General features: G+C 41.4%; 16 protein-coding genes and 2 long non-coding RNA genes across 25 annotated transcripts; 9 read left to right on the top strand and 9 right to left on the bottom strand.

Annotated features, from left to right (window-relative positions):
• The first annotated feature begins 3,433 nt into the window (after positions 1–3,433).
• On the top strand, positions 3,434–7,940 carry LOC310947820 (uncharacterized protein). 2 transcript variants are annotated; one of them, XM_083914778.1, is made up of 6 exons: positions 3,434–3,540; positions 4,345–4,665; positions 4,849–5,106; positions 5,218–5,445; positions 5,577–5,684; positions 7,463–7,940. In XM_083914778.1, exons 1-6 carry the CDS (start codon positions 3,492–3,494, stop codon positions 7,642–7,644), a joined length of 1,146 nt encoding a protein of 381 aa, XP_083770904.1. In that variant the 5' UTR covers positions 3,434–3,491; the 3' UTR covers positions 7,645–7,940. The 2 variants fall into 2 exon arrangements, with proteins under 2 accessions (XP_083770904.1, XP_083770905.1); XM_083914779.1 differs by having other exon boundaries at positions 5,218–5,343.
• A 4,694-nt stretch (positions 7,941–12,634) lies between these two features.
• LOC310948076 (homeobox protein CHOX-CAD-like) lies at positions 12,635–15,999 on the bottom strand (the record flags this gene model as incomplete). Its single annotated transcript, XM_083915083.1, has 3 exons — positions 12,635–12,820; positions 14,198–14,346; positions 15,654–15,999. 3 exons carry the CDS (start codon positions 15,997–15,999, stop codon positions 12,635–12,637), a joined length of 681 nt encoding a protein of 226 aa, XP_083771209.1.
• Positions 16,000–23,244: 7,245 nt separating this feature from the next.
• pdgfrb (platelet-derived growth factor receptor, beta polypeptide) lies at positions 23,245–53,885 on the top strand. 2 transcript variants are annotated; one of them, XM_083915834.1, is made up of 23 exons: positions 23,245–23,640; positions 32,995–33,072; positions 33,432–33,749; positions 34,962–35,219; positions 36,027–36,157; positions 36,947–37,112; positions 37,881–38,061; positions 38,736–38,851; positions 39,013–39,136; positions 39,264–39,475; positions 39,902–39,996; positions 40,141–40,273; positions 41,688–41,792; positions 42,141–42,251; positions 45,362–45,518; positions 46,050–46,216; positions 46,660–46,772; positions 47,204–47,326; positions 47,631–47,742; positions 48,474–48,573; positions 48,722–48,827; positions 49,104–49,390; positions 51,754–53,885. In XM_083915834.1, exons 2-23 carry the CDS (start codon positions 33,024–33,026, stop codon positions 51,899–51,901), a joined length of 3,312 nt encoding a protein of 1,103 aa, XP_083771960.1. In that variant the 5' UTR covers positions 23,245–23,640; positions 32,995–33,023; the 3' UTR covers positions 51,902–53,885. The 2 variants fall into 2 exon arrangements, with proteins under 2 accessions (XP_083771960.1, XP_083771961.1); XM_083915835.1 differs by having other exon boundaries at positions 32,998–33,072.
• A 1,052-nt stretch (positions 53,886–54,937) lies between these two features.
• On the top strand, positions 54,938–67,553 carry csf1ra (colony stimulating factor 1 receptor, a). Its single transcript, XM_083915836.1, has 22 exons — positions 54,938–55,065; positions 55,799–55,868; positions 57,459–57,740; positions 58,144–58,431; positions 58,541–58,677; positions 58,761–58,926; positions 59,021–59,216; positions 60,177–60,292; positions 60,407–60,518; positions 60,645–60,844; positions 61,102–61,193; positions 61,332–61,458; positions 61,640–61,744; positions 61,836–61,946; positions 62,109–62,271; positions 62,361–62,443; positions 62,545–62,648; positions 62,989–63,111; positions 63,216–63,327; positions 63,421–63,520; positions 65,338–65,449; positions 65,752–67,553. Exons 2-22 carry the CDS (start codon positions 55,817–55,819, stop codon positions 65,896–65,898), a joined length of 2,928 nt encoding a protein of 975 aa, XP_083771962.1. The 5' UTR covers positions 54,938–55,065; positions 55,799–55,816; the 3' UTR covers positions 65,899–67,553.
• A 2,818-nt stretch (positions 67,554–70,371) lies between these two features.
• Positions 70,372–81,169, bottom strand: hmgxb3 (HMG box domain containing 3; the record flags this gene model as incomplete). Its single annotated transcript, XM_083915412.1, has 21 exons — positions 81,073–81,169; positions 80,385–80,547; positions 80,066–80,240; positions 78,845–79,354; positions 78,611–78,715; positions 78,320–78,454; positions 77,942–78,186; positions 77,449–77,558; positions 77,264–77,344; positions 76,978–77,060; positions 76,768–76,875; positions 76,486–76,626; positions 75,627–75,934; positions 75,386–75,513; positions 74,688–74,819; positions 74,382–74,566; positions 74,070–74,292; positions 72,656–72,789; positions 72,043–72,162; positions 71,716–71,925; positions 70,372–70,965 (listed from the first exon to the last, which is right to left on the bottom strand). The coding sequence occupies exons 2-21, from the start codon at positions 80,522–80,524 to the stop codon at positions 70,372–70,374; spliced, it is 3,867 nt and encodes a 1,288-aa protein (XP_083771538.1). The 5' UTR covers positions 80,525–80,547; positions 81,073–81,169.
• Positions 81,170–81,421: 252 nt separating this feature from the next.
• Positions 81,422–83,483, top strand: LOC310948182 (SLC35A4 upstream microprotein; the record flags this gene model as incomplete). The annotated part of the gene is made up of 3 exons (XM_083915226.1): positions 81,422–81,451; positions 82,200–82,298; positions 83,286–83,483. Exons 1-3 carry the CDS (start codon positions 81,437–81,439, stop codon positions 83,481–83,483), a joined length of 312 nt encoding a protein of 103 aa, XP_083771352.1. The 5' UTR covers positions 81,422–81,436.
• Positions 83,484–83,922: 439 nt separating this feature from the next.
• Positions 83,923–85,133, top strand: LOC310948181 (putative UDP-sugar transporter protein SLC35A4). Its single transcript, XM_083915225.1, has one exon. It carries the CDS (start codon positions 83,940–83,942, stop codon positions 84,915–84,917), a length of 978 nt encoding a protein of 325 aa, XP_083771351.1. The 5' UTR covers positions 83,923–83,939; the 3' UTR covers positions 84,918–85,133.
• A 9,744-nt stretch (positions 85,134–94,877) lies between these two features.
• On the bottom strand, positions 94,878–100,944 carry LOC310948302 (H-2 class II histocompatibility antigen gamma chain-like). 2 transcript variants are annotated; one of them, XM_083915378.1, is made up of 9 exons: positions 100,714–100,944; positions 99,284–99,453; positions 98,260–98,357; positions 98,100–98,153; positions 97,936–98,019; positions 97,763–97,826; positions 95,916–96,116; positions 95,744–95,809; positions 94,878–95,636 (listed from the first exon to the last, which is right to left on the bottom strand). In XM_083915378.1, exons 1-9 carry the CDS (start codon positions 100,800–100,802, stop codon positions 95,629–95,631), a joined length of 834 nt encoding a protein of 277 aa, XP_083771504.1. In that variant the 5' UTR covers positions 100,803–100,944; the 3' UTR covers positions 94,878–95,628. The 2 variants fall into 2 exon arrangements, with proteins under 2 accessions (XP_083771504.1, XP_083771503.1); XM_083915377.1 differs by having other exon boundaries at positions 97,936–98,022; positions 100,714–100,943.
• A 3,482-nt stretch (positions 100,945–104,426) lies between these two features.
• LOC310948378 (bifunctional heparan sulfate N-deacetylase/N-sulfotransferase 1-like) lies at positions 104,427–148,578 on the bottom strand. The gene is given in 17 exon segments (XM_083915470.1): positions 104,427–105,323; positions 105,454–105,556; positions 107,617–107,726; positions 108,254–108,424; positions 109,249–109,423; positions 110,962–111,085; positions 111,340–111,436; positions 111,843–112,025; positions 113,248–113,376; positions 114,447–114,632; positions 115,386–115,540; positions 115,930–116,017; positions 116,745–117,227; positions 118,967–119,001; positions 119,004–119,177; positions 119,180–120,000; positions 148,455–148,578. Coding segments are annotated over 16 exon segments (2,661 nt in total). The 5' UTR covers positions 119,508–120,000; positions 148,455–148,578; the 3' UTR covers positions 104,427–105,203.
• Positions 148,579–150,679: 2,101 nt separating this feature from the next.
• On the top strand, positions 150,680–156,495 carry rbm22 (RNA binding motif protein 22). 2 transcript variants are annotated; one of them, XM_083915095.1, is made up of 12 exons: positions 150,680–150,754; positions 152,424–152,477; positions 152,584–152,613; positions 152,735–152,867; positions 152,990–153,090; positions 153,350–153,522; positions 153,736–153,936; positions 154,103–154,267; positions 155,020–155,108; positions 155,314–155,442; positions 155,826–155,999; positions 156,131–156,495. In XM_083915095.1, exons 1-11 carry the CDS (start codon positions 150,701–150,703, stop codon positions 155,978–155,980), a joined length of 1,284 nt encoding a protein of 427 aa, XP_083771221.1. In that variant the 5' UTR covers positions 150,680–150,700; the 3' UTR covers positions 155,981–155,999; positions 156,131–156,495. The 2 variants fall into 2 exon arrangements, with proteins under 2 accessions (XP_083771221.1, XP_083771220.1); XM_083915094.1 differs by having other exon boundaries at positions 155,826–156,495.
• A 149-nt stretch (positions 156,496–156,644) lies between these two features.
• On the bottom strand, positions 156,645–161,118 carry LOC310948087 (myozenin-2). Of its 2 annotated transcripts, none has more exons than XM_083915097.1 (6): positions 161,003–161,118; positions 160,376–160,463; positions 159,251–159,408; positions 158,666–158,747; positions 157,854–158,037; positions 156,645–157,058 (listed from the first exon to the last, which is right to left on the bottom strand). In XM_083915097.1, exons 2-6 carry the CDS (start codon positions 160,455–160,457, stop codon positions 156,875–156,877), a joined length of 690 nt encoding a protein of 229 aa, XP_083771223.1. In that variant the 5' UTR covers positions 160,458–160,463; positions 161,003–161,118; the 3' UTR covers positions 156,645–156,874. The 2 variants fall into 2 exon arrangements, with proteins under 2 accessions (XP_083771223.1, XP_083771222.1); XM_083915096.1 differs by having other exon boundaries at positions 158,594–158,747.
• A 16,067-nt stretch (positions 161,119–177,185) lies between these two features.
• Positions 177,186–180,065, bottom strand: arl3l1 (ADP ribosylation factor like GTPase 3, like 1; the record flags this gene model as incomplete). The annotated part of the gene is made up of 6 exons (XM_083915842.1): positions 177,186–177,233; positions 177,425–177,610; positions 177,874–177,924; positions 178,107–178,223; positions 179,289–179,432; positions 180,048–180,065. The coding sequence occupies 6 exons, from the start codon at positions 180,063–180,065 to the stop codon at positions 177,186–177,188; spliced, it is 564 nt and encodes a 187-aa protein (XP_083771968.1).
• Positions 180,066–181,291: 1,226 nt separating this feature from the next.
• Positions 181,292–183,057, bottom strand: LOC310948012 (uncharacterized protein; the record flags this gene model as incomplete). Its single annotated transcript, XM_083915011.1, has 4 exons — positions 183,040–183,057; positions 182,670–182,927; positions 182,100–182,198; positions 181,292–181,374 (listed from the first exon to the last, which is right to left on the bottom strand). Exons 2-4 carry the CDS (start codon positions 182,800–182,802, stop codon positions 181,292–181,294), a joined length of 315 nt encoding a protein of 104 aa, XP_083771137.1. The 5' UTR covers positions 182,803–182,927; positions 183,040–183,057.
• Positions 183,058–183,583: 526 nt separating this feature from the next.
• On the bottom strand, positions 183,584–183,927 carry LOC310948079. The gene is made up of 3 exons (XR_014593234.1): positions 183,907–183,927; positions 183,774–183,828; positions 183,584–183,658 (listed from the first exon to the last, which is right to left on the bottom strand). It is a non-coding gene; the product is annotated as an uncharacterized lncRNA (long non-coding RNA).
• A 3,631-nt stretch (positions 183,928–187,558) lies between these two features.
• rgs14b (regulator of G protein signaling 14b) lies at positions 187,559–196,940 on the top strand. 3 transcript variants are annotated; one of them, XM_083915107.1, is made up of 15 exons: positions 187,559–187,671; positions 189,573–189,594; positions 189,757–189,908; positions 190,022–190,114; positions 191,252–191,395; positions 191,497–191,661; positions 191,761–191,839; positions 191,947–192,047; positions 192,210–192,428; positions 192,700–192,776; positions 193,078–193,204; positions 193,721–193,802; positions 194,561–194,613; positions 195,314–195,437; positions 195,921–196,940. In XM_083915107.1, exons 1-15 carry the CDS (start codon positions 187,627–187,629, stop codon positions 196,178–196,180), a joined length of 1,743 nt encoding a protein of 580 aa, XP_083771233.1. In that variant the 5' UTR covers positions 187,559–187,626; the 3' UTR covers positions 196,181–196,940. The 3 variants fall into 3 exon arrangements, with proteins under 3 accessions (XP_083771233.1, XP_083771234.1, XP_083771235.1); XM_083915108.1 differs by having other exon boundaries at positions 195,314–195,413; XM_083915109.1 differs by having other exon boundaries at positions 195,314–195,392.
• Positions 196,941–197,503: 563 nt separating this feature from the next.
• LOC310948541 lies at positions 197,504–203,582 on the top strand. Its single transcript, XR_014593249.1, has 5 exons — positions 197,504–197,834; positions 202,519–202,612; positions 202,861–202,938; positions 203,061–203,114; positions 203,228–203,582. It is a non-coding gene; the product is annotated as an uncharacterized lncRNA (long non-coding RNA).
• A 4,901-nt stretch (positions 203,583–208,483) lies between these two features.
• slc34a1b (solute carrier family 34 member 1b) lies at positions 208,484–218,874 on the top strand (the record flags this gene model as incomplete). Its single annotated transcript, XM_083914722.1, has 12 exons — positions 208,484–208,544; positions 208,632–208,814; positions 209,582–209,728; positions 210,000–210,143; positions 211,174–211,285; positions 211,775–211,970; positions 212,854–212,949; positions 213,136–213,199; positions 213,314–213,481; positions 213,633–213,749; positions 217,658–217,782; positions 218,281–218,874. The coding sequence occupies 12 exons, from the start codon at positions 208,484–208,486 to the stop codon at positions 218,872–218,874; spliced, it is 2,007 nt and encodes a 668-aa protein (XP_083770848.1).
• Positions 218,875–250,908: 32,034 nt separating this feature from the next.
• Positions 250,909–252,180, bottom strand: adra2db (adrenergic, alpha-2D-, receptor b; the record flags this gene model as incomplete). Its single annotated transcript, XM_083915033.1, has 1 exon — positions 250,909–252,180. One exon carries the CDS (start codon positions 252,178–252,180, stop codon positions 250,909–250,911), a length of 1,272 nt encoding a protein of 423 aa, XP_083771159.1.
• Positions 252,181–266,739: the final 14,559 nt, after the last annotated feature.

Genomic DNA, 266,739 nt, shown 5'->3' on the forward strand with positions numbered 1-266,739 from the left:
ACAGAATAAAATGACAAAGACTCTGTTGATGAAATGTCATCTGAGTGTGTTTCCTTCAGCTCCTGTGTCCTCTGTCCTGCTGGTGTCTGAGTGTCTGTCTCAGGGAGAGATGAGGGTGTCCTGCTCCTCTGAGGGAGGGGACGGTCCTCAGTACAGCTGGACTCTGGATGGACGCACTCTGACAGACGCTGAGCTCCTCTCTGCAAATAATGAGACCAACAGCATCACTCTGAAACAACACGTCTCAGGACAACTGGTCTGCTCAGTCAGCAATCACGTCAGCAGTGTCTCAGAAGAAGAGAAGATATCTGGCTGTGGTGAGTGAGAACGTGACAGAAGATGACATTTTGATGACACATGCCAATCAAACTGTTGCTTCCTTCAGCTGAGATGACCCCTGATGTCTGGTACTGGCACTCCTGTGAAAAGTCTCCCGTCACACGTGACTTCTGTGTCTCTTCATCCAAACAGTTTATCACTCCTGGCTCATATTTGGTGTGCGAGCAGCTGTAGTTATTCTTGCAATAATTGGGATCACCGTCTATTTTGCTTGGAAGAAGAGGCAATACAAGATGGCTGAAGGCTCTGCTGCCCGTCGAGGGATCGAATGTCAGGAGAACTCTGTTGTGATGGTTGAAATGAGAAACTCTGCATCTGAACTTTACAACAACTCTGCCGAACCAACAGCTTAGTGTCGTCTGTTGATGTGGTGAAAAGTGTGATCTTTTAATTAAACACCATCTTGAAGTGAAACGATCAGTGCACACTTCCTTAGGGGAGTGTATTGTGAATGAAGCGTATTGCAATTTCAGAAGCGTAACTCATTTTGATGCCATTTGGAATTTATTCTGTTGTAGATTTGCATCGTCCAGAAAAAACTATTTGCCTCCAAATGTAGTCAATTTGAATGTTTCAAATGGGTTTTCTATATTTATTTATTTGTCTTAGAAGATGAAATTGTATAATTGTTTTACTTGTATAGTTCTTTTACTCATTATGGTGATTTTGAACATGTTTTTCACGTTATGTATTCAAGTCAAAACTATATTTTAGGGTTTCTTCTATGTAAAACCTTTCAAAGCATTTAATAGCAAGAGTTTTTTTTTGTTGCTTTCTAGTGTTGTTATTCAAAACCTATCAATCCATCAGCCAATTTAAATATGCTACCATTCTGTGGACATTGTACCTTTAATGACAGCTGAGAACTCAATGCTCAATTCATTTCAGGTGCTTATTGATAATATTGTATTTAGTAAAACTCTCTGTTGACAACATGTAAACATTTCAGGAAAAATAATGATCAATAAACAAAAGCCATACTGTTATAACCTTGAGAGACTCCAAGTGCAAAAGAGAAGTCTTTTCATATTTCAGGGCATTTTCCTTTAATGAACAGCTGCCAATAGAGGGCGACAGACACTAAAGAGACGACAAACACAGAGAGAGAGAGAGAGAGAGAGAGAGAGAGAGAGAGAGAGAGAGAGAGAGAGAGAGAGAGAGAGAGAGAGAGAGAGAGAGCGAGAGAGAGAGAGAGAGAGAGAGAGAGAGAGAGAGAGAGAGAGAGAAGAAATTGAAATTGAAACTGAAATACTTAGTTTAGTTGACTCATCTGTCCTTTGTCATGTAGTTAATGACACAACAACCATCAGGCAAACCAACTTAAATTAATTTATTTCATTAAATTTTAGTTTTACATTTTCAAGAGATCAAAACAGAACCGAATACATTTCAAATTTAGGCAGCTGTCAATGTTGAATGTGATGATTTGCAAAACACTAAAACTCCATATTTAACTGAAAAACCACAAAGACAAGATACCAGATGCTGTAAATTATACACCTGTGTTCAATTTGGAGCCAGCTACACGTTAAACAAAATAGCCAGGAACACCTTGTCTAGAGTTTCAGCTGTCATTTATGGATGCATTGATGAACTGCTCACAGACAATAGTTTAAGGGAAATGTTCCTGAGCTCATGCATTGATGTCCACGGCAGAATCATGTCTGTGACGTCTGAGGGCCCAAAGATCACCAACATCCAATATTGGTTTCAAGTCTCGTACAGAGATTTCTTCAGATTGAATCTTTTAATGAGATTATGGTAAATGGTCAGCGGATTTGTACTTATATAGCACCTCTCTAGTATTCAGACAACTCAAGGTGCTTTACAGTATTAGTCACACAGACATTTAGTGGTGGCAGTGGACATCTGCAAGCCAGATTGCCCAAGGACACTTAAACATGCATACTGGAAGAGCCGGGGCTGGAACCGCCGATCTCTCAGATGGAGGAGGATCTGCTCTACCTCTGAACCACAGCCATCTATAAGATGTAGATGCAATTTTAGGTTGAGAAACATTATTCATAAATTGTTTCACTGTTTTCCAGCGAAGTATTTCACCATCTTTTTGTTTTTTAAATAAAATGTCTCAGTTTTGACTTTTGACATGTTGTCTTTGTGCTATTTTCAATTAAACGAGGTTTCATTGTTTTGCATATCATCACAGGTTTCGACTTAAATTTTACGCAGCGTCCAAACTGATTTAGAAATGGGGTTTTACACCTCTGAGTGTAGATTTGTTTTGTCACGGGAATAAAGTAGAGCAACATGTTTATTTCATAGGTGGTCTTGTAGGTGAAGAATCCCAGAGACCCTGAGTATATAAAGGCAACTAATAAAGACAACAAAGGCATTTATTGACCGATAACAAAGTCTGAAGTTGTATAATAATACTTTTCTAAAACGGTAATATAAAACTTGATAACTATCATCACATTATTACTGCATTACTCAAGTACAGTATTTAGAGTCACAGGATAAAATATCTAAAAATATAATAATAAAATATAATAATATCTAAAATATCTAAATATTGTTCACTACAATGATTCAATTTGATAACTGTTTTCTTTTAGTTTAGTTTAATTTTCAGACACTGTATTATCAACTGTTTAATCTTCAGTGTTGTTTCTGTTAATCTGAAATGTTTTTTTAGCTCTAAAGTTGAACTGAACACTATTCTCAATTATGTGAAGCCAATACACACAGAGAGAATAAATTATTTCAATAAATGTAGCTTATCATTCATTTAGGGATGATTAATATAATGTATCATGTGTCTATTCTGTCAGAAATGATGAGCCTGAGTGAGAGAAGACAAATATCAGATGTCAGTCTCAAATCCTCTTTCAGTATAAAGGAGGAGTGTTTATCTCTCTTCCACTCAGTCCATCACACACAGAGGTCGTCTTGTTGAAGGCTAAAAGGGGAAGTTACATTGATATCACTTCCTTTTTTTCTTCCCTCTGTATATAAAAAGATGAATGCAAAACGCTCTGGTCGGCTTCAAAGTTTTCACACATTCTCCTCTGAGGTCGATCGCTGTTAGGACACAACAGTTTCAGATGTGCTTTCTTGCTCTCAGGTGAAAGTAGAAAACGTTTGTCTGGAAGCTGCTGACTGGAAAGACAGCCGCTGAACACTGAGGAGACATGGAAGCTGTGGTTGGACTGTTGGTGATGTTACTCGGAGTCTCTCATGGTGAGCCGTTTGACTTATAACACCAACAGTATATTCATTAGAGCTTTTTTGTGCAGCTTCAGGAAGTCATGAGAATAGTTTAGATATTATCCTGAGGGTAATACAGCTCAGATACTACAGGTTGCCTGGAGACAACGGTTGGTCCTGAAGAAATGACCACTTTTATTGAGAAACTAAAATATAGAAATTAACTGACTCAGATACAATTTAACCCACACTGCATTTGAGCTTCTCTGAGATTCAGGAGCTTTTTTCAAAGAGCAATGACGAATCCATAGATCAGTTCCACATCATGGTGCATGAACAGTAGAATTACAGTTATCGAATGATACTTTTAGGCTTAAACCACATCATACCAGACCCAAGAACTTCATTTTCAATCCATGAAAGTTTAAAAAAAAAAAAACACTGCGCAATGACACTTAACCATGTAATGGCAGTTGTATCATGCTTATAACCATGACTGAACAACTACACCAATCAGTTTTATGATGCATTACACATCATTCCATCTTTGGGAAAGTTTGGTTCTTTTGCTACAATTGAAAATTAACTTCTGTAATTGTAAAAAAACCAACACAAAACACAACGTGAGTTTGTAATGACATGCTCAAAGGCCCATGTAACACTACACAACAATAAACTCCTGTTTGCATAATGTGGTCTGAGAGATACACAGCTGTACCAAACCCACTTTGCCCTGGATCAATATTTGCACATGCCAAAAATACTATTATGGTCCTTTATACTGCAGAAATAAAATAATCAAAATTGTTATATTTAAAATTTGTTCTAACTTTCCAGGTGTGAACACTCACTGTGATGGCAGACAGGATGGAGCTCAGTGTTTTGGACCTTTGGGAGGAGCTGTGGCCGTCCGGCTGGTGGACAGCACCTTAGAAAAAAATAGATATAGATGGTCAAATAAAACAGGAACAATACTGTTTGTGGTAAAGAATCAGATTGCGTCGAACGAGATAAAAAACAGATCCTTCTTTACTCCAAGTGATGGAACATTTTGGATCAGTGACCTGAGCAGGAATGATGGTGGTGAATATAAACTTGAAATCTTTGATTCAGTAAAAGAGACATCAGAGAAGCGGACTCTACAGTTGACTATTGAAGGTAAATAACTATTTTTACCTACTGAGGATTTTTAGTAACATTGATACATGTCATATTTTATTGCCAAACTTAATATATCTAATATTCTACATATATCTGTAATCTGTCCTGTTCTGTATTAGAAACTGAATAAAATGACAAAGACTCTGTTGATGAAAAGTCATCTGAGTGTGTTTCCTTCAGCTCCTGTGTCCTCTGTCCTGCTGGTCTCTGAGTGTCTGTCTCAGGGAGAGATGAGGGTGTCCTGCTCCTCTGAGGGAGGGGACAGTCCTCAGTACAGCTGGACTCTGGATGGACGCACACTGACAGACGCTGAGCTCCTCTCTGCAAATAATGAGACCAACAGCATCACTCTGAAACAACACGTCTCAGGACAACTGGTCTGCTCAGTCAGCAATCACGTCAGCAGTGTCTCAGAAGAAGAGAAGATATCTGGCTGTGGTGAGTGAGAACGTGACAGAAGATGACATTTGGATGATTAATAAAACAACACAATAAAAAAACAAATAAACTGTACATCAGTCATTGATCTGTGTCTTATGTGTCCAACAGGCTTCATATTCATTAACTGCACCACCAATTCAACGCACATATCACAGTGGGTGTTTGCAGCCAATAACACTCTGTGTGTTGAGCCAACAAGTGTTCCCACCACGATTACAGAAGCCTCCACTGTGGGTAAGGAGACTGACATCACAGTGTCAATTAACCCCCACACTAATATCACATCCTCCAATCAAAATGTGTCTCCTCCCAGCAGTGATGACCCATGGTACCTTAGTAAGTGAAAACTAACTCTGCTGCAGTGGATTAATTAATATCCTATATTTTTCTTTTCCATTCTCCATGAATTCACCTGTCGTAATTGCAAACTTAAAGATCTTTGTCTCTTGTCTCTATTTTTGAAACAGAGTACTCTGTGATAATGGCCGGTGTACTCGCTGCCCTGGTAATTCTGTTTGTGGTTGGGGTGGCTGTCGTCTGTGCTCAGAAGAAAAAGCCAAACAACACACCTAAAGGTACAAAATAAAACTTCCCTTTTCCTTAAAGAGTCGTCGAGAGATGGATGAGAAGATTGATACCACTCTCGACTCTACATGGACATCAATCTTTTAGTCTAACTCTGAGTAAAAATGTATATTTCCAAAAAATTGACAAACTATTCTTTTAACAATCTATTGTACAAACACTCAGTGGTGGAGGAAGTATTCAGATCCATAACTTAAGCTAAATAAAAGTACTAGTAGTGATCACTCTGTAAACACATTGCCGTACGAGTAAAAGTCAAGCACTGAAAGTGGTATTCAAGTCAAACTCTGTAAGTATAACAGGGAAAATAGACTTAAATTAGACTATTAAAAGTAAAAGTACCCAATGCAGAAAAGCGTACCCTGTGACTATTGCACTATTAGCCCATATATTATTATAATATTATTAATCATGCATTCATGTAAAAGCAGGATTTTATTGTTGTAGCTTTGTGAAGGACTGCAACTAATGATTGTTTTTGCATTATGGATAACGGATCATGGATCTGCTGATTATTTTTTACATTAATGGATTAATGGTTTGGTTGGTACAGATTGTGAAAATAGTGGGATTGCCACAGTATTTCATTTAATGCTCATCACAATTACCCAGAGCCCAAAGTGACACCTTCACAATGTTTTTTGTGCAATTAAAAGTCTAGATATTGTACAATTATTAAAACTTAAAATCTTCAAATTTGTGAAAGTGGAACCATGAAATATGTTTTCATAAAAAATGACTGAAACAATTATGAAATAATGACGAATTGATTATGTAAAGAAATAATAGTTTCAGCTCTGCTTTTAGAAACTGTTGAGTATTTAACATAACATTATGTTAATCTGCAAAGTAACTAGAAGCTAAAGCTCAAGTACAATATTCTCTCTGAAATGTAGAGACATAGAAGTAGAAAGTGGCCAGAAGAGAAAATATTTAAGTAAAGAACAAATACCTCAGATTCGTACTTCAATGCGATACTTTAAGTTGTACCCCATAAGATTTCCAGCTATTTAATTGTCTTTTAAGATACTATCTATCAAAGAGTAAGGTAAAACAATGGTTATCCATCATATGACCCACTAATGGAAGCACTTGTACTTTAATTTTTTGCCGAGAATTACACTATCCGCGACATTCCCGGGCGCCATGGTGCATATCTTAGGTGGAATCTGGGATTCCAAGTGTTAAGCGTTAAGATTGGACAGGCAGTCTATCAGTCATAACCCTAACCCTATCTTTGGCACTGTGTTTCATGCAAAACCTAAACCTAACCCTTTTTTGATTGGATAACCAACGTGATCCAACGTTGATGGATACTCTCTGGCTATCTCCTCATTAATATTCATGTTTTCCCAGGATTCCACCTACGATATGCACATTGGCTTCTCGGGATGTAGAGAAGTAAATAAGCCGCCATGTTAGTGATGCTGCTGACAGCGGTTGGTCTGCCGGCCCAAGGGCAGAAGTGTAATAGAGACGTGTGTGTGTATGGATTTAAGAGTATAACATATAGGGAAAGGACTGAAAGTAGAGAGGTGAATGTGAATGTGACTGTGAACCTGACAAGACGGAGGGCTCTGAAAGAATCAATATGGAAAGAACAGACTCTCTTACAATTACATCTTTCTGCCAAAGAGGCTGCTAGAAACAATATATCTCAATTCTTATGGAGTACCACTTTAATTAAATGTATTTAGATACGTTCCATCACAGCAAACGCATCTAGTTAAATATGATGTGTGTGTGCCGTCCCTTCCATCCTCTGCAGAAGAAGACCAGGAATTAACCTACGCTGATGTCAGGATCATGCAGCGGCCGGAGAGACAGGTGCAGCAAAGGGCAGAGGTGGAGGTGGAGTACGGCCAAGTCAAGTTTTCAGAGCGACCTCGACAGACTGTTGAACCAGCAGAAGATGAATGCGTGTACGCCAAGGTCCGTAAGGGCAGGTGATCCATGGTGTCCAGAGTTTTTACAAAGACTGCACCACTGGAGCGCGACTGTTTGTCAGGACGCCCGTCGTTCACCTTTATCTGATGTGACGTGCAATAGGAAAAAATACAGGTATATATGATTATTCACAACTTCTACTGTACTGTCAAAGTATCATCTCTGTCATGTGAATTTGAATCACTGGTTTTTATATACTTTTGTAAACTATTTAAGATTTTCCAGAGAAAATATATATTTTAAAACAGCAAAACATTAGTAGTGCATTAGTATTACATTACATTAGTATCCTGTTTCCTGTGTCCTATATCTAAATTATGTTGTACTTCCTTGTTTTTAATTTATGAGCTTAAACACTTTTATTTCATTGTTAAAATGCTTTAAACTTACTCTACAGTGATTGACAGTGCTCCAACAAAAGTGTCATCAGTAAGTTTAAGTTGGTCTGGGTTTAAAAGTAAAGCAAAATGGCTAATTTTAACTTTACCTCAAAGTGATCAAGTTTGCATTCCCTTTAGATTATAATATGTTATTAAACAGATGTGGACGGATTAGTTGAGGGCCAGTGTAAATAAATTAATTAGAAAAAATGTTACACATTTATTAAAGGTTGGGTGCGGTGTGTGGGTGTTAACCTCAAGTCTGCCGTGCTCTCTTCCTAATGCTCGCATGCCAAGTTTGTTTCCAGGATGTGAATACTTCTGCTTTTTTTCTCAGGCATTTGCTTTATTTTCTTACAAGATTAGTTTGCAGGCGGTGATTTTTTCAGACAGCCGCATTACATTTGTATTAGTTAACGTGTAAATGTCTCTGTAATGTAATTACTAATAGGAGTGGGCTCTGTAGTTTCAATTGTGCTGCTTACTCTAACGCATATCAAAATTGCCTAATACAGTGAGTCAGCAGCAAAAGAGGAACACCTTTTAAAAGTGGTTCATTTTTTTCTCTGAAACATTGGGAGAATCGAGAGAGAACAATATGAGGAACTTAACAACTGGTCAGACTCTGAGCATTTTCTATATTTAGTTTTACATGTTTCCTTTATCTTTCTTTAAGTTTTCTGAAGCACCACTTAAAACTGTGATGATCTAATCATTTTAATAATATAGAGGTAGAGTCATTTTAGAGGCCTGACGTTCATGAGACGAACCCATTTTGCGTTCTGGATATTTATGGTAATTGTTTAGGGGTAAAATGAAAGTCAGCTGGGCTGCTGACTTGTGATGTTTCGTGATCTAATATTATCCAGTTTGTCAACTATCAAAAGGTTCATGGTTAGAAACCAAATACGACCATTTTTGTTTAGAATTAGATTGAGCTACACGTGTGGTCTTAAACAGACAATAATGCAGAAGGAAATATATATTATTAAACATTGGTTATACCATATTCCTGCTTGGAAATGCTCACTGTATTCTGCACCAGTTTCTCAGCAGTGCCTATTATTAGAATGAGAGGCCGCTTTATTAAAGGATCAATGTGTAAGAGTCACAAAATAACTACAAAAATGGATAACACAACCATACAGAGACACACAACAATGTCAGAGAGACACAGAACCAGAACAACAAGATACAAGAAGAAGAAGAAGAAGAAGAAGAAGAAGAAGAAGAAGAAGAAGAAGAAGAAGACGAAGAAGAAGAAGAAGAAGAAGAAGAAGAAGAAGAAGAAGAAGAATTACTTTATTAAAAGCATCACAAAGCCTGTCTTGTTGGATGGATGGTGGGGCCTTTCACATGTCTGTGCTCGAGGAGTCTCATAGCTAATCCGCCCACGCTCCAACCCATAGGAAAGGTTGTTCGACTGCCCAAGACGCACTGTAACAATAAACATCAAGGGCGGATACAAAACGTTCAAGACTGAAAAGCATCAGCTACTGGAATGAAGTTACTGCTTGTTTAACCCTTTGTTTTTCTAGGGTGACTTCATGACTCTTAGATACAGAAGAATGTCAAAACAACTCCTAGTGAATGTTTTGGATACCGTCAAAGCTGTAATCAGAAGTTGTTGCATCTGCCAATGGCCTTTGGGAATTTGCGTGGACTCAGGAAGTGTACAGTATATGGTCAAACCTTTGATCCTCAGGCAGGCTGCGCTTCTGGTCTCAGCTCAGTATCGCCCTCTGAAACATTCAGTGACTGAGTTATGCTAAAAGAGCCGGGTTCAGTTTAGTTTACTGTATCTTTATTGTTTTTTAATGTTTTGTAATTCTTGTTTAAGTGAACTATATATAAAAGCATCCATTGCCAATGTGTTAGTTTTGTGGATATGTTTTTTTTATTTAAATAAAGTGACACCACATGTTTTTAGTGGTTTATTTGCTGTGGACTGAATCTAAGACAGAGTTTAACCTGATTGGTTTGGTTTGATAGCTTGAGGTTAAAGGTTCACAGAGCCATAAACCTGTTGTTTATGGCTCATGATAGTCATAGTGTCCTTAAACCACCACCTGAAATAAAAAAAAAGGTAAAACACAGTTGAACTTCTGACTGACATAATCTACTGAGCAAATAATTAACAACACAGGAGAAGTGTAGTAAAGCTGCTCCAAGAATTCAGTATGTTTGTTGCATCTGATCACTAAGCCAGTAGTACTTGAGGACCTGATTAGTAATTATATGATTACTAGGTTCAGAATTGTTGCAGCTGTTAGCCTTTTAATATGTGTATAACAGGGAATCCAAAGACATTAGACTGCTGCACCTTTGTGTGGTTGATTTAAATATTTATTGTTTTCCACATAAAAACCAGGTGATTTTGTCGATGTCGTGACACATTCAGGTGATGTTACGGTGCCGTGCCAAATGGATCCAACAATAAAAACCAAGACTGGTGGCTGGTGCCAATTCTCCAGTTTCTGACAGAAAATATCTTTCTAATGTCAACTACAGGGTGTCCCAAAAAATGTATACACACTTTAGCAGCTGATAACTAATTCATCACTTAATAATTTTAAATATTTATATATATATATATATATATATATATATATATATATATATATATGTATATATAATTATATATTTTTTTATGGGGATACCTAAAAGACAAAGTCTACGTTATGAGACCTGCAACAGTAGCTGAATTGAAAGCAGCCATTGAACTTGAAAGCACACAAATACCAAGGGAATTGTTTTGTGATGTGTTCGATTCCATTGCTTTGCATTGTCAGCAGTGTCTGGACCAGAACGCACGTCAGTTTGAGAACAGGCAGCAGACAAAACAATAAAACGATGTGTGTAAATTCTATTACATTTTAAAATTATACACCTACTTAACAATTATTTAAAGTGTGTATACATTTTTAGGACACCCTGTATATATAAAGAAAGTAAAGAGTTAATTAAAATAGCTGAAGTGTGATTAGAAATGTGTTCAGTGTTCGTACAGTACGGCTGTTTACTGCGGTACAGGGTGAATGTAAATAAATGCAGTGTCGTGAGGTATAAAGGTTTCTGTGAAAAGATCTTCCTGTGATGTGACATTTATCATCGTATGATTCAATATTAAATAAAAAATGGAATTTGTCAAAGGTCGTTAGCTGATTAGATTAAAGTGTTAAATGAACATAAACACAAACCCATACAAAGAGGCTTTTTTTCTGTGGAAATGTTTCGGACCGTTGTGGGGCAGTGAGAGCAGACAGACCCACAACAGGTGACTGATCCTCAGTGCTCATCAACAGAAAATACAAAACAGATCTATAAAGCTCTGCACTAAACTTCTGCTTAAACATACAAAACACAAACACACTACTGAGATAGTGTCGAAAGAGAAATGAGGGGAATTCCATCACTGCAGTGCACACGTTCACTGATAAATGAGTTGCATAAAGTTAAGGGTTAAGTGGTTTATTATGGAAAGGGTTTGCAAGCCTCTGTTGACTCTGGTCGTTATGAATTTACATTGTTGCATTTGCTGCTTTTCCTTCCTCTTCTTAAAAGTGACATGAAAACAGGAACAATCTGAAAGTGTGTTAACATTTCTACAGTAGGTAGGCCTAAACTTTTACATTTCAAACATACTGTAAACGCCCAAAGACGCTAAGCGGTGACTTTTTTCACTTAAAGTACTGACAATGTCTGTCTGTATTTAGCGGTGCAATATTGTAGAGCATGAGTCATGTGGCAGCTGGTTTTTAGGATGTGGCTCAAAACTGCTGATGAACATGTTATTCCACGGTCATTTTTAAACACACTTGCTCTCAGTTCCCTGCTGTTGTAACTAAAGAAAAAAAAGAAAGAACACTTTTTAAGCAATTATTTTTTTTTTGCATACAGTATATCTGTAAAACAGAAAATGACAAATGACAAAATTTGTGTTTTCATATCAAAATCACAGTGCTTTTATTCCCTTATTTATTTATTTTACATGTCTGTGGATTCACCATTTCCATTACAAATCTGCTCTTCTCCCTAACACAACAGAGTTTTTAAACTTTGGCATCATCTTGTTTAAAGGGAAACCACCTGAATTAAGAATTCCAGTATTATTCACATGTCCTACAATAGTCAATATTTTTGAACATGAGCTGCTCTCTAAAAGCCAGAAACCACAAGTCTCAAACTTTGTGATGTCATCAAGTATAATCTCTGAAGCTGTGACTGAAATTTTTTTTTCTTTTTTTTCAGAAGAACTACTGAAATGCTTTTTCGTTGTTAGTTAACCAACTGTTTTTAAAGAAGGCACACAGGTTTGACAAGTGACAAGAAGTTATCCAGTGATCCTTTGTAATTAACATCAGTCTCTTGGTGCTGAAAATGATCTACATTAACACATGAATGTCCTGTGATGGGCAAATGGCCACTGTAGATGATCAGTTCCACAGACATGTAGTGTGCTTGTCATTGTGAAAGGCAGGAGGTGCAGCATGATAACATCATGTTTGTGTGAATCATCTTTATTTGTTCTGTGGGAAACTTATAAAAAAACAAAATAACACTATGTACATACATTATAGTCACGCTGTATCAGTCTTCCATATGAAATCCACTTAGTATTCCTCTGATATTGTATCAGACAAAATGTTGCTGCTGGGGCTGGTGGTGATGTGCGTGTCGGAGGGTCCACCCAGGGCAGGCGGGGTGGGTGTAGTTGTTGAGGCCTGCTGCGAGATCTGCAGCTTCTTCCGGTTTATCTTCCTCTCTTTGGCACGTCTGTTCTGAAACCAGATCTTCACCTGATATATCAAACATATTCATGTTTTTGTTAAAGGCACTGAACTGGATATTCAGAGCATTAATATAGTAGCAAACAGCTGTTTTCTGTGTAAAGATATAGTGGAGTAATGGCGTTCTGAGCAGAGATTTCTGATTTCAGATTTCAGTATCAGTATGCTCCTGCAACAAACTATGCTATGATGATGCATTTTCTGTTCTCCCTTTCCTTTAACTTATCTCTTGGGTCTTTGTCTGTTTTCATGTGTGTTTTGTTCAGTTGATGATGACTTGTGACAGTGATTTAGCTTTCTCTAGACCTGCCTCACCTACTTCTGTGTAAACTTAGTAATTTCCTGCACTTGTTGCACTTAACTGTGGGTTCCATAAACAGAATAAGTAGTCAGAAAAAAACAACAATAACAATGATAGCATCATGAGAGCGAGACTGACGGTTGCTCCATTAACACTACTTAGGCGAGATGTTTTGTTTGGCCACATAACATTGTGGTTTATAGAGTTTTGTGCTGTTTATTTTAAAGCTGGTTTCTCCAAATAGTTGTGTTGAAGAACTTTCTGCTAATGTGTGCTGTCTTAGTATTAACCATAGCCTATTCATGACAGCAAGAGTCCTGCAGATCGAACTCGATTCCATTCCTTAAAAAGGCACTTTTTCCTTTGCATTCATACTAAAAACAAGGGTCGCTGCACACACGTCCATTTCTTGACACACATGCACACTCCATTGCAGTTAGTGGCGATTTCTCGTCTTTGTATTTCTTTGAAGACGAATTACATTAATGTGGGTAACGGCATATTTCCTCACACAACCCAAGGCTATAGAAGAAGGCTGGAAAAATATGAGCTTGGGGTTATGACACGTACACGGTAAAATCTGGTCTGCGACTGCCGAGATGCTCAATAGCTGCCGCACCGATCATAGAGCATGGGGTGATTGATTCATTTCATTGGAGCGTCCGCATTGGCCTTGGGTCGTAATATATTGTATTCAATTTATACATTTTTAAACAATACTAGTCAAAAGTTTGGACACACTTTCTCATTCTCTTCCATGGGAAAGTGTATTCAAACTTCTGACTGGTGCTGTATATATCCGCCATCCATTTGAAATTTCTGTCAGACTGAGTGAAACCAAACAGCACCAGAGCCGAAACATCAATCTATTTCTTGCAATGTCTGCTGTTACCCTCCAACAGCGCAGCTCCATTGCATCACACCCCAAAGCTCAGACTATTTTGGTTTCCCAGCCTTCTTCTACAGCCATGACACAACCTCACTTCAAAACCAGCTTATGTTTTGTTGTCTGCTTCCTTGAAAACTAACTAAAAGTGCATACCCCACCGACTCGTCTGAGATGTGCAATTCTCTCACAGTCTCACCTGTCTCTCTGAGAGGCTCAGTGCCATCGCCAGCTCGGTCTTCCTCCTCATGGTGATGTAGCGATTGAACTGAAACTCGTTCTCCAGTTCCAGGCGTTGCTGGTCGGTGTACACCACCCTGTACTTGTCCTTAGTGCGAGTCTTCGTTCCTGAATCACACAAAATAACCCTTATTTAGTAAAACAACAAATAAAGTTGGGTTGATTGATTGACTCAGTGAATGTAAAACAATGGGTGTGTTAAACATGATTATAATGTCAGTGAGTCACATGCACTTGTGAGCCAGGGTCATGACTAATTTAAAGACGTCTGGCTCCGCGTTCAAGTTCAGGCGCCACTTAAAGTCTCATTAACTCTATTAATCATGCTAACTATAACTAACGCAAAGACTCGCCACTGCGTTGCATCAGTGGTCCTCCTTATCACTGTGATTCGTGTTTACATAGGTGTTTACACAGGCAGCTATTCATTGACATGTATGTTCACACACTCACACACAGTCTTAGGAAAGGGTGAGTCAGAGAGTTATTGATCTGAAATCTTGACCATGTGACAGCATCGATCGAGGCAGACCAACACACACACAGACACACACACACACGCACACATACACACGCACACTCACACACACGCACACACGCACACACACACACACACACACACACGCACACACGCGCACACACACACGCACACACACACACACGCACACACAGGCCTAAGGGTTCGCCTTAAGAAGAGATTCGGTTTGACTTCTGCAGACTTCCTGTAGTTGCCGTGTTATCTTGCCAGGCTGTCACCCGTTTGCACCCACCCAGTGGACAGAGAGGGTGGGGAATGACATTTCTGCAGACTTCACGGCCGCCACTGTTAGCTTTGCATTGACATCTCAAACCATGCTGGCGGAAGGGAGAGGCGAAAAGCTTGATGGATGTGTGTGTGTGCAGACAGTCTGACTTTTTTCTGTGTATATGTTGAAATTTTTCCTGTAAACGAATATGCGATTTATCATATCTGTCATCTGCACACAAACTTTATCTTCTTGTGACTGCACTGAACGCTCTATCTCATGAGAGTTGCTAGTTTGAGCTTCCTTAATTATATAGGGCATTTGTTATCTAGGTGACACATTTCCTGTTATACAATTGACCAGATTATTTGTAATTTATTTGAATTGTGATCAGCTCCAATAGACCAGCAAATGTGTCCAAACAATAATCAGTGATATATACAGTATTTAACTAAGCATTTATATATTGTATTTAAGAAAGATGTATGTTAATGATGCAGCTACAGGTTGATCTAGTTTTAATGAATTTATATACGGATAGGTAGTTTAAAATGACACAGCCTATAATAATTTCCCTAATTATATCTTACCATGGATTGTTTATCATAGACCACACACACCACACAGCCTATAATAAACCTACAAGGTGCCAGTGTATATGAGTCCCACCTGAGACGGCCGGTCTGATGGATTCATGTGGTCTCTTCCTGGAGCTGAAGGGATCCTGTCCGGAGATGAAGTTGTACGGGGTGAACGACCCCCCTCCAGCGGCGGTGGGCGTGCCGCTCAGCTCCGGGGACGAGAAGCTGACCTGCCCGGCGCTGGGGCTTGAACCCTGGAAGCTGTACGGGAACTCCTCCCGGGGAGCGTAGACGGAGTTCCAGGCGCTTGTCGACGGGTCACCGGCCCCCGGGACGTGATGGTAACTGGTGAAGTCATACGGTGGCGGAAAGTACTGACTGTTCAGTGACAGTGTCTGAGCCGGGTGTCTGGCCGACTGTGAGTTGGGGTACATACCGGTGTCCTGGTCCGACAGGTAGGGTTGACTCTCAGGTAGACCAAGGTGAATCAAACTACCTCGCGCATGTTAGGCCTTTCTTGTTTATTCCCAGAGGGCTGTCGCGCTCTGTTTTCACTCCAGTCTAAGGTCCAGCTACCTGTGCAGTAAGACTACACACACCTTTATAGATTTACTGCCGAGGAGTTCAAAAGTATCATCATGACGTCAAGGTTTTTTTTTTACCTGAGACCCACCTGCTTGCCTGCTCGTCTTGGCGACGTGAGGGCATTGACCCTGATTTACCCCGTCTGCCCCGGTGGATCATTTTTGATAAGGCCATCATGTAAGTAAGGTGTGCGTGCAGTTTAGCCTACAGGTGCTCGCGCCTGTGCACGCGTGCAAGTAGATGCGAAGGGCTCATGTGATATCCAGGTTGTAAATCAAGATACGAGTTGGCTCAGTGATGGAAGACGTTTATTAAAAGTAAAAAACACACTTGTATTCACAATAAGTAGCTAAAATTGCATAGGTATTATTAGCAAAACAAAAAGTTAAAGGATTCCTCAGGCAGGTCAGGGCAGTAGCAGGATTTTTATAAATAACGGGGTCGTTAGTTTATTGCCACACCTATGCAAAAAGTCAATGTGCACCTTTATTATTTAATTTACCTTTTGAAATTATGTTTTCTGTAAATTTCAACTCCCCAAATTGAGGTTTAAATGTTGTTTTTTTCACTGCCAGGTGAATTAATGAATATATTTATTGTATTAACACTGCAAAAATATCAAAACCTGCATTAAGCAACCCAACCCAACGTGAAATATTTGTGTAATAGTAGAGCATACATTTATTTTGATGTAATGTTACCCTCCAAATTCACAGAAATATTGCTGTCAGTGGTAGCCCTGCCTATCAGTGATATATACTGTATTTAACTAAGTATTTATATATTGTATTAATAAACATGTATGTTAATGATGCAGCTACAGTTTTAATGAATGTATATACAGATGGGTAGTTTAAAGTGACACTTTTGGAAAATAATGCTATATTTCAATGTAAAAAGTCAACCTGTAAAGTAGTAACTGTAGCTGTCAGATAAATGTGGGCCTATGGTTTAAAAAGCACAACATTTGCCTGTGAAATGTAGAAGTATCAAGGAAAGAGGCATACTATGGAAATACTCAAGTAAAGTTAGTTCCTCGTAACTCTTAGTCACACTTCTTGATTAAAGATCTAAGTATTCTTTAGGTGTGACAGTGAAATTAAGTAAAGAAGAAGTGAACAGACACCAATGAGCTTACGATTGTGTTACTTACTACGATTTCCTGTTAAAAAAAACCCAACCTCATACCTTCTGTACTGTCACAAATATCTGATATCGGAAATTGTCCATTCAAATCAAGTTCAAAGTAAATGTAAAGTTGTGTGGGTTATTGTCCACCAGGTCTTCGTTGGAAACAGCCACATGAGGGCAGCACAGAACTAACTGGACGCTGACAGGTCATCTTCCAGGTCTGGAGACCTGCAGATATACAGACTTGCCGCTTCCAAACATGTGATCAATATGGGCATATTTTCCACATTTAGAAGATGTACTCAAGATGTCACGCTGTGAGCTATAGCCTTTATTCTACAGAGCTTGTTGTCTGTGGGTCCTTCTGCATCTGAGTCCACCCAGCATTCATAAAAGATTCATGTTAGTATCTCGGTCAGAACAGTCATTATCAGCTATAACAGCTACCCGCTGTTAGCATGACGCAGGCTCATGTTAATGGAGAGAAAAGTGCTACAAGCCTCAACATTAAGGAGAGTGCAACATCAAACACATATCACAGAAAGCTTGAAATGCATCATCCTATAGCCAACAACTTGGATAAAAATATAGAAATGTGGTTTTGTGGCTCTTATAGTGGACATTAGAGCGGGGATACACAACTTTCTCTCCCCAGGGGCCACTGCTGCAAAATAACAGAAAGTCAGGGGCAAGTTTACTTAACCCAGTCCGCTGTCGGGTGCTCTGGGCATCTCTCCTGGACAAGCTCCCTTTTCATGCTTTCTTTTTAATGCACTATAGCACTATATTTACCCATTGTGAGTCGATTCATTGTTATTGTGTATTAGACCAGTGGTTCTCAAACTTTGTACATGACGTACCACCACAGAAAATATCAGGCTCTCTCAAGTACCACCACCACCAAGTACAGTGGCGCAGACCGACACCATTCAGCTACGGCTGACAGTGAAACAAATATATTACAGGGAATGCTAAACTTATTTTAAATTACATTTCACCGATCTTAAAAGTTTAAGTATTTTCTTAATTTAGTAATGAATGTTTCCCTTTTTATTTTGGAGATTCCTTTGCCTACCACCAGAGAGAGCTTGAGAACCACCAGTGGTACAAGAACCACAGTTTGAGAAACAGTGAATTAGACAACAGTGGCGGACCACTCTGCCCCCTATCACGGGCCAGATATGGGCCACGTACCGCTACATTTGAGCATGCATTGATGCCTAAAATTAGCACTAAAAATGTATTCAAACATTCAGACCTTCATTAAGACATGCATATAAGTTTAAGTTTAAAGCACTTGTCTGCTGCTGTGTGTCAAAAATGAAAACATGAATGGGAGGGTTACTGTAGAGAGGGATACATGTATATAGTTTCAGTTTAACCAGTGCAGCGTAAACTGTGTTCCTATCGGTCGCCGTCAGTGTTGAGCATGTTACTTTAAAAAAAGTAACTAGTTACAGTTACCAGTTACTTCTTCCAAAAAGTAACCGAATAACTTACTGAGTTACAAATTATAAAAGTGTCTAGTTACCATGGAAAGGAACTATTGCGTTAATTTCAAGTACAGTTTTAAATTCTCAAATGTGTCAAAGAATTTGGACCCACCTCCACCCCTCTTTAATGGAACTTAAGATACATGTGCATGTGCATATTATCATGAAATGGGCACTTGATACAATAAATTGTAAACAGTGTAAACAAATATAAACTATTTTAATGTTGCTGTGGGACAAAGTGATACTAGTCTCCAATCAAATTACATGTATCATTGTAGATATTATAATTACTGTGTTTATATAGGGCATCATATATTGAGCGAAGTCACACTGGAATTGCATTTCACATATTCATTCGTTCCTTTAATTTTATGTAAGGAAAAGTAATGGCTTTATTTCTAGTTCAAGAAGGCTACTCTGGGATAACCTGGGCGCGTTATTCCTGTTGTTGCTCATTAACTCACTTTTGTTGTTGTGTATGCAACCCACTGTATTATATAGTTTAACACCCACCCAACTCTTCCTCTGACTGGCTAACCATGAAATGTTTCTCTACCTCAGTCAATCATCACCATTTATGCGGTTGTGTCATCACCCCTCACCAAGGAAGAACAGTCTTTGCCACTCGGCTTAAAAATCTAGTTGGTCTGATGAAAACAGGTTCAGTGATATAATAATTATATTAACGTTCCACTTTTTTTGGCAGTAACGGAAATGGCATTATAACGATGTGAAGAGTAATCAATTAGTTTACTCGTTACTGAGAAAAGGAATGCCATTAGTAACACCGTTACTTTTTAACAATGTTATTCCCATCACTGGTGTCCATGTCGCCGTCCTGACGTTCAAGTTCATCGAGGTGGAACTAATAAGAGACTTGTTGCCTCTTTTGGCAAAATTCTAAAAGCTCACATGTGTTATAAAGATCCGCTAGGTCTTCCTCAAGATCTACAAAAAGCCTTCAAACAGTACAAATCAACTACTACACACTCACAGCATGTCTGTAAGATTGTACTTCACCATGACAGCCAAACACTGAAAAGTGGAGAATGATATGTTATTTAAATGATGTACAGCGGCATAAAGTGACTTAACAAGAAGTGGTCATTACAAGTTAAGTAGTTTACACAGCATGACAAGTCACCGCCGCAGTTTCAGTTGTTTTATTTGATCATAGAGCGGGAGGTGCTCTGTAAACCCACTGTGCGTCTGTGTTTAGAAGTGCCTCATTAATAAACAGCATACGGACTTTGTTTTAAGTAATGACTATGGTGACATCATGCACAGCTGCATTAAGTTACTGTTCTTGTAACTTTTTTATTGAATCTTCAATAGAGAAGTAATTACAGTTGAAACACATTCTGTTTAGTCTGAACGCAGCCCTATAACACTCTCCAAACTACAACGCAAAACAGATAATAGAGTGAGTAGAAGTAGCACCAAGCTTTAACTTGTGCTTCTGTCCACTGCCCCTGCTTTGTTTTCTTCTCTGTTTTGAAATATTGTACTTTTTCTGCATTTTATTAGACAGTGTGCAGTAGAGAGCAGACAGGAAATGAAAGTCAGAGAGTGGGATGACATGGTCTCAGGACGTCAGTGTCTCACACACAGAGGTCATCAGGACACCTTTAGTTTAGCTAATTTTTCCTGTTGGGATTTTAATCTCTTTTATGATCTTCTGTATGGAATTCTGTAAAGTGAGTCAGTAACTGGCAATTGTTGTTAAATCTGCCGATTATTTTCTGAATTATTTGATAATTCTACTATAATTTGGATAACTTTGTCTAAAAAGACAGCGAGAAAAGGCCCATCATAAAAGTCTAAAATCATGTCCTAAAATTTCTTGCTGTGTCCCAAAAACAGTCACAACCCCCGAAGTTAGTCACTTCACTATCGCAGAAGCAAAGCATCACACTGGCGAATAATATGGGAATTATATTTTTGCTTGTAAAATTATGATTAATCAATTATCAAAATAGTTGCCAATTAATTTTCTTTCGATTGTCTAGTCATCAGCCAATTAAAGTAATTGTTTCAGCTCTAAATTGAGTTTCCCCTATCTTGTCTTGCTGCTTGAACTGTGTTGTTTGACATTTGTTTGGTATCTTAAAATATGATGGTGATGATTGTTGATGTTGTGTATTAGAAATGAAAAGCATTTGTGTTTTCTGAGTTTTAGGTTTGGGCCTGAACAACATATGAATCAAGCCTTTAGGAACCTCTGACTATTATATCCTTTATCGGTACAATCTATTATGGATTTGACTCCAGATCAGTCATTCTATGGCTTCATTCATCTTCATCTATCAGATGTGTGTTGGGTTCAGCTCCAGGTCTGAGCCTCAGCCCCAGTGTTTCCTGCTTCTAGCTCTCTTCCCCACTCCCGGCGGACTCCAGGAGCCGCTGTCTGTCAGACACAGAGAGGTAACTTTTAAGTTTATCCAGCAAAACACAAATATAGATCCACCACACAGGATGGTTGTTTTACATTCTGCATCCAGCCGTATTCCCTCTTCCTCGCATCGATTCACTGCCTTTTCATGTCCACCAGGAACCTGTCTTCTGTCCCGTTTGCCCTGCAGATATTTAAGCATCGCTCTTTAACTCTTCCCTAGCCAGATCATCATCTTTGCTTTCAAGCCTCTGTTACCTTTTACCCTGAACCCTGAAACCATAACTTGAATCTGTACCTGCCTGCCTACATTTCCCCTCCTGGCCCCTTCCTTCTACCCTATGGACTCCATACAGTCTTTTTGTTTGTTCAGCTTTTTAATAAATACCCAAACTGTTCCTGTCCGCTTGCATTGTCCCCATTTGGGTCCTTCTCCTGTTCCTGCGCTGAAATCTGCTTGACAGGTTGCACTAGTTGCACTCCAGCTATGGAAACAACCCAGAGCAGCAGTGAGAGGGAAACCACTCTTTAGTTGTACTGAATAGGCTGGGTATTGTTGCAGCAGAATGATTCGGAGTCCAGTTTATCAAGTGGTTTGCCATTTTATCAAGTGGTATGAATAAACAAGGACAGTTGCTAAAAATATAAAGCCATAGACACCCTCTTGTGTTCTCTTTCTCCACTACTCCATTGTAACAACATGCTAAAATTATATGATAACATTTAAATATGCGTTGGCAATATGAATAGTATTACATCATGCCAGTAAAGCCTTTTGAATTTGAATTTGATAACAATATGTCGTAATTATTTAGACATCTGCACCCGGTGTGTCTTGCAGGATAACAGGGTCATATCTCCTGCTCATAAAAAAGGTTGTGTGCGTTGCATAATGTTAATGTTGTGCATTATTGCTTCATTGGGATCTATTATCTCTTGTAAACATTGTAATTTACATTGCAAGTGAAAAAGTAGATTCCTAGGTCGGGCAGATTTATTGCAAGAAGGTGTTAATTACACAGTTAGAAATAGATTGATGTTAAGGTGGGACAGTCCTGTGGTGTTGCTCCCCTCCTATCTAATAACTAGGGCTCGGTCGGCTCTCTAATTACTGCTAGCAGGGCTTTTAGATTTACCGTCACAATTAGAGGAGAACATGGTCACTGTTCAATTTACCCCCCCCCCCCCCCCTTCCACCCGTCCGTCCACCCCCCTTCCCCTTGTTGGAAAGAAAAGGAATTGGTCAGCTGCAGGGTTGCGTTATGAATTTCAAGCCATCCACTCATATCCTGGGAAAGGAAGAAATTAGGGAGAGAGCCAGTGTAGAAAACCGAGGTATTTGTATGGTGTCTGCATGTGTTTGAAAGAGAGAGGCTGAAAGAGCAGAGAGAAAGAGAAGGGGGGTGAGGACAGAGGGAGGTGTTGAGCTGTTTTATGTGGGATTTATGGAAACACAGAGCGGAAATGAAAAAAAGACAGATAATAACATGTAACATGAAAGTAAAAAGGGTTCACTCAAAACTAAAACGATGTGTTTAACGTCTTTTACATCTGATTCTTGCAGTGAAGTTATTTTCCAGAGAGGCTTCTATATTTGTTTCCAAAGCAGGCCACCATCAGCTCTGCCAAAACCTTTTTTTTTTCCTGCTTGGACCTCTCACTCACTCACTCTCTCACTCTCTCACTCTCTCTCTTTCTTTTTATTGTGTTTGTTGTTTTATGGAAGGGTTAGATGCGGTCCAGATTGTTGTTGCCAATAGAGACTCTCAGGTCACCTCCAGTTGCTCGCCACTCCATTCATAAACAAATCACTTCAGCCTGGGACCTCTGAGCTGCTACCAAAGAACAACAAGCAGAACTCAACCTGTAGTTTGAAGTTTTATCCCCCTGCCTTTTCTCTTTCTCCCTTCACTCCTTCTTTTTTTTAAACTTCCCTCTTTTGCTTTTGCTCGACTCCCACTCACAATTCTCTCCCTCACTCCTCCCTCTCTTCCAACTCACTCTTACTCTAGCTTCACCAGGGCCAGTCCGCTGGCCTCACTTCTCTGTGTGACTCTGTCAGGGAAGCGGTGTGTGTATGTGTGTGTGTGTGTGTGTGTGTGTGTGTGTGCATGACTCCATTGAGAACACTTCTTTTTAAATGTACAGCACTCTTTGGGGAGCGGCAGGGCAGCTTGTCCAGAGTGTGAGAGAGGAGAGAGGAGACCCCCACGGGGCTGTGATTTGACTAAACAAACAGCCGGGCTCGGAGCGGTACCTCCTCCTCCGGCGGACTCCTGGGACAGCAGAGATTAACCTCAGACTCTGAACATCTGAGGGATCTATACATCTGAGGAAGCATCCCCTGTAGAGACAACCAGCTGGAAATCTCTGCTCTGATTTCAGAAGGAGGAGACCGATTGCTTGACCGGCAACCTCCCTCCTCAGAGAGAGAGGAAAGCCTCTTCTATGCTTCTAGGATCACTCTGAAGGTAAGAGGTCTTACGTCTCTGTCATTGTCAAGGGTTTTTATTTTTCGTCATGGCTGCTTGGCAGCTGTTCACAGAAGTGAAGATGAACTGTACAGAGTGATGAAAATTCACTTAGCCAGCCAACTGTGACACATTCAATTTCATAGCTGTCTGTCAGAGAATGGATGCACTTCAGCCTCACATCACTGGACCATTGGTTCATATAACTTTGATTTAAGCTGATGAATAATCTGATTTAAGACTGTTTTTGTTGTGTGATGCTGTTGCTAGTTAGTAGTAATGTGTCCCTGTCGGTGGTATTTGTCAGCCACATTCTTGAATGTGTATGCACCAGGAATGACAATGTGAAAGAGTGTGAGCAACCTGTTCAAACATCAACCTGGGGATGGCTTGCATCTCTGCACATAGACACCTTTTCATTCTTTACATGGTGCAACTTTAACTATGTTTATCTTCTCGCTAAGAGAATACGTTTGACAAGGTATCCCAGGGTGTCACACAAACACACACACACACACAACACACACACACACACACACACACACACACACACACACACACACACACACACACACACACACACACACACACACACACACACACACACACACACACACACACACACACACACACACACACACACATACACACACTGGGCTCTTTAGCCCAAGATGTTTGTATGTGCTTCACTTTGTGCTTCACTGCTAAATGGTTTGTTTATACAGCTCTCTTCAGTCAACCTGAGTGAACCGGCGGTCCCCACCGCTAGACCATCAGTCTCTTTCCTCCCCTTGTGAATGACCCTAACAGAATCAATCTTCTCTGCATTGATACATGGAGAAGCTCATTGCAAAGCCATGGCTGTGCAGTGATATCAGCGCTGGCATCAGTCAACGTCACCAGCATCCTCTGTAACTGCAAGGATGGATCTCCTTTTAGAGATAACACATACCAGATGGAATTTACAGCTCAAAGCTGCAGCCGTTCCTTTTTATTTTTTTTAAAGGTGAATCGCTCATAAAGTCATGATTTTGTCTCGTCTGAGGAACGCGGAGCCCGGCAGACATAAACAATCGGTCGACTCATTTCTCATTCATCACAGGAGAAGGTTTTAGTGCCTGGAATGAGTTACATTATAGCAATGTGAACTATTTCACAGCAAACACATGTTGCATGCATTTCTTTTCACCCTAATCCGCCATATGTTTTGCACCTGAAAGCCTCCTCGCTTCTCTGCTTTGTACAGCTGCTGTGGTGTTAAGTGGTTGGGTTGGTTAACTGCACATCCATCTTCTTTATACAGATGACCTTTCTGATATGGGGGCATCTGAATGAGCATAAGCTGTAATCAAAACAACATTGGCATGTGTTCTGTGTCTGCTGCTCTCCTCCTCTAGAGTTAGGAGTAGAGGAGTGTTTGATCTTCCCTGGCTCTGCATATATTTCCGTCTGGGCCAGATTCTAATATGAGCTGTAGGAAAAATTGCATGCATGTCATACTTTTACCATCAGTGGTATTAAGACTGTATTGCATTCATATCATAGTTGTACCAACAGCTGGAGGTCTCCTGCTGAATCTTTCACAGCACCACGGTAAAAACAGTGGATACACCCTGACAAATCTTTATAGCGTGGATTTGTAAAACATTGTCGCATTTGTCTTCTCCTGACCGGTGGGGGATTTTTCTCCCCGTGCGTCAGGCTGCTGGTATGTACTGGAGCAGAGCTCTTCTCCCCCGGCCCTGATGCAGCGCGGGCCCAGTCGGCTCCACTCCCCTGGCCCAGACCTAATCCTTCGTCATCAGCTGTTTCCTGGCTCTCCAGGGCTCTCCGCATGCCAGCCTCTCTCTCTCTCTAAAGAAAATGTGCTTCACATTATGACCATGCAGAAAACATGCCAGGAGTCTGATTTGGCTCACATGCGCTGATATGTAACAGCCTGAGCTCGGCAGCAAGTTTTTCGAAACACATTGATCCCATTCTGTCTGTTCTCTTGTGATTTATCCTCCGTGGGCTGAACACACAGCTGTTGAGCCGCCGTGCTCTCAAAACTAGTGTGATGTTGTTTAGATTTGGATGAAGTATAGAGCGTACAAAGTCATTGAGAGCACTCACACATGTTATTATCACATCATTACACATATTGGTGAATGCATCTTGTGTTTTATATTTAGATATATCCATCTCTGACTCACTCTCCAGTGGTCACTTATTGGATGATTCATAATTCATCATATGTTTGAATTGAGCTTTTGTTTCCCTGGAAGTCTATCAGTCTCAAGCTCGGGCCAATAGCTCACTGCTTCTTTAATGCTGTAATTAGACACTTATTTGAGTCCTCTAGCCTTAAAGATCAGAACTAAGTGGTGCAGCAATACAGAATCCTGTATGGCTGCCTGTCCATCTGGCCTCCCCCCCTCGTTTCCTACTTCTTCCCCTCCCACCCACTCACACAGAGCTGACAGGCAGCTGCATCTCATCTTCAGCCAGAGCGCAGCCACTCCTGTAGGACGACTCCTGGAGGAAATGTTCCTTTTGAGTCATAATGGCAAACGTTTAAGAGGGAAATCAGCCTTAAAATGCAAAGATGTAATGTTCAAACATGAAACAGAGAAGTTCATCACTTGAGTATCTCGGTTTTATGCTACTTTATCCTCCTACTGCACTACATATAAGGGAATTTGTTTTTACTCCACTACATTGACTTCAGGGAACGACTATAGTAACTTTTGAGATTAATATTCATAAACAGAACCGGTTTCCTGTCAATCCAGTCTGATCAAACCATACGTCGTACACAGTCTCCATCAAGCATATATTTTTCCTGATCTTTTACTTGAGAGCTGCTTATTTTGTCATACATATTTCATGCTATAGAGAGATGCATGCCTACCAGCATTTCTTCAGCTCACTACTTAACATTATGTCTAGTTTGTGTTAAAATTAATCTTGAGCCATTTTTTTCTTTGCTAAGCTACCTTACTGCTGGCTTCATATTCACTATGCAGACATGACTCTCTCTCAAATAAGTGTATTCCTGTACGGTTTAAAATTTTCAAGGGATTAACAGACTACTTTTGCATTCTGGCATTACTACCTTTACTCAAGTGAAGGATGTGACTTCTTCTTCCCTGTAAATTCAGAAAGATACAATCTCCTCTCTGAATTTACAGCATAAGGAAAAATCCAGATTTTCAGCAGGAAGTTTTGGTCTCCATCAGATTCTTTTAAAGCACCACTCTTTCTCTCTGGAGTGTGTGCTGTCCTCAGTCCAACAAAAACATGCTGGTATTGGCGATACAGGGCAGCAAGACAGGAGGACGAAGGAAAACAGCCTTTGCTTTTACAAGATACGAATATATTCCACACAGTGGAAAATAGAGACTAATCCGGATTTCTCTGTTTGTCTTTTGAGCAACTTTCAGAGAAAGTTGAGCTCTAGTAATATTTGTCAGTGGCATTTCTTCTGATTTGTCAATAGAAAACCATACCCCAAAAGAGCTATTCCAAGATTGCTGCAAATGAAAAAGATAACTTTTCCAAAACTGCACATATTGTTTAAATTATCACGCAGATCGATGCTTCTCTGTCACCCTTTTCCCTCCTTTCCCCTTCCTTTTAACATTATCATGTTTAAGGAAACGAGTGGAATTTAAAGCCAGTTGGGCCTAATTGTATTCAGCTGTTTCTGTTTCTTTCTGTCAGGGGGTTGTGGGTGTGTCAGAGTGTGTGTAGGCGTCCCTTATTTCTCATGGGGCAGGTCGGGGATCTTATACCCTTAAGTGTTGGTGTGACGGCCGATTTGCCAGAAAAAGAGGGCGCAGAGGTCTCGAGGAAAAACACTGGAGGATGGGGCTCTGCTTATGCTAGCAAATATATCGGATATCGCTGTATTCCCTATGAGAAGTCTAATTGACTGAGGCTGGGACAAAGCCCACACCAAATTACAGCCTATCTAGTAACTCAAAGATTTACTGCTCAAGAAAATGAGGAAAATTGAGTTCAATGACAACAGCTGCTTTAGTTTTTGCCAAACTTAATAATTTTCCCTCATTTAGGTTCCCAAATGAGTAGAAAATTAGATCAATAAACTGATATCAAACACTAGCCACAACTGAGGCTGTCATTCTACAACCGTTTTACCCAGAAGCCCTTTGCACCCCCCCCCCCCCACCACCACCACTACAAACAGCATTTACAGCTCTGTTTGAAAGGAAGAAAACCAGAATCCACAGTTTCCCAAACATGTGTTGTTGTCGCAGCGTGAGTACAGAGTCACTTTGGTTGCTGAGGTAAGACCACTCACAGTCACTGTGTCCGAATGCTGAACCGAACAAAACCAGAGGGAGATTTATGAACAGGATTAACAGTATAGGGCATTTTTTTTTGTAAATGTACCAGGATCCGATCATACAAATTTGAGATGTCTTAAGTACAAGCTTAGAGCTCTCAACTTGCAGAAAACAAGCTGTTTTTTTTTTGATGATACAGAAGTTTTCCCGGTCCTGCGTCCAACTGTATAACTTCTTGTTGGAGGTCAGTGTAAGTGAGCCGGATCTGTAACTATTTCTGTCAACCCTGCAGCTATCGCAGTGAAGATTTAAAACCTCTTTTCTGCAAACGGTTACTCAACATTTCCCAAAACGTAATGACACAGACAGGTTTCTGGAGGGTAGAAATATGTAGCTTGTTTCTGTTATAGTGTTTTGTATTTTTTATCTGCTCGTAGGCAGTGGTGGCCCCAGAAATGTTTCATAGGGGCGTCCAGATGGGGCCGCTGCACATCTTGGGGTGAAACACCAGAACTAAAAGCCATAACGGGAATTCTGGAATTACATTATGCTGGTGTATAGGCTATAGTTTAAAAACTATGTCAGTATAAGAGTTCACACACTTATACCCTTTGTTTTCTTACATGTTGTGTTAAGGGTGTCGCACATGGCGAAGGGAATCTTTTAACAAACCAGATCGAATCAAAGAGATTTGTGTGTCACTGATATTTCTACATGGAAAAAGCTGAAGAACTAACTATCTTCCTCTCTTCTTTGATAATATGCAAAGATGGATTATTATGATACAAACACAGGCTCCATAAACAGACTGCACACATTTCCTGTTTACAGTATCTCATATATTTTGACAGCATGTTGATGACATGTGTGCTCTCCCAGCTGAAACCGCCTTTTTAATCATGAGCCTGCACTTTATCCGTCATTATTACAGCTCTGGTAATGTACAGTATGTGTATAAGCCATATGACCGCATGTCTGGCACATCACCGCGAGCCCGCCTGGGGTGGGAGCAGTGCATCTTGGGTCTGCTACCGAGGGACCAGAAGGTTTTCCTCAGGGGAGAGGGGGCTGGTCTGTCCAAGACAAGTGATAAAAATGGAGGTTTGTTTGAACAAAGACACACACTGGGTCATTTTTTTTCCCACAGAGCTTGCCAAAATCTGACTGTTCCTTCTGAAAACTAAAAAAAAGACGAGTATGGCACGTACATTTATCTTTTGCTGCAGCTATTCCGGTGACATGATTTAGTACATGTCCCAATAAAGCGTCCAGCATCAGTGATAGTATCTGATCTATAATTGTTTGCATTGGAAAGAACGGACGGCTAATTTGGAGATGTTTGTTCTGCAGATCACAGATTTCTGCACACATGAGTATTTGGTTAGAGTTTGTGGTGGTCTGCTGTGTCACTGATGCATCACAGCCGTACACCCACACAAGGCCAGAAAATTTCCCTGTACAGGAAGCCAGAGCTCTCCAGCTGCAGGCTTTTTGGACATCTTTCTCTCTCTTTGTTATAGATTTTAATGCAACCTTTCCCCCCCTTGGGACACACTCAAGCAAACAGTTGGCTGCAAATGTGGTTCACAAAGCAGTTCCCACCTCATCGAGGACTGCTTCATCACTGCCAGATGTTTAGATAAAACATGCAGCTACAGTATATATAGATAATCCCAGAAGTGGGATTACAGGCTGCTGTGGGGTGGTGCGTGGGCTGCCTGCGTCCCGCTGAGGTTGATTTTAAGCATTCTTCCTCGTTAACTGGTGACACTTTGAGTGTAGCAGCATTGTTTTTTTTAAACTCAGAAGGGGTCAATCAGCCACCAAATTCCCAGCATCTGTGGGAAAACTTATACAGTGGGATAAAAGTTTATCTGTCATGGCAATTACTGCGCCATCACTTACATAAACACTGTTTGGTTTCGACCTCCATGATCATTGCGGGAATGGAGTATTCAATTTCAAAAAGATTAAGAAGACAACAATAAACATCTGAGGTAGAAAAATGTTTTTCAGATCCTTTCAATCATCTTTAAGATCCTCAGATTGAGAGCCACTTGACTTGATTTGACTTATTGATATCAAAGATGTTTTTTACTGTAAACTGTCTCAAACACCACAGAGCTTCTATTTGTTTTAGTGGTGAAACTACTGTGTAAGTGTTTTATTAAGTGGAAAACAAAGTCGCTGACATACTGCCAAACCTTCTTGGCAGATTCACTAGTGTCATGACTAGTGTCTTGCACAAATACCTGCCCATGACAGAGAATAACACAAAAACTGTTTTCAACTGTGTTTTGGACTACCCTTAAAGGTCTCGTTGTATGCTCATTTCCAGCTTCATACTTGTGTTCGGGTTTCTACCAGAACCAATTTACATGCTTTAATATAAAAAAACCCAACATATTCTTTGTTTTAGAGCCTCTCTTTCAGCCTCCTACCCAAAAAAGCCTAACCTGACTCGTCAGATGGTTTGTTACACAGAGAGAGTATAGTTGTGACATCACAACCGTACAGAAGTCCTGACAGCTCGTTTAAAGAAACAGTTTCTGACTACAGGCTGTGTGCATTTCTCTGTGGATTGAATGTTTTGATACTTTCACAGTATTTATATAGCACCTTGACCTGCTTTATAATGAAAAAAGACATGGAAATCTCACTTTCTACAATATGGGACCTTTACGTGTCCTCTTGCACCAATACTACAACTTTGATGTTAGTGTTGCATGTTCGTAAATGTTAGATAAATCGCGTAATAGTCTTCACTCTCAAACTCTTTTGAAGAGCTCCTTTTGGCCCACTGATCCTAGTCAGCACATCCTATCTTGAGGGTCAGATTTCTTCTTCGTTCAAAGAGACCCCCCCCCCCCCACCCCACCCCACCGTCCCACCGTGCCCAATGGTCAACACAAAACCTCATAGTGTTGCAGTAGCCAAACATTATTTTTCCGTCCTTTTCAAAGACCCCCAAAGCAAGATTTGAACACAGAGATTCTTGTTCGATTTTCTGCTGATCTCAGATGTACGTTCATATCCTGCAGCTCTTTGGCTTGTTTCAGCAGAAATAGCATCAGCAGCCAGTCACAATAACTTGTGTTAGTCTTCACGTTGCCAAGTGACACATGCCTTTGGCGTCGCTGCGTTTGGCTGTTGTCGCTCAAAGTCATCATCCCTGACACTGAGGTTACTGGTTCTCGTAAGCGCAGATGTATGACTTCCTCAGTGGACGGTCCCTCGTTGCTGTTTGCTCGGCCCCCCCGGGGAATAAGGTGACCCACCCTACTCCTGCCGTCATCACTAGCAGGGCCCCAAGTGTATCAGCGGTCCTGGGAAAGTTCCAGAGAAATACTGTGGGAACGTGAACTGTGCACAGAGACTAGTGACAAAAATGGGAAGATAACCGGGGGGGCTCTGTTTGTGTGTGTGTGTGTGTGTGTGCAGATAGTGGGTATAGAAGTGTGTGTGTGTGTGTGTGAGTGTGTGTGTTTGTGCTTTTGTAAATGCAGCATGCATTTTCTTCCTTTAAGGATGTGTGAATGTGCACATGTGTGTGAAGTACAAGAGAAAGAAAAAAAAGTCTCTCCCTCTCCTTCACCCTTTTTTTATTAGGACCAGGAGGCCGGGGAGGAAATGGACCAGTCATGTTTTTGGAGCAACTCATGAGCTTTTCATTTTGGGAGCGGAAGTGCCAAAGACAGTTAATTTAAAAAGACAAAGTGTATCTTTGGTTTGAGTAACTGACTTTGGCTTAGTCATAGAACTTGTTGTACATCACCACCTCTGCCAAAGTGATCTTTCATCTCCTTTATGTCTTTAAATATAGCCAATTAAAAAAAAACTACTTTTGTACATACAGTCTTAAATATTTTCAGTTGATTAATGAAAACTGAGAAAACTCAGAGTAGTCAGAGATAAAATTAAGATCTCTTACATAATGCGTAAAGATAGTCCAATTTCTTAAAATAGAGATTGTAAAATTGGATTGCATTATTGAGTAAAAACATGGGGTAAGATTTCTCAAGATACATTTCACAATTTTTCCACTGCCTCCCTCCTTTACTTCCTCCTCCACCCTCGCTCTTCCCAAGCCTTGCTCTTCCGCCCTCTCTCTCTTTCCCACCCTCTTGCGTACAGGCCTGTGATCCATCCTTAACTGTTTCCAGACGTCTGTGTACTGCAATGCTTAACCCCCATCCCAAACATAATAACAAACCATTCCTCCCCTCCTCAATCTTTCCTTCTGACTTTGCAGTGGCTAACAGTGTTTCATGTTGGGAGGGTGGTAGAGTAAGTGTAAGCCACCCTTGACCCCAATAGCTCTAAAATAATGTTGATATTGCATTGGTGTACAACAATATACCCTGTTAGTATTACAAAACCAAAGCAACCTTTCACAATAAGCATGCTCCTGTGTCAGCAGTTTATGTCAATGCCCTCATTTTCACTCTTGTTTACACCAAAACCAATTAAAATCTCAGCACTGCTCCAGAATAGCTTGGACGCGGCATTGTTGCCAGTGAGCGTGTTGCAAAGCTGCACACAGTGACCCGCTTGTTAGTGGGCAGAATGCTGGTGAACCGGGAACAAAAAGAGCCAGACATTGTCGCTCTGTCCCGGTGCAGCGAGGCATCAAATACCTCCAGATTGAGCAGGATCTGCACCTCTGACTCTGTGTGCCGGCCAGAAAGCGACTTGAAAAACACTCAAAATACAAACTTTAGTATGAGCAGAGCATTTTCTGTGATTGGAAGCAGATTGTTCTGACGTGCAGTGGGATTTATTTTTTAAACTCTTGCTTAACCTGACCCTTCTGGAGCTCACGAGGGCATCCATCACGATATGAAGCCTTATGGAGAGATGTCAACTGTGGTAGTTGTTTTGTGTCAATTGGGGTGAACGCACGCAAGCTTTTCCTGTAGTTTTTGTGTAATGTATTGACATTTTTGAGGACAGAATTATTTGTGTTTCTTGAAAAAAATGATGGAAGCAATATGCGAGGTATAATATATCTCCAAAAAGGGTACATGATATTTAATCTGCATTATCCCTTCTGTCTGTCTAGCAGAACAAAGTGAATCGAAGGCTTCCACAATGAGGAGGGTGATGCCGTCCACGCTCCGTCTGACAGTCACGGTTACAGGTGACAACTCAATTTCAATGAACCATCAAAAAGTGAAATATGTAACAGGACCACATGTTCTTTTGCAGGGAAGCGAACAGTGTGATGCCAAGCTTAGGTGGACTGTTTGACCCTTTTTCCTTTTTACAACATATTAAAAATGCAACTGATGCATTCTAACTGACCTCTGCCATTTCAAACACATCTGTCACTGACGAGGCATCATTATCCTCCCACATTTCCACTCCAGACAACTCGTATCCCTCATCATTTAGAGATAGGACAGGATCTGGCATGTATTGTTGATTTAACCTTTGACCTCATGCTGCTGCCTCTCTGACCTCTAACCTGACCCTTTTTTCTTGTTATGCCAATTGCAGCTCTCCTGTATTACTGCACCGAGCTTTTCTGTTTGGAGATCACGCCCGACGACAAAGAGCTTACCCTGGCTGAGGGCTCCTCTCTCACCCTCACCTGCTCTGGCTCAGGGGACACAACGTGGGAGTTTAAGAGGGATGATGTTCCGTACTTCCAAGTGGAACGATCTCAAAATGGTGGTCAAAGCTACCAAATTGTGCAAAGCAGCGCCACGGCCACTGTTTTGACCTTGTGGAACGTGAGCTGGAGGCACACGGGGGTGTATCAGTGCGTTGATCGACACACTGGAGAAACTAAGGAGGTGGCTGTCTTTGTTCCAGGTGAGGCCTGGTTTGTCATTTAACTTTTGCTGCCTTACAGAAAAAACAAATTAAGATTGACTCAGTATGAAGTGGACATGAGAGTATCTAAAACAAAAGCTCCTTTAATTTCACACTACATACTACTTGTGAGTAGTGTATAATGTGTTTACAGTAGTAAATGACAAAATAAAGTACATTCAAGCTGCGTTTCAACACAAATTTCCTGGGACAACTAAAAGGTTCCTTCAGCCCATTGTTATCTGTGTTTGCGACGTAGTCTAAAGACTTGTGAAGATTAAGCAAATTAGTCCACTGACATATGAAAAAGCAACATGCTGGTGGGTTAACACGGGTTAACACACTCTGCAGCCTCCAGTACAGTGTGTGTGCCCACCCCTTCCATTTCAAAATCATGTAGAAAAAAAAAATTCACTGCGACTGTCTCACTGCGACTACATTTACTGCTGCACGTTGGATGTAATGATTGAAATAAAAAGTAGAAAGAGCGTCTGTCTCCACAGTAAATCATCTGTTGAGTGTTTGATGGTTATTTATTTGTCCATTGTGTAATTGCCATGCTAGAAGGGGGCTACCTGGTTGATCCTGCCAGCAGCATACGCTTGTGCATGCAAGCCTAAGAACACATGTCCGGTACAGTGAAACTGCGAAGTTGATGGGAAAATAACCTTTTATTTCTCTTATTCGCAGCACCGTGCTGTCTCTTTCTCTTACTTGCTCTCTTTCTCTTCTCTACCTGTTGGCACAATCTCTTTTGAGTTGGGAAGCTGACAGCAAAGCCTAACTTTTAATGTCATCAAACTGACTTTTTTTTATGGGGGGTAAATGTTCCCAGAACATAATTTAGACCCTGGACCCTGCAGTCAAAACACAATATGTTCCTCAAAGGTTCTTGCTGGTTAAAAAAAGGGCTTTAGATGCATGCAATCATGCTAAAAACTGGAAACATGCTGATTTGTGTGCTGTTGATGTACATTGTTGTCCCACAAAAAAAGAAAAATAAATATGGTAGCAAGAGAGCCCCAGGAACATCTTGGGAAACCTTGGACAATTGGTACTAAATCATTTGAAAAACATGCTAACATGCTGATGTTATGTACATATATTAATACTAAAAAGTGGATCCCCTGAAGGTGATTTACAGAACTGTACACACAGGAATAATTTAATCCGTAATTTAGATAACAAAACGGATCACGTTTCTGTCCACAGACCCTGATGTGTGGTTCATAGAGAGCTCCCACGGCATGGTAACAAAGACCAGCGAGGAGACCACCATCCCCTGTGTGGTCACCAATCCGAACATCAATGTCACCCTGTATGAGAGGGACACGGATCTGCCCATCAGGGGGCTTTATGTTCCCAGTGAGGGGTACAAGGCCTCACTGGAGGACAGGACCTATGTGTGCCGTGGAGAGCTGAACGGGGAGGTGAAAGAGTCTCAGGCCTTCTACGTCTTCAGCATCGTCGGTAGGTGTTGAGGTCAAAGAGTTTGATTAGAGAAACAACTTTTCCCAAAAATAAAAATCACCCCTGTGAGAGCGGAAACTCCAGACACACACACACACACACACACACACACACACACACACACACACACACACACACACACACACACACACACACACACACACACACAAACACACACACACACACACACACACACACACACACACACACACACACACACACACACACACACACACACACACACACACACACACACACACACACACACACACACACACACACACATAGTGGGCCCCTTTAATTCAATCTCTGCCTACACCCAAACTATTAAAGTTAATGAGTCTATCTTTTTAAAGCGCCATAAAAATACCCATAAAATGTCCATCACATTTCTTCAAACAGCCTTTGCAGCATAATCTACAAGTACTGCACTGTCAGTTCAAAAGTAAAATTCATTACCATATTAACACAAATGCTTTGGTCACCTTTGGTGGAAGATTTGGTACTTTAGTGAGGAGATAATGAGACAAATACTGGACATTTGGTACTAGAGTGCAATAAATTGGCTAGAAAACACAATTAGTGCTTTTAAGAACTTTTTTTTTAGTAGTGGAGCTGTGAAGTTTTTGTGAAGCCAGCTACAAAGTTTTGTTTTGAGTAATGAAATAAGAATTTGGGGGGTTGATTGTTTAACTATTCTGTGATTAATTAGTAGTGCAGGACACTTTTCAACATATTGTTTTGATAAATCTCATCATCACCACCTCTTCCTCCTTCTCTCCCCCACACTCTCTCTTCCCGTCCCAGTCCCAGAGGCCCTCGACGCCTACATCAATGCGTCAAAGACCGTCCTGAAGAAGGGCGACCCGCTGACAGTAAACTGCACAGTGCACGGAGTGGAGCTAGTGTTTTTTTCTTGGGAGATCCCCAACAGAGAGGTGAGTAGGAGTTGAGCATAATAAATGCTTTTGTTCAGTTTTCTCTTCGTGATCACTCTCAGGCCTCATGACCGAGCCCAAATCGCATCAAGATGTAGAGACACACCTCAATTTTTAGCCCACTGTGAAATTCTACTGGTATCATGTGGTGTTTGTTGTAATAATCACTTCTTTTGGTTTCATTTTTGGATCATGATGAAGCGTCTATCTCCACGGAATGTTTTATTGTACCGTAAATAATGTTACTCAAAGGTCCCAAACAAGGCAAATTTTCAGGTTCAGTTTGAGGTTTCTAATAGAACATGTTTAAATGCTTTAATGTTAAAAAACACATTCTTTCTCTCATACTGTCTGTCTGAATATACATGTCTACATATACAGTCTGCTCTGATTGGCCAGCGATTCCGGGTCTTCTGCATCTGCACTCTCTGCGTCTCTGCACCTTTATTGCAACCGGTGCATGTAACTGCACTTCAGCAGCAATTTCTATGTATTTATACTATAGTTGTGACATCACAACCGTACAGAAGTCCTGACAGCTCGTTTAAAGAGACAGTTTCTGAATACAGACTGCTTTCACAGTATTACTAATATATCAACTTAACCTGCGTTATAATAATTAAACAACACATTTTTACAATATGGGACCTTTAAGGAAGCAGCAAAACTCACCTATGTGTGGTATCTTAAGAAATACAATAAATCCAGAAATGTCTGACTGCTCATATTTGACCGTATTCAAAATGCTAATAAAATGTCACATCCTAGTCATTTCCATCTCTCTTCAAGGTTGTTGAGGTCGAGCCGCTGACAGATGTCTTGTCTGCCATGAACATGCGCTCCTGCCTGATCTTCCCTCGTGCCACTGTGTCCCACAGCGGAAACTACGTCTGCCACGTCCATGAGAGTGTCCAAGACCAGACTGCATCTGCCAGCGTCAACATCACTGTGCTCGGTTAGACTAACCCACACAAACGCACAAAAGTAAAACAAACTGATGCCGGGTAGATTATTATTGTGTTTCGCTGACAGAGAGAAGACTGCTCATTATGTAAACCCTCACAAGTCAAGGTGAAAGAGGTGCTTCTTTTAAAGGAAATGAATAATACTTCTATTTATTTCTGTTCAAAGTGTGAAATAAACCGTTCACACGGTGCGGACGCCCTGAGTGATACCTCGAAAAACGAGGTCTACAGCAGCTCTATATTTAGACTTTTGGGAATAAACTCCAAGTACACAAGAAAATGTTTGATGTCAACCATTAACATACAGCAAGTCCATCATCTAAGCAGATATGTGATCTTGTGAGCAGCAACTTTAGAGCCAATAAAAGCAAAGATCCATCATACTGAGCTTCTCCTTCTCATTCTCTCTTGACACTGAATGTGTTTGGGTCTGTGAATGCTTATTCTATCTGCAGCGAGGTGTGTTATGTTTATAAAATCCTTGAATAACTTGAACCGCCATGCTCCATGGAGACTAGGACAGTTTAGTGGCTCTCTCTAGACATCTCAGTGGAAAAGACAGATAGTGTCTGGCCACAGAAGGTCAGCGGCAGCAGCAAAAGTACTGTCTTCAGCCTGCCATCCAGTGAAGTAACACCATCTATATTCTTATATAAACACACCACATGACTTGTGTATTGTACTTGTTGCTTGTATACCAACGAGGTCGCTCATATTGATGACATTATGTTGCTCATAATGTTATTTTCTTTGCTCAGAGCGAGGCTTCGTGGACGTGAAGGCCGCTCAGCAACAAAACGTTTCAGCCAAGCTGCAGGAGAACGTGGAGCTGAGAGTGGAGATCGAAGCCTACCCTCCCCCTCAGGTCCGCTGGAGCAAAGACGGCATCGCCATCAAGAGAGATAAAACCATCACAACCAGACAAGAGCATGAGATCCGGTGAGACATACGACCAAACCTGTTAAACATGGTCTACCCACCATAAAGTAATTAAAGACCTCATACGAGTTCATACTTTAAAACAATTAGCAGCGGACCTCTGTCAGGGCCTCCGGAGGCATCCAGCTCTCGTCAGTCACCACCTGATAAAGGCTCCACAGAGAGAAACACAATACTCTCTAGAGGGCAGGACTATCTTTCATCACACAGGAACCATAAACACAAGATCCCTGTCACAACTCACAAATCTCTTTCAGTTAAATGCTGTTAAACTATGTTGTAATTGCCGTTGTTTTCACATTTTTGCCAACACATATTTGAAATATATAATCAACGTGCTGGATTCTCAGATGGAGAAACAAGCCCCTCACCACAAATAAAAATTGCGGAAAGATTTGACCATATCTTTTATAGTAAACGTTACTGGATTGAAACAAAAAATTACAACACGTAAAGGAAGGAAGAGTAAATTGCAAGTACTTCTTGTACTGAGTCTCCTTGTGTCTGTCGCATTTAAAAGAAGACTCCCATCAATCCCAGCGATGTATTCATTCCTCAAATCTTGCTCCTCTTTGTGACAGATATTTAGCAGCTCATACGTATTGGAGGATAAGAGCAATATATATTTATATTTGAAATGTACTCTCCTTTTGTCAATGTTTCTCCTACCTCAGGTATGTAACTATTCTCACTTTGGTGAGGGTGAGGACGGAGCAGAAGGGCCTCTACTCTGTCCTTGTCACGAACGGAGACGACACAAAGAAAGTGATCTTTGACCTGGAGGTCCAAGGTGAGAGGCTGTTTTAAAAATAATCACAGCATACAGTATATGTGTATAGTTTTAGGTCTTTAAGGACAGACGATTTGAAAGTGCACATGAAAAATCAAGGACACACTTTGTTTCCACTCACGTCAGTAATGATTAATGGCCACTGCACCCCCTGTGTGTAGTTCCGTCTCAGATTAAAGACCTGACTGACCACCACCTCCCTGGGAAGAGACACTTGGTGACCTGTGTAGCTGAGGGGGTCCCAGCCCCGACCATCCAGTGGTACAGCTGTGACAGCATGCACAAGTAACTCACCCATTCTTCGCACAACTGTCACATAACAAACACCATGGGGGGACTGACGACTCACAGACATTTGCGTCCGCTTTGGTTTTCTTTTGACCCTGTCTGGGGATCTCACGCCCTGCCGCAGGTGTAGCAACCAGACAGCGGCGTGGCAACCACTGAAACCGGAGCCAGAGGTGCTGAGCATCCGGACCAACGTCAGTTACAGCGAGACCCGCAAAACCAGCCAGGTGCGGAGCCAGGTGACCTTCCACAAGCCCCAGCAGGTCACAGTGCGCTGTGAGACCAGCAACCAAGCAGGACTCCTCGACAGAAGAGACGTCAAACTGGTGTCCAGCAGTAGGTGTCTTGAGAAGAATATCCCATTTTAGTGTTTTCATATTTCAGTGCTCTTTGAAGGAAACATGTAGATTAAATTGTAGGTATGTTTACCATTTTCACTGTGAAAATGTGCAGTACCACGTATTGGAGAGTAAAAACATGATAATAATAAAACATACAATTCTTTCGCATTGCGTTAAACTAAACAAACTCATAGTGGTTGGGTAAAAAAAAACTAGAGTTTATATTTTAGGGGCGGAAAGTAATGTGTATATCTCCTTAAGCTATATCAGTTTGACTTTAATTTTATCTACAAAATAATTCCCAACATGTTTATAATGAGAAGTTTTATGTCTGTTGAGAATTTGGTTAATTTTCCTCTGTTTGAATTCAAGCCCTTTTCTTTGCCTTTTTCTTTTTTTTTCTTTCTTTTGCCTGTTGCAGCACTTTACTCCCAGGTGGCAGTATTGGCTGCTGTTTTAGCCTTAGTGGTCATCATTATCATATCCATCATCATCCTCATTGCTGTGTGGAGGAAGGTGAGAAACAAATTCAACAAACTCAATCATCAACTTTTCTTTAGTTCCTCTTCACGCGTCATAATTAAATCCAAAGTGAAATAAAATATACAAATGAAGCCTTTTGTATCGGTGTTTCAGTTTTGCTCTTGCGTGTGTTCTCAGAAACCTCGTTACGAGATCAGATGGAAGGTGATCGAGTCTGTGAGCCAGGACGGTCATGAGTACATCTACGTGGATCCCATCCACCTGCCCTACGACCTGGCCTGGGAAATGTCCCGAGACAACCTGGTGCTTGGTGAGTCGCCTTGGACGGATGGAGAGGAGGGGCTGCTCAGAACACTGATAATATAATATAATAATAATGGCTTTATTTGTAGAGCAACTTTAAAAACAGCAGTCTACAAAGTGATTTCACATATACAAAATAAAAATACATACATATATACAGTAAAAAGGAATAGAAAAAAATAATATGAAGTTCCATATTTACTTATTAATTATTTAATTTAAGTTGCTTGTAACGGAAGAAGAGCCATAAGAAAGAGATACAAACATGAAAAGACAGCATCACGTATACATTTCAAATATTGAAATGACAATACAAATAATTAATTTGACAAAAAGAGCTGATAGAAGTAATAGGCAAAGTATGTGAGTATATATGTAATTACAACAATTTGTAATATCATACATAAACACAGATGAATAATGCTTAATTAATGCTTTTAATTAATTAAGTTAAAAATAAATGAAAAGCTCATTGCCCAGATATTGTAATATTCATTCATTCATCTTCAACCGCTTGTTCCTGTCGGGGTCGCGGGGGGCCGGAGCTGATCCCAGCTGACATTGGGCGTGAGGCGGGGTACACCCTGGACAGGACGCCAGTCTATTACAGGGCACATAGAGACGAACAGAGACAGACAACCATTCACACCTACGGGCAATTTTAGACTCATCAATTTGCAAAAAGCAAATAACAATTGCATTTTAAGCCTGTAGTGGCATGCATGAAATAGATGAATGAATCAATTTAGATTACTGATAATTAATGTGATTATTATTTATTTGTTGTTTGTTTATTTTGTATTTTTTTACTGCTTTTGTTAAGTTGTGATTTATTTAAAACATCTATAATTAATTCATTTATTTATATCTTTGTGTTGGTATAGCTCCCTCTTTTTTATTTATATTTTATCAATATACTGTATGAATTGCTTTATAAGCCTTTGCTAAGGTCCTGTGATTGTTAGTTGAAACTCTAACTTTGTCCATAGCACTTGTTCATTTCTGACCAAACAGACTTTTTGCGGAGAAGAGCAAAGAAGCGAGTATATATGAGGTGACTTTAGTGCTGTGCATCGTCTGAGCGTTATTGAGGCTAGACTACTAATGTGTAATGTTTTGTTGAAATCATCTTCTTGGCTCTAATCCCTCCTCACTTTGAAAGCTCTTTGTTTTTGATGTTGTGTAGTTGGTAGTCAGCTGCTCCTTTAACAACAGGAAGCTTCCCGGGCCCACAGGCTGCATGGTCAGACCTCTGCAGAAGAGCGTCACCTCAACCGTCTGTTATGACCTGCTCAATCCGGTTACAAGAGAAAAGTGTTTACATTCATATTCTAATGAACAGAGAGGATCTCCCTTCCTTTTCAGGTCTACCATGTGCTCCGTTCACAGTCTGTCCCACTGAGCCTTTCTTTGTGTTTCAGGTCGCACTCTTGGATCAGGAGCCTTTGGCAGGGTGGTCGAGGCTAATGCGTATGGTCTCACTCATTCCCAGTCCAGCACAAAAGTGGCCGTGAAAATGCTGAAATGTAAGACATCCAATGTACAAACACAGTCCAAAGCCATGTGCCTACAATGTAGAGACCATAGGAGAGCCCCTCTGCAGACAGTAGCTGTCAAATATCGTGACATCAGTGCCATATTACTGCGAGCACAGAGAGAGCAGCAGCCTGCTGAGCTTTAGATAGGTTGTCAGCCTGGTTTGAGTTTCAGCCAACGGGTCATTGAGCAGTTTGGCAAGGACGCAGTGTGTCCTGCTCTGTGTGTTTATTTCTCCTGGTCTCATACCTGCCTCATACTGCTCTAGTTTTATGCATCTCTCTCTCTCTCTCTCTCTCTCTCTCTCTCTCTCTCTCTCTCTCTCTCCCCCAATCCAGCTACAGCCAGGAGGAGTGAGACTCAGGCTCTGATGTCAGAGTTGAAGATCATGAGTCACCTGGGTCCTCACCTCAACATCGTGAACTTGCTGGGAGCTTGCACCAAAAATGGTGAGCATATAAAACAAAGCAAAACAAAACGAGCATGTTAATTTGGATGCTTCATGGTTTGTTGCAGTTTGATGCAGTATATCAGATGTGAGCAAGGGAAACTGTCCTGGTTGGGCCGTTGACCGGGGTGCTTTTCTTCTTTCTCTCCTTTCTTTGTTTTTGCACTCATAAAACACTTTTTTTCATTAAAATGTTATCGGAAAAGGTAATATAAATATCATTTTACGGAAGAAAATGCAACTTTTTGTGGTTACTGACCTCCCACTGAGGTTATCACTATCAAATAAATAAAAAACAAGATCTAAAGTTAAGTTTCAGTGTTAACCATCTTTGTTTTGGGCTCTCTGGCGCCACCCATGACGATAATCTGTAATTACAGGTGTGTTACCCACTTCTATATCTGCAGATACAAGGGCTTTCATCAGTGGACCGTAGGCTCAATAATGTGAATGAATGTTGTTACATTAATTCAACACCAGATAGTGAAATATAGTTTGTGATTATTAAAGAAATGAATAATATTGAGACAAACAATATAACAGGATGATATGATTTCTATATGAGATAAAAGTATTTAACTATTTTTTTGATTATACCCTTCTGTTTACACAAAGTAGTGGGTGTTGATGTTAATTTAAATTGCATTTTAGTGCAGAGACACATACTTTAGTCTCTCCATTAAGTCATGTATATAGGTCCTACTACTACTACGACTGATACTACCCTGTATGGTGCCATTTAACCTCCTGGGCAGTGCTGCGGGGCTTTTGAGAATTCAGCTTTTTTATACTTTTGAACATATTCAGCTTTTTAAGTATTCTTTTCAAATGTTACACATTGTTATACTATAGCTTATATGTGATCATATCATCAGGGCTGTCTTATAACACATAATATATCACATAATTTGGCTGGGAACTGTAGGATTGCTGGTTCGAGTCCCTGTATGGACAAACAATGGCGTGAAGACAGGAGGCTGGACAAATGCCAGTTCACCCCAAAGCGCTATTCAGCTTTTGTAATATTCTTATCAAATATTCAGCTTTTTCATACTTTTGAAGCTGGCGTCTGGTTGGCTCTCACCGAGCTAGCCTCTGATTGGTTCTCACAGAGCTGGCCTCTGATTGGCTCTCACAGAGCTGGCCTTAGCTGCTTGATAACGAGCAGAGCATTATACTCAGGTGTGTTGGAGCAGGGAGAAACCTAAAACATGCAGGACAGTACCTCTCCAGGAGCAGGATTGGAAACCTCTGGTCTATCATGTTCTACTACAGTATTTTTTACTACTACTACTAATACCACTAGCCAACTTCTGCTTTAACTACTTTTGATCTTAGCATTGGGATGTGCACCAAGTATCAGAATGGGTAAAAGTCAAGCCCACAGTTCAAATTTCTTGCAGAATTTTCTAGCTTGTTTGTAGGATTTCTCGTTTTTCCTGTTTTTTCAAGTGAAGAGGCAACAGGAGGCCACGTTGATAGTTGAAAATGTAACTGTAAAAAATCATGTATGCTTAGTTTAGGATATAAATAGATTTGCATTTGCGGAAAATGGGTTTGTCCCTTTTCATGGAGCGTCAGACATTTGTTCTTTGAGTGCCTCAGAAAATGAAGTGAGACCGCTTTGATTTCACGCAGAGTTCAAACGTTCATGTATCTTCAGAGGTTGTTGAAGAGAAAAGGAACAATGTAAACACACATACACATGGTTTAAAATGCTGCTGTCTGAGTTCTGTTTGGACTAAAAACACTCGTTATATAAAAGTTAGTTACAGATTTAATGGCAAGACAAAATGTTTGCTTCAATTGTACATTCTACTACTACTTCTTAACTTACTTAATTCACAAATAGTAACTTTTATTAGAATACATTAAAAAATTTAACAGACACAAAAACCTAAATAATCCATATCATGGCATGAGCATCAGAGGTTTGTAAGTGACATTTGGCCACATTTATAGGAGAGCCAAAACAAAAAGTGACCATGCTTTATCCTGACTTTGTTTGTTAAATTCAATCTTTAAAGGTTGAATATGTAAAATGAGCAGAACATCGCCATCTAGTGTCTCAAGATTGTAGTCGCAACAACAAAACATAATTCCAGCACTCAGGTTGCCAGGTTCGTCAGTGGCCTGGTAGCCTACAGGGACCGGAGTCTGTTTGAGCCTGTTTGAACCCATCCCCTCCGGCAAATCACACCATACAAAGTATTGTAGAGGAGTTTGATTGACAGTTACTGTTACAGCAAGTAAACATGAAAGTTAGTTTACCGATCAAGGAGAAACGTAGCTATTTCTGCGTGCGTTTTGATGCCGTTGAACTTCTTTATCTCAGTCCATTGTGTGAATGCTTGGCCTATATTGACTCTTGTTTTTGCCTGTCTCCGGTCACTCAGCTGCTGGGACAAATAAGCAGCTGCAGGATCGTTAAATTCCATTTCACCCAGTGCAAGCCCTCAGTAGCTGCACTCAACAACAGACAACCCTGGCAACCTGCAACGCCAGCCGCTTAATGGCTGGTAAAATGTAAACAGAACATGACATTAAGTCATTGTCAAACCAGTAAAAAGAATTAAAAAACTTTAAGACTACATTTTTTTTATGGAAAAGAAATACTTTCATTCTGTACCCCTCAAAACGCCCTGTGGTTGTATTAAAAAAAAAAAAAAAATTATATATATATATAAAGCTTTTAATAAAGATTCTACATATTCAAGCTTTAATATTAAAACTTCATGACGTCATGTGGGTGACAAAAAACTTAATGAAAAATATTTTGACATTTATTTTAAAAAGTACACTCTGGTTCTCAACCCTCGATATATGATCATTGACCTTACCTTATACAATATTATTTAATTGACCAATGTAGAACATGAATTACTGACTAATCTTGGCCATTTAATACAATGTATAGCCACTTCATTTACCCTTTTTAGTTACTATTATTGTTAAGGTTTTCCTAAATATTTAACTGACATCATCCATCTTAATATTTGCTTTTTAATGTATATTTGTGTTGAATGAAAAGTAAGTGTGCCTCTAGTGAAACTTTTAATTGTAAATGTTTGATAAATCCCACATTTTGATTTCTCTTCTTCCCCTAATCAGGCCCACTGTACCTTGTGACTGAATACTGTCGCTACGGCGACCTGGTGGACTACTTGCACAGGAACAAGCACACCCTCCTGCAGTACTACGCCGAGAAGAACCAAGACGACGGCTGCCTCATCTCTGGAGGAAGCACTCCGCTCAGCCAGAGGAAAGGGTGAGAAGAACAGAGCCTGTCCTCATATAAAGTGTGATATGATGGAGAACCTTAAATAAATTCAGTTCAATTCAATTTTCAATTCAATTGTATTTGTAGTGCTAAATCATAACAAAAGTTTTCTCAAGACACTTTATATATATAATATAGATTAGGTCAAGACCACACTCTACGACTTATTCATTATTTACAGAGACCCAACAATTCCCCCATGAGCAGCAACAAGCCATACTACCTTTTATAAAAATAGTAATAATTATTATAGTTATTATATACAGTACTAATCCAGCAATCTTGTGCACACAGTGGCAATGAAAAGCTTCCCTTTCACATTAGGCAAGTCGAACAGATCCAGCTCTACGGAGGATGGACATCTGTCTCGACCAGTTGGGGAGGAAGAAAAGAGACAGACAGTCAGGCAGACAGATGGACAGGCAGAGACAAAGACAGACACAAGGGCAGACTGACAAACAAACAAATGTGGATTTTAAGACCACGTTGCATTTTTTCACTCTTCATATATCCCTCCAGCTACGTGTCCTTCGGAAGTGAGAGTGATGGAGGATACATGGACATGAGTAAAGATGAGCCCACCCTCTACGTGCCCATGCAGGAGCAGATGGACACCATCAAGTACGCGGACATCCAGCCGTCTCCATACGAGTCTCCCTACCAGCAGGACATCTATCAGGAACAAGGTTTGATTTGTGGTTCTGTTTACTATCGAAGTCCTAAGATTCTGTAGCATTGACAATAATTAATTTTCCAGTGTTGTAATTGATCATAAGTATGAAGAACTGACAGTATGGTGTGAGGCCAACAATGACTGTCTATCTGCTGCACACAATGGAGGAACTCTGGGGAAATTATTTTTATGTTCTTGACATTTCATGAACACATAGACTGTTTTTAGCCTCATAAATCAATAACTACAGTTTGCATTCCCTCTAGTCTTTGATCACAAAGCACCAACAAATGTAACGGCACATGAATGGCGTGAGCTTCATTTCAGTCCGTGCAGTCACAGGATGGTCAGAGTTCTCCCAACAACAACAACAAAAACAACAATGTCTTCATCATGAGATGCTCCTCACCTTCTCTTCTCCTCATGTTTGTCATCTCACCTTGTCATCATGTTCAGGTAGCGGCAGATTGGACTTGGCTATCAGCGATTCTTCAGTTCTCACCTATGACGATCTTTTGGGCTTCAGCTACCAAGTGGCAAAGGGGATGGAGTTCCTCGCCTCCAAGAATGTAGGACGTTAAAGATAATGTTGCAAAATATGTTGCTGGTGATATCTGACCATGGAAATAGAATCAAAGTAGAAAGGACATTCCCTTTCACATCAACATAGCAGGACGGTCAGATGGTGGCGGCCATTTTTGTGTGTACTGACATGCACGCAGTGTGGATTGCTAGAATGAATTGCTTCATATTTCTATTGGCAAATCATCTAATTGTATTCATTAAATGATAGGCCAAAACAGAAGCAGCCAGTGAGCTTAGCTTATTTTTTTTTAGCTTAGCATAAAGACTGGAAACAGGGGGGAAGTACTAGCCTGGCTCGGTCTGAAGATAACCTATGATCACCAATACAAGTCACCCATTCACACTTTATATCTTGTTTAATCTGAACAAAAACCAATGCACTTATTTCATTTTATTCAATTTTATTCCACCACAGTGTGTCCATCGTGACCTCGCTGCCAGGAATGTGCTGATCTGTGAGGGCAAACTGGTGAAGATTTGCGACTTTGGCCTGGCCAGAGACATTATGCATGATTCCAACTACATCTCTAAAGGCAGCGTAAGTGGCAAAATCATAAAAGATTTACATCTCATCAAAAAAAAATGTAAAAACTGCATGATGACACCTTGGTTCTTGTTCCTATCAAGTTTGAATGCACTTCTAGAGAATCACTTTGGACAAATCAGCTGCTAAATGGAGTAATGTAATGTAATGTATATAATTGAACCAAAATCAAATAATACCGTAGCTTAACACATACTACCGAATTAGATCAGTAGTGGGTCTGCAATGGCAGCAGATAAGTGCAAGCTGGACTCTTATAACCTGATCAACTACCTAATGTCTAATTGATTTCTTCCAGACCTTCCTGCCCTTGAAGTGGATGGCACCTGAAAGTATTTTCCATAACTTGTACACTACACTGAGCGACGTGTGGTCATACGGCATTCTTCTTTGGGAGATTTTCACACTGGGTCAGTCCAAAAACACACATGTTTTTTATGCGCATTTACACAGAAAAACTGCCATTTAACAAAATTCAAATGGAAACCGATTTACACATAAGAGGGATTCATCTTCTCTAATTGCTTATAAAGGTCACCCTGTAAGGTTTTCGTCTGCTTGACTCCCTGTTAATTCTTTGAAGTCACACAAATATTCACAGACTTCTCCTCCATTCTTCTGGCAAACTGTACATTTGCGTCAGTGTTTCTAAAATGACAGTGTAATAATCTGTATAGCAAATTTCAAATTCCATGACTGAATGAAAGCACATAAGAGTTTGTTTGAAGACTCATATGAGGTCTAAACCTTATCAGGCACAGTCAAGCTTTGAAATCCGCATTTCCTCATTCAGGGTATTGTGAGCTTTTCATTAGTTTATTTGTTTATTTATTTTAAGTCTTCCCATGATGAAAACAAAGGAGACAGTTATTTCATATGCAGCTTAAGCAAGAGTGGTGGAAAAACAAACTCACAATCCAGCCTCTGTGAGTGCACTCCCCTGTCTGTATTTGACTGATTGGGTCTGAAAAATAAATCATAACAATAATAAAAATAATAATTTGGTGCTGGTCTCCTCAGAAAAAAAAGTCCATCAATTTAGATGGTTTGTTTTTTGATGGTTTAAATGTACAGTTCATATTTAGATGTATTATAGATTACTAGCCTGTGCATGACTTATGATTTAAAATGCTTCCTGCAGGAGGAACCCCCTACCCCGATTTACCAATGAATGAGTTGTTCTACAGTGCTTTGAAAAGAGGCTACCGAATGGCCAAACCTGCCCATGCCTCTGATGAAGTGTAAGTCACATTGTAACCTGCCCCCCCTCCCTCCGCCCCCCAGACACACACTATCGAAGAGACATACAGACAATAAAGAGATGCAAAATGAGCGTGCATGGAAATGTAGATTAAGAAATGAATTAGTTGTATATTGTTCATGTTGCAGTTACGACATCATGAAGAAGTGCTGGGATGAGAAGTTTGAGAAGAGGCCTGACTTCTCCTTTCTGGTCCACAGTGTTGGGAATATGCTGGCAGACAGCTACAAAAAGGTACTTTATTTATATTCAGACTGTTACTGCAGCATCCAGAGCTTCAGAACTGTGAGCTTGGACTAAGGCTAACTATAGTTCACTTAGTAGAGTCCGCCAGTTTGATTCCTCACTGATTCCTAAAGAAGAAAGAAAGTAAATATGCTGTGGTGTAAAATCTTTGGTGCTCAGTGTCTCATATCCGCACTCTGCACCCTGAAGCTCACAAGTTGTTTATTAATGAAATCCTTTATTGTTTATTTGCTGAAATAATCACACTGTTGTCCCTGGCAACAGAAATACAGCCAAGTCAATGACACCTTCCTGAAGAGCGACCACCCGGCAGTGGCCCGCACCAAACCCAGACTCTCCTCGCCCTTTCCAATTGCCAACCCAGCATTCGGCTCCCCACCCCCCCTCTACGTTCCCCCGGACCCCTACAACCAGAGCCCCAGCCCCAGAGAGTTCAGGCAAGAGACAGACACACAGGAAGTCATAACTTCATACAACGAATACATCATTCCCATCCCAGACCCGAAGCCGGAGGACATTTTCACCGATGTGCCGTCAGAAAGCCCTGAAAGGTACAGAGCTGTTGAAAAAGAGGGATGTATTTGCTTAACAAGAGCAGATTTTTTTCCCACCACACACCCACTCATCCAGATGTTGAGCTGAGACAATAGCTGTATTATGGAGGCAGATATAAACATACAGTCAAGCAAAGATGGCCTTATATATATTTATATATATAATGTTTTTTTTTCATGACACATAACTAAACTTGGGTTCAGTTGTTTAGTTTAGTGTTCTAAGAAGTCGATCAGTTTGGGACGGACAGAGTAGAGGAGTCCAACCCTGTGTTTTGAACTTTGGCAGCATTTAGATCATAGATTGTACCTACTTGTGGTTTGGGTCGAGGTCTTTGACCCTGTTGAGTGATAGAGAAGACTGTTGGCCCAGGACCACAGACTGATGTGTTTGTTACCAGGCATTTTGAAGTATCTCAACAGGAAAGCTGAATTTAACTGGCAAAATTTGATAAAACTTGCAAAATGCAGTAAAAGCTTTTATATTTCCCCGAGGTGGATTTTGCCATTTACGAAAATAGGGTTGATGCATAAACACCTTTTGCAAATTACTTTTGTTGTAGTGAACATTTAACTCACATGGCTGATCAGCTGTTTCTGCTGTCGCTGTCTTCTCGGATATTCCAGTTACGTGTCTTTGTCCCCAGACAGAATAAAACATGTACAATATTATCTGACATGAATGAACTATCACTTGAAATTACTTGAAAACAAACTCCTGAAGACCTCTTTGCATTTTTCTCTCGTAGAAGCGTTTAGATCAGCGGTGTCAAACTCAAATTCTCAGTGGGCCAAATTTAAAAACTGGGACAAAGTTGTGGGCCAAACTCAGTATCTACAAGAAAAAAAACCCCTGCAAATGTGTATGTTTCCGTTCTCTCCAGATGTGTAATGTTGAACCTTTTCAGTGCAGCTCCTTCTACTTGTCGTGGTGTTTCTTATGTTTTATTCTTTGGTTACAGCCACAGTGGCTCTGCAGACGAGACAAACAGCTCTTTACCTTCATAAACAGATAATCTGCCTCCCACCGCTGCTGAAAGCTCCTGTTTTCCATATTTCTTTTGGCCGTTTTTGGGGAGGGGTGGATTAAGTTTGTCTGCAGAGACTGGTAGCATAGATGCTCATGTTTGTTAGCAGAAAAGTAGCGGTGTGTGCGCTTTAAACTCGCGGGCCAGCTCTCACAGAACCTTGATATGATCCTGAGGGCCAAATATAATTACACCACGGGCCAGATTTGGCCCACGGGCCTGAGTTTGACACCCCTGGTTTAGATGAACGAGGTTGTGTGGTTTCCAGTTAGCAACCTAGACTTTATATGCTCTGTTTACTGGCGGCTTACAGCCATGTGTAGCGTATAGCGGCGCCTTCTGACGAAGCTACGCAGTATAGTTTATTCGCTCTGAAACAGTTGATGGAAACACATCTAATTTGAATTTCTTTTTCTGCTGAATAAGTTCTGATGTAGTGGAAATTGAACTCACGTGACTGATCAGCTGTTTCCACTGTTGGTGACTTCTCGGATATAACATGTCTTTGTCTTCGGACAGAATGAAACACGACCAATACAAGCTGACATGAAAGAGCAATTAAACTGCCCAACTGAACCAAATTTCTGAAGATCTCTCTCGATTCTTCTTTTGTAGACGAATTAGATGGCCAAGGCGATTTGTTTTCTGGAAGCAACCAATAATTCGCTCCAAACCAGTTGATAGAAATGCCCTAATTCGCATTTCTTCTTTGTCACATTTAAAAAACATTACTTAAAATTAGCTTGACAGTTAAGTGGAATCACAGCTCATGGATCTCATGGCCAGGCAGTGTCTTAAAATCAAAATAAGACAATAACAAAATTCTTAAACAGTCACCCTTTGAATTTTCTTAAGAATTGTGAGGTTATGGCTCATACAGTGACAGTTGTATCACTTCTAGTAGACTGACTGATAATCTATTTTCAGACTTTATAGGCTGTTTTGATATTATCTGCTTAACATCCTAAAGAAGTACAGAGTAACTGCCTCTTTTATCAGTGATTTCTAAGAAAAAAACATTTGAACAATCTTGCAGCAAATCAGTTCTCATCGGGAGTTTAATGTCTATGACTACAAGACATACTTAACATTTCATGAACTGCACTGGAAATACTTTATAAAGCATTTAAATGTTTTCAAAATGGGTGAGTAGTTTAAGTTTTGGGTTAAAATGTGACTTGTGGTTGCTGGAAGGAAAATGAATGAAGAGGAACGATGTCCAAATCAGCACAACAAACAGATATTAATAAATACAGACTCTGGTGTGTCTTTCTATGACTCATACGTGACTGAGTGCACGATGTGAATTTGTGTTTGTCTTCCCGCCCTCAGCTCTCTGGCTCAGGAGGAGGAGATGGACTCCCTGTCGCAGGACACTGCTGACACTCTGCCAGAAGAGGACAGGCTGGAGGAGACCAGTGAGAGAGACGCTCTGCTGGGCTCCTCCGGGACGCCAGAGGTAGAGGACAGCTTCTTGTAGGAACCCAGAAAAAAACATCAGCTTTTTTTGGGAATTTTCTTTTTAAACCTGCCTGAAAAAGGGAACGTAACTAAACTAAAATGTAGCAGAATTGAGAAGGCAATCTTTGTATTTCCACTAAGCGCTCAAAAAGTGTTGCCCTTCTTTGTTCCTCTGAAACTAAAATGGTTACAAATAATGAGAGTGATGTTATCATCCAGTCATTTATTGGAAAAAATTAATATGGTACTCTCCTCACACTCCTGGAATCAGTTTACAGTAAGAGAAGATGAGTGTCTATTGTAGACAGTCACTTATGAGGCCTTATGAGCTATGTGCTTTTTTAGTTAGACATATTCAGACACATGTACGTAAGCTGAGAACAGCCATGCTTGCAATTATTATCTTAATACTGTTTTCTTGTGATCACGAGTTCCTTATTGTGTTATCACAAGAAAACAAATGATCCATCCATCAATCAACTGCTTGTCCATGACGGGGTCATGGGGGACTGGAGCCATCTCAAGCTGACATTGGCCGTGAGGCGGGGTACACCCTGGACAGGACGCCAGGCTATCGCAGGGCACATAGAGACAGACAGAGACAGACAACCATAAACACTCACATTTACACTTACGGGCAATTTAGAGTCACCAATAAACCCAACACTTGCATGCCTTTGGAGGAAGCCGGAGAGAACCCAGGCAGAGGAGAACATACAAACTCCAAAGCCCCAGGTTCAAACCTCTTGCTGTGAGGCGACAGTGCTAACCACTACACCACCGTGCCGCCCAACAAAAGATCTTTTCCTCTTATTACTTATAATGTTTATCAGAGATTAGGAGTGTCATGGTGTCACGCACTAAAGTCAAACCAGTAGTTCAACTACAGTGCACCCATATAAACTCCTGCTACTCAGACAAACATGACGAAGCTTGTTTTTTCAAGATAACGATATAATTAGTTTTTTATATCGAAGTAATGGAATTAAAAAAATAATAATTGCAATGACAGTCGCTCTCGACTTCTGTGCATGACAGGCCCCCTTTACTTTTCACAACAAGTGTAGGTTTTTAGAAAATCAGGTATTTTTGTTAACACACCAATATAAACAAAAACAACATGTAATTTCCTTGTTTCCAGTGGGAATCTGATTAATTAATATTATGTCCCAAAAAACACAATCAGCCAGGGTAAGTGATAAATTGAATTTAAACTTTATGTTGCATTTCCCCCTTAAGTACGACCGACAGCTATATTCACTGTATTTTAATATTTTTGTTATTTCCCGGACATAAAACACAGACAGATTCTACATGCACTGTTTTACTATGAAAATACTTTTTAGTTACATATGCCATAGTGCCAGATGTTTCCAGTTTTCTTTTTTTGTGGGAATTATATGAAATGTATATGTCATTTGTGAATTTTTAATACTTATTTTGTATAGGTTTAATACATAGTTTTGTGCCAGATTTGCACTTTATTTAGAAACACGTGGATATAAATAATGAAGATATAAATATACTCCAGAATAAAGACTGAATAGTTCAACTGAGAATCAACTTTTGACTTAAACATGTGGCTGTTACAGTAAATCAGTTTCTGTGATGACAGGTGACTGTTTCAAGTGAAAACACTAAATACAGCGTATCACTGCCTTAGCACAAGACGGCACACGAGTGCCTTTGTGTAGACTGACGGATGCTTGTCTTGCAGCCGATGTTGCTTGCTAATATGAAGGACTATTGTACTCCACAGACTAGGCATATGTGTACATGAAAAACAAATGCTTTTTGTCTTCTGCTGCATTGTATAGCCTCCACTCACATAATGTTTAAACTGTCAACACTATAACGCCGACAATAGTCCACCATTTAAGATAACACATTTTCTGTAGCAATTTGAAATGCACAAGATCACTGTATCACAAGCTATGGTACCAAAGCTCTTCTTAACGTTTACAAATGTATTTTTTTATATGTGCCATTTTATATGTTGTAAATGTGACAATAAATGTGTATTATCATAGTAGCACCTGAAGTGCGAGTCCTTTGTCTTGTATGTATGTCATTTTTTTATATTATTACATTAGTCTGTAATTAAAGGTGCTGTACTCGACATACTGAAAAAGACAGTGTGCTGAGAGAGCCTCCACACTGCATTCAGCATCTGATACTTAAAAGGCATGCACATGCACTAACATGCACACACATGCACGAACTGTTGGACCGACAATTAAAACAAGCAGAGAAACTTGATTACAACACATACACACAGAGGGAGAGAGAGTTAATTCTCTGCTCAGTACACCATTACTCCACTATATCTTTACATAGAAAATATTGATTTACTGCTATATCAATGCTCTGAATGTCAAGTATTGTCAGAAATGAATATTTTGGGTGAAATGATGACTTAACCTGATGACTGAATTTGATAGAACTTTTTTTTTTGAAGTGACAGGCATAACCAACATGATTTTGGGTCATAAACACTAACAGCTGTTTTTGTGTCTGGGTGTTGAGTGTCTGTGTATTTAACATGAGGCATTTATGGAGGGACATTCAGGGGATGCGTAAGACGTGTCTCTCCATGCCGTCATGTAAAACATAAGGAAAAAGTTCTGATTCATCACAGCAGTTGACTGCTGTGCAGTTAATATTCACTTTTCTCACTCTACACTCTCGTATCTCTCAGTGCCTTTATCTGATCAGATTTATAAGAGACCTTTGACTTTCCTTTCCTCTTCTTCTTTGAGAGTCCACTCTCAAAAAGCTAAGCCGTGGTCCACTGAGGTGAGACTAATCACCTCAGTGGATGTCTCCTTTCTGTGGCAAAGTGGAACTGACTTATTAATTTGTAGAGCATGATTTTCTGATCCGCCCACACACACACACAAACACACACACACACACACACACACACACACACACACACACACACACACACACACACACACACACACACACACACACACACACACACACACACACACACACACACCAACACCAATTCCCTCCACCCTCCACCACTTGCTGTCGGAAAGTTTGCTGTGGTGAAGAGACTGTAAACAAGCAGAGGGGAGAAGAAAAGCAGAGGCAAACAGAAAGAGAAGAAGGGACCCTTGGGTCAGCTCTGGATGCTGGAAACACCAAACCCTGGGATACTGAAAACATCTGCAGGTGAGTACTTCTGAAATAAATGACTAATGCTTTCATAATGCATTTAATATCAGCTGTATTCCCCAGTTCTAATCATGAAATACTTCCTCAACGTATTTTCTTCTCTTGATTTTACTGCACACTTTAAAAGACAGACTTTGCAGTGGAATCGATTGTTTATAGTAGGGATCAATGATATGGCTATGGATATTTTAGGGCCGATGCCGATTTTCTTATTTATTTATTTATTTTTTTCATCAGCTTTAGTCGATGACTGAGACTGACTGCCAATTTTCTTGAGCCCTTATCTAGAGCCGATACAACTTTTCCTCCATCAATATACATCATAAAAATTACACAATGATGATAACAGATGTTACGAGAGTCAATTTTTAAAAAAAGGAACATTTATTGAACTGAAAAGGCGTCTCCAGCAACATGTGGCTGCATGTGGACACCTGTCTGTAAATAATGCCGGGAAAAAACTATCAACAAACGCAGCAGCCCGCATCGGCCGATACCAATACACCTAAAAAACGCAAATATCCTCCGGTCGATGTATCGGTCTGTCACTTGTTTATAGATTCACGTTTTCCATGCAAAGCTGCACTGACCGGTCAGAAAAGAGAAGTTAATGAGAGGGCACAAGTGTTACCACAACTTCTTCAGAAGTGTCTTTCTCATTCCTCTTTCCAGCAGTTCAAAAGAAGTGTATTTTTGTCGTAGCACACTGTCATTAACATTCAAACTGCAGGTTTGGAGTTGATCCAGGATGCAGTCCTACCTCGCTCTGCTGCTGGGGATTGTGGCCTCTGCTGCTTCAGGTAAGAAAGCTAAAGCTCTAAAGTTGCAGTGCATCAGCACCTTTTCTTCTGACTCTGACTTTTTTTGCTTTGTTTTTTTTTACATTTATTGTGGATCTAAACAATCTGAAATATAACAATGCAAGAGGAAGAGGCCCACTGTAAAACAGACAACCCATACAGAAGTTTCTTTATCATTTTCATATTGATTCGAAAAAAGTCTGACAACATTTAGGATTAGGTATGTAAAAAAACTCTAAAAGGTTTGGTTGAAATAGATTTAAATTGAATTCAACTGCATTAAGCTATATTCTTTATAGGGCGTTTTTCTCTGCACCACAATGTTATACATTAACAATGCAAACTCAAACACAACTTTTCGTGTATTACGCTCAAATTAATTCATCATTCATTTCATGGCATAAACTCGTGGTCAGTGCAGAGGAGTTGAGAAACAGAGATCTCACACAGGCTTTCTTTCTCTTTTTTCCCCCCATTTTGGTTCTCTGAACACTACATATATTACTATCACCCGCCAAGCATCAAATTGCGATTTCATGTATTTGCATTTGAGCACATAAAAGCATCTGTTGTTTGGTTTAATTATGGCTGAACAAATTAGTTTTGCTTTCTGGCGCATTACAGTATGAGGGAGGTGTGATTGGGTTCATTTTGGGGCTGGATGAATAGTTCATTCAACTATCAGGAGGTTCAGTACTAAAATGGGGATTAGTTTCATTATGTGTGTTGTGAACAGCAAAAAAATGCTGAAGATGGAATCTCAGTTCTGCTTCAATCTTCAAAACATACTGTCCAAACCTCTAAATGGACACTTTTATAATCTTCATCGAAAGTGCAGACTGAACACTAAATGAGAGGAAGCTTCAGGTTAAAAGCAAAGGCATGTCAGTCTCTCCAGGGTTTTCTTAAAAGTGGTCCAGCCCCCCCAAAAAACATCCTCACTCTCTCAGGAGACTCTTAGTTAGGGTCTTTCTGAGTTGCCTCAAAGATACCTGAAAAATATGACTTCCTTTTCCTACACTTTAGATTCCTGATGTCTTCTCTTATTTTTCTTGTTGAACATGAGGGCCTGTTAAGTGCCATTATTGTTTTCACATCTCCAGCGCTGTAAAATGCAGAAGTGAGAAGGATCAAGGGATGTTATCAGGCTCCAAGTCTTCAATCTGTTTCCTGAATTCAGAATCAGATTGCTTTCAAAAATAGATGTGAATCATGGAGCAGGCGAGACAGCGCTTGGTTCTCAGTTGTTTTTCTTTAAATGACTTGAACGGAAACAAAGTCTTGAATTATCAACAAAGAAACAAATAATAGAGCAAAAACATGCAGGAAGTCTTGCTTGATTATTTATTGGTGCAGACCACCACGGAAACACCAAGGCACTCCATCTTCGGGGGAAATTATTTAAAAAATGTATTCTTCGAGCATACTGGCACTCTTACTGACCAACACGTATCGACTCTAGGTCTTCATTAGGGTCAACTATACTCTCTAGGAATTTCAACAACAAAGTCTTTTTTGTTATATTTGTTCTGCTGCCTAAACAGTCAATAAATGAAATCATTAATACATACAGTATTTCTGTTCCTTCAGCTGAATGGAGGCATCCGGTGATCAAGTTCAACTCTAAAGTGGTGGAGAGTTCTGAGGTGGTGGTCACACCCGGGACCCCTCTAGACCTGAGGTGTGAGGGTGACAAGCCTGTGAACTGGCAAACAAGGCTAGCCAAACACAGACGCTTCGTGTCCAAGGGCAACGGGAACGTCCGCTCCTTCAAGGTGGAACGTCCCTCTGCAGAATTCACTGGGACATACACGTGCGCTTACACTGCTGGGTCGCAGCGACTGACCTCTTCAGTGCATGTGTACGTTAAAGGTGAGCTCAGATAAATGAACACAACAGTAGTTCCTAATGTTGAGATGTAAGTGCTTGGATGAAGTATTGATTGTCCACACCGGTATTTACTTTTCTGCAAGTATTTATTGAAGTTATAATATCACGTTACTCCATTACTTTATGATCAACACTGTAAAAAAAATTAATCTGTAAAACAAAGTTTCCAGACAGATGCTGTGAAATTACAGTGAATTAAACTGTAAAAACAAAACAAAACAGAGCACATTTTAAAGTCAAAATCAGGAAGATTACATTGTATTTACTGTAATTGAATATGTTTTTTACAGTATTTTTTACAGTATCGGTCTGGAAACTTTGCTGTCAGTTTTTTTTCCCAGTTTTTTCCCGCTTCATGAATTGTCTCCATCCCTTTCTTTACTAGATCCAAACCGCGTGTTCTGGACCAGCAGCACATCCCTGCGGGTGGTGAAGAAAGAGGGTGAAGACTATCTGCTGCCCTGCCTGCTGACCGACCCGGAAGCCACAGACCTGGGCCTTCGCATGGACAATGGCACATCCGTGCCATCGGGGATGAACTTCACAGTCAACCAGCACCGTGGTATTCTCATCCACAGGCTCCACCCCAGCTTCAATGCTGACTATGTGTGCACGGCCAAGGTCGATGGAGTAGAGAGGATCTCCAAGGCCTTTTCCATCAACGTCATTCAGAGTAAGGCCACTCGGTTGTTAGGACTGATCACCCAAAACTGTCAGAGAGTAATCTGAAATGATGCTTGCATCGAGTTTGTTACTCATTTGTGATTTTTCTCTCGCTCCAGAGCTTCGTTTCCCTCCATACGTCCTCCTTGAGACGGACGAGTATGTGCGCATTGTTGGAGAGGATCTCAAGATTCGCTGCACGACGCACAACCCCAACTTCAACTACAACGTCACCTGGACGTACACGACCAAGTCGGTCAGTATGAGGCATCTCAGGAGTTTTTCTTGATTGCCCGTTGAACTCGTAATTTCAATTTGGTTTCCTCTTTTTGCCTTCAGAAACCAACGATAGAGGAGAAGGTTCGCTCCAGTGGAGAAAATCGCCTGGACATACAGAGCATACTGACCATCCCCGCTGTGGACCTGGCAGACACAGGGAACATTTCCTGCACAGGCACTAATGAAGCAGGGGTGAACAGTTCAACGACGTACTTACTGGTTGTAGGTAAGCCACAGAAAATAATCGCTCCTGCTGTCATATTGAAAACACAGGAATGTGTATCAACCACTAAAAAAAAATAAAACATTCTTCTAAACAGACAAGGCCTACATCAGGTTGTTGCCCCAGCTGTCCCCTAAACTGACCCACCAGGGTCTGTCAGTGGAGGTGAACGAGGGAGAAGATCTGGAGCTTGCCGTGCTCATCGAAGCGTACCCGCAGATTACAGAGCACAGATGGCACACCCCGACATCCCCCAACACACAGGAGCACAAGCTCATCAGATACAACAACAGGTACAATACAGAGAGAGAGAGAGAGAGAGAGAGAGAGAGAGAGAGAGAGAGAGAGAGAGAGAGAGAGAGAGAGAGAGAGAGAGAGAGAGAGAGAGAGAGAGAGAGAGAGAGAGAGAGATGGTAACATAGGAGAGGACTAGCTTCGTGAGACCATCCTGTTCTTGTGAGCTCCATTGTATTTTACTCACAGATCAGTCCAATCAGCGTTGGTTTTGAGGCGGGTCGAAGTGTGACTGTTCAGTGTAAACAACATGCCGGCTTCCATGGATGACATTAGCGCAGCTATCGAGCAAGTTTGATCAGAATTAGAGAGTGTTCCTTCTCTGAAAGAATAGCAAAAAAAAGGCTTTTCTCTGAGGAAAAGGTGCCAATATCCTTTACCGACATGTTGTTTACTTTCTGAGCTTTGCCGTTCAGTTAGTATGTCATATGCTTTGTTGAGCTGATTAGTTGATTTGGCCTGTCTATCACAAACATAGGTGGTGATAGACAGATGGTTTATCCAATCAGCAATCAGTATTTTTACCCCTTCCCAAAAGATCTCCAAAAAAGAGTTTCCAGATGGATATGCTGAGCAAATGCGAATCATGTGAATAATCCATCTGGTGGAGTCAGCTTAGGAGAAGATACCCATAAGTTAAAAAGTCCAGATCTACAATTTCTGCAACTTATTGCTCCAAGATGCCAGCACAGTTTAAATAAACAATCGTATTGTACTATAGGAAGAGGAAGCTACTCTGGATTTGAAATATGCTGCATTTTGGGTGAACTTGACATCAAGGTCATTATATTTGCTCAGGTCATGCTAGAGGAAGGAGCTGTGTTCTCTTTTTAATCTGTCGATGTACTCTGCGATGACACATTAGCACTGTCTGAATTCAAGCTGCAGAATGAGTCACTTCAAATTCCTCTTTTTTTCGCAGTTCAAAGATCGTTTTGGTGTTGTTGTTTTTTTTTTAGATACCATGCTAGTCTGCAGCTTAAGAGAATGAATGCACAGGAGCAGGGGCAATACACCTTCTATGCCAAGAGCGACTTGGCCAATGCATCCATCACATTTCAAGTCCAAATGTATCGTAAGTAAACAAAAAGCCCATCAGTGAACACAGTCATGATGACATGGCATGGTTAAGTTCTCTCAGGTAAAAAAGGAAAATAAATCTGACAATCATTTTTCTCCTCACTAACAGAGAGACCTGTTGCTGTGGTTAGATGGGAAAACATAACCACGCTGACTTGCACCTCGTTTGGCTATCCAGCTCCAAGAATCATCTGGTACCAGTGCTTTGGGATACGGCCTACGTAAGTTTCACTGCACAGGGAAAAACTAATCAGGAAAAAATGTCATGTGGTTTGGCGTATGTCATTTAGCTGGCACTTTCACCAATCATAGCTTTGTCTGACTGTATGTGTTTTGTAATGAGGCAGGTGCAATGAAAACACCACAGGGCTGCAGCTGGCGATCCCTCTCCAGGCTCCCACAGTGGAGGTCCAGAGGGAGGAGTACGGGGCCGTGGAAGTGGAAAGCGTCCTCACCGTGGGGCCGTCCAGCCGGAGGATGACGGTCGAGTGTGTGGCCTTCAACCTCGCCGGCGTCAGCAGTGACACTTTCGCAATGGACGTTTCTGGTGAGTATCGGATAATTTGATTATCACTCGTTCTCTTTCAGGAGGTGATCACAAGTGCTATTGTATAGTCATATGGTGCTCAAACTAAATCTAATGCTGTGAAATTGTATTGTCATGGTCAGCAGATCCTTTTGAAGTTTTCTCTTTTGTTCTTATTTAATGTAGCTGCACATTTTAAAAAAACAAAAAACTATACAGTGCAAACAGCTTACATGAGTTAAAAAATGAGTTCATATTGATCTTCCTCTGATTGCCAGACAAACTCTTCACCTCCACCTTAACTGGAGCAGCGGGCGTTCTGGCCATCCTCCTTGTGCTGCTGATTTTTCTGTTGTACAAATACAAACAGGTAAGGTGTTGACCACCGAAACAAACAGCAGTCTAAATGTTGTTTACACACAGATATTTCCACAGGACACTGGTTATTTATTTGCTGTGTTTTTGTTTCTGCAGTTTACTTCCATTTGCTCCTATTTTTTGTCTTCAGAAACCTAGGTATGAGATCCGTTGGCAGATCATTGAGGCAAGAGACGGAAACAACTACACCTTCATTGACCCCACTCAGCTGCCTTACAACGAGAAGTGGGAGTTCCCGAGAGACAAGCTGAAGCTAGGTCTGCACCGTGTTATCCTAAATTGACTCAAATGCACTCTTCAAACAATTATTTAGTGCTCTAGGGAAACAGTAAATATATACATAATAGAATTTTAAAAAACCTGTAAAAATCTGCTTTTAAATGTGAAAAAGACCTGGTTTGACTATATGGTTTCTCGTTATATTTTCTGTCCAATCAGGGAAGATCCTGGGTGCAGGAGCTTTTGGAAAGGTTGTTCAGGCCACAGCCTACGGTCTGGGAAAGGAAGACAACGTGTTGCGTGTAGCTGTGAAAATGTTAAAAAGTGAGGAGATGTTAGCACAGAGATGGTTTTTTGTTCCAGAGAAAATGTTACCGATGATAATATGGTGGCAATCTACACTGTGTCTCTGCAGCCAGTGCCCATTCAGATGAGAGGGAAGCTCTGATGTCGGAACTGAAGATCCTGAGCCACCTAGGACACCACAAGAACATTGTCAATCTACTGGGAGCCTGCACCTACGGAGGTCAGACAGCGCCCTCCCTATATGTTCTGTATTGTGATGTAGAATATTGTAAAAACATGTTTATGAAAGTCATCAAGTTCACAGAAAATTAGCAAAAGTAATTTGCTTGCGACCGTGTGTTCTTTGTTGAAAGGGTTATAACATATTGTGCCTCCTCATCAGGACCGGTGCTTGTGATCACAGAGTACTGCAGCCTCGGCGACCTCCTGAACTTTCTTCGCCAGAAAGCAGAGACCTTTGAGAACTTTGTCATGAGCGTTCCCGGCAATACAGAGGACTCGAATGACTACAAGAACGTCTGCAGTCAAAAGCAGTTCATTAGAAGGTACGTCACGGGATCAGATGCGCCGTCTAAAGACAAACAAAAACACCAAATCTCTGACATCCCACTCTCTCGTTTTCTCAATCCAACAGTGACAGTGGGATCTCCAGCACATCTTCAAGCAGTTACTTAGAGATGAGACCCAGCCAGATACCCAATGTGGAATCATCTCCAGGTGAAAAAGCTTTCTCCCCCCAATCCCAGTTTAGATTAACAAAAGTGCATCCATAATAAAAACATAATTACTAACATTATTCCTGTCTGTTTCTTGTCAAGATTCTGTGTGTGAGGAGACTGTTGACTGGCCGCTGGACATTGACGACTTGTTGAGGTTTTCCTATCAAGTGGCTCAGGGGCTTGACTTTTTGGCTGCTAAAAATGTGAGCAATATAAGAGGTCTAAGTGAACAAACATCTAAAACAGAAAAAATTACCAACAATGCACCACTGGATTTATGCAAAAAGCAACCAAATTTGCATGAAAAAGTATTGCTTTTTTATGATATATGATGAATGAAGGGTGTGAAATCATATAATGTGAGGAAGCTGTTAGGGGTATTTCCCAATACATTCTTCATCTCTACTCATCATCGTAGTTTGACAATATATGTGATCATAATTTTTCATGCTACAGTGAGATATACTGTTCTGTGATTTTATTCTTCTCTTTTGATGTGTGAGACTAAAACCCGAGACAAACTGTGTGCGTGATTGTGTGCAGTGTATTCACAGAGATGTGGCGGCTAGGAATGTCCTCTTGACCGACCACAGAGAGGCTAAGATTTGTGACTTTGGCCTGGCGCGGGACATCATGAATGACTCCAACTACGTGGTGAAAGGCAATGTAAGCCCTCGAATAGAACAGATCATGAGTTTTCTTCGCATTTACCAAGTTATAAACTACATTAAGAAACACTTTTTGTGTACTTTTTTACATTGTGCGTGAAGGCCCGTCTGCCAGTGAAGTGGATGGCTCCAGAGAGCATCTTCGACTGTGTCTACACCGTCCAGAGTGACGTGTGGTCCTACGGCATCCTCCTTTGGGAGATCTTCTCTTTAGGTCCGGACACATGTGTACTTTATGTACCCTACATTTACACACATTAATGTCATGATTTGCTTGCTAAACTTGCTGTCAATGATCCTCTGTTAGGCAAAAGTCCTTACCCCAGCATGGCTGTGGACTCCAGGTTCTACAAGATGGTGAAGCGAGGCTACCAGATGTGCCAACCGAACTTTGCCCCGACTGAGATGTAAGCTCGACCCTTCAGCCACATAAAGTCTGGTTCACAGAGAAGATCGATCCCTGCAGCTTTTTCAACGCGGCTTCTCAGTAAATGGCGTGCAAGCAACAAGCGTGCACAGCAACCTTAATGCTCAACGTTTTTTGGTTGCTGTACTCTCCAAAATGCTTATTCTTGCAAATAAGAATAAGCAAAAAGTAATGGTAGGAGTAGGCTAGTGTGGTTATTAACATACCTCCAAATTTAAATTACTGCCCACTTTATTTAGCATCATGTTTTTCCATGGTGACAACCAGCAAAATACCTCTTCTTTTTCCCAGTGTGATGGCTCTCTTACCACATATTTAAGTTAATTTGGCTGTCCCTGTGGTCTCTACATAAAAAATCATTCAGATGTTTTTATAGGCAAAAGTGCTCGCCCAGTCTTCCCAGCAGTAGTTACAGAAATTCCAAAGTGCACAACCAAGTGCCCTGATACATTTTCTAGCCTTAATGCTGGATGCGAAATATGCGGCGACGTAATTTCTCCCACGGGAGCCCTCATGCCGGGGACACTACTACAACCATAAACCTGGCTTCAAGTGAAATTCTGGTGTAAAATCATCCCAGGCTCTTTTTCAGGCAAATTTTTGTGTACGAACTACTATCAGAGAAATCCGGGACGGCCGCTAACAGTCGCTAATAGGCTAACAGGCTAATACTGCTCCAAATAACACCAAACCTCTGCAGTAGCATGATAAGAGTCCTTATACATTAACCGAAGCACCAACAATGTAGTTAGTGAGCCCGGAGTTTATTAAAAATGGTCTCAAAGGCTTATTTGATGAGTATATTTACCTAAAAAGAGCCTGATGATGATTTTTGGGATGATTTTACACCGGAATTTAACTTTAAGTCTCAAACTTGTCTGGACTCTGGAGCTACTCCATAGACACTGAATGGGAACCTTGGTTTGTTTGTTTTCTTTTTTATACCCAAATGATTTATTCTACAGTTGTGTTTTCAGTTCTGAAACAGAAAATCCACACTTTATACTTGATGACATCACAAATTGGAGTTTTAGCACTCTAGTTTTAGGATTTGGGAGAGAGTTGTGGACTGTCTTAGACCATAGGAATAACATGTATGAATTTTTGAAATTGGCTGTAGTTCCCCTTTAACTGAGACATATTTGCACAAATAATTGATCCCACATTGACTTCAACATTAAACAGTTCAAATAGTGCGCTTCCAAAAACCTTCATCACATGAGAACAAAGATCCATTATGTCTCATTTGATTTTCTTTCTGATTATAGTTTGGGATATCTCTTAAACATCCTGAAACATAACAAGCCAAAAACTCTTTACTTAACAAGCCTGAATGAGAGGATAAAAAGTGTGTTTTTTCCCCCAGTATCTCAGACGGCCCTATCATCTGTGTGTGCTGATTTGACATGGCTGCCCCCCCCATTTAACTATAGAAACAGAGGGCACTGAATCTGAGTCAGAGTATCATCATCTTGTGTTCTGCTGTGTGTCGGGCCTCGGTTCTGCCTGTTAGCCACATGATCTCAAAGCTAGGAAGCCATGTAAATGCTATTTCACGGCAGCAAAATGGGACTGGAGGGGCAGGGGTTCTTATGAACGAGTCTCTCTTATTAAACTATGTCACCACCTCTAAGCTTCCCCTTATTCGTCTAATTTGGCTTCATACAGTTCACTGCTTTTACACCACAAAGTTTGAGAAGTGACAATTAAGTACAAAGGGAGAGTCCAGGGATCTAATAGAAAAATAAATAGAAATAAATCTGTCTGCTATGTAAGTATGGTTCACTTTTGTTTCAGCTACATGATCATGAAGATGTGCTGGAATCTGGAGCCTACTGAGCGCCCAACGTTTAGCAAAATCAGTCAGATGATCGAAAGACTACTCGGGGACCAACCTGAGCATGAACAGGTAAGTTAGTGAAACAAAGTTCAGTCTGGCTTTGCCCAAACTATCAATGGAACGAAACATGTGATGCTCCAGCCAAAATGTCTTCAGGAAACTCTCCTTTTTATATTGAATTGTCCCTAAATCACAACACATTTAGCAGAACTGTGAAACCAATTAAATTAATTAGACTTTTTTGTGATAAAGTCTTATTAGGGTGCTGTTTCCAAGGAAGACAGTCCTATGCACTTTAAAAAATTGAATATTATGATGAGGTTTGGCTATCTTGGATCAAGTCTCACCATCCTAATGCTGCCTCTCCACAGCTAATCTACCAGAATGTGGAGCAGCAGGTCACGGAGGGTGAAGTGTGTGACGAGCCCAAGTGCTGTGAGGGCCCCTGTGACCGGTCTTATGACCACGAGGAAGAGGAGCAGCCTCTGATGAAGACCAACAACTACCAGTTTTGTTGAAAGCTCCCAACCGCCGATCAATCAGCGAATCATCACTCATTACCAAGCATCAGGAAAGTGGGATCAGCTGTAGTTCATGGCCAGAGTACCGCAGCATGTTCTTAACCGCCGGACAGTTGCAGAGAGTCGCCCTCACAGCTATTTTTTGCCCGTTGTTCCTGCTATCCAGGCAGAGAAGCAGCTGCAGCGAGCATGTGACTTGCCTCTTTGCAGACCATGACTAGAAACCGCCACATCCAAAGACCGACTGCAGACAAGAAAGGAGGAAACATGTCAACAAAACTGCACAAGCACCCAAAGCTGTACAGTATGCTAAACATAACTCCCCCTTCACAGACTGTTTATTACTCTTGTGTGTGTGTGTGTACTCGAGGTATAATCTGTTCCCCACAGGATCATCTGTTTGTCCTTTCTTCTGAGAGTGTTCTTGATTATATATTGTAGCCTACACTGTGTTTATTACCATTTTTTTTATTACTGCCCCAAGACAGGGGACGTCTTGTTTTTGTTGAGATGTTAGTCAGGTTTGTCAGCAGGTTCACTTCCTTTTCATTATTTTTATTGCATGTAAAGTTTGTTCTTAGAGGAAGCAACCCATCAGTCACAAACACTGGACCAGCAGCAGCTACGTCTTATCTCTATGTGCTCTAGACAAGTTAGGTTTTATTCTGATCATTATAATCGAACATCCAAACAGTGCGAAGGCTTCTCCCTGTTTTTAACATGCTAAATTGACCGTGTAGGAAGCAAACAAACAACCATGTTGTTTTTTTTCTCCCTGTGCTTTGGTCACAGCTGCGTTTCTTGTGACACACTTACAGCAGCTGTGAGTCGGCAGGAACATGTGATTGTTCCACTTCGTAATTAATTAAGCCGCGTTCACTGTGATTTAGGAGCAGGGACTACAACTGAACCTAGCAGGGAAATCTGTGGATCTGTTACGGATCAGATGGACAATGTTTCATGTTTGACAATGTGAACGTTTTTTTTGTGTGTGTGGCACATTTTTAACTTCTCATTTCCTGTAGAATTAGATGGATGTTAGGATGCAAGCTTTACCTATGATGTCTATAAGTAGCGATCAGCATACACTGCCAACTCTTTGAAGATTTTAGAAACACATATAAGCTATATGAGCGATAAAGACTGTAAATGTGTGAGACTTCAGGTATTCCAAATGTGCTTGTATCTTAATGCAACACGAGTGAGATGTCTAATAATGTTTATATATCATGGTGTAAATCAAGAATTATCTTTATTTTCGCTGGAATGTTGTAGAGTAGTAGTACATTCATGTTTCATATGTGTGTGTTTTTTGTGTGCAAATTAGATATTCGAAACTACAAATTAAATCACTGAAACACTGCAGAGGCTTTGAACCAAAGTCTTATATAGGCTACTACGAGGTTGCTATGTGGTTTCACATGTTTCTAAACTACTGTGTGTTTGTCTTTGTTGCACCTCACTGAGCTGATAGAAAGTTCAAAACTTAATGTTCTTCTCTCCTCACTTCCTATATTTTTCACTGGATAGTGTCCAATCCGCATTTCCTCTGGAACATTTCCCACAGTATCTGTCAACATCGTTGCACAACTCTCAAATCGTCGTAGGGAAGTATTCATCCCAACGCTGAGACTAGAGAGAGAGTCTGCGTCGCCTCCTCCTTTGTGTTTAACTGAAAGCTGTTTTGAAGCAGCTCACCACTTTAAGACACCTCATAGGGTGTCACACTCTCTGAGGTGCATTTGTTCGGTTGTCCATCGAGAAACTGAGATAATACTGAGTTTGAGTAAAGTGCAACAATCTCTGCAGTGCTTTTGTTGACCTCCTCTCTTCTTTTCCATCTTATTTTATCAATGACCTTATTGGCAAAGGCACAAAAAAACATTCCTGGGCTTTATGTTATTCTTTCTCCTCAATAAGCTTCTCATCATTTCCTTTAAAAAAAAAGAAAAAAGCCTAAATAATAAGCTCACTTGCACTGTTTTACAGTAAGTGAAGATTTAAACTGTAAAATTTCTGTTGTGTTGGTTGTTAACCTTCAGTAGAATGGTATAAATTAAAGTTAGCCGACCTGTTGAATTTTTTCTTACTTTAAGGAAATGCAAATATATACAGTATAGGCAGCGGCATGTACTTAAGTATTTTATAAAAATTAAAGCCAGAGTATTCATTAACAAAATGGTTAGTTTTGTAACGTTGTAGCTGGTCTCGGTGGTGGTAGGCATACTATAGCGCACTTTAAATCCTTTAAATATATCACATTTAAAGGACCAGTGTTTAGGATTTAGGCAGCTCTATTGGCAGAAATGGAAAAAAAATTCATAATTATAGTACAGCCTGCCATATTGCTACGCCATATTCTACAGTAGCCCATGATGGACAAACCAAACACCAGCTCTAGAGAGGGCCTGTTGTGTTTTAGGTCACCTGAAGGCCACCGTATCGGTTCTACTTCACATGGAAGGGAGGGTTGAGGAGAGCCGTATTTAGTTGGTTGCCGTCTGCAACCTCACCACTTGATGCAACTAAATCCTACACAATGGTACTTTAAAGCTTATTTTGCAAACATAATGTTACTCTGGGAAGACTATTGACTACAGCCATGTTACTGAATAAAAAAAGACAGTATTTCTCTTTGAAAGTGGAGGTAAAGTCCCCTTATAAAGAATTCCAGTGTATTCACAATCCTGAAAACGTTGCTTGAGGGGAAAACCAGAAAAATATTTGAAGTGGTTTGATGTTAAAATTAGGGTATTTTAGGATGTCCAAGCTTTAAAAGAAAAAAATAAACATCAAATCTGTGCAACTCTTGTAGGATGTAGGGCTTTTTCCCCTGTGGATAACCATGACATTGGTGATATCTGAAGCCTCTTTTCAAACCACGACTGGCATGAGAACGATAGTAATTCTGGTAGTTTTGATGAATGGATGCAAACCCTCACTGCTGTTATGTTTGTAGCAGCTTACATGAGGATGTGTGTCTGCTCACTGCCCACCACTTCTAAGATCTATAAAAGTTATAATAGTATTTGTAGTGAAAGGCCAGTTTAAAGAAGCTTCATCACTGTTAAATCACAGAACTATTGCTCCTACATATTTTTAAATGTTACAGATCAGACAAACATCTTAGTATCTATTGAGTTAATGCATTTTTTTTTTTAAATAGATTTATTTGTTCCATCAGCAGTTTCATTTACAGGACTTAAAGATGGAGTCAGCGATTCTGAAGAACATTTGTTGATATTTGAACACCCAAACAAATACACTCCCTCCCATCAGTGATCCTTCCTAACGTTAGCATGGGCCAGATTTACCGTTCCTCCCGCTCCCACTGCCTCTGTGTACGTATTCTGCCTTTTCCCCCGTCCTGTGCAGGTGCGCAAACGGAATAGTGATGTGTAACTGGGTTCGAACCACTTTGTTTGTTTCCTGTTTACAGTGTATATGAACATCAGAATTAGAATTTTCAGTGCACATACAGAAAGGACAGCTAGCAGAGCACAAGGAGATATTGAGAGAAAGCATGCGTTGGAGTAGAATCACAGACTACACCTTTATTTGTCTCAACGATTGAAAATCTTGTAAACCCATCATTCATTTTAATCAAAGTGTTAGGCAGAGCATCGGTGACACAAGTAATCTTTCTGAAGCACCTCTTGTAGGCAGATCTGCTAAATATCTTCAGTTCATTCTCAAAGACAGTCGATTGTTGTCTTAAATAAGTTATGTGACCTTGAATAGATCTCCATTGAGAAGGAAATGTAATCCAGAATAAAAATACAAGGTCCATCACCACATCATGGTTAAGTATGACCGACAAATGCACATTTATCATCACTTTTCAAAAGCAAATCAGTCCAAAAGGCAACAAGTGGCGGGGGATGCGAGGTGAGAGAGAGAAAGAGAGGTAAGCAGAAATGTCTCATGGACATAAAATTGAAATAAATACAACATACAAATTCATGGTTAAATATATACATTTAGGCGGAGTTTTTAAAATCCTGTTTATATTATTTCAGTCACAGGAAAGGCCACATTCATGCACATTTTCACTTCTTTGTCTTGGTGTCCTGTTTGGTTAAAAAAACAATTATTATTATTGTTGACCATCTATTGTTACATTCCTTTAGTCAGTTAAAAATAATAATTTAAGATTCAGTCTCCATCGTCTTGACTTTTATTATCTCTTACTCACTGTTACTGTAGGGTTAGTTAGTTAGTTGGTTAAAAATATGACAGTGTCACCTGTTATCTGAAATGTATTTATTATATTTAGTATAAACACTACTGATTATTCCTCTCATTACCTACAAAAAGGTCCATTTTGCCAACCTACTTTATCCACATTCTGTCTATCCTTCTGGTAGCACTTATGTCTATCTTATCAACAGCATTGCTGTCTTTGCAGGCAACCATCTTTACATTCAGTTCCCCCTCTGACTGCATGTCGATTGTCCACCCTGAACGTTTCTATTCGGGAAGCACAACCTCATATGTCTCTGTCCCTCCCTCTTGTGTCTGTCCCTCCACTCCACTTCCTTCATCTTCCTCTGTGTTGATCTGTGCCACTCCCAGTCGGTACAGAGCGTCCCTGATCACTACCTCCCCAGGTTGGCAGGCCTTCACCACTTGGTTGATCTGCTGGCTCACAATGTCCCTGCTGGTGAGGAAATCTACCAGACGGTTGTAAAGGTAGTAATTAGCGGCGTTGTTGAAAACCACCGGTTGCCGCCGTGCACGGCTCACTGAGTAACAGTCCGCTGGGTTCTCTGCGGAGTCGTTCTCAGTTTTGTCTGTCTGCTCTTTCTGTTCCGCCCCCTCATCAGCCTCCTCTTCCTTCTCTTTCTTCAGCTCAGATATCAGGCTAATGTAGGGCTCCAGATCTCTGCAGAGCACCATTGAGTGGTGCTCTGGAGGAAGAACGGGAGGCTCCTGGGACACGTCAGGAGGATGAACCAGCCAGCAACAGGTTGATTTAGTGATGGGGTGGACCTGCTGGTTCTCTGCCACCAATGACAGGTCAGCGCTGTACAGCTGGTCCTGTAGCTCAGCACATGACACAAACTAGAGTACAAAGGAAAGAGGTCATCTGAGACAGGGACACACTTTGAGTCTTTTTCACAGAAACAAATATACATATGTATATAAATATCAGATATACAGTTTTCTTGATATAAATATATGCACTGAATTGCAGGCGTAAACTGTAAATTTAGTATACTGTATACAAAAGACTAAGCCCAAGCTTTTTAGTTTTTTCATAATTAATGTTGGTAAATACAGAGAAATCTGGGCAATTTTTTCTATTATAATCAGTGTTCAACTGTGTCAAAACGGTATAAAAATGTCTATCGTGTCTATTTTTCTATATTTTTTCTATGGCAATGTCAAAAAAAAAGCCAGCAGCCGCGCTGCATTACAGCAATATTTATGTTATTTGGATGGCGCTTTAAGTTCTGATCCTTTCATGATACATTCATTTTGCACTAAAGTTCTTAATAAAATGAGAAAATAATCTTTTAATTTGTCAGCTGTATTTAAGTAACACAGGAGTATACAAAAAAGGGCTTTACCATGTGGTTATATCATACAGAATATTTATTTATTGAATTACCAGAAAACAGTTATATTGTGTTATATATCGTTATTGAGGCCCTATTTAGGGATAGAAGATTTCAGTCATATCGCTCAGCCCTAATATGAACATACCTCCTTAGAAATACTGATTGGGCCTTGTATCTTTTAGTTTTGAAATTCAACCAGCGCACACGTGAGTTCCTTATTAGAGAATTGGATTTGATTCAAATCACTCACCTCTGGCTTTTCAAAAGGATCAGAGAAGCAGCCCTGGTTCCTTCCCCACATCTGGGTTGCCTGTTCTGGGTACTGCATGTCAGCACAGAGCGCCACCTGACGGGCACAGTCACTAACGTAGACAGGAGGCCAGTAGCGGGAGGACAGCAGCAAGTCTACGTGGTCTCGAGCCGTCTCTCCTCTCACCAAGTACTTAGAGCCGCACACCACCTGGACACAGGTGTTAAGAAACGGATGAGTAACACTGAAAACTTCTTATCTAACACATATTTGTTTTTCATATATGACAGATTTTTAAAAGGATGACAGGGCTGCCGTGGTTTTTACCTTGTGAGGGCAGAGCTTTGAGAGCTTGCCAGCAGTGAGGTGTGGAGGGGGCTGTGGGGCCGTGGAGAGACCACCGTGAACAAGTGTGTACAAGGAGATCATGGAGGCCAGCAGCTCATTCTAACACAGAGCGAGACAGAAAGACTTTTTTGAGCGAACTCCCACACAGATATGAGCACACCAGAGTAAGCAGAGCTAAGACGAACACAAACAAGGACCTTCAACCTTCAAAACAAGTGATATACCTTGAGCAAGACGCTCAAGTCTTACCAGCCCCAGTGTGTTAGGGCAGAGAAGGAGATTTCTCGTTCTTTAGAACAAGAACTTATCACATAATTTGTGTTACAAACAGTAACACTTGTCCTCTAGCAAGTACTTAATGTTCGCTTCCAGTAATTACCATAAAACTGCAAAAACATGGGAGCAGACACACACACACACACACACACACACACACACACACACACACACACACACACACACACACACACACACACACACACACACACACACACACACACACACACACACACACACACACACACACACACACACACACACACACACACACACACACACACACACACACAAACACACACAAACACACACACACCTTAGTGGAGCCTGGGGTGATGTTCGCCCCGCAGCGGTCCAGCATCGTTCTCAACTCGTCTTCACTGTGATCTTCAATCTTGTTGAGATCCAGCTCACCATCATGAATCAGACGCATTAAAACTGATGGATCTCCTAAACACAGAGGATTAAAACCATTCTTTTAAAAATGTGTTCGGGGGGGGGGGGGGGGGGGCAGACCTGCGACCCTTTGCACCGTGTCGCCCCCGTCTCCCCTCCCAATTCCTATTATCTTCAACTGCACTAAAATTAAAAGGCAAAAGAGCGATAAAAAGAATCTAAAAAAAAACAACTGTGTTCTTAAAGTTCATAAAAGCTACTGGTGTAACCAAAATTATTTAATAGTTTAATAGGGTCCCTTGAGCTCTGACCTCAAGCTATCAGAATGAAAATTAGGTCAATGGGTACCCACAAGTCTCCCGTTTACAGACATGCTCACTTTGATAATCCAGATAGTTTGGGGCAAAAAAACATACAGTTTTTCTCCTGCATTACAAAAGCGTTCTTGTCGCCTATTATCAAAACTGTTTATTTTATTATTTCTGCATACTGCGGTCCATAAACAGTATTAAATTGCATAAATTTGGTATGACTGAAACTCTTGGATTCAATGAGCCCAACGGGAGTGTGTGCTGATTTTAGTCCTCATAGTAACATTTCATTGTAGTGAGAACATTTTTTGAACTTGACCTCACTGTATAAAATGAGCTGTTGTGACCTCTAGGATAATCACAGCTTCATGAAACTTTACAACCACAAACTAGAGACCTGGAGCATTCAGAGGATGTGTGAGGAGGCTTTCTGAGGTATATTGAAACCAAGGGGGTTTCCAGGACTAAAGTACTCGCCATCCAATCACCGAAAAATGCAATTTTTGAAGAAATCTCCAAATGTCAAGTTTTTGACACCAAATCAATTTTTGAGGAGAAAAAAAAAAGAGTTAAATTTATCACCAAATCTGTGTAACAAATGGTATTAGCCTGAAAATTGCTACAACAACTTATGAGACATAATGAAGATGAGCATCATACACTTTCATCATAATGTTCTAAAACCTGACACCCTCTAAAATTTCAACATTTTGTTTTCTATGATGACTGTGTTTGTTTGCTGCAACCAAATTCCCCCAGGTGGGATAATAAAGTCTGATTTGACTTGACAATGAATAGGCGCCATAACCCAATGTTTATTAAGCTTACGACTAGAAGAACTTTATAAAATGTGTTGAGCTGCGTCTCAAATTTCCCTTCAGCTTCCCAGCTTTCAGATGATGTAAACCACTTCTATGTGCCATCTATTGTGGACCTGCTGCCTCCCCCTGAACCTCCCCAGCCCCCACCCTCACTCCTCTTCCAACAGGGGGCGACTGCTAAGAGATTAAAAGAATCAGGTACCTGAGGGCTGCTGTGGGTGTGACACGACCTTGTCCTTCTCTGTGTTGATGACAGTGGGACTCCTCATCAGAGGGGGGATGAAGGGAGCGATGATGGAAGCATCCACCCGTGTGATAGGGATGTCAGCGGGGAATGTCGCTTGCTCGATAGCCTCACTTTCCATGGTCAGCCAGAAGTCGTCCGTGTGTACCTCATCTAAGATTGAAATGTCAGGCCAGGTAAACTGTGGAGAGAATAAAACTGTGTGTAAGCACATGGAGAGGTCTACTAATGTAATTTAATTTCCCTCATTTCTTTTCATTCATCTCTCACCTCTACATTCTTTAGCTCCAGCACGTTGCTCGTGTATCGCTGCGCAATCTCCACTTTGGGAGCAACGCCACAAACGCCGCAGATCATGTCGTTGTAATCGCGCACTGTCAGACACTCGAAGGCCCAGTAGCCACTCAGGAGAAGCTCTTGAATTTGAGATAACTCCTCTGGACTCAGAGAGTGGACTGATGTAAAAGGAGGATGACAGAATTCAAGTTGCAGGAAACATACTGTAAAAGACTGCAGATACAAGATTGCAAATGTTCAAAATACCAGACAGAAATCAAACAGTCCCATAATTCATACCAGGGTGATTGGGGTTGTGGTCTAGGATGGTCCTGGCTGCGTGAGAGGGGGGTTGGCCCAGTTTGATACTGGCCCTGACCTTCAGAAACAGGTCTATACTGACCAGCAGTCTGTTCCCAATGTTGAACAACCCTGTCACAAAAAGAATCAACATTTGAATTAGCAGAGAACGCTGACAACAGCTGACAACAGCTCATGCCACCGCTTAAAAAATAATTCTTCCTCAGCTATTTACATGCACTTGATGCACTGTGACTGAGCATTGCAGTTACCATGACTACTTGAGCGAAATATTGCTTTCTAGCTTTCTGTCTCTTATACTAAACAACAGAACATTTATGTTATAACCCTGGAGATATTTGATGATGATAATAATAATAATAATAATAATAATAATAATAATAAAAATAATAACCTGGCTGGTTAAATTGTCTCACATACAATCACCCTAAACAAATGCAGAAGCTTCCACCTTGTACCAGTATTTTTGAAAATTATGAAACAGAAGTGATACCCATAATTCCCAGAAGTACAATTATAGTTTTATCTGATGTGTTGGAAATATTCTAAACAAATACAGAGTGTCTTCTGACATGATAGAGGGGAATGAGAGAGTAATGAAAATCTCTGAGGCTTCAGTACTTGATGAAAAAAAGTAGTTGAACAATGTACAAGTTGTTGTAAGTGGTGCCATTTACCTGGGTGCAGGTCTGTGAAGCTGTGCAGAGCCAGACACTGCACGTTGAGACACACCTTCAGCTGAAGAGTGGCTGTCTGGATCAGAGTCTCAGTAAGCAGCCAGCAGTCCTCTTGCCCTGCAACGGTACTAGGAGGCGCGCGCACACACAATCACACATACATACATACATTAGGGAACAGGACTTCAACACAACATGCCATTAAGCAGGATAGTTAGAATACAAAAACACATCTTCTCACCTCTGACCTCCTTTGAAGAGAGGGTAGTGACACAGACCACAGTGAGTAGCAGCTGACTCATAGAACTGAGGCCACCCGGACTCCACCAGCGCCTCCGCCTCTACGCTGCCCTCGTGCTCCTGGCTGCTGGGTTGAACCAAGACAATCTGGAGACTGTTGAGCTCCTGGATGAGGGTCAACGTTTCCTGAAGCTCGGTCTCACTCTCAGGAATCTGCACAGAGCGGTGCAGTAACTGCAGGGTATTTTGGCGCTGGATGTCCTTCTGAGCAGGACTCAGGGCCTGGTACGGATCGAGCAGAGTCCCAGACTGAGGAAGGAAAAAAATTGACATTTCACTTCACAATCTTGCAATGGGATCATACCAGCTGGGACCCGGAGCATAAAGTGGGGAGTTGGCCCTTGCCCTACTACAACTTTCTGCCCCCATGTTCCGATCACACACATTTTCAAACTTTGTCTTCATTTTGATCTCAACTACACACCTGTAACGTGTTGTGACTGTATCTTGCAAGGCCATGAAAGTATCACAGGGAAAAAAATCTGGCCGCAGACAGACAGACATATAAACACCTAACAAAATACTCAAAACCACCTCTCCGTTAGGCGTAAGTGTCTCCAGGACCACATTTTGCCATGATGACACACACAAACACAGACACACAAGGTAAAAACAATACCAAAATTGCTATCGCGACTTGTGATCATATAATAGAGAGCTTTGAGGTGAGAGGTTAGCTGTAATAATCACTTACGTAAAAGTGAAAAATCCTACTAGAACTTTACAAAAACACCTACAAACAGACAAAGACAAATGCAAAGCCGTCACTTGAGAATAATCCAGCGGCAGTAAGTTTTCACCTTTGCTCCCTTGGTGTTCTTCTGGTTCAGCTCACAGCCACATTTAGGGCACACTGCAGGTTTGTGCCTGTTCTTATACATGTAGTCACAGGAGGGGTTCTTACACCGACCCCTTCCTCGCGCTGTAGACAGTCCCAAATCCTAAAAGAAAAAAGAAGAACAAGAATTACCCACAGATAAAGAAAAAAGGGGGATGTCCAGAAACACATTGACATTAGAAAGGAACATCTGGTTTAATTTAATAATAAAGCAAAATTGCATAGAGAATATTAGTATACTGACAAAGCTGGAAACGGTGTGTTGTTTGAAAGGCACAACTGACAGGACATTCACTCTTCTATCAACCAATGAAGACACAGGCCTGTTTCCATCTGCTTGTACAAAATAATCCTGTGAAAAGACATGCAAAGGAGTGAGGACACTGGACCAGATCGGAATCGCCTTTGCTATTTGTATTTATGTGTGTGTGTGTGTGCGTGTGCGTGTGTTAACCTGCTTGGCTGCGGTTGTCGGTTTCGTCTGGCCGAGTTGCTTTAAAGTGCTGGGTTTGAGACCTGGGAAACTCTCTTGAGGCACTGTGGTTGAACAATAACCACATCAGTTAACAGCAGAGACCTCAGAAAGTGCAGTCACTTATACACAAATATCACTTCCTCTCTGTATAATAAAAGGTATATGCCAATAATAAGCACTGACTGACCAGACAACAAAACTATCTCCAAGCTAAGATTACATATCACAAAGTATAATAGCAATAAAATTAAATGATACACAGTACCGTTGGATGTTTTATTGTTGTTTGCGCTCTGAAGCTTTTCTTTGTCAGGTGGCACAGTTATGATCTGGAACAAAGCGCGACCTAGAGACACAAACACAAGCCAATGTGTAAATCCATATGGTAAAATCTTAATTGAACACAACAGACAACAGAATACTGTCGGTGTGTCGTGTGTTTTATCTCACCTGTGCTGTAGTAGGCAGGAAGGATGGGTCTCACGGGCCTCTTCTGAACAGTGGCATTGCTTCTGTCTTGACCTTGGACTGTGTTGCCCTGAAGACTTTCTTTCACCTGTCTACTCAATGACAGAAAGAGAGGGAACATAAATGAAGTGAGATGTACACGGGGGAGAAAAAAACTTGCAAGGAAAAAGCTGCAACAACACACACAGGCATCATTATAATCCTGTTATTCATATTTTTAGGTTAACAAAATGTTTCAATCCCACACTTTTATACAGCTTTTAAGCAACAACTAATAACTATTCATCCCACATCTAGAAAGCCCAAGTTATGTATATATTTATATATATGCCTACTGCACTTGGGCGTTAAAGCACCAATCTGCAGATGGTGTACAGCACCGACAGTTTTCACAGTCACAGCCCACATGGATAGCATGCTCCGTGTAGAAAACAGAAAATACATTGAAATGCATTGAAACTTTGTGGGTGCTCACTTTGTCTGTTCCTGCTCCTTGGTGCTGCTGCCCTCTGCTGGCTTTCCAGCTGGAGCTGCACGTTGCTTTCTGGGGCACCGTTTAACTTGCCCTTCCTTTTGGCTCCCAGCGGCGTTTGTTTTACTGCTGTCAGCATTCCCCTCCTGAGCAGGGGGAGGCGTGGGTTGGTAGCTTTCCTTAGTCTTGGTTTCAGCTTTCTGTGGCAATTGCTTGGACGCAGCTTCTTTCTCATGAGTCTTCTTGGCCTAATATATAAATGCAGACAAAGTTAACAGACTCGAGCCGCAGATCAAAACTGGAAAAATCTTTGTACAGCTCCTGGAAAATCATATGAGACATATCCCAGACTTGTCTGTGCAGATATTGCTTCACACTTACAGCAGGTATCCATTTTCCACCCAAGTGGCTCCCACATTCAGGGCACGTTGGTGGCTTATGGCGGGTGACATACACAAATGAACATCCAGGATTTAGACACCTCCCTCGACCTCTCCGGGTGTATGTCTTCACAGACTGTTCATTAAAAAAAAAGGAAACGAGGAAGTCCACACCTCTATTATCAGTCATCATCTTAAACCTAAATAATGATATTCCTGATTTACATTTTCCATGTGCTTGCCAACTTCAGAATTGACATTTGTGAGGTGGATGAATGATTAGGGTTCTTACCATTTTATAGGAGGGTTTGGCACTTTGGTCTACGTTGGCTCCCACAGAGACCATCATCATTGGGCCCACAGAGCTGACAACTGGCAAAGACTTGGGCTCTAGGTTCTGAAGTGATGGACAAATCGCTTTACTGCATTAGTTTAAACACTTTTAATCGATTAAAATGGTTAAGCCCTAATAATTCTTAACTATTAACAAATTCTGCTAACTGTTAGAAGAATATTTAAGTCTCACCTGGGTGGGTATGATGGCGACCACCTGTGTAGTTTCCCCCTGTATCTGCTGTACCATCGCCCCACCATAACCACTGCCACCAACTCCTGTGTCACCCCCTTTCAGCGTGACCCCATTTGCTGTAAGGCCAACAGAGCCCTGTGAGACATGGGCGTCTGTGGAGACCGGAGCTTTGCATGAGACAGAGGAGGAAGAGGAGGGAAGTATTCCTCCGGAAGACGTGGAATAAGACGCCACTTCCATTTCCTCTGCTATGTTGTCAAAAACGATGGGGTGTTCAGAAAACTCCACCTCACCGGCCAACCCAAGGGGTGTGAACTGGGGCTCTTGGGTGAGAGAGGTGGCAGGCAGGCCTCCCTGCACTGGTGAGTCCAGACAGTCCACACTCGCCTCTGGCTGAGAGCCGCCCAGCTGCTGATTTGAGGAGCAGCCTTTGGACAAGAGAAAGTAACTGGCTCTTGGGAGGATTTTGCGGAAGCCTGGTGGGTCTTTGGAGGGACTGAGTGACGGCTGTGGGAAAAGCACAATCAATAATATTGTTCATGGCGATAAATAAAATCAATATTAGACATATTATATTAGACACTAGAGAATCAGGCCATTATCAAGACAAAGCACTTCATACTGCCTTATCTGTAGTTACATGAGACAAATGTAGTCATTACAAATGAAATCAATTCAAAAGACTACACGAGAGCTCTGCGGTGTATAATCATAAAGAAGGACTCAACAGCGTATATCAGTCCAGCACTCCATCGTGGGTAACATTTTTAAAAAGATTTGCTTGGTTGTCTGCTTGGTACTATCATTAATTTATTGGTGCAGGCTGTACTGGTGCAACATAATAAACATAATTATCCCTGTAGGTAATAAAACTTATTAAACAGGAAAAAGGCTGGCTTATGTATCATAGTATATTCAGTTTATTAGAAATCAGTGATTCATCAGAGATATTTCGTTTTGCACTTTTTGATCATGACTGTGAAATTGTTTAAAGTTACGTCAGCTGTGTTTAACTTGGCATTAACCGTGATTCTGGTCCTCCTGAAAACTAGTAAACATCATTTAACTGCAAATAAGCAGCTATTCTGAACATAAAAAGATGTCTAAATAAGCATTTTAAACACCTTCACATTTCCTTCTGAACAGTGCCGTTTATTCTAAAGGCATTTACATGAGCAGGTTGTTATTGGGGAAGTTTAAAAAATTGAGGATGCTTACTGTGTCTGTACCCTCTTTCTCTGATTTGGCCTTCTCCAGATAGTAGCCTTTCTCAGCTACACTGAGCCTTCTCCAGCTCTCGCTGATTCTCTTGTTGATCTCTGACTGTGGTAGATTAGGGATTTCCTGTTGCATAATCTGATAAACATCAAAGTAGTATAGCAGGTAGGCAGACCTAAAACATACAGACAGATTCCACATATATAATCCATACATGACAATGATTGAGCTTGATCCCTGTTTAAGATGGGGGTATAATTAGCACCATGACAGCATTGTAACAGATGTGTGTGAAAGTCCTTTGGGATATGTACATTACCTAGGCTTCTTAGGTTTCTCAACACTGTCTTCTTGAGCTTTTCCCTTCCTCTTTTTTGGGGCAGTCACTTCCATTTGGCTGTAGTAGCTCTCCACCTCCTCAGTCACTTTCACAACCTCAAACACCTCCACTTTCTCCATGATCTCCAAAAATCTGGGGCCAACTTGAAACACAGTATGAGATTTGTTAGTGTTTTTTTTCATGTTTGAACCTTCATGAAAGTAGAGGTTATCTCAGATGTGTTGAATCAGGCTGCATTCGTTTTAGCTAAAGCATATGTTTATCAAACACATTGCTTTGCATTACACTACCCTTTTAACGCCCTACTCTGTAGACCATACAAGGTTTGAATAGACATGCAAGTGTGTACTATAATGTCAAAACTGGATTTCTGGAGGGGGTTGCTTTATCTCATCTGATGAGAGGTAAATAGAGATAATAAAAGCCACAGAAAGTAAGATGGAGTGACTACAGGTTCATGCAGAAAGAACATAAGCTAACACTACTGTGTCTTGGTCAAAACAAAACATCATGGTCATGCACGGGCCTTTAGGGAGACTAATAAAGCGCTAACATGTTGAAAGCGCTGGTCCTTCCCTGCTGTAAAAGTAGGTTTAATGGCGTGTGCTTATACTGCCTGCACCGTCAGTGGGTTATCCAATGAAATGCCTTCTTATTGAAGCCTTACCTACGAGGGACTGAGGTTCTACAAACTGTTCTGAATAACCTTTAAAAGTCGCCGACAAAGACAGACATTCTGCCAACGGTCAGTAACGCTGGCTCCATGTTAACGCAACGATTTGCGCCGCATAAATGTCACTAAAGTAGCTTCGTTTCTCGTCGAGTTGTAAAAAAAACATGGAGGTTTGTTGCTATGGTGCCGAACCAATCAGATGCAGGAATAAACAAGTACGGGCCAATCACGGAAGACGTTTTTGACGCGTGAAAGTACTTCGTGCGTCCCAAACACCGAGACCAAACTAATCGAGCTGAAGCAACAAAGTAACGTCCCAGGCGAAAGAGCCGAACACCGATCATCCCACTGAGCCAAGATGGCGGATGACAAGGTGAGAGAGTTACCCACTGTGCTCTGGCTTCAAATGTTTTCATTTCACCACAGATGACAGCAACTGCCAGAGGACGACTAATAAACGGTTCCTCTCAGCGGTAAAATGAAGTTACTAGGGCGGTGGTCGCTTCTTAATTAACTTAAGTTAATAGACAGTTAAGTTATGTTGCTATTAACTTAGCTAACTAGGAAACTCCGAGAAAAACAGCTATTTTGTGAAATAGAAATTCTGTTAGTAAAATGTAAATATCCAGGCTATGTTGTTTTTATTTTTATTTATTCAACCAGGAAAGAGACTCATTGAGATTAAAAAGCTCTTATACAAGAGTGTCCTCCTGGCCAAGACAGGCAGCAGCATAAACAAACCCAAGGTGGATACAAACAATAAAACACATAGCTTCCAAAACAGCAAACATTTCAAGTTCAGTTACAACAATAAAAGCCTCAAATACCTACATTCAGATGTTTCTGCCTCCAGGTTTTTCAATTTCCCCTTAAAAGTGTTCAATGACATCAACTCGTTTTGTTTTAAAGTTTTGCATAGCAACGTTAGCCATCTCATTTTGTTTTTTCTATTGATGCAAAGTTTGTATCACAGATTGCAGAAATACATTTCCAAACGCAATCAGATACAATTCACATTGCAAGAAGCTCAAATTGAATTCAGTTCTTCTAGAATATTGGTGCTTTTTTTATCGCCTTTTTGTTTTTTAAGTGTTTGTTAATGTTACACTGTGTATTTTTAGGATCCTCTGAAACATCTGAAAGATCTGATGCAGCTCAAAAACCAGTTGGATGAAATCCAGAGGCGAGTAGATAACGAAGTTTCTGTAGGAATTCCTCAGGTAAGTTCAAGTTGTTTTTGCTTTTATTTGCTTGAATAATTTTTTGGTACGATCATTTTTGCTCTGCTTTGCTCATTATTGCTATTAATAATATTACCATTATTGTTTTTGGTTTAATTTTGTATACATATTCATAATAACCATTAAATATGCCACTGCCAACTGTTGATAGTTTCAAATATATCTTCGATGGTGTAATTCTCATGGCAAATTCATAGAGATGTATAAAAAAGCATTTACCCTTCTTTCTCTTTTTTGTATGATCGAAATTTAAATACGCTTCTCGCTGTAGTTGATTGAGTCTAATTTTGTCTCAGAACTTCCTTATTATTTTTTGTCGTTATTTAATTGACAATATGCTGTTTTTATTGTGTTAAATATTCGGGCAGGCTATAGTCTGGTGATACGATAGGTATCGTGATTCAGGGGATACTATTCAATATATCAATATATAGACCTTTCAGTGGAATTCCATTGCTAGGCAACAGCCTTGGTCCTTGTTAACTTCCTGTCAGCTGATGTCATTCACATTCACTGCAACAAAATAAACTAGGACACATTTAGAAAGTTTATGTTTACATCTTTGAAAAGGTCTTTCTACTGTAAGCAAGATGATTTATTGCATTTTTTATATTACATTTTAGAAAAACTATCACAGTATAAATAACCATATTCATACGTTTCTGCGGTGAAGTGAAGAGTCAAATAGTTTAAGATAGATTACAACATTGATATCTAGCATTTGGGGGTTTAAACAACACAAAATAACCACCGTCTGACAATAATCTTTGCATCTAAACTATTAATTAGAATCTTTTTTGAGAATCAATCATTTCACATAACAGACATATATTTCTTACACCCCTGATAAATATGTTCCCCTACTTTTACTGTTAACATGTTTAATTTAAGTCACCCATCTGTTTATCCCTTTTCTGTGTTAAGACCATGCTGAAAATGTCTGCTGTTATCTCCTTGCTCTTGCAGGGAGGATCAGTGTTGGGATCTCCATTTCTGAAGGGCTTTCTGGCCGGCTATATGGTGGCTAAGCTGCGCTCCTCTGCTTTCCTGGGAGTGCTGCTGGGAACAATCACTGGCATATATGCGGCACAGAACTATCAAGTGCCCAACATTGAAAGGACCGTCAAAGACTATATGAACAGCTTGAAAAAAGGGCCAAAATAATGTTGGCTGGCTGGTAGTCTGTGACATAACGGGCACAAGAGAAAAAAATACTGTTGTGGCCGCTGTCTTCTGGGCCGCTTGTAACGGATCATCGCCTCTCAAGATTTCTGTGTAGACTGGACTTTGGATATAATGATATGACTGGAATTTCATTGTGGACTTTTGATGTTAACACACGAGATGGAAGACTTTGTGCCTACAAGGTTGTAATGTTTGGTCCATCAGATTTCATAACTTTTCATCTGCCTGGAGCAGTTCTCCAAGCATTGTTCAAAATACACACACAAAGTTATACAGAATTATGGTTCATCTAAGTATTTTATAATAGACATTTAAATGGTTGAGATTTGAAGCTAATTCTTTTTTTATTAAATAGCCAAAAAGTGGTGGGGGTTTTGCACTATAACTAGTATTCAGATTTGTTAGAAACTAAGTGTTTATTTTGGGTCATTGAGGATGATCGTGATCCAGAATGTGGGGCAAAGTTCCCCAGCGAGGATTAGGAGACAATGGGTGAAAAGGACTCTGTGGGGCGTCCTCTTTGGGTTGATGGTCCTGATCTATGGCTCTCATGCACCGCTCATCAGTCTCACCAAGGTAAACAATCAAGTCCCTTTCAACCCTTCATCGTGCGTTGTCATGATTGAGTTATCCAAACTCCTGATTTCCCTGGCGACTCTTGTTCTGACCGGGGGTACGTCCACCTTACGCGATCCTCTGCCTCTAGTCCGGATGGCCCCCTATGCTGTCCCCGCCGTACTCTACGCCCTCAACAACAACCTGGTAGTTCTCATGCAGGCCTACATGGACCCAAGCTCCTACCAAGTCCTCTCTAACCTGAAAATCGCCTCCACTGCCCTGCTGTACTCCCTCTGCCTGGGCAAGAGGCTCCGGCCTACTCAGTGGTTAGCTCTAGGGCTCCTCATGGGCGCAGGGGTGTGCCACAGCTACAGCAGCCTGGATTTAGGGGACCCTGACAGGGCTGAAGAAGAGGGAGGTCCCAGACTTCATATCACAGCGTGGGGGCTTTTCCTTCTGCTGGTGTACTGCTGCATATCGGGACTGGCAGCAGTTTACACAGAGAGGGTGCTAAAGAGCCAGAAGCTGCCCCTCAGCTTGCAGAATCTTTACCTCTATATGTTTGGTGTGGCCATCAACGGACTCTCCTTCTTCTCCTTTGTAGCAGGTGAAAAGAGCTTTCTGGAGGGATATTCAGGGGTGGTTTGGGCCATTATTGCAGGGCAGGCAGCTAATGGACTCCTGATGTCCGTGGTGCTCAAACACGGCAGCGGGATCACCAGACTGTTTGTAATTTCCTGCTCCATGCTGGTTAATGCTCTGTTGTCATGGGTCATCTTAGGGCTGCAGCTTACACCTGTTTTCCTCCTGCCCGTTTCTATGATTGGATTGGCAGCTTACCTTTACTACAGGTAGTAGATAACTGTACCTCAAGAGCCCATTGGAGTTATTTTTGTTTTCTGCCTTATGTCTACCTGCCTTCTGAAATCCAGAGCACATACAGTATAATTTGATTTCGTAACTATACACCATATTCTATGTGAACATTTATATCAGCTGAAGAAACTTCAAAAAATAAGTCAGGATTATTTTTTCTTCCGTTCAACATTACTGAAGAGTGCTGCTATTGTCATTTTGCTTGGTGTTTTAATTTTCTGCCAAGGACAATGTCAAAGATTATATCAAAGTGTTATTATTGAGTTAAAGTGTGGTAATGATAACCAATAAATTGTCAAATAATAGCTTTATTGCTCATGTTTTCCATTAAGCACACGGATTCATCAACATGTTTTAGTCATATTTTCATTGGTGTTGGGATAACGGTTCAGCTGTGGGATCACCGCGCACAGCTAGAGTGTCCTTTAATTCTCCCAATGCTGTAAAAGAAAAGAAAAAATGTTGAATGCTGGTCAGAGGACAAATGGTGTTTATGGATTTTTGCTGCAATTTACTTTGTAGGGTTTAGGGATCTATCTGTAATATAACAGCCAGGCTGGTAGAGGTAAAGGAACATAACACTGACCTTTACGGAGTTGTTTGTTTTCAGCCCGTAGCTCCTGGTTCTGTGCAGACAGGTAGACGGCATCCTGCACAGCCTCCAGCAGCACGCTTCTGTATCTGCCCTCTGACATTCTCCTCTGCTCCTCGCTTACCTGACGAAACACTCTGAAGACCTGGAGAGCAGGATAACACATGAAAACGAAAGTAGTAGTTCTACTGACCCGTCTTATAGTTATATAATAAAATGTTTTTATTCCCCCTTTCTCTATCAGACATACATATTTTACCTGATCTTCCTGACTGTTTTAAAGGGTTAGTTTGGAGTCACACAAACTACCCGGTGGAGGCAGCTTTCTGTTGTCTCGCTGATACAAAAGCTCTCACCTGCAGGCTCTCTTGTCTGAGACAGTGCAGCTCTGTTTGCTGTCTATGATGTTGATCCTGCAGGTCGCTCTCAGCCTGCTGGGCCTCAGCGCGCAGAGCCTCTATCTGCAGCGCAAGGACCCGCCTCTCTCTGGTCAGCACCAGCAACTCTCTCTGGGGGCCCTCTGTCTAACAGAGAAATGGATGCAACTATAAAATATGCGAGGGAATAACAGAATTAAGTCGCAAATGCAGTCGTTTCTACTACCCACCATAAATCCAGCCTTGCATTAATTTAGACTGACTCAGCATCCTCGGCTAAGATAGATCACAAACTGAATAATGTTAAGCAACAGTGTATCTCATTATCTCACCGGTAGCTGCTCCTGTGCCAAGTCTCTCTCCATCTTCTCCACCTCCTCCTGAATTAATCTCCCATGGTCCTCCGTAAGTTGCCTCCTCCGTTCCTGAGCTTTGCTGTATTCCAACTGAGACTTGAATTGTCAAAAATAAATGTATGAGTTGCCCACTCTTGCACACATAAATCTCATTTATATGTTAAATGGGGTATTCACCAAGCCTTGTAAATACATTATCCAGCCAGGTGTACACACACAGGCACATTAGCATCTTTAATAGATAGAGTGCATTACTTGTTGACAGAGGTCAGATTTCTCCGCAGCAGCCCCTTTCTTCAGTGTCTCCTCTCTGAGAGCCTCCCTCAGCTGCTGGACTCTGGCTACTCTCTCCTGCACTTTCTCTACGTTCCCTTTACCCTCTGTGGATATGAGAAACACACCGAGTATCGTGGATATCCCTATATGAACACTTTAAATACATATCTTATCACACCCAATTACCTCTGATATGTTCTTCCATTTGTTGTTTCAATTGAGCCTGCAAATATTTCAGTGTGTCTGTGCCCTCTCTGCTATGCAAATTGCTATTTCGGGTCCAACAACTCTGCCAAATCAATGCAAAACACTAATTTTCTTATGTTTGGATCACACACAATCTGTGATCATTTGATAAACTTGTGTGGAAATGTATACAGTTTAGGTCGGAACCTGTGTTTTGCTTTTTATCTTCGTTGACTCTTCCCTCCTCTTCTCCCAAGACTGATCTTTCACAATCTGTTGGAGAGATAAATGTATGAACTTAATTAGCCCCTACATAATGTGGAAACCAGACAAAACTAACAAACTTGTGTTTCATTTGTTTGAAGTTTGAAGTTTATTTATTTTCAAGAACTAAAACATAGTTCTGGCATTTGCGATGAGTCTGCAAAATCACTCTCGGGGCTTATTTATTGAATTACCTGCAGGTTTTTGGTCAGCTCTGCCAACCTGAAGGTGTTGTGAACTTCACTTTCCCCCTGTGACATCATCACGGCCCTTAGATCCACAATGTCACCTCTGATCTTTTGCTCAGTTGCCCTCGGACACCAGCGGTAGACAGTGGCCTTAGTTACCAAACTTCTCGCTTTCTGGGCCAAAGCTAATGCAGAGGGGGTCTCGTCATCTAGAAGACCTGATGGAGAGAGTAATTTCTATGCTCAAAGGATAACGATAAGTTGGAGTTGCTTTGCCCAGAGGAGCGCTTACCTAGAGGGTCGATACAGTAGATGAGGACTGTCCTGCTGTTTCCTCTAAGTGCATCATTTAGGAGAAAGGGGAGGATCTTGTCACTTGTTGAAACCTCACATTGGGTTTGGTCTACAACCTTCACCAGTGGGTTGACTCTGGGAAGCACGTATGGTAGAAATTTATGAGACGTGAAGAAAATGTATTTAGTGAGGTCTCCACACCTGGCATGCTTTATGTGAAGAGACTGGGTGTCTGAAGGTAAAAGATAAGATGAAGACCTTGTGTTCCTGACTGCCAAAACAAATGATCTTGACACATGGTTTTTCCTCCTCTCTGGTGGCGTGATTACACGTGGATCTGTGTGATGTGGGACATGCTGCATAAAGATGAGCAAACTGAAAGTAACTTTTAAAGGGGAACTACACCCATTTGCAAAGTTCATGTTACTCCTATGATCTTATAGCCTGGAAACCCTGAATCTGCAAACTCATGTTTCACTTGTTCTGGCAGATTAATCTGGCTCCTCTCCTATGCAGACAGATTTCCAGCCAACCTGCTTGAGCGGACCAATCACAACCATTTGTCTCATGTGGGGCGGGTTTAAGAAGATGACTGACAGCGTCACCATCCAGGCTCACACAACACAGATCCAACTGTCAAGCTAGGAAGCCCTGATGAAATATGACTCAATATTCTTTAACTGTATTGCCTAATTCTCTCATAAAATGTTTTTAGAAACACATATACCGTTAAGCTGTAATTAATACAATTGAATTGCTCTTTGATTCACTAGGAAAAAACCCAATGACCAGTTCAACTACAGTTAGGAGAGTGCTTTAACACGGAAAAGTTTTGTCATGCACTGGTCAATTTTGAGATTTTGGGCCATTTTCCCTCCTTTACATGTCTTCTACCAGACCGGTGGAGACTAAAATACACATTTGATTGTTTATTTTACTACTCTTTGTCTATTTTGGTTTGTAAATTTATCCTAATACAAATCTCTAAAGGCTGTTTTATCTAAAGGAGTTTTTATTTTGTCATACTAGCCATACATCTCAGTAGCTTATTATTATATATCATTCATAGCTTGGTTGCTATTTCATTTTATGCCTACATCCTTATATTTATCAAGGTTCTCCAGTGATTAAAGAGACATCCAAAATTCCCCCCTGTCTACTGGCTTCATGGTGATGTCTACCTGTTCACCTGTAGTGTCTTGTGGTTAGTTCCTCTGGCCTGTGTAATAGATAGCTTGCTGTGTGTGCGTATATGACTGACCCTCTGAGGTCGGCCCTGCTGGCTCCCCCTGCCAGTCTGAACAGCTGCAGTCTGCTGCGGCAGACCTCCGACTCCACCTCCTCTGGATGAAGTTTCCACTCAACAGCCACCGAGAGCAGCGAACTACATCTGAGAGAAGCACGCACGGTGAATATGTGACAATAACAAGTTCATTCATTCATAAAATCCATGACAAGGAATCACACTGTGTACAACAACCAGATGAGAAAACACAGCGATAAATCTGCCCTGTGACATTCCAATCATTCATGTGACAGTAAGACAATAAAAATTGTAATGAATCCATCCAAAGTGATTTGGTTAACGGATTACTCGGCTAGTGTTTATTTCACCTCTGCGTTACCTGCTGGAAATGGAGCCTGCATTGGTCTTCAGTGTCTCCCTGCATGTTTCATACAGAGAATAGGCTTCTTCTGCTGAACACACACACACCTCACATAAACCGTCTACAAGACTGAAAAAAAAGAGACATATGTGTGTGATGTATGAGCATGTACTTGTTGTTTATTGTATCTCGATATATCAGCTGGACTCACCTCCCAAGGACGGGGTGTGTCACAAGTTTTAGAGCCTGTCTATTGGGACTGAGGAGATCCACAGCACTGCCATCTGGATACAGCTGACATTGACAAACATCGAAAGTTATCCTTATCCATAGTCAGTGTAGGTAATACAATGACTATGGATAAGTACCTCATACACCCCACATAAAAAAACCCATCCCTTTAATATGATTTATGGTGATGCTATTAAATAGAAGGACAAACCTGAAGGAACGACACAGAGGTGAACAACTCCTCTTTAACTTGTGACAACATACGACAAAACAGATCTGCCAAGACCTAGGACGGGAGCAAGATGAATCGTGAGAAACCAGAAAAATCTTCCAATATTAGGTGTAGTTTTGCTTGGGGTTCCACCTGTTTGATGATACTGTGGTCAATCACGGGGCTTATCTTGTCTGCGGAGGCTCCACATATCAGCAGCGCTCCGTTGTAACCACTGGATATGGACTCAGTGAGAGACTGCAGGAGCTCAGGGTGGAAACTCTACAAGTTGATATTCAGACATTTAGTTTACAAACATCCTAGAAGTGTGGTGATGAAAAGCTGCAGTGAGACTAAGTGGTGGATAACTCGGAAAAAAAACATCACCTGCATGGTGTCAACAGTCCCGACATGGTCAAAGGAGAAGGACTTTGCTCCCTGATTGGGAAACACGTGACAACAAGGGTTCAGGTTTTTCAAGGTTTTAGCAAGCAAATTTCAAATTGTGATTGAAGTAAATGAAAATGTTTTACCTCATCCTTTCCTGATTTGTAGTCTACACCATGTCCTTCTTCACCAATAACCACACAGTCTTTGGTAACCACAAAAAAAACATTTAAACACACATCCCCAGCGACAGAAGAGCAGATTTTATTGTCCTCACTTTACCTGGGACTGCAGTAAATACAACTCCCACTCTCACTGTTTCAGCTCCTTCACATGACTGGTGAAACATGGAAATCGGAAAAAAATGATCAAATCAAACGAGTCAGTCTTAATTCCTTTATTTTTTTTCTGTCTAAGTGTAAAAAGAAGATACTTACAGGTGCGTTCATGTTCACAGCGACCGTTCCATGCGTATGTGCATCACAATCCACTCAGGCCACTGGATTTCATTACACTACACTGAAATATTAATGAGCCAGAATCTACTTTCACTGGTCTGGGTGATCAGGGTGCAGTTACCAAGATGGACAGAAAGGTCGCAGAGGCTATTGATGAGCAGTTATGATTACCTTCAAACATCTTTATTATAGCATTTTGGAATATGTAACAGCAAGAGATCAGACTGATATAACATTAGTGACAAAATGTTTTGTTTAGGCCTCTATTCAATGTTGAAAGTTGCAGTGTGTATAATGCAACTTTATAACTTTATAATGTTGATGGCCCAAGCCAAAAGCATATCTCCTACAAAGGAGATAGTATCTCCTAGATATAAACTCAGGTTTTGGCCAACAATGCCCGAAATAAAAAATTCACGCTGCCTTTAAGGGCTTCCGTATCAAATGATTAAATTTAGCTCCAAATCTTTGTAACAAATGGTATCAACCCAAAACTGCTGCAGTTTATGAACTCATGAGCATGGGAGCATGAGATCTCCTAGAAACTATCTCCTGTTTTGGCCAATAAATGAAAGATTCACCTTGCCTTTCAGGACATCCATAATTTTAACCACTTGACAATTGATACAAAAAAATTAAGACACCAATACCTTGAGGAACACCATAGAAAACGTCAAGTTGTGATTTGGTGACAAAAACTTCTGACATTTGGAGATTTCTGCAAGAATTGCACTTTCTGGCAATTGGATGGTGAGCACTTGTGTTCTGGAAACCCACTTATTGTTAATATACCTTGGGAAGCCATACATCACCTGAATTAATCTTTAGTTTGTGGTTGTAAAGTTTCATGAGGCTGTGCTTTTCCTAGAGGTCACATCAGCTCGTTTTATACAGTGAGATCAAAACAAAGTCTCTTAGGGACCCAGTAAGCAGAAATAGATTAATAGATAATAGACCAATTTAGAAGAGGGAAAAATATCACACCAAACTGCATGTGATTAGCATAAAGTGGGTATGTCTGTAAAACAGACATGTGGGTCAGAGGTCAAGGATCACCTTTAAAAATGATAATTTGGGTTATGCCAGTTTTTCCCTCGCCAAGACATGGTTGGTACCAATGGTTTGCTTCGATTGTCTTGTTTTATATGATAGCCTTTAGTATCTTTTACACTACAGCTTATTACTGGGTCCAAAAGACAGTAAAGCCAGCAGTGGATCGCAAAAGGTTAAACCCTTTATAATTTCGTTATGATGCCATATAGAAAGTTGTACCCAAATAAGGATGCTGTCTGGTGCAAACATCAACAAAAAAAATTAATTAAGCACAAAATTAATCCCACAAAGAGTCCCAGACGGAGAGGAGAGCTGTAGCATTCTGTCCCTCCGGTCGGCTTCATGCACGTTTCAGGCGAAAAGTCCATTATCCGAGTCCCCTGCTGGTCCAATGGTGAGGCACACAGAAACTCTTCGGGGAAGTCCTCCACAAACACAGAGTCTGCATCTTCCAGGAAGGTGAGAGTCTCTGTTAGGGCACAGTCACACTGATAAGGGTTCCTCCCTGCAAAAAGAATATCAAGCTGCTTCAACGTGCTCAAACTGCCCCCTGTTTCATTTATCAAGATGCTAAGTTGGTTACCATCCACCTTTAGCTCCTGGAGCAAAGGCAGGTTATCCAGAGAAGGCAGACGCATGAGGTGGTTGTCAGACAGTTGTAGCTTTTTCAAGGTCTGCGGTGGGTTGTTGAATACCACCAGAGAATTATGACTTAGATCCAGTTCTTCTAGAGAAGTAGAGAGCAACAAGTCAATCTCTGTGATCCCAGAGTGGGAAAGATTCAGCATCCTGAGTCGTTTCAGCTGCCGGCACTGCGGGTAGGGGACGATGGAGAAATTGTTACTGCTGACATCGAGTTCAGTGAGGGCGGGGGTTAGACTCAGGAGCGCGCAGAGAGACTGGAGGGAGGTGAGGTTGCTGCGTCTCAAGCGAATAGATTTCAGATGCTTGAATGTAAGAGAGGGGCAATGTGAGATATTATGCAGGCGAGAGAAAGAGACAGGGTTCTCTGATAGATCCAGCTGAACCAGGTTTTCTACTCTTCGAGCCCAGTTGCAGTCAATGTCAACCAGGCCAGAACGAACAATAGCAAGAGATTTCAGGGGGCCAAACAACCAGTGGTGGAGAAACTGGAAGGAGGGATGGAGGAGAAAGGGGTCCACTGTTACATCTGTTAGTACAAGGGATTTAATTGTAGATGCTACCGGTATATTTAGATGTAAAACTTCAGGGGTCAAATTCAACTGGGACTTACTGATTAATGAAGAGGAGATTGTGATGTTATTGAATATTAGTTTATCCATCTGGATAAACTGAAATAAAGTTTTATGCAAAAATGTATTTATGTCAGATACATATAGTTTGCCATCTCTCAGCTCCAGTTCCGAAGCAAGGAAACAATTCAGATGTTCTGGGTTGCGGGTAACCATGACGTCGCACACACAACGAGTCTCGCTTAAAACGCAAAGAGAAGTTGCTCCTGTGACAGAGAGTCCGAAAAGTAAGAGGACAATCAGACTTTGACTTAGTGTCATGGTAGGCAGGAGGACTATCAGCAACACCTGAAATGTCAATGTCACAGAAAGGAGAGAATATTATAATTTAGGCAGGTCCTAAAAAAAGGACATTTTAAAAGTTTATTTGGACCGAATACAATGATTGGTCAGACTTTTACAGACAGACAGACGATTACGAAAGAAAGGTGTAAAAAATGTCAGAAAGGTAAGAATTGCTTTGGATTAAAGGCTTTAAAGAGAACCAGACTGTTTAATAAAAGAAAGAAAGGCATCCTGGTAACATTCACAAGATCTTACATTTAAATCTGAACCTCTGGAACCTAAAGACAGATTCAAAACTAGCTCTATGAGCTACAAAAATCCACAATTAGTCCTAAAAATGCTTCAAAAGAACATGAACTCAGCGATGTATTTCTTCAAGTCAAGCACTTACCCTCTGATCAGTTTAGCTGCGGATGTCGACCACCAACTGTTCACTGCGTTCAGTGTCTTTATTCTCAGCGGACTTCTCATTTTCTGCTACAGGTGTTCCCACCTCCCTTCCTCTTTCAGACACCTCGTAATTAAAGAGGAAGACGTGTGTTCTGGGACATGCTGCACTTCCTCAAAGCAGAATTTAATTCCCCCCAAATGGTGAAAGTGATTTTTGTATCATGTCAATGTCATCAGCACAATGGTTTTCTTCTTTGTGTCACTGATTTTATGATAAACATGGCCTCATTTTAACTTTGAATGTTTTGTTTGTCTAAACTTAAAGGCAGAACATAACCTAAATTAAGAATTTCAATATGTCGTTTCCATGGTTTCACATGATCTACTCAACATGAACATGAAAAGTAGGCCTTTTGCACATCAAGTCTGTATTTTACGTCTGAAATCATCGTACTTTCAAAAATAAATAACACCTTTTGTTGTATCAATCATGTTGACACACTGACCCCGAACCTTCCTCCATTTATGGTTTGATTGCTTTGGGTGAATTTGTTAATAACAAATAGCATCTGATAACATGATTCACTTTGTCTCTCAGCACAATGCACTTTACGACAAACAAATTAAAGAATACAGACTTGCAGTTTCGTTGTGGCAGGTGATCGCAGAACAGCTAAGGATTTAGGGATGGTAGTGATCGTAAAACAAACGATGTACAAAGGATTATTCAGCACCTAAACAATAGCTTCTTGCTAATGTCATTTATTCATTAGCCCTGTTTTGGACTAATTCTATTCAAGTGAACAAGTGAGAGGAGCACAAAAGCATCCTCGCTACTTGACCAGAGGTGGATCTAGACTCTATTGGGGCCCTAGGCATAAATTCACAGGGGGGCCCTCGAACCAGCATTCATCTACATTATATGTTTAAACTGAATCATTCTGTCACTTGTAACGGGAGTAGGTGGAGTCAGGTGGAGCTCCCTTAGGGAGGTCAGGTCTCCTACTGTCATTGCAAACTTTGTGCACTGTCACTGCTGTTTAAAGTTTGTCAGCCTTCAGGGAGCCCCCGACTGGCCTGGGGCCCCAAGCAGTTCCCGGTGCCTCTGTGCTTGACGACTCGTATTGAGAATTTTTGCATTTAATAGAATAATATGACACAATGTTTGTTTGTTTTTACCCATGTGAGCTTTTTTGTAATTTAGTGTTCCCAGTTCTGCAATAGTAAATGGGCCTGTATATCCATAACACTTCTCTTTGTGGTCTCAGTGTCATCTATAACAATTTTCATAATTCATTGTCTGTGGAGCAGCTTATTATGTTTATTAATATTTTTGGACTGTCTTGGGGGGGGGGTAAAATCATGTACAAGGGAGACTGAGAATTAATAAAGGATTCTTAAATTAATGGTGACTGCTGCATGTTTAAGTTTGTGAGCAGCACAGTCCAGTGTGCTTCAGTGAAACGTTAAACCACAAACTGATGTCAGAAAATCCAGGACTGACCAAGTGTCAATGCATCAAGTTAAAGTTTATTTAGTCCTTTTGTCTGTAGCTCTAACAGTTATGTGATATAACATGATAACAACATGTCGGTGGATTGAACACATGTACAACAATGCAAAACAGTGTTGTTAGGAAAACTTTATTTTGCTTTTCTAACGCAAACACCACCAAAGAAAAATCCCATCCTCATAAGTCCAAAACCTTTCAAGGGTCGGTTCACCAAAATCACAAAAACAAAAAACACATCTGTATTTTCTCTCTAAACTTCCATATTTCTAGCCCTGCAGAGAGTTTTGGTTTTATTAAGTTGGGGTTCATTTGTGGTGCTCACAACATTAAAAATAGAAAAAATTATAATATCTAAAAACCTGAACTACCTCCATGTCTAGACACTAGCAGAGGTAAGGGAGAAAATTATGATTTTGGTGAACCGACCCTTAACGCATTCTTTTAAGACAAACCTGTCTAACACATATTTTAATATACTGTAGATGATATGAATATATAGGTTAAATTGTCATTGAGAACACCCCAAAATTGTCTTTTATAACATGAAAATTAAAAGCAAGACACTGTAACAGGCCTCTATTGATTTGATTTCAAGCTGAAAGCAAAATGGTTGGTTACATGAAAGTGCACTTACTGATCAGACATTAAAACAAGTATTGTACGCTGGTCTGCATCCAGATTAAAACGACCGATTTCTTGTCTGTGCTGAGCATGATGAAGAGAAACATCTCACACTTTTTCATTTGTTTCACTCATCTGAAAAATAGAAAAAAACATGAACTTGATAATGTGTAGCAAATCAACAAATGTTTGTGAATAAACATATAAACTCTACATCTAAAAAACAAAGACTAATTATTCACCATCAGCCACCATGCTGATGGTCTTCTGCATTGGCCTGGGTGCAACCATCATGCGGCGAGGATGAACTGAGGGTAAAATGCACAGGAAAGCAAACAGCAAATTAAGTTTATCATTCATGACAAGCTCTAAGCTGCAGCATTAAATCGTAGTCCTTTAACCTGTGTTTTTTACCTCTCTGACAGTCTGGGCGGCCGCGCATGGTGGTGCCCTCGATGACTGCACCATCCTTGTCCACGCACCAGCAGTAGCCGGTGGCGTGCCAGCACTGCATGGCCTTGTAGTTGCCCTGCTCGTCACACTGGGGCTTGTAGGAGCCGATCTTGGAAAATCCGGGTGCCGCCTCCGTCTCGCATTTGGTCATGATCACAGAGGCTGAGGGACGGGTAGAGTAGAGACAACAATGGGACATTAAAGGCTTGTTTGGTTTTAATTACTGGTGAGTGCAGCAAAGTTAAATCAATATAGCCACATTTTGGCAAAACACATGTATGGGCTACGCCAAGAGTTTGATGAGAAGATTGATACTACTCTCTTATCCAGCAGCTGGTTAGCTTAGCTCAGCACAAAGACTGGAAAGAAGAATTCCTTTATTCCTTTATTAGTCCAGTCGATTTTTTCACTCTATTATTGTTTTCATGTTACACACACACAGGGGAAACAGCAGGTCTGGCTATGCCTAAAGTTAACAAAATGCACCGACCAGCAATTTGTTTGAGCGTACTAACAATAAAACACAGTTAGGGGAGGTTATGCAGAGGATTGTCTTTGGGCTAGGAACAATAACATTAATGTTTACCACATGCTAATGAGAGTGAATGCAAACATAACCAAGGCAATGTTAAATCCTGACTTCGAGTTTCACCATGAGCAGTGGAGGAAACAACACTTTACCCTTTTACCCTTTACACGACATTCAATTCAATTCAATTCAATTTTATTCATAGGGCCAAATCATAACAAAAGTTATCTCAGGACACTTTACAGACTAGGTATAGACGGCACACACCTAATAATTGCCTCTAAAAGTGAAAGAAGCAAACATTTCTGGTATGCGATTATTAACCTTTTTGCACCAAAATAATGAAAATGATAGTAAAAGTTATCTTAAACAAGCTCCTGGATGTGAATCTTGTAAACTCCCGTGCTCCACACTTTGTCCCTGCTCAGCACATCTCTCTTATATCAGTATTGCCACAGTAATATATTACAGCCACGGTCCTGGAGTCCAGTTTAGACCAAAGATTTGGGACGAGACTTAACAGTTTTAGAACGTTGCAGGTAAAAGTTGCAGCGGTGTGAACTGACCGGTCTCGTCTGGACTCAAACCGACTGATGTTGTCCCCTGAGACTCAGCTTGTCAAGTCTCCAGCAGCTGGTTTGAGAATGTAAGGCACGTCATCTGTTTCAACAGCCAATTAAGTCTTGGCAAAGTCAGCGGGACAAGTCTCGTACAAACTCTCAGCTGGTTGAAATGGCCGTTTTGGACGGAGGCTCAACAAGCGTGCGAGAGAGAGAGAGAGAGAAACAGCAGCGGAGAGAAAGAGGGGGTCGAGCAAGCAATACAATGAATAAGGAGAGGGAGCACAGTAATTGAGAAAAAAGAAGTGAATCAAGGAAATAAAACAGTATTTTCACCGTTTCACTACAACTAGAAATGCAGCTGCAGCAAGTATCTCACTGCCTCCGTCCTCATTTTTTATTTTATAATGTTACAAATTATATCCAACTACGAAAAAAAGCCTGAAAAGTCGGAGGTTAGAACAGAAGTACAGAGAGGCGTCGCTATGGTTATGATACAGCGTCTTACTGGTGTGAACGGGCAGGTTTCAGAACATTGCAGACCTGCACGTTGCAAGTAATTGCAAGTTTCAACTCGTCTCGTCGCAAATCTTTGGTCTGAACTGGGCTTTAAACCTCTTCTAGAACTGCAGGAAGACCAGCATCTACTGTCAAAGAGCCAATCTGGATCAGAGCAACACTTAAACACTTAAATGTAAAGGAAATAAAGTTTCAGTAACCTGACTCAGGTTTTGGGATAGCCATCTGGAAGATAAGCCAGTAACGCATCCAGGACTCAAAGCTCTGCAGAGTGCAAAATGTATAAATAAAAAATTAAAATAAAAAAGACATGACTCACTCAATTCACTTAATAATTTCTGTCATCTCCATGTAAATGTGTGTGAGGCTTTACCTTCCACTCGCTTTCATTCACATGCTGCTTCATGCTCTGCAGGTTAGCCATGAAGGTCTCGTTGAACTGCGGCAGCTGGAAGTCCTGCTGCGAACATGAAGAGAGCTTAGTGACAACGCAACATAGGCAACGTGAGGATGCACAGGACATAGAGCGCCACATACCTGCAAGAGATCCTTCAGCTGTGACTCCACACTGACAACAGTTTCCTGCAGTTTCTGAAAAGAGGGAATACATACATACATTCAAACATATTTTAAGTATGAAACAAGTTTGTTGCCACCTAGATACAGTTTAATGAATTTCAGGAGGCAGAAAACCTACGGTCATGGGTGTCTTGGTTGTCTTGGCGTCCACATCTGAAGTGTCCAACAGCAGAGGAAGGCTGTTCATTGGCATCTGCATCCTCATTGGAGCCCCAGCTGTAAGCAAACAAACAAACAAATTAATTAATTGTAATAAATAAAAATTATATAAGAATGTGACACTGCAAAAAAATGTATTAAAAAACACACAAAATAATGAACTTTGGGGGGGAGAACCTTTGTTCGTTTAACTGAAAGCTATGGAACAACTGTTTTCTTTGTGGTATAAAATAGACACACAAAAACCTGATCTAAAAATGTACCATCAAGATCCACAGAATATATAACTAACTAAAACATATAAATACAAAATTATAAATACCAGGGTTCATACACCTTTTCCAGGCTCAAATTCAAGCGCTTTTCAAGGTCAATTTTCAAGCTTTTCAAGCACCTTACAGCCGTGGTAAATAACACATTTCAACGAATACATTGGAAATTATTTCACTTTTTTTTGTTTTTATTAAAATCAAGTTAAAAGAGATGGCATTATGTTAAAAAAAATTCTTTCAAAATAACAGAAGGATAAGAAATTAAATTATATTTCTATTCTATAACTATTTGTTGTGAAAGAAATGCGGACACAATTTCAAGCATTTTCAAGGATTTCAAGCATCTCTACCAACCCTGAATTACAGGCAACACATAATCAAAGCTAGCTCAAAAGGATGTGTTGAATGCTAATTTAATATCACGGTAACTCCATGTGATGCTGCTTGAAATGAGAAGATTAACATAAAAATAGCTGCTATTGTAGCTGATGTCTTCCCCCATGAAACACCAGCAAAACTCTCATTTCTCTGTCCAGCTTTCAGAAGAGAAGTCCCTTAAAGAAAACTATCACTTCCCTTTCCACCTCCTTATTCCTACAGCCCTCCTCCTCCTTCTCCTCCTCCTCCTGTCTGACAAAGACTGTTCGTCACAGGCAAATTCCTGCTTGGACCACCCCGTCTGATCGTTAGGACTTCAATGCGTCCTCTTACCCCTGGATGAACGGGTCATCTGTTTGCCCAATCTTTCCGAGCTCCTCTGCAGCGTGTGGATCTGCTGCTTCTGGTCGAACACCATGTACGCAGTGAAGACCTGGCTGGCCAGCAGCAGACAGGCCAGGGCTGTCAGGCCTGCCACCTTCAAGGCACGGCTGTTAGAGCCCCTGAGAGAGAGAAACAAATACATAAATATGTGAAGATAAAGCAGCAGTAGAGAGGGGATAACACACACACACACACACACACACACACACAACCAAATTAAGATACTAAAAGTGAGGTGACATTTTTACAGATAGATTCCAGTTACTCAGAGAGATTTCCAAAAGTGTTTTGTGACACTGTTTGGAAGACATTATGTTAACTTTCCTTTCTTAAAATCTAGATAATGCCAGTGTTGTTTTATATACTGTATGAGGCCTGCTTGTAGACCAGACAGTCCAAAAAAATGCCACAAACTTTTGGAAATATGTTATCCTGGGACAAAAATACAGTCAGCCAGCCTTTTTTAATTCTCTGCTGCTCATAATCAGCCAATACAATGTGAGGACCACTTGTTACCAGGCAGAAGGTATTCCCTGAGGTTATAAGGAAGTAGGCTACAACACATACAACAATTATTTAGAACCTATTTGAGATGTTTAAACATGTGCAAAAACATGTTTAAATTTTATATTTTTTTCCTCATAAAAGGTCACAACAACTGTACATTCACTTATTTCATAAATAGTTCGGCCACAAAAAAAGTGAAACTACAACCCATCAATTCCATGTAAACAATGTCGTGTCTATTAAGTAGAATGTTATTCTGTTATTTAAATAAGTAAATAAATAAATACAACCCTATAGTAAGTGATTACATCAGAAAACTTTAAGTAATAGCACTCATTGCATTTCTAAGTTGAAATGTAAAACATTGGCCAATTGTTTTCGCTGGGGTAAATTATGAACCAATAGCATGATAGCATCACCAGTTACTAGGCAGACGCCTTCTGTGAAGTGCCCGATGTCCGACTGAATGTTACTGAAGATGCTTTGAAATCTATTCATTAATGTAAAATAAACAAAAAACAACAACAACAACAACAGAAGAAGAGAACATCTGAAATGTGGTGAGAAAGCTAAATCCACAAATGATTTCATGAACTAATCTGAAAAGAAAAGAATGAGACTTCCATACCAACCCATTTAGGAATAACAGCATGAGCACGATTTGAACAAATATGCCTAATGAGTGTTATTCCACCCTGTAGGATATATACAAGCAACTAACTTGAAGTGTACTTTTTAACATTTTTAGTTGTGATTTAATTTTTCCAGTTATACACATAAGAACAATTACAAGCAAAGGAGATCATTTAGGGCTCCTCCTGAGCAAACAGCTGTTGTCATGAGTATCGGTGTGTATGCCAGGCTCCTCTCACCCCGTGGGTCGATCAGGGAGAACCAGGTCTTCTTCACTGCCCGACACACTCCCTCTGGCCAGGGGAGCATCCTCAGGAGACGCGGCCATCTGTCTGGGAAGTTTCTCTCAACGTCTTCAAAGCAACAAAGTGGACGAAGTCCGGCGGGTCAAGTAGATATAAATGGTGTTAGAGATGAGGAAGCAATGGCAGGTCAGGTTCTTCAGAAAGGTGAAGGGATGTGGAAAGCCCCTGGTGTTAAAGGCGCAGTGGGAAGTGTTCTGTGAGGCTGTGAGAGCGCGGGCGGGCTGTGATTGGTCAGATTATAGCACCATCACTTGTTGATAGAGGCAGGTTATAGTGAAGTTGGCTCATTTATGGCCTGGGTGTCACCTAACTTGTTCTACTGTATGATATGATCTATTGTTTGTGCTGAAGCTATAAACTAACATGCTCTATTCAGGTAATGTAGGTTTCATAATTACAGCCTATTCATTTTAATAAAAAAGACTACTATATTATTACTTAGAGATACCATACTACTTGGGTATTAGAGACGTTACTTCTAAACTCTTGTCATTTTTGTCTTTTAGCACATTTACAAAGTGCTTTACAGTCACTGGTATATGTTCATCTATAAGGCCATTCTGAGTAAAACGAGTCCTTAATTATCTTAACTTTTAGAATAGAATAGAATAGAATAGAATAGAATAGAATAGAATAGAATAGCCTTTATTGTCATTGCCTTCGCATACAACGAAATTGGAGTGCTACTCCCCCTTGGTACATTTTTAGAAAATAATATATAATAAAACAATAAGCAAAGTTTAATATAGCAATAAACACACAATATAGTATAAACAATATAATAATAATGTGAACGGTATAAACAGATGGGTGGAGAACAGAAACTATACTAAAATATGTATATTTAGAGTGGAGCATGTTATTATTGCACATACATTTTAAAGTGGCTTTTTTCAGTTTAAAGTGGCTTTGTTTCAAGTTATTTAAAATTCTAAATTTTAAATCTGATCAATGTGATCAATATTTGTAACATTTAATTTGGAGTCGTGGAGGTTAAAATCTCGGCTCATAGACATTCTGGTTGTTCCAAGAGTAAGAACAGAGTTGGGAAAGAAAGCATTTAGGTTTTCAGCACCTGTTGCTGGAAACAACCTTCAAACTGAACTACATCTTGAAAACCTTTTGCCCCTGACAGATTTTAAAGATCTGGTGAAAACTCTGGAGTCCAGGCTCTCCGTATGCAAGTTTTTTTTTAAATAAGACTATTTGTTGTCTGATTTTTATACTGTAACTGTATTGCTGCTGTCTTGGCCAGGTCTCCCTTGTAAAAGAGATCTGTGATCTCAATGGGACTGAACTTAGGGCTAAATAAAAAAACAAACAAAAAAACAGGCATCAATCAAATAACAAAAGTATAACTATAACCTTTACAACTTAGTCTCATGAACAAGTTCATTATAGAGCAACAATACATTTAATAACATAAAAATATGTACTAAATTGAATTTATTCTAAAGTAGTAACCATTCAAACATGAATTGTTTTAAATAGTTTAGCTTCGACCCATTTTTATTCTGAAAGCAATCACCTTTATTTATGTTTGCCACTGCTCCCTACTGGAACAACTGAAGCAGACTGGTTCTTTGGTATGTCTTTGGCTTTTTCCCAAAATAGGAAATAAAAATAAAATATATAACAAGAGCCACATGTTAATTTACTCTGGGTTATGTTAAACATCAGAATGACAAAAACACAACTTTATTTTGTTGAACAGACTTGTGCTTCATGCGATTTAGAGAGAGATTCAGGTTGTTCTCTTGTCAAAAGCACCTCAACATTGAGTGAAACCAAAAGATAAACTCATCGGATTTTCAGCCATATTCAAGCCAGAGAGTGATGCAAGTTTCTGGAAATCTCTGCCCATCGTCATTCTGTGCTTTGAATCAAGAGAGGCGACTCAACACGGCTATTGAGATGTCCTGGACCTGTTTGTTTTTTCATTGAAATGTAATTTACTCTGCTTTGTTTTCAGGGTTCAAGATCAAAGTCAAGCACTTTCAAAGTGGTAAATTACACATTTCTAGGAATGCATACATATTGAAATTTATTTCACTTTTTTTAAAATCACATTAAAAATATGTTATGCTATAATGTTATCTCCTGTTATGTAATAACAGAAGGATAAGAAATTCAATTAAATTCCTATTCTATAGCTATTTGTTGTGAAAGAAATGCAGATACAATTCCAAGCATTTTCAAGTACTTTATCCAGAATTCAAGCACTTTTCCAACCTTGAAAACATTAAAATTCAAGCATTTTCTAGACTTTCAAGCACCTGTATGAACCCTGTACTTTTATTGCTGCCCATGTCTGTGTTCTGCTTATGTCCGTCTGTGTTTTACATCATGATTGATGCATATTGATTATTATTTGAAATGTGTCTTGTTGTTAGGCAGACCTGGCCAGGGACTACCGAGGAAAACTAGCCTCTTTAATAATTCAGACATTTCTAACAGTAAATTCCACGTCCCTGAGAAATAAACTGAATAATAGAAAAGGCATTTTCATATTAAAAACAGGTAGAAATTCAACTGAAAAAATGAGGGGGGGAAAGCGATTGAAAAATACAGTGGTGTTTTATTTGCAAATTAAAAAGCACCGACAATATTAGTTACACTGTAAAAATTATTGACAACAATTACAAATCTTTATCATACAGTCCAGGAGATTAGTACCATCATTGCTGTTATGTGTTATCACTTAATACTTTATATGGAGAGACTCAGTACCTGTGTACAATAGTTGGCAGTGAGAGGACATGAGAGGAAACAATCTCAGCGACACATCTCCTCCGCACGATGAAGTAATTCAGACTCCCCTCAGTACAGCACTGACATTTCACACTATGGGAATGGGCTGATGGAGAGTGTAAACCCAAACACATTCAATAATTTAGGTCTACCCAGGGTTGCGTATTATGTACATTACAAAGTCAGGAAATAAAGGACCCACATGTGCATTGTTATTACATCAGAACATTGTACAAAACTATTGCAATAAGAGCAGCTTTTTGTTATCTATGCTTGACATCTAGTTGCAGTGGTAACACCTCGACCGACAACCAAGCGTCTGTATGGTCTCACTGGGCATACTGTTGGTTTGCCTGGCAACTTTAAGCGTTTTTTTTCCCCCACAGACAGCCCCCCCCCCCCCCCCCCAAGTTAAAGTCGTCTAATAAATGAAATGAAATATAAAAAAGTCACAATGTACAGTTTTGACCAAAAAAATAAAAATAATAATAATCCAATGTTGAAAACGGATTTGAAATGCTCACTCTTGTTCTGTACACCGTCTGAATGAACATACAGTAGCTAGCTTATGATCTTCTTCACAGACTGTAGTAGGATCCATTTTGTCACATGTGCTTCCCGGTAACCTGTATGTTCAGAATCGATGTTCACTTGAGTGCCTTAAATATTGTGCTTTCGTCATCTATCCTACTGTTCCTGCTTTAGCCAATTTAACGGTAATGAAACTGACTACAGAGAGAGAGGGGGCGAACAGTTTCTGTACAGCCTATATGTGAAAACTGAACTAACATGTTTAGTTTTGGTACATTCTACATAATGCATTGCCTTCAGCATTATAGAAGACGTTAAAACAAAATCTGAGAAAACAAAACAAAACAAAAAACAAACCCTCAAAGTCCATGTGGTAATATTTTAATGAAGATTCTGTCCTGGCACTTGTAAATGCGATAACTAGATTCTACCAAGGCCAATCGAGTAAAGGCTACAACATGCAGCCCGAGTCAGGACTCCAGATGTCCCATTCTCTTCTCATACAAACACTTTCTTAGGTCAAAAGGCATTTGTCTCTCTGTCAATCAGGCTGTCGTCCGTCTAAATCAATGTTTTTAATATGCTTCAAACATCCCAACTCACAGCTGGAGACACGGGTGATGTTGTGTTCATCTCCTCCAGCCGTTTTCCAGTCTGTGAAGACTGCTCAAAATTAGCTTTTTTTCCCTTCCTTTTGACTTTCAAGATGAAGTTCATGCGAAGAAGAGCAGGTTGGATTAAGGAGAGCAGGGATGCGATTATCAAACATTGATCCCTCCTGTGCGTCACTGAGCCTTTCCCTCTTCTGCAGGATGCAGCGGAGGCCGTTGTTAGGGCGACCGCGGTCCTGGTATAGTCCCGGAGGTGAGAAACTACTCCTCGAACCGCATGGAAAGCCGCTGAACGCGACCGCGCTCTCTCCCTGCTCATCAGCCACTGTCGTCCCACTCATTTGGGCAGATCAGTTACGTTTTGAGTTCTGGTTGTGCATCCCATCCTCAAATTTTGATATATTTCAGTCTCTTTCAAAACTATTTGGGATCTTCAACATTTCAGGCCACCTGGCCAGAGTCCCCCAGCAAAGTAGAGCAGTGGTTCAGTGTCTGGGGCGGTGGGCTCCTCCTCCCCCTCCTGTGGTGCCGCTACCTGGTGTGTACCAGCTCTTCTCTGAGCCAGCTGGGCAGCGGCTGACCCATCCTGTAGAGCAGCTTGGACAGCTCAATGTTGTGATCCCTATAGTACTCCCTGAGGAAGCCCTGGGACTGAAGGAGACAAAAGAAGGTAAGATGCAAAATCAAATCTAGAAAATGAAAGGTATATTTTCCCTTTAATTTTCACTTGTCACAAAGTAACATGCATTTCTTAAAGCAGAAATCTGGCAAATGATCGTACCTCAGGGTCCATGTCAGGGTACCTGCGCCCTTTACTCTTCCCCAAACACTTGGTCTTCCCTCCCTCCAGCAGCTGACACCAGAAGCCTTTCTTAGGGTCGAACCTGTACATAGCAGACACATAAAAGAATATAGATAGACCATATAAAACATGGACTCGGTGTGAAGATCAGCGTGGGTAGCTCTGCCGTCGCCAACTTGGCAGCCACCAATTCCCGGCTAATTTAGCCAGAAGCCATCTTGCGACAGGATCACAACAGCTGCGACTCCAGATGGGGCCAGGGGCGTAAAGTGGTTTCCAGCCCCTGCTTCTGGTGACCTTGCTTGGATCACAGCCATTTTTATACTTGGCCTTCTTTTTTATCGCAACTACACATCTGTAACGTTTCATGGCTGCATCTTACACTGTTGCAACGCTCTCAGGATGACAAAATCTAAACACCAGACATATAAACACGTGGCAAAATACGCAAAACTGCCTTGGTGGTAGTTCCAACTACAGTAGTAGTAGTAGTGGATGTCTTCAGGATCACATTCTGACACACAAAAAATACTCATAGACTCACAAACAATATCAACGTAAATGTCAAGGCTGGTAAAAATGGGCAAAGAGGTGGAAAGGGGGGAGCTGAGACGGTCTATGAGCCACCTGTATCAGCACCCATCTGTTACTGGAAGCGACACACTTAACTATGCAGAAATGTACGCCTTAATATAACTCAATTGCCCCAACGTACAGTTGTTATGAATGGAGAAATTAGCTCACAGACCAAAACCATTATTTTGTACTTGGCTGTAAACATTCTTATTTCTGCTGTAAACTTGGGCATTTTAACACGGGGGTCAATGTACCAGCCTCAAAGCCACGAAATGCAATTTAGACACGCCTGCGTTTATTTCATTTTTCCGCCCCGGAGTCTTGCAGCTGGATTGTGAATTACAGAATACTACATTTAGTATTCAAATCTACTGTTACCAATCACAACTTTCCAACAGTTACATCTAAAAAAACAAAACACAATAATCAAATCAATTCTTGGCATTTTAAGCTTTAAATAATGTCTATATGCCTAGATAGGGGCAGTAATCCATAGAGTCTATCACTCCTATAAAGATGCATAAACATTTATGAAACTTTTTGGGAACGTGATTTGCTGAAAAGTTTCTGGAATTCGAGTGAATTTCTTCACTAAATCAGTTCAAGAAATTTGATTTAAATCCTTTTCCTATTTCTATTTATTATATGATATTCCAGATGTTCTGTTGTATATAAAAAAGTAGAGTATTCATTAATTATGATATATTTTACTAATAAATGTATACGTGTGTTTTGGGAAAATTATTATCCGCTGTTTAAGTTAAAGCTGTTGTTGGACCAAATATCAGAATTTTTACCTTTTGAGAGATTAACTCCAGAACACATCCTACATTTTTCGAGACCTTTGGTTACGCTTAGAAAATCTTTCTAGAGGTGACCAACAATGCGTTACTTCTGGTCGTGAACCTTTATGGATATACAGTATGTACAGAATCAAATAAGGACATAGGTTAATGTTACACAACCAACATACTCTAAACGTACTACTTTGGGAGGCAAATGGAAAATACCAATAGTATAAGTTCTCTACATTAAAGCACACCTTGAATACAACACATTAAGACTACAACTTGATTTCAATTTAACAGCTTTAGTTCATTTTCTGGATAGACAAGAGGGACGACACATGTATATAAAGTGTGGTTTCAGAAAATACACTTAAGTTTACTTTTTTGTCGATTGGTGTTTCTTTTTTGTTGACCTTGGATGGGGTTGGGGTAATTGGATCAGTGTACTGTTATATTTGTATGTTTACCCATTGATGATTACTGTTATTGTACACTCCGAAATAAAAAGATGATTTAAAAAAAAAAAGATAGCATCACTAGAGGGATGACAGGAAATGAGGGAGAGAAAAATTGAGCGAAGGTCCCTAGGCGGACTTAAACCGGGATGGTGTTGTTGTCCTAAAGAAAAAAACTCTCAGACTGTTGATTTCTACAACAAAACAAGATCAGAAACTGTTTCCTGACAGATGAATGAAATTAAGTCTTGCTGCTTTCTTTTATTTGCCTAAAACTTTAACGTGGTGACACCTGACAAACGACTAAACGGGACCATACTCACGCTAGGATCTTGTGGTAATTGATGACGTTGGCGAGGGCCAGATACTTCTGGATTTTATCCATGACTGAAGCGGGCTCAGTCTTCAGCATCTGTCCGTCCAACACTAGCAACTGAGTGAGGTACACACACAGAACCGAATGTCAAAACAGCAGCACAACAGTCTTCTGTTCTACGGAACAGCTGGGAAAAATCCTCAAATCATTGTCACAATCGTTAATAATAAATAAATAAAACGTTTAAATACAAATTACAACAACTATCCCTGAAACCCTAAAATTGAATTAAATGATCTGCTGATAGACTATCATAACTTTTAGTAACAGTAATGACCATGTGTCGTCGTATTACAGATTTGGCCATTTTGGGGCTGCAGGAGCTTGTTTTTCACGTGTGTCCCTAATAGGCAGCTCCCTTAACCTCATGGTCAAGTGGATTTAAAACACTGCCCAAAAGGACTGTGCAAAAGAGTGAACAAGCCTCCTTTACCCAAAACTTTCTGGAAACAAAAAGAACCCCTGCTAGCCACCCATAAAGCTTGATTTACACAGAGGGGAAAGTCTTCATGTCCCCACTTGAGCTAACTTGGCTGGTTGCTGTATATTGCCCACCACTGTGAGCATGAATACACCTACAGTACCTGGCTGGAGTGGTAGTAGTTGAGCCAGCGTTCAAGGTGGATGGCGTACCAGCCTGGCACCAGGCAGCGGTTCTGGAGGACCCGTAGTTTGACTGGAGCGTCGTGGCCTGCGGTGATGACCTTGTTGAAAGAGTATTTCAATGCCACTGGGTCATCGTGGGCTCTTTGGTGCTGTGGGAACACAGAAGTGAGGAGGATAAGTCTAAAATAAATTCCTCATTCTATCACAGTGGCTTTTATTTAAAGGTGCTCATGTGGAGATGAACAGAGGAGTGGGTGGTATGAAATCCCACACTTTAAAGATTTAAATATTATTATATTAGTCCCATATTATGCTTATTTTCAGGTTCATACAGAACATGTTTACATGCTTTTTTTCCTCACCTACTTACCGTCTAAAAACATCTTAAATAATAATTAAAAAAGGAAAATGTGGGGAGACTTAAGTATTTAACATTGTACTAGCTTCTCATAAGGTTTAATTACTTTGTGAATATGGAGAACTTTCATGTCTGGTAGGAAAAGTTAAAGGGCGATACAATTCTGTCAAATGGAATATAATGTGTGCTAAATCATATATCCCCTCTGTTTAATAGAAAAAAAAACGCTCTGCCACCAAATGTTCTGAGCATAATGGGGTGTTCTAGTGTCTCAACTGGTAGGGCATTGACCCCATAACCAAATCCCAGTCTGGTCCTCTCTGTGTTTCTGCACCGTCACTGCAGTCAGGGAATGACTAACAGCACTGTAGCCGCACTTTCTACCGATATATATATATATATATATTATAGTTGCGAAGTCCTGGCTGCTTCTGAATACAGGCTGTGTGCATTTCTCTGTGGGTTGAGTTTTGATACTTTTACAGTATTTATACAGCCCCTCAACCTGCTTTTTAACCAAAATGTACATGGGACTCTTACTATTTACAATATTGGACTTTTAACAAACTTCACATTATGAGGTATTAATGTGGTTAAGGGTTGCCTGTGACAGACCTGGTACCAAGAGTAAGCTCTGTCCGCTGGGTTGATGAGGATGGTGATGATTTTGGCTTTAGGCAGGAGAGCTGCAGCCCTCTGAGCAGCAACCTCAGAGTCAAAGTAGTTGGCACTCTTCTCAAAGTAGTAGTCTGAACTGGTGTTGGAGGGCAGAGGGAAGTACTCCATATACCTAACAAACAGCAAACACAAAACACACAAAATGTCACAAACAGCCGTAGTTCATCTGGTCCAATTTGCTCTACTGAGATAAAGAGAACGTCTCTGCACGCTGTGTGGGTGATCGGTCATGTGCAACAGCTTGTCACCTTGCATACAAAAAAACCCATCTAGTGGTATGTACAGTGTTAGTATAATAGACATCAACCCTGCCAAGTAAACTTTGTGTCGGACTCTTTGTGCAGCGATGCATGAAGCTTCTCATTGATGCAGGTTTCAAATCATTTAAAACCTACAGGAAACTCAGAAAGAGTGAATTTCAAACTAAATAGGTGTTAATTGTGTAATGAAAGTATTTGTTGATGTGTGGAGTCTTGGCATCATTTGCATTTTGATTCTTGATTTAATTTGCATTAAACAGAAACACCCCCGACCCTCCGACATTTAATTAGAAAGTCAGAATACACTACATCTTTTTAAGTCATTTCAGATTTTTAGAACTTGAACAGTGTTGCAAAATATTTCAAGCACTCTTAATTATAGATATAGAAAAACAATTCTGTATGAAATTTTTACTGCATTAAATTGAAACTGAAAGTTTGTTTATTTGAAACTCAACAACTATCATTTTCTTTCCCCTATAAGCATTACAAATATTCAATAAATGGTTTACAACAGGATATTTAGGCATTTATTAATGTACAGTATTTTTTCAGCATTTATAACTTCTCCCATGAAGATGTGTCAGATTATTACACACGTGGTTTATGGTAGTATTATTCATTATTTGTTTAGATCCCTACAGTAATCAGGTGTTTTTACAAATACAATATAGTGTGTTATAAACCATTTATGAAATGTTTATATACTGGTGGTGAATGCTAAAAAAGTGTCAAGCCACAATAAGTCTGAGCTTGTAAACTTAGGGCGCACTCACACTGTCCTTCTGGCCGGGGCCAAAACCGGTTTTTCAGCTAAAGCCTAGTACCTTTAAGCAGTGTGAGTGCACCCGTTCCGCGCATAACAGCCGACTTGAAAGAGGTGGGCTTTAGCGGAGCCGTTTGCACATGTACGAGCACGAGCGTGCGCACGTGTACGAGCACGAGCCCTACGGCAGTAGCGTTATGTCCGCCTGTTCGGACATGTAAATAGAAGGACGGACCATGCACGGACATTTAACAACAACAACAATGGCGGTGAAAGGTTCACGTTGGTGTGATGCGGAGGTGGAGTGTTTACTGCAGATTTGGTCGGATGAAAATATTCAAAAACAGTCGACAAGACGCACAAAAACTCCGAGGTCTGTGGAAAGATTTGTAAACAAAGCCACACACGCGATCAATGTGTGTGACGTGTTACGGCGTGATGGCTTATGGACAGCAAGAAGCGTTGGCCGGCCCTGGCAGTGTGAGTACAAACGGGGCTGGGGCGCGGGGGGAGAGGAAGGGGGGACAAGTACCCTAAAGCCCGGGTCGCGGTGCGGAAGGACAGTGTGAGTACGCCCTTAGTTCAAAACTAAACCCAACTGAGTCAGTCTGTGAGGTTTCTTACCAGTCAATGCCTCTGTGGTAGTTGTGACCATTGAAAAACTGGATCTCCTCAAAGGTTTCCTTGCTGGGGTAGTTACTGGTCAGGTCAGGGTGCATGCCGAGAAACAGGTAGAGTGCTGTCGTCCCTGGGAGGAGAAGGAAATAAGTGGTTTAGACAAGACGAAAAGGGGAAGAAAAGAGCAGGAGGTATTAGGAAGAGCATATCCTGTTACGGTAGCACCTTAAAAATACTCTATTACCTCTGATGTTTGAAGAAAAAAAACAAACCTCAATCAAACTACTTAAAAATATGACACGACTTCTGCTTTGAACTGATGGACTTCTAATTTAATCATTTCCATATTCCTCCTGTAGGGGGTGTTGAAGCACTGCGTCTCACCTGTCTTTTGAGGCCCGATGACGAGCAGTTTGGGGAAGCGGTCACATGTTTTCTCTTTGGACCAGATGTCCTTGTGCCTTTTGTCCTCACAAGGATCCTGTAGCCAGAAAAAAAAAAGATAAACAAACCTTTGTTTCAAGAGCGGCTTCGACAGAATTCTAACAAACATGTCGATTGAAAAAATACAGGAGGTTAGCCTCTGTTTGTCAGGCACTAGGGTTAACAAAGGAGATGCAATAAATAGAATATGTTATGGTGGGTAATGACATTGCATCTCCATCCGTCAATAAAACAATGTATGACTCATTACCAAAGTAAAACATGCTGTGTCTGCATACGTTACATTTCTGTTAAGCATCATCATTTAAGTGATTAATGCGTTTTGTACAGTAGCGTTGTCTGCTATATTGTGCTGTTATTACGGCATTCCATTATGAAAAGCTGCCAAACATCCCTATTACATGCAAATTTAATATGTGATAAATAACTTGTATCCTCATCACCTGCCAGAGTGGATCTCTCTCGGAGGGGAACAGACTGAAGTACTTCTGAGCCAGCTGAATAGGTGGCAGGGTCTGCATCTTCAGGTTGGTCCACGTCTGGAGGAACATCACCAGGCTTTTAAAGGTGTATAGACCGAGGCGGTCATTCCCGTAGTTGGACAGATGTGTCATGAAGATACTAATCTGTGAAGTAGGAACAAGTAGAGTAAGAATTATAAAAGGGGATGGAGGGAAATGAAGGCAAAAATATGGTATAAATTGGGGGTGGGTGGTATGAATTGTGTAAATGCCTCTCTATTATTAAGTTGATCCATTGATTTGTCCACCGACAGAAAATGCCAAACATTTAATTGTTCCTCTAACGTATCATACGTTATTTGTCATACCTATGTATTTGTTTTTTTACTGTTGGACTGATTGCCAATGTAATTGGAAGAAGTCATATTGAGCTCTAGTCAATCATTTTTATTATTTGTTTGCTATTGTCTGACAGACTAAACATTGACTTGATGTATCAAGAAAGGCAGGCTAATCGATTATTTGACTTGACCATTTGCATCACGAATCGGGCCGGGTTCGCATAAATATTAACATTTTAAATGTAAATCTTACAATCTTTATAATGTCATGAATAATGTATGGGCAGTGTACCACTGTGTGTGACCACCACTTTCTGGAAAAGAAAGCAGTGGAAATTCAGGTTTTTTATTTGACTCTGCGCCCGACCTGCTGCCGCGGTTTGGGCTCTGGTCGGGCTTTGGACAACACTGTGTGGGTTCAAGTAGGGCTGGGCCCAATAATAGCTCTACTTCCTGACTTTGACTGTCACTTACTTTGAAACTGACTGTTCGGGGGCAGTATAAACCAGAGAAATGACTACAGCAAGAAAAACCTGTTGCAGTGTTCATATGAACACGTCATTACTGCTTTGAGAAAACTGTGAACCTATCCTTTAACTGAGGAAGCGTCACTGCTAAGCCTCTAAAACACATCGGTGAATGCTTCCCTTTTAGTCTTATACAAATGTGCTTGTTGTGGAGAAATTGATTTAAGGGAAACAATGGTAAAATTGCTTGAACAAAGGGAGATAATTCCATAGCGTGGACATGGTTTGGTTTAAAAAAGTCAGACATTGAGGGGAATAAAATCTTCTGCAGGGTGACATTTGTTGCAGATATGGTAATAAAAGTAACCTTTTTTTAAAAAATCATCTCGAAACAAAACATGCTGACGAATGCAGCTCCAATAAAAGAAGCTTTCACAAAGGATGCGGACATCACTGCGTGAGTCACTGACTAGACATTGTCCCGTCCCTTGATCACGCTTCAAATTACTCCACAAGTTAAATGGGTTTCCAAGTGTGCATGACAAAAGCTGAGCTGTTTAGGATGTGTATTTGACTCACAGGGTTCAGCAAAACAGTGAGAAAGAGCTCTCCTCCATTGATGAGTTTGTCCAGTTCATTGGGACTGCCTGGGTAGTCTTTATAGAAGATGGTGTGTGTGAAAAGACCACACGTCTGCCTGGGCAGCACCTGTGATATAAACAAAACACAAAGTTACCAAAAAAGAACACAAAGAAAAAAAAATAAAAAATTGAAAGAGAAATGCATTCACACAAATAAACACACAACATCAGACCTCCACTGAGAACAGAGCTGTCAGTACTCCAGGCGGTTCTCCCCACACATTGTTTGCTCTCAATAACATTCATATTATGCAGCTCATCTAGCCAAAGCAAACCTCTTATTCACTCTGAGTCTATATGGAAATTCATGGAAATGCGTTTACAGTTTGGAGTGTCAGGGGAACTGAATATCAATCATCAGTAAGCAGTGGAGACTGTCCATTCAGGCTGCGCTATCTCAAGGACGGGAGTGGAGCTCTGAGACCACACAGGCTGACTGAATGCCAACACTACAAAAGAAACTGGACTGAGGCCGCACTGTTTCCTATCAGCACTGAAGGTCAACCTGGGAAAGAAATAGATACATTTTTCTTCTTCTTTTGAACCTCTTGAATGCAATCTATTCAACTTTATTTCTGGTCTCATAACTTTATCATTATTCGTTGCAGGCTAGCGCTGTCAAGTTGAATAGAGTGCAGCTTTTTTTTTTATGGGTGTTGACATTTCAGTTATTGGTCGTGTGCAGATACTTGTTGCCAATGATGTCAATCTTTGTTATGGTGTTGAGGCCTGCAGGGCAGCACAACTCAGACAGGTGTTTCATGCCAGAATAGTTCACTTGACTCCAACATCATCTCAAACTCAGAAGAAGAATACAGCTGCCCAGAAAGACTAATGAGATGATTTTCTTTCTCACAACTTGTCTCTATAACATAACATAAAGAGGAAAGGAGGATGATGGACAATTGCAGGATAGAGAGAAGCCGCTAGCCATGAGTACAAAGAACTGGAGGAGGTGGAGAGATAATGATTGAATAAAGGAGAGCATATGTAGATGGAGAAAGAGAACCCTGAAAGGGATTATTAGCTGAAACATAATGGATGTTGAGAAGACAAATGAAGGAAAAGCAATGGGCTAGAAGTAACAGGATAATGAGGCGTTATGGATGCCCGGTGTGTATGAAAAGTGGGTCTTACGCTAATGCCGCTGTGGATGAAACCTCGCCGAAAGCGAGCAGGCTTCAGGTGTGGGTATTCCTCTGTACTGGTCACCTTAATGCCCCACACCTTCTTCCAGGCATCGTACAGCTGCATGTGGACAGGATAGACGCCAGAGTGGTGGGGAGCCACCGCGTAGCCCATGTTAGTGGGGATCCCATGCTCCTAAAGGTTGGAAATACAAGAGTGAGTGTTAGGAGACAAGAAGAAAAAGAAAGAGGGAGAGAGAGAGAGCTGCACAACAACACCTGACATGATTCCCTCCACATGAACCAGCTGCTGGTTCTTACCTGCACACTGATATGCTGTTTATTATGGTTATCATTATCATCATTATTGAGAGAGAGAGAGAGAGAGAGAGAGAGAGAGAGAGAGAGAGAGAGAGAGAGAGAGAGAGAGAGAGAGAGAGAGAGAGAGAGAGAGAGAGAGAGAGAGAGAGAGAGAGAGAGAGAGAGAGAGAGAGAGAGAGAGAGAGAGAGAGAGGTCAGGTCAACCCGTGTTCGCAAGATATCAAAGCTTTATAACAATTCTTAAACTTAGAATAATATAATGAAATCGTATTTGACACTGGCCACGTACTATAAACATACATTTCAATACTTGAAATCTGACGCATTACACAAAGATACAGTATAGCTGTGGAATCTGATTGCTGCTGCAATTACTTTTGGCTGGGAATGAAATAGTTTGGCTGCACTGTGAACAGTTGCTCCTCCTATATTCCTGAAAACGCAGCTGTTTAATCAACATTTGCGGTAGTATTAAACCACCACCTTACCTCAGTAGCCACAGATATTGCCTTAAAAAAAAACACAAACACCTTGCCTGCGATCGCCTGTTTGAAAAAGCAAGATAGGATAGGCAGGATCACATTGCTCGTTCGAAGCTGTGATCTGACCTTCACCCCCCATGACTCACCATGGCAAATTTCTTGTTGAGTAACATCTGCTCGGCCAGCACGGACTGGTTGTGGAATAGATGGGGCTGCATGTGGCTCCACATGTGTGGGAACCACCAGAACTCCTTCACGTAGGAAAGCAGCAGGTCGTCTCCCAGATCCTCCTCGTCAGATCCTGGACATAATGGGGGGGGGGGGGGGGGGGGGGTGTTGAGAGGAGGGGGGAGAAAGAGAGAGGTTAACAGAAGAACAAGAGGTGATGGGTGAAAAGGAAATGGAGGAGATAAAAAATGGACGATGACAAAAGAGGAGGCAGAGGTGGAATGAGGTCAGGGAGGAAATGAAAGTCAGAGAGGCGAAGGGAGAAGTTCAAATATTAGAGTGAAGCGCGTGGGAGATTATCAGCAGAAGAAATAGCGTCAGGGCATGACGGAGAATAAGAAAAGGAGTAAAGAATATAAAATAATGTGAATCAAAAGAAGACCTCTTTGGTTTAGTGTTGTTCTTATTTCTGCTTGAAAAGACAGTAGCAAAAGTTCCCTTCGCCGCATCGCTGCATCTTACCAGCGTGAAAGAATTTCCCTGAGAAGCCCAGATTGAAGGTGAAGTTGGGCACATGGGTGCGCAGCTCCCTTTGTGTCTCCAGCAGGGCCTGAAACGGTGGGAGGAAAGGAGAGTGAGTCAACACAAGTTGTGCTCATACTAGTGCACGAGGGAATTAATGAGGAAGCGTGAACGTCCGCGCGCATGCGTGCCCATATACATATTTCATTCTGCAAGTTTCTTTCGGTAAACAGCCAGCATCCACTCCCAGTTGCCTCGCTCCTCTCCTTCATTCTGTTTGATATTTTTCTCTCCTCTGATTCGGGGTGTTTGTTTCATTTGATCTCAGTGCCGGATGAGACTCCCAGCAGCACACACCATCTCTTACGCTCACAAGATTTCTCCGTCTTGTCAGGGTGTGATTCGTACCTAAAAGCTTGCTGATGCTTCTTCCATATTTTTTTTTCTTACACCCAATGCCTCCATACGTTTGGGGGGGTCTGTTCTGCTCCAAGGGACACAAGCAAGGAGCTTTTCAACATTCTTTGTATGTCTCTGGGCCCCTGAAATATTCATCGCTGTGGAGCTTCTGTGACAGTTTGAGCAGTGGGGCCTGTCAGCTTTGAGCGGCCTACTGGGATGAACGCATTCAAAAAAGGAGAAGAGGAGCGAGAAGACGCCGTTTCTTTACGACTTGCAGAGGGTAACGCATGCTACGTGTGAGGTGGTTTTCATAGTTTGGCAAAGGGTTGTTGAACCCACTGGTTGCTGAATACATAAGAGAGTTTGGTTTCTGTTCTGATAAAGTTTTTTTCCCCACTCGTGCACAAACTCACCTTTACGTCAGGCACTTTCATCCTAGTGCCCTCTTTGCCCACAAAGATGTCATCTATATCCACCAGGATGTAGCGCTCCAGGGACAGCGAAAGCCTCTTGCCTGTCAGAAAGGCCACGGCGTCCACGAACACCAGCTTGTGCAACCAGAAGACCAAGTTGTTGCCGAACAGGACCCTCTGGATGCCGTCGTGGAGCCCAAGGTCCTGCACCACCGACGGGAGCAGAGCAGCGTTCTGCCCCATCGATGCGACGCTCTCAGCCGATTGGGTCTTGGCCAGCAACACGGGCTCATACGTTGAGTGGTTGGACTGGAAAACGGTCCAGTCGTCCCCGGGGAGAGGGCCTGGCAGGGGTTGCCCGGATCGAGTGATAAAGAGCAAGGGGGACTTGGGGTTGACGGTGCAGTCCTTTAGACCCAAGTTAGAGTGAAGGAAGAGGGGGAAGCCTTTCAGCTGCGCACTGAGCAGACTGTTTTCATTGGCCTGATCAACAGAGAAAAGAAAGAGAAATCACACAGATTCATCATACACCAGTGATGAAGACAGAAATATATTGGATATATAATTCCCCAATTTCTCCAATCATGTGTGAAATAAGGAACGTCAGGCCTACTCAAAACGCGAAGCCATGAGGCAGCTTCTACCTGCTATGCTCAATCTGCTGTGCTCCGAGATAGCAGTCGAAATGAATAAGCTCCCGCTGTGTCCTCTAAGATTCAAAAGACTGAGGGTTCAGTGATTATTCATTGTATTTCCCCTCCATAATGTGTCATTTTCAGATTCTCTCACATCACTACTGCCGCAGATACACAAGTCCTACTTCCTCCTGCACTTACATCTAACTTAGAAGTTCACCACTGAGCATGTGTGGGTGTTTAGATGCAGGATCATAAGTTCCACTGTATGGTGTCCACGGCTACAGACTACAGCCTGATAGATACTGGATTTCTGACAGAGATAACACTTGAACAAAAAAAATCCAGTGATAATGTAGCAGATATTCTTTAATCCTTGTGTTTTGTTGACACTGGCTTTCCCCATTACTGTGTGAATAATATTATAACTGCAAAATCAACCAATTACTTTATTTTTCTTTTCTTCTGACCTAATTAAAGCCCCAGTACGTAGAACCATATTGAAGTGGCAGCCCTTTCCTTTGCTACAAAATAAACTTGATTTGGCACAGTTAGAGAACATGTGAAAATCTGCTATAATGAACCATGTTCATGACCATCTATGAGAAACAGAAGGAATGCGTAATTTTTCTATAGTGGACATCTGGAACAGTTCAAAATATGTTCATAAGCAATTATAATAAAGTTAGGAAAGGTCACAAAGTAGCTGATAAATCTATGTTATCAGGATCCCAAACAGAACATAAGAATGAGCATAACTACTGTATGTGAGATATAACATATGATTTCCATGTTTGATATTAAAGATTTGTGACCACCATTTGTAAAAATCGCGCCATACAGATGTTGGCTGGGTGAGATGGAGAGCAGTATCGATGTCTGTCAGGTCATTGGGATGCATACTCTCACACTACTTCCTCCTCTCCCAGTAGCTGGTAAATCCCGCCAGGCTTTTCATTTTCTAACCCTCACCTACACCACCTGACATTACTGCACCACCATCCATGCCTCATATCTCTTTCTATATTCTTTCCGTGGCTCAGAGATGGTGATTAAAACCATAAGACCTGAAAACAGGCCCCAGGCAACAGGCTCAGCTAGGGATTACTGAGAGAGAGAGAGAGGAGAGAGAGAGAGAGAGAGAGAGAGAGAGAGAGAGATGAGAGAGAGAGAGAGAGAGAGAGAGAGAGAGAGAGAGAAGAGAGAGAGAGAGAGAGAGAGAGAGAGAGATGAGAGAGAGAGAGAGAGAGAGAGAAGAGAGAGAGAGAGAGAGAGAGAGAGAGAGAGAGAGAGAGAGAGATGAGAGAGAGAGAGAGAGAGAGAGAGACTATAAAACTAAAACAAGTAGAGAAAAGAGAAAACAGAGACTAAGCAATAAGATTGACGGAGACCACATTGCACAATAAAGAAAAACAAGAAATAGATAGACCATGAGGAACAGTGCAGTCGGACTGAGTGAAATTGAACAGGCAGGTCTTTCCAGCCCTGAATCCCATCTCCTTAGAGATGGTGGAGCCAGATGGACAGGGCAGAAGGTGCGAGTGAGAGGAGGGAGGGGAGGGAGAGTGTGTTGTGTGTTGTCCTAACCTTGAAGAAGCCAATGATGCCCACGCCATATTCACACAATATTTGTCCAAGAGCTCTCGGTTCCAGGCGTCCAAGTTAACATACTTGAGAATGTTCTCATAAATCACGAGGGTGAAACGCCCTCTCTCTTTGTCTGTCAATGTGGGCATGTCCCCTTTACCGGGAGAGATCTCAGTCCGGTACCTGAACCGGCCAGACTCCAAGATGGCACAATCTCCTGACCCAGTTGAGAATACTGGCTTTCCACAAACACCAGAACCACAGGATCCGTTCTGGTCCCTCCGGGATCGGCCCCGGGGCCCCCCGAGACGCCCCGCAGAGGTAGCAGCCGGGACGGAGTGACCCTTGGGTCGTCGGAGTCGGCGGACGCTCCCTCGGCCCCGGGCGCGGGCCCCTCCGAAGGCTCCAGCTCCCGCTTGACACCATAGAGGAAGTAGGCCGAGATGAAGACGCTGACAGTGCAGAAGAGGAAGAGGAGGAGGAGGAAGTCTGCAGGGGGAGAGACGGACAGCCGACGGAGGCGTGTCACGCATCCCAGCATCGTCTCGCGCCACACCACTCCGCCCCACCAGCCCAGCAACACAGGGACAGTCTCTCTCTCGGTGTGGGTAAAAAAAAATTAAAATAAAATAAAATGACGAGCGGGGACTTTTCAAAACAAAGTCAATCTTGTTATGCAGCTAAACACAAACGTCGTTAAGGTAGCAGCTGCATCAGCTACTGGAGAAAGAAATGAGACGGTCTCACGCTGGCTCTCTCCTCATATTGCAGCGCTGCTTATGTCACCATGGCAGAGAAATAGGGGGCCTTGGACCGCTGGTACACACTTATACCTCAGAGGAGGGCTGGCAGGGCCGAGTCACTGGTGGAGAAAGATGATGGAGGACTCCATCACCTGTCCATCATGTGAACCTGCCAACCATGTCCTGGTTAGATTTTCCTCGCTTGTTGATTGGAGGATGATCTCTTGAGAAAAGCAATGTCACACGGGTCATCTCAGCAGCACCATTCCCTTAGGAGTCGAATCTCCTCTCCTAGAAAAAAAACAAAACAGAGGAAAATAATGTCAAAATCTGAAAGCACAACAGCTCCTATGGAACAAACATATTGCTTTCTTTTGTTGTGTGGGTTTATCTGTGTGTGTGGGAGATGTGTGTGTGTGTGTGTGTGTACTGTCAGTGCCAACAAAAAGTACACTCCAAAAGTAGTCCTTGTGTTCACCTACACAGAGTAAAAGCTGCCAATTTCCCCCCTACACATACACACGCTCCTAACCCCTGTGTGCGCAAACACACACAAATTTCCTCCCTCACGCAGCCTCCACACAATCAATAGCAGAATGTGAGTGACAACAAAGCCTTGAGGCGAGCCAATTCCCAATTCAGACCAGTAGGAGTGTAACCCCATACAAGTGAAGCCATCACCCGCAGGGGACACTTGCCTTCTATTTCCCTCAAATCCTCAACAGTATCCAAACCAGAATGGGAGTGCAGGAGACGGGAGGAAAAGCCGACCTGATGGGAAGTGATCCAAGAGCAGAGGAGTGCACGACAGTGACAGACAGTGCTGGCAACATTAGGATCCTTTACCCTCTCATGCTCAATATACATCCCAGACCCTCTGCAGACCATCATAATATACCGGGCCCTTAAATCAATCTCCATCGAGCCAAGTGAGAAAAGTACAAGATGTCAGCATGAGAACGGTGTGAGCTAGTCACTTACAAATACATCATTTCTCCATTTAGAGGCCTGGTGGAGAGAACAAGACAGAGCACCATTACGTTTGCATGGAAATGCTCTGTCCATTAGGCTGGAGAGAGCACACGTGCACGCACCGCACGCACGCACAAGCACCTTTATAAAACCCAGAGATATCACATTCACAATCCAAAGGCATTAAACAGTGACCACCAAACCATCAAGACTCTTCAGGCACAAATCAGACATAAAAGGATTTGATAATGCCATCGCAGGGTTTATTATTATTAGTAACACTATAAACCAGGGTTTAATTAAATGTGAGTAACATTAAAAATACAAGAGCGGCCATACTATTCTCAATGCAGTAAATCCCATGGGCTGCATTTATCAATAAATTCTTGATTTTTCACAAAAGGAGATAATCAGTCCATACATTATTTCTAACACAAATTACCTCCAGATAATCCTTTGATTATTGAAGTTATTGCTCACGTAAACAAAGTATCACTTGGGGACAAAAATCAAGCCCATACAGCGTCCCTTTAATGTAATCAAGGTCAGCATTCTGGCGAGCAGCTCTGCCCCCTCTATCCTTCTGGCTAGGCTTAACGTGAAGTCTTAAATCTCCCTCTGAGCGCGGTGGAGAAAATCACACTTTTTCTACTGACTCGTGTCCAAGTTTTCTCTTCACGGGGAGGCAGAGTCGAATGTAAAGAGAGGCCGTGAAAAAAAACAGTGGGCGTTCAGAGAATGTATCGCAACAGAGCAGACAAAAACCAACAGCCCTGGTCGCTTGAAGATCCCTGCGGTACTTTTGTTTGTTCGTTTCTGAGGGAGTCAGGGCTCGTGTCGTGGCATATCAGAGTATGATTTGCAACAGGAAATGACCGCTGCTGGAAACAGTGAAGCAGAAGAGAAGACATCGGAGACTACTTTCTTTTCTTTTTTTCAAGTGTTGGCACTTTAAGATAAATAAATAATAGAAATAAATCAAAACTTCGAATGATGGTATTTCTCATCACCAAATCCTAGTTATAAGAGTGGATTTAATGAATTAGTTTATTCTAAAAATCATATTTCAAGTTTCAAAACTACTTGTTTTTATAAGCTATTGCTGAAATGTGATTATTCCATTTTCTGTGTATTGAAAGGTGCCCTGCAGATGTCTCTTAGAAACTAAGCTTGTGTTTACATTCAGTCACCAAAACACATTGTGTGCATCTTTGACAACAAATGGGTTGAATGCATTTCCTTCCTCATAAAACATCTGCAAGATTTTTAAAACTTTGCACAACCTACATCTTTTTTCACTGACGATCTACTTCGCTGCCTTAGCTGGGCCATTGTATGGACTGTACAAAATATAGACTTCTGTCTCTCCATGACGTCACCCACAGGCTTTTGAAGAGCAAATAATGTTAAAGAGTGCAACTCCAGGTGGCTCCGGACACCACCTAACTCCCAGCTAATCCAAAATCTGGCAAAGAGATGGAGCGTAGATGGTGGCTGAGGAGGGTCGAATGAAGCCTGCAGTCTCCTGCGATGGCACCCACTTGTAACTCAAAGTAGCATACCCATAATTATGAAGAACTTTAAGCCTTAATATAATTCAAACATGTGAATAATACAAAAATATAACCATCGCAACATGAATGTGTAACTTGCCACCACATGCATGAGAGTTGTTTTGATATAGGGCATTAACTTTAACACTTCAATAATGTTTTCAAACACATATCACCCAGCTCCACTCTAAGAAAAAAGGCAATATTAAAGTCATTTTCTGTTAACGACTAATCACAATGAAGACGTGTTAGCTCCGTCTGCAGGGAGACGATGAGCTCTTCCCTGGCTCAAATGACATTGGTGACAAGGCGCAGATTAAATGGTGACACGACACAGAGTAGAGACACAGAAAAACCTCATTCCTTGCACAAATCGCAGCAGCGATGACCGCCACCCGATGTTGACCTTCAGACCGATGCAGAGAGCTACAAGCAAAAGGAGGAAGGGAGAGAGCCGGGGGGGGGGGGGGGGGGGGGGGATATAGCACTGGCCGAACAGAATAATGACTAATGCATCTTAAATGTCTGCCCGACAATCTCACCTAATGTGTCTTTTACCGCCTTTGCCATGTATACCTTAGAAGAAGCCTAGATACACCCACAAAACATCTCTGCCTTCCTTCCCTTTAAATAACTGTTGCAAAAATGTAGAGGAGGAAGAAAAGAGGACATGAATATTTCATGTCGAGCTGATGAGAGGTATAGCCAACAGACATATCCGTAAGTCAAAGAGCAGCCAAAAGGTGCGTAGAGACATGAGTGTTTCAGTCTGCCACAGAGAGTCAGCGTCTTAACTCATGCATAAAGTGAGAGGCAGATGGAGACTAATGCATATCTGAACCTTTTCATTCTCAAAAATGGAAAGAGCGCAGACTGAAAATGAGCTCTGTAATTGCACAGGTGGACTAAAGTCTCCCTAAATGGGCGGGGGGCAGATAGAGCAACAAGAGGAAAAGAAAAACAAGCAACAAAGGGAACGGACAATATTAGCGGAGAGGGAGACAAAAATCAGAGAAGACAAGATGACTCTACCTAAAAATGAGAAAAAAATTCCCCTCCAAGGCGACCATGTATCTCAAGGCCTAGAAAATGTCAATTAAAATAGTCCCGCTCGTTATTTTACAGCAGCTGAAAAGATGGTGACAGAAGGAAGTGGAGGCATAAACAATAGCAGGTGATGGCCGAGAGGACAGACTAATGCTTTTCCTCTGGGTGGGTGGTCACTAAAACCTGCTCCCTCTACATCATGGGAAGCAAGCCAGGACCATACTGCTAGATTAATGAGAGACGACGAGGAACAGGGGGACTGAGCCTGGTCCTCAGCTGTAACAACTCTCTGGGTAAACAATGTTAAGGCTGGCCATATGTAGCCTCGCACGTCCTGTTCACTCTCCCTCCTCCCCTCTCCTGACACTGCTGTTGCGCTTCTTTTTAAAGTGTGAATAAGACAGAGTGTCCCAGGGCTTGCGGGGAGAGTCAGTACATTAACACTGTCAACCGGAGTCTGGTTATCCGTGGGTGATCCCATCGACAAATAAACTTTTAAAAGAGAGCTGGACCCTCTGAGACCCTCAGGACTTAACAGTATCCCTTTATCCCCCTCCCGCCGCTGCCCCTTCTCTCTCTTCCCGATCTGTCCCCTCGCCACTGACTGACAGAAATAAACGACGACCCTCTGTGTTCAATCACCACAGGCCTTGGCAACCACACGTTCTCCATGGAAACGCCAGAGTTGCGTTGTGTTCGGAGGCATGGAAACTGCGCAGAAGGAAATGGGGAGGGAGCGCTGTAATCCATAGGACGCTCATCAAAAGGCTACTGTTGTTGTCACTTTTTCTGTCTTAGTCTGTGTATTGATGTACCCCAGTGGCTCGATCACAGCGGAGACAGGACCAGATACTCATTACAGCGACCCAAATTATCTTGCTACAAAGCATGTTTGTTTTGTTTGCATTTATTCCTAAACAAATATCACTGAGCTTTTGTGCAAACACTCAGGCTTTACAAAAGACAAGAAAACACCGGGGCACGGGTCAAGGTTAAGAATGGGTAAGAATGACGCCAGTGTAATCCCCCAATCTGTAATCCTGTTAATCTCGACACTGCAAACACTAACAAATGTGCTTATGCCAGTTCTGTTACTGTTGCGAGATGCCTTGAAGGTTTAAAGAAACAAGACAATAGAGCGAGGAGGCGAGGATTGGATGTCGTACTGAGATAGAGAGGTCAAAATGAGATGCATCTGCACTCTTCTTCTACTTCTTGTTATAAAGTGGTGCATGTGTTACTTACCCAGCTTCAAGACCACTGTGCTGGCGTTCTCTGCCACAAGCTCCAAGAAGCAGAGCTAAAGCACATTTCTGTATTTGCATTCAGCCTCCTACCCTTTCCAGCGAGAGATTAAACTTCAAAAAGCAGACATTCACATTTCTTTTGAAGCACATCTAAAGCAACAAAACAGACACATGAGGAGCAAGGACTCGCCGCCTTAAAGAGGTTACATTTAAAAAGCCATGATCGCTGTTTTTTTCCCTTCCTTAAGCCAGACTTGGCATTCATCAATATAGAATCAATCAATCAGAAATTTGAATTCCATTTTATGCATCCATTGTGGCTGCTGCGATTAAAGGCTTAGGGCATGAAACAGCGTGGAACGTGACGCCGTATTTTCACTCCAGCTCGAGCCTCCAACCCTTCAGCCAATCTGAATGCTCAAGCAGGCAGCTTCATTTTAGCTGCAAACATTTACACCGACACTTCCCTCTCCCTCTGTCTCATCAATTCATTTCATGCCACCGCGTGAAGGACAGAGGACTCGGGAGGGAAATGTAGTTTTGCCTTCTAATTCTCCGAAAGTGACTTTCAGACAATTTCCCCCGTACCAAAACCATGCGGCTGAATTATCACATCATTTTTCAGCACCTCAATTTACTGTCCCCAAGACTGAAGCAATTTCACAGAAGAAAAATACCTTTTCCTCAATTCACCCGTGCCCCTCCAATTACATCTCAAGGCCCTACTAGAAGGCCTCTGTCCTGGCGCTGTCGTAATTGAAATGATTGCAATGTTATTCGTTGACACAGTAATGGGACAAAGATGCAGGGACTCTTCTTCAAATCCAGACAAGGGAGTGCAATCTTTTCCTAAGAGAAAGTACGGACAATGGGAAGACAGAAGAAAAAGTGTGTTCAATAACCGTTAGAGAGAAATGTATATATAGAGGACTGTATATTCATCACCAAACAGAACGAGATCCCACCCTATGTCTCCGACTCAAATTCCATCAACACCGATAATCATCCGTGAAGATAACCTGAGCAGACGCAGGCGTAATGGCATGATTACACATTCATAATATGTGGGGACGATTAGGACCAAGATGAATAAAAACACAGGGCAGAGAATAAATAATACATGGCGCTCTCAGAGTCTTTTTCATCTTTGAAAAGGCTCCCAAAACCTCCCATCCTCTTCAGATCGGGGGATCTCGAGCAGGAGGGATCTGAGAGCAGCAGGAAGTGTAACATGGATTACCTCTTCACAGTGTGAAAAGCAGCGCGGCTGAGCTGCGCAGGAGCCATGGGAAAACTGGCGGTGTGGAGACGGAGCGAGGAAAGGGGTCATTAGAGAACGGTGGAGCAGAGATGTGAAATGGTGTTTCCTCAATGGTATTACTCCTCTGGGTGGTGGGGCAGAGTGGCGAGAGGCGAACAAACACCTTCATCGATGGCCTAGATCACCTCGATGCAGCACATAAAAAGCACTGCACGCATATATACACACAGACACACACAAACCACCGCCCCTCCTGCTGATGATAACCACAGTATATCTATTTATAGACACTTGGTGCCCCATTTACAGGCACAGGGACACTAGATCTGTACAATAAAATATATATATAAAAAAAACAGTTGGAGACCATGGAAGACAAATTGTATAATGCAAACATTTATTAGCAGCCAAGGAGGAGTCAGAATAAAAAGAAAGCTGAAACTCTATTAGGGGACACAGTCACAAATGACAACAGACCCTAACAAAACGAAGGCGTCATGTCTAAATTAAGTGCAATCTAATTCATGTGACTACACAGTGGACAGATTAATCAGAGAAAGAGAAATAATTGACCCCACTTTGGAGGCTCTGCATGTGATTTCATGTTTGAGTGGCATCGCAGACTATTAGCAGCAGCCGCGGGAGAGGAGATCCTACGGTCTTTTTTTTTTTTTGATGGTTTGACATCATGCATATGGATGTCCTGCAGGCTCAAAATTACAGCGGTGGCATGTTTATGTGTGGAAATGATAGCAAAGGACCTGAGGCAAAGAGTTTCCCCCGCCGTCCTCCTACATGTCTGAGGAAGGGGGGGGGGATTGGCTCAGTCTATTGAATTTCTGAGAGGAGAAATAGGCTTGTAGTGCGTCGGACAGCCAGCGCGAGGCACAGGGAGGTGGTGGCAGAGGGAGGAAGGGGTCGGTCATTTATCATTTTTGTCAGTTCTGGTAGAAAAAGGGAGGTGGGGTATGGGGGCTTTCATATAAATTGAGTGTAGGTGGAATCAATGTGGCGTTGTTGTTGAGAGGAGGGGAGTGTGGGGGGGGCAGATCAATGCTGGTGGGAGTGACTGTTTGTTCCCATTGTTTATCTACTGTCATCTCAGGACGCCGCTGAAGGACAAGGGAGCACGGCCGGCAGCACAATGTCTCCATCGGGACTGAGGATTCGTAATGGGTCTCTCCTTATACAGACAATGGACAATCACTCAGAGGTGAAAGTCATACTGCTCGTGGATAAGGCCTGAGTGTGTGTGAGTGAGCGTGGGAGTTGGGGGTGGCTGTCCGAGTGGAATCGGCAAGCAGAGATAACAGTGTGGTTTCACACCGCAGGGTCTGCCGATCAAATCAACTGCCTGTTCAGCTGAGAAAACCCATCCTGAACCTCTGACTAAAGCACAACAGTTTTATTAAGACTTTTATACCTGCAGCAGAACAGCAATAACAGATTTGCCGACCTGACTTGAACTAAGAGATGCTTTCAAGCAACAACAACAACGTCTCTCATGATCACACACACACACACACACACACACACACACACACACACACACACACACACACACACACACACACACACACACACACACACACACACACACACACACACACACACACACACACACACACACACACACACACACACACACACACACACACACACACACACACACACACACACACACACACACACACACACACACACACACACACACACACACACACACACACACACACACACACACACACACACACACACACACACACACACACACACACAGAAATGATGAGCTAGATTCCAGGTATTATCATTCCCGGGGGAGCCCTGCCTCTCCGCTACATCCCCTGTTTTTCACACCTCCCTCTTCCATCCTCCCTTCTTTCATGTCCAGATAAGAAACGGCCCGCACTGATCCGACTGTGATTCGCACAGCAGAAATGCGTTCCCATGGGAATATCACAGTGTGGAAGAATAGCTGACACAAGAGATGAGATTCTGTTGTGCTGCCCATATTTTTGCCTGCGAGATCAAAACAGATAGGATTTTTCCCCCTGCATGAAAAACGTGCTCATAATCAGCTCGCTTTCAAAGCACAATCGCCAAACAGATAAATGGATGGTGGTGGAAATTTGTCGGGAGGGCTGTTTACTGTATGTTTTACATACACAAACAGTGCACACTTGACACGTGCCCCCCAATCGCTGTAATTGCAGGCACTAAATGTGTGAAAACTAACTGCAGAGACAATACCCAGCCTCATGATTGGTTTATTGCAATAACAATAATTACACTCCCAATTGTAGCCCCGGCCATGAATTATATTACAAATCCTGTGTGTTTCTTGAAATTGAGGCTCGGCTCCTGCTTTTTTCCTTTTCTCTCTCTCATACTTTCTGCCTCAGTTGCGGTTTTTAAAACAACCTCAGTCAAGCTCCACTACTCTTGCCAGTAATCCAACGTGGCAGTGCTCACCCCCCTTAGACTGTTTCTGTATGACATTAATTCAACGGAAAAGGAGATTTTTAGAAAAATCTATTAGTGGATCAACAAATATAAGACGGCTCACAACAATTCCATGATAAGCTTAAAAGGTGCTGTTGTTCCAGCCCTTAGTGTCTAAGAAGGGCACAAAAAAGTACATAAATAATGTATTGCCAGACCGACTATCCAAACAAATTACTTAAGACAAATTGTAATAAAAAAAAAATCAGAATGACTGACTTTATAACACAACCAGTGCATTTAGTTTCCGAAGTTTCATGATAAGTCAAACTGACAGAGGCTGTGTATAATAAGGGTTTGATAATGTTAAATACAGCTGTATCTGGATGATACAACAGCTGCTATTTTTTCTACACCTTTACCTACATTGTGAGGTCAAAAGAATATACTAAACAAATAGGAGGTGAATTATTCCTTTTAGTACAGAAAGGTCACCCAGTAAAGAAGGACTAAATCTGACACAGCAATGCAGCTGCCAAGAGAAGGCTGTCCTCAAAAACGGAGCATCTCTGCCATGAAGGACACTAGTGACAGCCACCGAGAGCCCTGTAGCTAGAGATGGGAGATACTGTTCATTCAAAATCTGTTGCCGGGGGAGACTCGCCATTTTATAGAACAGTGGTAAAAGAGAAAGCCACCGCTAAAATAAAAATAAAAACCTCACATGACACCTCAGCTAGAGTTTGCCAGAAGGCATGTGGGAGAATTTGAAACAATGTTGAAGTTGGTTTTTATAGTTTATAGATAAGAGAAAAAAAATGGATCTTTTTGGCTGTCATAAAGCTATGTTTGATGTAGGCCGATTGCGTCGCTTCACTAGAAACTCATGATCCCCACCAGGAAGTTTGCTGGTTGCAGTAGCATGCTCTGCAAATAGGGGATAATAGGGTAAATTCATTTAGCACTTTGAAAATAACATTTATACATTAAGGGGCGTGTTGGGGGGTGTAGGGGGTACTTCCTCAAACATTAAACCTGGCAGGTCTCCTATCCCCTCTCCCGCAAGTCTCCTCGTGTTCCCCGAAATAAACACAGCTCCGCCACGGCTCACTGTTATCCATATCCCAGCTTTAGTCTCAACTCTGCAACTGGCCGAGGCTCGCTCGCTCTCTCTCTGTCTATTTCAGCGCCTCGCCGAAGCGTTCTACTTGTCTCCGGCCAAGATGCTTTTCCCTTCCTCTGTTCTTGTGCTGGACCAGAGGGTGAGGTATGTGTGGGTGTCACTGAGCTGACAGGTCTATCTGGGCTCTGTCTACTGTGCTGGCTCTTCCCATTTCCCCTCTTCACTGCTGCCTCTACAGCTGCTGTGTATCCTACCATGACAACACACACACACACACACACGCACACACGCACGCACACGCACATCTGTTTACAGATGGGGGTAGCTGGGGCCAGTGCACAGGGTCAAGCCTCCACACTCGTGCGTTAACATGCACAGCAGAAACCCCAAAATGGTCTTTCCCCAGTTAAGGGAATAATCAGATTATTGAAGTACCCTACATATACATGAGCGGGGGAGAATGATGGTAGTAACTCAACGTAGGTGGCGCTCCACCAACATATAACTGGTTGGAATACGGCTTTTCTTCTGGTTGACCCGTGTCAAAATCACGACAACTTGGAAAGTTGGGGGGGTGGACGACTTTTGGACTGAATTACGACAGAAACGGGTCTTTTTGGTAGTGGTGTTTCTGGTCATGGCAAAGTCCTCCCTCAGTTTAAAGGTTAAGCTTGTGCTGTTTTTTCCATGTTTCGGGCCAGTTGCTTCCTTGTTTATTCTGTTTCCGGGTCAAAAGCCACTGCCACGGAGTGGGGAGGGGGAGTTATAACCCACTGAGCATGCACAGACGCAAACCCCTATCATAAGCCGAGAACGCTGTCATGGAGTATTGCCTTAACTCAAATATAATCAGGTTTTTAAACTGCTTGTAAATGCAATGACTGCTGCATGCACGGTGTATGTCTAGAACACAACACTTTAAGATTAAATCAATATTTTTTTTTTTTTAAGAGAGCAGGAGAAAGAGAGGGGTAGGTGTGTATTCATATGGTAAGAGAGCTATGCTTTTCCCTGTCATTTCAAGGAAAGCTTGTCAGAGTTATGGATTAAATGTCACTGTGCAGCATTGTATGCACGCACACATTGCCTGAAATAAAAGTGTTTATGTATACGTGTGCACATTTACGTGTTGCTAGGCTCACGTAGGTTATGCGTCCAAACACCCAATCTGAAAAGCAGACTGTCATTTAGTGTGTTAGCCATGTAAAATCTAAAACCTGTCTCCCTCCCCCCATCCATAACTGGCCAGCAGCTGCCAAAGTCAATGCAGTTCAGGCACACGCCGTCACCATAAACCCTATGTAACACATTTCTCATTTGCTACGCCTCTCAGCCATTTGCTCTGCAGAGCACACAAACAGCAGTTTCACACACACACACACACACACACGCACACACGCACACACGCACACACGCACACACGCACACAGAGTGGTGGGGTGTTTTTTCTCCCGCTGGCTGTAACAGGTGTGTGGGGGTAGGAAGTAGTAAGATGATCCAGCCATGAAGACCCACTCCTTCTCCTCTTTTGCCAATACATCCCCTGCTATCCTTCACCTCCTGAAGGGAAACTTACTATCAGTCCAGCAGATCAATACTCCCTAGCCTCAGGATATGAGACTCTAAAGTTAACTAGAAGCACTTAAGGAGAGGGGAATCTGTATTGATTACAAAGGGGTTAATGAGACCCTCTGTGCTGCTGGCTACGCTTTTTTTGAGATTGGAAATGCGTGACTCGGTCAGTTAATTGATATAAATTGGTCACACACACGCAAACACGCAAACTTGATTGCTATTGTAAGAATAAATAAGACCATTTTACAGCCCACTGCTTTGCGTTTTGACACGAGTATACACACAGGTGAATTAAGGCTGAATGAAAAACTTAAAATAGCTCGTCGGTCAGAGGAGAGCTCAGTGTCATACTGAATCACTGCAGACTGAACTAGATGACCAGAAAGAAAGCAAACTGCTAAATCTTTTATCTGCACTGCAGGTAAAAACACTGAGTAGGATAAGGTTCAGGATGCCACGACATCTTTGCTCCAATATCAATTATTCAGCATTGCCTTTTCTAACCCTTTAATTATACATCACTGTTAGAATAACAAAGGCTAGGGACGCTTGCTGTGTTCCTGCTTACAAAGGCTGCGACAATGAAACCGGATGGGGGAACTTTAGCCTTAAGGTAGAGGTTGGAGGAAGACGGAAGCGAAAAGGCCTTCGGGCTGCTTCGCCCTGCTGTCGAGCTGTCATTTATGATGTGTCCGCCTCACCCACTGTGTGATCAGAGATCAAAGGGTTAACTGAAACTCTGGCCTATAGCCCTGCGCTTACATTATTCAACAGCTTGTTACAACAGCCTGCTCCCTGATCTCACACACAGGGAGACAGAGCTGGAAACTCCAGGGAGGGGAACACTAGGGACGAATAGCCGGATTAAGAAAAAGGGATGATAGAGACCGGGAGGCTGGGGAGACGAAAGATGGGATAGAATGAGGGCTGGAACTGAGGGGTATGAAAAAATAAAAAGGTGAGGGGTGGAAAAAAGGGGGGATTCAATAGGATGAAAAGAGGTATTGAGAAAAGGGAAGGATGAGAATGTGGTGAAAGATAGTGAGAGAGCACAGGTGGACAGAAGAGGACGGTTCTCCGTCCAAAGCTGCCTGTTGCCACTGGAGACCGATCAGAATCACTGAATATGGGCGTTTAACCTTTGACCACATACCTAATGTATTAGCTCAGCTCAACGTTTTGTCTGGAGAAGGCAGAGGCTTCATTTTCCAGCCGTTTCACAACACAGTGGCAGAAATATGCCACGTTCCATTTACTTCCATCTCAATTATGATGAAACGCAACGGTGATTGAAGGCCTTTCCTCACAAAAATGTTCACATCCATCTTTTTCTTGCACTACTAATTCTTAATAAGAGACACCTGAATATTGGCTGGGAATATGTCTGAACAGGTAACACTGCAGGATCCACCGGCCTTAGGCTCTTCTGAAATACACCCAGACACGCACAAAAAAACAACATCCATCAGATGAGCACTGAACTGACAGCGACCATGTTTTGGGAGCGCCCTGTTTATAGTCCCAGACTCGCGCTGCTGCTCAGTGAGCGGGCTCCTTTGTTCATTAATTGATTGGCCTCCCCTGCTGGGCCTCAGTAACTAGGTTACACAGATCCATGAAGAGAAGAGGATCGGCCCCCCCGGTGAAAGGCGCAGGATAGATAGACGACTGCGGGGCAGGAATCCGAGTGTTAATATAACTAATGGAGTGAGGACGACAGTAACTTTATTGAAATCACCCTCATCTAATTAGAGTAAGCAGCTGATGAGAGCAAAGAGAGGGACTCCATTATGCAAGGATGAAGTCACCGTCAGATCAACTGGATGGGCGAGGCTGCAGAAAGGTGAAGTGATGGCTGGGAGAGAGCGAGAAAGAGAGCGAGACAGAGAGAGAGAGAGAGAGAGAGAGAGAGAGAGAGAGAGAGAGAGAGAGAAAGAGAGAGAAAGGGTGTGATGTTCATAATCCAGCTGTCACAGGCAGATCACATGCTGACGGGAACTTGTAATATCCCATCACTTTGCTCACTGTAACCGGCTAATATAATGGAAGCAGGTTAGGGAAAGAGATGATGTTGTTGTGGACATCACGCTGAGGTCACTTGGAGCGAATGTCTATCTGAAGCACCCGACTTCAAGTACCACACCACTTTAAGAGACTAAGAGACCTCTGAGACGACAGCTAGAAACACAATGTACTCGCTTTGCTATAATCTGAGGGAAGTAAAGGCAACAGTTTTTACTCACTACTAGAGGTTCCTTCGTTCCTCTCTATATAATAATCACAGGAAAATTGCCCTTGAGTACCTGTGAATTTAAAAATTAGGGCTGCACAGTAAATTTTTATTGTCATTATCTTATTAATGAACTGTTATAATAATTATTAATCTCCATCTCTCTAATATCCAGGCAAATGGACAAGATTGGGGTTGTGGACGCAGTCTGGTTTGCATTTGTAGCTTTGGTCGTATGCAGGTAAACAGTCGGAGTGGAGAGCAGAAAAAGGGGCAAAACACAATCTTAGAACCCATCTGCTATTGTCTGACGACACTTTCGCTTTTTGCTATTTGTCTACATTCATATGCAGATATCTGTTCAAAAATATGTCATCTCTCAACTCCCACTCCCGCTTGCGTCTCAAGTTGCTAATCAGTTTTTTTAATCCAGCAAGCAATACGCTTTATTTCAACAGTATACTGAAAGCAGCAGTCTATACTTTATAGACCTTTTCATCTGAATTCCATTGCTAGGCAACAGCCTTGGTCCTTGGTAACTTCCTGTCAGCTGATGTAATTCACATACACTGCAACAGGAAATAAACTAGGACTGTTTTGGAATGTTAATGTTTACATCTTTAAAAAGGTCAATATATGTTTATATTGGGGATGGGCAGAAGTAGTTGATTCCAAGATTCGAGGGATCGCATCAATTCCTCGAGGGCCAATCGAGTACTCGTTTTTTCAAATCTGTTTTGAGAACGCAACGGGGTCTTCCTGCAGGAATAAGAATGCACCGCAATACAGCCTGCCCAGCACCTAATGCTTATTCTCAATCAACAGTCACAGATGCCATTTAAGGATTTATTTTTGCCAACCACAACTTCAAAACATTGTTTTGCACATACGCTCGGCTGGCACAAAGGTAGCAGGTATAAGCAGGTTCTGATTTGCAAGAAGGCTCAAATGTTTGTACCGGTGTCTGTTGCGTGCACGCACAAAAACCTTGAGTGCCGCCGTTTACCCATCGAGTTAATTTGAAACAAGGAGTACTCGAGGAATCATTCACTCACGGCCATCCACAGTTTAAATATCAAAAGTAATATCGTTATTGTGCTACACAACAATGTTATCCCATACTTTCCTCACATTCTGCAGCACTATAATAAATTAAAAAATGCTAATACTGTTTGTTGTTGCACAGTTTATGTATAGTATTTTCATTACTGTGACTCCCTTCAGCTCCTCGTTGGCTGATTTTGGCAAAAAACTATTTTGCTAATTAGTTTTTGGTCAGAAAACGAGTGTCAGTCGTTCCGAGAGAATGCTGACGGCGGTACAAGTGGGCTGACCTCAAACCACCATGTCCAACAAAACCATAACCACTAACCAATGTCTTTGAAAAAATGTCAAATAAGAGGTTAAAGACAGACTGTTCGGGGAGGAGGTTTTTTGTTTGCTGTGGAACAGACGAGACAGCAAAGAAGTTTTCTTACCAGTAAGCAACAAAGATGAATGAATACATAGCTACATAAAGCCTGCAAAAGGACCTGTGACTCAATATTCTGATTTAAAGAGGAATGAAAACCTCACAGCAAACTGTAAAGATCCTGCCCAGCCCCGTAACTCCTTCAGTAACAGAGACAGAGACATGCTGCGGCCTCCCTGTCTGCACACGGCACAACAGCTGAACTAACTTACGGTCTTCATCTGCCCCGCATTCCTCAGATGATACAAGTTTCCACCGTACACTTTATCCCTCAGGTGACAGAACTGAGCTCCCTCCACTAACCGAGACGGACCGGGTGATGGGCGACGTTGCAAACAGTTTCACTATCAGCCTGACGAATATGGGCGACGTGTGCGCTAATGGTCAATACCGGGGTTGCGAGGTGTGGTTGTCATTTGCAATCACTCGGAATCCAAAACAAAATCAAAGATGGCCTCGGGAGGAGTATGACTCTGCAAATTTTTTTAGCTGGCATAGTACTTCTCAGTCCAAGTGGGGTGTGAAGGCCCGCAACATAATCTTCATATATTATTCGATCCTCCCACCCCCGAGCGATGGAGTCATAATGCATTACAAGCTCCACTGAGGCTCGAGACCCTGAGCAGCAGTTGACCGCTCCTCACGAGAGACGACTTCTAGGTCACATGAGGACAGCGCAGCAGTGATGAGGTTAATATTACTGTCACCGGTAGCTGGAGGGAGAGAAAGAAAAAGAAGCAGAGTAAAGGAGAGAAAATGAAAGAGAAATCTAAAGCATTTAACTTATATTAATTTAGACTGCAATACCCACTCTGCAAATTGCAAAAGGAAAAAGCAGTCCACCTCCTCCCCGACAGCCACGCTAATGGTGTTGTCTTTAAAACCTTTATCACTAATTCATTACTTCTGATTTTCCAGCAGCAAGGGTTGAAGCTTTGTCTTCTGTCTAATTGAGAGCCAGTGGCTTCAGGCCCTAATCAGTCAAACCTACTAACAGCTTTCCTCTGGTAAAGATGAAGTCAAAAACAGCAGTATTGTACTAGTAGGCCATTTGCACCGTGCGCAACTTGAAATGACTTTCATTTCAGACTCTCCATGACGGTGTTTTGTGGGTAAAATGTCAGGCTTTAATGAATCTTGAGGTTTCCCGCAGTTGTCCTTTGTCAGAAAGCGGATGCCGTCATTAAGCGGCACGACATTCAAAGGACATGCCATAATCCTTAAGTAACTTTCAGCGCTCAATGAATCAATCATAAAACTTTCAACAACAAAAAAAGGTGAAAAAAGCCATTTTCTTTTCTCACTCCGTCTCACTTCAACCCCAAACTCTCCCCTCGCAACGCCGAAGCGTACACAAGTCTAATTAGCTGTGTCGTATCCCCTTGATGACTCTGCCGTTTCCCCTCACTGGGAAGATTAACCACCACCGTGCTAATATCGGCCTCTGCATCAACACAATTAGGTGAGGAGTGAAATGTGAGGCGTGCCGACACATCTCCCGGGCTTCATTAGGGCACACAAAAGACAACTTGATGACGGACAGGTCGCTGTGTCTGCAGGTTGGGGAGGCACTTAGCAGGTCCACTCGGCAACTCAAGACTGTTGCCAAGGGATGTGGTTAGAAACTTGTCCTGGATAATACAGTACGGAAAGGCTTATTGTTGGAGGTAGAGGTTATAAAACAAGTTCAAAGGCTCATTCCAGTATTCTTCACTGCAGTGACCAACTATTAAAAAAAAAAAATCTCCTTTTGGACTTAAAAAGGATAACTTAGGGTCTCATTGGTGCTGATAACTCATCTACATTGTATTTAATTTGATTAATACAGGTTTTTCATCTAATTTTGATAAGGGATGATAATGCATGAATCATCAGGGTTAGAGCTTTATACTGTATGTAAGTGATTAGATTATATCATTCACTAAAAATCAAATAACAGTAGGTCTATGCTATCCACCGCTGACATGACTGGAATGAGCATATGATTTTATCCTGTCAAAATAACAGTAGGTCTATGCTATCCACCGCTGACATGACTGGAATGAGCATATGATTTTATCCTGTCAAGTTTTGAGGTAGGAATCTACAAAATCCTCAAAAAAGAAAAACTGCCTCATTCTGCCAAAAGTTCTTATGCATGAGCTTCAGTGCTGAGTTGTAAGGTGAATATCAAATCAAAGAAGGCCAAGTCCATCTTTCTCTCTCTCTTTGTCATCCGACTCCTTCCCAAGTTCGTCTCAGGAGGCTGAAACTCAAGAAAGTCAGGAAGGAGAAGCATCCTTACAGTTTGACGTGGAGCCTGTTGAACACAATCCATTGTTTTAAATGGTTTCCAGATGCTTTCGTTTTGCATTTTCTGGGCACGATCTGTCATTCTTTTATTCAATCTTAAGCCTTTTCTATTAGTTCTAATCAGCCGAGCCACTGCCCAATACATCCTTAGCGAGCAAGTGGACTTCTGGGACCTTTGGGTGCGTTTGTCATCTGTTTTGTTACAAGAAATCCTTCAACAACTACTGGAAATCATGTGCTCGATACACAACCAAAGAAAAACCCACAATTTCCCAGTCCACATGCAGCTTAATCAACAGCTTGTTTATGCCAAGAATATATTTCGAGGAGAACACTGAGTATTTGTCATTTCAAGGATTTGTTTTTGGCAGGTTAATCATCAAAATTACATGCAAGGCTTAGAAAGACAAATCTTTAAAAAAATAAAATAAAAGCAAATTTAGCTGCACAATATCCCACCATAATCAACATGGCATATTACAAAATATGACCAGTTGCATTAATGATGTCATTAATTAAAGGCATAAATAGTCATCCAAATGTAAACCAAAGACTAGCAGCCCTGTCATTTAACATCAGATGACAGAGCTGGAGCCTTTAATTAACTAACAAGGCATACAGAAACAACACAGGACAGCAACTCAATCTCACATACTAATATTGTGATTTCAGTTACATCATGAAGTATGTATTAAGTATAGTGCATTATATTACCCCTGAACCATTAGTTTCTAACAGTTATTAATGCCAGCAATTTTGATAATTGTCATATTTCAGGCAAAATTGCCAAACATTTGCTAGTTCCAGCTACTTAAATTGGAAAAATGTGTCACGTGATCGGAAATAAAACGGTTTTGTTTACATATTTCTAATTCATTTTTTCTATGTATGTGTTGTTATACAGTATATTGTAGTTGTTGTTTTTTTAACATACTCCTTTCTATTTTTCTTATAATTTCTGTCTATATTTACATTCTAACTGTAATGCAACCCCAAATTCCCCTTTTGGATTAGGTACATTTGATTAGCATTTTTTGACTTTTTTTCCAACATTTTAAGAACCAAATTAATTAACTGATTGAGCAAACTGTGATCAAATTAAAACAAAATAGAAACAATTGTTAGTTGCAGCCATAGTATAATATCAGGGTTCCTACCTGATATATATATATATAATTATTTTTAAAGCAATCACTAAGGACATGTAAAATAAATTAAAAAAACTCAAATTGTATACATTTTCCAAAATAAATACTTACTGGGTCTTTAAGGAAAAAGGCAGACTCAATATAAAGTTTGTTTCTCAAAGTGCCAAAAAGTTCAATCTAAGTATGCAGCAAGACGCTCCTAAATGAAACCAGACCATCCATCTATCTATATAGGGAGGATCTATGCCATCTCTCATGTAGTTTCTCAGCAAAGTGACAGAAACAGATGCCATCTTGACAACATAAAGCCCTGCCATGTACTATGATGTTAACACAAATATCTGGACCAGCCTTCAAAAGTTGATGTTGCCAGATTCTTGCGTGATGTTTTCATTCAGGCCTTCAGACCATGTAAAGGTTTCCTCCTAGCAAGGAAAACTCTTTCACTGCAAGAAGAAGAATAGATGTGGGCAGGAAGACAGAGATATCCCTGTGATCGGATATGCTGTCATCTGACATTAGAGCACATAGACGATATTTACAGCTTGCTGGAAACATCTGTAGGTTCATGGAGAACTGTCAAGCAGGCAGGGTAAACAACATGCTTACTACAATTCCAAGCCCCCATGCTAACCAGGCCTGTCAATCATAGGAATCAAGCTGCGTTTCAGATATAGATGAGAGAGGAAGGCTACGCAACGAATGGTACAGCAGCCCGGCAAACGGGTACACCACATGAGAAAGAAATATGGCACTTAATTGCAAAAGACAAAAGAGAGAGAGTTTAAGACTCAAAGACAAACAAAAACACAACAAAAGCTCAACTAATTGAGATGTTTTGCTCAAAGAACTGCAGCCGATCATTTTGTGATAACTTGAGCAGCGAGTTCAAAAAATATGTAACAGAAGAAAAATAAAGAGATGCCACTGAACACACTAGAGTACAGAACAGAGCAGAGAGGGAAACATGCAAAGGGGAAAACAAGAGACCTAGAACAGAGGAAATGTAACAAAAGACAACAGAACATAGTCGGAACACAGTGGAGCCGAGCATAACACAGCAGAACAGGCTGTAATTGTGTTGTGCGGGACTGACCCCGGTGCATCCCAGCAGGCATTGCATGATGAATGGGCCTGGCGATGACTACATCCCTACGTCCCTCCTCCTCCTCCTCCTCACATGCTCTTTTCTCTCCCTCTCCTCTCTGTCGCCACTATTAGCCCTCCTTCTGCCCCCCCCCCCCCAACCACACTCTATTCAGCTGCTGCCATCCCACAAGATTAATTTGCATTCAGTTCACTAAGGGCACGCTCACACTATCCTCCCGGACCGAGACCCGGACTTTAGGGTACTTGTCCCCCCTCCCTCTCCCCCCCGCGCCCCAGCCCCGTTTGTACTCACACTACCAGGGCCTCGGCCAATGCTTCTTGCTGTCCATACGCCTTCAAGCCGTAACACGTCACACGCATTGATCGCGTGTGTGGCTTTGTTTACAAATCTTTCCACAGACTTCGGAGTTTTTGTGCGTCTTGTCGACTGTTTTTGAATATTTTCATCCGACCAAATCTGCAGTAAACACAACGTGAACCTTTCCCCACCATTGTTGATGTTGTTAAATGTCCGCGCATGGTCCGTCCTTCTATTTACATGTCCGAACAGGCGGACATAACGCTACTGCCGTAGGGCTCGTGCGCGTGCGCGTGCACGTGCGCACGCTCGTGCTCGTACATGTGCAAACGGCTCCGCTAAAGCCCACCTATTTCAAGCGGGCCGTGGCGGCCCAGCTGGCCCCAGTTGAGCGCGGAGCGGGTGCGCTCACACTACTTAAAGGTACTAGACTTTAGCTGAAAAACCGGTTTTGGCCGCGGCCAAAAGGATAGTGTGATCACGCTCTTAGTCCTCGTATTGTGCTCTGACACAATGACATATTACAGTGCATGGCACACCTATTAAACATATAGTCTAGCTTGAGGGTCAATGCTTTTATTTTTGGTGAGATGGTTATGATAGAGTACAAATACGTAGAGCAAGAAGCATGAGGCTTGATTGGTTACAAACACAGAGAGAGGCTCTGACATGCAAGTCGCGACGGAATCATTACAGGAACAGTTAGATAACCTCGATTAATGATTCACTAGACCCAAACTAATAAACTGGGTCAGATTGTGTTAGCAGTGGTAGCAAGTGCGGAGAGGCCTTCAGGTTAGGCTGTGCAAGGAGGAACGGCAGCAGCGGGAGCGCAACAGGGAGAGAGCAAGAAAAAGAAAATTAAAGAGGAAAAAAACGTGATAGAGGTGTTGGTGTTAGACCCTGAGGATAGAGACAGTAATGCATGGGAAATGGGCTTTTTCCTCCAGAGTTCTTCGCTCCTGTTCTCTTTCTACTGTTCCATCGTGCCCACGTCCAGGAGGAGCACAAAGAGGGAGAGCAAATTTAATTTACTACACCATCTATAGCTATCATCCTTTGTGCCGGGGGGGACAAGATAAATGGATTCTGTATTTTAAAATGATGAGTGAAATAAAATAAATAAAACAGGGCACTCAGGAAAAGATATAAGAGACAATAGCACGGAGGGTGGCAGCGAGGAATGAGAGCAGTGTTTGGGGGGGGGGGGGGGGGGGGGGGGGGGGGCTGGGAAGCTGGGAGAGCGTTATCTGGGCCAGATATTAACTGTATGGTTATCATAAACCAGCTCAGAGGCATGGCCATCTGGAGAGGTCACAGGTTTACTCACACAATCAGATCAGGGCGGAGATGGAGGCCACTGCCGACAGTACGGCGTCCAAACATGGAGGTGGCTGAGGGGTTAACCACCCATTACTTCACCCCGCTGCGCTGCACAATATGGGGTTGTGGTGGCAGCGTGTGTGTGTGTGTGTGTGTGTGTGTGTGTGTGTGTGTGTGTGTGTGTGTGTGTGTGTGTGTGTGTGTGTGTGTGTGTGTCTCCTTCAGAACCCATAACGCACCTTTAGGCTGTTACTAAACAAAAGGGAGCTCAGCTTAGTGACATCATCACACAGACTACGCCTGTGTGCGGGATGCAAGCTGGAGAGACAAGGGCGTGGAGGATGGAGGCCGTGGACTATGTGGGAGTCACATTACTCCCCTCCAGCTCCTCTCTACCTGTCACATAAGCACTTTGAGGACTCAACGGTAAAGCCGGAGTCTTGACGACTTCAAATGCCTGTTTTTCCGGGGTAGATCAGAGGGATGAAGGGAAGAAGAAAGAAAAAAAAGACAAATCTAAAAAGCACCAGGCTTGCTCAATGTGTAGCCCCAACATTGTGTTGTGGGATGTCTGGAATTTCATTATTCGGATTCTTGACTCAAGTTCATCCACTGCTCAGTCCCACAGTAGAAGAAGAAGAAAAAAAAAAAGGAGGCCTCCACCCCGGTCCATTGAGAGCCAATGAGCTCTGGTCAAGCTGCAGCAGAGAGTTGGGGGCCATTGCAGAGAGAAAACAAACATAGACCTCTGGCCAGGCGCACACACACAACCCGGCCCAGACACCTGTGTCCCATTCACCAAACATATCCGGCCACTTAACACTTCACAGAGGGGGTAGGGTAGTGTTTGTGTTTGCAGGCTTGCACAGCCCAAGGTGGCTCCTTTAGTTTAGCTTCTTTAGCCAAACAGCTTCCGACCCTCTCTGTAAGGACCAAATGCTTGCAGCTGTAGCAGGTCCCGCTGAGAGCAGCCAGCCATTACGCGACCATCACAACTGACCCTGTTCGAAGTTGCATCGTCCGAATAAAACTGGCCAAAAACTGGCAAAATTAATTAATTATTTATTTATTTATTTATCCTGCTGTCATTTGCAGTCACCGTACTCCGCCATCCTCCTGTCTAGATGCCTCAGCTGCATCTGGACTGACCTCGGGGTTGCCAAAACCTGTCCCATACAGACTGGGACAGGAACATACACACATATAAAAAAGACACACACTCCCCTACCACCCAGGATGGATGAGAAACAGCAGGTCGGGCAGACACAGCACCGCCTCGGATCAGTGGAGGGGTATGCTTGGAGCTGCCAGCAGCTAAACCTCGGGTCGGCACCATTAGAATTCTTTCCACCTCAGCAGTTCAAAATGGAGAAGAGGTATGCCATCAGCTGTGGTCAGTTTGTTACGGTAGATTCTCAATGCCTCGATGCAATTTAATGAATTGAAATGAAGATGACCCATAACCCTGGAAATGCACTCATAGTTTCCAAGCTTGATAGCAGGGCTGAGTTGTTTAGAGGTAGTGGAGGCTGCTCGCATGCCACAATGCTTTGTTTGCAGTGAAGCCAAATGCACTCACAGATGGGAGCCGACTGGACACCAGATGACTTGCTGTGGTGTGGTGGCGTGGTCTGCTTCGAGGCTAAGAGGCAGGGGAGAGAGGGAAAAGAGAAGAGAACAGGGGCGCTGTGGGCACCAGATGCCCGGCTAAAGTTTCCTCAGTCCTGCCGTCCAGGTGGGAAACCACAATGCCCCGGCCTGGTCTGATCTCAAGGCCGTATCACAGATGCGCATGTTTTTATTGTGTACTCTTGTGCTGGCCTCAATTAACACAAAGTAAAACTAAATCCTCTATGTGACCTTGTGTAGGTGTTCACTCCTCACTTTTCGACAATATAATTTCTTATCATCATGACAGCACTGTAAACACAAACTCTAGTTGGTAACCACCAACACGGTCTTCCTGAAAGCATAGGCCACGGCTGTGGTCTTATTTAAGCTTCAGGAGGAACCGTCAAACAGTGAGAACAAAGACAGCTACACTTGTTAAGAAGATAACGACACTGACTAAACATTTAGTTGTCAGTTAAAAGGGGACAAATTATGCTCATTTTCAGGTTCATATATACGGATTTTGAGTTTATACTTGAACATTACATGTACATGCTTTAATGTTCTCTGTCAATTGCTGACAATTTAAATAATAGCTAGGAGACACCGACGCAGCATATGTTTTTTTAAAAGGTTTTCATATCGAAAAACATATAAACCAATACTGATAGATTCTGAGATGCCTGTGATGGACTGATATCACCCAACTAATATATCAGTATGGCTCTACATAAATGCTTCTGATAATATAAACAGATTTAGTTGCATTTTACATTAAATATGTGCATGTTACTAAAGTTTGAAGCAAGGTACTATAGAGAATGCACAAGAAAATTATTGAAAGTTTGGTATCGTGTTGTATGTCTCCAAATAGTACACTAACAAACATAATTAAATACAAGGAGTTTCTCAATTTAAAACCGTGTACTATATGCATTGTAAACAACTTACAACTTGAGCGTGGGCTCAACACACATCAGCGCTAAAGTAGGTGAGAGTATCTGTTTGGTATTTGTGGTGCAGCCAGACCCGGCCGAGGCCACCAGACAACTGGGTAAACATAAAGACCCCCCCTCTCGTCCACCTGTCTGCCCTCTGCACTCACATCAGTGAGCTTTTAGGACCAAGCCGTATAAATGATGTAAGGCTCATGTCCAACATTTAAAACACACTGACAGTAACATTTACACAGAACAGTCTTTGTCATTCCTGTTCTCCTAGTCATAGTACAAATCCTTGACCCAAATACAATATGCTCACAGCTCCTCAATACAAAACCATACGTATGTCTTAATGCAAAACTAGGGCAACACGATTACATATCTCTAAAGAAAAAAAGAGCCTTTCGAATGGCTAAATGGACAAAGGAGGAAAAAAACAAATCTAATTGTATCCTTTGACTGATAGCACTTATGATGAGGACGGGGTTAGAATATCCCGCAGTGAAGTGGTGGGTTCTCATTACAGCATCTCTCCATCTCTGAAATGGCTTCATTAACAGGCCAAAGCCGAGAGCTCCCTCGCCGAGTGTATGAACGCGGTGTACCCCGAGGGTCCGCCGGAATGGCTGAGGTGAAGTCCATTAGCACCCAGCAGCTTGTTTTTGACCACTAAATAAAAACAGGGTATTTCTCTGTGTCTGCAGTACAAATAGCCTTAAGCCTAGTAGCTGGCGTGCATGCATTTCTTCTGGGGTTAAAAACTCCACTTTGGAAGAAAATTGGATTAGGTTTCTGATGCTGTGTCATCATAGGTGTTGATCCAGGTGAATTTGTAAAGTCATACAGTTCTCAGAAAGTCATGTGCTTAGAAAAACAACTTCATGCCATGACTTGTCTAGAGAGCGGCTAAGCAGGATCTAAGGATTTTTTGGTTATTCGTCACAAGTCATTTAAGTACCAGTTTAACTACTACTATGTGCTTAATCAGAACAGAACAGAGTATAATGTACCAAAGAGTTTTCCCACAACGGCATTCACTGTAACTTGTTCAGCATCAGTGTGTCACCTAAAATTATGTAATTGTCTATATCCAAACAGTGGCAAAGCGACAGGGGTGTGATAACTAGAGGAGTTATAAAAACAGTGCCGTATTCTGCTGGGGATAAATCCATATCTCACATAACCTGTCCCATTCTTCTGGCATACGTCCCGATCCCTCAGGCAACCGGAGCTGGCTACTTTTAAGCCTATGACATAGCTCTTACTTTCCCAGCACTTATGCTCCAATCATGTGTCATCTGATGAAATGCTACACCCTAGTCACCATTATTCGTCTGGATACAGGAGCCTCTGGAATGTATCGGATTCCTGCCTCAGGGGCTAGGCACCTTGGAAACATGGTCCTACCTCCACCGGCTAGCCTCTCCCACCTCCTCTCTCTCTCTTTCCATTCAGCAAAATTCCACTAGAGGCCTGCTTGATTTACACCGCCTCATTGCCTATCTGACATGTGCTCACATATTTGACGTACGTCTCACAATAGAAGGACATGTGAGGGACTGTTTAGAGCTTTTGAATTGAGTTCCAGCTGTCGACTTCAAGTCAAAGTCCCAACCAAAGGGTAAAGGGTAAACATTGCAATGAACGTTTACCCCTTTGCTACATTTGATGCTGGGTCACATTACCTTCCTTGCTTGACCACAAGCACCAGAACTCAATGAGAAATTAAAAAACGCTTTTGTTCTCTAGTGCAACGAACAGGTACAACCACTCTCGAGCTACCTCCCCTCTCCAGAGAGCAACAGTTATGCAGAGTAGGCCTGTAGTATTGAGTATCTCTGAGTCACTGGCCTGCGTAATTCAGTCTAGGGAATTATGACAGTGGAAAATCATTTCCCTGGGCCGGGGATTGGAGGCCATGGCTAATCGTTCAGTAATCTGATCTGCCTGCGTACTGTAGCATTTAGCCGCGCCGCTAACCTAGCCAGGCAGTCACACATGTGGACACCCCCCGTGCCTGCCAACAATCTGATGGAGGCTAGCACTATTCAAAAACAACTCTCCAGGTTTTCCTGAGGATTACAGATGCTATCGGATCATTTGCTAATACTTGGTTGTGCTGTGCTGTTTGAAATGTATTTACTCTGCTCCTACTCTCTAATACCCCTTGCTATAGCAGAGCCTAAGCCAACAATTGCTGCAGCCACATTCCAGGCAGAAAAAAGACACCTCCATACAAACTACCTGACAGGCAACAATGGCGCAATCTGCCTCTTGAATTCTGGTGTATTAATCCATATGCTTGACTTAATGAGGAAACATCTGAGTGTGTCAAACAGCAGGCTATTTTGGGTACACTTCCAATTGTAGATTCCTGTATCTAGTGAAGCCAGTGGTGTTGTAGTAGTATATGAATAAGAACCATAGGGAGCAGGGCTGTGGCACAAAGCAGTGCTTATACCCAGCAGAGGCTTTTTTTTTTGGGGGGGGGGGGCTTTAGTTTCAGAAAGATGCCTGGCTTCAGCCAAGAGAGATCAGCCCCCCCTCGCTGAGTGTGGATACAAGGGCCACTGACATTGAAAAATACAAGAGATGGCATGTTGTTGGGCACTAGGGCTAAATGATTCATTATAAATAAATCTGTCCATTACATTAATTGTTTGGTCTATATACATGGCAGGAAGTGAAAAACAAAAAAGTCCAAGATGATGTCTTTCAATGTCTCGTGTTCAGTCCATAACACAGATATATTCAGTTTAATATGATATAAATCAGAGAAAAGCAGGACATCTCCATGTCTGAGAGGCTGAAAACAGAATGTTCTGCCATTTTTGCATGAAAGATTACTTTAACAAGAAATCACTTATCAACAAAGTTGGCGATTACATTTCTGTGGTTTCGACTAAATGTTAAACAGCTCTATAGACCTTTTTAATAGAATTCCATTGCTAGGCCTTGGTCCTTGTTAACTTCCTGTCGGCTGATGTCATTCACATTCACTGCAACAGGAATCAAACTTGGACACATTTAGAATGTTTATGTTTATTACATCTTTGAGAAGGTCTTAAGGGCACTGACAGACAGTCAGTTACCTTTGTGTACCATCAAATGTGATGGCATAGTTACTGCACTACGATTAAACTCACATCCTCCTTTATAAGCAGCAGTAAAGCACTCTGAGCTATGACTGACAACAACAGCCTTCTTACTCTTCCCCATTCAAGTCTAAAATCTTAAACGATAAATTGTCTGTGATCATGTTTCATTCATATAGATGGCCAAACACCGTTTGGTGATGCGATCTGTCACATTCTGTCGTGCCTACAGTATTTTATCAACCTCCATGTGTAGACATTGTAACCCAGTTGCAGCATTTCACAGGCCTATCTAAGTGAAGAGATGCTTATATACGATCAAATGGCTGCGGCAACAGTGGCAGCCTTCATCAACTGAAAGCGCTAGATCACAGCATGTTTGGCAGCCAGTGGGAGCAGTCAGATGGAGGGTTAGAACAACCAGACAAACAGTTGGCACAAATAAACAGAACACAACTTGAGATTCAGTTCTCCGCAAATCTGACAAACAAATGACGACAACCACACTCGTTTTTTTTAATCTAATCTGAAAATGAAATAAGCCCTATGTTTTTCCTTTTTTTTCCCTTTCAAACGATGGGTGGGACGTGCGATAAACAACACATGGCTTGGGAATTGCAAAAAAATGTGAAGCTTTGGTCAAATAAATCTCATGATAGCTATATAAAACCAGAAGGACAGCACTTTTCACTTACAAGAACATAACATCTTCTGCAGCTGAGGCAAAATGCAGGGAAAGTCCTTATGACTTTGCCAAAATACATTCTGAGCATGAGTCATTCTCCTTTAGTAATCTCTTACTCGCATAGGTGCACGCACACACACCCCAAGGCAACAGATTTCAGGCAGGTCTGGGCTGCCCCTTTTTGCTACAGAGCAGAGTCAAGTGTTTATAGTATTTAATGGATGCAGCTATCTCAGCGGAGGTACAAAACAAAGAGTAGCAGAGCAGGCTCATAAAAGTAATAGGCAGGTCTTATTTAAGAAAGGGCGCTGCATCATCGGTGCATTCTGCAACAGCCACTATTGCACATAAACAACATATTAAAACACTTTAAAACTGGTGGATATCTTTGATGACAGTGCATCCCAAACTGCCCAACTTTTTTTGAAAACTAAAGCTGGATATGTCATAGACAGCATTATCTTTTACCCCCCAATGGTAAGGACTAAATAGTAATGAAATCCTACAGAGGAGCAATATGTTGTAATGATCGGCCAGCAGATAATTCCTACAGGTAGCTCCAGAATAAGCTGATGCATATTGTGTCATATAACACAGAGCCCGTGTCATCACTGCTGATAATTAACCCAAGTTCCCAGAAATCATTTGGACAAATTGAATAATGTTAAAGCGGTCGTTGCATTTCCCATGGTGATCTTTGTCCCTCCTCTGTCATGTGCAGTTGCTATTAGATTAGGTTGTAGACAGTCGTATCGACCTTTAATTATAATTTGAACACAAAAAAAAAATCGTTTGGCCTTTTCCATTGAGAGAGACACGTTAGACTGTGGCGGTTGAATTGATGCGTTGTTGTTTAATTGTCAAAGCTAACTTGAGGAGAGCATTTGATGGATGCTCTTTATGCATTGTAGCTGCTACAAAGTTACAAAAACTAGTTCCTCGCATGTCGCTGTCTCTGCATTACGGTGTCGGGCTGGATAAAGGAATTCCGATATTAAATCACAGAGCACAGCAGCCGGACACGAATCCAACCTGAGCACAAACTTCGACCTGACCCGCTTCTGAAAATAACGTTAGCCTCCTTTTCTCTGCTGCTATACGGACGAGCCGAAAGCTGCTCCGAGCCTCCATTATATCACCACGGGGCTTTATGTTTCCAGTCAGGCCGAGAAACTGGCCTCATTCTCCCGTCTGCGCCAGACAATGTTCACTAGCCTGGCCTGGGAGACCCGAGCGGCGGGGCTCTCTCGCGGTTCGTGTTGCGAAAACATGTGCGGGAAAAACACCGCGACGAGCCTCGCGTTTGTGTCGTTGCACTCACCTTGTTTGAGTCTGTAGGTGGATTTGGGACAACACAGTCCGGTTGGGGCGGTTGCGGGGTTGAAGCACGCTGGGAGCATGTCGTCGTCGTCGTCTCGGTTTGCTGTCGGCCGTGATGTGGAAGCGGCACAGCGGACTGGGCTGTGGGAGAAATCGGGAAATCTGAGAATGCCCCTCTCTTTCTGCAGCTCAGTGCACCGGCAGTGGCCCATAACTGTCAACAGGAGGCGCCAGCACAGCACATTTTTGTCTCTTAATATGCGCATACATGCATGGGCATATACACACACAACTCCTCAAAGAAACCACTGTGCGATCATATTCGTGCACGGGTTTATCTGCATGCATCCGCTGCTCTTCAATATGAGATTATGGTGACCTTAATGGACTGTGTGTGTGTGTGTGTGTGTGTGTGTGTGTCACTACTACTCGGGATTTAATTATGCAATGATACCGGGATTATCCTGAAAGTTTTGTTATGATCCTTATTTCTGAGGAGGGATAGTCGTGATGATTGTGATTGGTCACCACGCCATGCATGTTACACAACATGTGCCTCTACAAAAATGTGTTTTAAATGTGTTTCAGTGTTCAATCGAAGGGGAATGGATTTAGGCTGTTGTAGCAAAAAAACACTCCAGTGGTCTACAATGTCTTTGGTAGTTACTGAGACATAGCTCAGTGACCTCATAATAGGCCTATGCAATATGCTGCTATAGCCTAATATTCTAAGGAACTAAATTTAATTAATATTGAATTAATATTTGCATTATCTTTTGAGGGAACATATCCAATTATGGCACAGATTATCCTGAATTAGCCTACACAGAAAATTGCCTTAGAAATATGAAAATGGTTATAAATTAACACAGAAATTATGCATAAATACGAATTCATGTCACAGTGAACCTTATGTGAGCATAAAGCCTAGAGCTATGACATCAACAGAAACATCAATGCAACTCTAAGAATATCTTTAATGGCGTTACAAACATGGAGCAGCTGTGATGTAGTAGGCTGGTAGAACACCTACATGTGACTTTGGTTACGGAGAGGCTAAATCCAAGACAAAGCCATCTTTAAAAACAGCTTTGGCTGTCTCATCCACATCACATGATAGAGGAGATAGGGCCGCACAACTCATTAAGCCAAAGAAGGCGATGCCTGGAAGTCTTACCTCGGTGTCCCGTGAAAAAAAGGGCAAGACGCAACAAGGGACACAGGCACAGAAGGCTATGGAGTTTAGTTTCAATCTTTTTTGTGGAAATATGATCGCAGGAGCAGTTTTTTTATGAGTAGGCCTAATCAGTGTTAGGCTACATCTGATGAGCACAATGCAACTGAAGTCACTGAATCTAACCCAGATAGGCTCAGACCAGAATAAAAGATACATGGAAGTGCAGCAGACTTCCTTTCTGCTGCAATATGACAGAGTTCCTTGCTCTTCAGGCTTGTGTCTAATCCCTCTGACTCTTTCAGAACCTCTCCCTGACCTTAAATAAACATTAGGGGCTTAATGCCCATCCGTAATCTCGCACATCTTATGTCCTGCTAATTGGAGTTTCACACAGCAAAGACACCCTGACCTGAATTGGAGCAGGTGGATAGATAAACTGTAAATGGACCACACAATTGGCTTATACAAGCTCACACACACCAGCCAGTCAGCCTCTCTACCTCTCTCTCTCTCTCTCTCTCTTTCTCTCTCTCTCTCACACACACACACACACACACACACACACACACACGCGCACACACGCACAGAAAAAGTGTACACAAAGTAATTTACCTGGCTAATTAAAAACTACCAGACTGTAGGCTAAAAAGATACACTCAAAGTAATTTTTAGGCTAAGTAAAAGTAGGCTACAGAACCATTAGCAATATGTACGTAAAGTGTCAAAAGTAGAAGAAGTAAAAGTAGTTAAAATCTTAGTCTGCAAAGTAACTATTGCCTGCTTGTCAAAAGTACAAGTATTACCTCTGAAATGTAGGTGAGTGGAAATGAAAACAGTCATATAAAGACAATTAACCTTTAAACCGAAACTGCCAGAGTTACTTGTAGTACACAGACAATAAGTCTACTCTCTCAATGTGCTCCTTATTACTTCTTTTTCCTTATTAATGAATGCTGGTAGTTTATTGAAATAGGGCGACACCCTAAGGTGAAACGTGGCTCCCTGGCGCGGTGCATTGTGGTCTGACGCCTCTTGTGTCGTCGTTGGTTGTTTGGCTCCCTCTCTGCAAAATGGCGACGTCCCTGGGATCCAACACTTACAACAGACAGAACTGGGAAGATGCGGTACGTTATATGAGTATTATAGTTCACAGTGGAGACGGTGTCATTAAAAAACAGTGATGTGCAGTTAAATTTCAAGAAATTAAGATGTCCGTAAAAGCTGCCAGTTCTCCATAAATCTGGCGGTTAGCTTGTTAGCCTACCGTTAGCTACGGCTAGTAGCAGCGTGGTTGCTACCTTCATCCCTGTTAGCTAGCTTAACCCATAAAACATCACTACTTCATTTGGACCCAACGATGGCGAACCACACAATGTGGTTGATAACTTGAGAGATTTGCCTCAAAACAAGCACTGTGTTAATTTAACCGTAACATGTATTGTGATAAAGTTATAAATCTTAGGGAATGGAGGCTAGCACTGAGCTAGCATGCTAACGATAAGAAAACGACTTTTAAGTTGACGAAAGAGTTCCGTTTCCACTCCCAACCGGGTTCTGCAGAACACAGACAACCTGGCACATCACAATGTTATCGCCACGTATTATTTAATCATGGCTATGGCAAGCAGTTTGAACATTTTAATAGCTAGATTGGATTATTACCTTTTGTCAAATGTAACGTTTCAGATATCCACAACGTCATTCTCACTTGTAAAAATAACGCCACTTTTACCATTCACGTGTATTGGGCTTTCAATTCTAGACATCCACAATTACATTTTAGATATCTAGAATGAACATTATGGAAATCTGTAGGTTAATCTATTCACAGTAGGAAAAAAACTAAGGTGTTACCTGGGGTTTTCCTTTTAATGAGCATTACTATCCTATGTTAGGATGACGTAACATAAGTCAATTTAAGAAGAGTACTTAAATACACAATAAAAAAGGTCAGAAATAAAACATCAATTTAAAGTAAGTCAAAATAGATGCAAGAACATTTAATTCAAAGGTAGACTATTATTACATTTCCTTGAAAAAAATCTTGCAGTATATCAGTTGTGTAAATGCTTTTTTCATTGGTAATAATTTGAATACACTCAATAATTAGGAAATTCAGTTTTGAAGGGATTAAAGGTGGACTGAGATCTAGAAATTGTTAAGCTTCATGGATGTGAACTTGGCATTGTAGTATTAATAAGTTGACAGTCTGATTAATTGTTTTTCACATGTATTATTTAACCATGCTTGTTGCTTGTCATTGTAGTTAAAAACTAATTTTGCATTCGAGCTAAATTACATTTGTTTATATCTACGCAATCTGTACCTTTCATTGTACTTAATTTGTGAATCAAGTAACTGTATTTTTGATCCTCTTTAAAGGTCCCTAACCCTACTATATAAGGCTACAAATCCGTTTCCTCTCTTGAGCCATGACACAACAGGGCCTTTGGCCAATGTTGGTTTTATTATGACACCAGAATATAAACTTTGCAACCTTAGACTGTGTAGTTGACGCTTGAGCCACAAGAGCTGCTTATATTTAGGTGTTTGGCTGATGCTGTCAGTGGGATGGATTAATGCAAGGTCATTTCAGCAGCAAGCACTTAGATTGAAACAGCATCCTTCAACAGATGGCAAAGTGGGAGTAAGCAAGTCCTATTGCACTCTATGCACACATGTAACATTACCAAGGTGCCCAGAGCAGAAAGTTCACAGCTTCAGGTTGGATGAACATCGGATATGGTGCTTAATTTTTAATAAATGAACACCTGATTTACTTTTGTCTTTCAGGATTTTCCAATTCTGTGTCAGACATGTTTAGGAGAAAACCCTTACATCCGTATGGTAAGTTTGCATAACTGTGCATCATAATGATTTGGAGGTAATGTTTTCTTGTAGTGCTGATACCATAAATGTGCAGCTTCAAATTTGTTTATGCTTTGTTTCACAGACCAAGGAGAAGTATGGGAAAGAATGCAAGGTATGTCTTGGATTAATACTGTATATCTTGGTTATGCAGCACATGTCATAGTTAAGCTAAATGTCTTAACACTATGTTCCATGTAAAAATAATTAGATATTGTTTTCTTTTTGCCCACCAGATCTGCGCTCGGCCATTTACCGTGTTCCGCTGGTGTCCAGGGACACGGATGCGTTTCAAGAAGACTGAGGTCTGTCAGACCTGCAGTAAAATGAAAAATGTTTGTCAGACCTGTCTGCTGGACCTGGAGTATGGTGAGTCTCTGCAATTGTCTCCTTGTAATTGTATTTTTTGCCTGTGAACAATACTTATGGCTTGCTGAAGCAGTTACAGTAGTTTTGTTAGTTTAATCATCTTATCACACCTTGTTTTACAGGTTTGCCTATCCAGGTCAGAGACACTGGGCTGTCAGTTAAAGATGAGGTTCCCAAGTCAGATGTGAACAAAGAGTACTACACACAAAACATGGAGAGAGAGGTATAATAACTTTCTGTTTGCTTAGTTTCATACAGCTACAATAGCTAAAACTAGCTTGCAGGGTTGTCCTGAGCACTTTTCTTTACCCCAATTTCGTCCTTAAATGGGTTTTTGCTGAAATTCGAGAAGACGACATCAAAATTACAAAAAACAGTTAATTGATAATCAATATAGTTGACGGGGCATTCGCCAGTAGTTACTGTTACTTTCTAAAGTGTGTTTTGATCCCTCACGCCTTTTTGAACCTGTGTTTTCTCAGATAGCCAATTCTGATGGCACACGGCCGGTGGGCCAGCTAGGTAAAGCGCCCAGCTCAAGTGATATGTTGCTGAAACTTGCCCGGACCACTCCATACTACAAGAGGAACCGGCCGCACATCTGCTCCTTCTGGGTGAAAGGAGAGTGTAAGAGAGGGGAGGAGTGTCCCTATAGGTGAGTGACACGTCATCAAACAGTCCAGAGGTGCATTTTCTTAGTCAAATGTTGTGCTGGTGGGGTCAGCAATATTGTTCCGACTACAAATTTTAAATTGTAATAAAAATACATTTTTAAAGTACTAATAATAATGATAGTAATAATAAATAAAAATTGGTGTATTCTTGTTGCAGTGGCAGCATTTTCTCATTCTGGTTCTTTTTCACGCAGGCACGAGAAGCCAACAGATCCTGACGACCCTCTTGCCGACCAGAACATTAAAGACCGTTACTACGGCATCAACGACCCAGTAGCTGACAAGCTGCTTAAGCGGGCATCAACTATGCCCCGACTGGACCCACCAGATGACAAGTCCATCACCACCCTCTACATAGGGGGTTTGGGAGACACTGTCACTGATGGAGATCTCAAGTAAGGACTTCTTTTCCTGAACATCTGTACAACTTCATGTGACCCTTTAGGGGTTTACTATTTGGGCAAATATATTAGAATGTTTCATTGTCATAAAAGGGCTGTTGTTGCAATTTTAAACCATCCAACTTCCAGTGTTTTTGAACATTTTTCTTTTTTATTGCAGGAGTCACTTTTACCAGTTTGGTGAGATTCGCACCATCACCATAGTCCAGAGGCAGCAGTGTGCCTTCATCCAGTTTGCCACTCGGCAGTCGTCTGAAATGGCTGCGGAGAAGTCCTTCAACAAACTCATCATTAATGGACGGAGGCTCACTGTCAAGTGGGGAAGGTAAGAATCGTGAAGTTAAAAGTTAAGTATAGGGTGTCCATCTCCAATCTGACACAGAGACCACTAAGTGGGGGAGCATAAGGAGACACTAAAATATGTTCAAATAACAGGTTAATATTATCATACTTTCTGTCTAAATAAAGCTGTATTCACTCTCTCTCTGATATGTGCTGTTTTGGAACCTGTCTTTAAGTCAAGCCAAGTCTGTTCAGTGTCAAAATACGGGATGTGTGTATTTCTCTGTGGATAGTGTTTTGATACTTCTCACGGTATTTATATAGCATCGTAACCTGCTTTATATATGTTTTAAAAAAGACATGGAAATCTCACTTTTAACAATATAGGACCTTTTAATCTGTGCTCATTAAGTCATGTGTTTGGTGGATGCAAGACCAGAAACACTCTCCCTGCCTTCTGATTTCTTAGCTTTATACAGCTAACTAAGTGGAGCCTCATGGGAGTGTGAATATTTATAGTGATAATTTGCGTTTTAAACACCAGGTGGTGTTCTGAGAGCATGTGTGTTTGAAACACTGGAGAGTAATTTGAATAATGTTACCATCACAGTCATAATTGAAAGTAAACCTCTGACTCTAGTGCTTTTAAGATATTAGAGACACGGTAAGAATCTTACCACGACAAATATTTTTTGAACTTGAACTTTTCTATTCTGTACACAAGTCTGCACATCATGCAGTGTTGTTGAACAAGTAAAATGATGTGGCTGATGTGTAACTTGTATTATTTTTTAGGTCTCAGGCAGCAAGAGGGAAGGATGGTATCAAAGATGGCATCAGTGAGATGGGCACCAGACTTGATCCTGTACCTGGACTGCCTGGAGGTGAGTCTGCAAACAGGGAGTGTTGGAATTTCTGTGTACACATAGTGACATAATCATGTGAGTATAATTTTAAAGTAGTCTCCAGTACCCTTCTCTTCTTGGACAAATATACTAGATAATTATTGGGATTGATAGTGGAAATTGAAATAGCTGAAATGTATTTGTTTGTCATGTTTCTTTAATTCTATTTCTCTTTGTGCTATAGCTCTTCCTCCACCACCAGCTTTAGATGAAGAAGCTCCTGCAAACTACTTTAACCTGGACCCTAGCGCACCTCCTGCAGTCATGAACATCGCTCTGCCCCCACCCCCGGGCATCAACCCGCCTCCTCCAGGTAAAATCAAAACCATGATCACATAGATGCACCATATACCACATATTGTACATAGTAAAATATGTCAAATATAAACTGGTTATTTAAAATAATCCCATAAACACTAACTTTGGTAATCCTGATTTATGATTAAAGCTTTACTCAATATGTTTTTGTAAAGCTGCTGAGAAGAATGTATTCATTAATGTTTTTACAAATATGTTATCTGTATAATTTTGTTGTTAAATCGGTTGTTTGTATAGCTGGAGTTTGAAACAAAAACAATTTACCCCTGGGATTATTTAAAGCATTTCTGATTCATCACATCATGGTGTTTAAGGATTTAAACCCAAAGGTAGATGCCTAATGCTGTATTATTTTTTTTATCTCATCTGCTTAATCAGGTTTTGGCCCTCCAATGTTTCACCCCATGAGTCACATGGCTCCACCGATGCCCCCTCCAATGAGCATGAGACCTCCTGGTCAAATCCACTACCCCTCCCAGGATCCTCAGCGCATGGGTGCCCATGCCGCACATGGCTCACGTCACGGTGATTAGCTGGTGAAGTCATGCTGAGGTGTGTCTGCCCCCCCTTATGTCAGGTGCTTTCACTTCTGTTGCTGTCATGAGGCCTGAAACCTGCAGAGTATTTCTGGGAGAAAACACAGTTCTGCTTACAGGATAACATCTGATTTGTGCCCGCTGCAGTGCAGTGAATGAACTGAACGAGCACCATTGTTGTCTGGGAAGACGTCAACCAGCACAATACAAGGGGACTTTGGCACTACTCGCAGTTTAAAAGTACCAGACTTCAAACATGAGAGTACTGGCAAATGTGATTAGAGCTGTGGATGGAGCCTTTGTACATATAAAAATGTATACTGTCAGGTAAACTGTTTGTCACATCGTGCAACATGGAGTAGGATTCTGAGGAGCATTTTTAAATTTTCAGTAACTCTTTTTTTTTTATTTGACACAATCTTAATATTCCACATCATAATGACTTTGTTTATTGTAAGGCTTTCTGCAAATGTTGTTTTCACTTGTCATTAAAATGACACAATTTTGTCATCGATCATCTCAGTGCATATTATTCATTAATACTGCTGTTTTAGCTTCTACTACTCTACTACTCTATCTACTACTGTTGCTTTTACACAATGGTCAGAAAAAAGGGTGAGGGAAGAAGGGAGTCAGGTAATGACATCGATATAAACCATGTAGGTAGTAGGGTTCGTCCAGGATTCTTCTTTGTTAATGAAGTGGTTCCAGCAGCCTCAGATTTACTCATCCAGTCAAAGCACTCAGCAGTAGCAAACCACTTTATAGATCATGCACAAGTGTTTCTCTCTCTTTCCTGAAGTGCCCACTGATAAACAGAGAGATCATCTTTGTAGGAAAGGTGCAGCAAGCATAACTCCGTGCTTCAGTCTTTAGCTGACCATCCCCTTTTCATAGTTCATTAGATTCAGGGTTAAAATCATTTCCCCATCCCTTAGGCGCTCTGTTGAAGTTGGGCCGTCGACACATTTGTTCCAGAGCGACGCCGGGCTGGTTCTGGGGTTCCACCGCCTCAAAGCCAATCAATGGGATCACCCTCTTGCTGGCCATACCTCCCCCGAATGGCATGGCAGATCTGAGAGACAAAGACGAGTTATTACTAAGCAGACAGAGTGCATTGTGTTTATAGACCTGGCAGAACATGACCTGAAGTATCGTATGGCTCAGGCTCCTTCCCATAAAGGGGAGGAAACTTTTTAAATGATACATGATACCCAGCCTGGTCATCTCTCTGATTTTAACCGGTCTGTTAACAGGAAAACCCATTGGGAATTCAGGGTGATTCAAATGTTATCTACTTGGGTAGCTGCTCTGACTGTTAGAGTTCAGATTTAATTAATGCTTCACAATTTTATAATAATCTTACAGGCGTAAACCGATCCCTCCGGAGGAAGACAGTTCCAGACTGGCTGGCAGTAAATAAAGTGATTGACAGACGTAATTGAGTAAAGTCAGTTTGTCTTTTATATATTCTCCGTTTCTCCATCTGCCCAAGCTTAACCTCTGTACTGCCTCGCTGGCGTGTGTCAATTCCTTGTGTGCCGCGAGAAAGGTGATTCCCTTTCGTGCGTAAATCCGTCTTGTGAGGGGCACTTAAAGCTGGCAGTGCCCCGGTGGATCATCTTTCAAGAGCCAGCTGGGTTCAAAATAGCCATCGTGCAGCCACACTCCCAAGGAGGCGCGAGCCAGAGATTAATTTCAAAACTGGAAACATGGAGTGGAGCCGAGGGAAGATATGATTGTCATCTGTGGGTCTATTTGAAGATGGGTGTGTTTCAACGCCTGTGCTTCCAACTGAACAGGATTCAACAAATTGCAATTCATTTGGTTGAACTGAGAGGCGGCGGCAGCTGTAGAAAGGCGGATTTACCTGTTGAAGGACCTGTAGTTGGAAGGCTGTAATCTTTGTGGGAGCTCGGGCAGCTGGATATTTAGGGTGTTCAGGAGCTCTGTCTTGTCTCCCAAAGCTTGGCTCCATGGGGAATGGTAGGATTTAGGGATTACTGTTGTGTTGAACTTCTCATGAGGAATTTCCTTCATTGGGCCAGAATATCCTGGCAGAAACAAGTCTGATGTCAGTGGGTAACCGTGACATACAACTAAAGTGAAAGCTTTGCTGCTATCATTTTTTTTTTTTTTTTACCTTTTAAATTCAGTGTAAGCTAAATAAGGACCCCCTTTGTTCAGAAAAAATGGATAATCCTGGGGTTTTTGAAACTAATTACAAAACCCATTGAATAACATAAAAAAAGCAAGCCCAAGCAAAGCACAAACAGAGCCAATATTCATATGAATCTCTTTGATGTCGCTCCTGTCAACAATAGGACCTACAGTAATTAGATCTCAGCGTGAATCCCAGATAATAAACAGAGCTCGGCTCACTGTCAGTCAGATTGTTAATCATTGCCTTCTGTCAGGAAAAATACACAATGCTGGTCTCATGACTGCTTTGTGCAAACTGCCAACTCTCCTGGCACTAACAAGTGTTCAATACACTTCCATATGAAAAATGAGCACCACGCAAAGTGAGGTACAGTGCACGTGCATTTGGCTTTGCGGTGAGCTAGTCCTATGGCTTGTGGCACCTTGTGCGCCTTCACCAAGATTTACCTGGAGCGAGGAAGTCGGGACTGCCCTTCTTTGCTACAGTCTTCTGAAGGTTCATGACCAGGCTGTGCTTACCGGGGATGGAGAAAGCCTGGTTCTCTTTTCCTCCCTGTTGCTCTGGGATGATCTGTGGGGGAGGAGCGGGCTCTGGATAGACCTTGAAAATGAACAGTTAGATTTCAAGATTCAACATTCTGGGCAATTATTGTGTGAAGATGTCAAATTTCTGTTGCTTTACTCCGACAGAAGACACTGAGGAAAACGTCAGACTTAATTCGCCATTAATTGTAGCTCTTTGATCAATTTGGTAAGCCTATTAACTTATTATCTTATGGACTGTATAGCCCTCTTAAGCTATTTATTTATTTATTCTGACCAGGTTTTTTTTTTTAAATATCTGCCATGATAGCTTTTATTCTGTTTTTATCTTTTGTCTTCTAATAATCATTTTTGTATAGTTTTTAATCCATGTTTCCATGTCTGGAGCACAGTTATCACTGTTATTTCACTATAGATGTCGTAAATGTTGTTATCTTACCTTAGCTGTTAAGCATTAACTACATGTCAGAAACAAAGGTACATCATTTTGTGTAGGTAACATTAAGGTCAGTGGATCAGAGTCCCTGTGTTTTTTTACTGTGCCATCACTCAGTTCCTTACATTGTTGTAAGCACCGTTGGCGGCGTTCTCCAGTGTGTACCTCTCGACCCTCTTCTGTCTCTCCTGAAACATGCGAGACCCTCGGTTAGATGGAAGGTTGAGCTCCTCCATCATCACGTCCTTTGGAACGCTGATCTTCTTCCCGAGGTACAGGCCCCCTGGCACAACACCACAGACAAGTGGAGGCGCTTTAATAATCCATTGTATTTAAATATCCTTATACATTTTCAGAGTTGGAGCATCAGAGTAGAGAAATCTATTTTGTTCTTGTATGCTGTGTGGCACGGCATCAGGGGACGAGGTGGCTCTAACCATAAATAAAATACATCACATTCACATCCTGAAATGTAGTCGTTTGTGCAAAGGCAATGATAACTGCGACAACTTCCAGACATTTTGAAAGAGAAGGAAAGTAAGAAGGACCTTTGGCAAAGCATAATGCCTCCTCTGATGTTCTTGTTTCTGTGGACTTTAAACAGCTGGGGGGCACTGATACAGAAAAGCCAAACCAAGTCTAGCATCACTAAGTTGGTATCCGCGCAGCTTTTGCTCTGGGTCTCTTCTCATGTTCTATCACGGCACAGTGGAGAGTCTGAAATAGCCTCGAGATGATGTCAAGGACTGTGTAATGTTTGTTGTGGTCCAGGGTTGCATGGGGTAACCGGGCATATAAATAGTGGTCTCTGGACGAAAGACTCGTGTAGGAGCTGATGGCACATGAAAAGTCTTTGGATAAGTCTGGGCATGTGCCACCCTTGAGGAGACGCCTTTGATCGTCCTGCATAAAATTCAGTGGTGGGAGTCAAATTTTGCTGAGTTTAGGGGACTCGGTTTCAAAGCAGACTCCTTCTTGTAGACCTTTCTATTTTTATAATACATTGTTCTACCATATCGGCTAACACACTTTGATGTTTGGCTCAGTAACATGCGACAGCCCCGGCTTGTGATCACACACTGTTGCAGCTTGAATATGGGTGTAAATACACACAAGAGCATACTAATTTGTTATCAACCATGTATGTAAAACTAAAACGCCGATTAGCTCACTTTCAAAGATTCATGTCCACGTTGGTTCTGTCTGAAAAAGTACTAAATTAGTGCATCTCACCCCATCCACACACTTACCTCCTCTGGCCTCTTTACACAGAGCCTTGGCCTGCAACATCCTCTGCTTAGTCACATCGTCCAGGCCTGACTGCATCATCATCTTCCTCTGATGGATACATGTTGCCATGAAATATCATTATTATTAAAGATTTTTCTAAAAAAAGTTTTTTGATACTTCTCCTACTTTATATATATCATTGACCATTGCAAATCTTTTTTAGTGTGACTTCTCTGTAAGTGACAAAACACCTGTCTCCTATAAACCTGGATGAACCCCTAAATTATTAGAAAATTAAGGCTACGTACATTTTGTTGCGACTAAATTACTCCAGTCATTTGCTTCGACTGTATGGGTTCATGCAATGCCTTCACTGATATTTTGATGAACTTTCTAAAAGTAAAACACATAGGTGAGTTGCCTTTTTTGCATTCAATTTAACTAGAAAATCAAAAGGGTCACATTGCAGCAAAACCCCATTGCATCTTAAAGCTGTCTCTCCAGCATTATATAATCATTTTATAAGTTCCCTGTTTACAGTTCATTTACAGTTCATTTAAGGACCTGGTAGCTTCCACACTTCACACTATTTTTAGTCAGACTTTTGACTATAGTAAAGGCGTGCATCCCTTCACCTCAGTCCTTACCTGCGTGTCCTGGTTGCTTGTATGTCGGGTGTCGGAGCTGGTTTTGGACGGTCGTGTAGTTTATACCGCACTGGAGCTGACTTCCCTCGGCAGAGAAGGGACAGTCTGTATAAAACTCATCCCAGGATGCCTCGGGTGCTTACCTCACTGGGTTATTTTAGAAGAGGATGGACGGAGGGAGTGTTCAGGGCGGGGGGATATAAAGATATAAAGGGGCGAGTAAGGGGAAGTGGTAAGTATAAAGATTTACATCCTGACCAGAAGCCTCTTTGATAATACAAATCTGATCCTGTGTTTGTGTTTTAATAAAGATCTGTGTCTATGAGTGTGTGTGTGTGTGTGTGTGTGTGTGTGTGTGTGTGTGTGTGTGTGTGTCTGTGTGTGTGTGTGTGTGTGTGTGTGTGTGTGTGTGTGTGTGTGTGTGTGTGTGTGTGTGTGTGTGTGTGATAACAGCCACTGTCTAGACAGTGACACATCCAGCCTCTTCACTACAAACATACAGTAGATTCACACAAACACAATTTCTATATGTCCCTTCTGTAAAGCACTTTGTAGCTAATCTGCCACACAAGATCAAAATTAGAGAACAACTAATACATTCTTGATTTATTCTGAATTACTGTTATTTTGTATTGTTTCGAATTTGATAGAATATAAATCTGTTCTCTAATTTTGATCTCCATTGTAGTTGCTTACCAACACATAGCCATGTGTTCCCCCACATAGTTTTACGGGAGCTGCTATAAAATTGAAGTGGCCACTGCAATCAGAGGATTTTATTTGGTTTAGCAGTTTGGGGTCAAAGGTTAAACTGCAGCGGTTTGCTCTCCCATGTCTGATGCTGTGAGGCCTTTGACGTCCCTTTTCTTTCACACTGCGGTGTGTTTTGGTATATATACATACTTCTCAGTTATTCTGCAGAGTCGGAGAGAGGTTTCATTTATTCCTCAGCTTGCCAACTGCAGAGAAACTCAAGTTGTGAGTTCTGCATAAAAACTCGAAATGACGCCTGTTAAACTTTATATTTGGCTGGCCTTTCTGAACTCAACTTAGTCTTCATCATGTAGACCCCCCACCCCACCTCCCCCCCACACACACACACACATACACACACACAAATTGATTCAGTGGGCCCGGTAGGAGCCTGGAGGGAAAAAAACATTTTCCTTATCCCTGTTGAGATTGGATATCGATTCTGCACCTGCCCTGCTCCACAACTCCACTATCCCCCCCAGCAGGAAGCCTCGCGACTGCTCTGAAAGAAACTGTGGAGTCATCCTGAGACACAGAAAATCCTCTGCAGACACACAGTGGAAGGTAAATAGTCCCTGCCCATTACGGGTTTATATTAGTTTGTTTAGTCGAAAGAGTGAAAAAAACCAAACACGGTAGGTTAGTTGCCTCCTTTTAACAAATAACATTTCAGCTTTTGTGTGGGGCTGTATCACACTGAGCCTAAGTGATCAGAATCAATATTTTCCCTTACATTCATTACAAATGTTTTTTTGTTTTTTTATGACAACCGTCTATTGCTAATTCAGTGATTTAAAAAGTAGTTTCAATAACAAGACAATGAGAACAAACTCTCCTGACTGGTGTCATCTGTGTTTGAGATGTGGCTTCCGTGGTGTGTTCATGTCACTTAGAGAGAAGTGCACAGCCATCAGGTGCTGACAGCTGACAAAAGAACAATACAGTCCCATTCAGACTCAAGGGCTTTTGTAATTGGGGTACATTTAAAACCCTCAGATGAGACCTTAGCTGGCTAGCTGGTCCGAGGAAGTTCGAATACTCCACAGGTAGTGCGTTGAGAACAAGAGAAGCAGTGTAGGGCTTTTTAAAAAGCTTCACACTAAAGGCTAAATGCATTCAAATTCAGCTTGCAGCATGGAGTTAGTGTGAACTTTTCTTATTTGCTTGCAGGTACCTTTGGGAGGACTGTTGGACGTCAGTCAGTCGGGGAGCTGTCTTGACAGTGCTCACTTTGTGCTCCAATCCAGAGAGACATAATGTACGGGCTGCTGTGTGAGAGTCTTCACGACTTCATCAAGGAGTCGTACGGAGATGACGTGTGGAAGCTGGTCAGAGAAAGAGCAGATGTCCGGTTGCATTCTTTTGTCACCCACCAGGTACAGTGCCTCATCATTCTTTTGAACAGTAATGTATGTGAGGGCTGTTCTGTCTGTGTGTTCAAGTCAACCTGTCTACAGTTTTTATATTTTTATATGATGTCTGCGCGTCCACAGGTGTATAGTGAGAGTGTGATCCCCCGTATTGCAAAGGCAGCGAGCGGAGTGACAGGAACACCTTACAATGAGCTGATGAACTCCTGGGGAGTCTACTTCCTGGGCTTTGTTGGGAAGTACGGCTATGACAGGATCCTCAAGGTGAAAAAAAGATCTCAGACTCAAAAACTGTCAGAACTGTGTTGTCTTTTGGTAGACGTGTAAGACAATGACTAAATATGCGGTGAGCCTTGTATCCTTAAAACTCCCATTGTGCCAGTGAAAGGTTGTGTGTGTTGTTGTTTCTTTTTTAATATTTGCTTTTCTTAGTGTCTCATGTAGCTTACAGTGTCTTATTATTGAAGGAAGAATATGTAACTCATGCAAATCAGTCAAGAATGGTCAAAGTAGTAGCAAGAAAGTATATCTAAATATATCCTGATTTGTATCCACTCGTATGGGTCAAGCTCCAAAAATGCTCCTCCTAAATTGTTTTTAATAATTAAATGTCCTCAAATCCAAGCCAAATTAGCTCTGATGGCACCTTTGTGGGTAACTGAACTGAGGAAGCCTCTTGGATGAGAGGTGAAACGTCTTCCTAGACAATAACCAAGTCCAGTTGCTTTTGACTTAGATTTCTTTGGGGATAACGATGACCTGGACAAATGAGAACATTCACAGCCCCATCTTCCTGGGGTCATTTACCCAGATTTTCCTCTAGAGAAGGCATTATACAGCTGCCTTTAGTAGTTCTCCCCAGTAAACTGACCTTTTAGTCTAAAATTAGTGTCCTTTTAAAAATACTATAATAAAAAAAGAAGAGTCTACTCTGCACTTTCTTAAGACATGACCTGTCACCCTCTGCCTCTTACTTCAGGTGCTGGGCCGTCACGTACGCGACTTTGTCAATGGCCTTGATAATCTCCATGAGTACCTGCGCTTCAGCTACCCCAAGGTGCAGCCTCCAACCTTCTTCTGTCAGGAGGAGTCAGCCACCGGAGTCACCCTCCACTACAGGTCTGAGATGAGGTGGAGGGCAGAGGGGGTGTGGATGGGCCGGAGGATGAGGGGGGAGATTGGTAGATTATCAGACATAAATCATTCAAGCAGAACATGTCAAAGAGGTATTTCTTAAAGACTTTTTTTTTTAATAAAAATGATAATATTTATATTGAATTGCGTTCCTCTGCGACCGGCAGGAGTAAGCGCAAAGGCTATCTGCACTACGCCATGGGTCAGCTGAGGCAGATGGGGAAACAGTTCTATGACTGCGACATCCATGTGGAGGTGCTGTCTGAGCAGATGATCGGAGACTACTCCCATGTCACTATGAGGTACACACACACACACACAGACACAGACACGCATGCACACACACACGCACACACACACACACACACACACACAGACACACACACACACACACACACACAGACACACACACACACACACACACACACACACACACACACACACACACACACACACACACACACACACACACACACACACACACACACACACACACACACACACAAGCTAATTTTATACTCAGAGTGGACATTTTTTTGAGTACACAATACGTGCGATTTTGAGGTACTTTACTTGGGTCATAAGGGACATCTCGTCATCCCTCTAAACTTCGCTGATGGTTTACTGTTGTGTGCTAAAGTGCTAAAGAGGCAAAGTTATCGAATATTTAACAAAACTTTGAAAAGATTAGAAAAACCTTCAAAAAAAAAAATGTAACAGAACTTTGATTTTCTTCTTCCCTACTCATGATGTCTTCTTTTACTTTGGAATGCAGTCATTTTACTTGTAAGATAGTTTGTTTCACTGTGTGGGGGGTCTTATAATTCTTACTAACTTACGAGTGTGAAAACAGGACTACATTATACTTTTATTGCGAGAGATGTCATTTTTGATGCCATATCAAATACGTCATTCTCATTGTCAGTATTCACTGAAGGCTACTACTCTATGTGCCGCTGCTAAATAACCCCTGGAACCAAATACATTGTTTTAATAAAAGTGAATTGAAGTAAAGGATTGGAATCATTCCTCTACCACAAGCTATACTATATACAGATTTTTAAAATTAATTTTTTTAATGAATTTTACTATATAAAAATTGCTGTATTTTGTATTTATTGTGCTTTTGTATTGTACTATGGGCCTTCCATTGTGTCCTGAATAAAAGTCATCTATATTTATCTATCTATACTCAACTTTAAACTTTAGAAAACATATTGATCTGAATGTCTGTGCAGGCTGAACTTTGACAACTCAGCCTACCGCTACATCATGAAGGAGGATGAGGAAGAGCAGGAGATTTTGCCCATTACCTCAGATTTCTTCTTCGAGGTCTTCCCCTTTAACATAGTCTTCAGACAGGTAACCCCTTTTGAGTTACAGTGCCAAGCTCACCTGAATGAATGAAATGAAGCGGTAAATGAATGAGGAATCGCAGCAATGATTCAATTCTGCAGGACATGGTGGTGCATAACGTGGGCTCAGGCCTGGCTACAGTCTTCCCTGATCTGGATGGGAAGAAGATCAATGATGCCTTTCTGCTGGCTCGCCCCCTAGTGGAGTTCACCTGGAACATGGTAAGAAAGATCAATTTACAAACAGGGGCAATTTAATGTTTACAGCCAGTTTAGGACAAACCTTATCTACATGATTTTGCATGTAAACACCAGCTTTAATTGTTGCGCTGAAAATGCTGATTTAGTCATCTATACACAGATCATCTCACACCCCAACAACCTGTTTGAGATCATGTCCAAGGAACCTGTGAAGAGAGAGAGGAACCTTCACAACCGAGTCCAGAGTAAGAGTCATGCAAACATTTGCAGGGGTGTGTGTCTGCTGGGCAGGGGACTTCCTGGCTTGTAGGCAGATCAATTAAATTTGCAGTAGTTGCAAAAGAGATGCTAAATGTCAGTAAATAATAATAAAAAAGAAAAGCAGGTGTCCACTAAAACACAGCTGAATGGAAGTTAAGAGTATCTGAGGTCATGCAGTTGAAGAAATGGCGTAGTTTGATGTCTTAATTTAACTTAAATTGATCCAGTTTAGTGAAACTGACGCCAGCCCCGGATTTCACTGGTGGATGGTATGAATATGAATGTTTATGGGCTCTGATGGTTTATCCGGTTTTTCCACAGATTCTGACTACGAAAACGCCAATCGCTCTGCTGATGTAGATGTGGAGCTCATGGCGTTCCAGTCCATCATTGGAGATGATTACAAAGGTTCTCTTATCTATAGTGACAAGGCCTGATAATACTGACAGCGTCAAAATCAATCAATTCATACATTTCATTTGTCACATATCATATAGGGTACTCTTCCACTGAAACATATCAGGTCCTAATCCCAACCTCAACCGGACGAAAAGGACAGTGTCTGGGTGCTTGCGGCCTTGCGGCCTTTAATGATTCTTAATCTTGCAGAGCCTGGTGTAAATGTCTTTTAGACAGGGTTGAACACCACCTGTTGTACGTTCGGCCAAACTAACCTCACTTTGCAGGGCCTTGCAGTCCTTTTCAGAGCTGTTTCCATGACAGACAGTTGATGTCCCCCCCGAGTACACACTCCAGGTGTAGGAGTCGAAATTCCTCAGTATTTGAGGGGATAGCTGAAATTTCTTTAAGGCATCTAAGGTGATACAGTCAGCCTTTCTCAAGACTTAGTCAGTATGCAGCGCCCAGTTCACGCCCTCTGATGTGCATAGCATTATTTTGAATCACACAGCCAGCAGCTGAGTGGTTAGGCAGATGCTTGAGGTTAGGCATTGACCTTGAGGGTTAGGATAAACGTATGACAGTGGACGGATGGGCAATACTATTGTTTGTATGCTACGCTGGGTGTGTCTTGCAAAGGAAAGTAGTAGGATTCATAATAAAGCTGTGTACACCACGGTACAGCGTACACCTTGATATTAAGGGGGTGGGGGTGGGTCCTACCCTGATTCTTTCCAAAGACCATTATCAGCTCCTTAGTTCAGGGTAGGTTAACCTTATTAAAGACACACAAATATATTTAGAATAATCTTACTATAAAGCGGTAGTTTGACATTTTGGTAAAATATGCTTATTTACTTTCTTGTTGAGAGTTGTTGAGTTGATAGGAAGTTTGAAAGCACAGCCACGTCTGTACGTTCATATATGAAACCGGAGCCAGCAGGGGGTTAGCTTAGCGTAGCATATGGTTGGGAGAAAGCAAGCTTGGCTTCAACAAAAGGTAACAAAACCCTGCCTACCAGTACCTTTAAAGCTTCACAATTAATGTGATATATTTTGTTTGTTTACTAAAACCGCAGTGAAAAAGAGACATTTTATGATTTTATGGGCACGTTATGTGCAGGACTCCTTCTTGGCTGTGAGCAATGACTTTCTGAAGTCTTGTTTTCACTGTGTGGAGAAAGTCACTGTTCCCACTGAAGAAATGGTCCAGAAATTTTTTGTTGTTGTCCAACTGTTTTTGAATATATTAATTTGACCAAATCTGCAGTAATCATTCACCTCTGCATCAGACCACTGCGAATGGACAATGTGAGTGCGCCCTTAAGCACCAAGGGCCCTGTTCTGTGTGCACTGGGGACCCTGGCATTCAGCCTTCTTCGGCCACACACCTTACAAAGCCTGAGGTGTGGAGGCCCCGGCAGTCCGAGGCCCCAGGGCACTGGCCTCACTGGCCCCACTGGCCCGGCCCATAATACCTTAAGACAGAGACAGAACTACTGTTTCCTCCTGTTTCTGTTCTTTATGCTAAGCGTTTTCTAAATGGCTGATGGCTCCAGCTTCATATTAAACATCTTCTCATCCAACTGTTAGCAAGACAGTGAATAAGTACATTAGCCAAATAGTTGAACATATCTAAGTTGAATGATAATAAACTCTAAAATCCATTAGGTCAACATTGTTAACTCAGTGCAGTTTACTTTAATTACTGCTGAAATTTAAAACACCTCTCTTAATGATTGTCTTGTTGCCATTTCATTGCGCTCCTCTTTTAGATGGCAACAGTGCTAATGCGATGGAGAGCTGGGGCGATGGGAGCCGCTGCCTAAAACTAAAAGGACAAATGAGATATATGCCTGAGTGGGAGTCCATCATTTTCCTGGGAACCCCTGTGTAAGGCCCACACACACACACACACACACACACACACACACACACACACACACACACACACACACACACACACACACACACATACACACACACACACACACACGCACACACACACACACACACACACACACACTCATAGACACAGATCTTTATTAAAACGCTGCAGTCGAAAAGTAAAACATTCGAGAAAGCAGCAAGAGCTAAACTGAATTACAAGGCTGGAAATAAAAGGCCGGGCAGTGAATCAAATCAGGGGCCCATTCTAACAGCACTTACCATGCATGAAATGAGCTGCTAATTAGCTTGTAATCAGACAGTGCAGCTCTTGTGAGCCTAATGGGAACCCATTTGCAACTGAGAGTGTTTTCCACAGAGTACATTACCAAAACATCTCCCCCCTCTTCTCAACATTTTGTTTTGCAAGCAAATGCCCTCATGTCTGTATTGACAAAACTCCTTAAATGCTGAATGCTGCATCACACAGCTTACACTATTTATACTGCAGGAAACTAAAAGTTATGCCTCTTACAATTATTGTCTTATAATCTCCCAATTTTCTAGAGATTTATAGATACTATAATTGTTTTAGTACATGTTATCGGCATTATTGTGGTTTATCTTTCATTTTTTGGATTTAACTGTGTGTGTGTGTGTGTGTGTGTGTGTGTGTGTGTGTGTGTACGTGTACGTGTACGTGTACGTGTACGTGTATGTGTGTGTGTGTGTGTGTGTGTGTGTGTGCTTGCATGCGCTTAGGATGGAGAGTCTGAGTGCTATGTTTAAGACCGGCCTGTACATAAATGACCTGAGCATGCACGACTCCAGCAGAGACCTGGTGCTGGCGGGCACGCAGCAGTCAGAGGAGCTGAAGAGAGCTCTCATACAGGTCAGGTTCACTCTGCATTTTATGTGTGTGTTCAGCTCATTTGACACTCTGCATTATGCAAAAGTTGCTCTGAAGCCCATCTTTCAGTCTGGAATAAGCCCTCAGCTCATCCCCTGCTTGCAGACCCAAGATGAAAGCAGTAGATCAAAACTTACAGTGTTCTTTTGTCTCACTCCCCTTTTTGTGAGTGCAGGAGCAAAAGAAGTCCAGTAAGCTGGAGGAGAGCATGAAGATGTTGGACTATGAGATGAAGAAGACTGATGACCTTCTGTACAGGATGATTCCCAAGCCGGTGGCTAAAAGGCTGCGCAAAGGAGAGCCGGCTGTGAACACTTGTGAGGTCGGGATAGCAAATAGAGATACCATATATATAAATGTGTGTGTATACAGTATTCGACCAAGATTTAACAGCTTAAAAACCAAAAGCAACAGAAATTTAACACTGTGGAAAATGCGCTCATTAACTCTCAAACTCCTCTCCTGGCTTCATTGAAAATACGAAGCTTAGCTCCATTTGGCAGGGACATCCAGTCTGAGTGACTCGATCACAGGTGGACAGCTCTCAGTCTGTGTGTTCGCACCGAGCATTGGCATGCGTCCACACATTCCTTAGTGACCACTTGTGATCTGATTCCACTTCCCCGCTCTGTATGGAAATGACCAAGTACATCATTTCTGTTTAGGATATAGGATGTATTAAATGAAAAATCGTTTTTGTTAATGTTGTACACTATTATCTCACAGAAATGTGAGATGACTCATGAAAGAGCCATTTCCTTCTTCTGGCTTTTCTCTCACACAAATGGCGGCGTTTGTGTAATAATTCTCAGAATTTCAGGTTCATTCAATGAATATATGATTAACGATGTTTACCTGCCATGATTTGTGCGGGGTCTATCTGAATGTGGACACATCTGGCCAGAACCACCTCAGAATGTGTAGAAAGTTTTGATATCCGATCTCAATATGTCCTGAGAGTGTTCTCACCTGTAATTAAGATGTCCACTTGTGTTCGGATCACTTCGACCACCTGTTACTGCCAGGTCAGCACAGGGTCTTTGTAACCGTAGGACAGAGCTGGGGGAGCTGTTTTTTTCCAGTTTTAAACGGAAGCTGTTACTTCATATTTATTGTACAGACACAAGAGACTTTTGCAGACACATTCAGGCTACTTCTCAAATAACTGTCTTTAACTTACATTCGTGCCTTAAATCTTGTCGAACTCTGGCCCGAATCTTGATTAAAGGCTTAATTTTGTTGTTTGTTTGTTGTTATCCTCCCAGGTGTTTCCAGATGTGACCATCCTCTTTAGCGATGTCGTGGGATTTACTCGCATCTGCAGCCACATCACTCCGATGCAGGTGGTGTCCATGCTCAACACCATGTACACGCTGTTCGACACACTCAGTGAGAAGCATCGTGTCTTCAAGGTTTTGAATGTTTTTCCCTTCCCCTCCATTTTATGTATCTTACCCACTAGCATTGCTGCATGAGAGCTAGCTGTTCCTGTCTTTTTTCCCCAGGTCGAAACAATTGGAGATGCCTACATGGTGGTAGCCGGGGCTCCGGAGAAGACAAAGTATCACGCTCACAACATATGTGACATGGCCCTGGACATGGTGCGCTCCATAGATCACCTGAAAGACCCCTCTAATGGAAACCACATACAGATTCGCGTTGGTGGGAAGAACGTGTGTCTGAAAAGTATTCATGTGTTCATGCCGCCGTCTGACTGAGTGAACTGACGCCGTTCTGGTTGCAGGGATCCACTCCGGGATGGTCGTGGCAGGCGTGGTGGGACATAAGATGCCGCGTTACGGCCTCCACGGTGACACGGTCCACACTGCATCTGCCATGGAGAGCAGTGGAAAGGTAGGGAAGCTGAGTCAGTATGTCTTCTCTAAAAAGGATGACTAATGTAAAACTTTTTTGGTTTCTGATTTTATGGTTATCCTTTATCTCATTCAGGAGATGCACATTCAGCTCAGCAGCGCCACCTACGAGCACCTGAAAGGAAGTCACTTTATATTTGAAAGGAGGGGAACCATTACCATCAAGGTTAAGGGTCAAAGTTGTTACCACCGCAACTACACTCACCACGTTAATTGCATTCACTCGGCCACTATAACAACATGTTATTAATAAGATTTGTTGTCAAAAAACTACTGCCACTTAAAAGTAAATGTTACCTGCACAAATCTACCTGATGCTAACATAAAGGCTGTAATAAATGTAAATGGAAGTTTTGTGAATCAGCAATCAGACATAATAAACATTTATGCCTCTTCGAAATATATTAAATAATAATAACTCACAATGTTCTTGCTCTGGGGAGTGAACACACTTAGTATTCAGAGCTGGTAATTGCAGCTTGCTTGTTGATTTGCCAGTCTATTTTATCACTGGGTCTTACTTGGAGGCTGTACATTCAGTGATAATGGCAGCAAAAGTGATTCCCAAAGGTTTCTCAGGCAGCTGATTACAGGCGCCAATCTCAAGAATGTGAGAGCGACTCATTTTTCATCAGGGAATTCTGATTATTGAAAATCTGCCACCTGCCACTTTACTCCCCTTCATAACAGAAATTGTGCATTTGAACATATGCCTTTGAATACCTATGCATAAACAAGGCAGTTTCATCCAAACCTAAATCTTATTGTTTTCTTCTCTTTGTCCATTTTTTTAAGGGGAATGTTGAAATTGAGACTTACTGGCTGAAAGGAAAGAGGGACAAAGACGGGAACGCTCAGGCAGCGTGTCCTCAGTTTGAGAACCAGACCATCAGTAAGGCCAACATCTCAGGCCCCGAAGCCACGGGGGATGAGGAGGGACTGGTAGAGAAGACGTCCTTGAATGCTTTACGCTCTCATTTGCTTCACTGCCACCGTGATCATCATCTCTGATTCCCTGAGTCTCCTTCTGTCTTTGCCCCAAGGTTTCACCGCTGGTGGCAGGGCGGAACGAAGATGACGTCAAGTCTGTTCGCTCTCATTGTATCAAGATGGAGATTTCCGGCCATTCTCTGGGGCAGTCCATGGAGGAGTGCCGGGTGGAGGAGATGTCTGTTCATAAAGTGAGAGGGAATATGCAATCTACAGTTTATTTCTTTTCATCCGTACCTTTCCCTATGATTCTTCTCATATTAGCTGTATACTGTTTTACACTTGCTGATTTAGTATGAAAATAATTAAATTAATTATTCCTTCCCCAGTCCCACTATAAGGATGCTCTGCAGGACGGCCTCCAAGACGCTCACCTGGGACTAGACTCACCTGAGTCGGACGGCAGAGACTCCATCATGGAGTCCCCTGACAGCTCCTGTGACTCCCGCTGCTCCAAGAGTGCCACATGCTCCGTGTCATAAACCAAATGGACGATACCATAGCCAGTGATTCATTCCCATTGCTGTTCTTTAAAGCACTTTTTGTACAACACACTGAATGTAAGGCCAAATGCCAGATAGTGATGCTGTTTTTTCTGTTCTTTTGGCATTCTTGTGCTGATGCCATGACAATCTAAAATGATTTATTGTTCATATATGGGCTAGTCTGTAATGCTTGAAATTTCTAGAGGCCCAGAGTGGTATTGTGTTGCTCTGTATGTTCTGAGCATACAGAAATAAATTGCAGCTATCTAATCTAACTCAAATGGAAAGTGTCTCTGTCTGTTTCGGTGTGTTTGTCCTTCGACTTTTGTGAAAACCTCTTGAGAGCTACGGCACGCACTTGTAATGTCCCACTGTAGTATATTGAGCGGAGATCCCTATCAACTGTCAAAGCCCCTCTCCATCACTCGCTACAGTGCATTCAAGGACAGTTGAAGAGAGACTGGAGACGTTTCACTGTAGTAAACTTTACATTTCAAGCATTAGTGACTTTTGGAAAGACTACTTTTGTACCCAGCAATAGCGTGGTCCCAAATAGCTATCTGTTAGTAAATTAAATGAATATACTCTAGCATTGCTTGGAGACTCAATTATCTCATGGTAGTTGTATTGCTTGTGACTCAAGCAAGCGGTCGTGGCTAGACGGTAATCGAAGATTTGCAAAAATGTTTTCAGCAAATCTAGGTTTACCACCTGCAAACGACCAGACAAAGCGCAGTGTCGAGAGTGAAGGTGTTTAGGATGAGTGACTCTTGAATCTGTGAGCAGCGGTACAAGCAATAGGAGGCCAAGCAATAGTCCCCTTCCGAATAGTCTAGTAGTGCAGTTTTTAACAGGCACTGTACTCGTCACTGTTAATTTTACACTAAGATTAATTTGAGTGAGCAGACACTTATTATGTTCAGGTATGACTTGTTTTAATGCCAAACAGTGATCACGGCTTTGCGGTTCAGCTGGACACAATTTCCTGTGTGATCCGCTGCACCTTGCAGATTTGACATCTTATTCCATCCTTTAGAGAAATCACTCTGTATCTCTCCTCCATCCGTCTCATACCTCTCTCCTTCATCCTGTGTGTCTGGATTCATTGTTCTATATCAGCCACGTCAAATACACAGCCACGGCACGGCGCAACGCTTGTCAGCTCAGTGAAAATAAAGCGATGTGACAACCGAGCCCTGTGTTGATCTGTTTGTTATTGTTTGTCTTGTCACTCAAAGGCATTGGCATTCAGACTCACATTTATTTTATTTATTTATTTTACACTTCTTTTATTGAACACATTTCTCCACGGATATGGGTGTATGGATATGTTTTTATTGCATCGTCGTGCACTCGCGTGACGTGCATGCATGTTTACCTGTGCCTCATCTAAACTCAGTGAACTCCAGGAAACCACAATCCTTTTATGCTCTTGTATTTCCACTTTAAAATGCATCACAACTGTATTTCTGATGTGTATCCTGTGTTTGGTCACCCTGCTCCTGGTCAAAAACTGTCTCAACTTCCATGCACATCTGCTGCATGTCACTAGAACAACAATAGTTAATCTTAACACAAATACATTGATAAACAGTCAAATGTCAGTTATCTTGGTCCAGTGTCCCCAGTCAGACAACGTTCCCCACGGACTGGTTATCGGAGGAACTGCGCTTATAGGTGGCGTCCTCGCGGTCTAGGCTGCATTCGTTGGCTTTGTGTGAGTCTTTAGGTAATGAACCGATGGAGCAATGGAAGCAGAAAGCGTAGAAGAAGGCGAGCAGGAGCAGCAGGCAGACTACACAAAAAATGACAACGATCAAGATGGTGTGCACTTGCATGTGCACGTCCTCCCATGGGAGCAGCGTGGTGGTGGTCAGGAGACTGGTGGTTGTTGCGGATGGAGGAGGCCGCATGGAGGGCAGGGGAGCGACTTCCGGCATAATGGGAAGCCTCAGTGGCTTGATGATACTTTTTTCAGCTTTAAAGAGATAAAAACACATCTTTTTCTGGTTTACCACATGCACAGATGAACACTCCTGTGAATAAGATACAGTCGTGATGTTCATTTAAAGGGATTGTTCAGTGTGGCTGTATGAGGTAGTTATCAGTCAGTGTATCACCTACAGTAGATGGCGGTCAGCACGCCCCCCGTTTGGAGAAGCAGGGAGGCTTACTGACTGCCATCCTCTGTAAGTATACACTAACTATATATAAGTACCTCATACAACTCTCATTAATCCATCCATTATCCCCTTAAGTGGAGTTAATTATATCTAGTTATAAATCAACCTGTCAAAACCAACAGATGAGAACAATAGCATAAAAATAATGACTTTGGATGATTTTCACATTAACACACAGCCCATTTCTTTACAATAAGTCATGTTACAAAAAGTGTACATCATTCATTTGAGCAGCATTACTTCCATGCATGCATGTTTAATTAACCTGCTGCTTTTAAGCTGCGTAATTAAGTATCTTCCTCACAGACAACCAAACACAGAAGTGTCTTTGTTCGTACCTGGAATGTGTTGTTGTCCAGTCTGTCTCTCTCTGTGAGTGAGCAGGCTTTCTTTTGATGAGCAGAGCTTGGAAAAATGAAAGAAATGGAGGACGAGAGAGGGAGTGCTGACTGAAGAAGAGAGATGGCTGGCAGACCACAAATAACAGGGAGGGTTGCCACGGCAACACTCGCTGAGGGGGCCACTTGCATGGAAGTGACATCATATAACTTGATTAAAAATGTGTATTTAAGTATAGATGGAGACAGGAGGTGTTAAGAGATTGCGGTGAAATGTGTTGGAACTAAAGATAAATCTAAATCACCTGTATTTAAAGAGCTTAGAGAAAAAATAATAAATAATGTGATGTTCTTCTAAAGCTGTGCAGGAATTTCTGCTCAATAAAAGATGAGTTTTGGGAGCAAATTATTGAAATTACAGTGTGTCAAATCACTTATTGGTGAAACGGCAAAGCAGCCCCAGATGAATTAGGCTCTCTAATGCTGCCACCTGTTGGTAAAAGAAGCAGCACTGAACAACACACTGCACAATGGAAACTCATCTCTCCACCAGTCTCTTTCAAACAGCCATAATGATCCTTTAGCACAAGTTGTAATTGGTTGCACACCCCCTGCTGTGCTTGCTCAACAGGCATTAATGCCTAAAAAATGTTTTAGCACTTGCACCGAATTTTAGTTGCCATGGAGAACTTAATATTCATTCAATTTAATTTTTTAAAGCAAGTAAACCAGAGAGCTGTTTTTTCTCTTTTGAAAAACACACATAAATACCATACAAAAGAAAAGAAAATATCTCCATTTAGCATAATTTCACGTAGAGAAGGCTGCAGAACAAAGCCCACCAACTGATGTGATTTTAGAGTGCTTTCAGATGGTTAATTACAGCTCCAGACAATAGAAACAAAAAGATCCATTAAATCCCACTGCAGCTAAAATAGAGCCAAAGTGGCTGAATAGAGGACTTAGCCTACACCAAGATCAGTCTAATATGTGGAGACCACAGGGCTGTGTGGAGTGGGTGCGATCTGACCACTGTCCTCCCAGTGGAGATGAACCGTACCTGGGGAGCTGTCTGAAATCAATGATCCGCACAATGGTTACTGCAGATTTTAAAAAAGATGAATGTTTTTTGATTTTATCTCAGAGTTGCTCACACAAAGTAGATGATTTCTATTTGTGCTGAACAACAGCGTGATCACAGCCTGACATTAGATGTGTCACATGTCCAAATGCATCTGCGAAGAGCGATCCAGACAGCATTAACAATAGCTGCAAGGAGACTGCTACGTAATAGTCCCAGAATTAACATATAAAACAAACACTTTGAGAGGGTCTCTCTGATGTAAATTAGTCAGCCTCTCTGTGTGAGTCATTTCCCGCACTGTTTGCTGTGCTGTGCCTTGAAGATTTGATATCTTGTTCTGCCATGCAAGTGTTTAATTGTGAATGCTCTTCTCTCTCTCGCTTTTCAATTAGTCCCTCTCTCACTGTTCAATGCTGACAGCTGAGCAGGAGCAGATCAGCTTGTTAGTGTTCCTCTCGTCACCCAAGCACTGACATTTAGTCACATGCTTTTTACTGGCAGTATTTAAAGCTGTTATTTCACCATCCCGATTTTTTTTTTTTAAATTCAATTACTGATGGCTACATAAGATTTACTAATTATTTTATTCAGTCAAAAATCTCAAAACACATACACTCACACTAAACTGGATGTAACTGACAAACCCAAACAGCTCTACATGGCTACACACTCGGCTTGGTTTTTCTCGAAAGCACACAGGTTTTACCAAACAAGAACACACATTTTTTTAGGACATAACGATGATTAGTAAGTGCAAATTTCACTTATTGTAGCTAACGTCTTTCTTTAAATCTACTTTTCATAAAAATGACAAAAATTGTAAAAACAAAATCATCATTCAAATTTGTTATACGGGGGCAAGACCTGTCATACAGCAGGTGAGGTGTGTTGATATTCAGTAAAACTTTAATCCCTTAATGTGATGCTGATTCTCTGTTGGTGTTGTTTAGGCTGCTGCTTCACTTCTTCTTATTCACAATGTTGTTGCAGATCCAGTTCATGCCATCCTGTCGGGGAAATGAAAATAAAACCACATCAGTTACATGTTCTCATAGTGTTACAGAAACCGTCAAACGAAGCATTTCATTTTCATTTAACAGTGCAGCACTGCACAGCAGGGAGGAGCACTTTTATATGATAAGGCTCCATATCAATAGATGAGAGAAATCAATAGATGAAGGTTCGGACCACGTCTGACCTGAACTCCCTCCCCAGACACAGCTGAGCAGGCCTGAATCTGCCACTCACGGTCCCGGTATGTGTGCAGGTTGAGTCCCTCGGCCACCTCACTGGCCGGTGACGCTGTAGCCAGATCCTGCTTGTTGGCAAAGATGAGCACCGGAACGCCTTTTAGAGACTCCTCGTCGATCAGCTCGGACAGCTCCTGCCCGTACAAAAGTTTTAAGGTTAATTCAATTCAATTCAATCTTATTTACAGAGCCAAGTCAAAACAAAAGTTATCTCAAGACACTTTACATATAGAGTAGGTCAAGACCACACTCTCTGACGTATTCATGATTTACAGAGACCCAGCAATTCCCCCATGAGCAGCAACATGATGTTACAGTCTTAAAAAATACAAACTAAAAATTACTTTCACATATCTTAATTCCATTCATTTCATAAACTTTAGGTAGTTTCGCTCACCAGTCCTGTCTCCTCAAACCGCTTCTTGTCTGCACTGTCAATGACATAAATCTGAAAGGACAAATATGTAACAGTAAAATTAGCTGACGAGTAAACAGAAAAGTCATGGGTGAAAAGTTTTCTTTTGATACTCCCGAAGGTGCCAAAAATGTTCCAAAACATTAGAGTCGTACTAAATGTTCCACAGGGGGTAAACAAGAATGAATTGATAAGAATTAAGTTGAGTCACTCACCAACAGGTCTGTGTTTTCCAGGTACTTTTTCCAGAAGGGCCGGATCTTCCTCTGTCCTCCGATGTCCCAAACATTGAGTTTCATGCCATGAGAGGCAACGCTCTTTATGTTGAAGCCCTGGAGTAAAAATGCAAAGCTGGAGTCACTTAACTGCACATCACTGCCTTCAATTTAACACAGTTCCAGTACGCAGCACCTGGAAAAGCCTCGCAAATGGTTATGAAGCAATTCATTAAGTGGCAATGTACTAAAACCCAGGTGTGTGTATTGATTGAATCACTGTTTGGTTACTCTGAGTTGTAACCTTGTTATGTATCAGCAGGAGAGCAACATGTGCTCCGGGTGTTCGGTCATTGTGTTAATCCGCAGCTGTTGTTCATAACGTAGCTCCTTTCTGTTTTTAGTCGACAAGGTTGTATAACTACTTTATCCCAAGGGCCAGCGGAGGAGCAAATCTGAGGATAAGACTGGAAGGATCAAGTGCAGTGTATGTGCTTATGTGTCAAGTCTGGTTTAGCTCCATGGTGACTTGTCATGCTGGACTGCATCCTCTCTGCCCGGCGTCCGATGAGCTGTCACACTCGTCTGGCACCTGCTCTATTTCTCGTTTTGTGAAAGAAATGCAAAGGTATTATATAATCATATTAGATGATCACAAGAGGCTGATAAAAAAAGACCCCAGCACAGTGTCAGGATCTTAGAAAATGTATTGAGAGCATGCAAATCAGGAAGGAAATTTCCTCCTGAACGGTTACTTAAAATATGATATAATGGAATTGATCTGACACCTGCAAACCATTATTTTACTAGTAAAAGTGTGTATATGAAAAGACCAATTATTTCATTTCACAGTGTGTCAGAAAAGCAAAGGTCATCTAAATCCCATTACTTTGAGGGACGGCATGCACTGGTCCAGCTGGTCTCACAAGATTAGATACAATGCATCTGCCTTTTATAACGCCGCGTTACAGTGACATGGGTGATACATATTATATTTTGAAAAACTCATTCAAAAAGAATAAATCCATGATTGTATCACTGTTTTTGCAAAAGGATCCAGTAACAGCAGACACATAAAAAGTGAGATGCTTCTTGCTTTCTCACGCTGTACAGTAAGTGACTTTCCTTAAGGTCGTGATGTATGTGTGCGTGTGTGTATGTTAACATATAACTGCCCCTCACCTGTGTCGGTGTGATGGTGTTCACGTCCTCTGAGGCGAGGCTCTTCAGCAGGGTGGTCTTGCCGGCGTTGTCCAACCCCAGGAGCACTATCCTGACCTCCTGCTCTGTGGAACCCTTCAGTTTCTCAATGACAGAGAGCAAGCCCTGCACGTGGGGAGGAGGGTGGGATGTGGAAGGAGAGGGCAGACCATAAACCTATTGCAGCGGTCTCAAAATCCTTTATAGTATTCTGATTTGAGGGTCAAAGCTCCCCTTACATGCAACATCGTTGACCTCACATGCATACCCACCTCGCTCCACCCACCCACCTATCTCCAGCCCTCCCTCTCCTTCAGTAAGAATCCATCTGTTGCTACATTTAGAAAGGCACTGGTCTTTATTAGAGCTCCATTCATCTGATTGTGCACTGTTTAATGTGATTAGTCTGAAGCAAGGTTTCACAATTGCCACACTGCTGACAAAAGAGGCGCCGTAGGTTTAAATATTTCATTCAAGTTGACGGCTGCTACAGTCTATGTGTTATTCAGTGCACATAAAAGACAATCACAGGCTCCATTTAGATGTATAATCATTGCATTAACACATTTTTCCCATTGAGATAATCCAGCCATCACAGCAATGATGCATCTAAACAGCTACTTAAAAATGGAAAATGGTTATTGTTACACACTTTTGGAGCCATGATCACAGGGTCAAACAAATATTTCAAGGTTCATATTTGGTATGAGAAGTCCTGTTCCTCCAGATCAGGTCACTTACCTTTTGAGCTTCTCCCATGGTGGCGTGTTTCCTGTGGCTTGGCTGGAGGGCTGCAGCTACATTATCCAGTGAAGTTCACACAGGTGTGTAAGCTATCCAGGTCACCCAGGTTAGCTATCCAGAAAAAAGTACCAGCAGCCTCTCTGTCTATTCCCTCGTCCTCCTCTGTAAAACCTGAGTAGGTTAAGTGCTATGTGTGTATGTGATAGTAACGTCTACCTGGGCGTCAATTTGCTCCCCGCTGTCGCTGTGGAGTTAGCAAGCAGGAAGAGGGGGAGGGTGGAAGGGACTGGGATTAGGAAGCCAGAATTAGCCCTAGTCATCCATGCAAAGGCCACAACATCCACCCTCCCCCCTTCACCCCCCCTTCCTCTGTCCATCCCTCCATCTCAACTTTGCAGTGGCTTTACCTGGATTATCCCTTAGCCACCTGCTATAGGAGGAAACTGAGTAAACAGTCCTTCCTGGCACACTCAAGCGCACGGATATTATGAGGAGAAAGACAGAGTTCAGACATTTTGCCATATGGCTGAGGGGAAAAGGCTGTTAATGCTACAAAACAAAGGCAAATTGGAGCAGCATGTGGAATGACAGTATGCATTAAGCTTAATACTAAACTTCAAAGGATTATATCATGTTGCTGAACCGGGGAATTCATTATTTCTGTGATCACAAGTCTCAAATCCCACATCCATCTCCTCTCTTGGAGATAGCATTATCCTTCCATATATCTGTTACATGCCAGCCGTTATAAAGCTGCTCTCTGTGAGTCGTCTGTAATGTAATGTGTTCTGTGAGCAGAACATTCAGTGGGATTTGTTTGAGCACGCCTGTCCTGTGTCTGGATTAAAACATTTCTAGTCTCTTTGCCTCAACTGGACAGGCCTTCTGGTCAGGGGCGTGGTTAAAATGGATGCTGTGTTAAACAAGGGATCCTCCTAGTCTGGAAATGGCTATAAATAAGCATGTTACCTCAGCTAAAAACACACACACACACACGAACACACACACACACACACACACACACACACACACACACACACACACACACACACACACACACACACACACACACACACACACACACACACACACACACACACACACACACACACACACACACACACACACACACACACAGCCTGAAAGAGGGAGATTACGGTTTTATTTCTATATCAAATACAACAGGAAATCGTAACAATATCAGGATTAATTATTTTTGAAGATGAAAGACTGGTCCTTTTTTAAGACTCCCTTGGTGTGAATGGAGCTGGATGGCTCCTCTGCTCCAACTCTGCCTTCTGTCTCATCCTCTCTTTGTGTTTAGCTACAGAAAGAGAGAAAGAGAGAGAGAGAGAAAGAGAGAGAGAGAGAGAGACAGAGACAGAGAGAGAAAGACAGAGACAGAGGTGATAATGTACATAGAGATAAGTCAATTATGCCAAAATTAAAGGAGTAGTTCAACACAGTGGGAATATGTTTTCTGTTGTCACTCTATGGTAAATATGATGAAAACATACTTTTTAATCATGTGCAACCATGCTAAAAAACATATTCATGTCTTTATATCAACATGTTAGTTTATACAGTATAATAACATGTTATAATAATCATATATAATAATAACACACGCACATGCACACGCACACACACACACACATATATATATAAGTATACATATAAATATACATAACACAACATATTGATAAGTGATCTTAAGAGGTTCTGGTGGGTGGATTTGTTAGCTTTGGACAAGCTAGCTGATTCCCCCTGTTTCCAGTCTTTGTGCTAACCTAAGCTAACTTATATTTTACAGACAGATATAGTGTTATCAGTCTTCACATGTAACTCTTTGCGAGAAAGCCAAATAAGCGTATTTCCCCGAACTATTTAATCTTTTCGAAATACACCATAACTACACCCCGGGCAAACCGGCTCTACAGTATCTCTATCATTGTGATTTGCATTCAAGATAATATATTTTAAAAAAGAAGAGATGCTCTAGGCTCCTTTATTGTCTAATACCACAGATGACCTGAACTGAGCTCTTACCATTGTCTCTTTTCAGCTTGAGCTTCATAACCAGCCCCATGATCACGACCAGGAGCAAAGCTGAAACACCACAGATCACCAGGATCACCACTGCTTCATCTGGATGAGGACACAGTTACAAAGGCAGAGACAGGGACAGACAGTAAAGACGCATGTTATCGAGGGTCATTAGGATGTGCATTTTATTATTCATATCTTATTCAATATATAGGCTCTTTCTTAATTCAGACATTGTTAAACTATTTCAAGGCTGTTAAATGAGTTAAAATCCACATAATAGTGGCGCCTGGTGGTTAGAGCGCACGCCCCATGTACTGAAGGTAAAAATCCTTGACGCAGCGGCCGGGGTTCGAGTCCCACCTGCGGCCCTTTGCTGCATGTGGCCTCCCTTCTCTCTCAATCCTGTTTCCTGTCATTCTACAAACTGTCCCCAAATAAAGGCATGGAAAGGCAAAAAATACGTATCATAACAAAATTAAATAATAAATAAAGAATAATAATAAAATCCACATAACAAAGGCACATGTTAATCTGTGACTGTGTAAAATAAGCAGGGAGCTGTCTACTTACTCTCTACACTGACATTGTGTGGCAAAGACTCGTAATGGCCACACAGGCTGTCCACGAAGCAGACGTATTGGCCTTTTTGAGCTGACAACACCTTTTCGTAGACCAGCTCGCTTTGATTTTCGAACTCCTTCATTTCATCCCCATTCCTCTTCCACCCAAAAGTCACAATCAAATCAGGAAGGTTATGGAGACATGTTAGAGTGAGGTCATCACCCTCCTTTATTGCAGATCCGGTGCTGTTGATAGAAACCTGAAAGTCTGCTGGCCAGGGTTAATATTTGAGGGGAGGGAAGCAAGAGTGATAGTGTTAGGTAAGCGGATGTATGCGTATCAGTGCACCACCACGGATAAAGATGTTGTTACAGGTTACCTTTTTTGCAGTCTGGTGGTATATCTGAAGGTACACAGAATGCATATAGTCACAGTCAGCATTTAATTTACAACAGAGCAGATAAAAAAATATATGTTTTTTTTTCTGAGAATGTGAGAATGTGAGAATAAGAATGTTACTTATCCTACTCAGTAAAACGTTCAGCAATACACTCGTTATGTGTCAGCATATGCATTATTTGCAAGTCTCCTATGTGTGCTATGTTCGAGTCAAACTCATTGTACTACCACACTCCACTGCCTCTTACTGTATCTATTGGACCATTATGTAAAATTCATAGGATTTATCCTTCAGTACACAAATGAAAAGAAAGAATGCACTCACTATTAAAACTGGTGCACAGTGCTGTTCTGTTTAAGCAGAGTTCACAAGAATCTATAGGAAAAAACAGAGGTGGAAGGAATAGTATTAAGAACATTTTTCTTTTGCATCTCACATCCCAATCATTTAATGGCAAACGATGTTGAGGTACATGAGCAGCCATGTAACAATTTTGAAAGTAAAAGTCTTTTTTTCTTTTTACCTGCCTGACTTTCTCCTGTGGTGTTACATATCAGACATGAGAACAACTCAGGAACACAAAGAGAGCTGGCTGCTACTAAAATAAAGAATGTATAAAACAAAATGTGTACTTTTAGAGCTAAACAGGCATATACATATTTATAAAGAATAAAACATATATACAACTGTAACATTCAGAAATGGTTCCTTACCTATGAAGAGATGACCAAGCAAAAGATACAGGAATACCCCTCTGATAACCATTCTCTGTTGGAAAAGACTTGCATCTTTAAATTGCTTTAAATGTCATTTTAAAGGTATGAAATAATGCTCAACTGCGTTTACCTGTGGTGATGCTGTCTCCTCCACACACAGTTAAATGATGACCCGCAGCTCTGTTTTGCCTAACCTAATGGTCTTTGCGTCGGAAAAGGTACGGCAGAGCTGATTATAAACACTGATACCAATGCAAATAAACTCTGTCCTGGAACTTAATGGCACAAACAATATCTCTGTTTGTATGGTTTATAGATGGGAGTGATGGCAACGATGAAAGGTTGCTGCGGCTCCTTCTTTTTATGTTGTGGAGTAACATTTAAAATGAAACAATAATTAAATTATGGGAACTATACCTATACTAACTATGGGACTTTTACACTTTTTACAAACAGATAGAACGAGAAAAAGAGAGAGACATGAATATAAAAGACAGAGGACAAAGATATACTGAGCTATAACCTGTTATAAGCAAAATAGTGGTTTGTTTATGCAAACCACTGCCAGTGCCTTGGCAGACATGATACAATGTGATACTACAAGGGGGTAACTTTGCTCAGAATTTCAGAGTTATGGCCAAATTGGCTGAATTTGAAGAAGGGAAACTTGGAAAACACTATTACCTTTCATTGAAGTCATCCATGGCCTTCAAATCATACACAGTATTTATTCATGCTGTGGCCACTAGAGAGTGCTACAGATCATCCATCTTTTTTCTTAACGCCCATGCCATAAGGGTCGTGGGGAGCTGGAGCTTATCCCATCATGCACTAGGAAAGACGAAGGGTGCACATTGGACTGCAAAACAATATCACACAGTTATAAACAGCCATAAAGCAATTTATAGTTGTATTTAATCAAACCTGGATGTGTTTGGACTCTAGCAGGAAAACAAAATTACAAAGGAACAAGGCGAATATGCAAACTCCACATGGAAATAACAAAACTGGTTTGTGGATTCAAATCACCTCTGAGTCACTTTACCACTCTTTCGTCAAAGATAATCTATTTGGATGAAGATCCTGGTTGAATACATAAAGTAGGCCACAGTTATGTCCCCATCAAATTGTGTTTAATGACCCCAATAATGACGGGAAATGGTACGGGGAAACATCATTTAAAAAGGGAAACAGACTTTAATGCAAGACCAAGGTCATAGCTATTCTGTCTGTCTGACTGTGAAAACAGTGTCATGTATTATTGCATGAATTTAAACTGTTTGTGAGAAATATTAGATTTTCTGTTCATCACAACATTGAGGCAGCACAAGTTAAAGCTATGAATAACCTGGGGAAGTGGCCTACATGAGTGAGAAGACACTCCCAATTTACTTTTTTACATGATAATGTTGCACTGTTGGGCAATGCAGCAAATAGGCCTATACAGAATAGCTTTTCAGTTTAGGATTGCAATTGTGAGCCATGAGATTAACTTTAAGAAGTTTCTACAATTTATTTTTGGTTTCAATTTGTCAGTCAGCTAGCTAGTCCATCCAGAGGTTTATAGTCCACACTTTACAACACTTTATCAGTAAATGTTAGCATGTTCATCTCAAAGGTAATGTCAGCAAAGTAGCAAGCCTTTTGCATGTTAGCATGCTAATGTTCACACATATACAGATACAGTGGAAGGTGAATGTTACAGCTAAGATAACATCTCACCATGTTGTGTATAGGTCCTGTTTGCATGTGTTGCTTGCTGTTGAGGTTTATTTCGGCCTGGGTGTGTGGGTGTACTAGCCAAAGTATAATACCAGAGTGAAAAAAAGCTTTTAGCTAGGCTGCTAAACTGATTGGCTAGTAAACACAGTATTGTGTCAATGTTGCCATTACATAGCCTACAATTGGCCAACCTATGATGCGCTGTAACTTTACTCCTCAAGAGCTGGACATAACACTGTCCACTTTGCTTTGAGAATCCTAGTTTGACTAGACAGGGAAGTTGTTGACACGTCAGTTAATTGACAGTATTTCAAAGGACTGAATGTGCACAGCTAATTCAAATGTCCCGCTTCACCTGCGTACTCAGACTCGAGACGCAGGAAACAGGTGAAGAGTGTCAGCCTAATGAACTCGGCCTGTGACCTTCCAGCGCTTTCAGCTCGCTCGTCTTGGCTCGCAGTGTGTTTGTTCCTGCGAAGATGGTCGCTTTAATAGGACTTTATAACAGGTTCTCCCAACTGGCCAAATGTGCTGCACAAAGGCAACTGAGGAAATATGACAAATGGTGCACCACAACCACTGGCATCATGGCGGACAAGAAGGTATGAGTGTGTGTGTAGCGGGTAGCTTATAGTGTGCATTTCACACCCTGCAGGCTATGTGGAGCATGCATCATAGTGCCTGTACGCTTGGCAATGTAAGAAGTGCAGGGAACATTTAGCTCTGACGTTACTTGGAAATTATTTACATACTTTAATTGCTATAGCTGCAGAATAATACTCATAATGATGAACTCTGGTGCTCCGTGTACCAAACCTTACGAGAACCTGCTTACAACTTGTATTTGAAACTATTTATCTATGGTTTATTTGATAGGGGCAGATACAGTGTACATAGACAAACCTAGAACAGCTTTCCAATACAAGTATCATAATGCTTATAGCTGATGCTGATTTGCATCACCCATCCCTAGAAGGGCCTTTGTGGAAAAAGACTATAACAGTGGGGCAAAAAGAAGGTGAATTGTTATAAAGCACAAGGTAAAAAATAAGATAAGAGATTAAAACAGTGAGCTAAAAACAAGGTTAAGGGAGTACAGCGAGAAACCAAGCACATTGTAAAAACATGTTAAAACGGTGAGTTTACAAGAAGTTAAACAGAGTACAGAGATATGCAATGAAGCAGAAGGTAAAAATAAGATGAGGTTAAAACAGTGAGCTTACAAGAAGGCAAACAGAGTAAAGCGAGAAACAATACAACACATTTAGTAGTAACATGGCTACCAACATCTAGACATGAACTCAAGTTTGTTGCTGACTTAAACCCGATTTGGTGGATCTATAAGAAATTTTAAGGTTTGCAGCAAATTTCAGGTGATTAGGGAACAACTTCCAGGACTTTGCTCCTTTCCCAGAAAAAAAGCTGTCTCAGCGAAAGATGTTTTTCTGAATTAAACTTTACAGTTGCCACTGGAAGCAGCTCTGTTGAATCTGCTGCAGCTCTGAATCGTGTAACGTGGAATATTGCATTTGTTTTAACAGAGAGCCTATAATTGTTTGGGAGATGTAATTGACTTTAACTGCTGTACGGCAGGATTGCCATCTTTAAAATAAGGGACTATCAGGCAGAGGCATTGTGTTTTCTACTTGTAATGTCTAACCCTCAACGACTTCAACTGAAAGTAAACTTCTCAAAAAAAAAGAAGGAAAGTATTGCCTGCTAAAAACATTCTTAGATGCAGCACTGTAGCTGCAAAATTGCTGCCTTTTTAGATTGTATAATGGTTGAAAGCAGTGTCAAGTAACTCAGCAGTGACTGCACATCAAAAGCAGAATGAGGGTGTTCGTCTTGTCTGTGTTCCCACATCATAGTGTTTCTCAAGACGTAGGCTGGAACAGTTTGATCATAGTAACCATACTTCCTCTTTTGTGGCTTGTTGCTATGGCAAGACTTCCCTTCCAGGCAGGAAGTGACAGGAAGGGACCCAAGTGATGAGTTATTTTGTGTGTGTGTGTGTGTGTGTGTGTGAAGAGTGTGCATCATGTTTGGGTGGAGCACTTTATTATATCCCCAGACAGCGTGCATATCACATTAAGACTTCAGCTTGTAGTCGGGTGTCTGAGCCATCATGGAGAAGAGCGGAAATACTCTAAGGATTCCTGTTGGCCACATGGTGAGTTGGTTACACTCTTGTTCGGTTTGGTTTGGTTCTGTAGCTGTTCTTTGGGACCAGTGTTGTTGTTAATGGATTTATGTCATATAAAGAAGGAGGTTTTATCGGTCCTTACATAGAGTGAGTGTGAGGAATAAGTAGAGTGCTGGCTCACCGTAAATTGTAGCTCTGTAATGATGTGGTGAACAGAGATGCCTTTTTAAAATGTTGGACTACCTTTTCAGCCTGCTTTTTCACTGTGCTCATACTGTTGAGGCGACATCCAGGTCAGAATACCTCAAACAGTAGCAGCTTCTTGTATTGTCTGTCTCAACTAATCAGAAATACTTTAATAATCCCAGGGGAACCAATCAGACTGTGCGGCTAACAGTTGGCTGCTACTGAAAACTGACCAGGCCTGAGTCAGAAGGGGAAACTGTTTGTCACTTGTTTTGTGCAGGCTGAGTTGGCTTCAGTGAACTCTTAGACCATTATGTTTCTAGAATTTGTTCAGCTCTGCAAATTGTGAATGTGTGTGTGTATATAAAGATGCATTTCACAGAGGCAGAGAAGGCCTGGCTGTTGCTAAAAAGGGTGCTCTGCAGTTTGTATGATTGCAAGAATTCCTATATTTGGTGCTGCATGAAACATGTCCCTCACAAAGAGTGTTTGTATATCTTGTCTCTCCTTCAAAGGATTTCCAGAGAATCCTAATCCTACAGATGTAGTTTGTTTCAGTGTGAGAATTTAAGGTGCGCAAGCAAGACTATGAATCATTTGTTTTCATGACTTTCTGTGTGACGGCTGTGGGTGAAGTGTGTGTGTGTGTGTGTGTCTCTGTGTTGGCTTCTCCTGTAGTCTATTTGTAGGCAGCAACATGTGTTTTTGGATCCAGAGTTTGAGCAGTGGAGCAAAAAAGTGAAAAGGAGGAGCCACAGTGGCGCTCACACCTGCAGAAACTAACCTGCCCATACCTGCCTTATATGGGCAAAGTTTAGCAATTGCCAATAGCTGTTGCTTTTGAACTGTTGTCATTACAAGATCACTTTCTCTTTGCATTTGCTGTATATCTTTACCTTTTTTTTTATGCTCAAACACCACTTGGCTCAGTCACATTTGATATGGGTTATTCCAGAAATACAGTAGAGATAAGTTCTATATTTGATATAAGATTTCAAATGTAGAAAAGAAAAAACTACCACCACTAACGACACACCAGCAGAAGTGATTAAAGTTGGCATGCTTGTCTGGTATGGAAAGAACTTTTGAAGTAAGATGTTTGTCAAATGTAAAAAAAAAGTATCTATTTAAGTGCTCTAAATATGATACTTGAGTAACATGCACAGGTGTGTGTGCAAAGATTTTGCAGAATGTATTGGCACTGTTTAACTGAGTGCACGGCTTGAAAGAGAAAGGACTTTTACAAGATGTTAACTTTGAGTTCTAAAAGCTGAATGAGAGGCACAGTCATCAGTGTCACAACCACTTCCTGACAAAACAGCCTTGACTGATTGCACTACATTGTTACATAGAGTTGAAAAAAACTTGCAGCTGTTGGTCACATTTCACTTCCTAAATGTATGCTTATGTCTAGCTTCAGTATTAATATTATTTCAAGCACACTGTGCTACATACGTTGTAAAACTGTTCCTGATGAATGTACTGAAATGCCCCACGTTTGTCCTCGTTGAATTTTTGTTCTGTGCTTTGTTTGATTGCAGCATCTTAGAGAATATTTAAATACGGTTCCTTTTTGATTTTCTGATTCACTCATTGTAATGTTGAATTTCTCTACCAGTGCCATAGGAATTATCCAGGTTTACCATACTAGTCCATGACAGGCTCAGCGAGTTGTATTCATCTTATCATGTGTTTTGTTTTTAGGGCAGTACCCTACCTTATCTGTCTCTCTCTGTTCACAGAGCCAGGCAGTGTCAGATGGAGGTAAGCCTGAACAACCCATATGTGCGCTGACAATCCTGTGCATCTCTCATTTCTCCGAACTGAAACATGTCCATGCACGACAGACTAACGTATCTGATTCAGTTTTTTTTTTTCTTTTTCTCTGCCGATAAATGGGTGTGCCGGCGTCTGGATGTGTTGTAGAGTTGAACATGTCTGCGCGGGATTGTGGGGGCAGCAGCTCCAGCCTTCCAGGGACTCCAGGCGGGGAGGGCAGCCCAGCCAACAGTGTCCTGAGCTGGGCCGTATCATTTGAGAAGCTGTTGGAGGACCCCTTTGGAGTCCGCCAATTTACGGTGAGACACACTCAGCACGCACGGTGTTATGTTGTAATTTTAAGTTCAGGAATGATGTTTTCTCACAAAGTGTGCAATGAGAGTTCATACACTGTGTTTGTCTTTCTCCACAGGCCTTCTTGATGTCTGAGGTGAGTGCGGAGAACATTTTATTCTGGCAAGCTTGTGAAAAATTCAGGAAGATCCCAGCCAGCAACTTGAATGAGGTATGATGGCACTTTTTATGTCTTTGATGGTGGATTATTTTACCTTACCTGTCCTTTGTGATTCATCATACTGTTGTGTGTTAACTCTTCATTAACTCCCTATTTTTAAGTTAGAAATATTATGTCCTGAAACTTAGTTTTGTGGTTGTACACCATACAATGAATGTTTACAGTGAGGGCAGCTTTAACTGTCTGTGTAGTGGTCAGCAAGTGCAAAATTGTTTTGCTTTGATAATGGTTTTATGTTTCAATATTTTGATGTTTAGTTAACAAGCTTTACAGCTGGGGTAGAGTGTATTTTAAGTGTTATTGGGCAAAAAACCTACAATATTTCATCATATTGTAATTCAAGTGTTCTGAGTGAGAGCTAGACTCTCACAGCTCCTGTAGTAGGGAAATCTACTGTAGCCTGTTACGTGAGAATTCGGCCAATCACAGGTCATTTCAGAGAGCGTGTTCCTAGGGCTGCAGGAAGAGGTCTCACTCTAATTCAAAATCTGGGGTTATTTTTTTCTTTTTACCTACTGCAGCTTTAAGTAGCATTAATCGACAATTCAGTTAAAAAAAGAATACATTCACTGTTGACCTCAATGACAGGTGAAGCTGTTTTTCAACCATCTTTTTTGAGATGTTTACATGATTTCATACTATTCATTCAAATAAAAGTGGCCAGTCGGGAAGCTAATTGCAAAGCAGCTTTTAATCTATTTTGTGCCTTCAAGGCAGACTTGTTGCTTGGTCAATTATATTCCATTATAGAAACGGGAAGCGCAGAAATTGACAGGGTTGTTGACTATCCACACATCAGTCGAGTGTCTGTGGTTGCTCAGCTCTCTTGGAAATGAATAACCTTTTAGCAACTTATTGATTGTATAACTTGCTTGTGGATTCTTGGGCTGATTTGATTCTTGGTACACTTAACAAAGAAAGACTCTAAGCCAGTGTATAGCTCTTTACACACTGAGTGTGAGCAGATGAAATCTAAAGGGAAAACTGAACTCTTTAGATCTGCCATTTAAAAAAAAAAATAAAAAAAATTCTTCTGCTTAGGCACAATAATTAGCAAACGTCAGCTAAAGTTTAGTTCAGAGCTAGTCTTTAGGAGGTTTCAGTCTGATGGAGCTGTTGTGTTCCCAGATTAAAGTAGCAGCCCGCTCCATCTACAACACCTACCTGTCTGACAGCGCTCCCTACTCAGTCAATATTGATGACACAGCCAAGACAGAGGAGGAGGACCTGGAACAGCCCACACCTGAAATGTTTAACAAGGCTCAAACACAGGTCTGTTTGGAGTCCATGCTCCCATTTGAGCTTAGTAATACCATGGTGCATTGTTGGTCCCTCTGCTGACTGTGTGCACAACTGTGCCTGCTTTGTGTCAGATATTTAAACTGATGAAGATGGACAGCTACAGGCGCTTTGTGCGCTCTCCTCTCTACCAGAAGTGCACCTTGACAAGCGTAGAAGGTAAACTTCACTCTGCAGAGCTGGTCTGCATGGGATCTTGGGAGGACGTGACCAGCAGAAGTCCCTTAAGTGACAAGAAGGTAGAGGAAACTCACTGAGGGGCAGGGAGAGGAAAACTCTGAGCGATTCTGGTTTAAGTTTTGGTATTAAGGCATTTATTTCATCAATGTCTCAAACAGAACAAGTCAGACTCCAACAGCTTGCCAGGTGGCAAGAGTGCCTCGGAAAAACAGCGACAGAAAAGAGGATCCTGGGGAGGTAGTGGCAAATCTTATGCTTCTTATTTGTGCCTTGATGTACATCCTGTGACTTTATCTCACAATCTCTCCCTCACTCTCCTCTTAATCTTTTACTCCAAACGATAGATGCATCCAACATCCATGGTTCAGTCTCCCGGAAAGACTCCCATATGTCGGTCAAGTCAAGCAGCAGTGTGGAGCTTGGCTCCCTCTACAGGCAGATAGAGGTCAGTGCATTTGTGACAATGGGGCACACATGAATGTGAAAATGTAACCTTCAAGGTGACCATTCTCACAGTTGAAAGAAAAAGCTGCCATAAAATAATTCTTGTTTTGAATGAAATTTTTCAATCTTGATTTCATCTTTCTCTTCTGTCTCTGATCTGTAGAATGGCAGATCAAGTCCTCGGTCTCCCGAGCAGGGTGGAGGAGGTGGCAGTCGGTTAGGGGTGGAGGGGGGCTACTGCTGTGTCTACCTACCCGATGGCAGTGCCTCCCTGGCCCCCACACGTAATGGCCAACTCATCAAGGACATGCTGGCTAGCCTATGTGAGAAGAGAGGCTTTCCACTGAAAGATGTCGTCATTTATCTTCATGGCAAAGACAAGGTGAACACTTGTCTACAGCACCAGCCGCAGCTTTAAATCAACAAGCTGTTCAAAAGTATCTACCGTACCACTCTGTAACATTGTTTTGTAACAGGCAGAATGAGAAAGATGACTTCCCTCTTCCTGTTCTAACGTCCTCTCAACCTCTCACTCACTTCATTTCTGAAACTTATGTGAAAGTTTCAGAAATAACTGTTAAACTTATGTGAAAGTGTCCCCAGCTGAGGCTGACAACCCCAAAAGTCACTTCTCTCCCTGTCTCTTTCTGCAGCAGCCCTTATCGCTGGACCAGGACTGTTCTGTACTGAGAGATCAGCAGGTCTCTCTGGAGCTCAGGGTGATGTTTGCGTGAGTCAACCGCGTCACGTCCTTCATTTCCTTTTTATGTCCGTCTTTGTCACTCGAACAGGCTTTCACACCCCTGTCCCCACTAAAGCATGCCACTTCTCACCATATTAGAGGGAAGTCCTTGTGTTGACACCAGAAATAGATTAGTCATCTTTTGCAGTGAATACATTATGAAATGGCAAAATAAAATAAAATGTGGATTTCCTGCTAAGTTATCAGTAGGTGGCAGATTTCTGTGACAGCAGGCCATGCAGGACTAGATTTTAATGAGGTAGCTTATTGAAATGCACATGTGTTTCAGGTTGGAGATTGCCTTCACTGGTAAGACGGTGGGGATCATGGTGAAGTCGAGTAAGACGCTGCAGGATGCCCTCTCTGCGGTGCTGCAGAAACACCACCTCAAGCCACAAGAGGCCCTGATCACCATAGTGAGTGTCTGTATGTACGAATGAGACCACAGTATCTAGCCAGTGCTTGAGTAGTTTCTCAGATAAGTAAATTATTTATAATTACTGCTAAGGAATAACTGATTACTCTGGTCTGAACAGACATCTCACTGCAATAATCTTATATTCATAGTTCGTCCACATGGATGACTCACCTACTTTTCAAAGCAGACTTATCTAGTTTTTTTTCAAATGTACTACTTTTAAAAAGAAATATTCTGTCCGTATGTCCTGCAGCATTATGTTCAGCACTCGTCTGCCTCTCATTTATACAGCAGCTGGTGCTAGACATCCTTTACACATCACTGTGCATGTTAATATTTGTATAAAATATGTCATATTAGGGTGATAATTTTACGGTATTACACCATCTTTGTAATGCATTGTTTTGTCTTAAACAATGGACTCATTTTCTGTAGGCTCTCTTCATCCCCACAAAACTGTACAACTGATTGTGTGTCAGCATCTATCCGACATGTCTTATCTCCTTCGTTTTAGGTTGGAAGCAGCGAGCCTGTGAACATGGCCGGCACTGTGTTGTCATTGGCCAATAAGACGTTACGGCTTGACAAAATCAAAGGTTAATACACTTGACCTTTTAAAAACCTAATGTTTTACTTTAATGGGAACGAGAGAGAATCATGTTTTAAATAATTTTGATATAACTGCACTGCTCCCCCAAAAGCACAATCAGCCACAGGATAAAAAGAAACCTACTTGGCTAATGAGTTAATGAAATGAGTTCAATCAGATAAAGGCACACTTTTGCCCTCCAGCCACTGTTAGTTGTTGATAATGCGAGTGATATATCAGTGATGCTGCGTGTTTCTTCTGCTGCCTGTATCCTGGCTGTGCCTTTTTTCTTATTCATGTAATTGTTTCTTTATGGATCCTTTTGAAAGTTTTTCTACATTTCTTGGTTCCTCACTTGCTCTGAGCCAGTGATAAGGAGAAAGTCATTTTTTCTATCTTTGTGTGTCTCGCTCCGTCTTCATTCTTTTCTCTGACAATGAAATGTCAGAGTTTATTTGGTTTGTTGAGTCAAGGTGTCACTTTGACTTTACTCACCTCTTTTCCCAACAGCTAAGAGACCAGAACCAACTTCACTTTGTATCAGTGCTCCCCACCTCAGACACATTCACTGCATTTGGGGAAATGGGTTAGATTAAAGTGCATCCTTGGAGGACCGGTTTAATTCTTGTCAAGAATAATTAGTTTTTAACACAATGGGAAAGGTTTATAGTTAGTTTCGCAGCGTAATCAGCAGTCCACTACTTTTCTACTGGGAGGAAAAGTACGATTAGAAACTGAGTTGTATATTTTGTGTGGTTTGAACAGGAAGAGACCAGACCAGCGTTTCCCGAGGCAGTGGTTCTGCTGCAGCCACACAGGTGAGGCCATGTAAATAGACCTCCTTCGGTACGATACTGACAGTCATACAGTACACACAAGACGAGCTGCTGAGAATCTCTTGGTTATTATCTAAATAAGAATATAATGAAGCTTATCACTTGAAGGCCGCGGCTATGTGTGAACAGTGATTTTGGACACAACCTTGGTGACGACCATCATTGTGTTCTTATTTAGGTATTAAGAGAAGTGGTGGAGCTACTAATGAAATGCAGCCATATTCTGTGCTGGAGTGTTTGAGGCGCGGTACTGAAGTTCCACCCATACACATGCCCAACCATCCCGAGTCAGTCACAGCCGTCAATCATGTCGTTGCATCCTATTTTTATAGCATCAAATTACTAATTAAAACAAAACTTATTAGACACTTTAACATACATCAGCGGGATTAAAACTTCCTATAATGACAGAAATCTAAATAAATTGAGGTGTGCGTTGCTTTTAAACAATTAAATTCAATGGCTGGCAGTAAATACCGTACAGTGTAGAGTAAATGGGGAGCGGATTGGGACAACCCAACGCTTCTACATACCGCCATCAACATTTATTGTGATTAAAAATGCTTATTCCTCCTTTTGATGTTTTGTTTTTAAAGAAATGTGTAGTACAGTTTTACTGTGATTTTTAAAACTGAAACTTGAAACTTGAACTTGTACACTGATAACACTATTTTGTTCCAAGGCAGGAGGAGTGAGTGCAGGTGTGGTGGAGGCCAGATCAGTGCTGCAAACAGACAGAGCCAAGACTCAGCCCAAGCCCGGTAAAAACCGCGACATCGATGGTAGGACATATCAGCAGAATCTAGGTTGGGCAATTTATAATGTAAGATGATGGATATTTGACAAACGTCATAGTTTCCCACAACATTTATAGGTTGTATTATTGATTTAATAAAAGGGGAAACATCTTTTATTTATAAATAGATTCTCAATTTGAGCTTGGAGGTTCATTTTTGACTCCCAAAAAACAACCACCCAGGGGTTTGAATTATTATTATAAATGCCATTTAATAAAATAATTATTGTTCTTCTAAACTGGAGATCAAAATTAGAGAACAAAGTATTAGTACTTAATTTCTTCTAAAAATACTGTTTTTTATTGTTCAGAATTTGATAGACTATCAGTACCACTGCTGTGATAAATGCAAGCATGTCTATACTTTATTCAGCACGAATAAGTTGCGTTGCCTTACTTTATTCCAACTGTAAAATGTAAATACCTGAAGCTGATTTTAAAAATGGCTCATTTATTTCAAACAAATTTGAGAATTAGATATTTTGTGTGTCAGGGTTTCTTGACATGCTGACGAAGGCTCAGTGCTACAAAGTCGATGACCAGCGAGGCCTTTTGACCAAAGAGCAACTGGAGGTCCCTCTGTTCTTGAAGCTGACTTTAGACCAGGAGCAGGACACAGAGCATGACGAGGCCAATACAACCAGCACCTTAACTCCAGACTCTAAAGAGACGCCGGGTTCAGCTGGAGCAGCGGAGGAAACCCCAGACTCTGCTGAATCTGAAGCCAAAGACTTAAAGGAAACGGCAGTTTGAAAGACATTTGTGTGTGTGTGATGGATAAAGACTCAATCAGAAACTAAACTATAACTAACATCTCACAACATCACAAGACCAATAATGTCAAAAGAAAATTGGTCAAGCACTTTTTATAATTGTTTACAAATAAGCTCTGAGACGGCAGTGTGCTTCCATCATTGCTGCAGATAATTGGCCCATTGAGGCTTTGTGTAAAGAAGATCACAGTAAACATTAGTGTCATTTCCAAACACTACACATGTTTATGGGAATAATGTTTGCTATGAATTGTTTAATGTATCCAAAATGTTTTAAAAGAAGTTTTAGCTCAACCTGTCACCCTGAAGCGAATGTGTTTGTTTTAGTGTTCACTGATGTTTAACGCTGTACAGTTTGCAGTTGCTTTATTTTCTCACATTACGTTCTTGCTGTTCTTTGAACATTAAGCAAAACTGTTTCTGCACAGGACTGTCCAGAAGGGCTTTCTTTTTTAAAGTGTATTGCACTTTCTTTTCTTAGTTTGGATTAAGATTATTGAATATTTTTACTGAGATGAGTTTTTATTATTTTAAATGATTACCAATCATTTTGTGCTTACTTGCTGTCTTCAAGTGTGTGTTTGCGGTACTTATGTGAGTTTTGTTTGCTGTGATGGCACTTTGAGAAGCCCTCCTGCTCTCCTGTCACCTCCAGACTAAATCTCAGGGTCCAGATCATGAATTAGTAATGTGAAATTACAGGGAATTACTCAGATGATGTGATCATTAAAATATCCCACAGGGTGTATCCAAAGAATTAAAGTTTACGATGAAACTGGATAATTTCTGTCTGTCTCTGGGGAAAGACGTCAGATTTCTGCTTTTAGCTCTCTGTGAGGAATCTTTTGGGTGAATCACTGAGGTCAGTAAATGGCTTGTCAAATGCTACGTGATGTGGTTGTCTGTGCTGCAGCCAGACTCCACTGCCCCAGTGCACTGGCTGTATGACTCATCCAGCATAAAACAGCTTTTATGTGTAGGTGTCATTTGTAACTATCTTTGATTACATTATGTATCCTGGTAGACAAACCTAAATGTCATAATGTAATGTCATGTTTGCACAGTAACGGTGGATCATTGCAGAGCTGCGATTGGCTCTTTAAGAAGGGTTTGTAGCCAATCCCTTGTGTTATCGGTCTAAAGACTTGTTGCTGGAAGGTGTTTTCCAGTTGAGGAGCCTGGGAGGACTATTATGGGGTGCATTTGGCTGTTGAATGGGTTACAAAACAAATTAGAATAGTCATAGATGGATTCATCCAAAAATATGTCAGCAGCATGCAAATTTCAGAGTATGTGACAATATTGTTTTTGGGAAGCATCTCATTTGCCCTCGTTTTTTAGATGGGAAGCAATTAACCTCAGACAGTGTAAGAAAGCAATCATTTTCAGTAGGTAATACCGGTTTGTCACACCCACGGCTTTCATCTGCCAGGCTGGAGACATTAGCATACAGGACTATGATTGGCACACCTGGTGTGCGTGCGTGTGCGTGTGTGTGTGTGTGTGTGTGTGTGTCGGCAGAGCTATGAATGGGCATAGAGGGGTGTGCTCTCGCAGACACCATACCAGGCAGCAGTGAGATGACTGCCATCTACGCCACTGCACGTCTGCACTGAGAGAAAGCAGAAAAGGAGGTGAGTGTCTGAATTTCCCCAAGGCATTTGACTAATCTCATTTTTTGGGGTGATCGCTGTGCTTGTTCAATGAGTAGACGTGTCTGCCTGCCCTTTCTCTGTCACTCACATCATTCATTCTCTGCTCCTGTCTGTCACTCAATGCTGTCTTGAGATAAACCTCTTTATCTCTGTTTAATAGAAAAGCTCCCATTTTGTGCCAATGATTTTTTCCTATCTTCGTTACTTGCTTGCTGTCAGCAATCTACCTCTGGATGGATAACAAAGAGGTCTTTGATATCTTGGAAGTGTTTTTTTTCTGAACTCAATCTTCTGCTAATGGTAGCTCTGACTGGTGCTCACTGAGAGTCCAGCAGAGGAATACATAAGTAGAAAACGAAACCAATCCATCAGATCAATACTTGCACATTAACTACGCTGACAGATTCTGCTCAGCCGGTGAAGGACAGACTCTGTTCTGTGTTAAAATGACAGTGGATTCATTTGCACAGACTCAGTTATCAGGTGAGATACACGCGATCGAGCTGTGAGTCAGGCTGGGAGCAGCTGCGACTACTAAGTCCAGCCAACATGCGTGTGAGTGTGTGTCACCTGAGCGTGGCTGAACAGACAGCCCATCAGCATCAATTACAGGACATAATGTCCTTGCGAGTGTGATCTGTCTTAATGTGCGCTCTGCTGCCGGTGCAGCTACTGCACTGTCCACATGCTCACCTTGGTGCTCTGAACACCTTTTGTGTGCGTGCATGCATGTGCTATGACGGCCTCTGTAATTATACACATACTGTGCATGTGATCTCCTGGGATCAGCAGGTTAAGCACAGATGTGGTTAGGCGTGGCTTCAGTTTCAGCGTCCTGGACTAGAATTCTGGAGATTAGTGGGATACAAAGGAGCGATAACTATCTCCAAGGTGTTTATCACTCAACTCACGTCTGAAAGGATATTTTCTGTCACTGTTGCCAGATGAATGAATGAATGAATTGATGACCCCCAGTTGGAGACACGATCAGAAGGGATTGTGTCATTTTGCAGACGGGCCGACCTTTTCCTGAAGACAACAGAAGTGATGATGTAGATGCTACTTGTAGTTGACCGTACTGTTGGTTTTGACATCTTGGTAGCACTCTATAATACAATTTGCAACTTATAGTGTAATTACCCAACACTTAAGGTGTAATATTATGGTATGAATCAATACATATAAATACTTACTGGTTCCTACTGCTAAGTAGGTACAGAGTTACAACGAAGTAACAATTGTGACTTTTGGTGGAAATGCGAAATTATTTATAGCATTTATGAGATACATAGTGTATTTTAGAGGAAAGAAGAAATTACTTCAGTTTTGATGTGCTACCAAAACGGTAATATACTAGATGAAGTACAATAAAAACTTTTATTTGTTCTATTGCTCATGACAATTATGACACTCATTTCTTACAGGTGTGCATACATCCACTCTCTAGGGATTTGTCTTGCTACGCTACACCACACTACTAAAAATGCAGAGTAACAACAGGAGGCGGGCTGGAGTATGACGTTTGCACTGTTCCGTTTTTACTGTAAGAGTACCAACTCTGCTTTTAGAGACTTACTTGAAATATTAGAAATGTTAGTTCTTCTCACTTGGGGAGTTAATTATTGTTGACCTAATCTTCCTAGATTTCCGCTGGGGCCAATCTTGGTCTCTGCCAGTGTTATGGATTTAAATCTTCAGAACAGATTAAATTATCGTGTAATGCAGATGCTCCCATCGGTGTTTTATTACAAACTGTAAAGGCTAATTACTCTTGAACTTTTCTACCTCAGATTTATCATCATCCTCTTGCAGTCAGTCTCTCAGTCAGAGTGATGATGAAAGGAAGAAAAGATAACATTTTCTATTAGCCCTTCCTTGCAGACAGAGTTCCTGAGTAGCTTTTTAGCAAGGTGAAAGTCTCAACATCGCTTCTGTGTGTTAATGCACGTCGTTAACATAATGTATGAGCATTTTGGGCTTTTGTGGGTGTATGTGTTTTTTTCTTTTCTTTAGATGCCTAAGAGGTGGCCTGTTTTTGGATGTGTCACCTTGACTGTCGTTTGCTCGCTCATGTGGATTAATTGATGGAGAAGTGTTTCTCAAAGCCACGGGGCTTTTCGACCTCTACTACAAAGGAGATGCACTGCCAACCGCTTCGGTCTAGCCTATGCGGTCCTTCATCTCTTTACTTCGTCTGCAAAGGCGAGATAGTCTAACCAAAGATGGACAGACAGTGACAGAGGAAAGCATGGGGAGAGATGGGGGTTAGGCAAGCAGGCGAATAATTCAAATTTAGGTCATTTCTCTCAGTGAGCTGGTCAGAGAGAGCACTCGGGACTCGCTGAATGCGTGCTCTGCCATCAAGGCTACACTTATCCTCCTCTAGCCCTCTAAGGGCGGTAATGCACATTAAGAGTAAGTGCATGGAGTATAACAGTCTTGAATACCCCTGCGTATATGTGCACAATGGGACTGATGTAAGAAAGAAGCGAGGGAAACACTGGGTCAGTTTCTCTGGTACAGCTCATTCAGTTCAGAATGAGAATCAATGTATTCCAGTCCAAATGGGACTTTGTAGTGGGGTTACCCGGAGCATCCAAAATGACACTGACGTCAGTTTTCACAGTGGGTGAGTAAGCTCCTGTTGATCAACTCGCATTCATTCTTCATGAGCCCTGGGCTGAATGCGTCCAGTGGAGCAGCAGGATCAACTGGAGATCAGGGTGGCAGACAAGTCTCTGTCAATAGTCAGGTCAGTAAGGGACTTTTTTACATTTTATTGTATCTTTACTCTTCGGACATCCTCGTCTCACCAGGTCAGACATTAGAGTGCAATTCCGGTGAAAAATCATCCCATAATAATTGAAAATCAGTAATATGATGCACATTCCCAATATTCAAAATCTCTCTCTTCTCACTAACTAGAAGTAGGCGGGGCTCGGTAAGACAAGGTGATGTCACAAATGAAGGTGTACCAATCAAGATTTAGCAACATTTTAATTAAAATCTTAATGTTTTCTTTGGTCATTGTCAATGAACCCTTACGAACACAGTCCTGATGAATCAGATTTCTTTTTAAGTAAAGCTCTTTACCTTATTTCAGGTTACTTTACCATATTAAGTGTTCATACTCAGACACTGTTCAACAACCAAAAAAAATAAAAAATATATATAACATGAGGTCTGCAGAAAAACATTGTCCACACACACTTGGTGTTTATGATCTTTTGAAGCTCAGCTATCATGTCTGTCCCCTAAGGAAGACCACAAGCTGTAGCTTGAGAAACATGTAAATGTGGATTTAAAAAAACTGTTTTTTTTAATTCTTTGCCAAATTGCTGCTAGGCTTAATTTATTTTACTGCATTATTATGGGCAACATCAATGAAAAGATGATTAGATGGTTGAGAGGCACCAGAGTAAGCTATTTGAAGATCAAAAGATCACAGAATGATCCAAATGTGTGTGATTTGGTTAGAGAGATAGTTCAGAGATACATTTGGGGAAATTTACAGTTTTTCCCAGATTCAGACACTAATAAAGATCTCAGGACAAGCCTGAAGCTTTCAAACAGCAATATTAGTATATTATTTGGGCTATTTGGCTCAATTGTTGAGCAATACAAACAAAGTGTAATCATGATCCCATAGGCATCCAGGAATTTAGCGAAACTAAGCAAGTACACAAAGGTTTTGAAAACCCCTGATAGGAAATCAGTACATCACCCGTTCACTTTGACATGCCGGGAAGGATTTTGATTGATCAGATTTTAATGGTCAGATGCCAGACAAATGCAGACTTTGAAAGGCAGCACTGAGGACACTGGAGGATAAAAATATGTCTCAGGCAAATGGACTTGGACCCAGAGGTGTTTTGTCTCTGACCAACAGGGCTCCTGACACCAGCTGTGGATCTGGCTGTGACTGCTGGCTGAAAATCATTGTGGCCTTTAAGTTGTGCGGAAATCATTGAGTTTTCCTGCATCACTCCAGCTGTAAGGGTGGAGATCTTTATATCCACATTCAAATGGGCTGCTTTTTCTTCCCTTTTGTTAATACACACATTTTTAAGCTTTCAATCTGCATTTCTCATTATTGTAGTGACTCAAGTATTTATTTTGTTAATCTCAATTTCATTCTTTTTGGTAAATTAGTCATTTTGAAATTTAGCAGGTTTCTACAGAGTTACAACCACTTTAATATTTGATGGCACAGATGTGTAAGGAAAGACCTTTTAGTGTATTTTTTTTTTTCTATCTTTACAAACATGAGAAGCAATAATGGGATACGTGTATTTGCCACAGTGTAACAATTAGAACCAAACTCCAGGGTAAAACCATGATGAAAATCGGCAAGCAAAATACTCAGATGAGTGTAGTGAGCAGAGGTGGATCCCTGAGTCAGCGTCGCCATCTAGTGAAAAGAGGCCATAACTGCAGATGTCAGACTGCACGTGATCTCTCAATGACTGCTGCTAATTGGGCCCCTGATGATGGCATGATCAGAGATGAGTTTAGCCTTTTTTTTTTTTAAAAAAGGCTATTAAAATAAGTGGTCAGTTTTTACCAGTAAACTAAAGGATGATTGCAAAATGTCTTTCATTGGACCGTCATTGTTGCATACAACCACATGGCATTTGAAGTTCCTCTTTTCTTGTCTTTACAGTTGCACAACAGTATTCTTATCCTAAATCCACATCAGCACTGAACTTCTCCTGAGGAAAAACCTTCAGGTCGCCATGGAACAGAAGGCAAATGAGGTGTGTGAAAGTCGATTCAAAGTTTATTCTAGCCCAGTACCAAAGGCTGCCTCAAACAGCTGTAGATGATATCAGCAGCAATAAGCAACATTAGCAAAGAACACAATGTAAAAATAAATAAAATAAAAGCAAATAACTTGGATAACCGTTCTTTTTTTTAAATTTGTTTTTTTAGGGAAGACTGATAAGGACAGAATGATTAAAATATTTTCTCCTTCTAATAAGATCACCCCCCTCTCTCCCTCTAGTGCCCCACCACCACTTCTCCTCAGAAGCACATGAAGAACAGGTCCAAATCCACAGAGGAGATGCAACAGACGAAGAGAGTGAGTACTCTCAGCAGCAGTCAGGCATTCATACCTTCTAGTGACTCATTCTCATCCTTTATTTATAGTTGCATTCTTTTACACTAATATATAATGTGACATCCTTTGCCTCACCTTTATAGGCCTTTTCTTCACAAAAATCCCTCCCAGGCAGACCAGAGCTGGAGAAAGTGAAGGTACGCTGTGCACACATCTGTTTCTACATCACCGTTATAAACATAAAATTTCAGACATGGAAATGCCAGTTGAGTTGTAGCTGTATTTCTCAGTGTGTCTCCCTGCATTTCAGGAGTGTCCTGACGGCTCTGACACGCCATCATCCTCCACGGAGGAGCTAAAGGAATAAATGGAAGGAGATTAGAGTTGCCATCAAGTTACAAGATCGTCATAAACACATCAAAATGTACATATGACACAGGGAAACATATTAAATATAGTGAACTAGATTATAAAACACAGGAGAAATGAAATTATGATTGAAGGAAACTATAAAAATGATAGAATGAAAAAACACATAAACCACACTGAAACAATCGCTTGTAAACACCTGTGATGATGCTGTTTCATTGTAGGCTGCTGAGTGTTGTAGAGCCTAGATACCATACTGAATGTGTATTGACAATAAAGTGATGCTGTTCAGTGAATCCCTGCTCTCACTCACAAACATCTGATGCTGTACCGTAGGTACTCTCATCTTTAACAGTTGAATAGCATGGTGTGATGACAGAGGAGGGAACATAAAACTACTTGTGTTTGAGCGTTGGATTTGATTAGCGTATTTTGTTCAGGGAAATAGAGGGCATCTTTTAAGTCACTTTGTAAAGTTACAACCATAACAGTCGCCACTTGCAGCCTTTAAAACTGCAAATGGAGTCATGACGCTGGTGGTGGCAGAGCAAAAAGGCATAGACTGCAATAACAGCAGAGAGACGAAACAGAAAGGCAGTTGAAACATCCAAAAATACCCCAAATAAGCAGAGTAGAGGCACAACATTCCCTGCCTTCAATGTGTATGGAAAGGGGAAATAAGTCTAAAGAGGTCGAAAGTCCATCAATACTTGTATTACTGTGTATCCTTGTAAGAATGACACATTTCATCTTGTGCTCTTCATCAGGGAATAAAGTTGTTCAATACAAATTCCACAAACAAATCCTAGTTAAACCACCGGATGAAAACTGAGAGGCTGTCATTACATGGAAAGATCCATTAATGAAGAAATGGAGTAGAATAACATACGACTTCATAACTTTATATCCCACCTGAGTGGGACATTGTCTTTAAACATAAAAACAGCGCAATAATGTGTAACCTATTAAACTAATATATGGAGAGGACATAGCACGCAGCAAACTAGTAGGCAAAAAGATAATTTCAAACAAAATACAAAAAAATAAAATACAGCAGAGTGAGAATTGCTCTTTTAAAGAACAAAAAACAAATTGCATTTTTTACTATCGACATGTATGTTTTCTGATATGCACCGATATAAAAAGATTTTTGACAGAACGTATAATGCAGAAAGCAATGCTTGGGTTATTAAGAAGTGATTAAGTTGTTACATAACTTTTATTTTTATGTAGTCTTTATTTTGATAGTCAAAAATAGCCTTGTGAGACTATCCTGATCTTGCAAGCTCCATTTACAGATCAGTCTGGTAACATGCGACGGAGAAAATTTGGAAACTACCAATCAGCGTTGGTTTTGAGGCGAGTTTAAGTGTGACGCAATGAGAAACGACTGTTCAGTCTAAGCCATCAACATACAGGTATATACAACATGGATGAGCGCAGCTATTAAGCAAGCGGCTTGCTAACACTCTTGGATCCTTCTGGTGGAATATGGACCGGTCACCTGAAATTGTGCCTTTTATCCGTAAATCCGCGTTACACAACCAGCAAATATCCTTTACCGACATGTTGTTTACTTTCTACGCTTCGTTGATCTGATTGGTTGATTTGGCCCGTATGTTAGTGATAGACAGATGGTTTATCCAATCAGCAACCAGTATTTTCTCCCCTTCCCAAAAGATCTCCAAACGAGAGTTCCCAGATGGATATGAAGAGGAAACTAGAATCAGGTGAATCAATCCATCTGGCGGCGTCAGGTTAAGTCAATAATTGACTGAAATAAAAGCCTTCTTAAAAATATATAGCACCTCTCAGAGGTCGGACTTAAACTGAGGAAAGGCTAAGAAATGTTTATCAGGATGCTTCTGCCGCTTGATGCTTATCTTGTGTTCTGACAGCAAACAAGTCACTCAGCTTCATCTCCAGTACACCAAAAATTATACAACACAAAGACTATACTATCAAGCTTACTCTTACCTGTGGTTCATTTTGAGAGTTTTCTTAACTTTAACTTCTATTGACCGACTCCAAAGCTGTTGAGCCTCCTAAGAGGATGAGGTTGTTTGAATTTCTTAAAACTGTGGTTATATTATATATTTTCAACAAGTTTTAACAAGTTGGCTGTCAAATACAACAGACCCTGTTATGAAATCCTCATTGGCACAAGTAATGTCTTTAATCTTATCAACATTGATCTCCAAATAAGGGCTGCAACAAAAGCTTGTTTTCAGTTTAAAATGATTTGCCAATTGTTTTATATATAAAATGTCAGAAAATAGGGGGAAAACCCCCAAGGTGACGCCTTCACATTTAGCTTGTTTTGTCTGACCAATATTTCAAAACCAAAGACATTCAATTTACTGTCATGGATGACTAAAGATTAGTAGATATTTGCATATCAGCAGTCAGAACCGGTGCATTTCTGGCATTTCTGAAAACGAACCCAAAACTTCACAGTTGTCAATAAATGCTCTGTAGATTAACACATGCATTAATTTATTAAATGTTTCAGTTGTACTCCCAACTATTACTTTTGCTCAAAGCCTGGAGAGCAAAACAAAACAACAAAAACTGAGCTTAAAACTATGGCCATTATACCTTTTGTATTAGACTACTACTACAGTCACAGTATGCCACATTAAAAAAAAAGAAAAAAAAAGCTTCTTCTGAAACAGACACATACAGCATGTAAATGTCCATGTATCACCTGTCATATGTTCAGCTATTATTAAACTCCATGTTTCTGTGAGTGGTGGGATGGTAAATGACGACCTGGTGGCCTCTGTTTGCTTCATCCCCATGCAACCTCCCTGTGACTCGCACATCTGGAGAGGGGGATTAGCCATGTGTGTATAAGTGATTACATGTTTGTTCTTAAGTGCATTTACCACTGTGTCTCTTTTCCACTGTTTAATGCTGCACAAAATCAAGCATTTATGCCCCTCACAGCTGATGAGAGCAGCAGACACAGCAGCCTCGGCCTCATTCCAGCTCCCTGCATAACAACGGAGCTGTTATCTCTCGCTCCGGTTCCCAGCTCTCATAACAGTTTGGAAAGTAACAACTCTAGTCTAGTGGGTTATTAAATTCTGCTCGTAGGTTATGAAGTTCAAATTCACAGATGCAAGTCTGAGGTCAGCAGATTTGGTTGAGAGCACTGCTGATACGACAAAACTTTAGCTGAACAAATTGTTAACAATTACCCTGTTACTCAGGAAAACACAACGATCTCTCATGCCTGTCCATTGCAATGAGGAGGACATTGTGCCTGTGGGTGGTGGGGTGTGTAAGTATGTTTGTGAGTATGCACGTGTTAAGAGGATCTTAGAAAATCTCCCTGGTTATTTCCAATCACAACAAGCCTGTGAATGTTCTCATTTGTCCAGGTCATCGTTATCCCCAAAGCAATTTCAGTCAAAAGCAACTGGACTTGGTTATTTGTCTAGGAAGACGTTTCACCTCTCATCCAAGAGGCTTCATCAGTTCATGTACGCATCTGACCAGGCTGGGACCAGTACTTGGACCAGTCCCAGCCTGGTCAGATGCATATAAACTGATGAAGCCTCTTGGATGAGAGGTGAAACGTCTTCCTAGACAAATAACCACGTCCAGTTGGTCCAATCACAACATTCTTAAGCTAGTCCTGGCAAAGTAAACACCTGAACAATCTGCACAGGTCATGCAGATTACTCTGCACGTTTGAAATACTTCCAACAACCCATGTCATGCAAGCAATCAGAGAAACAATCATTTATTACCCTGGTTTAAGAAACGAGAGCAGAAATGATACTTTTCTTCCGACATTTACCACTAGGTGTCAGATTCCTCCTGCTCTTACATGGGAAAACAGACACACAAGGATCATTAATCCCATCGAACAGGCCTCTTCATCTTGAGAATTTTTATCTGGCCCCCAAAATCATGTGAAAAAATAACTGGTTGAACAAACGTCATTCATCATCTAACACACAACGTGCTTTCCCCAACTCGTGCATCATTTAAGTTAAGAGTTATTAATTAACAATGAGTTCGCTGATGATGGAGGAAGTTAATGGACACAAGATGAGGTGTTAGCTGGTAGCTTATTTAAAGGTGATTTACACTTCAGGGGTCATACACAACACCTACGACCGTTTCAGACAAGGTAAGATACTTTACTTCATGTCAATATCAAATATTTATCATAAACATCAATACTGAAGCTTTCTGCTTTAGAAAATGTTAGTCAGCCCTTACTCAATGACAACTGCTGCTGCTACTAAATGTTTCATTATTCCTTTGGTTTCTATACCTCAAGTAAAATGTAAAACTCAAGTAAAAATAAGTGACTCAAGCATAAACAGCATAGAGACAACATGAGCCATAGTGACTTAAAGGCAAACAGAAACAGAGCGAAGCAGTGAGAGTGGCAGACTGGCAAACACATGAGCGTGCACGGGCAAGATTAGAGCATTCAGTACACACACACACACACACACACACACACACACACACACACAGACAGAGCATATTCAACAGCAATCTAAAGAGCTTGTCTCACTTACTCCCATATACGTATATGCTAACGGGGCCTCTCTGCACAGCAGAACCTGCAGGAGGATGCCACACAGAATAAGAAACATGCGACTGTAATTACAGTAATTTCAGCTGCTGTAATTACTGAACTCACTTCCATCCTCTTTGCTTTACAGAGACACATTAGTGCTCCCTCCTCCACTAGAGTCCCCAAAATATGGCAAAGCCACTGACATGAAAAGGGGGGAAAAAGGGTTCATTTTAAACCGAGAGCGTGGAAATCTTTGAAGGGAGTTGCTGCTCTATAGACATTTGGAGAGTCCCTTTAAGAGCTGACTTGCAGCTGCAGGAAACGGAGGACAAGACAAGTTACATGGAAACCGATGTTTCCTTATTGATTCTGACACGCCGTTCATTGGTTGAGAGGCGAGCTGTGCCTCGTGGTGTATGTAGTTCTAAGTGTACGATTTTCTGCCAATGACTATCCATGGGGGCCACCTTTGTTCCCTTTTAATTGCTTGTGCTTTGATTTCGGTAGTGCGGTGAGATTTGGGCTCAGACATGTCGGTCTCCATTGACTTCTTTTACTGCTGCAGGGCGGGTGATAATAAACACATGTGGTCCTTCTACATATCCTGTGATTTTAACTGCCTGCATGTCTCCACACAGCATATGAAGAACCATGTCCTCTCGAGCTATAACTATAGTGTCCGCTGGACGGAGCACAGGGCTCAACTACAATGGTAACTTATTAGTTTTTTTTTTTTATGTCTTTGAAATGCTTCAGAGCTGATCTTCCCCACTAGGTGTGTACTCTTATTTGTTATCAGGGGTGAGGATGCACAGCACTCAGTTCTCCTCGCAGCCCAAACTCCTGCAGGAGGAGGACAGCGAGTCCGGCCTCGGTTCCACCCTTGACCTCAGCAGCAGCTTTGAGGGCTACAGCCAACATACCAATCACCACTTGAGCAAACCTTCACTCAGGGAGGCAGACAGATTCCCTGAAGAAAAAGGTATACGAGCAGCATCAGGAGGAGAATCACGCATAAATATCCTGGGTTGGCAGCAGGTCTGATCTCTTCGAAAAAACGAATAACAGAAGCAGCACCACATGCTCATTAGATAAAGACATGATCAAGTGACGCACAGGGCTAGTGGGATCACGCAGTAAGGGCAGCAAAGGCAAAGTCCTGCTGTCACTCCGCAGCATGTGGCTGCTTATGGGTAATGTAATATGTTAGATTGGCTTCGCTCTTATGTGAGCTTGCTTCCTGAGGTTCCTTAATCGTGAACCAATAAATAACAATAATGAGAAACATAATGCGTTTCAGTGGCCGGAAACATACCACACTTTTGCCACATTCTGTTATCTGTGATGTTTTAAAGCAATAGCGCCTTGTGTCGGGCCGAACAACGCCACTTAACTGTAATATAATCACAGCATTCCACGGCCATAAGTGAGCTATTGCTTTTATAAAATGGTCAAGTATGGCAATATGAAAGAAATGGACAAATTCCGATTAGATAGAATTTTATTAAATAAACGTACCCATCGCGGCAGATTTTGTGAGGTAAAATTAACGTTTTTGTCAAAGAAATATCATGGCTGTGAAGAGAGCATAGATAACAGCTTCAAGAGTATCAAGATGGGTGGATGCTACTGATTAGTGCAGAGCATTAAGAACTGGTAGAGGTTGTATGTGGTTAGTATACAGCTGCTATTTTGAGCTACCCATTTCCGAGGCTAACCATCTCTCCGGTTGTTGTTGTTTTTGAACAGATAGCTCTCCACAGGCGACTACAGTGACTCCAAACAAGATCAAGCAGCTCCTTATTAATCTAGCCAAGATCCCTCTCCTCCTCATCCTCCTCTTCCTCTTTGTTTGCTCCTTGGACACTCTGAGCTCTGCCTTCCAGTTAGCAGGGGGTAAGTACTATAACCCTCACTGCCCCCTCACTCAGCCAGTTGATGTTTGACAAATAGGCTAAGTGAGTCACCCCAGAATGGTTCACACTGTCCTACGGGGACCGTGCTGTATAATTTACCACAAAGCTTCATCTGTTTGACCTTTTTGAATTTGGGGAACTAGGCAGTCTGAATTTTGTTTAACATTGCTCTTGGAAACTGTGTCATGTCTGAGACAAACCTATTTTTTTCTCTTTGTCTCGCTGTGTATGTGGGCGGCATATTTAACCAGGAAAAGTGGCAGGGGACATTTTCCAGGACAATGCAGTGCTGTCTAACCCTGTGGCAGGGCTGGTGGTGGGGATCTTGGTTACTGTGCTAGTCCAGAGCTCATCCACCTCCACCTCAATTGTCGTCAGTCTGGTGGCCTCCGGATGTGAGTAAGAACATAAAAGTGTGTGTGTAAATGTTCTTAACAGGACTCAGAAATGGAAAGATATCCAGGCTGGCCTAATTCATTGTATTGTATTTAGTGTGTATGTGTGTGTGTGTGTGTGTGTGTGTGTGTGTGTGTGTGTGTGTGTGTGTGTGTGTGTGTGTGTGTGTGTGTGTGTGTATACTGTACACTGTATGCTTGTTTGTCTCTCCAGGATATTATTTTGCTTGCAAACATATAACAGTAAACAAATACAGGAGCAAAGCAATAGATACAGAAAAGACTCATCATTATCCATTATTTGATTAAAATGGCTAAGTGATTAATATCGCATAATACAAAATGGATATTTCGTTTGTGTGATCCTTTCCGCACACTGACTGACTGACCTGCAATTGCCATTTTGAGATTGCAGCGCTGCAGTGGCCATTTGCAAAAACCCTCTGAGAATGATTGTAATCTGGCAGTTTGGACTGGGATCAGAGAGATAATGAAATCAAACCATTTCACACCCTGTAATATCTCACCATCTCAGATATTCAACAGCTAATGGTACCGCACAAGACCATTACACGACGAGGTTATGACCTGTCTGCTTCTAATAAGTGCTGGGTCCAAGATCTTGTTTCGTTAAAGTGGCTGAAGTGAAGTATATCAGTATGCACATGCTGCTTCTGTGCTTCTAAATAATTCCTGTAAGAGACATCAGAGAAAGACTATAGGCAATTATCAAAGAGAATGCAAATGCAAAAGCACAAGGGGTACAAAGGTATGGTGTATGAGTATGTGCATGCACGAATGTGTCCTGTCATCATCATTAAAGGCATCTTCACCAATGAACCTCCTTGCAGAGAGTAAAGGTTAAGCTGTCTCCACTCAACCGCAAAAACAATCACCTTTCATTCCCATTAAAACTTATGTTGGATTCTAAATTATGGAAGGTCATGTCTTAATAGTATACATTATGTGTGTGGTGCATTACCATTCACAATGAAGGCATTGCGCTGTTCTGTGTGGTCTCACTTCACAGTGCTCGAAGTGAGGTCGGCTGTTCCAATCATCATGGGGTCAAACATCGGGACGTCCGTCACAAACACCATAGTAGCCATGATGCAAGCAGCAGAGAGGACCGAGTTTCAACGGTGAGCGAAGAAAGCAGATGATGAGTGGCGGGAAGGCTGAAGAGCAGGGAAGAAGAAATTGAAATGGAAAAGTGAAGAGGATAAGTGGGGAGATGGGGGAAAGAAGGATAAAAGTGTTGAAAGTGCAGAGGACAAACAGAGCAGGGAGATGAAAAAGCATCAGCAGCTGCCTCCACGCTTCAGCCTCACTTGGAGTGTAATTTCTACACCAGTGACCATAATGGCACCAATCCACACTGATCCCACACCAGTAACCCTTTGGCATGAAAAGATACGGCACTGAACATATGGCAGGTTGCTTAATATGTGTCTGGTAAAATAAACAGAATTTATTAAACTTTTATACTATACTCACACACTGATTCAAATCACTCACATCCAAAAAAAGTAGAGCCATGAAAAGCGGATTAACAAGCAATCATTTTAAGTAGTTTGTCATGCTGACGGCTGACCTTAATTAACACACAAAAATAATTATGACCCATGCAGTGCCTTTGCTGGGGCAACAATCCATGACTGCTTTAACTGGCTGTCAGTCCTGGTTCTGCTGCCGCTGGAGGTGGCGAGCGGCCTCATGGCGCGGCTGTCACACCTGTTGGTCACCAGCTTCAAGCTTCAACCAGGGGAAGAAGCACCTGAAATGCTCAAGGTCATCACCGAGCCAGTCACCAAGCTTATCATACAGGTAAAACTATCAGCCAATCAGCATTTTCGAAATTTACCATTTGCTAAACCCCCCCAAACATTGATTCCATAGCTTAGCCGCAGCTAGTCACAGCAGATTTGTCAATCTTTGGATTTCTGTAGTAGCATAATGTTACCCAAGATAGAACAACATTTCTTAAAAACTTTGATTAATCATTTTTATAAAACATTTTCAGTTGTAACATTTGTTTTACTCATTGTACCAAATGTGTTAGGGCTAACTAGATCACTGCAATATAAGAACAATGCTGTTTCTGTGTCTTCTTCACGGATAATTAACTCGTGAGGATGCTAACTTTTTTCCTGGGAAATGTAGCTTTCCAGTCTTTTAGCAGGATACCATTATGTAGCCATTCAAGTCCACATTCAACACCTCCTTAACAAGGTTTATTTTTAAAAGTGGAGCTGGAAACATAAAAGACGGCATTTTTAATTAGCTCACAGCCAACGTTAGCTTAATTAGCTAGCTATCTAGCTACAGCTGACAAAAATTTAGCAGTTGCTATTTCAGCTGGGAAATGTGTCCGTCATCTCGCTAGAAATCAGAGGCATGCTTTTGTCTACCTCTGTCTTAAATTAAGGACCATTGTTCTAAAAAATACTGATAATCTTTTTGTGGTAAATCTACATCATTATTATTGCAAACTGCCTGTGCTGAGTGAAACTGGGAAGCTGTAGGCATAGCATAGCATGGCAACAGTAACTAAGGGGGGCACAACTTACCTTAAACTTAAAGTGTCTTGCACAGCTGTGATGGGAACCCAGCGTACGTTTTCTGGGTAAAGGACTGTAGGTTCAATACCTTACTCTCTTTGGACACACTGAACGTAAAAGATGAAAAATATTTCTCCTTTCACCCTCAGCTGGACAAGTGTGTGATCACGGGGATCGCCATGGGAAATGAGGACATGAGGAACAGGAGCCTGGTGAAAGAATGGTGCCAGACTGACCTTGTTATGGTAATGGCCCGTCTCCACTGCTGTCTCCTGCACATGCAGACACATTGTGTCGCACACTGGCGCCAAAAAGAGCCTGACACTGCTGCCAGTGAAAACTGTGTTTCTAATTTGGGTTTTTAATCACACATGCTTCTTTCTTTCTTTCTTTCTTTCTTTCTTTCTTTCTTTCTTTCTTTCTTTCTACAGTCCACTGGCAATGTGAGCACTGCAAACTGTGGCCCAAGTCATGACTTGTCCCAAACGTCACAGTGTGAGTTTAAAATTTCTAGCAAACCTTTTCTTTTCAGTACTTGCCCTGTCAAATAATATATAGTAATGAAACTGTGTGTTTGTTGGATAATGATTTGGCCCTGTCACTCTGCAGGCAGGCATTTGTTTGCTTCCACTGGGCTGTCAGACCTCACAATAGGCCTGGTTCTCCTGGCAGGCTCTCTGGCTGTCCTCTGCACCTGTCTGCTGCTTCTGGTAAAGCTGCTCAACTCTCTTCTCAAAGGCCAAGTCGCAAAGGTCATCCATAAAGTCATCAACACAGGTGGGCATGCTTTTGAACTGTTTGTCAACATGTAGCAGCTGAATGCAGGAGACCTTTAAAAGATGCTTTGGATGCACACTGAAATGAAAGAAGCTGGGAAGAAGATACTTGTATTAATGTGTTTCTATATTCCCTTTCTTTATCTCAACAGACCTGCCATATCCTTGTGGGTGGCTGTCAGGCTACATGGCCATGTTTGTGGGTGCAGGGGTAACGTTTGTGGTCCAGAGTAGCTCTGTCTTTACCTCAGCCATGACTCCCCTAGTAGGTGGGTGAAACATGCTTTTGCAAAACTCATCAGCACCCCATGTGAAACAGAATTAATTAATTAAAGCATGAACATTTATGTGCACAAAATGAGAGGAATATGTGATGAAAGCAGCAAATTACAGAATATTCAGAAATATGTAAAGAGGTCTACAAAGAGCCATATATTTACATTTTATGTCATTACAACCTAATCAATTTGCTGCTTTCTTGTATAAGACTTTTATAAAATGTCATGACATCCACCAACAGAAATGCGGCCACCAAAATGTTTTTTAATTTCACCGTCTGTCATAAGTAAAAAAAAAGGGAAGGCAGATGAATAAATAGATGCATTTAGTATTATGAATTCAAATTTTCAATTTTCTGGGAAACCATGTGATTTTCCCCAACAAAACACCACAACTGAGGATAAACAGCATCCTTAAAGATTCAGTGGAGACATGATAAATTAGCTTATTGTTTGGCTGTTTCTAGCAAGATAAATTCAGCAAATTCACTTGTAAAGCCAAAGTATTTAGCTGCTGATGTATATTTTCTGTGTTTTTGTTTCTCAGAGTTGTTTGTGCTGTCAGTTAGGGTTAGAATTAAATCTTCATTCTTGGTGACCTGAAGTACTTTAAAGCTTTTGCACTTAAGTCTTTCTCACTAAAGGTCCCAAGTTGTAAAAAATCAGATGTCTGTTTTTATTATTAAGCAGGTTGAGTTTCTATATAAATACTGTAGCAAAACGTTCAATCCACAGAGAAATGCACACAGCCTGTTTTCAGAAACTGTGTCGTCAGGACTTCTGTACAGCCGCGATGTCACAACAATGCTCAACATCGGTATAAAGTGATGGTGCAGTGCCATTGCAGTCATTCTCTGGCTGATTTTATGGCACAGAGATGCAGAGAGCAGCGCAGAGGATCCAGAAATACAGTTCAATCAGAGCAGACAGGGCTTTTTCATGAGGGAATCTTACAGAGACAGGTGCTAAAATGAAGTGTTTTAGACAAAGGCTGAATGCAGGTTTATTCAGACAGACAGAATGAGAAAAAAAATGATTTTTTTAACATTAAAGCAAATAAACATGTTCTAATAGAAACCCGAAATAAAGGTATGAACCTGGAAATGAGCGTAATGAGCAGAAAACCTGCTGCATGGCTTTGTTTTACTCTCTTGGATCTTGCTTGACCTCCACCCACCTCAGTGACCACAGAAGGACGAATCATTTCAAAACACCCCCAGCCATTAACATGCTGAATAATTGTAATTTGACCTTGTGCGCCGTCATCACCTCTGTGTGAGTGTTAAACCTGAGGCAGCAGGGTTGGTTATTACGGTTTAAAAGATATGTAAGTAGTAATAAACATTTGATCCCTGGCAGTGATCCACCACTTCATTCTCTATAGAAACATTTTCATACAAATTGGACAGTTAATCACGGCAACCTAATGGCTTTTTGTATTTACTGTATTTGTATTTTTTTTGTTTCACAGTATTGTGTAGCATTATGCAATATCCAACTGTATTTCTCATAACATAGCAGATTCTAGTCATGCATTATAGATTATAGTATTTTATTTAAATTTTTCTACGTCGCCTACTGTAAAATATTGCTTGTATGACTAATGCCTGCATGACATTATGCATATGTGCTTTCCATGCGTAGGATCAAAGCATATGGCAGTGTGGATCACAAAACATCCACAAAGGAACAAAGCACATGCAGATAGTATTCACAGCGTGGCAAAGCGGTGTAATTGTTCATATTCATAACTTTTCTTTTTGGAGAAGCCGATAACTTTAGTTTACCATTCATGTGCTCGCTGTTGCACCTATACCTGTCCAACTTGACTTTGCTGCTCAGTTTTCTCCAGTTTGTGAATGATCTATTCATAAACTGAGGGGCAATCCCAGCATCTGCCCGTCTGAAGGTTTGACTGAAGATCCTTCTCTGCCGGACCCTACAGTTATGTTTCATTTGGTGCAAGCCTTAAGCGAGTCTCTCGCGATGTCTTATTAAACTGGACTTGAACTGTGCAGAGTATCAGATCTTATCCTGAGTGGGCCAGTACTGCGCAGAGGCCATCCATGTTACTTGCCTGGAGTCTGCTTCTGCCCTTTAAGGTTTCCCACTGCATTTGTGAGCTTCGATGATCTCATTTATCTTTGCGTGAATATCACTTTATGCAATTTCTTTGCTTTAAACTCATTGTGGCTGTTAATCAAACCTGGAAGAATCACACATGTAATCTAGCAGCCTGTAAACTGAGCTGCTGGTTCGTAGGCCACCGAGTCGTAAATTCAGTCACCACAACCTTTGAACTGACATTTACTGCCATAGTGATAAATTGTTAACTGTATGCTTAGTTAAGGTTTACTCGATTGCTCCTGTCGTGTATTTATTGGCTAATTAAAATGATTGTGCTCTCATACTAACGAGAGAATACCTCCAAATTTCTCTTGTTGGATAATAGCTCATTTTCCAGCAAGATGGGGCCAAAAAACTCTTAAACCTGCTTATTTCACTGATTGAGTTTTGTGAAGTTTGTAAGAACATGTGAGCAGCACTGTATATGCCACTGGCTAAATGAAGCATGTAAAATCAGTGATGCCTGACTCATCATCCTGCTACTCAGTGATAAATGTGAGATGGGAATGATGGCTCGTTTTAAACAGGAGTAATTAAGCATCTTGAAAAAAGCTAAAAGGCAAGAGACACATGGATGATTTCCAATCCTCAGTTATACTTCATTTGGTATTTCTGTGTATTTTACAGAGTTTAGCTTTACCTCCTCTTCAACCCTTGCTGTTACAAAACACTGAACACTAAAATAACAAATACAAAGCAACCATTTTCACACAGTTATTTTTAACTAAATAGATACTGTCGCAGCATCGCCCGTCTTTGATTGTCAGCTGCTGTCACGCAGCCACTCATTTGTTAATCATTAGTCATCTTATCTGGCAAGTTATATTTCAGCCTCTATGATTCCTCTGTTGCTTCTTCAAATATTGGCTTGTGTTAATTTTAAACACCAAGTACGTCTGCTTTTATATTTTGTCTATTTATTTGAGATGTAATTTAAGTAGTAGTCAAACAGCCTTTATGACTCTCAGCAATCTTCTCTGTACATTTATTTAACTGTTTCTTAATCTTGTAAACGCAGGTACTTCAGATTTTTTTCATCAGCTGCTCAGAAATTGAATCCCAATCAAGGATTTCCATTTTAAAAGACAGACCAGTGTAGCTTCGACAAATGATTAGCATTGCGGAAACCTTTGTCTTTGTTGTGTCTTCAAGAGCCAATGAGATTACCTGGTGGAGCTGGATGTGCAACTTTACCCCGCCAGTACAAAGTCTGAGTAATTTATTTATTCATTTAACCTTTATTTAATCAGATAAAAAAAAAACATTGAGATCAGGATCTCTTTCACAAGGGGACCAGGCCAAGAAGGTAACAGTAATGTCCGATTGAGAACTCACACATGTGCGAGCGAGCGGCTATGTTCATGATGTTACACATGCGGCTCACTTGAAGCCAGAAGAAACCAAACATCAAAGGGTGACATGAGAAGGGTGATTCACAAAAAGACGGCAGTGAAAATTTTTGAATGGAGAGACAGAATTCTTTCACTAAGGGCTTTTCGGCGTAATCGTCAGACAAATTCAAGGAATGGGAAAAGACTTGGTTGTTTAGGACCAAACTATGAACTGACTACATTACCACCGTGTAATCTGCATCTTGTCCTGCCTCCTACCCAGGCGCCAACACTTGCCTTAACCAAACATCGGACACAGAGAATCTTCCGTTGTGGGCTGCATGTGTGAAAGCGAACCTCCGCATTATGTTCGGAGCTGAGTCGTCGGACATTGTCTGGAGTTCGTATGAGAAAACGGCTCGTTTGTGTCGTCTCCCTCAGGTATTGGTGTGATCAGCCTGGAGCGGGTCTACCCTCTCACTCTCGGGTCCAACATTGGCACCACTGCCACAGCCCTGCTGGCAGCTCTGGCCAGTCCTGGGAACAAGCTAGCTGCTGCTATACAAGTAAGACAAATTTTTATCAGATACAACAGACATTTTAAAACTGCAGGAAAAAGAGAAAAAAATGCACCATCACCACCAACCTCTCACGCTGGAGGAAAAATTTATTTTTCATGAATATATTATCCACTGTTATGCCTCTCAGCGAGGAGGATGGACACAGAGTTGGACAACACTGAGGGAGTCCACAAATATATTTATCCCCTAGACGCACAAAAACATGGGAGTTGCAGAGAATTATCCACAGATGGTAGACTATGATAATGTTTTTATAATGAACATGGATTATTAATAAGCTGGAGGCTACTAAGTGTACGCTTCAGGGAAAACAGTTGTTATTCTTCTCTTTGACACAAAACTGTCAGAACTAGAGCCATCACGTGTCACTGCGTTATGTTTATGTTGTCATGTAGACTTTCTGACATGACATGATAAAACACATTTGCTGTTTATTACGTCCTTCAGCACTCAACTACTGCATTTCTTTATCTTTGCACGTAGATTGCTCTGTGTCATCTCTTCTTCAACGTCTTTGGCATTCTGCTGTGGTATCCTTTTCCCTTCACGCGCCTGCCGATAAGGATGGCTCGTATCCTGGGTGAGCGCACTGCCAAGTACCGCTGGTTTGCAGTCTTGTACCTTCTCCTTTGCTTCTTGCTCCTGCCCTCCCTGGTGCTGGGCCTCTCACTTGCAGGCTGGCGGGTGATGGCTGGTGTTGGGGCTCCTTTCACGGGTGTGACCATCTTCATTACCATGGTAAATGTAATGCAGGCCCATAGTCCTCGCCACCTACCCGCTAAGCTCCAGAGCTGGGACTTCTTGCCCCAGTGGATGCGCTCTCTCAAACCGCTTGACCGCCTCATCACCAAGGCAACTGTCTGCTGTGGCTCTTCACGTGAGCAAGGGCGGGGAGAAGAGGATGAGGAGCATATATCGACACAGACGACCTGTGCAGACATGCAGAAAGAGTCCGTCCAGAGGAAGACACAGCTGGCTTATGACAACCCAGTCCTGGACTACCTGGATGAGAGCAGACCAGGTGTAAGGGTGTTTAAATTAAAAGGGTTAGAGAGGTGCAACAGCACTCCACTGTAGTCAAACTGACGTTGACGTTTATACTGCATTTTGTAATATCGTGGGAAGAGCTGGATTGAGAAAAGCAATTTTATAATGTTTTTAAAATATACCAAGTTTTAACTATTAAATGATTGATAATCAGAAAATATCCTCCCAAAGCCAAGCTTCATGGAACGTCAGCATGACGTTTTTATCCATGTTCGATGAGCAAGCTTCACCAGAACATAATGCACCATGTCAACTATTATCGAGATCAATAATACACTTTGAAACTCTATTATTGATGAACTGTATTAAAGATACCCATAGGAGTTTATGACCACAAGTGGTGCTACTGTATGGAGCAATGTTTTTATGAGTGGGTTGGTATTTTGTTCTTGCAGAAACACGCATCCTGCCTTTGGTTTCACGCAATTTCGCTAATTTGCCAAAATTTAAGTAGTGCAGCAACAAAGCTGCAAAGAAGAACGCGACCAGCAGTTTTGGTTCAAAACACAAAACGAACACACCGTAAAGACTATAGCCAAAAGCCAATAAGCACGTAGGATACATTCTGTGCCTGTATGAGAGGAAATAACTCTCATTACCAGCAGGAGGCATTAGTCTGTAAAAACAAAACAGAAGACAGATTCAATATGCTAGTTTGACAGTTAGCACATTAACAACACAACTTGATGTAAGAACACATTATTTTACTGTGTGCAATCGAATAATAACACAAACAAGAGCTCAATGGCAAAAAAAAAAAGAAAAAAATGTTTTTTTTCTTTCACAGCCTTTCCATAGCAATAAATAATGGGTGCAAAGCTCATTTATTTCATATTAGTGTCAAGAACAGATAGACAGAAACGTTGTTGTCACATCTTATTGCCGAGTGAATAAATCTTTGATCAATGTTAAGAAAACATGTACACACTTGTTATATAAGTGGAGGTGGGCGACTGAATACACGCAGACACTTCAAAGGATTCAAATAGTCATCACGTTAGCTTCTTGATGTTATCTACAAAGGAGTGTATAAATGTGTCGTAGCCTTTGTGTGTGTGTGTCCTATAGTGTTTGGTGTCTATGCTTGTTTAAGTGGGTGAGAATGCACACTTGGGAGGTGTTGTTGAATGTGTGAATATGTGCTGTTGCACTAATACAACTGATCACGCATTTGAGAAATGTTGACTCCTTGTCTGTCAATTTTCGAATATGTTGATTTAATAATATAATAGTTTGACTCTTTCACTTTTGAGGTAATAGACTTTGAAGAGGGCTGGAAGTAAAAATTAAATAAATTACCACTCTGTCACTGTTGGCAAAAATTAACTTGATAGTCAGAACTGCCACAGAGAGAGACTTTTGGCATTTCAATGACCTAGCTACATCTACCAATGTACACTCCAGAGACTTTTTTGTTTTGACGAAAGCAGCTTCGTCTCATCACACTCCTCTGATCCTGCCGTGCTCTTTAAAGTTTTGGGACCAGACATGGCATTCTGGATTAAGTGTGCATCCCCCTCCTGAGTCTAATGATAATCCTGGAGGCATTTGAGAGCAGTGTGATGAGGAAAAGTGAGCCAGAAACAACAACCATGACACTCACTTCTGCACGCACTCACAAACACAACCACATTAGTTGTACAGCGGCTGATCTGCCATCTGTGTGCTGATTGTCTGTGGAGTAAAGGGAGCTGCAGTTTGGATCAGTGTTAGAGTCCAGCGAGGGTCGACCAGACCGGGGTCATGGTCATGTCAGACCCTTACATCCGGGGAATTGCAGCCAGGACTCTCTTGCGTCATCATATACTCATGAGGGTGGGGGGATTCTGCATTGTGCTCCCTGTCTTGGCTTAGCATGCTGCTTGGCTAATACAGAGAGCATCATTAAGAGTGTAGCAATCAGCGCCAAGAATAACTGTATTTCCACTTGATGCAATACATCATTACATCTATGAGACTGTTCCAGTCTGAATTGGATTAAAAGTAACAGCTTTTCTAAACTTATTCACATGTGCATGCTCCTAAATGACCCCTTTTTTCACATATCTGCAAAAAATCTTATTTCTGTTACTATTTCCGTTTTTTTCCTATGTGATTACGTCACTTGTGAGCCCAAGGGAAATCTGTACCCAACATTCACTCACTCACACGCATTCACTGTACATCCCTCTCCAGGTGGAATGCCGTTACGTGTGTGTTACGTGTGTGTTGCGTGTGTGTGTGTGTGTGTGTGTGTGTGTGTGTGTGTGTGTGTGTGTGTGTGTGTGTGTGTCTTCTTGTTTCGTGTACAGTACGGCTAAAGTCACACCACATTCTTCACTAGCACATTTCATGAAAAGGGGCATATCCAGACTTTTTGGACTAGTTGCCCTAGCACAGTTGCCAACTCTTGATTTGCCTGAGAGACTTGATTTTTCATTTCCCTCTCTCAATTTATGACACGTTCCCACTTGTTTTCCCTTTCTGGTTATTACAACCTGTTTCTGGCACTGTACAGTTGTGATGCACCATCATCCATGGGGTGAAATCTAATTCATGTGGAAAATAATAATAACATTCTCTGAAATGTGACGAGAGCAGAGCTGCTGCTCAGCTGTGTGGAATAATGCACGAAGAACACAGTAGCGTATCTTCATTGATTATTTCAGAAGCTTAAAGTTTAGTTCTGTTTTCCTCTGTAAAATCCTTTTTTATTTGTCTTGCTTAAATGTACCACAATTGTGAGATCATAATGTTGACTGTTGAGAAATAGTAATGCTAACTAAACTCTCTACTCAATTAAGTTTTTGGCACTTCAATATTTGCTTAATTTTCTCAGACCTGGAGGTTACCGCTTGATGAATACAATTGGGCTTATTTATACAATTCCTGGACTGTTTAGTGACCCGCGTTTTCAGAAAAATAGAAATACAGAAATACATAATTTTTAGAATAGGCCAAAATAACTTCTATCTTAAGGTTAGAGGTCAAAGGTCAAAATGTTGCCTTAAGTTGAAGGGTTATTTAGCCACCTTTCAGACTAGCTAGCAGGTAGTACCAATGGATTAATTTTAATGTAGATTATACAATACCAATATCTTCTAGGTAGTTTTAGGCGAGACCTGCAGCCTCATAAAGACACTCCCATGGGTCTCTTGCTGGGGTGGCACATAGGCTGGCCAATCATATTGCAGGGTTGGCCCATGCCGGGGCAGACCACCCCCTAAAAACGTCTCTGTGAACCATTTCAACCCTCAAACCCTCAGATTTTGCTTGCAAAGTATTTTGCTTCACTACCCAAGTGCTGATGCAGCAATAATCTATTGAAAACTCTTTCTTGCTGCGTAGATGTTGTGAGAGTATTTCCCACAGGGATTAAAATACAGTTAATCAAAATTATGATCCAGACACGTTATTACTGCTGAAACAACAGAAGAGTTCTGTGGAGGGTTTCCCTTTGAGCAGCTGCTTTTGCATGAAAAGTTCCAGCAATAATAACAAATGCTTTAATTAAAAAGTCACTAGATTACTGTGTGTCTAAAATAACTTAATGGATATGAATAATGGCCATGCCAAACTATCAATAGAAAAAAATAATTAAAGTTTTTTCTTCCATATATCCCAAATCAAAAATAGGTGGTGAAATGCAGTTTTCCCTGGGTTACCGTGACCTGTGTAGCCCTAAAGTTATAATAAATTAATACATCTGCAAGGTGGCACTACATTGCCGAAAAAAAATATTTATCATACTCAGAAACATAATAACTAATTAAACAGAAAGATTCTGCAACTATGTTTCTCTCATGTGAAAAAAAGAAAAACATTGCCAGTGGATGTTGTTAAGTCAGTGCAGTGTGAGCCTTTGGGACAACATGGGACAACTCAGGCCTGCAGAAAGTGCTGCATATAACAATCTTATCCATGGGCTCAAATGTACTTTTAGTTTACTTTTACTTCTTTATTACAAATCCTGTTGGTCACTAATATTCATGTCATACACGTTTTGTTTTAGGTGATTGCATTTGTTCTTCTAATAACTAACTAACTAACTACTGATGGAGTCATGGTGATGCATGTAAATGAGAAACCATTGCATGGATAAAATGACAGATCTGCATGCCCGGACATACATATCAGCCCTTGTTGCCATGGCAGGGTGAATCCAAATGTATGAAAGTATGGTGAAGTGTAATATCTAAACCCCCTTTTGTGTCTTAAGAGAGAGCATTAGCAGAAGTATGTCAACCACAGCTAGTAAGGTTGCCTTTTAAACAGTGATAAAGGTGAAGACTCACTGGGAATAACTAACTAGTTAAATTAAACAACTAACTGGGAATCATGTCACACAGGAACCTAATTATTGCTGAAATATTGGAGAGGTGTCAGGCACCTCCTGGGCAATGCCAAGGCACCCTTGAGCAAGATACCGAACTCCCAACTTTTTGGGGCGCTTTTCTACAGGAAGCTCGCTCTCACATATCTCCCTTTGATGCATGTGGAGAGGTCCTATGAAAAGTGAAGTGAAGAAAAATTGAATTTCCCATTGGGGGATTGTATTTATACTGTGAACTGTTCAACCAGAATATCTTTTCTCCAGAGTTTGTATGCTCTTTATCTGTGCTCACTCACATAATTACCTCCTGAGAGAGAGAGAGAGAGAGAGAGAGAGAGAGAGAGGAGAGAGAGAGAGCGAGAGAGTGAGAGAGAGAGAGAGAGAGAGAGAGAGAGAGAGAGAGAGAGAGAGAGAGAGAGAGAGAGAGAGAGAGAGAGAGAGAGAGAGACTATACAGATGGAGTTTTTGGGGCAAACCAGCTCTCTCCCTACAGGCAAAGTGGGTGGATGACTTAAAATATACATGTCAATGCTCTCTGTGTTGCTGCTGTTGTTGTGTGCAGGCCGGTTGTGAATGTGGTTTTTACAGCGTGTTTAGTTTTAATGCTGGCTAATCCACTCATACTTCCCTTTAGTTACTTCCACAGAATGTGTAATTTATTCTTGTGTAAACAGGAAGTTGAACAGCGCTATTATCCTGATTCAGAGCCATTTGTGAGCATTATTTTAAATTGTGCATCATGTTTTACATTTTCTCAAATGTTTTGACAAATAGGTTTGTTGCTATGATGAAATGTAGAATTACATATACACAAAGTGAAGACTGCAATAGCAACCAGAATTGTGCTAACCCCTGGGCCATGTGCAATTTGGACTGTTGAGAAAAAATCCAAGCTTTGGGTTGACAATAAATCCTTATTATGTTTGTTTTGTCAGGCTCTTCATGACCAATGGTTACACATTGCCCATCATTGTGAATAGTGAAACAGAGGACAAATTTGATCACATTTGATCTATTTGACTATTAAGGGACAAGAAGACGTGTTAACAACAGAAATATTCAAAAAACTGGACACCATCTTGGGATGGGAACACACCATCAAAATCAGGTCAGGGGCCTGAAGGTTGGGTGGAGTGGTGGTGTAGGGACAGTGGCCCCTTCCCTACTCTCTACCCCCTTTTTCAGGTGCCCTTGCTTGGACTACACCTTCGACCTCAGCCTTCATTTTGATCTTAACTACACACCAGTAATACGGTAATTGCGTAATTGTATCTTGCATGGTTGCGACGCTTTAGGTCTACGGCATTCCTCATTATATTTTTTATATTTGAAATCGAGCTTCTCTCTTTACATACTGTATGTTTAAAAAACAGCCCCATTTAAAAGGCTAAACTCATGGAAAAACACATATGTATGAGACAAAACAACTTCACTCAAATGAATTATATCACATTTTGATGTAGGATCTGAAATGAGGTGAAGATATCAGTGCAAATTCAAGATGTGCCATCAACTCAAAGGCCCAGTGCTTGTGAGGTGGTTGAGTGGTGTCTGGCCAGCTGAAAATAATTAACTCCGGTCTCTGCCAGATAATATTAAATCTGCCCTAAATACTCCCTGTAATTTGGTCAGTGTTGAAGCTGACTGAGCTTTAATTAAAATGAATCAAACCAAACATGGCTGATATTGCTCCTCATGCTGTGAAAAAAAGACAGAGTGAGTGTGTGTGTGTGTGTGTGTGTGTGTGTGTGACTGTGTGTGAGAGTGTGTGAGAGTGTGTGAGAGTGTGTGAGAGTGTGTGTGTGAGAGAGAGAGAGAGAGAGAGAGAGAGAGAAAGGCAACATGTCTGAACAGTAGTACACATGTGGATGTGGTTTACAGGTTTAACAGATCATCTGCTAAATTGATATGTGTTCAATGTTAAATATTACAAATAATTTCTCCATTAAATAAGGATAAATAATTTATTAAATGTCATAACTTGAAATAGTAAGGGCTACTATCATAGATTTTAAGGAATTAATTAATGGGTTGATCCATGAATTAAAGTTTAAGTCAGACAAAAATGGACCCTGTGGTCTTTTTTCGGCAAAAAAATACACCAAATAAGCCATCGAGACATTTTTTTTCTTTGATCAACCATGTATAGAGAATGCCCGAAGAGACGCTAACAGCCCCAAAGAGCTAACACTGATTAGCTCTGGGCTGTGCGCTGAACACATCCGAAATGGCATTTTTTTAACCACTAGTAATGCTCAAAATAACTCCAAACCTCTGCAGTAGCATGATCAGGGTACCTACACATGAAACAAAGTGAACCCGGAGTTTATTAAAACCTTTTTTGTTTTTTGTTGGTTTGGTGCTATTTTGAGCAATATTAGCGGTTAAAAAATGCCGTTTCGGATGCATTCAGGGCATCGCCCTGTGCTAATCAGCGTTAGTCCTTTGGGGCTGTTATCGTCTTTCCAGACATTCTCTATACATGGTTGATCAACGAAAAAATTGCCTCAATGGCTTATTTGATGTATTTTCTTGCCGAAAAAGACCATGGGGTCCATTTTCGGACTTAGAATTTAATGTGGTTTTAGTGGGTTGATAATGTGAAAGACCTTTTAAATTGACTGGTACTGGGATAGTCTCCACATGGCTCTCACCACCATATACTTTAATGACAATTACCATGGCCTCAATAAACCTATAGTTTTTAGGTTAAGATAGATCATGTCATGTCCCCCTTGTCGGCGTGCCTCTGTTGCCTGTTCTTGTCTCGTTACCCAATCAGTGTGTCCCTCTGTATTCATGTTCCCACTCCAGCTGTGTCTTGTTCTGTGATTTGTGACTATTTATATATATATACAGCATATACACGCTTTTCCCATTATATATCTTGTCAGTTTGTTGTCAATTTATCCCATATTGAAGCTTTGTTTGAACCTAGTCTATGTTGAAAAACCATATGGCTCATAGAAGAACGTTTTTAAAATATTTTTAAACCTGCCTCTGGGACATTAAAGTTAAAAAGAAAGACTCAACCTCTGCCAACAGTCTCAAAAAGAAGTGTATCCATGTCAATGTCTCGGGGAAGTCCCACAGTATACAGTAATTCTCATATGTAATATGAGGCAGCAGATTTACAAAGATTACTTAAAATCACATGTATAGCACTGTGTAAACATGTAAACGTTTTCTTAAATCATTACAGTGGTGAAATCTGCATTTTTTAGAAAGCAGTGTTGAAAGTTGTAATGTTATAAGAACATAAATAAAGAGCATCGTTACAGGTTTGTTGGAGTATTGCTCCATAACAGGCTTTGCTAGAGCCGTGACCTTTTCACTGAGAAGTTCAGCACTGGTGTAGCTTGTAGCTTGTCTTCCCTTCTTTCTGCCTCTGCCTTTCTAGTTTTTTTGTTAATGTTGGCCTACATTTGTTTCTCTTTTGAAAAAAGTGCCTGTGTTATCTGCAACAGGAATATGAAATTGGCTAAACTATCATTTTCACAGTGGAGCTTGGTAGCGTGTGATAACAAAAGCATCACTGTGTGCCAGGTCTTTTTAAAAACTTTTTTTTAGCTTTTAAGGGACTATGTAAAAAACAAAAACTCTTTCTTATATCAAAGTTAATGTAATGTAGTCTGGTATTGTTCAACAGTGAGTCAGAATAAAGCTGTGTGAACTGGACTTCTGCACTTGTCGTGACCAGGAGTCATGGATGACTTTGCTGCAGTGCATTTGTTTTTTGGATAGACCTGTAATCGCATTCACATGCACACAATCAAGTAAAACCACACACACACACACACACACACACACACACACACACACACACACACACACACACACACACACACACACACACACACACACACACACACACACAAACACACAAACACAAACACGGATCAAATGATCCATTAAATTACTGAAAGAGAAGCAGGGAAATGTGTTTGTTTATCCCCAGGATCTGAAACAGAAATAAATGGCCAATTTATCACCGTTATCCCTAACACACACAGCCATCCATTCATTTTGCCGACAACAGGCAAACACAGATACAAAAGTTTGCCTCATAGTAGTAGTCAAAATTTCAAGAAGGGCGATAAATCGTTAGTGCTACAAGTTTAATTCGACCGGAGCATTACAAGCATCCAGACACAAACAACGGGGCACTTGCTCGCTGAAGTCTTTGGTTGATTTGAGTTATACTGTGCATGTATCAGTGCTCCCTGTAACTGCAAAGTAATAACTTCTTGCTAAGGTTGAGATAAAAATGATATGTGTCAGTCATTAATCATTTGTTGATGGATGCTACTTCAGGGAAGTGCTCTGTGTTAGTGCCTTAGCAGGGGGTTATGATACCACTCATCATGTGATTCCCCTTGACACAGCAGCCTTTATACTTCTGAATCTGCACTGGAATGTTTCTCCCCCAACTTATAGAAATGATGATTTGTATCTTGTTCATCTCAAAGGTCTTTTCTCATTGTACAGAAAATGCTTCCCTAAGGACATTGTTTTTATCATTGAACGTCTCATTTCACTTATCTGATGATGTGCAGACACATTTAAAAGGCGGCCACACCACGCAGATGATTATCATAAAGACAGAATGTCCTCAAATATTCCTTTAAGACAATCTATATACTTCTTGCTCTCCTTACTGCTGTACTTTCAAGGAGCAATGTGTAAGCGATGGCCAGATTTTTTAGTTTAACACATTCAAAAAAACAAACACTATCAAGTATGAAGCAGTAACAGTTTGGATGTTTTGTCAAAGATGTCTATGTATTGTGTTGCAGAAAACCAGCTAGCTCCAGCCTCTCCTATCTTGTAATACCACTTGTAGCTTGAGAGGCAGTAGTCTCTGCAGACAGCATCATCAGAGACACCTCTCGCCCCAGCCACAGTCTGTTTGCTCTCCTCCCCCCTGGTAGCTACAGGACTCTCAGTTGCAGGACCAGCAGGTTCAGGAACAACTTCTTACCCTCAGCTGTTGATTTGTAAACTTGGGAAAAGTTTAAAAAGAAGCCTTAGGGGTTTCTGCCACAAAACTCTTGGTTTAGGCAACACAACTACTTGGTTAAAGAAGCTGTGCTGGAAACACTGAAAACAAAATGGGCTGGGATTACCTCCCCACGGCGAGCCAGAATATATTAGTGAACCGTTAACTCCCTGCTGTCTTCTTTGGCTTCTGAGGTTCATTCGTTTAGGTCTCTGTCTGATTAACATTTACTTAACAAGACAAATATGTACTGCAAAACTAGCGGTGCCTCTGCTCTGAAAAAGTGTTTATCCTTTAATATAACAGTTTTTTTAAATCTTACTGACCAATTACTATTTCATGATTAATCCTCCAACCCCTCATCTAAATAATCCTCTGTAGTTTTCTTTGTATACTGCTGTTTGAATGTGAATATATCCTTTTTATTCTGTTGTTATGTGTTTTTTCATGTAATGCCATTCCATCTCATTATACTTTCTTTCCTATAAAAACAAACCAAATGCCAGCTTTCTGTTTCCTGTACTGATATATGGTTTGCCTTGACACCAAATTTATCTGTCAGGCTCATGTTTCATTTGTTCTGATGAATACATCTGGCCCCTCTCCCATTTAGACAGATGTCCAGCAACTTGCGATCTGATGGACCAATCACAACCATCTCATGTGGGGTAATGATTAATAACATCACAGTCCAGTCGTCAGGTCCATCCAGTGCAATTTACCAGGGCTTACAGAACTCAGATCAAATTGTCAAACTAGGCAGCGCAGATCAAATATGAATCAAGAGTCTGTTACTGTATTGCCTATTTCTTTCCAGAAACACATTTTAGTGTTCTGTTTAGCTGTAATTTGAGATTGTTGTCTATTGTTGATAGTTGTAGGTCTATACAGTTGCATTCAGAGGCATTTTGGTTTCAGACGCATTTGGAGAATTGGAGTCATATTCCATTTGAATGACTATGTGCTGTTAAAATAATGGAATTACTATTGACAATGTGTGTGCTTTTTGCCCCTAACTCTCATTATGTCTTAGACATAGCTCCCATCAGTGCTGTAATACATCACCCATGAAAGGTTAGACCATGTGTTTTTGTTCTTTAAAAGTCTCTGTCTGTCATCACACTTGAAATACAGCTCTGGTGAGGTTTCTAAACGGTGCAGTTTCCTCATCAAACACAGCCATGAGACAAAGGGTAAGACAAGATAATCAATATGGAATGCAAATGAAAAATAATGACACAGACAGACCATTTAATCATTATCTTAAAATAATGACACACTGAGAAAAGCCATGCCAATCAAATCTAGTTTGGACATGTCTCCCCGGCCTTTGTGTGATTTCAGAGCAGATATACAAACAGACAGATGGAGAGAGACGTGAGTTCTCTTCAGTCCGTGCATGTTGCTTTTTATGGATCCCACTCTCTCTGTTGTTGACAGTTTGTTGGCGACTGTGGTTAGATTTGGGAATTTGATTTTTTATGCCCAAAAAACAGACAAAAAACTGTGTCCTGGTTGTGGCTTGATATGCCTAAATTGAAAACATCTTCTACTGATGGAAATTATTTTTCATACCCACCTTAACAACATTTATTATACAAAATAGTTTCAAATAGATTTTTTAAAAGCATTTTCCCATATTTCGGGACAACTTCAATTTAAGTTGTCACTATTAAAGTGATGAATCATAATGAGCAATTAAGAATACAACTGAATTGTGTCTGTGCATGAACGTGAGTAAATTATAAATGAACCCTGATTCAACAATAACTTTGTATGTGCAGTATGTTTGGCAAAAAACAAACAAAAATAAAAACTGGGAAGATTTCTTTATTAAAGATATTTATTTTTATTATTTACTGGACCAGTAAGTGCTATTAGACCGATCATGATCAAACTATTTGTTAATTCAAGGAAGAGCAGTGCTCCACTCACTGCTTCCCTCAGGAACATTATGTCCTGCAGTGTCAGTTGTTCCCTCTGTGGCCCATGCTTGGAAAAGAGAGAAGTCGTTTCTGCCGTGGTCTACATCGCGTGTGTGTGTGGCGTCTCTAGTATGGCAGGACTTGTGGGCAGGACATGTTTTACTGCAGCAGCGTCTTCTATAGATATGACCTGTCCCAGAACAATACAGTATAATGTATGATATTAAATGTGCAGAATACCAACGGCAAATCCACATTTCTGTGCCTAGATTCAGTTGAACCAGTCAATGCATTTGCTTCTCTTTTCTTTAGCTTTAACTGCAGTGACTTCCGATAACAGTGACATCATGTGCATAGCCTCTATTGGGAGGCAAACTACTATTGATTATTGTTAATGCTAAATGTGTGTGTATGTGTGTATGTGCCTGCCCCCAGGAACATATCTGCATTGAAAAAACTTTAAAAAAATGTAAAATTTAGACCATCAAGTCGTTATATTCAAAAGCCAGCAAAAGTCAAGATGTTATTTTTGTTTCACTCGTGTGCCACAGAGAAAGACTCCTGAAGACGCCTGAAAATGTCATTGTATGTAGAGAGTGAGATACTACCATTGAAATTAATGGGCAGCCCTCTTGGTGATCATAATGTTTTCATGAGGAAAATGGTGGAGGAGGTCAGAGGTTGCTGTGACAATTACAATTCCATCAGGACTCATTTCCAGTTTGCAGTCAGCCCTTAACAGTGAATATGTTTGAAACACACAGTGATTAAGAGCAGCCTCACTTGAACGTGTTTGCACTCTGTGGGATTGTTGGTCTTGGTGAATAACTGAAATCGTTTTCACGCGTACTCATGATGACATTCCATGAAATGCCCCCCCCCCCCCCCCCTCTTCTCTAATGCTGTCCTGGCGCTCTTCTCCTAACCCTTGCTCCCTTCCCCTCCTTCCTGGGTTGAAGTAGGCGCACAATGAGCAGAATTAATCTATTTTAATTGACAGGTTCCTGTTGCACTGTGGCCTGGCTATGTGCAATGGGTAATACATGAGGGACCTACACGATTTGGTTTCCAATGAGAAGTGACATCTTCAGGCTCTAATAGTGTGTGTGTGTGTGTGTGTGTGTGTGTGTGTGTGTGTGTGTGTGTGGGGGGGGGGGGGGGTTGTGCTCACATGCATATTCTTAACTCAACTGGCTTTAAATGAGCACTGACGGAGTCAGATGTCCATCCGAGGACAGCTGTCATGTCAGAATATGTTTACTCATTTGGCTTTGATTGCGCGCTCCAGCAGACCGGCGTCGTGAACAGCATCACATATGGAAACAGGTTGCTATGTTTCTGGAAATGATCAGTTTCCAAATCATGGTCTTAATCACTGGGGAAAAAACCCCGGTACACGTTGATGTCAAAACGGAAGTGAATCCCAGATGGAAGTCCTTGTCACCCTGTGAATTTACAAAAGGAGGAGTGATAATGTGAACACAATGACACTTTTTTAAGGATTAAAATCGACGGTAACAGAAATCAGTAGACGTGAGTGCAATGTACCCCTGCTTTATAACAGTGTAAGTAAAAACTGGTATTGTGGTGCAGATTGCTGTGAAATTGAATTCTCAGAATCTCTGCGACACATCACACCACTGAGTTATGCCTTATAGTAAAGGCAGAGATAAAGAAGATTTGCATGAACCAAAAGCATAAAAGATTCATGCGATAAAGAAAGGCTGATAAGCAGCAAGGAATCAGAGTATTAGAAGCTGTGACATTTTGTAGTTTTTCCGTGATGGATTTTGTATTTATGTGCAGGTTTGAATAAACGGCTTCAGGTTTCATGAATCACTGTTGAAACAGGTGCTGATGGGGCTCTGCTTCACATACCGATGATACTCAGCACCTTGGAGTAACTGCACAAGTGTATCATCCAAGTCACAAGTCGCTTTGTAGACATCACAACAACAGAGATTGTGTTTCTCACGCATCGTAAACAACATCTTGGTAGCGATATAAGCTGAGGTTTATTGGCTGCATGCTTTGAGCTGGTATTGGGCTGCTGATAGAGACATTAGATATGTGAAATTGCACAAAGAAGAGGCTAGAAGTACACTTTAAAAGAAAAAAGATAGAGAGGTTGACAACTGGGGGATTTTAACATATTATACACACATCCTTTTCACCCAATGAGTTTTCTAAGGTAAGGTGAGAGCACCCATTGCAATTGGGCCTTTTTTTTTAATTGTCAAAGGATTTGCAGAGCAACTCGTTTATTTTATCCATCACTTGAGACACATTCAAAACCACTGAGAAAATTTCTAATAGTGGGTGAAAAATACTTTTTCTCCAGAGATTCATGATTTTATCACCTGAATCTTTCAACAGAGTGTGTTGTGCATGTTTTGTCCTTTTTTATAGGAAACCGCAGCTGTTTTGTTCACTCATATGGTCATGTTTATGTAAACCTTTCGTGTGTTGGATGCAGTGAAGGCCAGGCCACAGTGACAGGAATGCGAGATGTGCTCTAGAGGCTAGGCTTTCTGAGAAATTAATTTTGAGTGTGTGTTGTGGCATTCTGTGCTTTTTAGCTCACGTTAACCTCCTTGTTTATGTTGCTGGAAGTTCTGCAGTAGCAATATCATGAATTCACTCTTTTGGTTTAGTTCCTAGTGGCTGGCTTTCTTCTAGAAAAATGAGAAGCACACAGGGGACTGTGAACCATATTGACCTAAGCTGGTGCATATGATTAACTTTAAGTGGTTTTGGGGGGAATTATTGATGGGAGGTATGTGAGGCATTTGAAGACAGAAGTATAGATGACAACAAGTAGGGCTGAATGTTAAGCAGTGAGAGTAGTTCTTACCAAGGAAACTCTCTTCTTAGTTGTTCTTCTTACTTTTAAGCTGAAGTCTGTAACTTTCTTAGAAAAATAATTTTTTGTCTTCATATTTGCTCAAATTGTCACTGTATAATGATAGCAGACATATCAGATATCAGACGATCTGTGAACAAAGTCATGTACCTTTTGCGCTTAGAGAGCTCTTTGCTGCTCTCTGTGAGCCCTTAATGGCATCTGGAAGAATCCACCGCGACCGACCCTCAACCAATCAGAGCCGAGGAGTCTCTGACGCAGCATCAGTGGCTGCTTCTGAACTCCGATCAAACTGGGAAACTAGATAGCGCTGATCAAATATGAATCAAGATTCTGTTACTGTATTGCCTAATTCTCACAAAAAAATGTTTTTTAGAAACCAAGTGGTCATCATGCGGTTGCAGGCAGTCTCCGTCTAGCTCTGTCTCAAATAGGGCGGAGGTCAAACTGATGGATTAAAATGTCAACCAGGCAATACGGCTTCATTTTAATGATGTCAGCGTCAGTGGAAATTGGAACCAACACAAACATAAAACACCTGTCAATGCCATGTTCTGAGGTGTGGTTTTGCAAAATACTTCCTTTGTTTACTGTCTTAAGTTGTTTCATTTGAATACATATTTGAAATATTCATGAAATATTAACATCTGACTGAGAAATAAATATATTCTCAATCAGCTTCAGTAATTTTGCTAATGAGGTGCAGCAAAATGGCAAGGTGTTTATCCCTGGAATACCAATCTATTTTCCCACAGACTAGGCACTGTGAACATTATTGTCTGACAATTTTACCTTCATATAAGAACAGACGTCTGTGATGAGTTATTGATGCAGACATGCTGGAATCACTCAACCTCCATGGCATACTAGTTGCATAATAAATTACACCTGTCAGTTAAAATGACACCCAAAATATGCTTCCAACTGAGGAAATGAAACTATTCTTCTTTCATTGTCAGTGTCATTTGGGACTTAAAGAAATGATATCACTTTAGGAAAAAGCACAGCACAGGCTTGACACCTGTTTCCCAATCTGTCACTGAATATGCCAGGTACACACACACGCATGCACGCACACACGCACGCGCACACACACACACTGACACACACACTGACACACACACACACACACACACACACACACGCACGCACACACGCACACACACACACACACACACACACACACACACACACACACACACACACACACACACACACACACACACACACACACACACACACACACACACACACACACACACACACACACACAAACACACACATCCTGTCTGTTTTGTTCTCCTCTGTCCTACTTCCTCCTCTCTGTCAACCATACTCCACCATTCAACAGCAGTCATCAGTGTTTCAGCTCATCTGCTTCTAGGACACACACTGTGACCTTTCCTGCTTCATGGGACAGGGACCAAGCTTTGCTAGCCAGGCCTCCTCCCTTTGGGGCTAATTGCACCTTTCTCTCTTTCAGATCGGACAATGCAAACCAAAAGTAAAGACACCCGTTTCAGTGAAAGATGTTGCTCTGTTTCTGCTGCATGTTTAAAAAGGGAAGTACATGTTTATTTAGGGACAGCATGACTTCACTGTTGGGTGTGGTTACAGGTAAAACAGAGCGCACTGCACTGTGATTCTGGGTGTGGTCTTAAGGTGCAACTGACTTGAAACTTTCAACCAAAGACGGTGTCAAAGTTTGTCCCTTTGATCATGCACCGACCTGCTATGGGGCCATAGGTAAAATAAGCTGCAGGACTCTGCACTCCCCTTTCTCCCACTCTCTCTACAATGAATATATACATGGGTGCCCTTACTGTTGACAGGGCGTCAACAGTAAAAGCTTAACAAGCCTCTGGTGGCTCAGTCCACCAGTCCCCTTTGCCCCCTTGGTGATTCAGTCTTTGTTTTTTCCCATGGCACACACACAGCAGACCCATTCGTCCCCTCTGAACTGTGTGTACTGTGCACACCAGACACTGGACAGTAGCCCAGAGGCTGCTGCAGCATTAGCATAGTCCATATGTGAGAGCTGTGAAGATAAGGAGGAGGCCTGTCTCCCAATCTAAGCCCATCTCTGCTCCCTCCGCTCTGCTCCACCAGCTGCTTTGTGTCACTGCGCATTTCCACTTGTGACACCAACAAGCAGATTTAGAGCTGATGTTCACTTCTCGCTGTGAGATTGACTGAGACGTATTTGTTTATGTAGAGTAGCCTACATGGTTTTTGTATCAGTGTATGTTTCGTGGTTACATGACTGTTAGAAACCATATGTACTCACAGTTTGTGATTTGTGTACATCGATTGGTTTCACTATAGCACTATTGTCTGTGTAGCTTGTCTGTTATCGCTTTCATCCAGCTGTATAACTTGCAGGTGAGAATATAACCAAACAGTCTTAACACAAATTTCCTCCAAAACAGTAGGTCTGTATGACTGTGGTTAAATCCAAAGGCCAATAAAAAATTTTAGACAACATATGAAAACAACAAAGCTAACACGTCAGCAGACGTAGAGAGAAAAGACTGCTCCCAAAAGTAAGAAAAATGAGAACATGGAGTGGCTAAGTTTTTAAGGTCATCCCTATGTTCTCCGGGTGCTCTGTTTCCACCAAAAGGGTCCGATGTTCACTGGTCGCATAAGCCTATGCCTCCGCTGATTTAGTTTAGCCTTTTGTAAGGGTTAGGGGTTACGGTTAAAGTCAGGGTTAGAGTCAGGGTTAGTGGGTTGTGTTAGGGTCTACATAAGTCTGTTTACCATGGAATTTGGCACTGATTGTGGAAAAAAATTACAGACTGGGGAACAAAGGACCTTTTTTGGTGAAAGCATGGAACATAGAACCCTTTCTATAAAAAAGGGTCCTGTGTTCCCCAGTCACATACAAAGCAGGGAACATAGGACACGAGGAACAAAGGTACGCTCCCGTTTGAAACAGGGTGCAGGGACAGGCTGAGATAGCTGAGGAAAAACAAGAATCCTGGACGACATCACCAATAACCAAGTGCCAAAGGCTTAATAATTTTGACACTTAGGCTCATATATAGCACCAGACAGGATAATTGATATACAGGAACATCTGGAAATGCTTTAGGTCTGATGAGGATTCCTGATTGAGGGCCAGAGCCCCATCAATGAGTAAACAAGAGGCAAAAGGCAAGACGTCCCATATTCCGAGAGCAAAAAATGATGTTCTTGCTGAAGGAGAGCTACGTGTTGTATTTTCATCCAGTTTAACACTCCCCTTAACAGTGACCCGACTGCACGTAGACTTCATTAACCGCGACAGAGACAGAGCAGGTTGTGTCTTTTAGATTAAGAGAGATGCGCTGCAGACATTCAGCTGTTGTTGAACTTTGGATTCTCTGATACATTCAGTTGCCACTGAAAGCTTCCTGCTAACTGAACACAGATGTCTCAGCACAGTGATAGTGTGTGTGTGTGTGTGTGTGTGTGTGTGTGTGTGTGTGTGTGTGTGTGTGTGTGTGTGTGTGTGTGTGTGTGTGTGTGTGTGTGTGTGTGTGTGTGTGTGTGTGTGTGTGTGTGTGTTGTAAGAGGTTTAATAGAAAGAAGACAAGTGGGAATTGTGTATCAACATAACATAAGCACAAATCATTCAGGTGTAGGTATTTAAATGCAAGTCAAGTCTAAATGCAAATGTCATGCAGTGGTAGGGCTATATATTACCTCACGATACAATATGTATCACGATACAGAGACCACGGTATGATACATATTATACTTATACTGCAATTTCCCAGCTTGGGATCAATAAAGTTATTTTTTTCATTGGTTTTGAATAATGACTATGTCCCACACATAATGTATTACAATAGCTGTGCTTTATAAAAAAAAATCTCACATTTTAAAACACTTAAATTCTAAGACTTAAAAATGCTCAAATTTATATTTGTTTTGAATTGAGACATGTTTGTGTAATGTGAATTAGCCTTAGCTGCACCACACTTTCAAAACTGCCATCACAGCATTTACTACTCTGTATCTGTATGTGCATTAGCAAGAAATCTGTCACATTATATTGCTGTATTAATATTATTGGCACAGCCCTACTACAGGGGTGCAGTAATATTTTGTAATATACATAACGTACATACAGTATATGCCCCTATCTTTACTCACAGGTTGTGTTGCCAGGACACAGTAAAATACACAATGGGGAGTAATAAAAATGGATATAACGTATGACATTTTCGTTTTTTTTTACACTCACTTGAACATAACATTGACATATTACCATCTCTTAAAGTAGATGGCCAACATGTTGGCTAATCTTGTTGATTTACAAACAGGCATTGAGCAACACTCAACAGCATTCATCTGTTGTCGTGTTTCGGGGAAAATGCTCCATTATGTTCACCAGCTAGTTGTTAACCTTGTCTGCCATTTGGCATTGATTAGGTAGCATGCAGTGGGTTTATCAGAGCTTGTAAACAAAGTCAATGGAAGCAGTGAAACCAAAACAATGACCTGAAAAATGGTTAAATTGTCCGTAAAGCTGAGGGGAACTGCAGAGTCGGGCAGTGTTTTGAGGCTTTTTCGAAGGACACACTTGCTCTCTTTCCGCACTCTTTTGCATCACAGCTACACACTTAAACTGTAGTCTTACAATTTGAGCAATATTGAATATTGTTTGTGGGCTGTGTTTAGGCCCACTCTTTAGCCAAACTTAATTCCTGGTTTCCTTCCAACCAAATGCTACAGCAGCTGACTCCTTTGTCCTGAATTATTTTGAATTTGTGCTCCTGTCTCTGTATGCATCACGATACTTTAAATGCAGAACACAGCAGAGCCATGGGATGTCTGAGACGGTCTGAATTTACAAATGCTTTGTGATGGGTTTATGTCAAACAATGACAGCCCAAATACATTGTCAGTTCCCCCCATCTCATTTTCAATAGTTTCCATCAGCTACATCTACAGGAAAACCAAATTCAATCTGGGTGAGCTCCTCAGGCTGTAACAGCAACCCTGATCTGAGGTGGATTTTGAATTGAATGCGGGCACTGGGGATAAAATGCTGCAAATTTCTACACTGCAGTCATTGTCAGGTATTGTAGTGTAAGCCACACGAGAATTGCATAATTCATAGGTAGAGCACAGGGACCCATCACTGTAATAAGCCAGTGTGACACAAATCCCTACCTCCACCAGCAAAGAATAGGTTGATACATAAATGAAAATCAACTCACTGAAGGGTACAGTGTGGACTGTGTCGGGTTGATTATAAACACAGAAGCATATACTAGTAAACTCAGGATGCTTACTTTATTTCACTCAGTGGAAACTTTTTTTAAATTATATGGACACCGCTAACACCTATAGTTTTTAGCCTGAACCAGTTGCATGGCTCTAAGAAATGAACCGTTGGGCTGTGTTTCAACCGATTTGGCCCAGACAATAGTATGAAATATAGATGTGGTCATAGACGTCACTGGTGAGTTTCTGAAGAGCCTTTGTGAAACTCAGAGTAGGTGTTTTCGGCCATCGCTCGCCTTCGGCTAATCCAAATGGATGGAGCGGGGGTATAGCTGAGGTGGGTAGGATGAAGACTACAGTCCATGCTAGCCACCTGTAAATCACATCCACCTGTCACTCATAGTGGCACACCTTTAGGTAAGGGTTAATGCCCTTTGAGGTGTCCAATTATCAGGTATTAATGTACGACGCAGAGGAGAGAACAGCTGCCTTAGTGAAGTCCATTAATACCTGATAATTCAGGGCATTAACTTGAATTATGGCTTGTGCCATAGTCACTTACTAAATAAAATAATAATTAGACCAGTTATTCTTGTTTCCTTTCGCTTCTACTGGCCGCCCGTACAAAAAGTAATGGGACCCTTAGTCACAGCATAGGAACAGAACGTAACAACCAAACACCTCTTTTTTCTCTCATTCTTTGGCTTCTACCTGTTTAAGCAGATAGAAGTGAGCGGCTGGTGCACCATCACACTGTTTACATTTATACATAATTTGAATGCATGGGTTACATATACATATACACATACATACAGTTGTCCGGAATGGGGAAATTAGCTTTAGAGACCAATTCAAAATGAAACTGATGCGATGGATTCTTCTTAAAAGTTCCATAATATGTTCTTTATTTTTGCATTTTCTCTGTGTGAGAGGGCTACAACTCCTCTTCATTATGCAAGCCTGTAATGTATAATGACAATAAAGATAAATACTGAACCTTAACTGATCTATAATGGACATTTCTTGCTTCTAATCAGTTAGTGGCATTTTTAAAACAAAGTTTACAGCCATGCTTTTAACTCTGTGAGTATTAAGCTAAGTAAGCTCAGCAATGCGTTGAGCTAAATGCTAACATAATTAGCGGGTATATGTTCATCATCTTAGTGTAGGCTGTTAGCATGTGAAACTATGCTTATTTGCACCAAATACAAGGTACAGCTGAGACGAATAAGAATGTCATAAGTTTTGCTTGTATTAGGCCATAAAACCCAATTATCGGAAACAGCAGATAACTGAAGTTACTTGGTGTCGTCCTCTGGGGACCATGTATGAATGTAAAAAATGAATCTAATTCATCCAATAGTTGTTGAGATATTTTAGTCTAGATAGATGTGTTAGACGAACGAATCCACATCTTCATCTACAGAGCTGTGTGGCCTGTGAAACTAAAAAGCAGTGAGCTGGTTCCCAGAAGCTGAAAATCCATTTGATGATCAGTGCCTGTCATAGGATGCAGAGCACCGCACAAATGTCTCTTTAAAAAAAAAATAATAATAGGGATGAATTATAAACATCATATTGCTGCATAATCTCGACTCAAAATATCTGGTCACTGAAGTGTGTGTCTCTCTGGCATCCATCACCTGACAGGCGTCAGTTCATTTACTATTACATGATTACCTGTCTGGGCATCTGAGTGTGTGTTGGCATCTTCCACTCTATATATTTCCGTCTCTCCTCTCTTTTCAACGTCCTCTCGTTGCTCCAGGATGAAATCTACTCTCCACCATCTGTCTGCTAATCGGTGATCCCAGGCTGTCCCCCTCCCCATACCTGTTCCACCTTCATGGAGCTTGGTCCCCAGTAGCAGCATAGATGCAGTCTCCTCGTGTACCCAGCAGCCGGAAAAGCACTTGAAAAGCAAAAACATAACAAGGTAATGCTGAGTTCCATTCACCTTGAAACTCTGAACTGGGAATAATGCTACACGTGAATTGACCAGTTCCAGTAACAAGTCGGAAAACCATTATGTTTAAAACAGTGTGTGTCGGTGGGGGTGGGGGTGGGGGACTCTAGTCAGGTTAGCCATTTTAGCAATAATAGTCGATAACATTAAAAACCCAAGCCCCAACAACGGCGATTTCCTAGTTGGTCCAACAGTTTGCTGAGTGGCCATTTGGGGCAGGTTTCATAATAGAGTCATTTCTCATTGAACCCCATGTTAAATAGGCAGTTTTCACAGCATAATTAAACCTATTAAAGGCCTGGTACAAAAAAAACATTCTAGTCAGTATGTTTAGGTCACATCTCCATGACAACACTGAGGAGAGGGACTTTTTTTGTACCAGGCTAGTTTTTATTTTATTGGAGGTTAAAGTTTATCATTAATTAGGGGTGCGGCCTCTTGAGTGATAGCTAGCCGCTTGCCCTCACTTCGCCTCAGAGGTATACCTCATCCAGATGGACGTATCTCCCTCCCCCCAACGTCACATCAGTACCATTTTTTTGGTAAGAGAAAATGAGGCGGAGTCAAAGTCTGACAAGATGGCGACACCCGTAGATGAGTACGGTTGGCTCGAGTTGAGCGAACGGACCTCGGCGGAGATGCTACGTACATTTTCTATACAGTATATGATAAAACCTAACTGCCCCCCTCAATCTAGATTATTAGTGATAGCTAACAGTGCTGGTTATCACTTCCTGTCAAATGTCAACCAGCAGTAAAAAGGTATTTATTGTAGGTAAGCACAGGATGTGTCAGGCAGCGGGTGGGATATCTACATTCATAGTGTATAATTGTGGTCCTTTCACTTACATTTACACCACATTTTTTTTGTACATGCTTTCATTGACATGTCCATGCTGAAATTATGCCATAATCACGGATCATTATCCTAGAAGGCACAGACCTTACAGACGCCTCTCCATCAGATGCGCTAATTATATGCTCTTATGTCTATTTTACAAATCGTTGCTGTCGGGCAGAAATCTTGTATGTCCAAAAACTGTTATTTTTCAGGACTGTGAGGTTTTTGTGACAGTTTGTAAATCCAAATGGCGTTACAAGATTTATTCACAAGCGCTACTTTTTCATTGGTTTAAACTATAAAACCGGCGCACAGATTTAAAGAGTGACAAATAGCACCAATTTCTGAGGAAAAATAAATGACAAAATATGGAGATATGAGGTTTTCGTCAGACAACGATGAAATATTAGTTGTACTTTTTGTGATTAACATCGGACAATGATGACATATGAGTCGTTTGTGGGCTCTACTCCTGCACACTAGCTGATCCGGACCACATGAAGGTCTCTGTGTTCATCTCTATCTCTACAACAGAGGGGCATTAAGGCAACAGTGGATTACAGTAAACACCGGCGACAATTCGTGGTATTCTCTGCCAGGCATCCTGCTGGCCGGTATACAGGTGTTGGATGGTGAGCTTGGCAGCCTCCGTGCCTGCATCGTTTTCCAGTGGGATGTCAGGAGCTGTGGTGTCCTTTTTTTGCAGAGAACTTGGCCGGATCCTGGATGGTTGTGCGTCACCGTTCAACCACCGTTCACCGACTCTTTTTCTGTGTGCCGGTCTGGCGGCCGCGGATTTAGATCTGACGGGATTATGTTTCACTGGAGTTCACTGGAGTACGAGTGTACCTTGTATGATTTCATGGGACAATACATTTAATTGATGAGTGGAACAGACATGACATGGCTGCCATTGCTGAAAGGCTGAGGCCTGTGCTTAAATGGATATGCAAACTTTTTACCATCAAATCATTAGACAAAATTAACTCAAAAACCACCATTATTCAGCGATTTTATGGATGACTCAATTTATATTAATAAGACTTGAACTTATAGTGCCTTTCTAGTCTTCTGACCACTAAAGGTGCTTTTGACACTGCCTGCCACATTCACCCAGTCACACACTGATGGCAGAGCTGCATTCAAACACTAATCTAACCAGTCAAACAAATCGATGGCACAGCCTTCGGAAGCAATTTGGAGTTCAGTATCTTACCTATGGACACTTCAACACGTGGACCAGAGGGTATCAGGAATCGAACCACCAATCTTCCAACAGCCCGCTCTATCATTCATGCAGCAATTGGAAAAGGGGACACAATAAATGATTGATATAAAGGACCCAGCAATTCCTTCCTCCACTAGCTTGCTGCTTCTCTTCTGGATCGAAAAGACTGATGTGCTGTCATTAGGTCTCCAAAGAGAGATAACCACACAACTCTGCGATACTCGGCCACGCAGAGCCTCTCTCAAGCAACACCTAAAAGTACCCTCTTTAAATAAATGGATTACTGATCTGCTGTCCATCTGGGAATTCCCTGCATGACCTCCGAATATCAAAGATCTTTCAGCTAAAAGTTTACCACTTGAAGTGAGACTGCGGTTATTTAAGTTGAATCTGAATTTCTCTGAAGATCTTGTCAAGTGCAAGGTGCAAAATCTTTCAGTCACCCTGATAAATGTATAGTCTGAGTCTGTGTTTAAGTTCTATTAATGGCTGGATATTCAGTATGAAAGAACTTCTTATTAACTTGTTATGGGCTTGGTCATGAATATTTTGACTTAAAATATGGGCTTTTCTTTCGATGATGAAATTTGAATCCAAGCTCATTCTTGATTAGTAGACTGGTATTGTTAATGTGAAACATTTTCCTTAATGATGAGGTGCTTGAGAGCATACTTTTTTTAAAGATAAATCAAAGTATAAAGTGCAGAAATGATTAACTGTATTTTCACTGTTCACAATAAATCCCACTAGCCTTGTGAGACCATCCTGATCTTGCGAGCTCCATTGTATTTTACTCGTAGATCAGTCTGTTCACATGCGACAGAGAAAATTTGGAGCTGTTTGCCAAGCAACTTCCAATCAGCGTTGGATTTGAGGCGGGTTTAAGTGTGATATAATGCAAACAAATCCGACCTGATGTAGACACATTTTCATACAGCAGTAGCAATTATTCTAAAAGCCGCTCGCTAACGCGGTTTTCTCTTGGATCCTTCTGTTGGAATATGGACACCTGAAATTGTGGGTGTGGTACGTTATACGCTTTGTTGATCTGACTGGTTAATTTGGCCCAATAGCAAATCCTACCCAAAAGATTTCCAAACGAGCTCCCAGATGGATATGCTCAGCAAATGTGAATCATGCGAATCAATTAATTGCGGAGTCAGGTTAACATCCCACATATATGACTGTGAAAACACAGTACATCAAAATGTATGGAATGTATGCACAAACTTTATTTTGTGAAGAGGCTAGTTGAACAGAGATACAAGCAAAGAGAGATGGAGGCGAATAGTTGCTGTAGAAAAAGATCAAAGGTTATGAAAATAAACATTCCCTTTATTTGGACTAGTTTGCGCTGTACTCTCTCTGAGGGGCAATCTCCTTAGGGTGTCGTCAGCCAATGTTTCAGTTCTTCAGTTATTTTTCCTCTTGCTTTATTTTGATGCCGCAGAGGGATTGTGATCTCCATTACGTGTACAGGGTCACTATCTCGCACAGCTGTTCTCTCCTCAGCAATGGCTTTCAATCAGCCTCTTTCTTTGATTTATTACTTCCTGTTGTCCTTGGGATTGCTGAATTTCACTACACTCTCTGTGTCTCTGTGTAGCGACAATTTGAAAATCCAGCTCCTCTGATGCTCGGGAGAACTGACCGCAGGGCCTAGCTGTGGGGTCTAAAGTTTGGAGTCAGGGGAGGAGATAAAAGGGTTGAGAGGATGGAAAACAAAATAACTCTCCTTCCTGAACTTGGCTGGTTGAGGGCAGGTTGGAGGCCTGTGAGAACTACCATCTCAGGATGATGCTTGTGTGAGGGTGACCCCAGCAACTTCTGGCCCCTCAGGGATCGGTGGCTGGTGGCCGGGGGGCAACTCTTGCATGTGGATGAGCACAGTAAAAATTCCACACAACCCGCGTATCAAACTTGTCTGGACACACACACACACACACACACACACACACACACACACACACACACACACACACACACACACACACACACACACACACACACACACACACACTCCATGTCCATGATATATGAGTGTATGAAGCCGATATAACAGCCATATCTCTGCTGGGGGATTGTCTTGTGGAGTGAGTGTCAGGCCTCATTAGACCGCGTTCAGCTCAGGGTCACTGAGACTGAGGTCACGGCTGGAGGAACTCTCCTCCACCCTTCCCACATCTTCCTCCACTTCCTGTCCCAATAGCTGGCTCTAACCCCATTGTCTAAAAAAAAGTGATAATTTATTAGTTCAGTCTTTAATTTTGATGCATAATTTGTTTTTGAAAGCAGATGGTATTGGAAACGAACCAATTAAAAATTGAACTTGGTTGTTTCCCCAAAAGCTAGACAGCAGTTTATGTATTAATTAACATCTTTTTAGAGTTAGAGAGTTTAGTTATGTTATATAATATATATATATGTATTTAACTTTATGACTGCCTATTCATGTACTGTATCTAGCAGATTTTTTAGCAAACTCAGGATAGGTAGTTATGGTTAGGTCATACACACACTGGACTTTCACCCAGGCGGCTGCGAGTGGAGTCCCACTCATGTCCCATTCCATGTGAAGGTGTAACTTAATTATATAAAAGACTTTTCCTAGTTTCCTAGCCCAGTTTTGATGCCAACATCTAGGCAATATTAATAGATTTCTTTTGAATTCACAACATTTCCCGAGTTTTTTTGGCAACGGGGCCCAAAAGCATCCTGTATAGAGCAAAATACGAAGAAGAAAAGAAAATCCATGCTGAGGGCAGGGTATCTGCAGACACAAAAACCACAATCCAGACCACAACACACACTCCTGATGGGTCTCACGTGATGACTGAGAGGAATTACTTTTGTATTAGTTTATACATTGTTTTCTAGATGAAACAATGCTAAACCTTTAAACTCTATTTTGGTCTCCACCACCTCTTAAGGCAAACAGTTAGCTCTTTAGCCGCTAAATGCTCCACTATGTTCACCAGCTAGACTCTAAATAACTGCATATGTTTGAACTGGTAGTGGGTTTATTTGAGGTTTTTTTTTTTGACAAATTATGTAACAGGACTTTGAACCTACTTTTTTGACAGGGGTATTTTGAGACCAATCTACCACGACCCTCCTCCCTGCATCCCTTTACAAATATTTTTTTAAAACATCATATCTCTTCAAGGATTAGGAGAGGCATAAAGCCAACAGTCCGAAGCTAATGGCAATAAAGCTGTAACATACTCACAGTTTTTTGGAAAGGTTTATATATTTAAAATGCTTGACAAGCAGAGAAAGCTCTTATATTAAGACTGAAAAGATTGAACACTTGTGACTGACATTATCGCTCTATTCTTATTATCATCTTATCTTATCTATTCTGTTATTGCTTGAAATGGTCCTTGTTATTATAGTGTATTCCTTGTTCAACATATTTAAAACTGCATGAACACGAGAGTTGATGAGTTTGACTTTGCGAATAATAATGAGACACTTTAGGAGATAAAGTCAACTCTGCATAAAGTGAAAGCTCTCATATCCAGCTTGTTTTCAGTGTGAATCCAAGATTCATGATGACCACAACTCTTATATGCGAGATCCCTGTATCCCACAAATGGGTGCACTCAGTTACTTGGAAGCCCATGCAAAGAAAAACATGGCGACCCATTAATTTACACCCATCCTTCCAACTCATTAAAACTGGGTCGGAGCAGAGCATGCATTAAAGGGAAGAACACTAGAGCTTATCTCTTATGAGAAGAATATACACACTGTGATTGGTTGGATGATGATCGAGCTCCTTATTATTATGTCTAATATTCACTCTTCTTTGGCTCCTCACATTAGTTTAATGACTGTAGTTAATGCTGCAGTTTATTCTTTGATGTAAAAAGTTCTTAACAAAGCTTCCATTTCTGTTTCTCTGTGCCAGGTAAGCAGCTTTTTGTGAATTTATTATTGTTGATTGTCAAAAAAAGGTGATCCTAAATACATAATTTCATAAAAATTGTATTTTCTGTGCTGCTTTCATGCAGCAGTGACCTACTACCTTCACTTAATGGTAATGACCAGTACATTCCCTGTTCCTGTAGATGTCAGAGTTTCCATAGTTTCACAGGTCATAGGTGTCCTTTTAATGGTGTGGCTACAAAATGTATAAATGGACAAATACATGACAGAGTGCAGAAGTATGTATGTGTGTGTTTTTACACGAGGACAGGAATAGAAAACAATTAGGACAAACAGGAAGAGAGATGCACTTTGGTCCAGCAGGGCATCGTCCCAGTAATGTGCCTTAGTACAGGATCATGGGAAGCATTAGAGCATACCAAGAATAGCACCTTCCATCTGAGACTGTTATACAGTACGCAATATTTCCCTGAAATGAATCCGCTGCACAGATGTTTTGTTTGAATTTAGATATTGCCTGTGGATACCTGATAGAAACAAAGGATTTCATCTCACACAGGCTGCTGAGGAGGCAAGTTCACTTTGTGAAAAAGGGTGTTAGTGAATACAATGTTGAGGGACAACAGAGGCCTAACTGTCCACCTTATATGTCTGTATGTTCTATAAAATCATTTTACTTTGAGGAGCTTGTCAGTGTACACTTACACAAATATTCCTTTAAATGTTGAGGGCTGCTAGATGAATGGCAAATAAACTGCAAAGGCTTGAATATAGAGTGGAAAGATAATGGATCTCTCTTCATTCTCTCTCTTTAATAATGATTTGTGTTCGTGATGCAGAATAACAAACAACACAGGAGGCAACAGAATAAGAGAAGACAAAAGTCTATAGATTCAGTTGTTCCTTAAGGGACTGGAAGTTTTCCAACACGCTACAATTCATCAATTACACCCCAAAGTTGTTTAACCAGTTACAAGAACAGAAGAGGAGAAAGTATACTTTTGTTTAGAAGTGTTTTAGCCACTAAACATAATCAATAGCCACAAACCAAACAAGATATTTTGGTTCATTCATCTAGTTGGTCTGCTTTAAAAGATAAGGCTGGCAATATTTTATGTCTTATTTTTGACAAATCCCATGAAAGGATTAAAACCAACAATGGTTTTTTCTCCAATGCTTTCCCAATTACCCAGACAACCCAGTCACCGGAATATAATGTTGGCATTGTACTTTTTAAATGTTGACATTGTATATGATGAAAATCAACATTTCTGAACTGCTGTAACCCATTCTTATTCCCTACGCGTCACATACTGAAACTTTTAGATAACCCACGGTCGCAGTTAAACATGTGATTCACGTTGTGAATTCAAACAAAAATGATTAACGTTACATAGGTTTAGGCATCAAAGTTGCATGGTTAGGGTTAGGGTTAAGGTCAAGATTGTGGTGTGGGGTAAAAAAGTATGTTTAATGTCATTAAGATTTTCTTTAACATGGGACGGTACATGGCCCGGGTGAAATCTGGTGTGTGAGCAGGACAGTATTGACACACACATAAATTACAGTGCCCATGTTGATCATCATCCAGTGTAAAAATGAAGCTGATCAATTCTCAGTTTCTGGACAACAGTGGAGCTCTATGTTAGAGAGGAATAAGCCAAATCTGGAAGAAACGATAGTATGATTAATTTTTGGTTTTATTCTTTTCATGGGATCAAGAAAAATAAAGATATATTTAAAGCTGCATTTTGTTTTTCTTTCCCTTTTTTAAGCACTACAGTTTTCTGATTGCCTTATCATGTCAAGTCATACACTGGTTGTTTTTGTTAAACAGGGTGATATGTTTTAACGGGCCTGTAGGCAGTGAGCTCAGTCCCACCCTCTCTTGGAAGTCACACTGGCTGATTTACACTAATGACAAACTGGCTCCTCTTCTCCAGATACGCAGCTTCCAGGGATTGACACCAGTTTTGGCCTTGCTTCAGCTCCAATAATAATCTTGTTAGAGACAATCGGGGGGGAAAAAAAGCAATTACCTGCAGATGCCACATTGTGCCTGACGAGTGAAGTAATGTAGCCTGACAGAGGACAACAAGCAACTGCTCTCTGCATCGTTCTCTCTTTGCTCCTAAGAGGCTGCACCCATCTTGAAACATTTATGACCGCATCTTCTCCGACTGTTGTGACTGCAAATAGCCTGGCGAACAATGCTGACCCTAAACAGCCCTGGCAGCCAACTCTGACCATCGACTGGTCTTCCTCCCCTTTAAAAAGGCCCAGATAAAGTTTTCCCTTCAGAAGCAAATGTTTTGACTCTGTCCAGTTGACCTATTGCTCTCATTAAGCCTTTAGAAGAGGCGTTGTGAGGTTGAGGGTTTGCTGCAGCTCTGCGTCTCTTCCTGAACTAGTCCCTAACTTTGTTTACAGTCTGGGATAAATAAAAGGCTTGATAGGATAGGAAAAACAACACTGATTTTGTCTTGAATAGCAATGCAATCAGCAAAGCATTTATCTTGAATCATGAAGGATTTTGAGCGGTCAGTCTGTGTGAAATATTATAGAACATGCCATGCTGCTCTACACGTATCTCATTGACATTAATACAAAAGATGTAAAAAAGCTGAGGAGACATGCCTAGAGAGATGATGCATGACACAAAAGTAACAGCAAACATTAAAACATTGTTAAAAGCATTGTGCTCCATTATTCTGCAACGAAGCAGTTGATTAGAAAGATAATTGAATTGGGATGTGAGATTTAGCAACGGAGTTGCATGTCAAGTCAAATCAGTATACTGTCAGGAAGAAAATTACTCCTCAGATAATGCAACAGGCTGTCTAGAGAAATCAAATTACATACAGTACAACACGTGCACAACAACATTTAGTTTTACCAATTAACATCGCTTTCCTCCCAGTACTTCTTCATGATGAAGATACAAAGCTCATTTTACCTTCTGCTGTGAGTGTGACTCGACCCAGACGTTTCAATTGTTTCAAGAGTTTGTGAATCCCTTTGAGATGAAGTTTTCTTCCTCACCAGCTGCACTTCTCTCATTCGGTCTAATTCTCTTCATGAATAAAATGGCGCAGCACGTCGAGAGAAAAAGGGAAATATGCAACCACCTTCACATTTGTTTCCCTGGGTGATATTTCAACAACACCCTCAAGAATATGGGCGCACTTCACAGAAAGCACTTCATTAAACTCTAAAAAACATCCCTTTAAGCATGATACCCCCTCAAACAGGGTTATTATCTTTGGCAAGGCACCAGTTAGCCGTAGGAGGGTTTTGAAGACATTCCTAAGAGGATATTAATAGTGTACCCATCCCAGGCACCTCCAGGCAGACAATATAGGCTGATATGGAGCTGGTCAGTCTTCTTCTCACCAACCAGGAACGTCTCATGAAAGCTTCATCACATATTCAATATTTCACATAAACTTTGTTTCCCACATGCACCATGCAGCAAGCACAGTTTGAGCATCTATGGGAACAGTACTGTGCAGGACAAATATACCCTTGAATCTAACCACAATATTTTCTTTTCATGTATAGTGTGGTTACTTTTTTATAAAAATTTCACTATTTGGAGACTTGCTCCTGCTGTGAATTATTTCTACATATTTTTAAGCAATGGGAACTTAAAGCAAGCTGTAGTAATAATTTGTAGGACTTTTTCTTTAAAAAATGCAGCTTTCTAAAGCAGAGGATTACAGCCAGAGGCTTGGCTCGTAGATATTAAGCTCTCTTATTGAACCGAGGAGATTTGATGCTGGATGGAGGCAGCTGGTCCTGCAGTAACTGTGTCCAGATATGTTATTTTTTTTAAGATTGAGGAGCAGGAGTTGTTTATTTATTTTTTTATTTTGGTTGTGTCACACGTGAGCATTCTTCCTCTGGAGAAATGTCAAGTCAAATCTATTGGAATTTATTTTTCTCATATCACCAGTAACATTTTATTTGTAAAAGAATAAAACACTTTTTTTTTTTACAACACAATGAAAGTTTGCTGAACAACATAAACCAGATATATCTGTGTCCCGGGACACTGAAATAAGGTTGTGGAGCAGAATAGTGATCTTGCATTGTTTAAATATTCACTGACACAGTACTAATGGATTGTGAGGTGTTGAATTAAAACACACAGATTTATCGATATTATAGATTTTGCCCACGCAAGCCTGAGCTTGGCCATTGTTCTGGTGTGAGGTGGTGTTATCGTGGGGGGAGGGGGGCAATTGGACTCTTATGTAAGTTTGGGGGTTCACTGACAATAAATGGCGGAAATGACCATGCTGTAGTTTTTACTGCAGCACACACACACTCACAAGAAATATTTTCTTGCCTGCTTATCCCCGATATTCATACCTAGGTGGTGGAGATGAATCTTCTTTCTTATCTTTACACAAAGAGCCCAATGTTAAGCAGCTACCAGCACCGAAATCCAGCTACATTCATGACTTCAATTTTACCCTGAAGTGGAGCTTTCCTTCTGCTGCATTAGTGATTGATCCCATACAGAGATTTCTTCTTCAAAGGTGCATGTCTGCAGGACTTATTATGCAATGACCTATATATTACAACTTGTGTGGCATAAATACATCTAATCATCAAATAACTGACCATTTTGAGGCTTGCATCAAGTTTGCAACACTGATGCGGTGAAAATATTTCTCTTTTGTTTTGCTCAACTTAACATTTTATTCACAGAAATTTAAACACTACACATTGAAATTATTTAGGGGAGGAGGGAACAAGAATTATTAATACTAGTCAGTCGAGTCAGAGTCAGAGAGGCAAAATAGATTGGTGTTTAGGTGCGTTTAGAAGTTCTACATATGATTTTCTTGAAGGATTTCCTGAAATCCCTGTTGAAAATAGTGTATATTATGGGGTTCACAGAACTGTTGCAGTAGCCAATCCAAAAGAACAGGTTGAAAAGTGCGCCAGGGATGTAGCAGCTGTCTCTGCAGATGGCATGCAGGCTGTAAGTGAAGAAGAAGGGGAACCAGCAAAGCACAAACACCCCCATCACTACCGCCAGGACGAAGGTGAAACGTTTTTCCCGCATCTGGGCCACTTTTGTCTTGTTGGCCGCGGCCAGCTGTTGTCGCCCGGGTGGGTTCTTCTGCTCCGGGTAGAGCTGTGACGCCCGGGCTGAAGCCCAGGAGAGTCGGCAATTCTGAGGCGGGCAGCTGTCTGAACCCTCCACCTTTCTCCGCTTGGTGAAACGATGATTACGGGGTTTCGTATCATCCGGAGAGCAGCTCTCCTCCAGGTCGATGTCATCCAGCTCCCCTTGCCTCTGCTTGTGGCTGCCGGAGCTCTGGCTACTGGGGCTCTCTGTCTCGAACCGGTCTTTCCTGACGAAGCAGGTCTCGGACTGAGAGGGCTGCCTCTCCAGGCCGTTCTTGGCCACGAACACGGTGGAGGAACGCTGCTTGGCCACCTTGTAAATCTTACAGTAAACCAGAATCATGATGAGACCCGGAGCAAAGAAGGACACCAGACAGGAGGAGAGGATGTACCAGGTCTCATCGTTCAACAGGCACTCTCGTTCATCATGTTTGGTCATGAGAAGAGGAGGGAAGGAGATGACTGCAGATATCACCCACACGATAGCGATCATGGACTTAATGCGCTTAGGTGTCCGCTTCAGGTTGTAGCTGACCGCCTTTGTTACTGACCAGTAGCGGTCTAGGCTGATGGCGCAAAGGTGCACGATGGATGAGGTGCAGAACAACACGTCCAGAGCCAGATAGAAGGCGCACCAAGTGCTTCCAAAGTACCAGTATCCCATGACTTCATTGGCGAGGGAGAAGGGGATGACCAGCGTGGCCACCAGGATGTCCGCTGATGCCAGAGATACTAAAAAAAGATTCTGGGGCGCACGGAGAGCCCGGCTGGTCAGCACCGCTACAATCACCAACACATTACCGACAATGGTCACCGAAATGATCACAGTAACCACCAGGATGATGAGCGCAGTGGCTGCCTCCGTGTGTGGCAACCCAAGCGGTGCGTCCGTGGTGTTCTCATAGTTGGAAACGTTTTCCGCCAATAGATTTACCTGGGTTAAATCCATTCTGGCTCAAATTTGTCCTTTCGTATCATATTTGTTGTTTTGCACCAGTTTATTTTCCAAAACAGCTAAGACTGGGTGCGATGAGCTGCCGTCCACTAACGTATGGAGGAGATGCGTTGCGCGTAACGATCCTGGTCAGTACACGCAGTGTGTAGCCTACATAAGACGAAGTACCTGCACAAATGCATCTCCTCAAAGAGCAAACACTTCATTAAACGTCTTCCAAATCTCCCGATTGGCACAGTGAGTTCTGAAAATGTGAGGAGAACAGAGTTCACAATCCAAAGTTCCGCGAGTAAAGTCGTTCCTCCTCTGTCACATCGGCGTGCGTAATGTTGCTACTGCTTCGTTTTGGAGACACACTGCTGATGGAATGAATGCCCACATAGCAGTGAGGTGACATCACTCCAACCCATCTTTAAACTTGAGAGAGAGAGAGAGGAGAGAGAGAGAGAGAGAGAGAGAGAGAGAGAGAGAGAGAGAGAGAGAGAGAGAGAGAGAGAGAGAGAGAGAGAGAGAGAGAGAGAGAGGGAGAGAGAGAGAGAGCGCGCGCATTGTTTTGTCAGTTGGCTTTGAGGTTTCTTTGATAATGGAAGTCTAGTCCCTATAGGCTTGTTGTGTTTGATACACTCATACCTTGTTGTTTTCTTTCTTTTCATGTTTAACTTTCCTCAGCATTACATGCACAGCATGCTGGGAGTGAAAAAAAAACACAGTCTACCAAGTCTACCGCTATAGATTTGCATTGTAATCCTTTGAAATTATTATTTACGATCATTTCATGACACACTTTATTTGCACTATAGGGATATTCAGGGTGACATGGCCATCAAGAGTCACTGATGGATTTGGAGGTAAAACAGCACAGCAGGAGGTTTCTCTGAACTTGGTGGCTGCAGATTAGGAGACCATATAGTGTTCAACCTAAAAGGGCTTTCATGCAACAGTTTTTGACAGATCTGCACTTGCATTTTGTCTGTGAATGTTAGCGGTACATATTTCATGGTCCGTCTCTCTGACAAAGACCTATAGTTATGCACCCTCACTCTTTTCCATAATTCATACACTTTAATGCATCATTGTTCTAGGCTGGCACATGGAGGATACCTGTTGCTGAGAAGCTTACATCTGTTCAGTTATATAACGTGCATACAGCTGTGTTATGCAGCCAGTCGTTGAGCCGGGGGATATTTACCAGGCAGGATACAAAAAGAAACACACACACACACACACACACACACACACACACACACACACACACACACACACACACACACACACACACACACACACACACACACACACACACACACACGCGCGCACACACACACACACACACACACACACACACACACACACACACACACACACGCGCACGCACACACACACACACACACACACACACATGGTGAGTCAGGGGTCATTGTGAAATAAAAACTATGAAATAAAATTAATGCGTCTGTAGCGCTGCTCACCAGATGTACTTCACTCATTTTGGATTGAAAAAATAATCTATTTGTGAAGTAAATAGCATCTGCCGGAAGTCTGTCAGTAAGGGATTTGCAGTTCAGCTAAAGGTGTTCGATGGATGCCAATATAAATGTTGGTGTATGAGTGTGCGTCTCTGTTCATCCTTGAAAGTGAGTGGTCTGGAGGCTGAGCATCCTTTAGTGGTGGTATGAGACGAAACACAGAAGTAGATTTAGAGGAGCACGTGGAGGAGGTTTCAGGCAGCCTCCTCTCTTCCCACTGCCTTTCCTTGCTCTCTCTCCCGCTCAGATCTCACTCCCCTGTGAAGATCATCTAAAGGGTGACTGTCATCATATATCAGTGGTATGTAGACATTCCCTTAAGGGTCAACCTGCTGCAAAAAAAAAACAGGAAAAAAAGCACAGACCTCAGTAACCAACACAACCAAGCTCTTTACAAGCAGAAAAACAGAGCGTTCTTTTGTGGCTTTTTAACTTGCGCAGATTCAAGAAATTACATACAATTCTATTTTTTTACAATCAAGCTATAGTCTTGTTATGCAATCATATGATGGCAGAGACAATTAGACATATTTTCTTGGTTTTACTACTTTTCATTTTAACCGCCAAGGGACATTATGACATTTATCGATTTGTTCCAAGGCAGAGGACAGACCAAACACAGTAAAACATGACATACACTCAAGATTTATACTTAAGATTGCTTTATAAACTTAAAGCAATCTTCCAAGGAGAGCTGTGTATTGGCAAGAATCTAGCAAAATTATTCAATATGTTGTGAAACTGTTGGGAAGGTGATCTTTTGTGATTTTCTTAATGTAATTTTAGGAAAATGTCATAGTTTAAAGAACACACCATCACATGCATGCAATGTTACACTGGAGTGGAAGAGTACATATAGATACATATAGCTATCTAGCAGTTGGGAGATTATCTTCCACAAATCTTAGCATTTGTACTATTAATTAAAAATTGATTCAGTGTTTTTAAGAATTGATACGTCTGATATTTTCTTACACCCCTACTTCCAATACTTTGCGCATCTTTTATCAAGTCAAAAAAAGAAATTATGCAACAGTTCCGAAATTATGCGACAGCTCTAAATGTTCCTGCTTGCAATCAAAACAACAACAAAGTGTTTTTTTGTTGGCTTTACTTTAGTTCAAGACTATTGTTCAAGAGAGAAAAGGCACACACTGGTGTCCTCTCTAATCCAAAATTTGGTTAGTGCAGAATTTACAGTTACATAACACATATTGCTAAATACGCACAGACAGACAAACATGGGCGAGCACACACACACACACACACACACACACACACACACACACACACACACACACACACACACACACACACACACACACACACACACACACCTTCTTACTTTTCATAAACATCATGAAACAAGCATATGTGGGCTGTATATTTTTTTTAAAAAGAGAGAAAGAAAAGGAGAAAAAACATGCAAAGGCATAAGGACATGCAAATATCCACAGTATATTATAGACACATTCATTTATTATTACTCTATATTTTGACGAACAAGCCGTTGCAACCATTTTGATGTGAAAATGTTCTAATCAGAGGAAAACTAAATATGAAAAATAATTACGCAGCCTTCCGTACTTTCTATTCCGAGCAATACAACAATACCCAGCATCCTGTCACTTTGGATCCAGCTTCCTGTTATGATGCAGTCCCCACATCTAATGAGGGGTGGAAACACATACATGCCCGTCCTGAGGTCTCCACCTCTGTCTGCATAAAGGTTTTCCCACAAATTGAGAAATGACACAAATGAAATCTCCCATCAACCAATCATCCAAACAATTGTTTCCAACTGAGAGTAAAATTAAAAAAACATAAATTAATTAATCAGCTTTTCAGCATGTTTTTGTGAAACACATGCCAGATTCATTTACTGTGACATTTTAAAACATTAGAAGCTCTTAAACATTTTCTGAATCACCAGAATGGCTTTAATGTTGTCATTAAATATGCACTGTGAAATTAACAACTGGTCCTGCTGCCAGCAGGTAATGCTTTGAGTAATATGGTTTAAGTGACAATAACCGCCTCCAGAAATGATTCATTAGCTTAGCAGTGATTATTAATACTCTCGCTGAACATTATTTCACTGCCAAATCAGTGTGATTATAGTTCCACATGCACCTTTTTCTTTCTTGTGGATGCTTTTTAGCTCACCTTAAACAATTGCGTTCTTTATGTCCGAGCTATCAGGAAACTAGAGAGGTTTCCACTCCCGATTAGCCTTTAGAATACTGAAATATGATGATGATGATGATGATGATGATAATAACAACATTTACTGGAGATAGGTAAAAAGAAAAGATCCCCGAGTTGGCAGCCATATTCTGACTGATGGCTGTGCTTCTCTCACTGCCTCAATCCTCTTCCCTTCCTGTTTTCGTCTGAGGAGGCTGTTAAGGCTGTTTGTGAGCAGAACCCACAGCCTAGTTATGTAACGTTCCAGGAATAAATGGCCCGAGGTGATGTGTGCGAAACTCATCTCAGGTTGCAGGTGATTCGTCTTGGTGAAATATTTTCTTTGGTGAATTCAGCCTACAGACATTTTGCCAGGACCCAATATGATTACTGTATACTGTATATGTGTATGTGTGTGAGGATGATTCATATGTTCTTTATTCAGAGATCACACATTTCTCCACATGTCAAACCGTCTTCAAGTAACATTTTGTGAGTTGGCTTGGCAGATGTGGATTAATACATGACATATGGCCTTTATTGTGTCATAGACAGTCAAGATTTCCCTCAGCTTGACTGGATTAACAAAGCCAATGAAGGTCACGCATGTCAACGCATTCCCCGGTGGATGTTTCACCTTGATTCATAGCTGCAGTTTGGGGATGGCTTTTTATTATAAAAGCCGTCAGGGCTCAAAGGGCAATAAACATGCAGGAATTATTTAAATTAGGCATTTTAAAAACATGTCTGCTTTTTTTCTATAATTTCAAATAGTCTTTTCTGTCATTACAATGGCCTTGAATATGTTTGAACTGGAAGTGATGAACGTGTTTCATCAGCTGCTCTCTGAATCAGAATGATGTATAAAGAGGATTCATGTTTGATGAAGTGCTCTAATGGTTGTGTACACATTCGGCAGAGGAAGGAGCTTTTAAAACTCACCAAGAACCCAGAGGATAGGCTTCCTGCAAAAAAACTCTTCAGTGTATTAGATCCTCCATCTTATTTTAAGGGAAAGAACACATTTGTGGCTGGTTAATAGTGGCTGATGTTCAGGGGAGTTGGTGTAATTTGGTTTACTTGCTTGTTGACTGGTTGCTGCTGTTTAAAATGAAAAAAAGAAGAGGCAACACTTGAGTATAAGGGCAAATCAAGCCTTCATTTGTCTTGTGTAGTGGGATCCATTCACTATAATGCAACGTTTGGAAAAGTATCTATTTTGCCACCAAAATTTGAAAATTCACCTAATTTACACTGAACAAGTGGAGCAATGAGTCAGAACCAGTCAGAACTCACGGATGACTCACAAGACATTATGATCCGGTCATTGTCACAGACTATTAAACATGGGTTACCAGATGACGTAGATTGGTCATGAATGCTCTCCTAATGTGATTGAATTAATTTAATCTTTTAGATGGGGTATTTACAATGAGATTGAGATCCAAAGGCCGTGTCATAGTGATAACATGTCAGAGAGCACAATGAATAAGCAAAACAGACAGTTACAGCACCTTGTTTTACAGCCTGAAATGATAAAAAAATATATATTTTTCAGAGTGATTTACACATTTTGTCTTACAACATTCCACAGAATTTTCTTTTTCAAAATTTCAGAAAATTAAAGTAAATTAAAAGTAACACTTTGTGGAGGCATCTTTTGCTTTAATTATGGCCATCAGCCTGTGTGGATAAGTCTCTACCAGCTTTGTGCACCTAGATTGGGAAATACTTTCCCATTATTTGCTGCAGAACTGTTTGAGTTCGGTTAAATTCTGTGATGAGCGGCGATGGACTGCACTCTTCAAGTCCATCCACAGATGTTCTGTAGGATTCAGGTCAGGGCTCTGACTAGGCCTCTCTAGGACATTCACCTTCCTGTCCCTTAGCCACAGTGTTGTTTTTATGGTGGTGTGTTTTGGGTTGTTGTCATGCTGGAAGGTGAACCACTTGCCCATTTTCAAGTGTCTAACATTGGGCTGCAGGTGTCCCTTTGGGACTACTTGGCTGCATCCATTTTCCCTTCAATCCTGACCAACTGCCCAGTCCCTGCTGAAATGAATGCAAAAAAACGGGTAAAATGCCATGATTTGAAGAGCCATTATTGACCTGTGATTGGTGAGGTGGGTGTTTGGGCAGGACTTGATACAGTGGCTCCACCGCACAATCACTACTGTGCAGACTCTGGTTCCAATATTACAAAATGGCAGCACCTGTACCTGGAATATTTCTGCTTCCCCTTTGTACAGTGGGAGGAAGTTGAGACGTGTGGTCCATCCTTATATACAGTCTACGCTTCAGGTCCTAACCCCTGAGCAGTAGAGCTCAACAGTGACCACTCACTTAAACATGCTGAAGAGGAATCATGATGACCATAAAATTAGATTTGATTGGGTTTGAAAGCAAATTTGGAAAACTAAAGCAAAGGCAAAGGTACAAGACCGTACGTAAAAATTGTGGAATTCCGTGGTATCAGCTCACTAACTGTTTGCTTGTTCTTAAAAAAAAGTTGATGGCGTACTGACTTGTGACTACAGAAAGATGGTAAAGACGTTATGGCTAATAATAAAAATCCTGATTCAGAATATGAATGGAATTTTCACTTCTGTGACCTGACTGTTGAGCTCTATGAAGCTTTTTTTTTTTTTATTCATTTTTTGGCAGTTTTTCAAGCCTTTATTATACAGGACAGACAGGAAATGGGGTGAGAGAGAGAGGGGGAGACATGCAGCAAAAGGGCTGCAGGTCAGGATCGAGCCTGCAGCCGCTGCCTTGAGGACCTTCAGCCTCTTTACATGGGGCGACTGCTCCAACCCCTCAACAACCGGCCGCCCCTCTGTGGAGAAGTTTGATAAAGTAATTTATCTCAAAGCATTTATTTTTAACTGCTAAGGCTTTTGCACACCAAGTCCATATTTTTCGAAATTGTCACACATTTAAAATAAATACGACTTCATGTTGTGTCAATCACGTTTACACACCGACTCCGAAACTTTCATCCGTCACTTTTCGGACTCTGCTTTGCATACACATCCAGCTCTTGAAAGTGAACTGTTAATATTCGGGGTTTTACCCTGCATCTTGCCAGCAGGTCAAGTTCTCATTAGGGCATGCATTTTGAATAAGAATTGGTCCTTACTCCCTGTTATTTTAGTGTCAGCCTGTATAGTGCAATCGGGCCTGATTGTTATCACAGAAAACTTCTATGTTTAATAACCGTGAGTGCTTTTGTTGGCACACAATGCTGCGCTCTCAGATACACCACATGATTTATGGGAATGAAAAATGGGATACAGGAAAAGAGGACAATTTCTGGTACTTTATCTTTACTTTTTATCATGATTGATTCACTTGTATTATTTTCCCTATTACCTGAAAATCATTTTGATATAAATTATCCTAAAGTTCAAACGTAGAGAAACTATGTTAATATTGGAATGGTTGGAATTGTATTTCATAAATTAAGATGCAGGGTTTATGTCAACATTATTTTAAAATAATCTTTAGAGGTATCTGAAAGCTATCAGACAGTATAACCAAGGCTTCAACTTGAAAATAAATTGTAAGGAACAAGGTTCAAACATCCATGAAATGAAACAGTTTTTTACTTATCATTGCTAGAGTTTGCTTTGGGTAATGCCCACAAGATGACTCCTGAGAGAAGAACTGTGGCAGAATAAAGCACCTTAAAAATTATATTTTTGATCCTCAGGTGTTTACAAAACGACAGACACCAAAATATCCTTTGACATACTGTGTCCAGTAGTTCCTAGCAACAGTATTTAGCTGCCCAGTGAAGGATCCTGTTGTGACATCTGTCAGCCTCTGAGGTCACAGATTGCTGTGTGAGTCACCGGGCTCTGATCCACCATACGCCTCCTTTGTCTCTGGACCTGGCACGCTCTGCCAGTCAAATGAACCTTGTTAGGGGTACTGTCCCGCTCCAAAGCAGGAGACAAAAAAAGAAGATGAATCAGTTGCATTCGATGGCACAATGTGTGGCAGACATAGTCGAAATGTCTAAAGCGCATAACATGGATGTGGAGATCATGACAAACAAGTGAGGAGGTGGTTGATCGATACTTTTCAGACATCATCCCTGTCTAACTTCGTCAGACCTTGCTTTAATGTTGTCTCTCATTTTCTTGCGTGACACCTGACACCCGTTGGCTCTGTTAGCTGTTTCACTTCATCCAACTATCGTTCTTCTCTCTCTCCCTCTCTCTCCTGTTGTCTAATTTCCATGAGACAGGACTCTCTGTCCTGACCATCTGGTGAGTTTTTTTTAGGATACTCAGACTTTTTCCCTTGCCATGCTCCTCTGTGGCAACAACCCTGTGGCCCTATGCTCATGTCCCTTTTTTACATAATCACACAAGACCACACAAATGCACTATCCACCCCCACCCCCAAAAAACCCAAACTACTGTGACACTGCAAACAAACTTGCTTACCACTGGTAGTTAAAGATGACCCTGTAGACATGCGTATACCTCCACTACACCACACTACACATGGGCTTGTTAAAGCCCATAGACTGTATTAAAAATGGATGTAGCATACCTGCCGGGCTCCGTTCTATCAACTTGATCCAATCGTACTTGGCTACGGGAGTCGCCATCTTGTCTGACTTTGACTCATTTGCCTCATTTCCTCTTACCAAAACAGGACATTGATGTGACGCTGGGGGGAGGGAGATACGTCCATCTGGCTGATGTATTCCTCAGAAGAGAAGCGATGGCCAGCGGCTAGCTGTCACTCAAGAGGCTGCACCCCTAATTATTCATAAACTTTAAACTAGCCTGGTACAACCCTGGTATAAACTTTGTGAGGTCTACACTGCACACTCAAGATGAATAATAAATGCTCCCAGTATGCTTTGCTGCCTGTCCTTCTGGGCCGCCATGTCCTGTGAGAATATTGTGTGAATAGTTTGCAGTAAAGAATATTATTATTTTCAGAGTTAAATTGAGTGGATGTTGTATCAGACAGCTGATAAATACTGCAACTGTATCTACACAAGAGTTTGTTGATTGGTAGTCTGGCTCAGGGGATGCACAGCACTGGGGTAAAGCCTGACACCCAACGCCCTCTCACTCACCAGCGATCAGACGCATCAATGATGTTTACGCACAACAAAAAATGTATGTGCCCTTCCCCCTCCTTTTCAGGTGAAATAGTTGCAGGTGAAAGGAGGAGAATGAATATAAGTTTAAAGACGGTAAAACATTGTTTTTAGGTTGTTGATCGTGTTATTTATTTCACAGCGTTCCGTAAAATGTCAATCAAAGGCGCATTTATAACTGTTATTTCAATTATTCATGAGTAATGGATATCATCATTCTTTATTTGTGAAGCACTTTCAGTCTGTTTCAACATAAGGGCTATGAATGAATCACTACTCAAGTTTCTAACATTTAATTATAATGATGATTGAGAATTAACCGAATTATGGTTTGCAGAAACGTGTATAAGCGTACAGCTGCGATGAAATTGCACTTTCTTTGCTGTATTTCCTATTGACAGCTTAATGAGTGGTGGAACGGCACACAACTTTCAATATGTAAACGGATATAAAATGGCATCACTCATCATTTTATCCTATTAGACATTTATGTGAAATGTTGTGATACTTAGTGTAGGAATTTTTGAGTTATGGACAAAGATGCATTTTGTGAGGTCACAGTGACCTTGACCTTTGACCTCCAGTTCATCTGTGACAACCCCTCCTCTCCACTGGTTGTCTCTGTCTGTTTCGCTGGTTGTTCATATGTATATGTGTATGTGTACGCGTGGCTAGGATAAAGCCTGCCACCTCCCCACACAGACACTGTTCTTCTTTTCCCTCACGAACGCAGCTGTTTTATTTTGGTCACCACTGAAAGCTCCGTACACGCTTGCATGCTTACACTTGCTGATAACTAAAGGTCCCGTTTGTTTCGATTCATATGTTTTGTAATTAAACATGCTTTGGCCTATACTATTTCAAACTTGTCTGGTCTCCACTTTTTTTTCCGCATCCTTGAGCCCAACTCGACAATTGTGCCACATTAGAAGAAAAGCCTCTGGGGCATTCCTCAGATATCGCTTTCACAAAAATGGGACAGACATGAGGTCAAGGTGAGCTTGACACTGGACCTTTCCTCTAAAATCTAATCAGTTCATCTTTAAGTCCAAGTGGACATTAATGCCACATTTGAAGAAAATCCCTCCATGGGTTCGTTGGATATTGCGCTAACAAGAATGGGATGGACAGATGGACAGGCAGACAACCCAAGAAACATAATACCTCCCACAAGGCTGTCGACGGTGTGGAGAAATAAAAATAGATTTGGTCTCTACAGCTATTTTCTCACTTCATGACAACTGTACAGGGAGGAATTTTCCTGCAACTCAAGTTAAAATTTTATTTTGGCTTAACGTTCTGCATAATTGGGAGGTGTGGAGGTTAGCACTGTCCCCTCTGGAGCCCAGTTTTTTATCCGGGTTCTCCGGCTTCTAAAGATCAGTAATTAACACATCTTGTAACCTGTACAAAAACTGACATGTAAAACGCATTATGAACTTTGATTTCTCAGCCTGCTTTGAAAAGAAGTCCAATGCTTCACAGATCTCCTCAAAGATGTAAGCCAGCTGGCCTCATATCAAACATCACTGATTCCCAGTGCAACTAACTGATGCGTACAGACATGCTTTTGTTCACCTTTTAAACCAGGAAACTGCATGCTCTGTTGCTAATAAAATATTTCAGCCTTAATCCATGTCCATTTATGGGCAGCAGAGTGTTTGGAGGTTCATCTGGGATTTGAAATATCATCCATAACTGATTTTCCAGCGGAATCAGGTTTGACGTTGTGTCAATATTTGCGTTCTCAGAGCTAATGAACTGAACACAATTATACTGACTGGCTGAAAAAAATGATGCAGCATCAACCACTGTTGTGTGTTGGACATTATTACTCATACCTTGCTATTTTCAAATGAAATGTATACCAAATTGATAGCATTATGACAATAAAAAAGGCAAGGATGATTGCCAGGGTACAAAAAAACATGCTTTCTTTTTGGCTCTCCATAACCATCCTAATGAAGTCTTCAATAGGTGTCAGGAGGTTGTGTATGTCTGATAACAGATGACTCATCCTGCCCTGCATCTGAGGTTAATAGCCAGAAGTTACAGAATAATATTTTCTCTCCTCTGGAATATATCCTGTCCACAACCCATGCATTAAAAACACAACAGAATAATGTATTTTTCAATGCATGTGTTATTTATTTCTTAAGATGGAGAAGTTAAAAAAAAAAAGATGTGACATGATAAACTAGGCTGTAAACTGCCAACAGTTCTGTGTGCACATTTTCTACAATGTTCTTATCAACTCAACACACCAGTATGTATGTGTCTCAGCTCCACATCAAAAGGAAGCAGCTTTTAGTGGCGCCATGCACCACAAAACACTAAAGGCTCTCATCTTTGGACATCTGTGGATGACTTACAAATACAGGAATTCATTCTATCTGTTTCCTGCAACCTACTCAAAAAGTAAGAGCACGACCAATGAAGACAGGAAGACAGAGGAAGCATTGGGGCTGCAGAGACGTGTCTTGTTGGATGTCATCACAGAGCCACAACAGAAAGTCTGTCTGCAAACAAGAAAAGGGAAGAAAAATACATTTGCCTGCCTGCACAGAGACAAACTCAAAAGACCATCTAAAAATGTCCCAATCGGATGTTAAATCTGGTATTTCACTGAGCTCTTAGTAGTCCTTTTCACTTTTAGGGACATTTCTATGAGGATGTTTTAAAGCTGCAAACCGTCCTGTGTAATAAAAAGAAAAACATAAAAGCCCTGTGGACGTATTCGACAAATTAAAAAAATCTTTTGCACAACATGAGTGCACTCCAGTGGTGATGTGTGATACTACACAATGTCTCAAACGTGTAGAGGTGGTTTGTTTATTTATTTGGGCAAATTAGGTGACATACATCAAACGTATCTGTCATTTCAGTGACTTAATATGGTTATGGAGAGACACTTCTGCACCACGACTGCATGAAACCACAATAATAGTTAATTTGAATCATTGTCTCTTCAAGTCAGTAAAAAAAAAAGAGTTTTAATGTGAAGTTTTTAATGCTGTCTTCATGACTGATTTATGTTTGCATGCTTTTTTAAAAAAAATACAGATATCCCTGGATTGGCCAGATTATTTTTTTATTTACTACACTGGGGGGGAAATACCTCCTATTAGGGCCTTTAGGAACATTTCAAAAAAATAAGTCGCTGATTGGATTGATATGGGACACGTTTACCCAATCATGTGGCCAGGTTCATAAGGTCAGTTTTGTTGTCAAATGATACGTGACTAACTGTTACTAGACAATACAGCGGCAAAATGTCAGAAAGGAAATGTGATAGCAGACCAAGAAAAATAAAAGCACAACCACTGAAAAATTCAGAAATTGACTGCACTGTTGTGGCATACATCAACCGCCAGGGCAGCACTCGCCTCTGAAGCTGCACAAGTTAGCTCGGGAGATCATACTGTGGAGCAGCACCAGGTTCCTGTCCCTTCGAGCAACCCATGTTCCGGGTGTTTTGAACAGGGGTTCAGATCTTCTGTCGTGAGGGAACCCCCTGCACGGAAAATGGACCACTACCACCTGTGGTAGAGCAGCTCTGGCAGAAATACGGCCAGGCAGCCATAGATCTCTTCGCCTCGCAGAAAAACGCTCAGTGTCCACTGTTTTTCTCCCTGTCGGACATAAATGCACCTCTGGGTGTGGACGCTCTGGCCCACCCGTGGCCAAGAGGGCTGCTCTATGCATTCCCCCGTCTCAGCCTGATCTCCCCTATTCTAGCCAGGTTGAGGGAGCAGAGCTTGTTGCTAATCCTGATAGCGCCACGATGGTTGTCCAGGCATTGGGTAGTGGAAATAATTCAGCTCCCGGCAGGCGAGCCATGGCCTCTCCCCATACGCAGGGACCTTCTGTCCCAGGCACATGGAGAGATCTACCACCCACATCCAGATCGCATAGCTCTTTGGGCTTGGTCCGTGAGAGGTGGAACCTGAACATTGCAGGCCTGCCTGCACAGGTTATTGACACCATTCAGAGTGCAAGGGCCCCGTCCACTCGCTCTCTTTACAGTGGGAAGTGGCGGCTTTTTGAGGAGTGGTGTTTCTCTAAACACACCATTCCTTTTCTGTGCTCGGTGGTTGACCTCTTATTAGTAGATAAGGGGAATGCCTTCTCTACAATTAAAGTATACCTAGCGGCCATCTCAGCTTGTCATGTGGGCTTCGGAGATAAGCCGCCGGTGGGGCAGCATCCTTTAGTTGGTCACTTCATGAAGGATGCACGCCGCAAGCTCCCAGTTTCCAGGCCCCTGATTCCTTTGTAGAACTGTCAGTTGTGTTGGATGCCCTCTCTCATCACCCATTTGAGCCCATAGAGGCGGTGGAGATGAAGTTTGTTTCTCTTAAAACAGTGTTGCCACGGCAAAGCGTGTGATTGATTTGCAGGCTTTTACCATCCACCCGTCCTGCATGCAGTTTGGACCAGGACTCACCAAGGCCTGCATGCGGCACAATCCAGCGCTTGTGCCTAAGATGGTGGAGTCTGCCTACACATGTCCCACAGTAGAGCTTTCTGCTTTTCTTCCTCCTCCCTTTTTCTCAGGGTAGGAGGAGAGGCTTAACAAATTATGCCCGGTCCGGGCCCTACATGTGTATGTGAGCAGGTCAGCTGGGTTCAGGAGAACGGATCAGCTGTTTGTGTCTTGGGCTAATCCCCATAGAGGAAAACCATTGTCCCTCCAGAGACTGGATTGTGGAGGCCATATCTCTGGCTTATAGTTGTAAAGGTCTACAGCCACCCCAGGGTTGAGGGCTCACTCTACAAGAGGTGTGGCCACTTCCTGGGCCTTATTCAGGGGAGTGTCTGTACACATCTGTGCTGCGGCGAGCTGGGCTAAGCCTCACACTTTTGTGAAGTTTCACAGGCTGGATGTCACTGGACCTTCTTTGGCACAGGCAGTGCTAAGGGCTAACACGCCAGGGTCCATGTAATGATAACTTCCCAGCTCTGCTTTATTTATGGCTTCGGAAGATTGGATGCAATCCGAGAGGTGTCTATATCTCCCATAGTGAAACACAGAACGAAGTTAGAAAAGAACTTTGGGTTACTTAACGTAACCTTGGTTCTTTGATAACAGAGTGAGGTGTTTCACCATCATTTCCCTCCTTGCATAGACACGCAAAAGAAACCAGTGTTGAATGATTTAGGAGGGGCCGGTCATCTGTGGTAGTATGAGGGGCCGTGACCCCTGCACAGTTTGACCTGTCTGTCACAGACAGCTTGGAGCTTCCATAGTTGGTCACACCAAGGCGATTCCCATAGTGAAACACCACACTCTGTTATCAAAGAACCGAGGTTACGTTAAGTAACCCAAAGATTCATGCTGGCTAATAAAAAACGAAAACTAAATAATGAAATAAATAATAATAATAATAATAATAATAATCCTTCTCTTTCTCTCTCTCTTTCTCTCTCTCTTCCCCTCTCCCTCTCTGCTCTTTTTGTTTTTCACTTTAAAGCAGACACTAACACAGTATGAAACTGTTTTCTTTGCCTGTCTGCAAAAACTCTATCAAGAAATTTTGGGGAAAAAAACAAAAGAGAGAGAGAGAGAGAGAGAGAGAGAGAGAGAGAGAGAGAGAGACAGAGAGAGAGAGAGAGAGAGAGAAGGATTATTATTATTATTATATTTATTATTTCATTATTTAGTTTTAGTTTTTTATTATACCTATGAAATGTATTGTTGATTTGTTTTATTGG

This window comes from Echiichthys vipera (assembly GCF_963691815.1).
Source record: "Echiichthys vipera genome assembly, chromosome: 6".
NCBI lineage: Eukaryota > Metazoa > Chordata > Actinopteri > Perciformes > Trachinidae > Echiichthys > Echiichthys vipera.

Excerpts from the sequence above, each read along its gene's own strand:
- rbm22 (XM_083915094.1), top strand. The coding sequence starts at position 150,701 with ATGGCGACGTCCCTGGGATCCAACACTTACAACAGACAGAACTGGGAA. Across the intron at positions 152,614-152,734 it reads AGTATGGGAAAGAATGCAAG|ATCTGCGCTCGGCCATTTAC; the intron begins GTATGTCTTGGA and ends TTTGCCCACCAG. Across the intron at positions 155,443-155,825 it reads CATCAACCCGCCTCCTCCAG|GTTTTGGCCCTCCAATGTTT; the intron begins GTAAAATCAAAA and ends CTGCTTAATCAG.
- LOC310948087 (XM_083915096.1), bottom strand. The coding sequence starts at position 160,457 with ATGATGATGCAGTCAGGCCTGGACGATGTGACTAAGCAGAGGATGTTG. Across the intron at positions 159,409-160,375 it reads GTGTAAAGAGGCCAGAGGAG|GGGGCCTGTACCTCGGGAAG; the intron begins GTAAGTGTGTGG and ends GTGTTGTGCCAG. Across the intron at positions 158,038-158,593 it reads TCCCGACTTCCTCGCTCCAG|GATATTCTGGCCCAATGAAG; the intron begins GTAAATCTTGGT and ends TGTTTCTGCCAG.
- csf1ra (XM_083915836.1), top strand. The coding sequence starts at position 55,817 with ATGCAGTCCTACCTCGCTCTGCTGCTGGGGATTGTGGCCTCTGCTGCT. Across the intron at positions 57,741-58,143 it reads AGTGCATGTGTACGTTAAAG|ATCCAAACCGCGTGTTCTGG; the intron begins GTGAGCTCAGAT and ends TTTCTTTACTAG. Across the intron at positions 60,293-60,406 it reads ATTTCAAGTCCAAATGTATC|AGAGACCTGTTGCTGTGGTT; the intron begins GTAAGTAAACAA and ends CCTCACTAACAG.
- LOC310947820 (XM_083914778.1), top strand. The coding sequence starts at position 3,492 with ATGGAAGCTGTGGTTGGACTGTTGGTGATGTTACTCGGAGTCTCTCAT. Across the intron at positions 4,666-4,848 it reads TCTACAGTTGACTATTGAAG|CTCCTGTGTCCTCTGTCCTG; the intron begins GTAAATAACTAT and ends TGTTTCCTTCAG. Across the intron at positions 5,685-7,462 it reads GCCAAACAACACACCTAAAG|AAGAAGACCAGGAATTAACC; the intron begins GTACAAAATAAA and ends CATCCTCTGCAG.
- rgs14b (XM_083915107.1), top strand. The coding sequence starts at position 187,627 with ATGGAGAAGAGCGGAAATACTCTAAGGATTCCTGTTGGCCACATG. Across the intron at positions 190,115-191,251 it reads CAGCCAGCAACTTGAATGAG|ATTAAAGTAGCAGCCCGCTC; the intron begins GTATGATGGCAC and ends TTGTGTTCCCAG. Across the intron at positions 192,048-192,209 it reads CCCTCTACAGGCAGATAGAG|AATGGCAGATCAAGTCCTCG; the intron begins GTCAGTGCATTT and ends TCTGATCTGTAG.
- LOC310948302 (XM_083915377.1), bottom strand. The coding sequence starts at position 100,802 with ATGGCCGCGTCTCCTGAGGATGCTCCCCTGGCCAGAGGGAGTGTGTCG. Across the intron at positions 99,454-100,713 it reads CTCCCTGATCGACCCACGGG|GGGCTCTAACAGCCGTGCCT; the intron begins GTGAGAGGAGCC and ends TCTCTCTCTCAG. Across the intron at positions 97,827-97,935 it reads TGAATGAAAGCGAGTGGAAG|AGCTTTGAGTCCTGGATGCG; the intron begins GTAAAGCCTCAC and ends TGCACTCTGCAG.
- LOC310948181 (XM_083915225.1), top strand. The coding sequence starts at position 83,940 with ATGATCGTGATCCAGAATGTGGGGCAAAGTTCCCCAGCGAGGATTAGG.
- pdgfrb (XM_083915834.1), top strand. The coding sequence starts at position 33,024 with ATGAGGAGGGTGATGCCGTCCACGCTCCGTCTGACAGTCACGGTTACA. Across the intron at positions 37,113-37,880 it reads CGTCAACATCACTGTGCTCG|AGCGAGGCTTCGTGGACGTG; the intron begins GTTAGACTAACC and ends TTCTTTGCTCAG. Across the intron at positions 46,217-46,659 it reads GGACATCTATCAGGAACAAG|GTAGCGGCAGATTGGACTTG; the intron begins GTTTGATTTGTG and ends CATCATGTTCAG.